Genomic DNA, 288,358 nt, shown 5'->3' on the forward strand with positions numbered 1-288,358 from the left:
AACACTCTCAAACAGTTTGATTTTTGGGCAGTCTAGTGTGAAGCCAGGAGTTGGACTTAATGATCCTTATGGTTCCCCTTCCAGCTAGCGATAGCCTGTGATTCTATGATTTATGTTAGTGAGAGGAAAGATTACTGTTTCCAATTTCTGACAATGATCTCATCTAGCCTTCGCAATCCTTTTAGACTATAAGATTAGCAGGAAAAAAGGATCACCATCTTCATCTTAATGATCGATTGCAACACAAAAATGTACACTTTCCAAGAGATTTAATCATTTAAATCTCAATCAGAACATGCTGTATGTATTCATCTCCCTATAAAAGCATTAAAAAAATTAAATGCATCAATAATTAAAACTGTTCACCTAGGGAATTTTCATGCCAAACATACAATATCCATACTCTAAAGATAATAGAAAAAGCAATGTAATTTTCAGAACTCACCCCCAAAAAATGATCAGAGAGAATATGCATTCTGTGTCAATTTTTAGAGCTTTTGAAACATCAAGAATAAACTAGGTTCTTATTTAACAGCTGTATTTTAAAAAAAAAACTAAATAAAAAAGTGATTTATTTTAACTAGGTTTATTTTAGCAGAAGCAAAAGTGCTGTTTTATCTCATGATAATTACAGTTCTAATGCTTCCTGAATAGATCTTGACTTTCAAAAAATCTCTTTATTAAAGCAGTTAAAATACAATCCTAAAAATAGTAATTCAATGGATACTTCTGAATTTTAAATCTTTTTGATTCCTTCTCAAGGCAGTTAACATGCAGCAGAACTCTCCTCTCTGGGGAGAAGATGTACAATGAAGCTGCTCTAAGAAATCTTTTACCTGGATGGAATGTTAATCATCTGCTGCATCTAATGAAAAGACACGATACAGCTATTTCTCATTCTTTAAAGTCGGAAAAAAGGCTTGAATTAATACTTCCCTGAACATTCTCATCTCAAAACATCTTCTGCCTTCTTTAGTAGGATCTTTAATTTTTAGCATAAGGCACGAATCATCTTCAAAGACATCATTAGCAAAATATTTCCCCAGGTTGAAAATTACTATTCTCTCTGCATGTGTCTGTAGAACACAGATTCTACAACTCTCCCTGTATCTTCAGATGGGAGCAGAGAGGTTTAGATTGTGATCAACGCACAGTGTCCTGGACCATATATTGTGTCTCAGGATGGGTACTCCACCACAGTTTTTCTGAGTTCTTGGATGTGCTTCTAATGTGTCAACACAACAACTCCAGCAGTTTAATGAGTGGATAAACTGTTTCTGTACTAGAGACCATATTTATTCAGCTAACCTTACTGTTTGGGCTTTGTGAGGCGGGTTTCTTCTTCAGGCAATATATCAGGCCTCATGTACTGGGTCTAAATTCTACAAGGATCTACACTTTCAACAGACTGAATATAATGAATTGAAGACATTTGATTCTCAATTTGGTAAGAAAAGAACCACTTACCTGCTGACTGATTTTTTTTTTTTAATTATTTTTTTTTAATTTTTTTTTATTATTAGGCAAACATTAAGATTTTTTAATTGGTTTACCTGTTTTACCAACATGATAAATACGTAGTGAAGTTCTAGTCAGAGAATCAACAGAATCATTAAGGTTGGAAAAGACTTCTAAGATCATCTAGTCCAACTATCAGTCCATCACCACTATGCCCACTAAACTATATCCTAAGCACCACATCAACAAGGTTCTTGAATACCTCCAGAAATAGTGGCTCCACTACTTTCCCAGGCAATCCATTCCAATGCTTGATCACTCTTCCAGAAAATAATTTTTTTCTAACTTCCAAGCTGAATCTCCCCTGGTGCAACTTGAAGCCATTACCTCGCATCCTATCAGCCTTTTATCACAACCACATGGTCCATTTACAACATATCTTTAAATGTGTTTTTTGGTTCTTTTCCAGTCTACATGTCTTGATTTTACAATTATACTGGTGCTTTATATAGATCTCATTTAGTTCTTGATGGACTACAGACATCCTGCTAGCTAGCCTATTATCCAGCTTCTTATCAGTTGCTCTCAAAACCATTATTTCAGCGGCACAAATAGAAGTTAGGTCAACTCTTTCTCTAACTGCACTGTTTAAATCCACCCTTTCTAAAACAACTTTTTCCAAGTAATAGAGGAACCTTTTCTAATTAAAGAAAATAAAATACATTGGGAAGATCACACTGGAAAAGATAAATGAATCAAAAGGTAATATAACAATATCTGAAGCACGTAGAATTGTAACATTCCTTATGTAAGTGCAATGCCTGCATAAAATGGCAAAACAAGCAAAACTCCTAACTAAACACAACAAAATTCTTTTTTTTTTTTTCTTCAGAATTTCTGCTATTATTTACTTCCATCCTTCCTGCAAAAAGCTTACATCCAATCTAAATCTCTCCTCTTTTAAAACCATTTTCCCTTGTCCTATCACAACTGCTAAAGAGCCTGTCCTCTTCTTTCTTGTAGCCTGCCTTTGATTATCTAAGACTGCTGTCAGGTATTCCCATAACCTCTTCTGAAGGTGAAGACTGAACAGCCCCAGCTGTCTCTGCTTGTCCCTGTAGAAGTGTTTCATCCCTTGGATCATTTCTGTGGCACTCCTATGGGTGCGCTCCAACAGGTCTACATCTCTCCTGTATTGAGGACTCCCCATCTAGACACAGTACTGCAGATGAGGTTTAACCAGCATAGAGCAGAGCAGCAGGATCACCTCCTTTGACCTACTGACCACACTTCTTTTGATGCAGCCTAAGTTGACTTTCTGGCTGAGGGTACATATCTGGCTCATGTCCAGCTTGTCATCTATCAGTACTCCCAAGTCATCTTCAGAAGGGCTGTTCTCCATTCTTACATCCCCTAGATTATACTGATAGCAGATTCTGCCATTATCCAGGTGCCCTTGGATTTATTGAACCTCCTGAAGATCATCTGGGCCCACTGTTAAAGCCTGTTCAGATCTCTCTGAATGGCATCCCATCCCTTGGGCATGCTGACCACACCACACAACTTGCTGTCATTCACAAACTTGCTGAGATTGCACTCAATCCCACTGTCATTACCACTAATGAAGATACCAAAGCACCAGTCACCCTACCTTTTTCCCGAGGGACACCAGTTGTCACTGATTTCCACACACAATGAGCCTTTGACAATCATTCTCTGGGTATGATCTTGTAACCAGTCCCTTGTCCATCAAACAGTCAACAATTTGGAGAGAGGGATGATGTGGGTGACCATGTCAAAGGCCTTACTGGAGTCCAGATAGATGAAACCAGTTGTTCTTTCCTTATCTATCAGTCATGCCATCATTAAAAGGGACAAGGATGGTCATGAAGAGCATCCCTTGATGAAGCCATGCTGATCATCTCACATCACCTCCCACTCTTCCACGTGCCTTAGCATGACTTCCAGGAGGATTTGCTCCATGATCTTCTCCAACAATTAGAGCTGAGACTAACAGTTCAGTAGTTTCCTGGCTGTCCTTTCTACCATTCTTAAAAATGGGTGTAGGATCACCTTTTTTTCCAGCCACCAGAAAATTCACCTGTCATGAGTTTTCAAATATTATCAAGAGTGGCTTGGTGACTACATCAGCCAATTCCCTCAGAACTCCAGGATGCATCTCATCAAGACCCATAGACTTAGGAATCCTCAGGTGGTCTCAAACTGATCCTCATTGCCAGCTGGAAGGGCATAATCCTGCAGTTCTCACCTTCTGAACCAAATTCATTTGAATTCACAGAATATTGAGCTCAGATCTCAGTAAAAGACTGTCACTTCATATCTGCCTTGGACTACCAAAGGCTAAGCAGATCAGAAAACCGAATTTAATCAATTTTCCTGATTGAATATTTTGTTCCGTTGTTACTTGAAATGGCTTGGAAATATCTTCCAGTATTTGTTGGAAAAGTAATGAGGGGTCAAAGACCCATGAGTAAGGATGCTTCTAAAACTGTCTGATAAGCCCCGTGTCTCAGAGATCTACAAACACAATCATCTATGGATCTTCACAGTGAATAATGAACAGCATAATGAACAGCATCAACTTCAGTAACTTTTCTTTCATTATAAAGAACTGGCTAGAAATTTCTGTGCATTTAACATTTTTCTGCTGCACAATCAATTGCACAGCCTTTTTTTTTTAAATTGAGTTAAATTGGAAGTCTTGCATTATTTTTTCTGAAATTACTAATTTACACTATCAGTTTCCACAATATCAAATGTGGACTAACAGTAGATGGCTCATTGGTCTGAGTCATTGTTTTAATTCTCAAATATTACATCTTACTTTCTATTATTATGAGTCAAGCATTCTTGAACTGCACTGATGTGGTATAAGTCACTGCATTTTGATGTATTGTTCTGTACTTGCCTTTTTTTTTTTTTTTTTTTTTGAATCAAATGTAACTCCTATACCAGCCTATCAACTAAATCTAGGTCATTTTAAGTGCACAAATTTTATTACATAGCCCTTTCATCCAGATGTCATGGTTTTGTTGAGGTCCATCCCACAGTGCATTTTGTAACATTTTTTTTGCCATTTGTTTTGCTTCTTGAAGGACCCTCATACTTTCTTTTCCTCCACTGTGACTTAATGTTATGGCTATAAAAATTTAAGACTGAATCTAACTGGGTATCAACTGAACAAGGAACAAGGAACAAGAACAAGGATTTCTCAACCTAGTAAATTACAAGTAATTTACAAGAGTAAATAAAGCAATGAAATTTTCCATCTCACTCTTTGATTTGAAGCTGAACATAGAAGGGAGACACTTTGACACTATGGGGAAAGAAACAGAAAATTAATCTTCCATTGTTTTTATGCCTTTGTTAGCAGTGGGATATGAGGTCACACTTCTGCCTCAGAAACGATTGCTTAGCTTCTTTCAACAAGTCTTGCATTCCTGCAGAGTATGAACAGCACAGCGATGAAAGAAATTCTTGAACAACGTTTCTATAAATGCCTAATTGGCACTGCTAATAAGATATATCAGCTGGAAAAAGGTCCTGTAGATGACTAAAGGCTATTGAACCTTGTAAACCTTGTGAAATTGTTCTCTCCCAAACCTTTTCCTTAGAGTTCACCCATAGACAGGCACAAATGCAGTCAGAACTGTAAGTTCTCAGGCTATGATGTTCAAGATGTGAAAACAAAGATTTAATGCTTGCTTTCATTCGCCTGTCATAATCCTATAAAATGGAGGATGTAATAGGAGGACAGGAAAGTGCATTGGTGTGGGAGTGTTCTTTAGGTACCTGCAAAGAAAATACAGCCCCTGCTAGCTAACTAAAAAGGCTGGAAAACACTTGGATCCCACTTTTAATGCCACCCTCAAAATTACTTTTATTTCTTATGTGTAGTGCACAGTATGTCTACCTTATCAAGCTGCACTTATGAAAGGTCTGGAGGACAGCAGCTGTGACCATTTGAGATTTATGCAGCCCAAGTTCCTCTTTCTACCTTTAAGAGGTTTCTTCCACATAGCAACCTCACCACAGAAATGATGTGTCTCTATAGCTAGTAAACACTGTCTAATACTGCCAATTTCCAACACCATCACACTGTAAAAGTTCCAGCTGATGGGACTTAAGAGCACATCTTGCTGACCGTGTCAGAAAGAAAAAGGGAATAGATGAGACAAATCCATCAGATGTGAATTCCCCCCAAAGTCAAGAAAATAGTTATTCTGTTGCTTTTTGCAGTTGGACCAACACAAAAGCAACTATAAATGCAACACAAAAGCCGACATACAAGGAGATAAAACAACAGAACACTCTAGCTTTCTCTCAGCCTCCAACCCTTCCAGTCTTTCATCTTAAACCCCCTGAGCATCATACAGTTTCTTTTTGCCACTAAGCTCATGGTGAAGACGTTGATTACTTGCAACTAATATGAGGTCTTAGTTCATTCCTTATTCTATGACAAGGGTTTCTACGGATCAGTTACAGAATAAACATCTCCTTTAGGCTGCTTTGAATCTGACTGACTACCTAATGCCAGCCTGTTTGGGTTTCTTTCTTTGTTTCCTGCATTAAAGGAAATATCCTCTCAATCATTTTTCCCACAGGCTCTTAGTTAAAAACTTCAACACCTAGATTTTTCACTCTTTGTAACAGATAGTAATGTAGACACAACTCAAATGCAAAAGATAGCAATGAAAAACCCACTATAACAAGCCTAGCAATGAAAAACACCCTATAACAAGCCATCCTCAAAAGTCCCTAACAACATCAAGACTAGAGTGAAAGTTGATTTAGGAAATCATACATCTTTGTATACACTATTTAATTCTCACAGAAAGCATGATCAAGCTGACACTCAGATTAGCCCTTCTGCTGTAAGCCACGAGTATCATTCTCTACACTTCTCCAATAAAAATAGGACAGGACATTTAGAGGGAGTTGTTCTCAGAGCTGATTGTTGCCCATTCCTGTAACAAATGCCTTTAGTCCTTTATTTATAAGGATAAATCAGTGAAGTTTCATGCCTCAGAGCACAATCTTTAAGACAAAGATGTTACATTTATATATCAGTTTAAAGGATATAATTATATAAGCAAAATTCAATAATTATGAGTCATGTGGATATGGAAAGAGTAAATCATGTTAGAGAAATCCAGTTACTTCTAAACAAAAAATGAAAAACACTATTGGGTCAGGTAAACCAACAGGCTTGACATAGCTGGACTTTTTTTAAAAGGTTCAGAGGAAATTCAAAATGATGGATCATTGCTATCATTAAGAAATTTTTTATCTGAGTAGAGTAAATCATTGTTTAAAATAGGCTTTAAACTTTTCTCCAATGTCGAGCACCTGTAACCTTGTGTTCACATCTGAAGGTGAACTCTTTCCAGTCCTTGAACATAAGTTATTTGGGGGGCAACTACATTTTCCTATAGAACTGTAACAACTTCAATGACCTCCACATCTGATGTAATTTCTTGCCTTCAGAAATCAGAAAAAACAATGTACAAGTCATTACCACAAAAAAAAAAAAAAAAAAAAAAAAAAAGATTGGAGGAAAACAGAAAGGCAGATGCTGAGAAACAAAATCCCATGGGGCAGAACATGAACACCACTAGATTTTCATATTTTATTCAATGGTCTAGATAAAGCTCTAATAAGTTAGATCATTAAATTTGCAGATGATACTAAAATAAGGGGAGTATTTAAGACTCACATGTAAGATTATTCTTACATTAACATTATCCTGACATTAACAAAATGGGTTCAGAGGTGAGATAGGAAATTAAATGAATATTCATTTAAACTAATGAAAAATGACACAATTCAGTAAAAATAATGCCCAGGACACATACTGAGACACAACTTAAATTATAGTAAGTTAATTAATAGGCAGAGAGAGAGTTACAATTATATTTATATTAACATTCACATTCGTAGTCTTACTTAATAATAAGGTCCCTGCCCTAAAGGGATAAAAAACGAGTAGAGAAAATACACAGTAACACTGCATAATAATCATAGAATAAAATCATAGAATGGGCTGGGTTGAAAAGGTTGAAAAGGACCAAAATGACCATCGAGTTTCAACCCCCCTGCTATGTGCAGGGTCACCAACCACCAGACCAGTCTGCCCAGAGCCACATCTACCCTGGTCTTGAATGCCTGCAGGGATGGGGCATCCACAACCTCGTTGGGCAACCTGTTCCAGTGCGTCATCACTCTCTGTGTGAAGAACTTCCTCCTAACCTAAACCTCCCCTGTCTCAGTTTTAAACCATTCCCCCTTGCTCTATCACTGTCCACCCTCGTAAACAGCAGTTCCCCCTCCTGTTTATATGCTCCCTTCAAGTATTAGAAGGTCACCATGAGGTCTCCCCGAAGTCTTCTCTTCTCCAAGGTAAACAAGCCCAGTTCCCTCAATCTTTCTTCACAGAAGAGGTGCTTCAGCACTAATCATCTTAGTGGCCCTCCTCTGGACCTGCTCCAAGAGCTCCATGCCCTCCCTGTAATGGGGGCCCCAGGCTTAGACTCAGTAATGCAGATGGGGCCTCACAAAAGCCAAGTAGTGGGGGACAACCACCTCCCTCTCCCTGCTTTTTTAATGCAGCCTAGATCACAGTTGGCCTCCTGGGCTGCAAGCATACACTGCTGGTTCACGTCCACCAGGACCCTCAAGCCCTTCTCCACAGGACTGCTCTCAAGGAGATCCTCCCCCAGTTTGTATAAACCTCAGATTGCCCTAACCCAAGTGCAGTGCCCTGCACTTGACCTTACTGAACCTCATTACATTTTCATGGGCCCCCTCCTCCAGCCTGTCCAGGTCCCTCTGCACAGCTTCCCTTCCTTTCAATGTATCGACCATATTGTTCAGCTTGGTGTCATCTGCAAACTTGCTGAGGATGCGCTCAATGCCATCATCTATGTCATTGACGAAGATGTTGAAGAGCACGAGTCCCAAGATAAACCCCTGAGGAACACCACTTGTGACACGGTCTCCACCCTGGCTCAAAACCATTGATCACAATCCTTTGTCTGTGACTAGTCAGCCAATTCCTAATCCATCAAACAGTCCATCCTTCAAATCCACACCTGTCCAATTTAGAAAGAAGGATGTGGTGAGGGATCATGTCAAACACCTTGCAGAAGTCCAGGGAGATGCTATTCACCGCCCTTCCCCCATCCACCAAAGCTGTCACTCCGAAGACCACCAGATTGGTCAGGCACGATCTGCCCTTAGTGAAACCATGCTGGCTCTCTCAAATCAGACTTGTTTCTGGGGCATGCTGGCAAACAACGAGGGCTACAGCTGTCTGGACAGTTGGTCATTAGCAAGAGAAAAAAAATATTCAGTAAACTGTAGAGAGAAGGAGAAAAAACAAACAAAATCCCAAACAAAAATAAACCATCAAGAAGACTAGCGTTTATGGCTCTTAGCTGGAGTTGTCATGCACCCACAAAATTTACAGCATTAGAAATACTGAAATAATTCTGTTTACATAGCAGATTGCAAAAGCCAATGTTCTCTATTTATACAACTGCATTAGCATGTCATAATACTTACCTGCAGCGTAGAATACCTTTTTTAGTGTACCGGTAAAGAGACAAGTGTGAATGGGAAACCCCAGACCTAACCTACTAATAGTCCAATCAGTTACAAATGTTCAGGTGTAGAGTCTTACTAAAACTTACTCTTTGTTACAATTCTAAGAAAGAAATTTTAAGGAAAACAGCTACAGTGTTAACAGAGAGCAACTGCTAAGGTCATATGATTAATTTATCTAGGAGCTTAGCAACAGAATAAATCTGTGAAATACTTTAACAGTGATAAACCAATGGATTAATGCTGCATCAAGCAACATCTTGAGGGAGATCACTTAAATGAAATGCAGTGACAAGGAGAATAGGTTATTCAAATTTTTGACAGTAACAAATATTGAATGAATTTCAAAGACCCCATGTGCTGTAGAGCAATACAAGCAAATGGGGGGAGGAGGGGAGGAAGGAATAATGACAAATTAATAAATTAATAAAAAATAAAATAAATTTACATCATTCTTTCTTCAAGAAAAGAAAACATCTTCATTTTTGCTGGTATCTTCCTTAGACAAATGGCAACAGTTCTGTTTATAAAGAGTGTTATTCTGAAATATTTAAACAAAAGTAGAACAGTTACAGAATAATGAAGTACTATTTAAGATCCCATGGAAATAAATAATTCATCTAGCCTACACTGCAGGGAAAAAGAAAAAAAAGAAAAAAAGAAAAAAGAAAAAATGGAAAACAGTGAAACACTGAATCATACTGGAAACTAAGACTTCTGATCACAGTTTAGAAAGCATGATTTGATATGTTTGCATAAAGAATATGTTACAGTAAGTGTATCAACATAAATCAATTCAGGGCTTATATATATAAAGCATTACACCACATAAATAAAGCCCACAGTCTGTGACGTGAGCCAAATAGTTTCTCCTGGAATATCTCAGGTTTTGAGTACTCAAGATAAGGCCTCAGTTAAATACAAATTTATCAGAGAATAAAACTGCTATGAATTAAGGGCACACTAGGGAGAGGATGACAGAATCACTTGCAATCAATATGTGTGTATCATCATTCATTATCTTGTTGCTGAAAGAATGAAATCCCATCTGCAAAGAAAAAAAAAAAAAAAGCAAAAAACTTTTACCTTGGTCTCACTTGCTGTTAGATAGAAAGATTGTATTCCATACGAATATAAACCAGCACTCGCTCAGAAGAGTCTCACTTGGAAATACTATTTTCCATGTAAAACCATGCAATGACTCCCACACAATAAACATATGTAAACGGCTGCTTCTTAGTAGCAACTACTATAGAAATAAGCAGAGGAAAAATCTGAAATCTTGATTTCCTACTACTTTTATCATTGCTGATATTGTCTTAATCAGTGCTTCTAGCCAATATACACGTAATTGGGATCAAAATTCCTATTGTTGCTGTTTGGTTTGCTTCTGTTACTGTTGGTCTACCACTGAAAAGTTAATTACAGTGAAAATGGGAAAAGAAAACAAACAGGGAAGGAATGCTCACCTGTATCTGAAGATCTAGGTTCACAAGAAAGACTCCACGGAGGAAGAATCTCCAGAAAGAGAACCTACCCTAGTGGCAGTCAGCCCATAAGTGGGGGTCTAGGAAAGGTGCAGCCAGGCTCCACCCCTTCCAGTCACACATCTGAATTGCCTTCACCTGTGCTCCCATGGCTGGCTCAGTCCTTGCAGCAGGTGGTTCAGGCTGTGACTCAACAGTTCCCAAACGGCTTCAAATATGGAATAACACCTTAATTTTTTCTGTGGAGAGTGACATCTCACCTGACTGAAATTTTATTCAGCTAAATAATTCTGCCTTTTTGTTTTCAAGAAATGGTGAGAAAGTAAATACCTCATTCATTTACTTCTCTCGCTTTACATTATAAAAAGATTATGCACATTCCTAAAAATACACTGTTCTGAACAGCAAGGACAAAGAACTCTGATATTAAAGACAACCAATCACATTAGCAAATAACTCCAAAAAAATCTACCTTCAAATTTTTATTTTACATTATTTTTTGATTGATTTATCCATTGTATTTTTGTGCCTCTCAGTCATGTTCTGACTAAACAGCAGCATGAGACACAGCCTTCTCATCTTCCTCCATCCTGCCTTTATGGGGTAGGGAGCTAGGTATACTGGTCTGAAAACAGCATTTGATTCAGTCTGAATAACTAAACTCTCTCAGTTGCAGCCACATCCACAGATATCCAAGGAAATGCAATCATATTATGCCTGAGATTTTGCTTTATTTCTTCAAACTAAAAAACATTCTGCAATCTCAAAATAGTTCTTGTTGCCCCTGTGTGTAGGTGAATAGAGCTGTATATGCTATTATGGCATAATGGACAGGATTGGTTCAACATCTTGTAAAAAAATAGAACTAGTGCTTTTTTATCTTAACAGGGAAATTCTGAATTAATACCTTCCTGACCAAAGCCTTCTTTCTCATGCACAGCCCTTTAGAAACTCTCAAACTAACTAGCAAGACCAGGTCATCCTTCTTGATCACTGTTTTCATTTGTGCTTTGAGTTAACAGCAGATTTTTATAATTAGTCCTTCAGCAAATGACATTACAATTTGTATTTTTAAGTTCCATTTTCAGCTATTCTGTTTCTTAAGATTACCTTATATCCAGATCTGTCTTTCAGTTTTATCAGCTAATTTTCATTTCTGCACTCAAATATTGTCTGCCAAGGTGATTAGAGAAAAGTGAAGTAATGCTAGCCTCAAGACTGAATCTTGTAGAGTTCTTTCTGTCAGCTCCTTAGAAAATTAGAACTGAGATAGAAGTTTGTATTCAAACCTAAATTCTTAGGGATAGTACACGATCTTGCTGAGTGTGTGTTGAATAGACCATGATAGATTTCTATATTCCATAAACGTACCCATAAATTCAAATTATTTTTTAATTAATGAAACCTTTTTATACTTATAAAATTCTAAACCAGTAAACTTCACACTTTAATTAAATCAGGTGAAATTTTACTCCACTTTCTTTTGAAAATAACAGTCTACAACTTCATTTGATGTTACCTTGGTGTTACAGTATTAAAAAAGCTATTGATCATCCCCCATTGATGCCCTTTCTACTTGTAAATTTACAGAACATCACATCACAAAATCATCATATTCCAATTCAGCAGGCTTTTCTTTAGTATATCTAGTCACCTGTTTAGCATATTACTTCATGTGCCTTACAATTCTTGCATTTATAATAATTTCTCCCAGTTCAGCTAATAATTTCCTATATGGCATCATATAAAATTGTTTCTTAAAGTGTTAAATGAAATGCATTTTGTTTTCCATGTGTAAGAAATCAGTTGCTCCATGTAGAAGTGGCAGCAAATTATTCTGACATTCTCACTTTGGTTAACTCATGCCACATTTTATTCTGCCTCATATTTACCTCCACATTTTCAGTTTCTTTTTATTTTTTTTAACCCTCTTGAATTCTATTGAGGTCCAAGACAGGATGGACTTTGGCAGGATGTCTCTGCCCTGTGCTCTCATACCATAATATTAAAGTGGGTCCAGAGGAGGGCCATGAGGATGATCAGAGGTTTGGAATAACTCTCCTATGAAGAGAGGCTGAGAGAGAAGGGCTTGTTTTACTTGGAGAAGAGAAGGCTCTAGGGAGACCTCATTGCAGCCTTCCAGTACCAAAAGGGACCTATATGAAAGACAGGGAGAGAATATTTATCATGGTGTCTGATAAAAGGAAGAGATACAAGGAAGAGATTCTTTAGTATGAGACACTGGAAGAGGTTGCCCAGAGAAGGTGCCTCATCCCTGGAAGTGTTAGAGGCCAGGTTGGATGGAACCTTAGGCACCCTCATCTAATGGCAGTAGGGGTGGAAGTAAATGGTCTTTAAGGTCCTTCCAGCCCAAACCATCCTATGATTCTACGATCCTTCAAGAAAATTACTATCAGAGCATCATTCAAGTATTATCAGAAACATTTCTGAACTTAATGCATCCAACTTAGTGATAAGAAGAACAGTACAGAAAAGTCTAGAACATCTTTTCTAATTCTGCTTGGGCATGGCCAGCCACAATAACATGCCTGACTATACAAGAACCAGGTATATAAAAGATCTTTGTACTGCCCCTACATGCTTTTTCTTATAGTTTATTTGCCATAATCCCAGTACAGATTTTAGAGTTTTACTCTTTTCAGTGAAAGAAATCTCTCCTTTAATGCTCAAGCCTAGAGAAAGAAGTTCTCATTTGTACCTTCTAGTATTCTGTCCTTATATTCATTTCGGCAATGAATGATATTGAAAGCACTGATAGATGGCAAAAACTGAGTCTACATCATTTGCTCAGTGAAATGTCATCACTGAAACTGCTTATGCAATCAAACACATACAGTACCAAATCTAAGGATCATTCTTCTCTAGCAGTATTTATGCAGAAAATTTAAAATATACTGGCTAACTTGATATTTTGCTATATTATCCTTTTTCAGATAGTATTAAGGCACCAAATTATATGATATAATTCTTATTGAATAAATAAAAATGACATGAATTTGGATATATTTTTATCATAAAAACTGTTTTTACATTTTCATTAACATTCATTTCTCTCTAAGGATCTGTAAATGCTGAAAGAGAGTGGAGATGAGTAAAAATGGAGAACATAATTCTGTCTGTAAAAACTGAACATATCTCCCCCAGCAGCAGAAGGATACATTATTGCTTTGAGAACATAAACTGAAGATATTCTCAAACATTTTATTTGGTGTAAAAAAGTGCTTATACATAGAAATGCGAAAAATACGCAGTTCAGAAAACATTCATGTTATCTCAGGCATTATAAAATACTTGTGCAGTCAGATCCTTTGATTCAATTATGTTTGCTATTGTAAGATCATACTTCATCTTCCCCTTTCATAGAAGGATTTCTGCCTGACTAGCTCCTTGTCTGCTTGCTTTTATTATCACAATAGAGTCAATAAGGTGTAAACCACAATGAAACTGGTGAAGAAATGCGAGGATAAATAAGAGCAAAAATATAAGATTTAAGAAACAATACCACAAAACTAAAACATAATTAAAATCTGTACTATTTTAGGGGAAAAAAATAATCAGAATTAATTGAGATCAATTAATATTTCCAAAAGAAAATAGAAAACAAAAAAAAGAAAACAAAGATAAAAACAAACCCTGCCCATAAAAGAAAACAATTATAAACAAAACAGCCAAAAAAACAAAATATGTAATCTGAGGCATGGGACAAATGTGCTAATTCTTTAATCCTTAACAAGTACCAGGGAATATTTATTGTATCCATGTAGAAAAGAAGAATAGAAGAGAAAGGCTGCAAAGGCACAACCTCTAGCAAATATATAAAATACTAGAATCTTCTTAATATCACGGATAAGATATTACTGAAGGACGTGGTGTGAGGAAAATAAGATCTGATTATCTGGTGTAAATGAAGTGAATCTGGCAGTGGTAGAAGGGAAATAGGCTCTCCTGGAAGTTGTGAGTGCCACCACACACTGTCTTTCCATATCTTGAATCTCCTAATTGGAGGTTTTGAGAAGTATTGCAACTCAGGGCTGCCTGCTACTGATACCAGGGATCAAATACTACCATTCTCATTGTTCACATACATTTAAAAAGTGTAAATACATTGGCCACATTTATTCATTATGTATGCATCTTACATTACAGTCCATTTTCACTCCTTTGAACCTGATTCTCTAGAACCAGTATCCTTGCCCCATATTTACAATATAACTCAGAGCTGTGAACACGGCTTCTTCCGAAAGAAATTGAACTGCTCTCATTCTAACCGATGTGGATGGCTGTGTGCTTCTGACAGCACAGACTTCAGTTGGTTGTCAAAACTTTGCTGACTGGTTAACTGGTATTGTACTCACTCTATTAGAGCTGACATTGCTGATAGCTGTCAAAGTCTTTCGTGTATCTGGAACAGATTCAATAAGATCCTATATTTCTTTCATTTCAAAATTGCAACCTCGGTTAATGAGAGATGGATGAGTTTCTAAGCCCACCCATCATCAGAAGGGAGAAAAAGGCATGATTTCACCTTTAAACTGATATGAACTATTGCCTTCTGTTTTTTTTTTTTTTTTTTTTTTTTTTTAATTGTTATTTTCATTCTTGCATACATTTTGATGACTGTTATCTATCTGCTTTTGTTTTAATTTAGTTGCAGAAAAATTTCTTATACTAATACAGGTATGGATTTTTCCAAAAGATTATTCTTCAAAATTCCAATAGATGTCACTATCAAAATATAAAAGAGAGCTCGTTGTGTAATGCAGTCACTAAAAGAGGCAGCAGGAAAGCCTTACTAGACTGCATCAAATATCAGCTCGGGAGCAGAATTCCTAAAATAGGCATTTAAATGAGGAGCTGACAACCAAACGGTTGTACAAATTTTCACTCTTTAAACTCTCATTATTAGATCAAGAACATCTAGTAGTTACACAGAACTTGAAAGTCTGAACCAACTAAGTGTGCCTGGGCTAGTAAGCTCTTTCCTATTTGCTATATGTTCTTTTCTGATCCAGCTATAATGAATGACCTACCTCTTCTTTATCCCACTTTGCACATTACTGCAATGTATTTTAGAATCAGTGTTTGTTCCTGTTGTTTTGGCTATGTCTGGAGTAAGTCAGCTTAGAAGCTTTATGATTGCTTTCGGAATTGCATGTGCTCCTTAAAATGGATAACTGAACCTTATGAGTAAAATGATTTCGGAGTTATTTCCCAAGCTGGATGAAAATTGCAACTTTTGTATTGAGGAAATAGATTCCTTGCCCTCTGTCAAATCTCTAAAACTCAAAAAACCTATTGTTTATACAAATATTGAAATAATTCACTGTTCTGAATCTGTTTCTAGACTGTTTGGAATAACTCTCTTTCAACTCTACTATGTGATACTGAGATGACAACACCAGCTCTACTGTCTTGGAAAATATTTTGTAATCTCCTAATTCTGGGGAATACAGCTGGAGATGTGAATCTTTTTAGTTTTACAAAAAAACAACAACAACAACAACAAAAAAAAAAAAAAAAAAAAAAAAACCAAGAAAACACCACCAACAAAAAACCAAACCAAACAAAAAAAATTTGTGCTTTTTTTTTGTATAAATATCTGCAAGCCCATTGGTTGAATGTAGTTTTAATTTCATCTGTAACAGTTCAAATTTTGCAAAAATTGTAGCAGGATCTATCCTTCTAAAAAGCTGTACCACAAGATGTCAGTATCCAATGCAGAGAGTTCCCACATTCATTCCTGAAGGCTATGTATGCTCTGCTTCTGAACCTTGTTCCAGTTGGGAGTTATTTTGAGTAACGAGTATGTCCAAAAAGTTGCTGGTGTATTTACCATCAATTTTCTGAAGGACTGCAGAGACAAACATAGCTGAATAGTTTTTTTTGCAAATGACTTCTCCAGCATAGAGACCCCATTACTTTTTATAAGGTTCTTTGCCTAGAACCCTGGACCTATGCATTAATTCAAAGACTCCGATGTTCTCTTAGTGACAAATCTGTGGCTCCCAGTCCAGAGAACTTTTGTATATTAATGCAAATATCTTTAAAATAAAATTTTGCTCTATGCCACAGAACTTACAATATGGCAACTGCACTTACCTTTTAAACCATTTCTTACAGAGAGTTCAGCTGAACCATAGTTTGATGAGTTTATGATGTGAGACTTTTGAATGAGCCAAAAAGAACAAACAATCAAACACAAAGGTCAGTACAGCTACCTAACTTAGGTCAGCAAAGGATTGCATTCTTTTTAGTAAAACATTGTTGAAATATGAACAAGCTTTTGCTTCTTTCTTATCTAATTATTGTTAAATTTTTAATAATAGTATTACTGTGGTTTGATAAAAAAGCATCAGCTCCTGCTGAAGACTGCTAAGAATAAGCACATCCTTCAGGCAGCAGGCTTTCTGTCCTACAGAAATTACACCACCTGAGCACATGGAGCATAGAGTTAGCTCTTAATGAACACAGCAAGGGTCTTTTTCATTTACTTTACACCTGCTGGTTCTTGTTGGAGACAGGTCTCTTACTAATCTACTCTCATGTGATACTGACAGCAGGAACCTTATCTGGGAGACTCTCCATCTTGAAATCAGGATTTACTTGAGTGACTGCCTCCAGAAATTTTGCAAAGTGGGCAGCCAGAAAGCAGATAGAAAAAGCACAGCATAACTCTTCTTGACTTAAAAAATTTTTGCTCAAGTAATCCATACCCATGAACATGATGCTAGGGTCCACATTTTAGCTGGCTTTCCCCACTGGTGTCGTTTTCCTGTAGAAGGTGTAAGAAAGGCATGGAGAGCACTCAAAGAATACAGTGAAAAAAAGTCAATGTCAGAGGCCTCCAATACTGAATGCCACAGCACAGCAAAATCATTAATGGAATTCAGATATTCTCAAGCACTTGAAGTACATAATTGTATATAGCCTTTAGTTTCATCCACAGCTATGAAAAGCTGATAAGGAAAAAGGTTGATAAGATATCCAATGCATAGTTAAAAAAAAACCACCAAAACTTATTTTCTCCGGACAAGCAAATAAGTTGCAGAGAACTTGAAAGAAATATACTTCTATATATTTCTACCACTTTTTCCTGATTAGAAACTCTTTCCCAGAAGAACAGGAAGCAAGAAGAGCTATGTATATTATTATTTTGCCCCCTTTTAAACTTTGTGTCTGCTGCATATGAAGTTAGTAATAACTTATGAAATAATTAACTTTCAGAAATACTAGAGAGTAGTTGAAATATCTGACTATGCCTTCTGGAAAACTATCTACATATTCTATTCTATGTGAACTCAAGAATAAATCGCCACATTTTAGAGACCAAATACATGCCTTCTAACCAGACGTGCCCAAAGATTCAGGCACTACTAGTTCTGTTGCTCTGAAACCTCCTAACAGAAAATGGATCTTACACTTGAGCATTTTCCACAGAATATATTTAGACTAAATAACTACATTTTCCATATGTTCCAGAAAATCTTCCAGAAAAAACAAAAACATCCCATTGCACATTTTTAGTAATTTTGATGGAGCTCAAACTGTGCAACTGAACCGCTGAGTTACTTTTACTGATATTAATAACAGAATTATCATTTTTTTTTTTAACACTTATTAACACTCACTAACAATATGTTAGCTGTTATTAATGCTATTTCCTCCTATAATTCTGAATTTCTTCAATACACAAAAAATTAGCTTCATAGTTATTCCTTTGTGTTACACTGCCTACAACTACTTTATTTGTGAAATGGTATCTAGAAAAAGACATTATTTTAACCTTTCTTCTTTGTGGCAAAAAAAAAAAAAAAAAAGCAAAAAATACATATATTTTAAATTCACTGCATCTATCAGATAGAATTGATTTCTGTTGATGATTCACAAGCTTTGTATACAAACCTGTAGACCCATCTTCTTAAATAAGACAAATATGATAGGTAGCTCTATACTGCATTTTAGTGGACACTTTCTATGTTTCATTGGCCAGAGCTACATCTTACCTAATTTCATATTACCTTGCAAATAAATGTAACAAAATCTGACAGAACTGTGAAAACGTGCATTGAAAATACATGAAAAATGCTTAAATCCACCAGCATATTATTTCATCTCCTTGACAGGCAGAAAAATCCCTACGATGGATTAGAAGACCCATTTGGTTTACATTTACTTAAAGCACAGTTTCATTGAGAACTTCTTGTTTTCTTTCTGCAGCATTGAACCTCAGTTGAGGTCTGTATGAAATCTCTTCATTGCTAAAACCATTAAAAAATAGAAAGTTCAAATGGAAAACCTGGTCCTGCAGTTCAGGTTGGCCATCTTAAATTCGAATTTCACCTTGCTAAAAAAGGACATGAGATAAAATCTGTTCCAGCAGGGTCTCTATATGTCCCAAATAATCTCTGCTGCTTAAGTGGTATGGTGATATGTACGTAAGAAATATCATAGGCATGAAGTTACTGTAAGATTTTTCTCATAACAGAAATACTGCTAATGCAGAAAAAAAAAAAAAAATCAGCTATCTCATTATTAGCCATGAAGACAAAAGTACATTATTCCTTTATAACTGCCATATTTAATGGAAAATGTCTTTTATATAAGAAAATAAAAGACGATCTGATTTTCAATGGCAAACATTGCTGTTACAGTCTCAGAATCAACCCTTTTATTTCTCCCACCAATCCCTGATCACCAGGCTCCCCTATTAGACATCACTATGGAATTCAATTTGTGGTAATGCACAGGGAACTAGAGTACTTAGAGTTTCCAGAAATAAGCATATTGGTACCTACAATGATGCAGTTTAAACACCTCACCCTCTCTCAAAGCATTTTCTTGCACTGTGATTAACAGAAGAGTAAAAATAAAATCTGTTCTTTCAGAATGATTAAAGGTAATGAGTCAGCTATGAGTCATAAGTGGAGAGAAGGTAAAAGGCTGTCAGAACTGAAAGCACAAAAGCTGCTACTTGAAGCAGAGAAGCACTGCCATTAAAAAAACAGGCTCGTGACCTCAATGCAGATAGACACCATCATGAGACATGATCACACACAGTAAGTTAATAGGTTACTCTTCAATCTAAAAAATGTGATTCAATTGTCTTCACATGGTATTTTTATTTCTTGGCAAATATTTCTATAATTGTAATTTACGTGCAGATAAGTATACATGTTCAAGGTTTATGGAAAAATCCAAGTAGCAAAATCATCATAAATTCCATAGTGTTTGAAATATTCCATGATTTTCTTCATTCAAACTCTGTTTAATCAAGCATTATTACTACTGGACTCTTTCTCCACTACACTAAAATCAGTAGGTTAAAATATAGTGCATAAAAACTGCAGTAGTACTTCCTAAGGCAAAGACATCCATTGATAGCTAAAGCACAGCACTGATGAGAGAAAAAAAAAGAAAAAGGAAGGAATTAGTAACAAAGAATCAGTAAAGGGAGTAGAAAATGGAAAAAGGTCTGTGCTATGTTACTGGCATGGAATTAGAAAATGACTCATTAGAGGAAGCTAGGCAGACATACATAAAAGAAATAAATGTAACATTTAAAATATATTAGCATCATACTGTGTGTTTTGATTAACAGATGAATATAATATTGACTAATAAGAATAGTAAAGTAGTCATCTATAGATAAATATATTTGGCTTTCATCAATAAAAAACATAACTTTCCCCGTGGGTACGAAATGTATCGTTGGGTTGATCTACACATTGAGAAAAGAAACAAAAAAAACATAACACCCAACTGATAAAAAAAAAGAAAGACTTTTTTTTTTTGCTCTGATAAATAAACACAGGAGGGGAAGAGACAGGCTGAAATAAAGGATGAAGCATAAAAATATAGAAAGGGGAGGGAGAGGAGGATTCATTTTGTGTCACTTTTCTTTGCCAAACTATAAACACAAGGACACTCAGCAGTTCATTCTTACTCAATGTTTCCACATTTTTCTGCTGTTTTCCATAGGTGGGGCAAAAATGACAAAGGATTGAGCCAAGTTTTCCATTGGCCCTATTAATATGGAAGCCTGCTCCAATATGTGAGATATCTAATTTTGCTTTACCTTGTGGTTTGCATCTTAAACTCTGTATTTTTACGCTCATTTTCTTTTCAGAAACATACAATCCTGAAGTATACAAATTATCTCTTGCTATATAATTTATATCTTGCTTGCACTGAACACACCTGGTAGGAGTGAGAGGCTACATGATGCACTATGGCTTAGAGTAGTGGGCCCTGGGCCCTTTAAGTGTTTGTTCTTTGGATCATTTTGTTTTAATCCCAAACTTAATAGCCTAAATACAAGCAGAGAACCAGGAAACCCAAGAAAACTCTGCCTTGTTATATTTTCTCATACATAAGTATGAAAAGCATGGAAAAAGGAGTGACCAAGAATATTTTTTTCCACTTTCCCATTCCCATTTTCAGCATTAGCTATACCAAGAGTTCACTAGTCAAGCCTCAAGTAATTACTAGTTTAAAAAGGAAAGTATTTTAAAATATTATTTGCTAAAATCTTATTATCTGTCTTTTAGATTTTGAAACATCTATGGCTTGCTTTCTGCACTTAGAAACATTCCATAATAAAAGTAAATAATTAAAGCAAAACAAAATAAAATCAGCAATTATACGATTCCAAAGGCAGAGTTTAATGAAAACAATCTATGGGCAACATCGTTTGCATAATATTGCAAGATACAATTAAAGTAATGCTTTAATTATTTTTTGCTCTCCCTAATGAATTTCATGTCTGAGTCACAGCTCTATGTACTAAAACCTAAAGATCTAATAAGAAAATTCTGAACAACTCTTACACTTCAGCGCCACTCAGCCTTGTACTAATTATGTAATATGAAATCCTGAAAGCTCAGAGAAATATGTCTTTGTTTGCCTTTAAAGAGAAACTTCAAAATATGTCATGTGATCAGTTCCTTTCTTTTAGAAAATTTTAAGAAACAATGCCCATAATCCCGCAGACTTGAGTGAAGCAGCTTACTAACTGCAATGTAGAACACGCAGCTGTAACTTCACTGTTTTTCCCCCTATCAACTCTGATTTTAACACTGCACAAAGAAAACCATGCAGCAGCTTACAGGAACAAGTAGCTGTGCAACTACACTGCTTTTAATTAATGCACTGTACCAAAGCTTGAGTTGCAGTGAATATTGCAACACTCTTGTTTCTACATAGGGAATGTTCCAATACGAAGGACAGCAACAAAAGTTTCAGTGACTTCAGTGGCAAAGGCAGGTGTGAAGGGAACAAAGGATTCAGCTGTTTACCTCTGGATTTTTAGTTAACACGATACTGATGTGTACAAACTTTGGGCAAGGGCTTGTGTAAGGATGTGACAACAGCTGGAAAGAGTAAGGGAAGTCACTGTTTAAATCTCTTGTTGAAAGAAAAAGAAGATTCTGTTGATTGTTGGTGTTCTCCCAAAGGTGTGAATTTTAAAGATAAACAAAACCAAATTGAAGTCTTAAGCAATACTGCATATACTATAAATGCAATCATGTTTCTGACTTGGACACGTGATACTAGGGCTTTTGCTTGCAGAACATTATTGCTTCCAGAGATATAGAACAGTGGATCTCTAAAAGAAAAAGTTACTTGCATAACATCTGTTAAACAATAAAAACATTTTGCTCACTTATACTCTCATATAATTATCCTACAATTGTTGGAACTAAACAGTGTAGACAAATAAATAAGCCATGAAATCTTAAAAATGTGCGGAAAGAAGATATATCCTAATGATAAGCAATGTTTGTAGTCAGAATTTAATTCATTTAATTAATGTTACGTAATATATTAACAATCCATAATTCAATTCACTAGCCAGCTGTCTTGAAGAGCCTCTTGATAATTCAAAAATAGAGACAGTAGAACTAGATCCAAGTTCTAGAACTAGATCTAAGGTTTAAGGTAACCAAAAATTAAAATAGTTCCTATAATAAAATTATGAGAAGCAGCTTAACAGGGATATAGCTACCTATCACATAGCTAACAGGAGAATGATGCAGTCGAGAGTGTTTCCACAAGCCTGTCCATGAAACTCTTTTCTGGTAAAGGCAAACTCTAAATTCCATTCTGTAACCAAAGAATTGTTTATACATACATAGTAGACTTTGCTATAAAATACAGGACACTGGGATATCCAATACAATGAGCTTCTTTGACTCTCCAGCCATAGGAATCATTGTCTCAAGTTGCTCCTCTCCTGTACCATACTTTCAGATAAAATAAACACAATGGCAACAGTCCTTGGAAGTAGGAAACAAGTTTAAAATTTCTTGGAAAGAGGAAATGAATTTGGCCTCTCTTTTAATGACTGATTTACAAGTTTTTAAAAGGGACTCAGCCCTTTTAGACATGTAAGATATTCACAGTGGTAGGTAGCCTCAGAAAATTTGGCCAAATTGGGCTGGCGAACAGAGGAATGTTTCATTTCCAAATTCCCATCAAGCTGAGAAGTGACTTTAAAGGTAAAAAAAAGTAAGGCTTCTGTAGAGTTCAGTATCTCTAAGATACATTATACACATTATCTCATGTCTGTATTTCACATATTTATTAGAATGGACCCCATACAGATACAACTGCTGTCTCTGGAATAACATATTACTTAAACTACTGTGCCTTCTGTATTTGTCAGTTATCTGTATTTTGTCATTTTTTTGTAGGCAAATGATAGAATAAGAAAATAGTGATTTATACAGAATAGTATAGTTCTATTCTAGGTCTAGGAGCGGGACTTCAAAGATCATCTAGCCCAACTGTGTGACCTCTTCAGAGCTGAATTAAAGCATATTAGTGAGGGCTTTGTCCAAACATCTCTGAAAACTGATAGGCATGAGATGTGTATCTCAATCTGAATTTACTTTTGAAATCTCATTCCTTTGATTACTTCATGTAAGTTAATGAAATTAATTATGATATCTTTAAAATTTAATTTAGATCTTCACTATTTTCCTTCAAAGGCTATGGATTTTTAAATGCAGATTTTCAGTGTCTTAAGAACAACTGGTAACACATAAAGTTGAAACTTCATTGCAGAAAAAAAAAATACAGACACATGGAGTTTTACCTCAGCTGACCAAGAAAAAACTAGAAGATATTAACTAATTATTCTGTTTATTATACTACTGTCACTAAATTCACCTCAATTTTTTTTGAGGTAATGTTGATGTCACTGCTACAAATTTTTAAAGTATAGGTGTACAACTTCAGAAGTAAATTAAAACTTTAGTTGATCATGTTGTACCTCTGGAATCAGATTCTGCCATTTTCTTAAATGTCTAATAATTTTTTATTCAAACAATCCAAATTTCGTACTTCACTTATGGTAAGAGACACAATCATTACTACCATCACTGTGATCCCACAGATGGGAAAATTCAGGCAAAGATATGGTAAGTTTTGGTCAGAAAACAGTAGAACTCCTGGCTGCACAAATATGTTAATCATGAGATTGTATTCAGGGGTATACAATTGTATCTACTTATTTCTTAAATTTACTTGTACATTTACTTATACCAGGTTATGAGTAAATGTTTAAACTTTTAAATAAGTACTTTAAATATAATTACTTTCATTGCTTTCATGGGGCTTTTTTTTTTTTTTTATCTTCTCATTATTTACAGTGAAGATGATCCACAAGTAAATCTTTCATTTAAACGTGCCTTAAAGTTAAGAAGGTATCATCCTTACTTTGCAGCCCAGATCTTAGTACATCTAATTGAACAAACACCTAATTTCCTCAGTTGAACATTTCAGACTCTAAAGTGATGGGCAAAAGTCACTTGATCTAAATACAGAGTGACTTAAAACACTGCAATTTCATTAATATAACTTCAATGTCTGAATGATGACTTACCGGAAACATCCAGTTACATAGTCTGTGGCATCTTTTATGGCTTAAGACTGAAAAGGTGCATTAATTAAAAATAGGCTTGCTTCATATGTGAAGTTGGTTAGCATGCCCTTACTATCCTAAAAGAAACTGGAATAAAAGAAAAACAAAAGCATCCCATTTTTAATTCAAGTATTATTGTTAGCTTGAAGCATGCAAGAGAGCTTGCAGTTTTTAGCAACTTGACTTTAAACACTACTAAAAGTTCTGGAGCCAAGTAGAAGTTGGAAGAGCACAAGGAAAGAAAAACAACCTAGCTCCAGTATTTTTGCCAGTCCTGCTGTTTGGAGACTCCCTTTACCATTTGTATTTAATTTTCCTATCTTAGTAGAAACCATCTTTCCAGCAGCTCCTGAAAGATGTGCATCTCCCCTGAGATCACCTCCACAGGAAATTATGAGGAATTAAGGGCCCAGCCTTACAAATATTTTGTCATGTGAGTAACATTAGTCAATGGGATACTTGTGTGCAAGTGCTGGCTTGATCATATCTAAGGTTGGCAATTGCAGGTGTACTCCTTAAATAACTCAGTCCAAACTGAAAGCCTGCGTTATAAAAATGCATATATCTGTCAACTTTCCTGAAGATATTTCAACTTGTTTGAGATATTTCAACTATTTTGAGATATTTTATCATGCTGTTTTTAATAATTGTCTTGCCTCAACTATACATCCTCATGTAGCTGTATGCTAGGAACACCAAACCATGACCCTTATGGAAAAACTGATATTCATATATCAGCTGGTTGCTTTATACCAGATTGCTACAAATATGTTTTAAAATATTTCTATTCTGAAAATACTTTTCACATATGGTTAACTACTAATAAACATACTGAAAAATCCTATTAGTTTTACATGGCTTCTGTGACACGGTGATACTTTGAAAAAAAATGTTATGAATGAACATTTTATTTAAATAGAGGTAAATTAAATATTTTAAAAATCAAGTAAATTCACTTTCCAATGAATCTTTCAAATCTTCATATGAAACCAAACCCCTTCTATCATATGTAAAATGACTATGATTCAGTAGGAGTCATAGCTGATTAATTCCAAAGAACGTAGGTTATTCCAAAGCATTGTTTCCATAATTCAAGTGGTGTCATATTTGCTCTTTCAGAGATGTTTATCTTTAGATGAAGTAATCCGGCTCATAGTTTGAATTCCCCAGAATGCAATGCAGAGGGAAAACAAGACCTACAACACAAAATTTAAAATAGGCATTATCATTTTATACATACATAATACTTTAAAAATTATATTTATCTGTAAACATGAGTGTATAAAAGCACAAAACTCCTAAGGAGGAAAATTACAGGACTATTCTAGGCATACTGATAAATTCACCTTAAGAAAACATGCTTTCTTTTTCTCTTACTCTTCTTACTCTTCTACTCTTCTTGTTTCCATTTGTTCTTTCTGAATGGCATCAAAACATGGTAACTGGCAGCCTGTATGACCTTCTCTATTTCATAGTAAAAGTTGGATTTAGAGTGCTCAGAATTACATACAATAAGACAGGACAATAACATCTTCTGTGCCAGAAGGTAAGTGCAAAAATGTTGAATTTTATTTACTTGCAAATAATGTCTGAAGATGCCTACCATGGCAAGTTGCATGGTAGTATATAAACACCTAAAGTAGTCTTAAAAACAGTCTATGGTAAATGAGATATCCCGGTTGCGGTACTTTAGATAGACACTTATTCCCCAACAGCTGTGTTGAGATATAAACTTGATTTGAAATAATTTAGGAAAAATAGTGTTTTCCTTTGTTCCGTGCATTTTTCATTAGCCAGTGAAGTTTAATAAGAAATCTGCATTTTGTAATTATTATTATTATTAGTTTGCTTGCTAAAAACCCCTTGAGGATAAGTGGGAATATTTGCAGGGTTGAATCTAATTCAGGTAATAGCTTTGTCTACACAAGTAGAGGATGATACACTTTGCATGTGTATGTGAAATGTTGTTTTTTAAAAGCTCTGATATAAGTTTCACATTTGGAATAAAGTTTTCAAGAATATGACAGTCATGGTTTATTGAACATAAACTGAATTAACAACCAAATTTCCTAGAAGGTATTTCGTCCAGGTGATTTCTTTTGTTTGTTTGAAGGGACAGAAAATTCAAATTTAAGACTTTTTTTTTTGTTTGTTTGTTTGTTTTTACTCAAGTTTAATAATTTTCTCAGGTTTATCTGTAATATAAAAGTACTGACTAGAACAGCTCCAATTTTAAAATATACATCATTTAACTTTCAACATTTAAAAATGTATGGCTCCAAAACTTACTACTGCCCTCATCTGCACATTCATCAAAGTACATGAGATCTGAATGTGCAATATAAATAAAAATGACCATAATACCTAAGAGATACTAATTCTGCATTGAATGGAGTGAAGTCTGATCCCCCTCACAACCTATCTGGGACAGGTACAATCTCAAATTATCTGTACACTGCATAGTTATTAGCATGAAAATAACACAGCTCCAATCCGATAAAATTCTCTTTCAAGGAAAATTCTCTTCAACTATTCTCACTGCAGATTTTAATTCTAATTGACCAAGGATCAAGGATAGGCTGTGTATTTAGAAATTCTGATGACACTTAGTGCTATAGGTCTCATTTTTAAGAAAGGCTCATAAAATTCTCACCAAAATACTTGTTTATTGGAGTTTCAGAAAAATTTTACTTTTTTTTTTCCCCCCTCATGTTACCACAAGTACCTTGTAAAATCTGAGTATATCACCTCATGACTCAGTTTTACAGCTATGGAGTGGAGCACTGCTGCAGACACATGCTCTTCTTGTTTCATGAGATTTGCTTTATTTCTACACTGCGATGTTGATGTAGGAGAAAAGCAATTTTAAACAACTATCTGCATTTCTGATTTGCCTGTTATGCAATTGAGATCCATGTGAATTGTGGTACACATAAAATGATAATATCTTCTGACTGTGGAAAAACTCTTTGTCATGCTAGCTTGAGAAACAGATCTTATCCACTTGTCAAAATCAGTACTTCTGACACGCTACTAAACTCATTTCATTCCTCACCTCAAAAGATCACTTCTATTCCTGGAAGACACATTAAATATAGAAGTATTTCATTTTCAGAAGCATTCTTAAGCACATTTAATGACTGAAATGCAGGGCATTTGTAGGGGATTAATGACTGCTGGGAGATGATGATCACCTGAAGAAGTACAGCTATGGGCCATTAAGCCCCAGGAAATGTTCTCAGCTAAAGATAGTTATTGCTATTATAGGCTGAAAATGAAAAAAACATGTTGGGTGAATTTTTCTTTTAAAAATAGAGCAACGCAGCTTCTTCTTTCTTAATTAAATTATTCATTATGATTTTCATAAAGCATGCAGTCAGAGCCTGTGGGGGTATTCTTCAAATTGCAGTTATTGCATCCAGAATGAATAACCACATCAGGCACACTGTGAATCTGTTGAACAAGTTCGGCTTCATCATTCTATAACAGTATTGATTCACTGCCTATCAATGTCAGGACTGCCAGTACTCGATGGAAAATAACCCATTCATGAAATAATAATGCTTCAAGGTGGATAAAAAAAAAAGAAAATCAGGGAAAAAAATTAAGGGGCCACATCCTCCCTTGCATGACACAAGTTCTGGCTGGCTCTATAGCTGCAATGCTGACCCATAATGAGCAGAGCCAGCTGCATGGGGCAACCAAGCAGAAACTTGCCATAGGAGCTGGTGTTCAGTTTCTTCTGATTACTGCTACGTACTCTGGAGGTAAAAGGTTCCACTTGAATAAATGGTGCAGTCAGGAGATGTCAGTAATGGAAAACCAAGCTGATACATGCCAGAATTCAAAGCAGACAGTAGTGTGGGCAGCAGGAAGCAGTAGAAGAGCATTTCACCAGGAGACTTAAACTATAATTGACAGGGGTTTTTTTAACATATTGGAAAAAACATGAAATATATAGATACTCTGAATTTTCTGTTCAAGTTTCTAGGATCCTAACTGAAATTTTAGTTTGTTTGCTTGTTTTTCCCTTTTACTGTTATCTAAATTTTTAGATAAATTTAGATTTTTCACGTAAATTGGCATTCTTTCTCAAATGGTCCAAACTGACTACAATTTGTCTCTTGGTAAAAATATTTATATCAGTTGCCTAATTTAGTCAATTTTGAAACAAAAATATAACTTAAAGAGAATGCTTTCTTGTTTTTACTCTGATAAAAGTACCTCCACAAATACTATCATATATCAAAAAGCTGAACATGAGACAGCAGTGTATGCTTGCAACCCAGAAGACCAACTGCATCCTGGCTGCATCAAGAGGGGTGGTCAGTAAGGTGAAGGAGGTGACTGTCCCCTTCTACTCTGCCCTTCTGAGCTTCTATCTGGAATACTGTGTCCAAGCCAGAGAGCCCCATTACAGTAGGGATGTGAAGCTGTGGAACAGGTCCAGTGAAGGGCAACAAAGATGATCAGGGGACTGGAGCACTTCTATGAAGAAAAGCTAAAGGAGTTATGATTGTTTAGGCTGGAGAAGACTCCAGGGAGACATAAGTATGGCCTTCCAATAGTTGAAGGGAGCTTACAAGCAGCAAGGGAAGTGACTTTTTAGATGGTCTGACAGTAATAGAACAAGGGGAAATCGCTTCACAATAAAAGAGGTAATATCAATGATTTTAGGTTTTTTATGATTTAGATTTATAGTAGATTTATATCATCAGATTCTTATGATTTTAGGTAGAAATTTTTTACTCAGAGGGTGATGAGGTGCTGGCATAGGCTGCCCAAAGAGTTTGTGGATGCCCCATCTCTGAAGGGATCCAAGTCCAGGCATGGAATCCTAGGCATCCTGATCTAGTGGCTTGCAACCCTGCTTACGGTAGGGAGTTGGGACGAGTTGATCTTTAAGGTCCCCTCCAACCTAAGCCTTTCTGTGATTCTACACTTCTATGATAACAATAATTACAGAATGCATCTTGAAAGCAGAATTTCTGACAAGCACACATCCAGGAATGTTAAAATGCAAACTTTTTGCCACCTCAGTACAAGCACTTGTTATATTTATCTGTTCAAGTAACTACAAATTAATTATGGGCTCTCCTCTAGACTGCTGGAAGAAGACAGACTTCCAATACTTACATTATCTCCTTCCCTACAGTCTTTCAGTTTCCATATAGCTTGTGTTCCCACTGTGAGTAAGTCTACAGAAATGTAAACAACACTATTCATAAGAAAAAGATACCTTAGCTAATGGACTGAATGCAGGATTGAGTCTGCTGTTCACAACAAATCCCCACTGGAGTGATCTAAGTTAATTAAGCTGTAAAACATTTTGAAATAATTAGCTAAATTCAGGCACCCAATTCCGTGTTAGCTTTACTAATGATCACTAATGTTATTTTCTCCCATTTTCTCTTTTTGTAATGACTTTTGTAGGTCTGAGTTGCCTAGACACAGCACTGTGTTTTTTTCTCGCAGACTTAATCCGAACAGAATTAGAAGACTTCAGACACTGGTCTAGAATTGTAAACAAGTGTTCAAAGACACCCCTAGTTTAAAGAAAAGAAAAGGTTTGAACCACAAGTCCTCATATCCCTGCTGACCTAAATCATTCAATGATTCTTTGACATTTCTCAGGTTCTGCTCAGAGATGTTCACTCCAAATTTCACTGCGGGGGTAGTTTGTACCTGTTCAACAAATCCACTATACTTAGGGTACACAAGTAGCTCTAGGGTGGGTTCGTGAAAACCAGCACATTCAGAAACTTCATGAAGTTGACTGTTCACGTAAAAAATAGGCCTAGTACTTTTAGTGATGTGCCCTCTCAATCTGACACTGTAAACTGTTTAACTGATATTGTAAATTAAACATTGCAAAGGTTTTTCTGTATTCTCTCTCTCCAAAAGCACTAGAAATAATTTTACATTATGAGTATTAAGAATAATTTTTAGATTGAGAAGTCTGTTTCTGTATATAATCATTCTTTTCTAGTTAATATGGAGAGAACAAACTGATATAATAGTTAATATCAAATACAATATAACAATAGAATATAGTAACAAAATGGTTAAATAAACAATCCCAGATTTCTCAAGTTAGCTTTTGTACGCACTATCACTGTTTTCCCACTTCCCCATACAAGATTACTTGTAAACAAGAATGTGCAGAACTACACAGAGGAGATGGAAAATGTATGTCTCAAAAGAGTAAAAGGTTTACTGTTTTAAGATGTCAGGATCTGGGCAAAAGCTGAATGCATCTTCATTCTCAGTGCAACGTTTTTAAATGAGCAGTCTAAGGCTAGTAGAGAAATACCATGATTTTAGCAGTAGGCATAGAAAGCACTTGTAGAGTGAACAGGTTAAGTAGACTGCCGCACTAGTAAACAATTTGCAATAACAATACTTGGAAACCAAAGAGGGGGAATCAGATTATTATTTTTTGAGGAAGGTGAGAGAACTGTGGATAGAAAGGAACTACAATAAAAGCAGCTTCACAGCGTTTGTCCAAGATTTCTGCAGAAGTAGCAGAATGTCTGAAAACTCTCCATGAGGATTCATCATACACATTTAGGCTACTGGTGCAGCTCATATCTCACAGGTTCTGTATGTCCCAGACATAGAACAAAGTACGTATTAATAGACTGCTGGCACACACACAATTAATCCAAGTACCTTTATCCCCCACAAAACTGTATTAATACTTCACTCATTGAAAGGATTCTTGCTGGTATGATATACTCCATTAGTTTTGTATTTCCTAATTAGCAGACGATGAGAAAATAATTAAGAACTATGTACATCTTCTTCAGATTCTGTTGAACATTTTAAACTTTATTCTTTTATTAAAATATGGCGTGACTCTCTAAAGTCAGTTAAAGCATGAAAACATAGTCTGTAAGTGTCCCCACATCCTAAAAGTCCTATGTTACACATCCAGGAAAGGCAAAGATAGATATGGATACAGGATATATATCCTTCAGTTGCTTTCACAGCTGGACACATCCCCACTATGAAATGAAATGCACTGCAGAGATGCTTGAGTTAGCAAGGACAGAAGCTGCTAAGAGTCTCAGCACGACACCAGGTTGGCTGACTTTCCTGGCACTGCTATCGCCTTGCATCCCTCAGCTAAACACACAGGGATTTTCGCACAAGCACATCTAAAGTGACCTATGTGCAGCCAGCAAATAATTTGAATCCTACTAGACTGTGGCCTTTCAAATCACTTGTATATGTGTCCGACTGAATTGTTAATTATTATATTTCTTTCTTCCAGGGTCAAAGAACGAATATACAACCTAAACACTAGAACTCTGAATGTTTTTCCTCATTCTTAAAGGACAAAAACAAAACAAAGCAAAACAAAAATCTGAAACCAGGAAGTTTTGCTGTTGATCATGAATAGGAACTTCCATATGTGTTACCTTGCATTGAGCTGTGCAAGTGTAGTGTATCAACATTACACTTATTAACATACACAAACTCTCCTCATGATCTTCAGTACAAAAGTTGTCAAAATGTTTTACTGAAATACCCGAGAACACTCGCCACAGTAGATTACTTAATTAAAAGCATAAATATCTAAATTATTCTAAAACATTTAGCCTTTTTGAATAGCATTCTAAAGTGGAACTCTGTTAAACTGAAATCTTCTCGTATGTTCAATGCTCCAAAATAACTTCTGCACCTTTTTGTTGGCTTTTAAAACAAATTCTGAGAAAAACTGTTTAGTAATTATAAACTGTCAGTCATCTTTTGAGCTTAAAAGTCTCACATTAAAAGACAAAACAAAACATATTACCTACTTTATTACATATTCTTAGCTCACAGTGCTATTCTCCAGGTTTCCAACTTGGCCATTAACCAGTAATTTGTACCACCACATTGCCATTACCTTTTTAAATGACTAATCCTGGGAAACAAAGTAAGAGCCACAATTTACTTTTTTTGTATTTGTCAGCCTTAAATTAGCTCTCATCTCTATCTACCTATTAGTCCTCGTGTTTTTGTCTAAGTACACATCAGAAAACCTGGCAACTTTATAATATTACTAAAACCAAACTTTCAAATTCACACGAAAGACATATCACCTTGTATAATCAATGAATATTAAGATGTTATAATTATGAAATTAACAAGAGAGTTAGGAAAAGCAGGTTATAATAGCAAAAAGAAAATAGATAGAACACTTACCCACATCCTGGGCTCATTTATGAAACTCCAGCAGAGCAAACCTCCAGAAAAGGTCATTTCCCCCCTGGTAGCCAGCTCTTAAATGGTTCTAGGAGCAGTGGAGCCAGGCTCCACCCCTTTCAGCAGCACAGGTGAATTGCCTTCACCTGTGCTCCTGTGGCTGACTCATTGCTCACCTCAGGTGATCAATCAGAGGTTCAGGTTGTGATTCAGCAGTTCTCATGCACACCTAAAAACATGTATCTGATAGACGCATTTTGCAGCTCTTTGCATTTGCTTTCTGATTTTACTTGTAGTGGTTAAAGCTCTTCTTTTGAAAGTATTTCTTAAAATTAAAAATTGTGTAAAGATATATGAATTCATGGGCTTTTAAAAATATGAAAATTATCACTCCTGCCCACTCTAGAAACTCCTCCAGTCATTACAGTTTTGCCATAAATTCCAAACACTGTGCCATCACTTAGGGAAACTCACTCCACACTCTGAACTTCTCTTTGCTGCTCACTCCATACCTTACTCCTGGTGAAAAAGAGAGATGAGCATCATCGGATTTGTTCAGTGTCTGGTGTTCTAATACTAACTAGCTCTACCACATGAGACTGGTTGATGGGTGCAATGCTCGAAGGAAAATCACTGAAATAATGTTTTTTACATTTTTGACAATAAAGTACTGAAAAACATAGATCAACAGCGTTAGAACTTAATTCTAAACTTTACATATTTTTTTTTTTAATGAAAAGGCCTGCATTTTTTCAGTTTTCATTTTCTCTCAAATTTGAGAAACAATAGGGAAAAAAAAAAAATAAAAAAATTCTTATCATACTTACAAAGGACAATTAAAAATAAAGCTTTCAGAAAGTTAAGATGACAAATCTTAGAAATATCTCAGTCTGTAAGCATACTGGTTTAATCTTTTGCAGGTTACAAGCCAAATGAGATTGAAAGAGTTATTAATAGCTGTTCAGTGCAGAAACAAAATATTTGAGATAGTTCTGTTCCATTTTGGCCAAAGCTGTTGAGTTTATTTTTTAAAACATTTAAAAAGGAAGTGTACCTATTGAGATGAAATATCTCAATTACTTTTATGCCTGTCAGCAGCTGTAACACAATTACATACACCTGACTGCACAACTTATAGCTCAAACACAAGTTGGAGAGTAAAAGAGATATCAGCAAAGGTTTAATTTTATAAAATATAAGCTAAAATATATGTAAAGAGAGTATTTTACTCCCTTGTTGAAATATGAAGCTTGTTTTCCTTTAATCAATACTTTACTGTAGTGATCTGACATTTAATCAAATTTAAATTGTTCTCCTTTAGCTTAAAGAACCGATTGCTTTATAATGCAATTCTCTAGACTGGACATGTATATTGCTGTACATGGTAAGAGTAAAATTATTGTTTTTATAAAGTCATAGGTACTGTGACTTCATATTTAATCCTTCTGTGGTGCAGTAATTTTTTACTTAAAAGATGGCAAATTCATTTAAAATATGGACAGGGTGGACCTGCCCTTGAAGCTATCATGCTCACTTAAAAGAACATTAAAGCAAAAAAATTATTGCACTTTGAACACATGAAGAAAATTTATAATTATAACATTTTGAAATTTGGATTGCTCATTACCTCACTGTGCAACATTCACCTGATAAGCACGCATAGGAATAACTGAATTCCTGTAAGCCCTCTATTTTTATATCACTTTAATACAACATCATCTTAGGAAAAAGTTGTGTCCAATCTCTCCATCATTTACAAACATAAAATATGTTTCTACATAGATGAGTTTTGTTTCAGAGTGTGGCTATTGTGTGTATGTGCATTGGTGATGGTGAACAAAACCAAGAGCGTAATGTTAGCTGGGAGCTCTCTGGCAAAGGTGGCTGCAGAGTGGAATATCTCTGATGGCTGGTGTGCTAAATATGCTGTTATGAGAAAGCTGACCGGGTACAAGCTCTGAAATCAGAATACGTTCAAACTGTGGAGGAAAAAAAAATTCCCAGCTTTTAACTATAAACCCACAGACATTAGATCACTGACAAGAAAACTTTGCTGCAGATGTTAAAAAGAAGTGATGGGAAAAAGCTTGCTACTGTGACTAATGGCAAATGTGAAAGAAAGGAACAGGAATTTGCAGAGAGGGATAAAACAACTGAGTCAGAAACAGAAAGGATTTCCAGTACAGTGGGAAAAAGATAAACAAACAAAAGAAAACAACAAAAAACTACCAGAAAAGTATTCAAGGAAGCTTGGAAGACAGAGATCAAGGCTAAAAGTCATTTGACACAAAGATTGCTTCAAAAGCCAATATGTCTGCAGGAGAAATTAATCCTTTCATCAAAAGGATGGAGCACATAGAAGGCTGTTCTCAGTAAAGGAAATACATTAACACGCAATGATGCAGAAAAATCTTGCCATAGAAGATACATGTCCAAGTCAAAGATAGACAGAACACACCCAACATGTTGGCCAACCCTCTTTTTGAGGCCAGAAGCAGTAAAATGTGACTGCTTTTAAAGTTCCAAGGAAAAGAAAAACGCTGAGGTCAGTCCAGCCCTGTGTTCATTACTGTACATGGAAAAAAAAAAAACAGATCTCCTTCTGACTACTGATGTGTCACTTTCTTGCTTCTTTCTCTCTGGGAAACTCACATTCCCAAATCTCACTATCTTTTGATAATGTAAAAGTTGCTATATTCAATATTAACCACAGCTGTATTCAAATAGGCTAAGCCATTGATTTTCCTACTTACCCATCAAGACTTTCTAGTAGGAAAACTAAAGAAATACAACCTAAATGAAACTTCAGCATGGAAGGTACACAACTAACCTGAAGGAAAAGCCTCCAGTGGGAAAGAAATAATGATTCAATTATTATATTACAAAATGAGATTGAAATTAGACTTTAAGAGAAAAAATATAGCTGTGCACATGCCTATTTCTAACATTAAAAAAGAAAAACAGCCAAATCAAAACAAAACAAAACACAAAACCTGCAAAAAAGCTAGGAGTACATTAGAAAAAAAAACCTGGAGTGTTGGAGTAGTTCACAAACAAAAAATGCCTCAACCTTACAGTGTTGATACAAAAAGACGTCAATACCAGTCTGGTAGATATTAACAGAAATGTTTCATGTAAAACACAGTAACCATCCTGCCTGCTCCATATTGGTGAAGCATTTAAAGAAAATATAGCTTAACTGGATATAGTTCGGAAGCAGAAAATAAAACTTATAAAAGTTTTAGAAGAGTAGACTCGTAGGAAGCTTGAAGAAATTCTTCTGTGTATCCTTGAAGAAAATAAAACTCAGAAGCAATGAAATTAATGTTCTGATATGTGAAAGAATAATGCAACAGGAAAAGAAGATAAGGTACTGCTGAAGGTAATGAAATAGGGTTATATATATATCTTTTTTTTAATCTAAGATTTTCACAGAAAATGACAAAAAGACCTGCTACCTGGAATGCTGGTACTGCATTAGAGACAGCTATGTAAGGAAGCTGTGAAAGGTATATAAATGGTTATACAGGCATGTGTCTATGGCATAACTGTAATTGATCCTCCTTCAGTGCAGACTCCCTGCTAGTGCAGCATTTCTGTTTATTCACAATGAATACAAAGGCATTCTTCATCTCAAACTAACATTTGCTAATACCATTTGCTTTGCTAACAGCAGTCAAGAAAGATGAGACTGCTTAGCTCATAGAGCAACCACTACTCAGCAAACACTTTTTGCAGAAACCATGCTTCATCATCTTAATTCTCAGATGTGGTTATCACTTTAGTAAGGGGAAGAAAAGTAAAATCTGCTGATACTCTTTTTTTTTCTTTTTTTTTTTTCTTTTTCTTTTTCTTTTTTTTTTTTTTTCCTTTTTTTTTTTTTATTTTCTCTCCAGTTTCTAGCATTGGACAGATTTGAACCTGCTTCCCATCAAGAAGATGGGAAAAGATCAACTTCCACTGGTTCTTTAGCTGAAAACACTGATGGCAGAAGCATGAGCTTGCTTGCTCATATTTTATGCACAGTACAGTCTCTGCACAAAAAAATATGGTACTCTATGGTCGAAATCATCTGTCTAAGACTCTGAAAGAATACTCAAAGAGTTACAGTAAAAGTCTGGGATGCTGGGTTATTCGTTTTGCATTCTTTGCCATAGATTAGAATTTTAATGTTTATAGCTCATTAGGTGAAAAACAGAGAAAGCATTTATTTCCCCTAAAAGTTAGTACTTTCTAACCCCCATCTCACTAAAATCTAAGACAATTTCATTCACTGCAGTAATGCAGACAGAATAAAAACATATCAGATTTGGCATTTTTTCTGTGACAAACATCATATCAATAATTCTGAATACATGGTATTTTTTCTCAACAGTTATGTGCTTGGATAAATACAATGGACATCTTTAAAAATCAGATAATTGAGTGTATTTTGTATATGGCTCCAGCTATTGAGCAACCTTAGCTCCATAGCTCATGGTGCTGACCAAATGAAGAGCTAAAAATCGTGTGAGAAACTGTTTCCATCTCATGATTACTTTGGCTTAAAAAAGTTTCAATTCACTATATGGTGAAAATTATACAATGTTGAAAAAATATCAATCCAGACTTCAGTTTTATAAAAATATATCATCTTCCTAATCTAAGGTTTTGTTGTTTCTCCCCTCCCCCCATGTTGGATTCTAGATTAAAAGGGATATTGTGCCCTAAATACGATTCTGTCTTGGAAAGACTACTGGGTATTGTTTAATTTGTATGTCAAAGGGAGGGCTGAAGTCTCAACAATTGTTAACCTCTCCCATGGTGTGCTAATAAAAGGTCAGAGGCCCACATGTGGCTTGCAGCCTGGGGAATTTCTCTCAATGTTCTGCCAGGGATGGGACTGTCTGAATGTTTTCTCTCATAAGTTTTAAGCCATAAACTGCATCCTACTTGGCTCAGTGTGCCAAAACTGGACCCAGGGGTATCCAGAGTCTTGGCTGATGGGAAAAAATGAACGCTTCCTATGGAAGCCACAGCTGTTTTCCTGAGAGAGAGCACAGATGCTTAAATATTTCTCTGCTTTCCGTTTCTGACTACCTGTTCTGGCAGCCGTTCCAAGAAGGGGGGAGTATAGAGGCAGGCATCCAGCTGCTTTCAATAATCCTTGGCAGCACAGGTACTGATTATCTGAAAGTTAAACATATTCAACAAGCGTTTTTTTGTGAATTTCAAACTATAGAAATGGTGAGAGCATGTACTAATGCTCCCATCCTCCTCTCTTGGGCAGAAATTTATTGATCAGGATACACACCTTAGTTATGAAAGTAGAGAGTATGTCAGGGAAAAGAAAAAGATACTGTATTTTATTGAAAATAAAATACATAGAAGTGTGCATTATGCATATATGTACACACGGAGAAATCGAAACATGTAGATAGTATATATATTCTATGCATTTTCCAGGAAGAGGATTAGTTTCTTCAGTCAGACTATGGCTGAATGTCACAATATGGTTTTGATTTTGAATTGTGGGGTAGTATTTATCCTGAGTGTAACTTCTAGAAGCCAACGAAAGTACACAGGCTAAGTTATGTTTTGTACTGATTTGGACCAGAATTGTATATAACATCAGCTATCTCCTAAATTCCATTGAAACCACATTACATTAAAACACAGCTTATGATACTGTATAGTAACTGTTAAACAATTATCTTTAGCTAACTTCTTATACATATTGGGGACCAATGATCATTCCATATATATAGTAGGTAAAATGTATGTCCTTTTCTTCCAAACAGGTTGTATTGATGCTTGATAGCACTTAGATTGACTCCCTTCAAACTTTTTCTCCAGTAGCATCTTCTGAAGTATTATGGAAAAAAATGCAAAAAAATAGCCCAATTCAAGCACAGCTAATTAATATACATCAAAATGGGATAGTATATAGCTATAGCTGATATGTAAAGAACAGAACATCATATAAGACTGCAAAACTGGATTTAATGACTAGTCATTGCTCAGTGGATCAACATTTTCAGTTAAGATTACACTTCACCAGTTTATTTGCTTTTGCGGACAGCTGCACCTGCTTGCTACCTGCAGTGCTCTGTCAGTGCCTTTGCCTTCTGTCACAATCTCTGTGAAATGAAGAAACATCTGTCAACAGGGGAAGCAAGCAGATAATATCAATGCTTTCCATCAAGAGCTGTAAAGTGCTCTGGGAAAGAGCAGCCCTATAAAAGTAGTGATTCTCCTCATCAGACAATCAAAAAGGCATTTCCTATAAGATGTCTGAATGATGTTTACTTCAAGACTCAGGGCAGACTACTTGAACTGCAATGGGCCAGTCTTCCTCAGGATTTTCCCTCTCCTTTCCATTACGCTCACCAAGATTCTTCATTTACATTCAGCCCAACAAAGTATTTTATTTTTTTTTTGCTTCTATCTTGATCACCATCCCCACACAGCACTCAGATCTACTTCGTCAATCAAACTATCTTGTGAGTGTTCTTGTGCTGATGGCTAAGAAGCTATCCAAGTCAGTGCATTTCCCAGACAGAGCAATAGCTTTGGCATGACAAATCCTGCAAAAAAGTATTATTTAAGATATTTTCTGAGTGCTTACTTCAGACCAGGGGAGCATTAAAACTAATGAAGTGAAATCCAGACTGGTAGATACGCTACTTCTAAGCTACAAGGAAAAGAATTTAGGTTTACTCCAAGTGGTGATCTCACAGCTCAACTGCGCAAATTGCTCCTCCCCTCCTAGAGGTAGAAACCACTGGCAAGATGGATCATGTACAAAATCTTTGAGGAATGGAATAAGAGGAAGAAAGTGGTTTCACCTGACCAAGCCACCAAAAGTCAACGAGTTCAAACAGGTAAGTAAGTCACAAATTATGAAAAAGAGCTACTGTATTTGAGCAACATGTTGTCTCAAACTGTTCACGTGGGAAAGAGCCTTGGGAATTTTGCTGCCTGTAATATACACTAACTAGATTCTTCCCTGTCTCACTTTCTCATTTGTAACTCATTTATTGCACTTACAAAAGGACCAGCTCCTGACCTTTCCATTTTCTTTTCCAAGTCATCTAACACAGCATTTGCTAGCTTAGCACCAGAAAAGAAACCAATATAGCTTTTATTTCCCCCAAAGTAACTGACAGAAATCTTCAAAGATGTCAAGTGGCTGCCCAAGATGTGTGCTTTTGTGACAGTAAAATTCCATCACTTAACTATTTTAATAACAATATCATAATTTTCATTTGTTTAATAAGGATCAAAGAGGTTTTGCTTTTAACTTAATGTTTTTGCTTTAACTTAAAGGTTTTGCTTTAACTTAATTACTAAGTAATAGTGTATGTTTGTCTCCAGTTTTAGTTTAGTTATTTCCAATGTTTAGCTGTTCAAGATTTTGCTGTTTTCACTCTTGTATTATTTTTCCATACTTAACTGACTCAGAACAAATTCTTCACTTTTTTTTTTGTAAAGCATCCTCTATTTTTGTCTTTAAAGCACTGCCAGAATAAAAGTATTTTGCAGTTATGCATGTACATCAGTCAAATCAATCAGCGGTAATAAACAAATAGAACGTTACTTCCCCCCCTTTTTTTTTTTTAAAGCCAGCATACTTAAGTACTGAATCATACAGAAAACACTGAAAATGTGTTATCATAAAAATCATTAAAGCAGGAGAATGAAAGGAAACAGCATTATAGAAGTACAGATAATTCTGACAAATTCAGATATATGTGAAATAAGATCTAATTTTACAACTTTTACTCACAATAGTAGTATTACTGAAATCTACAGGAATATTCACATAAAAAATACAGGATAAAACCTGAAAGACTGAGAGAAATCCACTTTTTTTTATCTGCTATGAGAACAAATATTGCATCATAAAACAAATGATGTCCAGATGGGTAAAATAGCTTAGCAACAAGATAATCTTATAGAAAACGTATAGGCGCATCTATAGTGATGACAGATAATAGGACCCGAGGAGAGGTTATTACAGACAATTTGGAGTATAGCATCTGAGTCATATCCCGATTGTTAAAGCAATTATTGTCAGATCCTGAAGGAAGATTAGTCTATATCCAAAGGGATTTACTACTGATATTATAATAACATGTTCAGAAGTTATTATAACACAATTTTTGGAATAAAAGAGAAACTAATTGGTTCATAAAATTAAAGCACCTCTAGATTCCACTAACAACATTAAAAGAAATAGATGAGCTATCCACAGATTAGTATATAATCAGGATTACCATAGGCTGTTGTGCTATGTAAATGTATTCAGGAAAAAAAAAAAAAAAAAAAAAAAAAAAAAGGAGAAATGTGAAAAAGAACTAACATGTGTGGACACAGATGTATTTTTAAAGGAAGAAACACAAGTTTTCATTTGCTAAGCCCACACAGTGAAATAATTTAAATGTATAGGTTTGTTCTAGCTGTGTGAATAGCTTTCTGGGGGAACCACTGACTCTGATCCATGGTTTCTGATCTAGACCAAGGAACTCTGTCCTGGATCAACATACTTAACTGTGCTATGGGTCATAACCCATACTGTGATATTGGTAAACTGTAGCATGGTGTTGGCACTCAGACTGAATTGGACTGTCATCTTCCATAGTAGCCTGTGGCAAAGGTACAGAATTACATAAACATCCTAAAACAAGCCATGACAGGGTTTATAATAACGTTCTTCTCCCACACACATGCACAGTAAAGACTAGAAATAATTATAAAATGGAAAATACATTTTACACATTTTTGCAATTGTCTGTGTCCAATGGTTTGTTGAATTAATTCAATCTGAAGATTCCTGTATTTGTTTGTATTTGGTACTGAAATATGATCAGTAGAAGAATTGGAGAGTTAAAGAAATAACATTTATACATCTTTAACAAAACTGATACTGTGTGTTTTTTTTTTTTTTCACTATAGAAATTGTTAAAAAACTATGCAAACAATATCAGACCTATACTAATTATTTCCTCCCTTCAGTACCATATTCCTTCTATGAAGCATCGCACTCAGATATATTCATTTAAAGAACAAATTAAAAGTTTTATCCTGATAATGTAAAACAAACAAACAAAGAAACAAACAACCTACAGATTTAAGTAAAAGGTGTGGTTGATTAAAAAGGAAACAAATATGAAGTATGGAGCGTACCTGTAACTGGGAAATTAGGCCAAACATATATTTATCATTATTCTGTCAAAAGGTTCTGAAGCTCTTGTACAGGACTCATATGATGAGTTTATTACAGACAAGAATTTATGAATTCAAATCAATTCTATTTTCCTCTTTTCATATTAAAAAAATGCATTTGAAAATGTTTGCAGTTTGGCACTGTCATGGTTCAGCCATGGAAAGGTTTGCCACATTTCTGTGAGGCATACTTAGATTCATTTTCAGAAGACATAATTTATTCAGTGTATTTCAAGTCATATATAGATTTTATGGAAATAGAATAAACTCAAAATAGATTTATGAATCAAAATTATTTAGCTATTTTCTTATGGATTCTGCTTTTCCTAAAGTTCAGTCATGCCATATTGCAAATATTTGATGTGTCTTCATCATACTATTAACTCAGTTTTCTATTATATCTACATTAATCATATGCTTAAACTTTTAAGAAGACCACCCTGATTCTCCAGTTGAAATAATCAAATAGACATTTGCAGCCTTCTTATCCGCGAACAGTCTTTGGTATAAACATGGAGCAAGTCTTGAATTTCTCAAGAACAGGCAAACCACTCTAGCACAGAACTCCCTCAAGCGGGAAGACTAGTTCAGGGATTAGAAAATCTTAAAGGGCTTACAGAGAAAGGATAAGACCTGCAATATGCCATCACTAGGTCAAACTTATGTCTCCATTCAACAAGAATCAAAAATTGCCTCATTGAAGCAAAGTGGCATGAGGTGGTCTATTTACTCATATAACAAGTCTGTAGTATCTTCTCTAAATTAAAAACCAAAGATGTCAGCAGCACTCTTGGAACTGGCTGTATGTTGGTAAATATCCCATAATAACCTCACAAAGGTGGAAATGAAAAAATACAGGCTCTTTGGAGACCAAATTTATAAAACCTCTTCATTATAAAAGAAATACAATACTCATAATTTCATTCTTACTCTATTGAAGAACTTTCTAAATCATCAAGTTCAGTTCCGAAAATGATAAGAAACTATATAAATATTTTTTTCCAGAAAAACTCACAGAATATAAAAAAACCCTAAAAATATTTTCCAAAATGCTTTGCTAAACTTTAATCTGCAAAAGAATTACAATATCTTCAATAATTATATACAACAGAAAGACCAGGGAAGCCATTATCATACACTTAGAAGCAGACATAGAATGGAATTACAGATCCTCAAATACCGGGTTGTCAGAGCTGGCTTTTTCTCTTCATGCTCTGGATAAAATCTAGTGGTACATTTCAGAATAGAAATATATTTTCTACACTGAAGTATCTGAAGCAGCTAGTGTAGCCTAGAAATTGCTTTGGAATTTTCTGGGAGGAAAATGTTATAAATTACATAGCATTATAGTAATTCACATCACTAATTTTTATATTTAGCAATTCACATAAATTAATTAATTACCCATTGGAGCATTTGTGTGGTGTCTGTAAATAATTGTGTGGCCTGGAAATCCATCACAAAAGATTTAATGTGTAGGTTTATGCGTGGAATGCTTAGCTGAAGCAGTATCATAGTGGTGAAATCAGAAGAAGACACAATTAAATGTGTGCATTAGGAACACTTCCTTTAAGATTTCGGTATGTATATCAGCATGGCAAAAAATACAAATTAAAGTGAAAAAAAAATAAAATTGTGTAAGCAGGTACAAAATTTCAAGAAAATAAAAAAGAAATCAAGTATTGTTTCATAAAACTCCAGAGGACTTTCTTTTCTGGAAAATAAAAAAGTTCACAGGGTGATTAAAATAAGTGCATCTGGTAATTAATTCCTATTGAGAAGGTTAAATTTCTCTCAAGTTCCTCTCTCTAAACCAATCTTGTCAAACTGGCATGCTAACAAGTGGGCACTCTATTTTGGAGGATACGTAAGATTGGCATGCTGCAAAAGACAATTACCTTTTCACATAATCACAAAAGCTAATAGACATTTAAGTCAGTTCCTGTGGTTAACACTGGGAGCTTGCTTTCATTTTTGGCTGTAGTTGCAACATCTCTGAAGCTCAATAGGGAAAAATCCTGTTTAAGTATTTTCTATATCATTGAGGTGAGTAAAAATTTATGAATAAGTGTATGGGAAAATCTTCCACTTGCCAGATATGTTTGTGTATACACACACAAACACGTACACTTTGTGTAACTATACACATACATCTAGCTTTGACAAATTTGTACATAAAATATGAAATCATGATAGCAATGTTTCGCATGCTAAAAAGCAAACATAATACACAACTGTGAAGAATTAAGTACAAATAATAAAAAACAACAGTGACTAATTTTAGAGGCTTCAGTTTTAATTATTGTTATTATGATTTTTTTTAAATTAAAAATATCTCTTAATCTTAGCTATGACAGAACTAATAATGTTAATGGGATTGCATAAACCACATTTGTCTTTCTTGTTTTACACTCAGCACTCGTTTACATAAACTCAGCAGCCCTGCCAAATGATTTTATCTTATTTCATATTAAGCATAATGAAAATGCTTGCTTTGCTAAACTAAACTTTAGATATTCTCAGTTTTGTGTGTTTAAACACACACTCTGACCTGTTTGTCTACATTGCCACCTGGAGGACCTCATGGCAAAATCAGGTCGAATTGCTGAGGTGAGATATTAGCTACAAGTTCAAGCTGCCTCTTGTGCTGTAAGAATTGACCTTTTTGCCCCTTGACGAGCTGAAGCACTGCAGAGAGCCTCGGATGTGCCAAGCTAGTCAAGCAGGCTAGTAGGTAATCCATGTAGATTGTTTTCCAAAAAGAAAACAAACAAACAAAAAGAAACAAGACAATCATAACCAGCAAAATATACAAAACAAACAAATCTAATGAGGCATCAAACAATTGTGCCTTGAAATTAGTGGTTAGTCTGAGGGCTTAGTTGTACACAACAGCCTATAAACAAGTGAGGAAAAGCACACTACTTGGCTGAGCAACAGTGATTTGAAGAATTTTGCAACACAGGAAAAATGAAAGTTCAAAATGGAATATATCAACCTGCAGAGCATACCCAGGTAACATATCACGTTTGGGAAGGAAAAGAAGCTGATGCTTCTTTGATTGACTGTCAATCCAAATCCAATATAAAATTAAGGCAAAATGTTTATTCATAAGCAATGTAAATAGAACTCATCTTGCAGAAAGTCAGAAGACAATATATGATAGCCATAAAAACAGAATCACAGAATCACAGATTGGCCAGGGTTGGAAGAAACGTCAAGGATCATGAATCTCCAACCCCCCCTGCTGCATGCAGGGCCACCAACCTCTCCATTTAATGCTAGACCAGGCTGTCTAGGGCCCCATCCAACCTGGCCTTGAACACCTCCAGGGACGGGGCATCCACAACCTCTCTGGGCAGCCTGTTCCAGCACCTCACCACTCTCTCTGTAAAGAACTTCCCCCTGACATCCAACCTAAATCTTCCCTCCCTCAACATAAAACCATTTCCCCTTGTCCTGTTGTTATCTACCCTTGAAAGAGTTGATTCCCCCTCCCGTTTGTCAGCTTCCTTTAGGTATTGAAAGGCTGCAATGAGGTCACCCTGTAGCCTTCTCTCCTGGCTGAAAAAGACCAGCTCCCTCAGCCTGTCTTTGTAGGGGAGGTGCTCCAGTTCCCTGATCATCTTTGTGGTTCTCCTCTGGACCCTCTCCAACATCTCTGTTTCTTTCATGTACTGGGGGCTCCAGACCTGGACACAGTCCTCCAGATGGGCCTCACAAGAGCAGAGTAGAGGGGAACGATCACCTCCCTGTACCTGCTGGCCACCCCTCTTCTCTTGGAGCCCAGGATGCCATTTGCTTTCCGAACTGCAAAACAAACAAACTTTTTTTTCATCAAAACTGACATATTCAGAGAGTAAAACATTTCAGAAAAGTCTTTTCCATATGTTCCCTGAAGAAGTTTAATTCTCCAGACTTATTTTGGTTGAAGATGCCTTGCTGATCAAGTAAATGGGTATGAACTGAGGCAGATCACTCTCTTCATAGATGCAAACCTTGCTATTCTCAAGAAAGGAACAAATGCTACTGAACACACAGAGAAAAGACTGCTGCAAGATGGAAGAAAGAGTGTTTCAGTGAAAGGAGAATAGGTACAAGTGAAGAATTCTCCCTCAGAATTTTCTGGGAGGTAATTATAACTAGTGGTGGAGTATTACTAATACTAAGTGCAAGGAAAATGCTTATTTGCCTTAGGCTGGACACTGGTGTGGGGAGTTAATGTGATACCAGAAGTCTGAATAACAATCTGAAAGAAAAAATTTAGTCTTATTCAACATGGATTTAAACTCTATGTTACACAGTGAGTATGGAGTAGACAAAACAGAGATCAAAATATTGGAAAGTCACAATAGTAGTCTTTAGCAGAAAATGGACAATCTGTTATAGGCACAAAAATATGATAGCCTCAGTAGGGCTAAAAGTTTCAGAAGAATAAGCTACAGAGATAGAAAGGGAAACAGGAGAAAAAAAAAATATTACAATAATAAGAAAAATGTATCTTCAAGATGTAGAGAAACTACATGGAATTATTAAAAGAATGTTATTACATAAATTACATCTTCTTGAGGAGGGCTGTGTTTTGGCTGTCTTTGATAGTACTTGTGCATGGTGAACCTTTTTGTTGCCACCTGAGGCCTGTAAGGACATTTTTTCTTGCGTTTTATCAAAATGCAAGTTCTTGATTTTACATCTTTTCCAAAACCAACAGGAATTTGATACTGCTACTAAGCACTTGGTGTCTGTACAGAATCACAGAATGCCTTGAGTTGGAAAGGACCTCAAAGATTATCTAGTTCCAACCCTCCTGCCATGGGCAGGGTTACCAGACTATATCAGGCACTAGATCAGGCTGTCAAGGGCTCATCCATTCAGGCTGTGAACACCTCCAGAGATGAAGCATTCATAATTTCTTTGGACAATTTGTTCCAGCACCTCACCTCCCTCTGAAAGACAAATTCCCTCCTAAAATCTAATCTAAATCTCTTCTAGTTTAAAACCATTTCCCCTTGTCCTATCACTATCAGACAGTGTAAAAAGTTTCTATCACTCCTGATTATAAGCTCCCTTTAAATAATGGAAGTCAACAGTCTCCTTGGAGCCTTCTCTTTTCCAGGCTGAATAAGCCCAGTTCACTTAGCCTGTTTTCATAGGAGAGGTGCCTCAGACCTCTGATGATCTTTGTGGCTCTCTTCTGGAGCCACTTCAATAGCTCCACATCTTTCTTGCACTGGGGACACAAGGCCTAGATGGAGTACTGCAGGAGGAGCTTCACAGGCACAGAGTTAAGGGGCGCAATGCCCTCCCTCAACCTACTATCCCACTCTTTTGATGCAGCTCTGGGTACTGCTGGCCTTTGAGGCTGCAAGTGCATATTGCTGACTTGTGTCCATCTTCTCATTCATCAGGATTTCCAGGTCCTGCAGGGCTGCTCTCTCTGAGATATTTTCCCAGTCTGCACGCATACCTGGGATCGCCTCAACTCAAGTACAACATCTTGTACTTGGCCTTATTCAACATCTTTAGATGCACACAAGTATACTTCTCAAGCTTGCCCAGGTCCCATTGGATGGCAACTCTTTTATCGTATCAACTACCCTGCTCATCTTGGTGCTGTTCACAAACCTGCCAAAAGTGTACTCAACCCCACTGCCTATGTCATCAATAAAGATGTTGAAGTGAGCTGTCCCAGGATGGACCCTTTGTGGGACATCACTCATCACTGTCCTCCACCTGGACATACAGCCACAACACTCTGGCTGTAACCTTCCAACCAATTCTTTATCCACTGAAAAATCCAATCTTCATGACCATATCTCTCCAATTTAAAGATAAGGATGTCATGCAAGACCATGTCAAAGACCTTACAGAAGCCTAAGTAGTTAACACCAATCGCCCCTCCTCCACCAATGCCAACACTCTATCATAGAAGGCCACCTGTTTGGTCAGGCATGATCTGCCTTTAGTTTAGATGTGCTGGCTGTCTTGAATCACCTCCTCAACTCACGTGTGCCTTAACATTTCTTCCAGGATGATCCGCTCCATGATTTTCCCAGGCATGTATGTGAGGCTCACTGGCCTGTAGTTCGCCAGATCTTCCTTTCTCTGTTCCCTAAAAATGGAAGTGATGTTTCCCTTTTACAGTCATTAGTGATTGCATTTACATCAGTTCTCTCGTGAAAGAAAGTACTAGCTGAAAGCAAGTGTTGCCAAGCTCTTTATGCGTTCACTAAGTTTAAGGAAGAGAGAATTAATTTGGATGTAAATATTTCTATCAAATACTTAGCTAGTTAATTGCTAGCATAAGCATACCACTCCAGATTCTGATTTATGAATGTGGAAATCCTTCTCAAATATTCTGAAAGGACTATGTCTGCAATATAAAGAATGTAAAATAAGAAAACTTCCAGAAACCTCTGACAGAAGAAAGAAAAGAAAACAGTAGACAGACGTAGAGGTGAGCAGTGTAGATGTAATACAAATAAATATTACAGCCTGCAAGAACTACAAGACAAACTATTTTAGTATGCTTTAGTGTTTTGAAACTACTAAACCGGTTTGGTATTATGCTGGATCCTCCTTATATTTCTTCTACAGATTTCTGCACAGGAAATTAAAGTCTGTACTTACTATATGGTTGTTACTTAACTGTAACTGTTAGGCTTCAGTAAAAGTCTCTTTAGCAAAAGAGTGCTAAAAAATAACAAATCATTAAGCTACTTGAGATACATGTGGAGAAGGATTAATTTGAAGGCCAGAATTTGCTTCCGACTGAAGGGAACAGCCTTTCTGCAAAGTGTTTGTTTATTCATTCCTGGTGGGTTTTTTTGTTGTTGTTGCTTTTTGTTTGTTTGTTTGTTTTTGTTTTTGTTTTTTTGCTTTTTCTTTTTTTAAAAAAATATATAAATATAAAACCTATAGAAAAAAAATATATATTTTTAAGATACAGAAAAGAATAAACACTGTACAGTAAGGAGGCAATGAATCAGAGTTCGGAATATCCCAAAAAGGGAAAATTAAGAAAAGAAGGAAGCAATAATAATGGAAAAGAAAAACAGAAAACAGAAAGTGATGAGAGAAATGAAAAAAAATAATAATTACAAAACACAAAGTATTGTCTCATTATAAAGGTGTGCACTCATTGAGCAATAAGCAAGATAAAAGGAAAAAAATCTAGATTCTCTCTTTATGCATATATTTTTTTATGTAACCTCTCCAGGATAAGGGGCTTACTGGTAACTAAGAATGCACAGGTGTATTGTGAGGCTACACAATTGTCCAACATCAGATGTAGCCTGCCTTACTGCTGTCCTTCTGGCTGGGTACAGGTTACTGCAGGACCCTCTAACCTGGCTTTTTGTGCAAGCTCATCTAACAGTCTGGCTGCCATTTCATAAAACAAAAGTCATTTGCCAGAAAAAGGGTTAAATTTAATACAGCTGGACAGCTGAGCAGCTGCTTTTATGATTTAAATAAAAACAAGCTGAAATCCTGGCTGTCAGCTCAGTGATATATGACTTGTAATGGGATGTTTCCAACCTTTTCTTCCATATGGTTGCCTATGTTAGGTAATACACACAGCCTACAGTGCAACTAGCTTCCCAGAAAACATCTGGGTCCCATTCCTGCTCTGTTAGCTTCAGCACTGCCTCCCACAAACACAGATGATTCATAGGACAACATCCCTTTGGTTAAGGATCAAATTAGGACATTTCATTGATAATTTTATCATGCGGCTCAAGTGGAGTTATGGGAAAATGGAACTCATTCAAAAAAGAGTTTCTCCACACATATTTCCATTCTCCTATCTGCAACTGATAAAGTTAAGATTTCAGAACCAGATTTTTAATGACTGCTTAGAAAAAAAATAAAGAACAGAGTAGCCTATCTCCCCATTGAAGAATGCATTTCTGTTTGATTTCATGTTCTCTCTTGACTAGTTTTAGTGTTACACCCCTTAATAAAATGCATGTGCTGACAGCAAAATCATAACATAACGCTTATGTTTGGAAGCTGAAATCAAAACCAATGTCTTCTATTGATAAGAGATTAGGATCTGATGTAATTTTTTTTTTTCATGTGTTAAAAAATATAATGGACTAAAAAGAAAATGGACAGCCAGCCCTGGAGCTCATGCAGTGATAGAGCTTTGCTGCTAGATTCTTGTTAAGACAAAGTTGACAAATACCAGCCTACCACTTCTCTGGATTGGGTCCTCCAATCATTCATTCAAATGATCCAAGGATCATTTAATTACCCATTTTTGATAAATGAAACTTTGGGTGTCATCCATTACTTTATTTTTTTTGTGGTCATAGATTTGAATATAAATGGCTGATGAAACCAACACTTACACAGCAATTCACTGATTTGTACATCTAGTTGATGACACTGTTCGATGGTCTTGTGTGAACATCTTTATATCTTTCCCCAAGCACTTTAAATTCCATATGAGTTGGTTGGTTTGGTTTTTCATTTCATTGAATGACATGAATGACAACAAAAACAAAATAAAGCTAAGGCATGAAACTTTCTGTCTCATCAGTTTTCAAAATGCCATTTTTCCCCCTCAGAATTTTAGCAAGTGACAAGAAGTAGATTAGAGAGATAATTTAATTGTTTTTGTTTATTAAATAATTAGACAGCAGCTAGCAAACGCCTCTCTAGTTTTTTTTTCATTTGAATTTTCATTTAAAATTCAAGTTTAATTCTATTCTTTCAGATGTTAAAATTATATTAAGATGCCAAAAAGAAATGAAGCATCTATCAGCATGACTCCTTTTTGTTTATTTTTATCACATTTATATTCAGTCTGAGCACTAACCAGCACTGACCTGGATAACATGTATTATTTGCTAATCCTAAGAAAAGACAAGATTCTTGTCCACTCATCATTCCAGGTGCAAAAGAGCAAAAAGTATAAAACAACAACATATTCCCAGAAGCAGATGCATACAAGCACAGCCCTGCACTGTATTTCAAGAACTACCCAGCTACCATAGGACAGTACTGGCCCTCTACGGTTATATCAGGACAATCTGCTAGCACCATAGAGATGCTGGATCATGATCCTGTTCATAACGTAACAGAGACCTACTACCATAACACCGAGTGGATGTAACTAGAGACAGGCTTCCGTAACCCCAACCTTTCAAGACTTTCTAAATCATGTTGGGACTGGCAGTGCCGGTACTGGCGCAGACCAGAGCCAGCACTAACAAAGACTTACAGCTACCCAACTCCCAGCTGCCAGCTCTGTTACGTACTCAGACGGCACACAGCACACATTCTCACCCAGTGAGTTACTGGGATTTACAGAAAGAAAATCAAGGACTGCCTTTGTTTCAGAAAGTCTGGTAATGTTTTCCTGTAAAGAACTGCTGGTGCTTTTGTTTCACTGACACTCAGAAAGTGCCGAACAGGTCAAATCATGGTTGGTTGTGGTATAAAATCTGACATCTGACACCATGGGATCTTCTGAAATGATAATAAAATACAGGAACAGATGGAAGATTTGTTAGAAAGCTGTTGCTTTTACTGATAATTTACTGAAGTCATTTTTCTCCCACTGACTCACTCTTTTTCTCTCAGCTCAAACAGCATTCTGTTGATTTGCTGGCAAACAAAGAAATTCAAATCAACAACTCAGCAGCTCAACAAATTGACTCAAAGGATATTGACTAATTATAAGCATTACAGATAAGCACTTTTTAAGAGAAAGTGTATCAGAATTTTTCATATTGTTTCAACAGCTGCAAGTTATAGTATTCAGGGCAGTCTTTGTCCTTCCAGTTCAGAAGAAAGATACTTTACTTTCTCTCTAAAAAGTCATTCAGTATTGAAGAATAAATATGCATAGGTCACTCCAAAAGTAATGCCTTCTATTTATTTCTTTGGAAACAGCAACAGCTGCAAAGAGAGCAAAAAAACTACTTGACAGGGCAAATTATCAGCTACAAAACACTATTTTTCAACATATTTTTCACCATTAGCTCTGCATTTTCACTAGTGATGAGCAAGAGCCTGAATCCCATACTCTTGAAAATCTCCACCAGCCAAGGTGACTCACTGTTTCACAGCTGCTATGACAATATCATTGCTAAGAAAATGTTGCCCACACAGTTCACCTTTCATTGGCTCAAATACATGCGAGTCAGATGGATTATACATGGTGCGTGAGGTAGGACAATCCAGCCAAGATTTTCAGTGTGCTCCACAGTCTTTCAAACAGGCATGGGGCCTGGCATTATCACATGTCAAGAGAAAGGATGTCTTCTTTTCGGGCCTGGAAATTTGAACATTCGGCTTACTCTGCATTGCAGTGTAGCACTCAGAGTTGATGCTTTATCTGTATTCCAGGAAATCCAGAAGGATCATTCCTTTCCTATTCCAAAAGACAGTGCACACCACTTTACACTCTGAGAGCTGTGTCTTGAACTGTTTCTTCAATGGAAAATTCATGTTTCCACTCCATGGGCTGCTATTTGACTCCTGCTTGCAGTGGTTACATCACATTTCATCACTGGTAATGATGTAATCCAGGAAACTGTCACTTTCAGCCTTAAATTGGTTCAATAGGTCCTGATAAACTTGCATATGCCATTCTTTGTGTTCCTGTGTGAGCATCTGTGGGACTCACTTGGAGTAAAGTTTGAGATATTCCAACATTGCCACCACTGATTCCCATATATTGAAGCCAATTTTCATCTCTGTACACATTTTTGTGGTCATAATCACCAATTTGCATGGATAACCTGATTGAAATGCTCTTCATTTCATGGTGTGACAGTTACGCACGACTATCCAGAGTATGGCCCATCTTTTATGCTGCTGCTGCCACTGCTGGAACACATCACCCACTGCCTCACTGTGCTCACATCCACTATTTAGTCTCCATCAATGTTCAGCAAGTGTCAGTGAATCTCAGTGGATTAAATTTGTTCCACATGGAGGAATTCAGTTAAACACCTTTGTCCCATACGCACTCCCATGTCAATGCCATTTTGTCAGGCTGCCCCTTTGCTGCCATCTGTCACATTGCAACAAAATGTAGTGGATTATTGGTGGGAAGGTTCAAGACCTACTGCTATACCATCAACATCTCTTCTGACTCTGTGGACCAACATAATAAAGTAGGAAGTACTACATACTACTTTTGGAGTAGCCCTCACAATTTAAATAATCTTTTAGTGTACATTATGTTAATTTTTAGCTTTAATTTTTTAATTTTTAGATGCACTCTTCATCTTAATAAAATACAATACTATAGAAAATATAAAAAGAAAATAATATGAGTTAATTTCAGTATTCATTATCAAATTCTTGCATTTACACAATGTTGAAATAGGTATTATTTCTGCCAGAAGTGACTTATATGGGATCTCATTATCTTACAGTGCACAGAGAAGTTCTCCTCAATGAATATATTCTCCTGTATATCAAATGTGAGTGAACTCCCGTATACTTTAACTGGAGAATTAAAGTATAAATCAGAGTGACCATACCATTACGAGCAGAAGTATCAAAAAGAAACTGCTATCACAGTATGTGAGATGATCCCTGAGAAAAGCAAACATATTCATTCCTGTATTACCAATGTTTAAGAACAGCAAATCCCTCAAAATTCCATGGAAAGAAGGTAGCCGGATTGAGGCAAACTGATTAGGTAGTTTGTCTGAAAAAGCAAGAGTACAAAAGATACATACAAGAGGCCAACACATCTGCTGAAAGTTAGAGGTGCATACAATTAGCCCCAGTGTATTTGTTGCTATTGTCTTCATCTCGCTTTACACATGCCTCAGTAGCTGAAAAGCTTTGTGGTGCACTTCATTCCATTTCAATTCAAATCTACTTTAATGACCTGAGTAAAATAATGTTAACCTAAAGTTTAGATAAAGTCTAAATTCAAACTTCATTACTGATTGGTACATAAAGAATACTGGTATGGCATTTTTGCTCCCAAAGATAAAAGTATAAATGAGGTAATGACTGCATTCAACTCTAAAAATGAAAAATAGTGGCATGAAATTTCATGCAGGTATTTGTAATATGTGAAGATGATATTAGTCCTAAGATTGTGATATACATATAGGTTTTGTCTTTCATTTCTCAATACTGATAATTCTTTCACCTCCCTTTTCTTCCCTTGCATCTTTTCACTTACTACATTACTTCATTACGTGTAGGAATCAGCCATGACAGCAGAGTTCATTTAAAAGAAAAAATAAATCAGAAATATGCAACAATGAATAACGAAAGAACAAATATGAATTTAAATATGAACTTTCCTTATAATGTTAGAAAACCGAATAACCCTTTACAGCCAAGAGGTTTACTTGTAAGAAAATAGACTACAGGTCTACTTTCTTTTCCACGTAAGGAGGTACATAAGTACCATACGCACAGAATTTTTCTTAGTAGCTGCAATTTATAGGACAATTTAACTAATAATCAATGCAACAATCATGAATGAGCTTGAATTAAGAACCACTCTAATAAAATAGGAAATTTTTCCACGAAGAAAAGTATGTATATGAAGAATATTTGAAAGACTATTTACCACAAAGAGAAATGATAGGCATGTCTTTCTCAGAAATACACATACATCTGCAATTCTTTAAGATTCAGCTACGTGCACATAAGCAGATGCAAAATTTGAAGCAGATGATAGATTTAGAATGTATGAAAGTAACCAGAAGGACTAGTAAACTAGAGAAAATTTCTTTTCTGTCTTGTGAAACTGTTCCACTAGGCTAAACCCTGAACTGACTCACATTTGTAGTCCCACCATTCTTGAAGACACAAGTCAAGGAGGTAACAGGAGACCGAGAACAGCAGCTTCTGAACACTCTTCTTAATTTCTTGTTACTGCACAGTGAGACAGCCAATTGGAGTAAACAAACACAAAAAATATTCCTCTCCTAAAATAATGGATTCCAGCAACTTGCCTTCACCTGCTTAACAGAGATGATGGTGCAAGGGACCTCTGCAGAAAGAGTTACCTAATCTGAAACATTCTGTTCCTGCCTGAAACTGTCATGAGGATAATCACAGTCCATATTCTCTCATTTCTAATCCTTGAGATAATTACTTTCTTCACAAGAACTATTTCTGGGGGTTGGAGAAGGGGGAGTTCTACTTAGTGTAATTTGTCTTATCACTGGCAAAGCTCTCAGACTGACTACAAGCATTTTTCACAGATTAAATAAATTTAGAGATAACTGTAATTCACTGTATTAACCTTGGGACTTCTTAACCAGTCCTGAAAAGTAATTTATGAAAAGCCCAAGGCCACAGTAACTTCATTGTCTTATGAACTGTTTTCAAAGTTATACACACATCCAGTAAAAAAAAATCATAGTTCAAGAAATACCGGTTATATTCTCATCTTTTTGATCATTATGCCTTCATTCTTTTGTTTTGATGAAGTTCAAAAATTTCAAAGGTTCTTTGAAAGTTCAGGCTAAAATTAATTATTCTTCTCTATAGAGACCCAACCCAATTATAGAATCATAGAATCACAAGGTTGGAAAGGACCTACAAGACCACCTAGTCTAACTGTCCACCCACTACCACTGCTACCACAAGCTACTCTCCCAGATGCCTCTTGAACACTGCCAGGAACGGCGACTACAGCACCTGCCTGGGCAGGCCATTCCAGCGCCTAATTAATTAATTACCAAATAAGCCTTTCAGTTCTTCCATCATCCTTTTTCTCTTCAACATATGTAGCTTGTTCTGAACAGAGGCATTACTTCTGGAGCAGCCTTCATAGGTATTCTCTTGCCAGTCTTTTTCAGCAAATATTCACACCAAATTCCTGAGTACATTAACAATTCCTTTTTCTTAGTGAGGTTAAGCACGATGATGATTTTTTACTTCAAAGAAAACAATATAATAATAATATCATAAAAATGCTATCCACTACTAGTATCTATTAATAGTGATAAACTATCTACCTTGTATCCAAGTAAAAGATACACAGAGAGAGTATGTGTTCTGAAGCCTGGGAGTTCACAGCATTACTAGATGGAGAGAACAGCACTCCCTGTGGGAAGGAACAGAGGCTGGAGTGAGGGGTATAATTCATGTCTGGGAAGGGGATGTACAATAATTTTTTGGAAGCTTTCCTGAGGATGACCTTCAGCAACAGGAAGGTCAGAAAGAGAAAGCTGGCAGATAGGTGTGGAATAATATTCCTGAAGAGGGCTTATGGGAGGGATCCACGTTTGAACATTCCAGTTAGTCTGGGGAGTTTTGTTAATTGAGTTAGAAGTTAGTACAGTTCTGCCAGGAATATGATGCTTTAGTAAGAGAAACAGAATAGAATATATAAAGCCAGATGAACATTTCTCTGGTGACTCAGGGAACTCAAACAATTACAAGGACTACGAAATCTTCTATAGATTATTTTCATTTTTAAAATAGCAGAATTCTAACTGTCATGGACAGCAACAGATACGGGAAGCCAAAAACTTTAAGCCACTTACACTTTCAGATATTGTGCCTGAGATGCTCAGGTTTCATAAAAAAACAAAGAAAGTCTAAAAGTACCCAAAAACACAGTTCATAAAAACAGGCAGAGGTGAGAGCCATCTAAACTGCGTAACAGGAGACTTAAGACTTCCTCTCAGAGACAGTAGAACAAAGGAACCTCTTTCCTAATTTTCTTAATTCAACTCCGAACTCTCCTTGCAATCTGAATACCTTAAAAAATACCTTGAATTTTAAACTTAAAATTGGAGGAGATTCCCTGTACTGAAGGATACCTTCTGTATGCTGTATCTGATTTGGCTGTAATGTATTTAGAAGCAGAAATGCTGGTGCCTTAGCCACTTCCCCAGCTGAGCAGCTGCTGAGCTTAGGTACAGGTGTCCTCACAGCAGTAAGTTCAGTTTAACTACACATGCAAGTGAAGATATTGGATGGAATTGCATGAAAAGTAGTAAGATTCTTAAGTTCCTCTGTAAAAATATTTCAAAGATATTCTGTACGTTAACACATTTAAGTATCTTTAGACAACTAATAAAAAAAGGTCTTGTGGAAAGGCATTATGATAACTTTGAGCTATTTTTCTTTAAATGGAGAAGGGAACCAGTACTTTAGAAAGCAGTGACACTTATACAGATTACTCCAGCATCCAAAAATATACTATACATATATGGTCATATACCTAAAAGTTATCTTTCATTTCAGAGATAAATGCTGAGGGAAACAAACAAACAACCTCTCCTAGCAAAATAAATAAATAAACAAACAAATAAATAAAAAAGTAAAATAAAATAAATCCAAAAAAGACACAAAATTCAAAGTCATAATTGAGCACAAGCACTTATTAACAATAAATATGAGCCAACATCTGATGTAATGAAAAGATGTCAATCAACTTCAAGGAGACTGAGTTTTGCAAACCACTAAAAAATTTAATGCTATAAATATGGCTAAGATTGGATGTAGAGTGACTAATTAATTTTAAACAGTGCTAATTTCTGTAGCCTGAGGTAATGATGAGGTAGTAAACATAACTTAATTGTGAATGCAAAATGTATTCTAGAAGCTCTATTTTGCATTCACTACACTGAATTGTATGAGTGTAACATGGGGGAATTTGGTTCAGAATTTAAAAAAGAAACTGCCTCCATATAGACAGAAAAGAATATAATATTTAAATAAGTTTAAGATACTGTCAGTCTATTCTATTTTATACTAGAAGGTATATTTTTCCTAAAACAACATAAAGAGTTATATTTAAATAAATTTTTCTTTAAAAGATTTTTCTTTAAAAATATAATTCATCTGTCAATGAAGACAATTCTCAAATCTCCCATTTAAAAGAATAATGAAAATACCATTCCTACACTGCCTATCCAAAGAGAGGGGAAAACCTACATTACAACATGGTAGACGGACAAAAATGCCTGTAAAAGCAAAATGAAAAGTGGAAGAAATATGATAGCTTCACAGGTTTTACTGACCAGAATTAAAAGCCACATCAAATATGCTTTTTTGATCTGCCATTTTCAGATACCTAGTATAATATGACTCAGTGTGCCATCTTTTGCATTTAAAAAATATAACAAAGAAAAATTATTAACACCCGCCTCCACATTCTCTCCCACACAACTTTTTTTCTGTAGCTTCTTTCTTAGTAGCTAACAATGATTTGAAATCACAGTGCTAGTCATGAAAATCCCATTATTGTTCCCTGTTTCATATCTGTAAGATTAAAATAAGCAAATAAACAAAACACAAAGAAACTGAGTCATCTTATCAGTCATCTTACATTTTATGTTCACATCCTACACTTCACATACCTTAAGGTAATATCAAGATTCCTTTATGCTGTTGCAACAAAGTACATTTTAGAACACTTAACTTTCTAAAGAGAAAAAAAATCCAACATATTCTAAAGCATGAAGATAGTTCTACTGATAGCAGAATATCTGAACTTGTCCTCATTATAGGTGCTAATCTCACCCACACAAAATCAATAGTTCATCATTCTCCCTCTCATTCTTTACAATCTCTTCTTTTAAACTGTAGCCACAATCTAGCCCTAATCTTCACATGCACAATAATTGCTGCCTTTATCCTTCACTTGCTTACAAGGTACATATGCTTTGCAGTACTTTCACCTTGGGATGCACAATACAATCTGTGGTAACCCAAATCTGCAAAAGACGCCTAGATTTTTTCTAGGTTTAGCAGAAAAAGCATTTGCAAAATTTCTTTCTCCTCAAACCCCTGAGTTTAAAGAAAAGTTGTTATGAAGTAGTAAGAAACTGATGAAGCAGCAGACTAAGAAAAGGTATATGAGCATCTCATCTTAAAGTTTAAACAAGAACAAAAAGTAAAATAGAAAACAGTAGAGCTTTTCAATAAGACAAAAAGAAAAATAAAATAAAAAAAAAAAAAAAAAAAAAAGCAAATCCTGGAGGAAAGGAAAGGTTCTTTCTAGTGAATTCAGCGTAAATCCTGCCATGTTTTTACTCAGTCTGGAAAGGGAGGAGGAAAAAACAAACAACTAATTACTAATATTTTTACATGGGAGATGGGGTCAAACCAGAGACAAACCAAAAATTTATGATGGTTTTGTGCCACCCTAAAGAGAGTAGGCGTGATATTTTTTTTATCTTGAAATGTTAAAAAATAATTTTGATGCTAAGTAACAAGGACTGATCCTGATAATTTTGAACAACTGTTAACATAGAAGAGGTTTCTACAGATGTTCTAAGACTTACTCTAAGGTATATCTTTGAATTAAAATTCAGAAATCCTTACACAAAACAAAACAAAAAACCGACCTCTGTAGGAGGTCAGGGTGTCTGTAGCTCATGACCTGAGACACAATATGCTCTCATCTCACCTCCAGATTAAGGCTTTATAACCGTCTTTGTAAACCACAATGAACAAGGAAATTCAAAGGATTATATTAAAAATCCACAATCTTAGCAGAGGTACAGGACCTTCTGCTGCACTGCTAGAACTTCGGTCATTTGGAAATAGTTTGATAGACTGAATGATATATTAGAAAGAAACATGGATTTATTTCATGCTCCTGCAGTGCTGAAACAGAGAATGGTTTTGTTAAGTAGGTGATTTTTCTACTCTAAAAGCCCAGTTTCATACCAAAAAAGGACCCATTTATGAACTCAGTTATACAGTCACAGACTCATTTCCTGTCTTTATATTTCCAGTTTGCTTTCAAAGTTATTCCCTTCTGCAATTTGCTTTTTAAAGGAATAAACTGCTATTGAAATTGTGGGGGCAGAAAAAAAAAAAAACACATTTCCTCCAATGCACTTGTGAATTTCATTATATGTGAAAAGCAGTTTTTAGCTGCAGAAGCCAATATTGCTTAGAGGAAGTCGAGTGGAGGGGCAGATGGAGGTGAAAGGCTCGTGTATACTTTCTGTGACCTGTCAAGCTGAAGCATACGGATGTGATGTAGGCCACTTGCAATGGAGTGAACCAAAAAAAAGGTGGGAAGTTCTTCTGGTGTCAAGGGAAAAGCCTTGGAGAATTAGCTGAAAACATTTGCAACAAATTGGCAAAGTCATTTGAGTTCAATTTATGTCTTGTGTTTCAAAGAGGGTCAAGAGTTCCCTACACCCCATACCTCTAATTTCCTTTCTCTTCCCTAAAAAAGAGCATTGATAGGAATGAGAAGAAATAGGTACTAAGTGGGAGGCACTGGAGTTTTTTTGAGTGTATAAAAGTGCATCTAATCTCTAGAAAAGAGACAGCCCTTCCTGACACAGAATTTATAGGTTTGGAATCTCTAAGTCCCAAGTCTTAGAACTGGGAGATGAAAAAACTCCACCAAAAGCCCAAAGAAAACAAACAAAAATAACCTCCTCTTACCATCGTCATCCTTCCCCCTGCCCCCCACCTCAAGAAAAAAAAAAAAAAAGTCCACATTTTTACACAAGTACTATACAAATACTATACTTCAAAAATATTCATTTTTGGACTTATTCCACTGGTAGAAAGTTCACTGCTAGAGAATAACGGATGAAAATTTACTTATATACATATATAATATGTATATGTATACAATATACTTATATGAGAAAGCAAAGCACCATCATCCTAATTTTCTCCAAATTCTTTGTTTTTATTGAAATAACTATGTTGTAATTATAAGTAACAGCACAGCCTTTAATTCTACTTCATTTGGAAGAATATAAAGGTAGCACAGGGTTCTTGTAATTTTTTAATTTGCTTTGCAATGAACCTTTTATTTTAGATGTTTTCCTAAAAGACTTAAAGGACAATTACCAAATCTTCAAATTATAAATGTTTCCACATGTTCTTGCAGATAGAGCTTTATCTTGTGATGATTTCAATTTCAGCTAATTGTAAACAAATAAATCAACACCTTATCCAAAAGAATAAAAACAAATTCTGTCTCCTCTGTATCATTATATCTATATTGGTAACTCTACCTGGAATGCTTCTTCTTTTCTTAAGTTGTATATATGAACACATTGCTTTTTTTTTTTTTTTTTTTTTTTTTTAGCTTCCAAATTATTTCTGAAATACTTTATGCTATGAACCTAGGAAGAAATTCTCAGAAAATATACCTAAATAGGAGAACAGATATGCAACTTTCAAATTTGAAACCTTCCCTAACAATGCACATAGGTCACTCCAGAAGTAATGACTTCTATTTATTTACATGAAAACTACAACAGATACCAAAACTGGCAGGAAAGTTCAGCCTCTACTGCTTTACCACCATCTGCCTCTGACACTGTGGGCCAGCATAATAAAATAGGAAGAATCACTACTTTCGGAGCAGCCCTGATATTTATGTGTTTTTATAATGTATTGTACTTGATAACTTCAGTGGTTACGTTGCGATAGACTTCATCCAGAGATACCGATTCACTACATTTTATTTGTGGCAAAACTGCACCATTTTAACTTTGATTGATTGGAGCCGAGTCTTAATGCTCAGGTGCATGCCTGCAAATTATATGCATTTGTCTGTGTGCTCAAAGTCAACGTTCAAGTGCTGAAAAAACTGATAGGATGAAATAAAGGCTATTCCTTCTAAGCATCAACATTTTAAAAAAGTTCAGAGTTGTTTCATTAATCAAGGTGAAAACTCAGAATTGATGGGAATACTCATAGTAAAGCCAACTCCACGACTTGTTCGTTGACATATCCCCAGAGCCAGGGAGGCTGAACTTGGGGAACTGCTTCATAAAGCATTTGGTGATGTGCAAAAGATGCTAAGCAAAAACTAGTATTGAATTCCAACCTTAAAGAAAAAGAGTATCTGAGCCTTATACACAGAAAACAAAAAGAGTGCATAAAAATGTTGAAAATAAGGCCAAAAGTTTCAGGTAATAGAGCAGCACCACGCTTTCACAGATCTCTGACTACCAGAGTCTTGGCTGAATTCCCAGCTTCAGAAGTTGGATCAAACTAGTCTTCATTTAGCCAAAGCTGATGGAAGCTCTAAAAATGTAAATCTGAGCTAGAGCATAAATGTGAGAGAATATTTCTTGCCTTATACAATTTTTCAGAGCACATAAATTTTAAAATTAAATGCTGGGACTCTTTGCTCGATTTGGACTATACAGCAGCCAAAATAAGTTACCAAAACTAATGGAAATAGGGCACTAAGCTTTTTCTGGGTTATAATGTGATGCAAGTGTTGGACAGAGTGATGACAGAATTCGCATATAGTTGTTCCACCTACAGAAATTAAAAAAAAATGCATCTAGATTTTTACAAAACAGAACAATTTCTTGACATAGTCCAGCATTATCATTTACTAAATCTCCACAGCTAATTTTGGTTTATATATAAATAAACTGTTTGTGTATACACAAGCTATATACATATTAAAATATTAGGAAAGATATTTTATGAAGATGAATCTTTTTAAAAGCATTTAAAGCATTAAAAGATAAGCATTTACACCTGAAATTCTAGAGGTCTACAGCCATACTAGAAAGTTTGAAGTAGAAATTCTGAGTTCGTGGATTACACTTAACATGACATACTGTGCTGAAAGAAAATAGTATTGCTGGGCAAATTTGACACCATTGTAACCTTGCACAGCTAATGAATGCAAAGCTAATGGTGCTGAATATGTTGAAAAATAATGCACTGCATCTGAAAATTTGGTCTATCAGTGTTGTTGTGCTCTTCTTATCTGCAGTAGGTTCCATGGAAATAAATAGGCATTACTCTGGGAGTGACCTATGTGAACTGTGTTAACTTGATAAACATCAGAGTTAATTCCACAAGGTAAGTCTAAATGGTTCTGTACAGAAACAGCAGGTTTTAGAAGAAGAAGTTCACGGAAATTATTTGCACATACTTCCCAAAATATTATATAGATGCCCTGGTTTATTCGTTGATTTAAAGCAAGAAGAACAATTTTAAGAATGTGTCCATGTGAATACTGCAACATGGTTTTTTTGTTTTGCTTAATTACCATTCTTCCCTCTGTTTCACCTATACATAAAGTTTTCTCCCATTCCTGGAGTGTGGAAAAGATATTCTTCTGGCATGGTAAGGTAGTGTATGATTGGATGATGAGGCAACGGAAACTTCGGTTTTATTGTAACACTAGTATTAATAACCTAAGGTGGTAGCACAAAGTTAGCAAACTGATAAACTATTCTTATTACTTGAACAAAGACATCAAAGGACGGGTCTCACATGTAGTGGGTATGCTTTCACAGAAGTAATGTCAGCCTCCCTTAATTCTTATTTTTCTCCTTTTTCCCCTCATTTTCATTGTCAACACCTAGGTAAGGAATGCTGCCCCACTTAAAATCTAAACGAAAACCCTCAGTCTGTTTGATAGGATCTTGAAAACAGAATAGGAAACTACTCTTCAGAGCCAGATAGCAAGGACAAAGTAATATGCAAATGGAAGAATAGAGAGAAAATAAGGTGACAAACTCAACTGGATGTTGATAACTGAAAAAAAAAAGAACTGTGACAGCAGATATAAATACTGAATTTCTCCCATACTTAGAAAGTTGTTAAAATCCGGTGTTTTACTTGAGGTAGAACGTTGCTGAACTTTAGTTCACACTGCACAACTAGAGTGTTAGAACTGGATTCCTTTAGGATGAAACTCAACTGAAAGATGCCTTTTGGTGGGACACCTGATTCTATGAGCCACCAGGAATTCAGCCAATCATCAGTCTACATCCAGGCTAAAGCAAAACATGCACAGTGCTAACTCAGATTCTAAGAATAACCCAGCCTGCTCTTGAGATCAGTTCCTGTTGTGCTGCACTACTTTCTAGTGCAGACAGAGCTATATCACCTAGGCTCCCATAAGAGAACACGTAAGGTTCATCAGTTGTATTGATGACACCAAACAAAGAGGAAATTTCGCTTCCTGACTCAAGTGAACAGTATAGTGAGGAACATCTCTTGTTTTTGGAGAAAAGCTAACAAAACCTACTAACAAAAGCATCTAACATATACAAATGCCTATATATCTTAAAAGTTCTCAATAAAGGTTTGTAATTTGGTTTTTGTACTGGTAATTATGAATTCCTACTTTTGCGATCAAAAGTATAGTAGTATAGTATATTAAGATCATAAGTGTAGTGTAAACAGAATAGAGAGTACCATATTTTTCAGGAAATGTTTATAACATAAATTTGCATAGAAGTGTGATCTTGCTGACAAATACTTAAAAAAAAATAAAATTAGTCATGAATGAGAAGATTAGTAATAGAACTTCTCCTGTGTGTTTCATTATCCATAAAAGAGGAATACTCAGTGGTGAAAGCATAATTATTTCCTTTTCCCTATTTCCTTTATGATCAATAAAACACAAGAATAATAAGAAATACTTGTAACTTTGCCTTCTTAGTGATGGAAAAAGTAAAATGGATTATCTTAAACTACGGAAAAATTATGACTAACAAAGTAAATGTTTATGACCAGAATTCCACTTAGATGTTACTATTTTGAACAAGCATTCATTTTCTCCTAGAAATGAAGACAACATTTATAATACTAATACAAATTACACTGGTAAGTGCTGTAAGCAACAGAAAAATACATACAATTCTGAAGCTTATTTAAAAAATAGACCATTCCATAAATATTTGTTTCACACACTGGATATCTCTTTAAATGTATCTCAAATATATGGAATGAATTTTTGCATATAACACAAGTGTATTTAAATACTTTCTGCAGTTACTTTACTGTCAGAACATTGAACAGAACTAGCAGGATCAGTTAGGAGTGATTCATCCCTTGTTTTGGAAATGTAGATGAAAGATGAAGGTGTACCATCCAGAAGAAATATAGAACAAGGAGTGCTGAACATATGTGCTGTTTCCTCTTGAAAAAAGAAAGTTCATATCCCACCCAGGGAGAAGAACTGACCCTGATAAAGAATGTAAGTGATCTTGTTTGACCTGTGATGCAAGACTAGCGCTGACCTCTGCTGCCAAACCACAATGACTGGTTTTTGTTATAAGAGTGAGTTAAGTGTGCATTGCTAAAAAGGAATGCAAACAATATGAATGATGCTGAAAGTCAGGAGAATGAAGTATTGATTATGGAAGTGAAAGTGTGTTTGTTCGTGTAGGTATGAAAGGTTGAATAGAGTAGGAAGAGGAAGAAACACAAGAGAAAAAAAAAAAAAAAAAGAATATAAGCATACATATAACAAAATCATTTCTATTCCAGAAACAAATCAGAGAATGTGCCACTTCCTTGTTCCCTCCTCAGGCCAGTGCTGCTCTTAAAAGCATATTATAACTACTAATTATAGTATTTAAAATAACGAATCCGAATATTGTACCATATAATTGTGAGAATTCCAACATATTAGTTAAATTCTATTTTAAGTGATGTTAATCATCAGTATACAATGCTATTCACATAACTGTTTAGATTATAAATTAAGCACTTCTTACTCAGCACATGCAGAGTTTGGTTAATCATTCTCATTCAGAAACTGTCCATTCTACTCCTTTTTTTTCCTTTAAAATAAGCAAACACTCTTATTTGCCAATATCTAGTTGCATATTTGTTTCTAATACAGCAGAGTTTCTGAAAAAATGATTTTAAGTGTCAATTTTCTCACAAGGTAATGTTAAAGTAAAATAAAATGCAGCTGGCTGCTTACTGACAACGCATCTTTCTACTTACAATATGGGAAAAAGAATGCTTAATATCTAGTCCTTATAAATACGTTGTCTATATAGGTCTTTTGCTAAATATGATTAATGCAACAGATGAAAAGCTGATGTCAAATTTAATCCATTCAATCTCAAAGCATAAACCAATGTAATTCAGTTCACATTCACGAAGAAGAATGATTTATTAAAGGAACTGTGAGAGGAATTCATTAAAGCAACTCACATCAGCTGAAAATTTGTCCTCCATTTTTAAATGCGACTAACAGAAAAATAGGAGAATATAATAGTAAATCTAATTATATTGCAGGGTTTTTCTTTTAGAACATTTTACTTTAATCTTGATATATAAGCATAAAGGACCAAGCACTAAAGAATAACATTGCTAGGTCTGATGTACACATCTTGGTAACGTGTGAAGTGTTTGGACAAAGAGTCTAACTTGTCAGCAGTCAAAATGCAGTACATTTTTAGTAATGGTAAGAATATGTTTGGTGGAGCTGGATGACTCAAAAGATAGGAAATATAACATGGAACTATGCATCTCTGGGTCACGAGTTCAAATGGAACCTCAGCCTGGATCCACACTGCAGTGCATAAACTTTAGAAGCCTGCTTATGAATTGGAACTCAGATGCCACTCGCTCTACACAGTTGCTTAAGACACTTTATAAATACAAAGGTGAAAAAATGATATTCAAGAGGAGATTCAGAAAGCCCAGGAGTCTGACTGGAGCCTAACTCCAGAGTCAGATGTTCAAGCTTGTTGCCTGAGGTGAAACACCCAACTTTTGGTGCCTCAAAATACTGAGCAAGATTCTCATCTCTTCTTCCAGAAGAGTTTCTAAACAACAAACATGAGTCCATTAATCCGACCAAAAACACAGCACACTGCCCAATTTAATCTACAGTGTCATTTAAGCCACATTTATTTCAGCATCTTCATTCAGTAGGTAGTCCAATCAGCATAAATACTCATGTGCTAAATGGAAAGCATGTAAATGAGCTACCAGCTTACCTGTTTTGCTCTTTAACTGAATACTTTAACTACTACGTTTATGTTGTATTAAAATATAGAAGTATAAAAAATATACTTACCACCTGTATTAATTCTACCACATCAGAAATTCCATTGAATGGATTGGTGTCAGAACAAAATTTTCACATTTTAAAATGTTATAGAATACAATTTTAGTTCTAATATTTTGCAGGTGGAAATAATCAAAGGATTAAATTTCATCAGTAATTTAATACAAGCATCATTAAATTTATATGAACAACTGATTTATGAGCACATTTAAATTCTCCAATGCCTAAGTGATTTTAGTTTTTGCTTTATGCTACATATTCCCATTTCTTTTCCAACTATCCACAAATTACTAAACAAGTACAATACAGGAATAAGTTCTCAGAATTTAGCACCCTGCAAAATCTCCTTTTATTTGAAATGACTCCTCTCAAGTAGACTAGAAAATATACTAACGTTGCATCATCCCATATCAAGTTCTAATACATTTTAAAAGCATTGAATTTTTTTAATAAATACTGAAAGTTATGTTGATATTATGTTTCCTATCAGTTTCATTCTGCAAGAATGACAGACTGTGAATTATAATCCATTTCTCTTTCTGAACATCTCTTATGAAGTTTAAATACTTGTATTAACTCTATCCTGCTACTTGACCAGCAAAATCTTGCCAGTGGATTTATTTCCCCAGTGATTCTGAAAATGTTTTTTAGCATTACTTCTTGATACCTCTCTGTCTTTGCTCAGTAAGATATCTTCCATAGCCATTGTATCAATTTAATTGATTATTAAAATAAGTGAAATGGTTAATAATAATTTGGTATGTTACCTTCCCTACAAGCACATACTTACAGCAGAAGCCCATCTCTTGAAACTAATCACAGTGTTCTTTGCTACAAAAGAAGACAGTAACATAGTACCAACACTAGGGACTTGAAGAGTTTGTTCTAATTTTATCAATTTCATCATTATTCAAATGCCGAAATAAAGCAGTATGTCTTTTTTGCATCATATTTTATAGAATGTTAACTCTTCTGCCCTGGGGACTTGCACAGACACCTCAGCCTGATCTCCAGCAAATACAATCAAAACTTTTGACACGTCCTGAGATTAAATCCATTAAAGTGTAAAGACTGACATTTTGGAGCATTCTCTTTATGTTACATTGACAAATGGAGGGGTTATGTGTTTCATTGGTTAAGAGAGAGTCAGGTTTTAGTTATTTGAACCTGGGGTAACTTCACCCATGGATCAAAAAAGACCTCTTGGGGCTTCCAAAGTCTTAATTATTTTAGAGCTACAAGGCATGATTTGGTAGAGATTTGGATAATGGGAAACATATTCTTCTGGGATCACTTCACTTTGGGGAGCTTTCCAGCTGTGAAACAGGCTCACAAACTTAAAAGCTCTCCAAAGCTCTACCTGGCCCCAGGCCCAAATTTCTCTATAACAGAAGTCAACTCGTAGAAGAACTAATGTAATATATGCAACCAAAAAACTGCAACATTAAAGAATTGCTAAGATTTATGATAACACTAAAAGTTGTTAAAGTGTTTTTAAAAGGTCAGCTTTTCACATTTAGAATCAGAAGAGTGTTCATTTTTATATGATCGCTACATACGTAATTCCACATGCAAAAATGACAGCTATTTTATTATACAAGGTATATAAGGAGGCTTGCACATGACAGTATTAACTTACTAAAATAAAGTGAAGGTTCCAGTTGTTATTATTCAGAATGATAAATAGCAGAGCTCATTTTTTTTCTTTAGAATTGGTTTTCTGAACACAGCTAGTATTCTGGAAGACTGTTCTAATGGTAATGGCTTGTCTATTACCTTATGTAAACATAAATAAATAATAAATCCATTGAAATCTCTGTATGTCTGACGTTGCTTTATCACATTTCGACAAAATACTACTTTCAACACATATTTATCAACAAAATGGAAGACAGGCCATTTCAAGCACACTAATAGTAATTTTATACTGTATGTAGATGTAACAGTAGGTAAGACAGCATACAACATGAGATCTGAGTACTGTAGGATTGCCATCCAGTATTATTTAAATTAAAAATGTTTCTATTCCTGTCAGTAAGAAGAATGGGAATTCAGGTTTTGAAAATCTAAAAACAGGAGTTTTATAGGCTCAAATCTGTTCAGAAATTAGCAGAAACAGATTCAGTATAAAGTTCAGTTTGTGCTTAAATGGGATAAGTTTATTGACATATTTCTTACACAAGCCAAACTGAAAATGTCTTAACACAAGAAAGCTTAAAATGAAATTATGTATACCACTGGAGAAAAATAATAATACTACTAATAAACAGATATTAAGCTTCAGAAAATAACAAATGCACAGAAATAGAAATCCAAAAAAGCAATGACTAAGTTCTTTACTAAATGAAAACCATCAGAAGGCATGCCTCAAGAAAAATCACTTCTGTTGAAGTCAACAGAAAGACTGCTTCATGTCTACATACTCCACCTGAAGTTTGGAGTCCACATCTATGATCTCTTCTATGTTTAAGAATGTCGGCAATCTTTCAGCGTCTCTCCTCTAGTCCTCAATTAGAAAACTCCTGTAAATTTTATGTTCTACTCTATAATCATGGTGATTTTTAAAAAGATCACAAAAACTGACTACTAAAGCTTAAATTCAGTCATGATGACTATCAGTAATATGAATAAGCAGGTATTCTTCTTTTATTCTGTTCTGACCCTCCTATTCTATTTGTTATAATATCTCTTTCTCATATAACTGAACAACAAATCTAGCCAGCTTCACTTATTGTTTAAATACATACAATATATACCTGCGATACCAATCAAAATAGGAAAACACAGGTATAGACAATGGAAAGTTCACCTCAGGTCAGTCCAGGTGAAACCTGACCTTTACAGAACAAATAAGATTTCGCTTTGCTTGACCTACTTCTTACCAAGGATATGGTACTCTAAACTGTGTTTCTATAAGATCAAAGTTAGGGGAGGAAATAGATTTGTTGGCTTCAGAACAAACTCGCTGTGAAAGAATAAAGCAACAGCCCAAATGATAAAAGTCCCCAGAATGGGTAGCATTAAAATTATGATATGAAGAAAGTGGAATGCCTCTTTTCTGTGTTCCCCAGTCCTGCAGGGTCAGGGAGGTTTCAGATAATCATGTGTACAATTCACTGGGTAACTCCTGTTTAATGAGTGCATTAATTTAGGTTCCTTTCTGAGCAGAAGTGCCCAGTCTATAAAAGCTTAGTCTTAGCTTAGCTAAAGCTTAGCTTAGTCTTGACAAAAGCTTAGTAGAAAATGTACAACTATGTTTAAGTGTTTGGACTGAGCCAAAAGTCCACGAAGCTCAGAGTCTCTATGACACAGCACATCTACAACTTAGATAAGCTGTCATGGCAAACTCAGAGCAGATTATAAGAGCAAACATTGTTAATAAAACTAAAATCTCAAAACAATAATGTGTTGCTGTCTAATAAAGTTTTAAGGGGAACTTCAAACTTATTTTTAAACATATCTTTAGACATAAAAAAAATTAAGGAATTGGATTTTGAGGATTTTGTTCTCAGAAAGGAGAAAAATCTAGAATTTACCTGAAAGTCTTTGGCATAAAAAATATGGGAGACAAATTGGAAAGAAAAAAAAGAGTATAGCACTTGAAAGTAGTATCATTTTCTCTGGAGAGTGCTCTATGTAGTAGCACTGATATGCATAAGTGTGAGTAAAACTGACCACACTGATCGAGCAATGCCTGCAAAATGATACAAAAATATTTGTAATATTTGAATGAATTCACTTGACAAACTACCAGATTTCTTTGCTGTTCTATTCTTGGTTAAGATTAAGAACATTAAGAAGGAACAATCTATCTCAATATCTGATTTATAACAGGAGCCAAAATATAATGCCCAGGAAAGAAGGTTAGCACAGATCAGGCTTGCCTTAGAACATCCTCCCAGCCTCCAGTGATTTCCAATTCACAAACTAAAGAAAAAGATTTATTTGAAAGATTATTATGTGCTATATCTATGGCTAGAGGCAATAGCTCTTCCTCAGTTCATCAGCTTGATATAAAGTCTAATACTAAAGATTCTTCATTCCATAGAAATTAGCATGTTAGTGAAAATATTATTTCAGTGCAACTGCACTTCTCTGAGCACACAGATAGGGGAATGAAAGGTCTGTCTTCCACACACAAACCCAGGGGCATCTTCTGTATCTTTACTTACGAATCCTGAAAGGTTTGCAGGCTCATGATAATTAGGGATGACAAAGAACCTCAGTGCAGCACTTAGACAACAAAGATGTTCTCCTCAGCAGTGTTCAAGCCAACTACATGCAAAGTTCTACAGGTGAGACTGCACATATGCAGTTTTTTTGCAGTCTGCTCTATTGGACTTCAGAAGAACTGAATGTGTGAGCAGTCACACAGCATGTTCCTTTTGGTGCTTTTCACAACCACAGATGTTGCTAAGCTGAGTCCTGCTTACATTATCCTAAGCCCTAGAGGTACTTCTGTTCAATACAGTCTTGCTTTAAAACAAAATAATTGTCATCACCAACATGAGCATGTTATTGACAATAAAGTTAACAATTCCAATAAAATTATCTTTAGATTCTGTTTCCCAGTACATTGCACAGACAAATTTTAAACATTCTCAAATAATTAATCCAGAAAGACAATTCCACAGACCAACAGATTTCATCGTGAAATAGATCTGTGAATGATGCTGTAAAGTTACCGTCTCCGTTGATCCACTACATCTTGTGCAAGGAAAGACCATTGCCCATGCTGTTGCTAAGCAATTCTCCTGACCCTCCAGCAACTGATGCAGGATCTCCAAAACCAATCCAAAAGAAAGAGCATTTGGAAAGCCCTTTATTTGGTGCGGAGAGTTAAAGACACATAACTTTCAGGGCAAGCCAAAGGCTATTTCTAAGACCACTAAAGGAGCAACTAGTGTTAGAGTACTACAGAATCGAGAGCATATTACACTATTCTGACAAAAAAAAAAAAACAAAATAACAAAACAAAAAAACAAACACTTTTTTCCAATCTTGTCGTTATTCTGCATAGCTCTGTCTCTCATAAGCAAACACAGACGTGCACCCACACAAGGGGCCCCATTCAATGAGTAAGAAAAATTCCATTTAAATGATGCTTGTAGGTATGCTTATACTGAATATTCATATACCTGTATATTTAAATACTGCCAGTATACGTGGCCTTCTGCTCCCTTATTATAGTCAAAACGGTAAATCACATTCCAGAATGAAACAAGTCATTACTCATCAGTTACACATCTGAGTAAAATCTCTCTTCTCTCAGAATAGTTCTTTGAGAAGCAGCTGCAGCAAAGAGCAGCTACATATCACTACAACATGGCTCACGTTTGGTTCTCATTTAAAGTATATTTGTTTATGCCATGCTTTTATTTAAACAAACATTTGCAACTTTTAAAAGGTTGTAGTAACTGATCAAAGTTGTGATTATTTGGGCTCCTTTTTAACAGGACAGTTACAACCACATTAGCAACTGTTTTTTCACTTGCTTGTTTTCCCTCTATTACAATTGGATAGCACTGTCCTAGATACTGCTTTATAAGTGACCTTTGCCTCAACAATCATGGCAAAACAGGCAGGCCTTTGTTCATTTTTCATGTCAGGTCATAATCTCACCCACCATGATGTACTTTCTAAGATCCTGCTCTATGAAGACTTTCCTTTTTCTCTTACTCACTTGACTTCCCTCTTAGATCTAATAACTATAATCGGAGAATATATTTTGATGACTTTATGAGACAATTTCAAGTCTGCTAAGAATGCAAAGAATACTGACATTTTGTTTTAGAGACTGTTTTGAAATATCAGCATAATGGATGCTCCAAAGCATAGATTGTGGACTCAAATGTGAAAGTGTGTGGGGACTTTCAAGTGAAGAAAGCTATTCTGTGGCAATGCTTACAGGAATGCTATAACAGATAAACAGCAAAGTTTTTGTTACAGGCTTATTTTCTTAAAGGAAGTTATTCCTATAAGAATAACTGCTTTTGATAAGCAAGCTGAGTCTTACAATTATTAAATAAAAAAAAATCAACTAAAAGTGACCTGAGGGAGAATTGTAGGATCTGATTCTTCAGGAATTACTCATATATGTAATGGTAATATATGTTAACTTTTGCAGCAGCAAAACCTCAGTTTTGTACATTATGCACATCACATCATAAATTGTTATACACAAGCACTGTTCCCAGCATTTTCACATTTTCTTTCAGCCAACTAAGATAGATTTTTTGTTGGTATCTAATATGGACACCTAAAAGACACATCCACTTCCAATGTGAATAAGCATGTGAGGCCTCTTTGGGCTGCAGTTTGCTTGGTTCAGTATAGAAAATCTGGCTGGGTTAAAAAAAAAAATAATTTGAAGTTCAGCCTGAGAAGATTTGGCAACATCCCTGGTTTACAGAATTTCTCCTGCCTGCTGTTCACATTCCAGGTACAGCAATTCTTCACAATCTTAAAGACTTCTGCTTCAGTAATCATTTTTACAGACTTTGTGATAAAGCCAATTAATAGATTCTCATGTGATTTTCTTCTTACTGCTTAGAACACAATGTTAGAAAATTAAGTTCAAAATCAGATGGTAATACAGCTTCTCTTGAGTAAAATTTTAGTTTATATATTTAACTTACTTTTTTAAAAGGGAACAGAAAAACTGCAAGTATTTGGAACATATATGAAAATCTGATGCCTTTGCTTGGGGAAACTAGAAAATTACTCAGTGAGATACCAAAGCTTCATGAAAGCCTGTAATTTTATTTTGAGTCAGCTTTGCATATACCTCTGGCCAATATCAAGTTGGCATTACTGAAAATCATATGTAATATTTCTGTTGCTTAATAATTTCATTGAATATGAATTTTGATAGGATCAACTGTTAAAATCCATGATAAAAGAATGTTCAAGAATGTACAAGGGTTGCACTGGAAAGTAATGCCTCCTATTTTATTATGCTGGCCCACAACATCAGAGGCGGATGTTGGTGGTATGGCAGGAGAGGCTGAACTTTCCTGTCAATAGACCATTACATGTTATTGCCATGTGACAGATAGTAGCAGAGGAACAGTCTGACAGAATGGCATATGACAGGGAAGTGTGTGTGAAACAAAGATGTATCATTAAAATTCTTCCTGTAGAAAAAATTATACTCACTGATTGCAGAACATTTATGGAGTCCAAACAGTGGAAGTGAGCACAGTGAGATGGTGGGGTGTGTTTCAGCAGTGGCAACAGAAACTTGAAAGACAGGTCATATTCTGAATAGCCATGCACAGCTGACATACTATACAACAAAGCATTTCAATCAGCCCATTCAAGCAAACTGGATAATGGTGATGACTGTTGAAAAATAGTGTATTGTAGCTGAGAATCTGCTCTATCAAAATAGTTGTATTGTGCTCTTTGTATCTCTTTCAGTATCCATGGGAATAAGTAGAGGGCATTACTTTTGGAGCAACATATGTAAGGTTGTGAATAGCATGATTTTTGTGGGGGGGGAGGGGTCGAGAGGTGGAAGGGTTGGAATATTAAGAAAGATCTAGCCTGTCCACTAAGCTCTTTTACTATTCTGTGATAATCGATCAGGAAGCATTAATGTAAAAAGAAGGAATGATCCTCTATATTTATTCTGAATGGAACACAATGAGAATATCAAAATATAACTTCTTAACCGGAGTCACAGTAATCATGAAATATTACCTTGTGATGACTGAGATAGGAGTAAGGACTAAGAGAAAAAGAGAATAGAAGCTCTCAATAAACTTAGAAATTTTGAAATTTGGTACAAAGATACGAAGAAAAACTTATCTAAGGGGAAAATAGTTGAGGACAGTTGTCAGGGACTTAAAAGAAACAGTATTAAGAGCCTACATGTAAAACAAAAAATAAATTTCATTATTGAGAAAGAATATCAAGCCATAATTTTCACTAAATCACAAACTTCTCTTGATTCCAAATGCATGACAAAATGAACAGGGAGTATTTGGAACATGCTTTGAGAAAAGGTCAAACAGTTTACAAACAGATATATATATATATAAATGTATATTAATCCCCAGAAATCCTTACATAATGCATAACAAGTATAACTGTTTGAAAAAATAAATTCAATCAAAGAATATCCACACAGGATAGAACAAGACATAACAAGGCTGTTTCAAGCTTGGTAAATTTTGAAATTGTGAGAACAACTAAATACTGAAATACATTGCCTGGGAAGTAACCGCTACTGAAGGAATAGACTGGAAATACATCTGCCACGATGGTAATTCAGAAGAATTATTGACCTGACATTGGGATGGAAAAAGACTGGAGGCTTTTTCAGCCATTCATTAAGCCCAGTGTCTATTTCTACTAATTCTATCACATCACCTCACTTATCCTGTTTCCGTGAACCTGCAGTTCTTTGTCAAAGTCAATACTGCATGAGGGGTAGACCTGTTCCATTTCTTCAGTATCTGATATTCTGTTCATATGGTAAGGAGAGAAATAGTCATGGGACATGAAGAGGACCTGATGATACAACAGCAAGGCCTAAAGAGAATTGTAAATGGAAAGGAAACAAGGAGGGAGATGAGTTTATGGGGTGAATGTGTATGGGGTAAATAGAACACAAATACACAGGAAAAGCATTCACTGGTGTAGGACTACTGCTCACATAAATGCAGTGGATGATGTTCACTGAACACTAATTTTCCTTTTTAAACATACAAAGGTTTTAACAAAAGTTAGAAGAACTATCTCACACTACTGTAGAGCACAGAAGACATTATTTTCCTTAAGAAAGTATCTGAAGTTTGTAAAAAGCCATCAATAAATAAAGTATTTGCTCACAAAGGCAAAGATCATCTGCTGCCTGAGAAAGCATTAGCTTAGGCACTAAAGTAACACAGCACTGACCTGACTGCAGCATATTAATATATTTCACCAAAAGCCTTGCATTGTGCCATTCACATAACAATATTTTCCCTCTCCCATTGTTGTTTTTTTTTTTTTTTTTTTTTTTTTTTTTTTTAATGCATCTGAGAAACAACGTAGTTGCTAAACAATGGCATTTTAAACAGCTGTAATAAATAGCTGAAGATTCTTGGTCTGTGGAAACTGTTATAAAAAAAAAAAAAAATGGGAAACAAAAAAGGGCCAAAGAAAACTTAGTGATTTTTTTGCTGTTGTTTTTGTTTTGTTTAGTGTTCTCTATTTTGCTTACTATTTGTAATCACACATCTAGTAGTGTGGTTAGCCAAAGTATCTGTTCACTTCTTGACTGATGGAGAAATCAGCATGAGGCTAGAGGGCAATCACAGTGTTGTTTATGTATCCCTGATCCTACCTAACATCTGTTGCACACAGTGGTGCCTCTAAAGCTTTTTAGCCAAGGAAGACAGCCAAGGCTGAAACTGCCAGGTTCCCCTGTGATAAAGCTACTAAATACTAACAGCTAAATTCTGTCTCGCCCTGGAGCAGCAGGACCCTGGAAGCCCAGCAGAATTTCCTGCTTTGCCTCGCCCCTGGAATTCCCTTACTCTCAGCTCTCCAAGTGTTGTGGAAAGTGTTTCCAGGAGATCAGTCATACCAAGATTTTGGAAGGCAGTCATGGAATCATTCCTGTCATTATTACCTAAACCATCTGCAGCTTGACAGCAAACCTATAGTATCTGTAACTTCACTTAAGCAGATGAAAATGTGCAGAAGTTTCTTTTACAAAGACTCCACTAAGTAATGCCTCCTATTTTACTATGTTGGCTCCCAGTGTCATAGGCAGATATTGGTGGTATGGCAGTAGAGGTTGAATCTTCCCACCTATGTGGTTGGTGTGTGACAGATGGCAGCAGAAGGTCATTGACAGAATGTCAATAACATGGAAGTGCATTTAAAGCAAAGGTGTGCAACTGAATTCCTCCATGCAGAAAAAAAATTCACCCACTGACATTCTCTGACACTTGCTGAATAGTCATGGAGACCAAATAGGGGATATGACCACAGTGAGCTAGTGGGTAGTTTGTTTTCAGCAGTGGCGAGGTGACAGTGACACGAAAGACAAGCCACAGTCCAGATGGCCATGTAGATTTTTGAGTGTGCCATGTAGGCTCTTATTCATCACTGGAGAAAATGCACAGCTAATGGTAGTGACAATTTTGAAAAACAATGTTCTGCAGCTGAAAATTTGCTCTATCAAATACTGTCATTGTGCTCTATCTGCTGTAGTTTCCATGGAAATAAATAGGAATCATCACTTGCAGAGTGACATACGTATATGGGTGTTATTCCTGATTAGGAAATAACCTAGTTATCTATGGATCCATCTGATAACAAAGTTATAGCTTTCAATTCCAAATAAAGGCTTCTGTTAGTTAACATACGTTCATGAAATATTAATATTTACCTGTATATTTTCCATAAATTTTCCTTTAAGCATGATAGTAAACAAATTTCACATCTCTGTTTGAAATATTGATGCATCCATCCATATTTGCAAATTGTGCAGCATGACTGTGTAAACTGGATATCAATTTCCTACAGAAATCAGTTCGGGCTTAAGTTGTTGGGGTTTTTTTTCTGTTATTGTTTGTTTGTTTCTGGAATCACTAAGAAATTTCCTCCTTTTTTTCTGTTTAACTCTGATCATGGGTGCTGGTCTACACTGAATAATACATAAATTTATGTATTACCAGCAGATACCTACCAAGAATTAATTATATCATCCTTAATTGCAAACATAAAATAAAAAAAAATCCAAGTTCAATGGAAAACTGATATTTAGAGTTCAAACAAAGAAAAGCCTAAAGTCCTGTGACCCTACATTAGAACTTCTTTCCTAGCTGCATGCTGGTATAAAAAAAATAATAATAATAACAATTAATGCTCATATTTTATGGGAAAAAAAAAAAAAAAAAGCCCAAAACAAATTAGATTTAGCATCACACATCTTAAGTTGCCAAGACTTTTCTGCTGAAGGAATGCCTGAACCAGCTATAGACAAAAACCTTTCAAAGCTTCTTCCACAAACCTTTCTAGTTTATTCTTGAACTTTTGTAACCTTATTCCTTTTGCCCCATCAGACCCCCTAACCACAGTTCAGTTCAAATATCTGATTTGAAATTCAGCCTATTCTTCCCCATTCACTTTTCTGCTTTGTATGTAGAAAACCATTCATTTCTGTTTATCTTTTCTGCTGTATTTGGACCACAACCATTCTGAAAACTTTATTTTTTTACTGTATGTTTGAAAGCCACATTTTGTCATGAAACATAGCTTTTTTTTTTTTTTTTTTTTTGGGGGGGGGGGGAGGGGGGGTCACCATATGATACATTAGCTTCAGTTTTGAACATTTTCATTTGTTCTTCCGTAAGTGTTCATTTCATTACACTAATAAAGCAAAAATCTATAATGAAATTTGGCAATGCAAACATATATAAACTACACAACCAGATAGTTCTCACTGCTAAACGAGCTAACAAGTGACCCTTATCACTTGAGAAGTTTGTAAAGCAGCCCTTTTAAATTCCAAAGTTTGAGAATTTGATAAGGAAAAAAAATGTGATTTTTAAATAGTAAAAATAAAAATACATATTACTTTAGGGATTTTTCTTTTCTAATTTAAGATAATCCTGTTTTGCATCTGTGAAGGCTAGAAAACACTAAAAAGTAGAAAAAGTTGTTCATAATTTTTAGTAAAGGGCTCAGAGAAGTTTCTTTTGCAAGACCCTAAAAACTACTTAATTCTTAATAAATATTTTTCAAGAATTTTATTGTCTTAATCATTATATTGTCAAAGCTAATATGACTACAAACACTTGCTTTGAACCTGTAGTGCATATTTACATAATTGCACTAGCAATTTGTGATACTTCTATTTTGGTACTTTTGGGAGATGTAAACAAACTCAAAATAATATAAATCAAAAGGCAAGAAAAATGAAGACGGATAATCTTGTTTATCATGCAGAAGTCAAAAAGTAATTCTTTTTTCATGTGTCTCCTCTGATAAATAATGTATACTACATGCTGTATACCAGAGAATATAATGTACGTATGTATATCATTATGCCTGTTAAATATATAAACATATATTTTAATTTTGTGCATATTACATGCATATACATAAACACACATATTCATGCAATTTTTAGGTTTATATCTGTGTTTTCTTTTGTTTTATCCATTCATTTCCTCTAAAGATATATATATATTTTTAAGTTATTCATGACAAATAACATTCCTAGGTGTTCATTTCAGTAGGAAGCAAATAGTCATTAAGGACCTTCTTGTCTCTACCTTTGATTTTCAAAACATTTCTTGGTGATTTAACAAATGGTTCACCACACTTCAGCTGAAGGGGAAGAAGATGTCAGTGGTTTGATGGATGTATTTTACTATAACTTGGATTATAAAGAAGACACTTAGCACCATATATTTTCATGATTTGTTGTATAATCCCATTGACTAAGTACAGTAGAATTGCTAAAATATTTTGCAAAGAATAATTAAATCTTTGTTTGAAGTCTCTAAGATAAATTTTTATGAAAATGCACATAGCACATTCCCTGAGAAGTTCATCATATAGCAAATCTGAAGAATAATTTGCTTCCGTAATTTGCTTCATAATTTGCTCTTAGTCTTGGCTGCAAGGATTTCTCAAAGCATTGTCATTGTGTAAATGTTTAGAGTACATGTTATGTTGGAACAAACAAATGACTTCATGAACTAATCATCACCAATATTAACAGAACAGCTATTGTTAGAAAGAGCTTTCTATAAAGAACTATCGTTAAGCTTATATGCAATAAAACAACTTTTTTATGAAGACATAAGCTGACACACATTTTGGTGGTGGGAAAGAGGGTCTTCAATTTACTGTGGAAGGACCTACTAGATCCTTTATGTTAGATCCAAATTTTATTTCATTTTCAATCTACTTGTAGTTCCAACAGCCATTAGCAACTTACACATGCTAATAGAAGATGATAGGACAAAGCCTCTATAAATCTCTTGGGGCCAGCTTCAATATTTTATTATGATGACTTAAATTAGATGCCACTATACCAAATCATACTCAAGAATACCTAGCAGAAATGACTATGTATTGATTCACTGGCCTTTTAGTTGAAAAGATGACACTATTTTCACAAGCAAAAATAACAAAATTCACCCTTTTTTTTACTGCCATATTGGCAAAACAAGATGGGCACACAGCTGCACTCATCAGTTACACCCACACCCTTTTACATTCAGGAATACTCCTCTTTCACCACCCTTTGCATTGGATAAAGTGAGGGCTTTATCTTAGTTTACCCTTCTATACATTCTCCTTTCAACTCATTTCACAAGCACTGTGCTTTTATTGTTCATTTCCTCCTTTCCAGTTAGACTATAAAAATTGTTTTTCTATTGGAATTTTTTTCTTTTTTTTCCCTCGTTTTCTTGCCAGCCTCATTCTGAATCGCCCCACCCTTCTTTGTCTTCAAACTGTGGTGAGCTTGTAATATTTTTGAAATGGTTATTCTTATCAAAAGTGTCTTCCCCCCACACACATCTCATCTCAAGCAGTTATTCTCAACTGACTTTCCCCTCCCTTCTGTCCTTCCCAGTTAGGTTCAGGCAACCCTCACACTGTATTTGGAGATTATTTCTTCTTACTCTGTCACATGGCAAGGCTATTACCATCACATTAATTCTCAGATAAGGTCTAAGTAGAAGCAAGTTCTTTAATTCCACCTTTACCATTTGACAATCTCTTCTCCAGCATGGACAAAAAACAGCATATATTTTTGACTACAGAAGAGTTTTCCAAATTCTCCCACACTGACACAGAAATATCTGCTTTCAAACGTAAGAAGTCCTAACTAATGCAGTTTCAAAACCACTGCCATTGACATAATATTTTATTTGGAAAATTAATTTGTTAACCTGAAATTCCAAAGTTTCCATCTATTAAACAAATTTTGGAGTAGCAATTTAGAGGTAAATGTAAGGGGAAAAAAAGTTTGCTCTCCAAAATATTGTATTTTCCACTTTCATCAGGAAAGCAAGAGGCATAATACCTTTGTCTCTATGGCCTCACTGTAACTTTAGTTCAATGGGATTCCAAGGAGTATAGGAAGATTTATTAATCCCACAAGGCCTGTAAACTGGCTATTTTTCCCTTCTTCAGCTTCTCTTGTAGGTGGGGCTCTTCATTTTCTAAAATCCTCTTAAAAGCTGTGGCAGTGTTATTTTAGGCTTCAGACTTAATAAAGGAATTGTTTCGCCTTGGGTTCACAACACTGGGAAGAGGTATAAAAAAGTTCAAAACTAAAATTAATGGAATAATTTCACTTTTATTATTAGTATTACCCAGTTTTAGGTGACTGGAGAACACCGAAATATAAATCAATAACATAGTATCAGCACAAAAACATGCACAATTCAGATACTGAAATATACACTAGCTTACTAATGTGAAATTAATTAAAAATGGCAATTTACTTTCATACTGCCACAGTGCATGGAAAAGATTTATGTATCTAAAGAACCATAACTGAGACAGAAATATAGGAGTATATTATTCTGTGGAGCATCTAGGAATTTTGCATCCCTATTCAATTTTTACTCTATTGAGTGAGAGTTAATATGGCCATTTACTTCGACAGCATTCTGTCAGACAGTCAAGTGTAACCTATAGCACACATAGAAAAGTGAAAACATTGAGATTTATACCAGTCTACATGTAAAACATTAAAAACATATCTGATTTACAACTGAAAAGGCAACAATATGAAGCTTTGTTCCTCCTTACCTCACACTCTTAGATTCAATACCTAGATTCAATTGATTGGGATAGATAGATGGCAGAGATTTTACTATGGAGATCCAAAAAAAATGCAGTGCTTTAAAAGGATTTGATCAAGTTCAGTGGCAAACATGATGTGACTGAGGTTAGACATGCATGCAAAATTCTAAGCACAGTTACTAATAAACAGTAGAAAAGTTCTTGTATCTTATTTTGCAATGTTTAATGCTTCCTCACAAGGCAACTACTAGATTTTCATTACAGAATGTTACTTTCTTAATGTGTCTAGTAGCTATTCACACAACAGTTAAGACAAATTTGGTTCTTGTCACATCTTTCTTTCAAGACTTCTATTGTTACCTTCTTTCAAGACTTTCTATTAGCCATAGTAAAGCACTGCCACGCCCAGTGTTATGGAGGTCACAAATCCCTACTTGAGAATTCTTAATATAACTTTGGTTTAATATAACTTTTTGTTTAGACAGAACAATGACTTAAGAGATCAGTTCAGTGAAAGAAAGGAGTGACTGGATAGAATGAACTCAAATACAAACATTCAAGCATAGGCTCAAGATAGACCTCTCTGATTAAACTGGAGCTGACGAAAGACTGACTCCATGCAGTCAGGAGCAAGAGTTTTAAGGGAGCTAAATATTAAGGCAAGGAGTTTGAACTCTCTGTGACTGAAGTTAGTGACGGTTCAAGAAAAAAGTGTTATGATAACAGTTATCTGGCAAGGCATTACTATGTTGTATTTAGCATCCCTTGTGGAAAAAAATATTTTAAATACATCCTCTTGAAATGGACTCGGCAACTCTAGAATACAAATATGAAAGGCACACTGAGCTTATGATAACAGTGGTTTTCATCCTCTAGTGCACTTCCTGCAACCTTCTGAAAAAAAAAAAATGAAACACTATTAACACCACAGTAATATTAATTTGTATACACTTCAGCTGAAATCATATGCTGGCTACACATGATTAAAGACATCTTTAATACTTCACATTCACAGAGATCAGATTCATTATGACAGATCTCAATCCAGCTTTGCTTAGATATGGCCTGCCTAAAAGTGAAAGATAAATCTGCTTCACAGGGCAGAGGAGGTTCCTGTTAGAAATGAGTAATGCAGCAATCGTAAGCATTTATGCCACTCCCACACTTAAATTATTTCCTCAGATATTTACAGTCCATGCCTCTGAAATAGCTGGGAGCTATCCAGGACCAGTTAGGGTCAAAACTCCTGGTTCTACTGATTTCAAGCACTATGCTGCATTATGCTGCATTAGTATGGTTAAAATTAGTTTACATATGAACGTGGAAATAACAGAATCTAGGAGAATTTAGAGTCCTTGTCAGATTTGGCCCAGTTAATCCTTTAATTGGATGTTGAACTTCCTAAGTACAAAAACTGAACATACTGCTGATATAGGAACATATGGGAAAAGCAGCATGTGCATAACTGGTAAAAAAATCAGTGGGTTTAGCTGTAGAAAATACTTTTAAAATACAGGAAAACATTGGCAAAGAGTCTTGTTCATTTTTTAATAGAAAACAGAATCCAGACATATTTAACCATATTATTTTGTGCTGGTATGGACGATATAGCTGACAACATTTAATGAGTTTCCCAAAATTTATTTCAAAGTAGAGCTTTACAGCTTGAAATGAATACCAGTGCTGGCAGGTGTCAAGAATCAACAGCAATTTACCTTCAGAGCAATGACGCAAATTACACACTTGAGTTCTACAAAGAAAAGAGCAGCAGTAAAATGGAGAGTGACAGTACTATGAAGTTTGCAAGTAGCGTGACGGATCAGCTTCCTGATAGATCTGGCTTACTCGGCAAACAAAATGTTTGTGACTAGCACTAATGGCAGAGCATGCTTAAATGTAGCTATGAAATTAAATAAGGTAGTAGCTGGAAAACTTACTATATTTCCTTCTATTTCTTGAGTCAACTGATATGTTTTTACTCCAACTCAATTTTATTTTATTTTATTTTTTTTACATTATATTACTAAAATGAATGCTGAACAACAACTCTTCCAACTACCTCTAACTCCCAAAATGATACAATTAAAAAATAAATATCAGTACAATAGATAGTACCTTTAGCAATATTATGGTGTAGAATTATGTAAGATTGTGATTCGGATTTATTATCTAATAAACAGTACATGCTTGTGCCATTCTTAAGTTTGAGTTGGATTTTCTGTTTATTAATCATTTTGATATTTCTTTGAAAAAAACTCTATAAATACTATATCAGAAAAAGTAGCCAATCTATAAGAGTTACTTGAAATCTGTAAAAATGTGTTATTAACCTTAAACAAAAATAGAAACCACAGACATAATAAAGTTATAAACCAAGGTTGAATATGGGAGATCAGTAAGTGAATTCAGACATATAAAAGCTTCTTCATAGCCAAAGAGAATTTCCAGCATTTCAGACCAGTAAGGTAACTGCCTTGTGTAAAGGGATCAGGTTAGTGGAAAGGAAAATACAGAGTACAATCCAGCAAAGATTTGAAACACATGCTTAACTTCATGCATCTAAAGAGTCCCATTAATGTGAAGTTAAGCATGTGTGCATGTCTTTGTAGGATTATACTCAAGTGATACCCCTTTGATGAATGTTGCTTCCTGTGTTAGCAGGGAATGGCATTTGATCAGGCCAGCATGGGGTTAAGCGCCCTTTATCTTTAACCTCTCCACTTAGGACCCTGCTATGCTGGTGGGGGTGAGAGTGAGGAGAGAAGTAACACCCAGCCCTAAAGGTGTATAGTTCAAACTTCAGTTATTTTAAGAAAGAAAGCCTCTGCAATTGCTGAGATTGCAGGTCTAGTTGTAAGATTTGTATTCTGCAGATTCCTGAACTGCTTTGGGTTTCAGTCAAATTCCTTCTTTCCATAAATTATAGCTAGTGATTAATATGGAAGCAGCTCTGATGATTTTCAGAATAATTCTGTTGTGCCAATAACATACCACTCATTTTATTTTCTCTTCCCTTCCACCTAAAAATTATTCTGCCAGAGGGGCAATTCTATCTATAGCCTTATGATTTTTTTCCCTCTAAGGGCAATCACTAAATACCTGTTTAATGGACCACACTGAAAAACCATAAGCCTAATTTGAGCTAGGTTTAAGTTTTTTCAGGAGTCCTCACTACTTTAGGACTAACACAGCTGTCTCTGATGAGACAAGTGTGCCATAGCAGATCATGAAGTGTTATGTGGAATACAGAAGAGAAACAGGACTGTGTTTCTTACTACATTGCAACTTCTTCTATGGCTCAAGGTCTTTAACAGTGTAATTCCAGAAGCTCCTTACAAAAACAGTAATCATACCCAATAAATGCATTTTAATATGGGATTCTTGGATGTATTTTCCATTCAGTTAAACTAAGACAAAGATGGACATCATCTGCCTATTATTCTAACTCTAGTAGTATTTAAAGAGGTCAGATTTTTTTCCTGCCATTTTTACTGAAAATATGTATTTTGCTACACTTCTTCTAAACAGAAGCTAATAACAACTGTGTGGTCTGTCTTAGAAAGATACATAACTTGCCTGTATGTATCACTAAGCTTAAAAGACACATGCCTCCTAAAATGAGGAAGAAGTCAAAAAACGTGAAGTATATCAGAAAAGAATATAAAAGATAACATAGCAAAAGGACAAAATGAACCCATTCTACTTCTCCTGGTGAAGAAAACCAAATTAGGATTATTAATGGCTAAATAAATATTCAGTGGCTGTGAAAAATGGTGTCAAGTGCTAGACTGATTCAGAATAGAAACAGTATAGAAAGCTGAGAAGTACTGTGAAAGAAATACTTTTTTTTTTTAATAATTCTGTTTTAGTATTCTATATTTTGTTTTAACAACAGTAAATTTGGATATACGTATTTAAATAAGGAATAAAAACTAATAACTGATCCATTACAATAATTAAGTTGTAGCATCCCTGAATAATGGTTTGTGATTGCTTTGAATATTCCTGTCTTTACAGCTAACACTCCTTTCCAGTTTTTATTATCACCTTGTTATTCCCATTCTTCCTTCATGATGTTATGGTGACTAAATAATATGTGACTAAAAAATAGCAGCCTTTCATATTTCAATCCCTGACTTCCCCTGAGGGAATGGATTACTGCATCATAATACTGGTATCTGTTTGTTAATGCTGTGGGCTTCATTCAACTTCAAAGAAAGATATTAAAGTCTCGTTTTCCACTACAAGGCAGGTGTATTTTTATTACCTCTTTTTCAAAATTGCTATGACTTCACTTGTGGATATCCCGCCAAAAGCCATTATTGAAAGCTGGACTATAATTGCTAAGGAACATGCAATGTCTGAAGCACTAAACCAGTGTTACTGCAATCCTCCAACAACTGACTGAAACCAAGTGTTACATCATTAAAACTGAATTACAACACACCCATGGCGTGTTTTCCATGTGTGCTATTTTAAACAATAGTAGAGAAAGACCTGGCTATAAATCCACTGATCTCCAATTTGTTCAAAATTCATGAACAATGAGGGCTGTCTGACAGGCTCTCTTGGCTCCATTTTAGTCAGAAACGTCACGCACCATAATTAAATGTCTGTTTGGCTTTTACTGGAGATGGAAATGCTAGCTTAAGTTATAAATTTAAACAACCTGTCATGAGGGGAGACACCACATTTGTACAGTTTAGGAAAGTTTAGCAATTGTAATTGCTCCAGGAAAGACAAATAAACTAATGGAAACTGTTCTATTTCTTAATTGGCTTAGCATAGGAAAAAAATAAGCTAACATGGTTATGGTATAGCTTTCATCTGGATTGGACTGTTCTTTGCTTTGGTAGAAAAACATTAGTACAGCAGTGCTTTCCATCACCGTTGCTTAATTTTCACTGATATTAATTGAAGAGTACGGTGATCACAACTTCTAGGCTAAGAAAGGATGCCAGTGACAAGTGGCAACAAAATATCATGAGTCTTCCAGAAAAGTGCTTAATTCAATACAGCACAGTTCACCCTGATACTATCCAAATGGAAATATTTTGCCATCACACTGGTATGCAGAGGCTATTATAATTTAAGCAAATCCTGCAATTTTTCTACTCAGCTTCAGAAAATTTTACAGTGCCCAGATTCCAGTGGAAAATATTTGATCACTCATATGCTTGGACAGAAATTTGTCACCTGGAATAGAAATCAGGTAAACTTGCCAGCGTCCTTATGCAGACAGGCTCTGCAAATATATGCTAGGCAAGATCTCTGCCAAATAACTTGTGTCTGGCCAATACCACCTTTCAAGTAGTCTGTGAATACCAATTGCCAATAAAGATTCATTATACCATATATAGGTAAATATTATTTTAGTTTTTGCATCTACAGTTTTAAGCTTACACAGTAGCAATTCATTTGCTCTCCACATATTACCTGTCTGCAAGTTTTGGTGCAGTAGCCAATCACAATATTCACACTTCTCACTAGCTACTAAACAATATTCTTCTTTTACTTAAAATAGATCACTGTCAGATGCAAACCTTCCCAAGTTATGTTTTTCTCTAACACAGAAAGTCAGTATTATGGCTATTTTAAAACAGTAATAACACATGCAAAACTTCATGATAAATGTTATAACCATTATCTGAAAGTCTTCCGGCTGCACTTCTTTTCATGAAGCTTCTAATCATGAAGCTAATGGTTCTATAATCCACTGAAATTCAAGTCAATGTATAATGTCTTATACTTCTGAAAGCACAGATAGAGTATTTTTTGCATTAATTAAATATCTCTCAACCTTTCTCCACAGTGAAACTTCAGGACCATTCATTCGGGTATTAATGCTTGAAAATATCATCAAATTATGCACAGGGTGGTAGTCACTAAAAAAAAAATAAGAACACTTTAGAAGGACATTTGTACAATTTAGTTTCTCTGTAGATGTTTGCATATACACTTTTATTCTCATTAGTTAAATATATATATGTATGCATAATCTCCAATTCAGATCAGCTTCCTTCAGAACGCTCTTTAGCTTTTCACAATTGCTGTTATAAAACTCCTCAAGAAGTTAATTTAATTTTCACTTCACTTGACCACTATTATCACCTGTTAGTCCTTCAAAGAGAACAATCCTGTGAATAAATATTAATATTTGATTCTGAAATACATGTCACAGCAATATCATTTAACAATATATTTTTCCATATCATTTTCATGATAAATCAAGTTGCTTTTTCTTCCTTTAATCAGATGTTTTCCACACAGGTTCATCAATTTTTCCTCTCCTTTCTCACCTCAGAAATTCTCCCAATTTCTTTACATCTCACTAGCAACTCAGTTATTTTACGCTCTTTCCTGATGTTTCTTTTCTATATAGTTGGTAGTGTCTATGTTTTCTTGCATATACTAGTCAGGAAAGATAACGGCAAAGGTTTAATTTTTTTTAGCACTCTCATTTCTAAATCTTCTGGTAACTAATTTGTCATCAACATTGTTTACAGCATTCTCACCACTTCATCAATTTGTTCTGCTTTTTCAGATACAGCGCTGGCTAAAGAATAACTATGTCACTGACACATCCTCAGTCAGTTCTCTTTAACAACAGCAAGGCCTGTTTGCACATAGTGTTAGAGCAATCTATCGCAGCATGCAGGGACCAGTTACCAAGGAATTTCATTTTCATGTACTATTAAAAACTAAATAAATACGTTACATTACAGTGAACATATCAAGGATAAATCTGTTGTACATTTGGATGGTTTTCTTTACATAAAAATATTTTGTATACATATTTTTTTCTGAAAAAAATATTGTTTATATCTAGAATAAAGTCTATTTTACACCATTATGTTCAGTTTTGCAGTCATTATTTATATATATCATTTTGCTTAAAGTTTCTCTGTCATTATTTATGGCTTAGATACACCATGGTTTTGTTGTGCAAGCTCTGTCCCTACATTTGTACTCTTCCAGGTAACACTACCCCTAGCACAAACTTATGCAGATTCCATTCTCTTTTCCAAGACTTCTCTTTCACACCCCACCAACCACATTGCAACCTTTCTGATATTTTTCTGTGCCTGACTGTAGGCCTAAGGTAAATAAAATTCAATTATTTCTAGTTGGAAAGAGAAACAATATTTTGCCTTCTTTCTCTGTGAGCCAGATATCATCATCACTGTTTGTCTGCCATCTCTTACTGTTTGATTTCCATCCCTCTTGAGATCACTACATCCAGATGTGCAGATTCTTTCTAAACAACATACCTGACATAAACAATCTTATCACTGGATTCTTATTGAAGACCTTGTCTTCTCACATCTCCAGTAATGCAAATCTGTTTACTAACATGTTTATATGTTACTAATGTTCACAAAGAATGCTTCCAAAAAAGTGAGTGCCTGAGATCCTTTAGACCTTTTATTGAACACTGGCAGTGCTGAAGAAGTATTTTGCTGCTTAAAGTCAAGTCTCTCATTAGTGCATTAAAATAATGAGTTGCAATTGTGGAGTAAAGGTGTAGCAAGAAGCTTCAGGTCCTTCTGAGCAAATGCCAAAAACACCCAAAGAATAATATCCTTATACCAACAAATAAACAGGGGAAAAGTGCTTTTCCCTTTAAATATTTTGAATCTGTGAACAAGAAATATTTGGAAAGCATTTTAAAAAAGTGATCAGCAAGAAGATTATTTTAAATTTGCTTTTCTTACCATATGAATATCATTGTTCGCATTAAAGGGGAATTTATTTTTCATTGATGCTACAAATTTTTTCAATTATCTTAACAGTAAAGGCAAAACAAAGAAGGAAAGCAAGCCAATGAACTACTGAATTTCATCTAATACCAAAGCAATCTAACCTTCCACTCAGCATACTTCAAAGTGCACATACAACTAGAATTTTTCAATTTTTTTTTTCCCCATTAAAATAAAAGGACTAGGTGTTTCATGTATTTCATGCAATGCTAAGCATTATTTTTAAGCTAAGTGGTATGAAAGTGCTGGATGAAAATGAGCTCCAGAGAGCTGGCATTCCTTAAAAAGCACAGTACGTGAACAGTTACACATGCATAATTATATAATTACACTTGATGGCAGCAATAGCACATAGAAAAGACTATTAATACCAGGTAAAATCCACAGAAATCTCTTGAAGATTAATATCTTTTAAAAATACAAAAAAGAAAGGTGACATTTGGGTGCAGAACATATTTTAGTTTTACATTTCAGCATGACAATTACCATGAAAGAAAGGATCAAAGCCAAATGGCACAGCTGGCAGCTTGAGAATAATTTAAGAGGTGTACTGGCAATAGCTTTTTGGTTTCAGTAGGATGGACTGCATTAACCATAATAGGGAAATGATGGTGAAGAAAAGTCATACAGCACTCTTAACCTGGCATAAGTACAGCGTTAGTTGAACCTGTGGTTTTAACTATTTCAAAAAATGTTAAGGGAGAAAACTTACGCTAATGAATATGAATAAGAGCAACATTTCATCTGTACTGGGGACAAAACAATATCCCCAAACTACATTTAGGCTTAAATTAGTGATTTAGGAACTCATGAACAATAGGAAATCTGATAAACTCGTGGCTATGCTGTATCCAACCACTGCTTTTCTATCTTGTCCTGTAGTCTACACAGAAATAATCTATATGCTAAAATATGGATAAATATGTAAGAAGTCAGTGTAGTGGGACTGGATAGATATAATATAAGCAATGGACATGAAGCTCTCTCAATCCTGTAAAGCCCTCTAAAGTTTCACTGTTATAACACAGCAGGAGTGAGATCACAGGAGAAACTTCTTATTGTGTTACCAGTACCTTGGACACAACAAGCTGTGCACTGAATGGGCTGAAGATGATTCATCAGGTCTTACCTCTTTCATTTTCTTCTATTCCATTTTCAACCTCACTAATATGTGATTATGTACACCTTTTTTTCCAGCATGAATAATGTATACTAATAAAATGTAACTTCATGGCCACCAATTTAAAAGTCTCCCTTCAAAGACAAGTTCACATTGGCCTGAAGGCATAACTATGTCCTGTTTTAGCAGATTTCCTTCAAAAAACTGGACATTCAGGAGATCTACCTTTATTTGTTTTGCAAAGTATTAAGCATAGCTTCAACTCTTTACAACTAATCTAACAACACCGCTCCCTTTCTGCAATTTTTCAGGAACTATTTGCATTCTAAAGACTGAAGACTATCTAACCCAGAAACTAAGCCTCTGTCCACACCTGAACATTCAGAAAACCAGATTCTCCACTACCAAATAGATTGTAGGTTCTCTGAAATTACAGGGATATATGACCAAAAGCAGATTTTACAGTTGCAATGTGCTCAGTATATAGCTTAATAGTATTACAAAAGCAAAATAAAATAATGAAGGCCACACAATTTTGTCCACACCAAAGATCATAATAAAACAGCAGAAGTAGTTGACTGGGGAAACTTTAGATGGAATATCCTGCCAAATAGATAATTTTCTATAAGTACTTGGCAGAAATCAGTAAGTTCTTAGAAAATAATGAATAGTACAGTAAGATACTTGAAAACAAAGTTAGAATAATGTATAATTTGATGCTATCCTATCAATATTCTTAACCAGAATAACGCTGTAATGGGAAATATAACTATATAGAAGTATAACATACTGTTATTCAATTGTTTATTGTCATTTGATAGAATTCATTGACAACTATGCACTTCATACACATGTGAAATACATTTGTTTTTTTTGTTTGGCTTGCATAGATCAAATCAACTCTCTTTCAAGTTCTGGAAGGTTTTCTAAGATATTGGAGCCTCTCCTGAGATTTTCTTATTCTAGAACTAGTTATTTATTTCAAGCAAGCTATCAGTAAATAAAGTATAAAAATAGAAACAATCAGGGTATGAAAAAGCTCATCTGGATCCTAAGCTCTAACACTGTACCAACGCTACAACTGTGTTAAAAATTAATGAGGTCTCCTTGTTATTTGAGTATCCCATCTCACCAATGAAGGTCTTAGGTCCTCATGTAGCCACTCAGATGAAACACTATTCTCTCTCTACTCTTATGAGTAGGACAATTTAGTCAAATGGTTCATTTCTTGATATGTGTGATTTTAAGACTAATCAGCTTAGAGTTGCTGATGAAGGAAAAATGGAGAGAGATATAGAGATATATAACAAACGCAGTTAACTGTCAGATTCTGTTTCTTAACCTTCTGCTTTTTGCTTTTACTTAATATTTCACCTTTTTTTTTTTTTTTTTTTTTTTAAAGCCAACTTACATGAAGCCAACAAGAAGAGAAATAAATATATCTAGATTTATAGTCATATACAAATGTGCAGTGAAACCAGGTAATAGATATGGACAAAATACAGAAACTTTCTTCATAAGAGCCTAAAATATTGAAACCAAAACCAGGCTTTTTCAGCTGTGTATTAGCTTCCAATCAGCAAATTAAACAATTTATTCTGGGCATTTCATGGGCTCCACATGAGGATAAACCAAACCAATTCTGTCAAGACAGATGTGATGATTCCCAGACTCTACGCGGGGATTGCTGTATTGTTTTCCCTTAGTTTCAACTGACAACTAGAGCTTTATATGTACTTTTTTCCCATAATACCTATTTCTAGCTTTTAAACATACAAAGTGTTTTGTGTGTTCTACATTTGGGAATCAGTTGTTAAACAGAGCATTTGCTAATCCTCTTTCATCAGGCAATTTTTATTTGGCATTGGCAGGAAAAGGAAATTTTAAAACACTCTCTTTGCCTTGCGTAATACTCAAATATAAAAATAAGTATAGCACTGTTGCTTTCTCTACATCCCCTGATTCTATAAGCATCACAGAAAACAGAATGCATGCAAAGAAAACCAAGTCACTAATAGAAAAATAAATCAGAGCAAAGATAACAGCTTGATTTTATCCTATTGTCTATTGTTCCCTTCATATAACAAGCATTGGCTGGTTAGAATTTAGAATGCAAGTTGTTCATGCCAAAATGCCATGAACCAGTTTTCAATTTCAGGAGTTGTAGTAGACAAAAATATATGCAATTTGTACTGCATTTCTCCTTTCTTCATTAAAAGCTACTGAAAAAAAGTATATAGGCTGTGTAACACAACAACAGTCTAATCATTAATTTTGATAAAATATACTATACAATGCTTTAATTTTTTCTTTTCTAAGTATAGGCATTTATTTGTCTCTTCTGTTCAATATGTTACAATCTGGATCTGTGAGTCTCACAGACATCATATTCCTAAAATGTTAAATATTTAAAGCTACCATATTATGGTTACATCTACAAAGTGGAATGGGATGCTTACAGGAAGAATAATCTTGTACCTTCGTCTCCATCTTAAGACATATAATTGGGTAACCATGGTCTACATGTTCTTTCTACAGTTAGTTTTTTTTCAATTTAAGTCTTGGGAGACTAAAATACCCTAAATGCTTTAAACGCTAGGCTGGTTCTTTGTGGTCACACTGTATCTTCCAAACCCAGATTTATTCCACATCAGAAATAGCTGACTTAATTAAAGCTGTCATCTCCTAAAACCTAAATCAATCCCTCTGCACATCATGTGGAGGATAATATCCAAACTAAGACATCTGCCTTCGTGGACTTTGCAATATAGGTACAGCTTTCCTCTGTTTATTACTGCAACGATTCTCATCTGCCAGTTGCAAAAGTTTTGGTGTCCAACTATCTGATTTCAGCACAAAGTCTACTAATTTGCCATACCAGGTAGTCCTACTAAACACACTCATGCAGGGATATCCCACTCAAGTGGGATAAGTTAATGACAGCCAAACTACAGAGCACACGTGCATGACAGCCATACACAGTAAGGCTGGCAGGCTCCTTGTTCTGGGGTGCTGTGCATGGCACAAGGACATCATTTGATGCATGCATTCAGGAGGTATCTTCCGCCTCTCCCCCACTACATGCACAGGAGAAAATCTCAGCAAGCAAGCCAGCATCTCTCATTCTCAATCATCTTACCCTTCCCTTTGTTGCTTTACATTATGCTATACCTTAAATCATTGTTGAACATAAAACATACAAGAAAGCATAAACTGATTAGTAAGCACTGGCTCTGTCAAAAAACATAAACCTTCTTTGACTGCATTCATGTTTCCTCTACAGAGTCCAAGCCACAAAGGGCCAGCCCTAAGCCTGTCTTTCACTGGAGATTATGACAGCACTGATTCAATAGTGGTGCAGTGTATTTGCACCTCTGTGCAAATACAAATGACTACTTCTACAAACAAGGCATCATCCAAGAGTTCCTTCATTAGAAGCTCCTTCTTAGTTTATTTATTATTATTTATTTCTCTTTGAAGTAAGAGAAGGTAAAAATGAAGGTAAAAATAGTTTTCCTTAATAGTGCTATCTCCATAGGATAAATGTAGGTATGAAACAAATCAATGCTTTTGTTCATTAAAAAATAAAATTGCCAGCTAATACTTTACTATTGGAGTTGAAATTGCACAGATAAACACATCCACTCGTGTGGAGTATCTCAGCTGTCACCAGGGATTTATATGAGTGAAGCAATTCATTGGTATGGAGAAGATTTCTATTATTACCCATGTGTTATGATGTAGAAAAAAAATGCAGTTTGATGAGGTTTGTAGCATTCCTGGCTTTTAGAAAAATTATGCTTTGACTTATGAACAAAACCAGTCTGCAATGTGAATTAGTAACAATGTGTGTGAAATGGCACAATTTGATCTTTATAAAGACACTCAGATGCATAACTGAACATTAATAATCTCATTTGGCATGACTGTTATCTTTAAAATGCATACAGATACAAGCCAATCCCTAACTGCTCAGATGGGTCAGAAAACATTAGAAATTTCAATATGAATGCTATTTTTTTATTCACCTGTTCAGCAGAAGCTGAAAGTGAAATGCAAAATTGCCAGACAGTATATGTGAATATGTATTTTCTATGTTCCAAATACCACCTTTGCTTCATCTTTGACTACACACTTCTGATTTCCATTAAGTATGACTACCTCCTTGTCTTGTTGAGCAATTAAAGTGACAAAAGTAATAGCAGATGCCTCTTTCATATTTAAAGCTACAGCATGCAGCCCATAGCTTGCATTTTATTACAACCAGTCTACATTGAGTAATAATTGCAAGGTAATTGAGAAGATCCTGATAATAAAACACCAGTTTACCTTTTTTTTCAGACAGAATAAATACATAACCCAATCGAGGCTTCATTTCAATGACACATTAGATAGTTTCCAACTTGTCCTGATTTTTGTTTTATTTTATGATTGTAAATAAACCCTGGAAAATTCCTTCCCCGATTTTACCACCTGAAACTGCAGCTGTTGGCTGACACTATCAAAGCCTCGCAATTCCGAACTCACGTGCAAATCTCATCAAGTGCAGACACTTCTAATTGATTCCAGAAGTTTTTCTTTTGCTAAGATCAGCGGCAGAAGAAGAATAATGAGCAGCTTTCAAGCAGAGGGGGGAGGGTGTTGAGCTCGGGGAGTGGAGATTTTAAAAGCTCCAGCTCAGCTGCTCTGCCAGAAATGCGGAGCAATTTTACGGTCAATTGGCCAGAGCATCTGGAACTATACATCATAGTCTGTAGTTGATGGTGGTGAAGCCGACTCTCAAACTGGCTAAGTCTAAAATCAGTAACGACCGCTGTCACACCTAAGTGGAAACGAACTTAATCTACTGCCAGATTTTACTGTGACTTTTTCTAAGGGACATTATTCCCCTTAGAGTAGTTGTCAGGAATATTAAAAGTCCAGTCAACTGCATGGTATTGCAGAATTTTCTCAATGAGGCTAACATAGAAAATACAGATTACAACTCGTGTTTATTTAATTCCATGTGTGTTGACAAGGCTTTTTATCATGAGGTAGTAGTTTCCTTCCATTACTTTGAAAATACATTTCAGATATACCATCCAATCTAGTTAGGGCACAGAGACTGCCTAAATGCTGAGGTTGTAAATCATAGCATAGAGCATGGAGCTTTCACCTTAATGGAAACCAAATATAGGATATGCTGCACTTTGAAATGTGGCACAGATGATCATAATGAGGGACCAAGGAAAAAATGCTGCAGAGCAGAAAACTATCAATGTGGAAATAAGTTCTTATGAGTAAATGTTTGTTTTAAGTCAGTACTCATAAGTCAGGTTACTGACACTGGGAAATTACACTAAGAAACAAGTGAGGCAACAGCAAGCCTTTGTATAATGAAAAGAGAAGTAGTGTGGTGATATATCACGTTAAGAGGGACTGCTGTGGAATGCAGAGTATAGTGCAAATCAGTTCTTTAATAAAGAGATATTATATATTTCATCCAGACAAATTAGCTGACACACTCGTAAGAAATACAAGAATTGCATCAAAGACCAGAGAAGCAGTCCATTTGGTACAGAACACTGTCTCCAAAAACATTTGGAACAGCTGCATCTGCAGAGTTTATGTACTCTGGTGGAATAAATAATTCGACCACAAAGAAGCTCATTTTTGCCTTCATTAGTTAAGGGCTGAATTATAACCTGCTGCACAAGACTCTATGTATCTTCCAGTGTTGGTTATTTTTCTAATGCAACGCACGCCCATACAAAACAGAAAAGAAGTACTTCATTTAACATTTCACACAGGTGTACATCCTCTCTTTTTCTTTCTTTTCTTCAGTGAAAGTTGTCCCAGATCTTAATCCTTCCTGCCTGCAAGTAAATACATGACTGCTGTTGATTTGGTAGCCATGCAGCAAAAGTATGCAGAAATAGTCTGAGTGTACAAACTATTCTCAGATAAAAAGAAAAAAGAAAAAGAAAAGAGAAAAAAAGAAAGCAAAAGATAAACAGGCACAACAAAATAGACATTTACATTTCTCATTCCAGCTTTCTTCACTCCCATTTCCTCAGCTTATGAGTCACAGTAGTGAGCTACAGCCGCTATGGAAGTTAGGAATATGGAAGTTATGGAATATATTTCAGACAAGAGATCCAACAACATGTCAATGGCTCTCATTTCTTCTTGCTCCTCATTACACTACTGTCAAATAACAGCCAGTGCTTCACCAAAATCAGCTCATGGAATATGCTGACTGATGCCAAACCAGAGAAGATAGATGGAAATTCTTTCAAGAGGTGTATCATCATCACAAATTTATTTTTACATATTGTGACTGTTGAAATGTCACATAACTGAATGTACAAGTTATGTTTTCTGCTACCTCCAGGTGGTTAGGAGACTCCAGACTCAGTCTGACAGAAAAAAATTTGGCAATATTAATGCACACGATCATCACATTACACAGACATGAAATAGTCGGCCTACAGAAAACTCACTAGCACGGGATATGGCAGCAGAGAGCCTTGAGAAGACTTGCATTGATTTCTCAGCTTACTGTCTATATCCAGTCAAATATAATATCTCTATCATCAAAGTGTTCACGGAATTCCATCCCAGAAAGAATTCTCATGCAATCGAAAAAGTTCTTCAAACTTCTATGCCTTTTTTTCTAAAAGCCAATCAACCAAAAAACAAAGCAACAACAAAGCCTACATCTTTTGCTCAAGCATATAAAACATACACAGCACAAGGAACAGAAAATGCACGCTGAGAAATGTGTAGGGTTTCACGTCCCACAAGAAAAAAGATTATTTTTTTAACTCTGATAACTTGGAGTTATTGTCTTCTTTGGAAAAGGAAAAAACACCAGGAGAGATCTCTCAAGAATATGTCTTGGAAGGACTTCAAATACAACTGAGCCAAGACTGGTAACCACATTACTTAATACAGAATTTCAAAGCATGGACAGATGCAATTCTGTGGCTATTGGAGTGCGGATACAATAAACAATTATACAAAGACTGTATCTTTACCAAAATAAGCAGTTCTTTCTTACCTGCCTCTAGCTGCATTTTACTTCTGTGGACCTCTGTATTAGGGAACTTTCTTTATTCCAGAGGATGTTAAATCACCTAATTTATATGAAGATAAATCTTCGGCTGCATCAGTCAGAGCAATCAGGTGACTGAATTAGCTAGGTTGAGAAGTTAAGGTGCTGGAGAAAGGGGGCAGGGCTGGTTCTCCTGATGGCATTGCATTCATTGGCTGCTATTTTCACAGCCACCTGTGCTAGCATAACTGCAAAAGGCTTCTTTCTTCTTTCCCCTACTCTTCTTGTTTTCTCTTATTTCTTTACTTTCTTCTCCGTTTTTCAACAGGTGAAAATTTCAGTAGTTCTGATAAATATCAGATGTGCTTATGAGCTGCTCAAACTCACTAAAATGACAGAAAGCACCAGGGATCCAGGAGTAGAGAAAGGAGCAATCAGGATTGAGCTGTTAATTTAATTATTTAGACTTGGTGAAACTCTCCATTCAGATCAGCCTAAGCTAATGACAAAACTACAAATCCCACATTAGGCAATCATTTGAAGTTTGATCACTTATTTTTACTAGTTAGAGCATCCTACAAATAATATTGCGTGGGTAATTATTTTTGAAGTCTTATTTACTGGTTATAAAATATTAATGAGGAATGCAAGTATATGAACCATAGATACAAGAAGAGAGAAATCACAATTTTCACTAATGATTTAATGTAAAGTATGGCAAAATTATTTTCCTAATAATATATAATATATAGTAATAATAATAAATATCTCCTAACTTAGAAAGGATAGATCTTAGGAATGTTGAACAAAAGGAAATTTTTAGGACAAATTTTAGTTCTAATTTCTGTGAAAACAATTTATTTATTATGCTTATTAGTGTCTTCTGATTCAAAATGATCTCATTGATTATTATTGAAAACATTAATAATCTGAAGAGGCTTTACAACATTAATTGTAAAATTTCTGGCAATTTCCTTTTAGTCAGAATGTTTTCTTGTAAATTCCATTACAAAAATACCACAGTCTCCATAACAAACATTCCTACCATGAATCTAGAAATTGTTTAATGCATTGACAGTGCACAAGCAAAGCCTGTTATGGTAAAACATGCATATCAAGATGCGGTACTCACAAACATCACAAAGCTATTAATATCACAAAGCTGTTAATATCACAAGCTTGATAATTTATGACAAAGTGCAAGTCTATTGCACTCACATATTGAAATTCTTCACAACTATTACTTGATTTAGTCTTGTTGATAGCAAACAATTTGGTGGACACCCATTTAATTTTTTTCGAAGAAAATAATATGAGCAAGCTTCTCCTACTAGTCTGTTTTTTATGAGAAACAACTCAATATCAAAGAAGGAACTAGGAAAGTCACTGAGAAGTATAACATTAAGGAAAAAAGGAAAAAAGAAGAAAAACTACACAAGAAAGCAGAGGAAAGTGCAGTAGAGAATGGGCAAAGAGTTTAGTATTTTAACAACAGATGCAAATATGGAACAGAATAGGAAACTTTTTTTTTTTTTTTTTTTTTTTTTTTTCCATGACAGAATGAGAAACAATATAGAAGCACCAGATGAAAATTTTATTCCTACTCCTTTAACCTTTCACATGTACGCACTTTAGACAAGAGCTGGGGGAAATTTAGAGGGTATATTTTAACACATAACTCTGCTCAAATTTAGTTAGAAAACCTCAGTACCTGAAGTCTGAGACCTATTGCTCACAGGTTGTAGAATTAATTGCCAAGTAATAAAATTATTTGCTTCTAGACTATCTATTGTAGTAGATTATCAGGTATCCGTCAACATAAAAATAAATAAAAAAATTATTTATTTTGCATTAAATATTGTCCAATAATTATTTTTTCCTGTACCAATGAAAAAGAGCCACAGTAGTATAATATATTTTTATGTTCTTGTTTTTGCCTGATCTGAGGGGAAAGCAGAAGAATCAGCACTACTACCAAAAATTAACTATTAGCAAAGTTATCAGTTGCTATATATTTTGCAGCTGTTTCAAGTCACAAAAATCATTCTGAATGTAATCAGTAACAGGTCTGAGTTTCAATTATTATTATTTAATTTCTTTTTTTCACTGTTTAAGCCAAAAAATATCTGATAACAGTTCTTCTAGTTTTCAGAAGTACACAATGTTGCTGATAACCAACTTTCCTGATGGCCAGCACAAGGTAGCTTGGGAACGTTATACACATCAAAATCTGTAACTTAGTGTCATCAAAATCTGATCACATTAGTGTTTTAACTAACCTTGATTAAAAAAGAATGTAGATTAAAAAGTAACAGTCACAAACACAATAAAAACATGTCCTATGAACACAAAAACAACTATAATTAAGCAGATTAAATACCTGTTTAATTCAGTCTCCTATCGTTTCAATTCCTAGAAGTCTGTTCCTGATGTACAGTATAAATACAGAACAAAATATTTAAGTTCTTAGATTTGTTTTAGTGAATTACCCAGTCCAAATTCAGGAAAGAACTTCTGGTATTCTGGTCAAAATATGTGGCCATTAATATAGTATTTTTGCATTGACTGGTTTTCTGGCTTTCTGACTTCTTTCAATATAAATTGGTTATAACAAAGAAAACAATTTTGCAAAAGATAAAACATAAACAAAAAAAAAAAAAAAGAAGAAAAAATCAATATTCTCTTCAAATTATGTCATGAAAATAAAGAAGCCAAATGCATATTTGTAATGTTCTTATTTCTTTATGATAGGAACAATTTATAAGGTCATTAGCTTAAACATTTCAAAATAAATGTCTTACTTCGTAGGCGTAGTCGAGCAAAGAAAGTTGATTTCTTAAGTAGCCAAGTTTGTATACTCCTAAGAAGACTGAGCAGCGGATGATTTCCAAAATTCCTGCTTTGGGTCTAGAAACAGGAAATAATGCAGATTAATGTTGTTGGTTTTCTTTCTTGTTAACTTCAATGAAAATCAGAATGTAGAAATAGTCTATGAATCCCACAGCTATATAAAATCCCCTTTTCTAAACTTAAATTTTTTTAAAAGATTACATTTCTATAGTATACAGTTTATATCTTAGAAGTTAGAATATCTTAGAGTACTGAATTTTCTGTGGGTGAGAACATGCATATGTAGAGAATATATGTGAACTCACACACATATAAACATATCTTTTAATCACAGAAATGATAACAGAAAAATTCTGAGAACTGCCATCTGAATAGCTCAGAATCTTTTCATTGGCACATTTCTGTAAATTCATATTAATTCTCCTTACCAAGTTTGTAAGTAATACTGATCTCTGATTTCTTGAAAAGCTTTTACCCACCCTGAAATACCCTATTCGGAACATATAAGCAAAATGTATTCTTTATTGAAAAAGACAATGATTAGTATGTGCAAAACACAAGTGGCACAACAATGAAGATTCTATTCCACATTTCTATGTTAGCAGGGCAAATACTCATAGTTTCCCTTTCAAGAAACTGTACTTGCTATTCAGATTCCTGTAGGTTTACAGCATTTGTATGGACTACTTCCAGAGCATACATCTCACAGAACTGGTATATTTCTCAAGATCCAATTTGATTTGAATCCATATTGACCAAATTAATCCAAAATCTTTGGTATCCTTCACATAAGTTTGAGTCTGCACTTTTTATGCTCTTCTCATACACTATCAGTCAATCTGACACCCATGAAATGCTACTACATAGGACTGAAACAACATGGCTAAGTTTGAGCAGCATTGGAACAGACTACAGGTCTGCCAGTATCACAAAACCAGGGAAGTTGATCCAACAAATACAAGCACATTTGACGACATGAGCAGTTGGTGCTTCAATATCACCACTAATTGCTGCTGGAACACTCTTTGTTTTAGTTACAGGTTGTGTTTTATCTTCTAGCCAACAGACAGAAACATACCTGTCAGAGTATATCTATAGTTCTTTATCAATATAATTTTGGGCACAGTTGAGATTTCCTTGTATTATTAATATTGTAGAATGAGAGAAGAAAAAAACCATGCTTTATGTCTTGCCTTTTCTCCATAAGAAATCCAAAAGAGGTCAGGGATAGAATGATAATGGCAATTCTCAGTAGAATATTTTCCTGTGATAATGTCTGTTTAAAAAAAGAAAAAAAAATCATTTAGGCTAATTTTCTGAAGAGAAACTGAGTTTATCAGAACTCAGAAGCTTCAACTTTATCTCAGTGATTTCACTGTCTGTTTCTGAAGTGATTCGCATTTTATTTTGCAAAAATTTGCAGTAATCACTTTTATAGTTGCCTCTATTTCCAATGTAATTATTAAGATACACCCTTCTGCACCACTTGCTTTCCTGAAGTTGCTTGATTTCCTCATGCCTTAGCCCACAAGGGCATAACATTTCTAAGTAAAAATTACCTTGGCCCTATTCTATTTTTTCATGTTATTTTACTTCATTTTTACAGTTGCCATGTATAAATCCCAATTAATACCAAAACAGACATTGGTAACAGTAAGAATTCAAACAACATGATATAGCTATATTTTAACAAGAAACAAAACTAATAATCTTTCCTCATAACACTTGGTTCCGAATTCAGGAAAACTCTTCAGCTCATATAATTGACTCCAATCAGACTGAAAACTTTTAAACGTTAACGTGTTTTATTATTTGGACACAAAGCAGCATAGAGATTTATGTCCTTGATATTTAAATCTGAATAATAGAAACAGCAATCAGAAAATAAAATTCTTTTCCATGATGAAGTCTGATTTTTTTTCTTTTACTTTATGAAATAATTTTATATTCTACATAACTGCCTTTGCAAATCAAATATTTAATCATTTTTCTTGTTCCCTCCCTTGCTTCCTCTCAAATATTAGCTTTGAAGAGCCTTTATTTTTTCTTAAAAAAAAATAAATAAAATTAAAAAAAGCAATATGAAAATAGCGCATCTTGCTGAGTTATAGAAATTCTTTCTGGTTTGAACAGCAATAAAGTTTATGAAGAGCATTTTGCACCTCAAGATCTCAGGCACTGAAAAATAAAAACCTGTGAATCCCTGCCTTGATTTCAATAAAGCCCACTTTGCAGCAAGCCCACTTTCCTTCAGTGGTGGCCCCTACCTCGCAAAGAGATCTAAGGTAAGTATCTGTGCGTGTTGGAGGCCACAGGAGAATAATCTCAAGTTTTATAGCTGTGCGAACTTACAGTGCCCATGTTTGCAAAACACATCAAACCACACACTCAGACTGGATAGGGTTCTGTTGTTACACTGAAGAATCACAAGCACCTACTTGGATATCCTTAACAAATGGCTACCAAACAAAGAAAACAGCATCCCAGCAATGCGTGAGCTAAACAGCAGCCCCAGTCATTTACAAGCCAGAACACACTTCTCACAAATGACACCTGTGAAGCCATTCCATTGCACAGATTTACACAAGGATAGATCAAATTCATTACTGGAATGCCACACATGCAGTCTGTCTCATTCTTCCTTACAGTAAATTTATGAAATCTCAAACCGATGATTACTATGAACATCTACCTAGAAGAAGACCTAAAGAAAGGATATCCTACACTATTCTTTTACTTAGAGCACCTGCTACTGGTCACCACAGGAGACAGGATATTGACCTGGACACTGAACCATGGAGGGACTCAGCATAGCAGTTATGCACAGAGACTCTTGCTTAAGACAAGAAGGTAAAAATGCTCTGATGGGGTTATCTTTGTATAAAGGTTTTTCTCAACTAGAGTACGTTGTAAAATTTTCAATGTAGGTTTTAAAATGTGTCAATAAAAGATTACATTGAAGGTATTTTTTATTTTTTTAACACTTCAGTTTCTAGAATCCAAAACTGTACAGCAGCTTTCCATTGTTGACAAGAATCAATTTGTTTTGAAGTGACAAAATTTTTTGGACAGAAATTTCTTCAATAAAAACATTCATAAAAATTCTTAAACTGTTCATCTACTCACAATAAATTCCCACTTAAACTTACTTAGAAGCCGGGTCATAAATAAATTCAATAATTAAAGCTAAGATAGCAAAGATGAATATGATTTGGTACAGCTATATGCTATATAGCTACAGCTATATGGCAATTCACAAACAAATTTCTTAGAAATGCTTTATTATGTTTTTCAATGATAGTTCCTTGTCAGGTAAAGCGTTTTATGGGGAACTGGGACCATAATTCAAAACTTTCCTATTTGAGTCTGTCCTTCCACTTAAATTGTAGTACAGCACCTTTTTAAACCCAGCCCTAGCCAGGTGGCTGGTTTTGTTTTGTGTTAGTAGTGCAATACAGTAGCTTCTATAGATTGCCTTAAAAAATGCCCTCACACTGGCAGGGCATTGGTCTGAGGAAAGGAACGTAAAGCTTTGATTCTCTGTCAGGTTACAAGAGAACTGAATATCAAGTATAAATTTTGAACAGTAGTTGCTACTTTACAATATATATCCAAAATCACAATTTATAGAAAAGGAATCTATCACAAACAACTTTGTTTCTTCGTTTGTGTTCCTAGTCAAGAGCTGCCTGGAAACTTCTGGTGAAATATATCTTGATGCCATTTGGAAGTAATAGATTTTAGAAAGCCAGAAAAACATAGCATAAATATTGACATATTAGTTTACTTTCCTAAATTTCTCCTGGCATAGTTAAATACTGCCTTGATTATTATTTACTTTCAAACTTGTATCACCTTGTGAAGTGGATGCTGACAGCTGGGCCATCCATTTTCTTGGTGTTACTCTACCACAATCAATGAAATAATCTGAGTTATATCACTAAACTAGCTATCACGTACTGAATCTATACACTGCAAGTTACAGTGTGAAAAGAATGTGCATTTTACACTTTTGTTAGTGCTAGCATCTTCATACCTCTTAAAATTACATGCATGGATATATATATAAAATAAATGAATATTTATGTACTGGATTACGTGCACAAACAGAGAAGCCTAAGGGACCACAGCAGGCTTCTTAGCTGTGAGTCAGTCACAACTTTGTAATGTGGTTATTGGCTGTAATTATACAGAAAAAAATATTTCTGTTGGATTTTAATTTCACTGAAAGATTAAAAAATATCTTGCAGACTTAAAAACAAAGGGGGGCTTATAGATTTTTGGGAAGAAGTTTACACTGCTTTGTAATCACAGGGTTTTTCTTTCAATTAGGTAAAAAAGAAATAACACATTTAAACAAAGGAAATATGCCCTATGTGTTTTACATGTAAATTGAAAGGTTCCAAATTCCAGGTCATTTTTCTTCCTTCTGAAGTATAACATAAATGCATTTTGTCATCTTACTGTCTTCAGTTTTTCAATAGAAATGCTAGGAAAGATGTCAGCATGTTGTAATTTGACAGATGCCCTGCTATCATATATGACCCATTTTTAACATTCAAATGAAGAAAGCTAATACAGTGCTATGGAATTTGTGTTGTTTGGTGTCTATGTATGAATTTTATTTTAACTGAGAATTCATGAAAATCTGTGATTACTTAGCAATATTCCGTATACTTTGTCTTCCATCTACTTTGTCTTGCCCTACTGAATGGATATATTACTTGTGCTCTCAACTTTCAAGAGACCTATCATATCACCGCATACTTTTTGTCTAATTAAAAGTGCTCACATATTCATGGCATTATAATCACAGTAAAAGTTACAGTATCTATCAACAACAAAAAGACATTACAAAATGTGTTTAAGGTAGATTTCATTTTGATTTATGAGATACAAGCAGTTCTGGAGCTATGAGACTTTTGCTTTGAATGTACTGCAGTTTTACACTCCTAGCACTCTCTCTGGGACTGATCCAAATCCCATTACATCAATGATCAAGATGTGCGCAGCTCAGAAATATTTTTATTCTCTGGATATAGTACAGATTGCTATATAGAAAATAAACACTGTATGCTCTCTCTTGTGGAAAATATATATTTGTTCTTTCTTGTTTTGCTCTTTTCATAAGTTAAATGTAGGTCATTCATACCAAAGGTATATGGTTGCTCTTTGCACATAAGAGAAACTTAACACTTCTACAGGGCGTGAGACCAAACACTGAGCAACTGTAATCACTTGAGAAATGTAATAGCTGTATGCTGTGTCTTATGGCCATTATGAAATGGAACTTACACCTAAAAATGAGGAAAACAGTTAGCTTTCTCCATTTATGGAGCTATGCCACAGTTATGACATAATTCATAGCCAGACAGAAAGTTCCAGTTGTATCCATAGACATTTTATAATTCAGTGTAGTGGAAAACTGATATTGAAGAGAGATTTTTGCCAAGTAAAGTTATTCATACACAAGCTTCCTTCTCATGACAGCTTTCCCACTGTACTGCAGAGTGATGCTGGAACTCTGCCTTGGGACAAGAACTTTCTACACCAACACTGACGGTTTATGTACTGAGATGAAGTGCTTCTAGTTCCCTGTGTTCTCATTCTTATTCTTACTACCTCATTACCCCACAGTTTTGTGTAGAGAACTTTCTGGGTTTTTTTTGTTGCAATAAACTCATACATAGTAGATGTTCAAGATATTTCCTCTCTGTGATTGCAAAAACTTAATTATCATATGGGGTTTGGGTGTTAAACTTGTTACTAATTCTTAAACAGCTGCAGTTATCAACAGAGAAAAAAATTTGGACCGTTCATTTTTCCTTCAAGGTCCAGAGAAATACAAAAAGAGAAAATAAAAAATATGAAAAAATTCATTAATGAACTCCTTAGTTCTTGCTGTAAGCAATATTAACAAAGAAAATAAACAAATACCTTATTTGATCCCTAGGGAAACATGACTTTTTGCATGTATGCAGGAATTTAGAAGCATATCCTGAATATTTTGCAGAGGTTTTCTCAGTATATGAGCATAGCAATTGTGGCATTGTATATCTTGCACATATGATAGGTATTTATGCTTTAGTTTCCTTCAGAAATTTCTCAGGATAGACAAAACCTTATATGGTTTTGTAATCTCTAAACTCTCTGCAGTGTGACCTTCATAGTAGTGATGGTGATGTGTATTGTAACTTGTATTAATCAGAAGAGTAGGCCTAAACAGCATCAAGCAGTGGGCCCAGGTGAACCTCGAGAGGTTCCAAGTGCAAAGTCTTGCATCTGGGTCATGGCAACCTCCACTATCAGTACAAGCTGGAGGATGTAAGGATAGAGCACAGCTGTGCCAAAAAGGACTAGAGGGCACTGGTGGATGGCAAGACAGGCATGAATCAGCAATGTACCCTGGCAGACCAGAAAGACAACAGTATACTGGGCTGTATCCAAAGAATTGTAGTCAGCAGAGCAAGGGAGGTGATCCTGTCCCTCTGCTCCGTGCTGCAAGACCTCACCCTGGAGTACTGTCCTCACTGCAGGAGAGATGTGAATTTCTTGAAGCACACCGGGAAGGCCACAGAAATGGCCCAAGTGATGGAACACCTCCCCTATGAGGACAGAGTGAGAGAGCTGGGGCTATTCAGCCTGGAGAGCACTCCAGATCTGACAGTGGCCTTACAGTATCTAAAGGAGAGCTATAAGAAAGATGGGGACAGACTCTTTTGCAGGGTCTGCTGTGGTAGGTGTCATGGTTGACAGTAGGACAAAGGGAAATGGTTTCAAACTAAAAGAGGGGAGATTTAAATAGGATATAAGGAAAGAGTTTTTTATGATAAGGATAGTGAAGCACTGGAACATGTAGTCCAGAGAGGTGGTAGATATTCCCATCCTTGGAGACATTCAAAGTCAGGCTGGACAGGACTCTGAGAAATCCGATCTAGCTGTGGATGCCCTTGCTCACTACAGGAAAGCTGGACTAGATGGTCTTTTATGGTCCCTTCCAACTGAAAAGATTCTATGGTTCTATGATTCCTGTTACCTTTCCATTGAAGTGCAAAACAAAATACTTTTAAAATGTTTCTCAAAAACTGTTTTCTTCTATTTGTCTGATGTGTTATTCAGAACACATCTAAGAAACAAATAAGTAAACAAAAAAAGAGCTGCTATAAGCCTGATGCTTTTTCTCTCAAGAAACTATTTCACTCAGTCTCTTCTTGCAACTGAATGCAAGAATTTCTGTCAGAAAAAAAAAAACAAAAAACAACAACTTCAACAACTGGACAAGATTTCAGAAAACTTTGAATTATTTTTTCAAGTCTTTAGCATCTTTCAAAATTGGCCTCTTAAAATCTGACCAATCTTGACATTTTAAATCCTACACAAACTCAGATCTGAGATACATTCTTCCTTTAACAAGATCCTAAAGCCTGATGCAGATACTTACATATTCTACAAAACATTCATTATTTTTAATTTAATTGCACAAATAATTAATATAGTTACTAAAACTTTTAGTAAATATGTTAATATATATTTAATACTGTATAATTACACATTTACACATTTATTATTACACCACTACAGAATCTAGTTATGATTTTTTATATATATTATATAGATATGATTATTTACATAGCATAAGAGTCAGGCCCTATAGTTTCTACTCTGTGCTTTATTATGTAAGTATATTGTGTGTCATATTACTGTCATCATGAAATGCTATTACCTAAAGACATGAATTACTCACAGTCACAGTAGCAAGAAGATCAATATACAACTCCATTATTACAGCAAAATGTACCACTGCGTAGCAGTTAAGATAAGCTGGTACACTTGGATTGAAGGGAACTTCATTTCCAGTGACCTATATGAAGCAATACAGATACCAGTGATCCACTGCAACCTCTTATTCCTTAGTATTCCTTAAAATTACAAACACAAAAAGATTAAGGAGCACAGATAATTACACAAAGATAATCTACAATCTTACATACATACTGTCTAGTGTTTCACTGTTTATGTGTGTGCGCGTGTGCATATTCACAACTGAAAGAAAAAGAGAAATTAACTTACTCTATAGAACTATTTTGAAAATCTCTTTAGGAAATGAATAATGAAAAAATAAACAAAATGATATATTTTTCCTTCAAATAAAAAGAAAAACACAAGTAAAACATTCATTTCCTTCAGTCTTTTCCTTTTATGACTGCTAATTTGCTAATTTAAAATAGCATGTGTAGAGTTCTTAACGTTGATCCAGTAGCATTAAGAGGTCCAAGTAAATTACACAAAACTGAAAGCCTCTATATGTTATATTTACCGCTGGGATTTCCTCAGGAAGGCCAAGTCTAGGTTTGCCTGGTCCCCAGCCTGGCCCTTTGAATATGACAGAAAGCTTATTCCAGAATCCAGGTGTGGCCCAAAATGTATTCCAAATACGAGCCAAGGGACGTAACTTAAAAAAGAGCAAGTGATTTTTCATTGTTAGTAAAATAAAATTTATTAAAACATTACATTTCCCTCATCCTTAGCTTTCAAATAAATGACTTTTTGCAAGTCTGTAAAGAGAGTACATTAAAAAGAGATGAAGACAGAGGTTCTGAAAACATGACTGAAATAGGCAGGAGCCATATCAGGTCCTTGGTTTATTGTAAGGATTATAAAGACTTCTACTCAGAGGAAAATCTCTCTTTCCTATAGGCAATCCAGAACATTAACAGTATTTTGTATAACTGTATTTATGATGGCTTTAAAGTAGAATTTTGTTATTGGGACTTTTACATGACATACTCTCAATTCCTAAATTACTCAGTGCTGTCTGTAATGTATATAACAGTACGGACTGTGGCCATCCTTCTAGCTTCCAGCCCAGGTACTCCTTCAGGCAGAATTTCTAAGTCTTTGAGATGCCTTGTGGAGTGAACAGCCATAAAAAGTCCCCATGAAATAAAGGGAGACGTCTATACTCCTCAGTTCTTCTACAGTTTTATGGAGAACTTTTTATGTTGTGATGAAGAGAAGCTTGGACCAAGAAATCCACCAAGAACCACATTAAGTACTTTTTCTTCTTTTTCCTTTCTGTTCCAAACAGCTTCTGTTGAAAATATGATGGCTGCTATGTAACACTGTCAATGCAAATCATTATGAAGCATCATTAAGATCAAATACGCAAAACAGATAAAGAAATAAAGATATCACACCATGGGATTACTTATGAAATAGCAAATTTAGGGAATACATAAACAACAGATTTTGTTTTCTGTCTGTGCCTCTCTACATATTGCTCTGTGTGTGTCAAAATAGACAGCATTCACTGGGTAAGTCATAGGCCTGTTATATTCCCACTGTAATTAATTAATTAATAATTTTACTGTATTGTGTTTTCATAATGGCTCTACATGCCCTGTATATTTTCAGTGCAGCAAGTTGTAATGAAATACTGAAGACACTGTGGATAGTGAATTAACTATGTAGCAGAGTTAATCTCAGTTATGCCTAAAAGGGGTTTCTTTTGAACAACCAGCACTCTTTTTGAATGATTGTTATAGATAACAGAATCAGTTATACAAAGGATAGCACCTGGAGCAGGATGGGGTCAAATGAATTTACTGGATGTGTTAAGCCATATACAACTTTAGCATCTTCTGCCTCAAATGTTCCTGAAGGAAAATGTCAAAAAAAAAAAAAAAAAAAAAAGAATCAACATTTAAATATACACATTTTGTTTGATGCACTAACTAAACATGAGGGAGAGAGCAGCTTGCTTTGGTTTGGTTTTACTTACCAAATATCCTGTCCCAGATAATGAGTGTGCCGCCATAATTTTTGTCAATGCAGTAAGGATTTCTACCTATAATAAAAATGATTGATAAGTCATTGCATATATAAGAATACATGCAAGTGGGTTACAAAAGGAAATCTTAGCATCAATTTCTAATCTAAAAATATTTTTTAAGGAGTGAATTAGCAAGTTTGCTGATGGTGAAAACCTGGGAGGAGTGGTGGACATACCAGAAGGTTGTGCTGCCATTCAGTGAGACCTGAGCAGGCAGAGAGTTGGTCCTGGAAGAGGAACCTTATAAGTTTTAATAATAAAGAGTGCATAGTCCTGAATCTGGGGAGGAATAACCACATGCATCAGTATAGATTAGGGTCTGAACTGCTGGAAAGAAGCTCTGCAGAGAAGTGTGTCTTGGTGAACAACAGGTTGGCCATAAGCCAGCAGTGTGCCCCTGTGGCCAAGAAGGCCCACAGTATCCTGGAATACATTAAGAAGATTCTGGCCAGCAGGTCAAGGGAGGTGATTCTCCCCCTCTACTCTGCCCTGGTGAGGCCACACCCAGAGTACTGTGTCCAGTTCTGGGCTCTTCAGTTCAAGAGAGACAGGGAAGGGATACAAAGATGATGAGAGATCTGGAGCATCTCCCTTATAAGGAAAAGCTGAGAGGCCTTGAACTGTTCAGCCTGGAGAAGAATGAGAGGGGATCCTATCAATGCTTACCAACGAAAAGGCAGGTGTCAAGAGGAAGGGATCAGATTTTTTTCAGTAGTATCCAGTGATGGGACAGGGGGCAAACAGGCACAACACAGATTATAGGAATTTCCATATGAACATAAGAAAGAACTTCTTTACTTTGAGGGTGACAGAGCTGGAACAAGATGCCCAGAGACGCAGTGGAGTCTCCTTTTCTGGAGATATTCAACACCTGTCTCAATGTTTTCCTGTGCGACCTATTTAAGTGAACCCGCTTTAATAGGCGGTTGGACTAGATGATCTGTAGAGATGATCTAGAGTTCCTCCAATCTTTCAGCTCCCACAATTCTGTAACTCTGAATAGTAAGTTAGCTGCCCTTTATGTATTTACAACATTTCTTTTTTCTGAAAAAGCATCTAAGTCTCCTTCTATTCAGAATCAAATATACAAATGTAGCATGTCGTACTCAAAATTTCTGTGAAATAAAGAATTCAACTGGAGAGTAAATTCACCTAAAATATATTTATGAAGAAAAATTAAAGAAGTAAAAAAAAATCACCTCATTAATTTATACCCAAGAAAATACATGTCGAATACATTTATGCATAATCATCTCTTTACTGTCTTTCAGCTGTTTCTATGTTTTATTGCCATACATCTGATCCTGCCTATACCACTGAATTCAGGGTGACCCTTCAATCTATTACCTAGGGAATGTACTTGTATGTGAAATATCTTTCAAATGTTTGAACAAAATCAATGGAGTTTGTTTGGTACAACTGTACAATACTCGATTCTGCTCAACTCTGATCAGGATCAGGTTCAGAGGATTAGTCTGGATTTACAGCAGAGCAAATAAGAGCAGACTGGTTCCCTCCAGGATTACCAGTACTTGTGCAAATTTTAAGGATTAGATAGTTACAGCACCACAGCCTTTTAAAAAAGTCTACACAGTGCTATAAACACTCTACACGTGGAGGATATAATAAATATTAATAACATCCTCTGTACATACAACTCCATTTTAGTCTGTTTCAAATTATTTTGCTTTTCCATTCCCATTGCTTTTCTCCTTGTTATCTCTGCACTCTGAATGAGCCAGTGACATCTATAAAACCCACTTTTATTCCACAGGTATATTCGCGGCATTTCTCATGATTCAGAGGAGTTATGAATCAAATTTAGATATGCAGTACCATCTTTAATTCTTCTGGATATTGATGGAAATTCCTATCAACTGACAAGTATGTGTGTGAAGTGATATTTTTCAACAATTCAGACATTTGAAACTAAATTCCACCAAAACGTTTAACAGCTCTACTTCACAAAGAAAAACGTGTCTTACTGCATGAATTTGAATGCAAGAGCATCTGTTACTGACTGGTACGATGACTGTGTTTTAGCAGTCAGGGAAAGTGAGATTTTTATTATCATTCTTTATATTTACAAAACTATTTTGCTCAAAATCTTCAAGTTATCTCACGTTATCAAGGTTTCGTTTTTGCTCAATAATTAATCTCAAAGGTAAAGATTTAAAAATTAAATATAAGTTCTAATTTTTTTAAAAAATTACTGTTTAATACTATGTAACTTCTCACATAACAAGGACTATTTTTTGAAGCAGTTATCAAAATTAAAATTGTTGTATAATACTAAAGTATAATTTTTATTCTTTCTTATTACAGTCCAAGTACTGAATACTAGCAAAAGCCTATTGAGGAATTAGAGGTTATGCTTTTAACTTACCATGATGAACTCTGTGATGACTAGGAGTATTAAGAATCCACTCCAATGGACCAATGTTAGTGACAACCTTGAAAAGAAACAATGTTTATCTAAATTTGAAAACACTGTATGAATTCAATAAAAAGGAGGGAAAAGAAGGACACAAAACGCATAAAGATTTTTATCTCCAGGAGACTTGTCTAAAAAGATGAGAACTTTTTTGTTTTAACTTGTGTTCATTACAAGATTTTTCAAGAAAGAATAAGTGAAATCTAGTAAAATGCAAGTTAAAAAGCAAATTTCTTTTTGATCAATCAGCACACTTTCTTCTTTTATTACTAGTTCATGATTCTATACAGATTGCTCAATTTTTCATCTGTATCTATTGACACTTCTTGGTAAGCAGTGTAACTCTAAGATCCCAGTAAATTGAATATTCATTCTAAGCAAATGGTTGGCACAGTTCCAGAAACAATCTCCTTTAGTATCTTTGACTGTTTTCTCCTTCTACCAACACCCTTCTTTTACTCCAGCAGAAATGAAATAACACAACAAACTGAGAACCAATGCAAGTGGAAACTATACTTGTTTCATTTTGCCATAAACTTACTCTAATGATTCAAGCTTTGTCATAAAATGCTTATGAATTAAGTTTATGAATAAAGTAAATATAAAAATAAAATTAATATTTTTATTAATATTCATCTTTATTAACATGAAAAGAACTTCTGATTATTAGGTTAAGCAGAGCATTTCTGTAAAGGAAGGAGTATAGAAATGATCCAGTTCTTCATATAGAGAGAACTGCAACATCTGGAGTATCTTGCTCAAAATAATGTGCACACTGGCTGGAAAAGCAGAACACTGGGACAAATTTCTTTTGTTTTGTTTAATTCAGAAGCCAAGGACAACATAAGTAGGGCCATTTGTATTTCTTAGAACTCACTCAAACTAAGTTCAAGCCTGAAAAGAACACCAAAAGGTGAGAAACAATTCATCATTCAGTCTAGCTTGATTTCCCTCATCTTTCAAGCAGAAAATCCCACTGTATTAAGCTATGTGAGATGTAACCACCTAATTGAACTAATGAATTAAATGTCTTGGATTGAATTGTAGCCCAGAACCTGAGAGAACAGTGATCTATATATTAGACCACATCTAAATTTGATAGAAATGGTGAAGTACACTATTTCTAGAAATTTCCATTGCTATCAGTAAGCTTATACCTAAAAACTGCTATCATTGGAAAATTTTTTGCATTCTCTATATATTTTATAAATATATATATATTTTAAACACATATTTTATATTTTGTAAATATAGACTTATATGATATCAACAAGAGGAAATACATAATCTCTGTAACAGTGGATTTTGAAGCCTCCTGCAGTAGCACAACACGAAGAATAATTCAATTTTCTTGATATTTTCTACCTTCTGCCATCTTACCACAGGAGGAAAACACCCCCTGAGCAGATCCTTCATCAGAGTAAATTGCAAAGTCTAGGATAGTAAAATAATTGTTGCCAGGCAAAATTTTATACTCTGACGCTGTCATTTGAGGCTCACAGGACCCTACTGAAATTCAGAGAAAAAAAAAAAAAAAAAAAAAAAAAGAACTTTGCAGGACTTGGCATGTAACAAAATTTAATGTGGTGGAACAACAGTCAATGCTCAAAAGAATGTCTAGAAAGTTACATAGAGGAAAAAAGCAGTGGTGGATGTTCCAGCTACCAATCAGCCTTTCAGATTTCAATCTTCCCTCATTGCTGTGGGGCAGATGTCTGTGTCATTGTGTCCAGACATCTTCCTTGAAAAACATCAATCACAACGTAGTAGGTAAATATTTATAGTAGCAGTAACCAGGCATACTTCGCAGTTGCAACCAGTCACCAAGATATATACACTGCCAGATCTCAGTCATTCAAGACACCAGAACATTTTTATCTTAAAATAGGTTTCCATTCAAAATGGCTTTTTAGAATAAACATTTTCACATTTCTGGAAAAACACTTTTCAATTTAATATTGAAATATATATAAAATAAATATATAAAAATATATTTTATAATATAAAATATCAAATAAATAAACATAAAATAATATAAATATATAATATATATGAAATAGATAAAATGTCAAATAAATTCAATATTATATCAGAACAAATCACATATTTTGTGGCTTACAATTGAGATTTTCATTAGAAAAATAATATACTTTTTACAGTTATGGCTTTTTTATGTACTAAATGCTTTGTTTCAGCCCTTTTTTTCTACTGGAAGTTAGTCTAAAAAATTTAAAAATATATGGTGGAAATGTCATGGTCCAATATTTCTATCACCTTTATTGTATATTTCATTTTATTAAAAGGAAAAAATCCTGTGAGTATAAATAATTCTATAATAATTTATATCATCATCTTGCAGTTATCCTGGAAGGCTGAAAAATTACTCCAATTAGCCTTAAAAAATGATATATACCAACTCTTTTCCTAGAATGATCTTATAATTATATGAGAATGTTGACCAACATGGCTGGCAGAGGGGACATTCTTGTGTTAGTTTCTTAGATACAGACAACTATTGTACTAAATCAAATCCTGTCTCCTATTTTTCCTCTCTCAGTTAACACATCATGTCCACCTACCACATCACTGAGCCTCAATGAACTGCTGCATTCCAGAAAACTTTTTTCCTGCTTGCTTTGTTTATAGCTTAACATCACATGTCCACAAAACAATTTTCACCTGAAAAACCTTACAAATAGATTAGATAAACTACATGTGAATCTGATATATAGGTATTTATGTACATCATTCAGACTTGTAAGATCTCTTCTCAAAACAGGTATTTTTTCTTTTTTTTTAAAGCAACATATTCCTAAGTTATTGCATCAAGAAGTTGCTAAACAATAATGCAGAATTACTATGAGAACAATTGAAGCAGCTTCAAGAGCAGTTTAAAAAACAAGGCAACTAAAAGCTATGTGCTTACAAACTTTCCACAATTTGCTGAACAAAAAAATTCCAGAAGTCAAACCTTCATATAAAACGAGATTATTTTTTTTTTTTCAATAATAACAGTTCTTACATAAAGATGTTTCCTTTATGACAGCAATCCCTTGCCTAAAGGAAAAGAACATCATGCAACCTCTTGTGGCATGTAAGCACGTCCGTTTGCGGTCTCAGAGTTTGTCAGCACCAAGGGAAATCTTTATTGCCTGGTACCTGCACCACTTCAATGTAGTTCTTGTTTAAATAATGAGAAAAAATCGTGACTTGAAATCCGAAGGAAACTTTACATCTTGTGTAACAACTCCTCCTGTCACCACTACAACATGAATCTTTGCTTAACTCTGTTTCAACATGAATGTTAGGAAGAAATGTCGACAGAGCAGAGGAGGCAATGTTACAGTAAAAGCACGGCTAAATAAAAAAAATAACTTTTTTTCTTTAAGAAAAGCTGTTTGTAGCAGAGTATGACTTTCCATATCATAGTGCTACTGATCTGCAGGACAGACGGTAAATTCGTCCCTGGAGCATGACTAAAGAGCACTCTGAACTTAACTCTGGGGTTTCAGCTAGATTAGTTGTGGTAGAACAGGTATTTCAACTGATTTCTTCATCAAAAGTAAGACAAGATTTTTCTTCCCAGTATATAAATCTGTATTTCAGATAGTTTGGTGGGGAAATTTGAATATAAAACTTTAATTACATTCTCCATAGAGCTGCTGTGTTAATTCAGGACAACACACCCATGTATTTATACAGATGGCCCTGGTGATCATATTTGCCATGTGAATTCTCTACAGGGAGGCTAGGGAAAGGCAGAACTCCTAGGATACATGCTTGTCTGCCCAGTTTCACACTTTGAAATCCTCAGCAAACCCTGATTTATATACTGCCAACTGTTTTCCTATCTGATTAGGCAGTTTTCTATTCCAGTAAGCATGTAAAATGGATGTAGCCAAATTTCCACAGTGAGGAACGAAAAAACAATATTTATAGTTTAGAAATAAAATAAGCCAAAGGAATCAGGTCTGTTGGGATCATAAAGAGTTTAATAGGGTGGTGAATTTCTGACAAATCTAGATTGTAGGAATGGGAGGTGAAAGCCTAGTTTTAATGGATAGTCAAGTTTAGGGTATGTTTATATAATAAACACACAGACTTAAGAAACGTGTTTAGAATAAATTATCTTGAAGGCAGACAGTTGTCACTTTTTGTTGGTTTATGCTTTAGCCAGAAGGTAAGGTTTAAATCAAGTAGACATCTGACATGAATATTTCAGCTACCACTTTCAATAAGTGAATGCAACATTTTATATATATATATATATATATATATATATATATATATATTTTTTTTTTTTTTGCAAGGTCTAATTAAGCCTTCTTGTAGAAAGATAAGCACATGTTGCTTATGTCAATCAAGTTGTCCACTACAATGCAAGAAAACAATCACTAACTTACTGTTTTGATTGTAATATTACAAATAGCAGAGCACAATGGGAGTCACTCTTCCGGTTGTATATCAAGTTAAACATTTTAAACAAACTCCAGGAGAAAAACTGCTATACAATTTCAGTATTTCTTTAATCAACTTGACAAATACATGCTGGTGACTGTGGAGAAAAAAAACAGAGCAATAAATCATATGCCAGCCCTGAAACAAACCAAATATATTAAACTGTAGCTCTTCACTGTACCTCTTTAAAAAGACAAAAATACAGTCATCATCTTGCACTTTGTTGTTTTTCTTTTAATAAATAAATGATTTCCAAATATTATTTTGCTTTTAAAGCCACAATCAATTAAAATAGATTCTCATTGAGTACAACTACGTGTAAAACCCAAGATTACTAAACATAACTTTGTTAAAACGTGGAAAAATATGATTTTTTTTAATGTCATTTGGTCTCTCTAATTTATCTCCACATTAATTTAGTATCCTTTCATTATTTTATTAACTTTAATTGGTAAATAGGTTGCTTATGTTGCTCTGCATTCTGCAGAAATGTATTGTCTCTAAGTATCTCATTTCACACTCACTTTGGTAATTCTCCTCAGACAAAATAGACTGAGTGATCTACATAAAATTACTGAAATAATAATTTTGGTTTTAGGGTTTCTAAAGGTAATTCATAAAGCCCACCACTGCTGAATTAAACATTTCATAGCTGTATCGTGCAAGAATAGTCTTTCAAGAATACTCTCTTACGAATGTTTTATTTTCCCTCTCTTATGTTATTCTTTAAACACAGGAAAAAAGTATATGCTTTATATACCTAGAAAGAATATACTTTTGCTTCATCAAAGATTATATGAATAATGGAAAAGTGGAACACAGTTTACAATTATTGCTAATATTTCTGCTTAGCGATAGTGCTTCTTGCTTTGTACTTTCCTGCTCCCTGGCAAGGTGACTTTCATCCTTAGGCTGGTCAGAAAACCTAATAAGTCATTCTGGCAGATGCAGTGGGTTGAAGCAGTGAGATGTCTGTTTTTTGGAATCATGTTTGAGTTTTACTGTCTATATCATGTATCTATTCTATTTGGACGTACAAAGGCCGCGTCTGCATTAAATAAAGTATTTTTATCTCCCTGGTATTCATTGATCTATTTGCCCTCTCTTTCTCCCCACAGTAAATGCTTGAGTTGTCAGTTTGTGGCAGATGAACAAATGAGTTTCTGAAGCATCAGCTATGAGGAATGGTACCAGAACATTTGTTTGGAAAACAAAATTTTGTTCTTTATGCAAATCAGTGATTAGTTAATTCCCCACTGTCTTTAGAATGACTCTGTCTTTGTAAAAGTGAGATCATCCAGCTTCTATGGTAGAATGTCAGACAACATGGGTTGTTTCTGGCATCCCCAGTCCAAACATCTGAGTCACTGAGAGTTATCAGGTACAAACTTGAATACTAGACTAGGAGAATGGTTGTATATCACCTTTAAATTGCATCCATCCTTCTTATCATCTTTGGTAAAAAGTCTCATGAACGGTAACTTTTTAGATGAATCCCTTTTAACTTGAATAGGACAGCTGTTTGTCTTTCTGATTTGAAACAGCACATCAAATAGGCTCATATATTTTTTGCTAAAGGGATTGAATGAAATAGAAGGTTGTTCTTTCACTAAGTGAGCCAACATATTAGAATACAGAAAGTGAAATATTTGGTTGGCATATGCTATTTGAATTCAAAGTGAATTTTCAGAGAAAAATTCAAGGGAGACTTCAATTTCACAATTATACTGAATGCATTAGATTATTAATGATTTTATCTTTTAATGACAACATCAGCTACTTTAACACTTCTAAACTACTGAAAATACTTTAAATAACCTTTTTTTTTTACACTTGTTTGCTTCTGCATTCCTTTCTTATTTAAAAGAGACTAGAGCATACTATGTGCAAAATGATGGCATAAGAAAATGTAAAAATGAAATATGGAAGAAAATAAAGCATCAGTCTCACTTGCTGGGTCCTGAATATAGAATATAGTAACTGTGTACAGAAAAATAGCATCCCTGAGTGGCTTGTGTTGGAAGTGACCATAAAGCCCACCCAGTTCCAACCCCCTGCCTCGGCAGAGTTGCCACCCACCAGACCAGGCCACCCAAGGCCCCAACCAACCTGGCTTTGAACACCTCCAGGGATGGTGGATCCACAGGTTCTATGGGCAGCCTGCACCAGCATCTTACCACTGTCTAAGTAAAAATATCTAATCTAAACTTTCTTTTAGTTTAAGACCGTTACTCTTTATCCTCTTGAATATCTTACCTGTTGTTTAACGCTGTCACTTACTTATCACATTGTCCTAAAGAATTATAATTCTTCTAACTGTCACCTACTGGACATTTCTCTTAAATAGTTCCCGCATGAAGACACATCTATGTCCACTAGACCTTAAAGAACAGATCTTGATATTGATTTGGTATTCACAAGTGTATTGCTGCTTAAAAGAGCTATGTGCATTTGTTTGTATTTTACTTAATTTTACTTTGTTCTTTAACATGCTTGTTTAATTTCCTCATTGAATTTGTGCCTGCATTTCAAAATCCGCTGAAGATTTTTTCTGAATATGGCTATCTTCCTAGGTAAGAGATGATGGCCTTAAGGACTTCAGGACTGAACTACAACAACTCACCTGTACTGACAGCTAATGTGCTTTACATGGCCAGAAACAGAATTCTCTCCTATGAAAGAATGAAGTCTCCACAATTTCTATCTTTCTTTGATTTTTTAAATTAAATAAAATGGAGATAAGTCAAAGCTAAAGAAAGTCAAGCTTTAACCTGCACACAGTATAGGAGCATCCTACTGAAATCATTCTTCCTTTGCTTTCCTCTGTGTCTCATAGTTGTGAATTTGGGGGTGGAGATGGCATTAAATACAGCATACTTGGCATACTTCCATAGCAAGTTTCAGCTTTCCTGAATCATTGTTTTCGGATATAAACGCACATGTTTTGGACTATGTCTAGAGCAATTTCAATTCTTTTTTGCCAGCCTGTGCTGCTAAATTGTTTCCCAGTCCTTTCCTGCTGTTTTCAGCTATGTTATTCCTTGTTAATTGGAGTGCATCACTTTTATCTGCTTTGATGATGCAGGAAGACTTAAACAAGGGAATAAGAGGTGCTTTAAGAAATCTGACATCTGTGAGTATGGTAAAAGGCATAGATTATGGCCTTTCCCCAAATTAGAAAACTAAACAGAAACTAATGCATGTCAAAGATCAAACAGGCAAGCTATAACCTGCCTCCACAATTACTACCAAAAGGGATTGATTCAGTTGATATTTTCCAAATACAATCTGACATCTCATAAAAATTACAGCTAAATCTACAGAAACTAATTTTTGTTTTTTCACAGGTGTTTATCAGGTTATAAATGCTCCTAACTTATTGGTTGTTATAAATGCATTATGGAAGGATATAGTTTAGTAGAAGCCATAGAACTTCGAAATCACCTGTGAAAATAAACTGAAATTGAATATTTCTGTCTGTCAGTAACAGTCCTGAAACATTTTGTGGCTTTTGAAAAATTAGATTTTTAGTGCTCTATAACCAAAATATTATTTTAGTTATTTATTTTTGAACTTCCCTTATGGTCTCCTCATAGAAACATTTCTCCCTGCCCATTTAAGGCCACATCTACTGACTGACTCATTCTATTAGCCTAAATTGGACTGGACTGAACCAAAAACTGTTTTCCCTTGAATTACTGGGATCCTGATTTTATGCACCATTACAGATTCACTTATATTTTCTGTCACCTAAATAAGCAATGAATACAATTATTTCAATACCATTAGGTGTTATTCTGAGATTTTAAAAAAGTCTTTGGAAAATTTGTCTTATTTCAGATTGCTATGTAGACAGTGTGGTAACATACAGAAGTACTGAAAAAAGGTGAACTTCAGACAGCAGGAATTGTTCCAACTGCTGAATATACCAAAGAAAAATGCATAATTTATCTAAATGACACAGTTGTGTTTTCACTCTCGGAAAACCTTTACTTCCTTAATTACTACAGAAATGCCTTACTTGTATCTAGAATTATCAAATTGTTTGAGTTGGAAGGCACCTTTAGAGGTCTAGTTCTAATTCCTTGCAATGAGCAGGGACATCTACAGCTAGATCAGGTTGTTCCCCTTCCCTTTAGATACTGACAGGCTGCAGTCAGGTCCCCCCAGAGCCTTCTCTTCTCCAGGCTGAACAGCCCCAGCTCTCTCAGCTTGTCATTGGAGGAGAGGTGTTCCATTACTTGGATCACTTTATGATCCTGATCACTTTATGACCCTCCTCTGGACTTGTTTCAACAGGTCAATATCTGTCTTGTACTGTACAACACACCTGGTTGCAGTACTCCAGGTGAGGTCTCAACAGCATAGAGCAGATCACCTCCCTTGCCCTGCTGGCCACACTTCTTTTGACGCAGCCCAGGATACTGTTGGCTTTTTGGGCTGTAAGGACACACTGCTGGCTCATGTCCAGCCCCTTCTGATTTCAGTGCTAAGGGTCTTTTATTATTACTAAAAAATGGTATAGAGTAGTTGTTGTATAAAATTTATAATGTGTAAAATTGAGAACTTATTTAAAATAAAAGGACACAAGTTAGCTAATACCAAGAATACAGGCAATTGAGAACACTGAGACAGAAAGAGTGGGTACAGGATAATCTTTATGATTGTCTTTGCAGGAATATATGAGCTATTTGAGTTAAAATAAAACAGTTTGTCCTTAATCTGCCTGTAGGAAAGCAAAACAAAAACTGACACAACAAATCTTGAAGAATGCCAAAGTGATAACACAGGAAACTTCTCTATTTTTTTTAATGGTACTGAACGTATTTTAAGCAAAATTTGGGAAAATATCAGGGATCATACTTGGGCTATAAACTTTTGCTCTAAACTGAAACACAGCATGCAAAATTTCAGCACAGTAGAATGACTGCTTTTTAATTATTAAACTCAATTTGAACTATTTCTTTAAGCAACAAAAACTCTCCAAAATCTAGACTTAAATAAAATTCCTTCCCTTAGATGCAAACTTTCCTATATTTACATTATTTAACACTGTTAAACAAAGTCAGGAAAATAATTAAAAAAAAAAAAAAAAAGAGGGAAAATCTCAAAAAAGTTAAAATTGTAACAGTTGTCACAAAATGAACAAAATTGAGTATAATAGTTAAAAATCAGTTTAACTTCATCAAAAATACTGGCTATTTTAAACCTCCATGTCTACAGTAGCTGTTGCTATTTCCCCTCCTTTATATTCTCTTGTCTATTAGATCCTTACTCTCAACAGAAGAATAGGGCGTAACCCTATTTCTATTTTGACATTATTTTTTACCTTAAAGCATGACTTCAACGCATTTCAACTGATTTTATTTGCATTACAATTTCAATAATATCAACGCTACGAATATGTCTCTTTAATAAACAAAGATCTATGATTGGACTAACTGGATCTGTATAAAAGATCCACTGCTTTCCTACTGACACACTAACTTAGCAGTAAGAAGTGCTTATCTTTTCATTGAGAGTGAAATTCATTCCTGTTTACACTACTGTCTAAACTTGGCTCATACGATATAAAAATTGCTTTAAAGTCCTATGAAGGATTTAGGACTTTAGAGAGATGTAGGTGACTCATAGGCTTCTGAAATTCACTTTAGATGTACACTGTGGCACCAGTGCTTGGACTCATTGACTTACTCCTAAACACCAGAGACATCTCTGAGCCAAGGAACAAATAGCTTCAGACAGAAGAGAACAGCTAAATAAGGCACATAATATTTTTTTTTTAGGAATAAAACACCTAAAAACCAATTTGGAGATCCCAAGGCATGGTCAAAGAAACTGCTACTGTGCAACTCAGAGTATTTATTTGCTATAGTTTCAAACTGTTGGATCATATTTGCTCAAAACATTTTGATAACATTAACTTGAGTTTATTACAGTTTTGGTGAAGTTTGTTACATATATTGCAAATTTTTGGAATTCACTTGATATTGCAGAACTCAAGACACGTATTAATTTTTTTAGAAATTTGTCCAGAAGAACTGACAGTAGCAAAAGTTTGCTATTGGGCTACTGTAAATAGCTTATTTTTGATGGTTGTGGTGTTTATACATGTATATGTACATATATATATATATATATATATATATAGGCAAGCACACAGAAAAGATAAAATAAAAACAGGAATTTAACCAACATGATCACCTAGAAGAGCAAATAGAATAAAATTGTTTTGCAAGTGAACTGTCCTATAGATGGCATAATGGAGGAAAAAAGGCATTTAAATCATCAGAGTAATCAAAGGAGTGAAAGTAGAGCAGAGGTAATTAGCTTGCAGCCTAGTAGAGGCTACTGACATTCATGCTACTGACATAACATGCAAAAGTAGCATGCGGGAGAAGGCAGAAGGTTGTTCAATGACTTGAGAAATGTGGGAAACTACTTAATAATTGCCATGGGTTATTAATTTTACGTGTATGTAAAATAGATTTTGCAAATGCACTCACAAAATAAATAAATAGTACAGTCATAAACAAATAGCTAAGAGGAAACAAAATCTTTTCATCTGAGAACTACATACATAAGATGGAAATAATATCTGATTTCAACTGCAACTCCAAACAATCCAAAGCACTATTTTTTTTAATACATTTTTCCCTATAATATTTATCTTACAAATGAAATCAGATGTAGTTATCTGCCAGAAATTTTTTAATAAGCTGCAAAATAGGAAAATATAGTATTAAAATTCAAAAAAATTTTTGATTCCCTCCAGTTACTTTTTTTTTTTTTTTTTTAATCTAATTGGGACCAACTGGCCTCATTGCTTCTTATAAACTTAGCAATATATATTCAGAAAAAGGAATAAAAATGAACAGATGTTTCTCCTTAAAGAAGTCAGACAAAGATTTTTCTTACACAATAAATCAGCTGCTAGTGGATTTCCAGGACACTGCTCCAGGCTAACTGTTTAGGCATGTCTTAAAAAAAAGGGGTTTACCTCTGTATGTATCCAAAACTGGTAAAGTAGATTAAATTGCAGATGAACAGCAAACACTGATGGTGGAATGAAAAGAGCCATGGGTAAGTTGAACATCTGGAAAATGAAAAAAAATAATACACTTATCAATCTAAAATTGTGATGATATAATGAAGTACTATCTCAGGAGCTCAAAGCATTGCGCAAGATAATTCCATCTCAACATGCCTCTGTAATGCAGACGTTAGATAGAATAGATACTGATCATTATATTGCTACTAGACAAGGAATAACGAGTGAGATATAAATTGCTGTGAAAGTCATTTGTCAAAAGTAATAAAGTGAGCAAGCAGTAAAATCAAGTAAAGAATTCAGAAATCCTGAAATGATACATTTATTCTCTGAAATGCATGGAGTAGACAGCAACATATCCTCCACACGAAGGCTTTACTTTTAGGGGAGAATTATCACAGAGTAAGCAAGGTGTGAATTTATAGCACTGTAGACATCCCCTATGCGAGCACCAAAAGGGTAAGGCAGAGTTTACTCCACTTTCAAAACTGATTACAAATTTTTGCCCTAACTTGCTCACAGCATATCCCTTGAAACCAGGACATACTGCTGGATTACAAACAATGGGCTAGCACAGAAGTAGTTTCAGCAAACTATCTCCTTAGAAAAAAGATTATTTCTTGTAAACAGAGAAAAGTCTCAGTACAATCAATCAACCATTCTGCTGGCTGAGCAATAGGGTAAGACTTGCATGCATTGACATGTAAAAATTACCTTTTTTTCTTCCTCCTTTTACCTGACTTTGCATGACATCAGCTGAATTAACAAGTTAATTCTTCCCTAAACAGATTCAAATTCCTTTTCTACTTCTCACAAAATAAAGTCTTTAAATATCAGATAAGAAATTTGATAGCCCTGATAGGCCTCCTGAGCAGCAAATTGCTTAAGCATAGGTCTGCAGAAAAACAATGCATAGTATTTAACGATGGTATTCCTTCTGTTTTTGTCAAGAGGTCTATCCAGTAGGTAAGACGTCAAACTGGGGGTGTGAAACAAATGCACTTCCAACCCAGGGATGTGACTGACACAAAAGTCACAGTGATTTGCCAACGTTAGAAGCCAATGGATAACTCCAGCTTGGTCTGCGGTCTTCAACACTGGAAAGAAACCACAAAATCACAGGAGCTTCAGCATTACCTTCTAGGGCTGTGACAGCTGTGATTTCAAAAACTACATTCAAAGACTACATGGATCACAGCTGCCCTACAAACTATACATACATTTTTCCTGTTTAAGTGCCATGGAAGTTATTTTTCAAGATGTAAAAGAATCCAAAGATAGAAGGACTACACTGAGCTTGTGGAACTTACAGAACATCAATTATCTAGCTTTAATCAGTACTTGAAGACCAAAGTGTTTGTGCAACATTTCTGAAAACAAAAAAGAGAAAAATATATTGAGAAGTTGAATTTTACACATTTAATTCCTAATAATCATGCAATCTCAGTAAATTCACACAAATTCACAGCTACTCTTACTGAAGGTGGGAGCTAGTAAATGTCATCATGGAGGTGCAGCATTTAAGTATGAAATTTTGAGATGGTTATGAGACATTTTTTAGAGTTAAATATTTAGAGCAGATCAGACTACCAGCAACCTGGACACCCTTCGTATTCAATTACTAAAAGTGCAGTAAGCTCCAGGAAAAGAGACTGGGAGATATTTGTCTCATGACAGCCAGAAGGCTGGCATGTTTTTTCTCAAAATCTTACAGTGAAGTCAAGGAAGGACTAGGACACATGGCCAGTAAAGTTACTGCAATTTTCTCTTATTATTGATTATACCTGTCTAATGGCATGATAAGAGCAGGAATTTTTTTTTTTTTTTTTTTTAAAAAAAAGAACAGAGAGGAAGTTGGTTGAAAAAAAGAAAAAAACAGATGGCTTTCAGATTATTAATGGAAGTGATTGCAGGATTTAAAGCAGAGTTAAAGATAATATGCTTTTCCCCTAAAAGTTGCAGAATGCAATTTGGTGGTATTTACAGGTAACTCAGAGGGGAAGGAAGGATCATCTTCACATTTATTTTGTAACCTACTTCTCAGAAATGACTACTGGGATTTTCCTACTAAATAGCAAGATGAAGAAAATATCATATAAATACGTAAAATTGAGAATGCTTTTCTAGCTGCCTCATGTTTCTTTCAATGCAAGCTTTATTTTATAGAGACAGGATTTGAAAGATCATTTCTGAAAGCTGAAGCCATACAAAGAGATAAAATCCTCTTATATAAAAAAAAGTCTCCCATTTGTGGTTGTACTGCAACAAGATCAACATCAGAAAGAAAAGAAATTTTTGACTGGAAACACCAATTTACCAAATCAAAACATTTCCTGGGAACTTACCAGCTTTCACTAATCTGCAAAAGAAAAGCTTTCCTGGCTCAGAGATGGAATTTCTGGTCAAAACTGCAGAAAAATGTCACACTCAAATCTTTTCCCATGTGTGAATTCAGCAACAGAAATTGAGAGAGAGCCACAGTGAGTGATAACCTGGGAAATGCACTCATTGAGGAAGCAGAGAGGAATTCATGCATCGCAGCTGCGTGTCAACAACTAAGGAATTGGCTTTTCTGGAACAGTGTATGTCCACCACATTGCTGAATGCTCTCTGAATTGGGCATTCTCTATCTTTCTGTCTCTACTAAGTAAAAACTTATAAATGCTTCCACAAAGAAATGGAAAGATGTGAATATTATGAAGTTTAGCAGAAGGGCAGAGTTTCCTGAACAGGACCAGCACTGAGTCCATCTCTCTCTAGGCCCTGTCGCTGGGGTTAGCTGCTAATCTTCTCAGCAAAAAGCAAAGGGACTATGGTGCACAGCAATGCTCTGATGCTCTGCCAGAAAATTACTCCCAGCTAGCTAGCTAGTTCACATGAGATATACTTTTGTGAGGATTCATTGGGAAATAAAGATTCTGTGCCGGAACAAAGAGTTACCTGTTTCCTTTCTAAAATTATATACAGGCATTTCCACTACTTTTAAAGCATCAGGTGTAATTCAAACCATTAGATCTAAGTTGATTAGATAGCTTTATATAAATTTCAAACTAAAGTCTTACTCTTGGGTGACAGTTAAGTACTGGTACTCAAGGAACTAAGCCACATCTTTTCATGCATCCTCCTTTCACAACTGCACAAAAAACTGTATACAACATCAGCTTGCTGATGTCTTCTTAAAAATTAATACACACTCTTTCCATCTTTTCATTCCAAATAGGCTTCAAAACCACTTCTCAGTCTAACAGTAGGTCTGCTTCTCCACAGCCTCTCCACTGGACAAATGGAAATGCTTTGTGTGCAAGTGATTTGAAGTGACAGACATTCAATTTCAAGGTCAGTACAGCTCATGCCAGTGATTGTACTTAAAACATGTTTTTCTCTTCTCTTTCATTTCACATCTTTTCAATCAGCCCAAGCACAACCCACACAGATTGTTATGCTGATTTATTTATCTTACAATGTTTAACTTAAAACACATACAGATCTGGCAACAGAAAAGTCTCACAATCCCACAACATCCACCATGACTTTCTCACAGCACCCACAGAACTGGATGGAAACTGCATTCAACAGTACAGTTTCAGTGACATCAGACTACTCTCAAAGATTAACTAAAGATTTCACTGAGTTTCAGCTTCCAAGCAGATTCATCCATGAGGTTCTGGGAAAGTCTGGCAGTCCAAAAATAACACAAGTGTAAGAATTAGCAGGAATTGTGTTCATGCACATTAAGGCTTTGGAGAAAGAAAACCAGACACTTCCCAAAAATTATGGAGAGAGGAAAATCCTCATATTTACATCAACAAAATGCTTTGGTTAATATCAAATATTTGGTAGAAGTGGATTTCTACACTGTTTTCCCTTTTCTCAAAGCAAATCAATGTTAAATGAGCATGTTATTTGCCAAATGATACCAGTGTGGTCCTGAGGATGGTCTCCAGAACCTAAGAAAACCAGACATCTTGGCCTCCCTGAATATTTTGTGCTCTCAAAGGCATCATCCTCAGAATCAAGCAAGCAAAGTGCTCATACACACACCCATCTGTACACACACAGGCTTTTTGTCTCTTTTGAATTATTGTTTTTGTTAAGCATTTGAACATATGGTCCCAATGGGTATATGTTCAAAGGTTAAATCTTTAACATGGCCGTATTTATATAGGAAGCAGAGCAGTGACAGAGATATTTCCACTACTGTTCATTATGGCCATTTAAAGTTGAGGCATTGCTGCTAACATCAGATGACTATTTTATGAATAAAGTTAACATGAATTTATAGAAAAGAGTTTAAGACAAAACTCAGAAATAGTATCCCTTTCTCAGGTTCCTAAAGAAACTCTTTTTTTTTTTTTTTTTTTTTTTTTTGAACCTACTAATCTCACATTATGCTTGTGAAAAAATTATGAACAGGCTAAACCCACGTTCATTTATGTGAGACAAATCCAGTTGCTCATAGGCTAATCACAGAAATTGCCAGAGGTCTGTGAGTTTCTTCCACCCACCTGTATTACACCTCACTGGAGCACAACTTTTATACGTTTTATATACTTTATAATATATATTTAACGTTACTTTAATATCTAATGCAGATAGTTCAAATTGTCAAATTATAATCTTAAAAAAAGAAAGAAACAAAAAATCTAAGTTAAAAAAAAAAGCATTCAAAAGAGAATATAAGAAAGCAACTGATGAAAAGTGGCAATTACCCTGAGCCCAAAACTAAAAATGGGATAGTATTTTCAACGAATTTATGAATGTATCTGAAAATATATGTTTATAAATCTGTGAGTAACTGTCTTATTTTCTATTTTGATGCGTATATAACTCACTATTTAAATTTTATCTGAAACAAAACTAGGTAAAAGTGGTGGCATACTTCTTTGACTTTGAGTGCTGACACATGTCACTAGCGGAGACAAATAAATCTGTTTGCATGTGTCCAAAGTAATCTTTACTTGTTTCTTTCTCTGCTCCATTCAGCTACAGAGAAATTTTAGAGTGGTTATATTATACTCTGAACTTTTCCCATACTTATGCATGAATAACTAAATAAAGAACTATCCTTTTTACTTGGGAAATCATGAACATATTAAAAAGAACTAGTCTTAACTATTGTATCTCTTTTCAGGTTTGCTCTAAAAGCATTGATGAATTACTTTTAAAGCTTACAACTTTCAGATTCTTCCATTTCATCTCCTCTGCTTTTCAGAGCCAAATATCTTAAATAATTAATCTTCTCCTTCAAAAGGAAATAAACACTGTATTTTCACTTCTACTAAATCATGGTGATATTGTTTGTCAAATCCTGTGCAACTTACCCAGGAGGTGTATCTCTGCAGAAAGGATTGTCTCAGGGCTGTGAACAAGTTGTAATCTTCAGAACTATGATGTACCTGGTGCGCTGCCCACAGTATATTCACCTCTGCAAAATAGATAATTTCTAATGATGTATGTACAAGTGAATAAAGTAATATTTGTTTCCCATGGCCTTTTTTTTCTTCAGCTAAATACAACTAATCTTCCAATTTACACTTTGCTATTATCGTGTAATATAGCATACCAGGTAATAAAAACTATTGTTCAGAGAGAGCTTCAGTAGGATGGGTTAAATGTCAATAAGCAGATACAAGTCAGTGTAACTTTTGTGTCGATGAAAGTGAGACTACAGCAGGAACAAAAGTCATCATGGGAGGGGCAGAAGGAGATATGAGAAGAGAGCTTAACATTCAGAAAGCCTGAGCTAAGTCTCCTGATAACATGAGATTCATTAGGAGCTCCATGGGGTTAACAGGGACAAGGACTGACTACGTCTTAAAGCTTTCATTGTTTACTGAAGTTATAATTCAACACTAGAAGGAAACACAGAATGTTCCACTAGTCTTATGCTTCGTATTTAAACAACTTAACCAACATCTGCTTGTTATGCTTTTCTGGAGCACGTAAATCCACTTGTACCACAGACCACAAAACACCATTGCCTGCCCACTCTTTTTACACAAATGGAAAAACAAATGGCTTCTTTCTGGAAAGTGTTGGAAATTCTGGAATCAGTCAAAAGACAGTGAAAATTCTGTTGTGCTACAGTTAAGAAAAGTTGCTGGAATAAGGGCAAAAACAGGGTCAGGTGGTTTTTTTTCTGAAAGTGTGACACCTCTGTTGTACTACAGTGAACAAAAATATTTCAAAATCCTATTTGTATTTCAAAACATTTTCTCATACAGTGCAAATTTGGATGCTCTCTTCACAATGAATATTTACTTTTTTTTTTTTTTTTTAATCTAAACAGTCTTAAGTGAGAGGTTATCAAACAGAAAAGAAAGCCAGAAAAAACTCACGGCCATCAGATACAAAGACACAAAGAAAGAGGAAGACCTTAATCACAACAAAATGGGAAAGTGGGTGGCTAATGTAGATCAAATAATGCCTATTTAGCACAAAAACTAATTCAAGGTCACATATATCCCAAGGGATGAAGCATACTCAAAGCATCAGCAGATTACAGAAATTACAAGTTAACTAGCTGTCCACCAACTGCGTGGTACCTTCACCGCTGAATTGTTTGACCCAAACAATCAGAGAAGTGCCATTTGCAGATATTATAACACCACTCACAGAATGATCTTATAATGTGTATTTGAAGGTTTGAAATTATCTAGCGTCAAGCTTCCACTCAGTAGTTCAGGCCTGTTGATTAAAATGTTTGCAATGTGAAAAGATCAATCTTAAGGTGCCTGAAACATTTCAATGGACTTGACAGTCTTGAAATAGGAAGTAACAGACTTGTATGTTAGATAATGAGATTTTAAAATGTAATGAATTTTGATGGATTTTTGGCAGACTGCATAACAACACCATTTCTGCATATTTTCTAAGAAAATCCTTACCATTGCTGAATGGAAACTGTAGGTTCAGTTATCATAAAACTAACTTAACATTCAACCTGAGAATTATTAATTCTTTAAAGCATTTCTTCCTGAAGCAGCAAACGTTCACTGTATCAAGAATTAGTGATCTCTTTCTCAAAAAAAAAAAAAAAAAAAAAAAAAAATCAGAAAAATAACACTAACAAAACATCTTGATTTATTCCAGCCTAATGAGCTCACTAGGAGATGAATTATTCAGGTGAGCTTCAGTACTCAATAATAATTTGTATTTAAAATGTTTCCCAAGACCTCAACAGAAGCTAAATGAGTGAAAAAAGCATCTGAAAAGGTGGAGGTTAAAGACCTGTCTCCTTAGTTGTTTTAAAAGCATTTACTTCCTATCACAAACTGTGTGTAACACAAGCCTCCGCTCAATGAAGTACAGCTGTACAAACAGGGTACAGTAACTGGATCTTGCTTCTTTCCCTCAGTCATTTTTCTGCATTGTGAAAAGTTCAAGGAAGAGAATCTATGATGATTTTTACAGTCCACTTTCACTCTAGTTAAGGTCAAATGGCTTTCAAAATGAATTACTAAAAAGACATTTTATTAATATTCATTTTTCAGTTAAACTGCCTCTTACACTAACAACAGTAACAAGGTAACTGAATATTGGTAAAATGTTAATCTTTCAGATCTGCAAGTCAGCCTAAACGATCTATCACTCAAAAATATACCACAGGAATATTAGGGACATAAACAAAAATTTATGTCAAAAGTAATTTAACCACTAAAGCTGTTTCAGACTTTTTCTGCTACAGTTAAGTGAATTAAATCTTCCTCCTAAAGTCTCTTCTTGCTGACATTAACATCACCGTCTGTGTTAAATTCCTTGATCAGAAATAATTTCTGTCCCCCGCATTAATGTGAAGAAACTGACTATCTATTACTTCTTTTTGAAAGAGAAGAATAATTTCATGAATAAGTATAAAATGGATCACTCCAAAACTCATTCTGTAACCAACAGCACACTAAAAATATTAAATATTACCATAATTACAGGTAAAAGACATCTCACAAATGTAAGAAACAGACCAACAGATCAAGAATTCATTGAAGAAACAGATCAAGCACTCATTAAAGAATGCAGCTGATCGCTCATTAACTACCCAAATCAGGGAAGTATGTGTCTACATAAAGGGTAGACCCCTAACAAAAGGGCTGTAGTTTCATTTTTTTATTCATATGTAATAATGACTACTTGAAGCAAAGTGAAAAATGAATAAGAATGAAATTAATAAAGACCATCTCCAATGTACTTTCTAATATTTATTATTATGTAATGGGTAAAAATAAGAGAGAGAGACAGTTATTATCGGATTGTGCGTGTGTGTGGGGGGAGGGATGGGGGTATTTTTAAAGAAAAAAGGAAGTATGATCATGTTTTGTAGATCTCACCAGTTAACAGTCACCAATGAAACCACGGGGAAAAGAAATAGGCAAAAGAACTGCCACCTAATGCTCTAAAGATATTTTTGATGATGCATTCTAAGTCACTGTTACAGAAAATATAAAAATTACATAACTGAAATACACATATGCACAAAATCACTCTTTTTGATTGGGAAGAGTGAACGTCAGAGAAGCACTGGATAATTCAGGTTGGAAAAGATTAGATGTGTAGTCTAACCTGCTCTCACCAGAAAAAACCACCAAGTTTCTGAGGGTCAGTTAAGCCTTGGAAACTTCCTAAAACAGAAACTCTCCATAACCCATTCCATGAGGCCTGAATGTCCTCATGGTGGAAAAGTATTTCCTTATATCCAACCAGAACCTTTTTATATCCACCAACTCTGTCCTCTCATCATGTACTTCTACACAGAACCTGGCTCCAGTGTCTTGATAGCCAATGCTTCATCAGTGCTGCAAAGCTACATTTAGGTTTTTCCAAAGCCTCTTTCTCTCTGATTCAGTTCCCTCAGTCTCTAATTTTCTTTCTTTTATCAATAAAAGTAATAATATTGGACTAATGGTAAAAAAAATAAATAAAAAATAAAAATTCTCCTCTGCTCTTAGCCCAATTAGTTTAGCAGTTGCAAGTCTAAGTCTGAGATAACTTCATGTAGACTTGACAAGCTAAAGAGAAAACTGAAGACTAGATGATAACCCATCTATCATCCAAAACACATAGCACCAATTTCCTTTCCTTCCTCACTGATCTAAATGGCACTATTCATTCTCTCATGGAATTGCATGCTGAATATTTCAGGATTTATACTAAGTGATGTGAAAATATTCATTGACCTTGTACAATGATAAAAGTAACATATTAAACTATAATTAACTTCAGTAGCAAGATGTTGTTCTCATCTTCCCTATGTCCAAATAAGGCATCTGATCTTCACTCATTAAAAGGAAGACAAGGAAATTCACATTGGCAAAGGAGGCCCTTACTCTGCTGGGTTTTAAGTTGTATAAGTTCTGTCACAACTACATAAAATGGAAATAACATCTTTCACTTTGATTAGACATAGGTTTTCAATATGCAGAAGAAGATCACTAAATTTCTTTCCTACTTTGATCTTTCTTTCTTTTGGAAAAGCCGAAAAGAATATATTGTTTTCCCTCATTCCCTTCTGCTCTACCTCCTCTTCTTAATCAAAATATAAACATTCAGTTTTACATACCAGAACAATGATATCAGTGTGGCATAAATGTCTCCAATTAGCTTTAATTTTTTTCTACTTCAGATACGTTCCTTGCCCCCCAGTTAATCAAATCTCTTTTGGAGGCCAAAAGATAGATCCAACAACAGGGCCATATTTCACTGTTGAAGTAAGTATTCCCTTGTGGTGGTAAAAACTGGTCACTATACACATATAATTTCCCTTTATGAACATAGGACATGGGAACTTCAAAATGAGACTTTTTTGTTTGTTTCAGTGATTTCCACATCCCATCACATTTTGATTAAGTACTGGAGAAAATATATTTGCCCAAATAACCGGTGGTAATTTCAAGAAGTTGCATGAATTAAACCAACAATTTTTCACAATTAAATGATAAAGATTTGATGGATCTTTATCTAGTTTTAAAGTTAAGATAGATCTTTTAATTAAAAAGGGGCAATTTCTTTTCACATTTCTTTTACTGCACTTGGATTTCTGAATGTAAGAAAAACTAAAAAAAAAAAAAAAAACAACAACAAACCAACAGTCCAAGGTGATTTAGAAATATGTCCATATCATATACTGAGTAATGTAAAGTTTTTGTTCTCTTTCAATCAACACTGATTGTAGCTAAGAGAACAGGTGAAAGTTTCTCTTTATTATCTGCATAAACAAAACCTTCAGTTTGACTACACGTCATTTTACAAATTAGATACATTCGCTATATAGTAATTAATTGAACTAGTCATTTACTTAGAAGATAGGTCCTGCTGCTACTGATTACCAGACTACAATGAACTTCACAATGCCAGACACGTGGCAAGAAATTCTCACCAACAGTGTGGTCCCTCCTGACCCCAGCACGACACATGAATAGTGATCATGTCATAAGTCTATATTTCTCCTGTCAGCATTAGTAGAAGAGAAGCTCCACTTATTTACAAAACCACAACTGTTTGATTACTCATGATCTTCCCCCTCCACTCTAATTGATTTGCTTCTGAATGCTTCTTTTCATGCTTCTGAAATGTTTGAACAGATCTATTCTCATGCAGAGCTCTTATCAAAGGTTATCCTTACCACCTGAATTCTATATTGGATGAAACAACCACTGAGACAGAAATTCATAGATTTATTGCTGGGAGGGAGAATTACTGTTTTTTTTAAATAAAATTTGGATAAACATAACTGTGTCTTGGAACAATGTGGATGCCTTTAAGAAGTCACCTCAGAATCCATTATATCGCACATAGAATCATAAAGGCTGGAAAAGACCACTAAGTACATCTAGTCCAATTGTTGACCTATTACCACCATGACCACTAAACCATGAAAAAAGAAATCTTCCTACACAGGTTAATCATCACCTCTCTGTCAGAAGTACATACCTGCCTTCATTAAGTCTTTTGTGGTGTGGCGCCTATTTCCTTAGTTCTTCTGACCCAACTTTGCTTTATGCTTTTCATTTAAATGTTCAATAAGTTTTGTAAGATATGCTGTATGCTAAAAGCCTCTGCTTCCTTCATATCGTGAATTTAACTTTAATAGGAACAAATTCTTCCCTCAGCTACATTAATGTAAGCAGAGGGCTGTATGAGAACAAGATTAGATTTCAAGGACATATCTGGAAGACTCTATCACATACCACACACAAAGAAACCTACATACAGGGAAATGTATATATCTTTTTGTTTTTTTTTTAATAAGACTTTGTGATCTTGACTACAGTGAGTGTTAGTAATAGTTTGTATTCCTGGGACAGTCACACCTAAGAATCAAAAGACTAACTATAAGTAGAACTGTGATTGAGTCATGAATTAGACATGATTTATTGCATTGCTTCAAAAATTTTGAACTTTCCTCTTCTGCACATTTTTATTAGAAAACACCTACCTATGCATATATATCTGATGAGATCAATTATCAGCAATTAGAGAATAGAAGTTCCATTGCTGGCTAGGGGAACCAGACTAATTTAGTCTTTGTTCTCAGAATCTGTTTCAGGAGATTAAGCAGAACAAGGCAGAAGCTCCCTTACAAGACTCAATCTATTCCTCTTTGGTCGTTTTGCAATTAAGTGTTGCAGTATTCAGGTAGTTACAGCATAGACAATGCTTCATGTCACACAAGCAGTCTCAAATGGAAAATAAAGCTACAATATGAAATTCTGAAGTATATTTAATTGTAATCCAGAAATTTTGCTAGGAAATCTCACTAGACACTGAACCTTCCATGATGCAAGATGTGTTTTTTCTGTGCTTTGTTTAGTATTATCTGTTTTTCAGTTCTCTTCTTGAATTACTCTATGCGGTCAGCAAACTATTTACTGAGTGGGCTAACTTATAATCAAGTAATACATGGTATATGCTCCCATGCCTTACAAGCCAAAAACTGAAGCGACCTTCTACAAAACCTGCCTCCAGAATCTGTCCACATGCCAAAATCTCCTGTTTGATCTGCTGCCATACCAGTTGAAAACACAAAACTGCTCCCACACGAAAATCTACAATAAGATCTGCAAAACTTAAGATGCAGAATGGTCTAGGGAAACGTGGGAAGACCCAGGACAAGCCAAAGTATTACATATGCTGCCCAGAAGATCATATCCCCTCATAGCAAAAATCTGAGAGGACTAAACTATCCTCCCATACACTTCTGAATCTGTAAAGTATTTAAGATATAACATGGTCAAAAAAAGCAGAGCTTATCCAGGTCAAAAACAATGGCCCACACAACAAATAAATGTCCTATTTTATTTCATACGCATAGGATGGAAAGACATGAAGAAAACGACTCAGCGCTCCCAGAGACTTCCTCTTTTTTCTTGTAAGAGTAGTTCCCTCAGAAGCTAAAATGCATGAATCACACTTTCTGCAACATAGTTATATCAATACAAATACAAGTCTAACATCATTACAGCAGGTCAGTCCTAATCCACAGGACTTCATTCACTTCATTGACTTCATTCATAATTTTTTTAGTCCACTGCTGCATCTCACACAAATTCTTTTATACCAGCTTGCCTGAGTACGACCTGTATGACCTGTTTCTCATACATTCCTAAAGCCAGCTCTCTAGTTGCTTGGATCAGCTTTGTGGCTGGTCAGTTTTGTGGCTGGTCAGTTTTGTTCATCTGAGTTCTGAGTGATCTCTGTTGCAAAAAGCTGTATCTTTGTACTTTGTGGAATCATGACAGCAGCAACTGTTAGACAATTGCTTGTCTCTTTCATGGTTGTAAGAAGTGAGGCTATTTTCTGTCTGCCGTGGCTTTCATGATAGATTCTTTATGTTTAATAGTCTGAAAACAGCGCTGATTATTACCAAATAAATAAATAAATAATCAGTGTCATGGTACCTTAAAAGATAACTATGTCATAGCCTAAAATCTAGTTTGTGAACCCAGTCCCAAGCCATGTCACATTTCCCAGCATACATACACTATTCAGCCAAGTCCTTTGGTTACCCTTCCTTCAGTAGTTACAGTGATGTTTGCCCACCTGACTCTCACAACCTCTTGATTGAATGACATGATATGAACTCTCACACCTCATTGCTGTATCAAGTTTTTGCAGCACTTAGCTCTTTCCACACCTTTTTTATTTTTATTTTTTACTACAAAGAGGAGAATATAGTTCATTAATCACTCCATCACAAATCATTCTATTGAACCAGATTTATATATTAAAATTAAAACCTGCAACAAATTCCTTTTAAAGGAGAAGATCCTCAGCAGCTGGTGCAAAATGACTTTTATTAAGCTATGTCAATTCATACAAGCTGCAAACTTGAGTCAAGCTTTTCCAAATATGGCTGATTGCAGCACTGGCAATCCTTAGTTCTGAGTATTTGCCAGCCTGTATTATATAACTTGGTGTTGCTGAATACTTATGTCAAACTGTGGTAGAAATGTGTGAAACAAATTAGCTGTGACCAAATCAGCACTTTACTCCTTAGCTCGACGATAAAAAGAACTGAAACTAAGTTAGTTCTTAAAAAAATTATTTCAGAGAGCCTATAGATATATAGTTTACTTCTCAAATTTCTTATGTATATTTATAATATTTTTCCTGAAAGCCCCTTTGCCACTGAAATGTCAGCTTATGCAATTTGTATATATATATATTCATTTTTGAGGGTCTTAGAAGGAAAATACTGGAATTAAATGGGGAAAGAAAATCGAGGATAATCCTTTCTGTTTTTTTTTTTTTTTTTTTTTTTTTTTTGTAGGCTTTTGTTTTGTTTTGTTTTGAGAGAGAGAGAGAGAGCGGGGGAGAAAGAGAGAGAAAGAGGGAGAGAGAGAGAGAAAGAGAGAGTTCTTATTCTCCTGCATTCTGGACTGTCTCTATACAAGATTGATGTCTGGTGTCACTGTTAGGAAGTGCAAACTGTTCAGCTTCATTGCAATCTATGTCCTCATCCTCTTGCTCCACAGGATACCACATACTTTGGCAGGAAATATTCAGATGGGAAGCACTTTAATGGCAAGAATAGATGCCAGTGAAACCTTTTCCCACAATGTTCAAAACTCTAAACTTACATACGCTACAGAAAAATAAAGCTGCAGGATATAAGGAAGAAATTAATTTAGCCACATTACTTTACTTCTTCTTTACTTTTTTTATCTTTACTTTTTGCCCCTCAGAACAATACATTAAAAAAATGCTAGGGAAATATAAAAAAGTAAAGAAAGATAGAAAGATAGAAATAAAAGAAAACAAAAATGAACAGGAAAAAATTAAAGTCCTCCAACTTATAAACAAAAAGAGACTTTTGAAAAAGAAATATACATGGGCACTTCATTCAACCTCTACTTTGTTCTACTTTTCAGGCTGCATTCCTGCATTCATTTATTTGGCTCTTCATTTTTTCAAAGCCAGAAAGAGTAAGTCTTAACACTGATAACGCAGTGCAGTTATTCTAGTGTAAAAGTGGAATTAGTTCTACAGAGTATTCTCCTGCAGGGTTTTAATTGATTTATTAACTAAGTTCCAGAATGATAGATACTTGCAAATGCAGATTAGACTTACAAAAGAATCCATTAAAATTTACTGAGAATATCAGGGAAACCTGAGGGACGTGCAGGATACACCACACCCCTTAAATCAACATTTAAAATATTCTAGGGAAAAAAAATATATATATGTAATAAAAAAAAAAGAAAAGAAGAAGTGTATGCATGACTTCACTCCCACCAGCTTCTGGATTTACAAACTACAGGAAAACCCAGACAGACATTTTAGGAAATGCACATGTGTTCTATATGGATCTGTTCCAAAACTTACTGAATTCAGTTAAAAAATGTCCATTAGCTTTACCAGATCTTGAAACAAGTTCATTATATAGTATGCAGTTTGAAACAAAGGACTGTTAACACTTCAAACTCAAGTTCAGGCATCTAGGCCAATCATATTTATTTATATGCTTGTTTTATAAATGTCTCACATTCTTTCTCACAGAAATCAAATGAGCTAATATATGCTTGGAATAACAGCTTACTAAGCAGTGATAGACTTAGTGCTTATTTGCAGTGTATGTGACATATACAAAAAGAAACGTGCATTTTCACCTTTCATAGCTGACCATAGATATTCTGCGTGCATCAAACAGCTACCTGTTGTTGCAACTGTCATAGAACAGACTGGCTCTGGGCACTATTAAGTATGATGAAACTTTAACATCCTTTTCCATTTATCATTTGAACAAGAACGTGGAAGAAATACAGATAGATTAGATAAGAAGACCAAACCACAGGCAACTTGTCAAAGCACACAGCCACAATTTAAAAGTGAAAAATGATCAAATTAGCTTGCTTTAATATGGATCCAAGCCAGGGTCCATCTTGTACAGGCCAGCCCCAGGTCCATCAGCTAGGACTGTCTAGAGGGTGCCTCTAACACCACCACCAATGTAATCTTTCAGGTTTTCTCTCCCACTACACCCTGCTCTGTCCCTTCAGCACAGAACAAAGACATACCTAAATTAATTCTACACAAATTCAGGCTCATCTTTATGTTGAAGCAATCCCTGGAGCTACAACAGTTTAATTAGACATGCTCAGCAAAAAGACATAAATTACATTTCAACAAAACCTTTTACTTTGTTGTCCACTGTTAATGATACTGTTTTATTCTTTGAACACAAGTCAGAGGTGTTATTTATATAAATATTTTGGGAAAAGAGGAAGTAGAATAATTAATTACTAGATGAAGATTGATAAAAGCATAGTCAAAGTAGCTTCTCTTTTACAGCCTATTCCAATGTTTCCTTTAAGTTTTGGTAGTGGTAACTGGGGCCAAACCTGCTTCAGCACTCCCTGCAGACAAAGATCCCAGGGTTAGGAGTTTAAAAGGGCTAGTAACAAAAGCAGCTAACAGTTGAATCTGGAGGTGTGGGGGAACAGGAATACAAACATGCTCCTCTGCTGCTAATTCAGAGTGATTTGTTGAAGGACAGCTATAGCACTTGACCTGTAAAAATGCATTCCTTCTACATGCTCACTGGTTTTCGCAGCCACATCTCCTGGCTGTTATTACATTTTCTGACTTTTAAGACGTACATCTAATGGCTAAATAATTTGTAGCTGAGCTAACAGAATGGAGAGGATTGCAGAGACAGAAATGATTTTTAACTAATTAACTGTGTCATAGTAATATATTTCATTGTAAATTAAGTAATTTTTATCCTTTACCCATTTCCTCTAAGCTATGAAAACAAGCTGAGATTGGAAGTTCAATGCAGTGTTCATTTTCTGTACTTTACTCTTTCCAAAAACACAAAAATAAGCATTAAAGCTATGAAGTGCAAGACACAAGACTGCAGACTTACCTCAACCACTAAAGTTGTATATAGGAAACAGATCTGCCTAAGAAAAATAGTCTCCTCTATTTTATAAAGTGTCATTATTATCTGGCAAGTGTAGGGTATTTTATTTTAAATATAAAAATAGAAGGTTTTTTTTTTTTCTTTTTTTTTCAGCTTGGAGATCTCTGGTTAAAATCTGTTGCTAGCCAAAATTACTGACCCAAAATGAGAGCTTGCTGCCTGGCCTCTTTAAGTAGACTCTGCCAAATGTAACTCTAGTCTACCAAAAAGATCATGCTACTCTACAGCCAAACTCCTCCCACAGTTGGCGGGGGAGGAGAGAGAAACAGAGAATCTCTCTCTATTTATCTGCAAAGTGTTGATTTTTTTATAGAAAACATACTTGTAAATACAATTTTTTTACAGTGTGTTAAGACATATCAAACAGCAAGTATTTATGTATAATTTCATAAGATATTTTATATGCACGCCAGTACCCATTATCTCTACATCTAGCATGGGAGCTCTCAAAGCTTGTAAGTTAAATGACTACCCCATATTCATCCCAGAAGTAACTACTATTCTGGGGTGGAAAGCCCCAGCAATGGACGAAATCTCGGTTTTGGTTGCTCAGCCAGCAGGATCACAGCATCCACTGAATGGAGGCCAGAGGGAAACACAGCACAACTGTGTCGGTCCAGGCTAAGAACCTTTGCTAAAACCCTGGAGGAATTGCTAAAAGGTAACATGAGAGAATCATGACCTAGGCAATCAAAGTGGTATAGTTTATAGCACCTGGTGCAAGTAATAAAAAAATCTAGGCTATGACTAGTGGTCACAGTACAAGAACACTCATCGTTTACCCCTACCAATAAATAATATTTTAAAAAACAAGGCATGAACACAAGCAAATTTTGTTTTTCAAATGCTGCTAGAACACATCAGTACATTAGATTTACATGCACTTATAAAGAAATGGAAAAACATGTATGTATTATTTTGAAGAAACTGAGCAAATTATTACTTAAATGGTTAAGTTGCTTTGATATCATTTAAATGATATTTCTAATTACTCAACCACTGCCTTTGAGAAGTAACATATTCAATAAAATAAAAAGAGAATTAAAAGGTACAGAACAGTGCATGTCTCTGTGCCTTATTTTGTAAAATGAAAATATTGCTCCATGTTTACTTCCTTCTGGTTCTGGCAAAAGTAGCTGAAGTTTATGAGTACTAAATGCTTTCCTTATTCCCAAGAAAAATTACAAGAAACTTAGTACTACCCAGAAAAAAAAAAAAGAAGAAGAATAAATGCCTTAATAGGATGTTGGTGATATTATAAATATTGTATATATATATATATATATATCTGTTTTTCAGCATAAAAGTAAAATAAACACTTCCATTTTTAAGTGCTCAAGGCAATCATATTACCACATAGATTTCCACCTAGTCTTAACCACATCACTCTTCTAATTATCTGTATACATTTTCTGAACGTAGACTACAAACCCTTAAATCAGGAGCATTTACTTCTGTGTGTTTTTGAGTATCCAGGATCTAGAAGCCTCAGCCTCTTCTGAGACCTGGGACCTTCTGTACCATAAGACCACATAAGGTCTGAATAACCAAACTTATAAGGAAAGATTTATAAAGGCATACTAAAGACAGATACATTTGTTTCTGGAATAGGATAGGACTGGTGAAGCAGAGCTCAGTGGAAAAGCAGGTGGTTGAGATTATAATCAACGAATCAAACAAACTCAAGCAAGCTGGACCAGATGGCCTTTTTTCTGTTACTAATATTACTTATGTTCCTATTCAGCTGTAAGAAGTTACAAATAGTTTACCTGTTCATATTTTTCTGACTCAAATTACATAAGATCAATGCTCTCACTTCACCATCACGTTAAAAGTTATCATGACACTGTCTGTAGTTGTATTTAATAATTTACAATGCTACCTACTCAGAAGAGAAACTGGTAGGTGTAACAGAAGTCCTGCCTTTTACAACACATTTTATGTAGCAAGCCGTAGAAAAAGCTAAAGAGAGAAGCAGAACAAAAACAAAACAGACAAACAAACAAAAGGAGCAGAACAAGGCCCCAGAAACCTTAACCTCTAAAGGCTAAATGCTACTAGATACAAACAAAATCTAAAGTTAAAATATATTTCTTGTATCAAAAAATGAAATTTTGAAGGAAAAGTCATGGCTGTGACTAACATGTAGTAACACAGATTGAATGATACATTAATCTACAACTGCATCAAACATATCCACATCTCTCCTTCATCTGATATGAGGCACAGTTCAATCTATAAATACAACTTTGGGAAGGCATTTCACAGGTGCAAGAAGAAGCTTAACAATGAAACACTCAATTTGCATTAATTTATTTCAAAACTTTTATGTACAATTTTCACATATAATGCTTAGTTTAAAACAAGATAAAGTGAAAGTGGCTTTTGCATGACCGTGGAACCAAATTGCTGTTAAGAAAGCAAACTTACTGCTAGTTGCAAAGCACATTCTGATTCAGTAAAAATTTTAATAATCCACTGAAACAGTTTTAAAATAGTTTGAAAATAGTTTAAGTTAATTTAATTAAAAATAGTTTTAAAAAGAGCAGCACAATATTATTATGACTGGATGCAAGAGCTCATTAATTCAACACATCTCTTTAGTTTCCAAAACAGGTCTCTTCACTGTAATGTGATGTCATGCATAATAATATTTACGGCAGAGTAAACCATGCCTTTCAGATACATTATGAATGACACCTTATAGATTATTCTGCATTTATATATATTTTCATTCAAAATGTCATCATCTTTGCAGGTAAGTGTCTGAGCTTTGATTCCATTCTGCAGGCACTAAAGGTGCAGGAGAATGAGACTGCACGTCTAACTGCTAAATTGCAATTCACATCTATTAGGAGTCTTAGAGAAAACTACACAAACATTTTATCTATACTTAGTCTTCCTGCAGGTTTATTAAAGTAGGTATAAAACGTGAGATTCTTTCAGCTACTAATATCCATAGTTGTTGATTGCTGCTTCATTTTGTCGCAATTCTGGAATATTAGAGAAGTTTGAAATTAGAAGTATACTACACCTCCCCAGTGTAGATCATATTTTAGTAATACCTTTAACAATGCACTTTACACATTTTCTTGATCCTGATTCTGATGGGATGCAAACATTTTCATCAATGCGCGGTACAGGTGGATGGTTGATTTGTCTACCATTTTTTCTTGACAGCATACAGAACATTTTGCTTAAATATAGCTGGCTGGGCAGTGGAGTAGCAGAGTGAATGAGCATAGCCAAAGCCGAGCTTCTGAGGTGGTGGAGAGAAAGAGACATTCCCAGGGGCATAGAAAACACTGAGAAAATGGAGATGTCGCTATGAATTTCCTTGGATTGCACCACTCCACTCTGGAATAATGCAGTTGGCAGGGAATATATGGGTTTTTACATCCTTTTCCAGCCTGCTTCATTTCAGAGTTTTTGGATACCTGTATTCAGAGTTTTCTTGTTCTAGTTTATACATGTATCTGCTGTTCCAGTAAAGCACAGCTTTAGAGAAATGCTCTATATCTTGTCACTGTCACTTTTAAAAGGAAGTCAGGTAGGTAGTTTAGTCTCAAGGGTCTTGTTAACTGATAACCTGTTACATATGGAGATGTGATTAAATGTATGTTTAAGTGTTTTGTCCCAACAAGATTACAGGGATTTAGAGATCTTTCTTTTATTTTGCACACTGTAAGGTCTCAACAGCATTTGTATAAGTTATTGAACAATACTAAACAAGTTAGCATTTATCCATGTATTACATCAGTTAATCAAATGTCACTACTTCAGCAAAATAAAGGAAGCATTAAATGTAAAAGACATAGTTCCAAGAGCTTATTTTGCAGCAAAATATATTGAGAGGTAGTTTGGTGGATTTTCTTTTAAAGGATTACAGCCATAATCAGTATGTGATCATCTGCCTAAATATTATGTTAGTGTAATGTACATACAGATGTTCATTAATGTAAATTTTATTCTGCTCTTGCACATTTTAATGAAGATATTTATCCTGGACTAACTCATCACTTGTTTTCACCCAGCAGAACAAAAGGGGCATGTAAAGTCAGTCCCACTATGAAGAGAAAGAGATGCATAAAAAGTTAAAAAAAAAAAAAACAAGTAGCACAAACATTTTCTCTGCCAGCCACTCCATTCTTTTCTACAACTCTTCCAGCATGTTTGCAAAAGTATTGATTTTCCACTTGGCTCTTTTATCAACAAATAAACACACCCAAAATGGGAAAATACATAGCAAACACATTTCTCACAAAATTCTCATAAACTCTAAATGAATAGTAAGGCTACAACATTCTGTTCACACTTCATTCAACTCTTTTCTTCTAGTAGAGAAATCAAGTGAGCAGATAAGACTGGAATCAGATCGCACAATTTTATGTTTAAACAAAATCTGAGTGAGTTTACCATGAAGATAAGCACTTTTTTCAACTACTGAAAGATATCTGGATTCCAATGCACTGTCTCATTTTTCTGAAAATTGCTTTGAAGCCTTCATTTTAATCCAGAATATGGATAAAAATAAATGATTATTTCTGTAATTATCAGATTGTTATATGAATAAAAATACTATAAATGTTAACTAAAAAAAGGATCTGCATTATTTCTGCATTATTTCTGCATTTTGCCTTATACACTTACATAGTTTGACGTAGTTCTAAGTATTCTTAACACTATCTCCTTTATAAAACTTCAACAGAAAAAAAAGGCACATAAATTTAGTATCAGAAAAATAAAACAACATCCTTCTCACAAGCAACTTTTCAGATAAGGCTTAATTCTGCAAATTGTTGAGGCCAGAGTAATGCCTGTATGTGCAGTAGCCTTTCAGTTTTCTCTTGAATTGCAGTGCTTGACAAGAGCAACTGAAGATAAAAAGACCATGAAACAATGGCACTCTCTGGAAACCAGCAATAAACTTGCTTAAACTTTATAAGAATTTCACACTTTTGTTGTCCAATGGATCTTGGGAGCTTACATATCAATTGACAACCTCATGACCCAAGGTTTATGACCTCATGCACAGGTCATGGGGGAAATTTACAGGTGGGGTGGTCTTATTGCAGCTTAATGAGTGAACCATGAATGACAAACATCTGCATTTAATTTTCAGATAAATCAAGATGATCACCAACCATAAAGAACCAGATTTTTTCCTTTTTTTTTCTTTTTCTTTTTTTGTACTGCAAAAGTCTCCTTTAGAAACATTAAAACAAAAAAAGAAAAAAAAGAAAAAAAATGTTTCCTTAACTTTCTCAAAATTTTGATGGGAATCTTGAGCAGAAACACTGAACTACTGACTAATGTCAGGTCATATCAGAAAATATCATTGAGTTCATTACTGAGAAATATAACTGCTCTGATGTTGAATTTTCTAAGTTCTTCTTACTTCTAACTTCTTTTCTGAGTTGCGTTTTTTTTTTCCCCTGAGATACTTATCCCTGATCATTACAAGTAAATTCTCTTGTGTGGAGCCTAATTTTTGTTCTTTGGACCTCAATCTAATATCTTAAATAGTTCTAGGTCTGGAAGAGCAATCTGCCATTGTGTGAGCTCCAGCTCATACAATGTTGCTGATTATCCAAGATACATTCTTTCCCTACTTCCATCAACATCCTCAAGGGAAATTCTGGACTAGAATCAGTTCAGTTGCTGTAACTTCAAGTGATGCTTATGGTAGTAAGACAATGGTCAAAAATGTTACCTTCTATCTGTCACCATTCTCTAGTAAAAGTTTTGAACAACACTTCTCTGCCTCTCAAATATCCGCTCTGTTACTTTACTTGTCAAGATTTGATATTTCTTTAATTTAGCAGATCAGTACAAAAGCACTTAAAATAAGGAAGAGATGCAGGTAAGGACGCAAGGAGATAAGGTGTGATTTTAACTTCTTGATGGCTCCTTAGAAGATAAAGTTGTAGAAATTTAAAACCAAGACAGCTGAACAATATACATATAAGATTTTGAGTCCATAAACAAATACTATTCTGTGTACTTCTGTGTAATTATGTAGTTATGTATTATCTAGTGATAAACACTTCTGCAGTACAGTCATCTCTCAGTACATAGGTAAAGCTTACATTCCCTAATTTCTGACTCTAAATTTTAGTTGTAATATCTATTGTGAATATCTATCTATGAATATAGATCTTACCCAGAGCCTACTTACCACACTAGTTTTTTGCACAACAAAACTTTCAAACCTAAAAGCACATGTCAGAGTTTGCTTATGGCCACTATTTTGGATTAATGAATGAGCACTGCACATCTGATGAGATCTCCAGCTGCAACCCAGAATTTCAATCTATCATGGACAAGATCTGCTGGGTCCTGGTAGGAAATGGTTTCAGAAGTAGGGGAGTGGAGATGTCAAAGGTCACAGCCAAGAGATGGCTGAGAAAGCCTTACACTACTATCATGAAAAATTTTCATCTCAAAATACATCAGGCTTGACTGAGAGAAATGATGAGGTCATAAGGAAGAAGCTGCAAGATGGAAGTAAAAGAATAGGTCAAATTCTTTATAAATAAGCATCAAACATGTATTTGCTATGTGTGGCCTCAGTACTGATGAGGGAGCTATGAAGAAAATCCTCTAAGACAGGCTGCATATATAAGTTAAGAACAAAGCAATCATTAATATTAAAATTCCAAGGAGACTTTAACAGTTGTAATATTAAGAACTTACATTTTATAAATCCATAAAGTACTCACTTTAACTATTTACTAAGTCCAAAACATCTGCATTTAGAGATGAAGGTGAGTAATAAATGACTTGGTAAGTAGGTAACATAGAATTAAGAGATAGTTGATGTTTTTTATAAAAAAAATACTGCCACCAATTCTTAAAAAAGATCATGATAAGTTTGAATATACCAATATTTTAAAAATCAGTGCTATTTTAAAATGAACACATTATTTTCAGGGGAAACAGCACTAAGAAGACCAACAGCATGATTAAGTACAAATTATTTTGCTAACAAGAATCCCTCCAGTCATTCACCCCAATAGGTAGAATTCTGCAGACAGTGAGGACTTACACAAAAAGCTGTACTAAATTATAATTATGAAACAAGAATTTTAATATTGCATGTATATTTATGCAAATGAAATTATCTCTTCATAAAATATAATTTCTTCATTAAAAATTGAATTTATCATCAATATGTTAGTATTTGATCTAATTCAAAACTATTAGTGGAAATCTTGCACTTAGATCATTTTTATATGAAAGAAAAAAGCACTCAAAGTAAAAAAAAAAAAATATTTACTTCCTATAGAAATGTTGAAATATGTTTTTTCAGCTAGATGAGGCTACCTAAGTGGTAGCAATGGCAACTATATTATCTGTAGCTTATGAATTCATTTCCTGGAGCACTGAGTCTTACAGTGACTAAAACAAACAAAAACAAACAAAAAGCCTGTTCTTAGAAGTACGCTGGATTAATAAATTGCATCAGCTGAAGGAAAAAGCAGATGAGTACCAGAGCAACAAAGTAGTTATGGATGGCAGAAATAGTGAAGATGGGTGGGGGGCAATGGGCAGTCAAGCAGTGGGAATCAGGGATGCTATCTTTAGAGGCAGCTCTCAATCAAGATGGAGCTTAAAATTATTAGAAAACTGGAAAAAAAAAAATATCAGGAGGCAGTTCCTGTCTCCTAGCAACCAAATGTGATCATCTGACGATACCATGCAGGCAGTTTGCACACTGAAAGTCAAATGGCAGTATTAAAGAGATAATGCAGATGAAATATGAAATGGCACTTCAGATTCATATGTGCAAACAAACTTCCTCTGTTAGCCTTACTTATAAATCTAAATATTTTTGAGTGTTTTTTTTTTTAACTACAAAGCTCATGGTCATGGTAAAGGACTACATCATCCGTACCCTGAACTGACGCATCAAGTTGGACTGCTCATGGAACCTGCTGGGCACATGTGTTCTGCAGTGCATCTGCACAGATGTGGTTTGTTCTACAATAACCCTTAGCACATTTAGAGACATCAGTTTTCTTGCAGTGGAGATTCAACAGATGCTTTTGTTGCCAAAGTCTTACATTACTGTACTCTACAGAACCCAGATTCCAGTTTTAGAGACAAAACTGATATCTAGATGCTAGTAATGTATTTAAAGATCCATAAAGGAAGAAAGGGAACTTTGTTCTTTGCCTTTCACTCAGATTTATTTCCCTATGATCTTGATAATAAAGGTAGAATTTTCCTCCTAACTGACAGCCACTTCTCACAGTTTACAAGAAACTAGCTGACAGGAACAATTCCATTCTCACAACAAATTCCATTTTTTTAATTTCAAAAGTTTTTGCTACCAGTAAAGAGCTGTCAAAGATATAGAAAGTAAAAAACCCTTTTAGAATTTTTTATTTCATATTTATTGAGGATGTACTGCAATGACCTAGTGAAATGCTAAAGCTGTGGTTGTCATCCTAACAGCATGTGTTCATACTGAGTTGGGAAAGCAAGATCCTCTGCAGGACATGGAAGAGAATGGTCGGTTTGACTCCTTTTCTGCAATGCAGCAGGAATGTAAGCATAACCAATATTATTAATAGCATTCAATTTTTGTGATGACAAATTAGTGCTCAAACTAGATTTTTTAAGGACAGCAGCATGTCTGAAAGTAGTGAGAAGGAAACATAGTAAACAGGGAAATATCTTCATTTCACCATCTTCCCTACAGTTATAATAGATTAGTTTATATGCCAAATGGCATATTCAGTACCTGGAAATCAAATTATCTCAAATTTGTACCAATCATATTGCTTGCTGTGTTGTCAATCATTTACCATCCAGGGGAGAAATGACATTCATTTTGGCCAAGTTTTATGCACAGCCAATTCTGTGCTCATTTCATCACTAGCTGTCTCTGTACAGTTAAAATGGAAAAGAAAGAAACAAACAAAAAATATCCTACATTAGATACAAGTATCAGTGCATGTGTAAAACAAGAAAAAATTAGAACCTGAGCTATTGACAGGAAGTGAAAGACAAATTAATAGACATTGCATTTCTTTAGAGAGTACTAATGAGATGGAATTATTTCATAAAAGATACAGTGTTTGTGAATAAAGGGAGTTGTTTACTCTAAATATCTTTATTCTGAAGAGCCAATATTTTCAGCTTCAGATGATGAGCTAATTCCAGTGTGCAGATGCTAGCTAGTCTTATGTTCACTCATACTTTACAATGTTCTCGTACAGATTGGCAGTACGAGCAGATAGAATGGTTCAATCATTCCTCATACTGATCTGATCACTTTGGAAGTGGAAGGATTTAAGCTCTCAGGGTAGCCTACTCTTGTTTGGAAGCTATCTCATAAATGATACTTTCATTGTACACATCTGAAAAAGTGTGCAAAGCACACGTTATAAGAATAGTTGCAGTAGTCAGAGATCTTTCAATTCCTTTACCAAATAACTTATGTAAATTCATCATCAGTTAATGGAAAAAAAAAAATGGAAATATTAGTCTGTAGCTGTAGAAATCTTATCTGTAATAACTTATTTATCTGCAGCAATAAAGTTCTGCATCTGAATCTATCAGTGCTCACTGTGGCTTGATACTGATCCACCTTTTCTTTTTTACTTTTTTTGATTGTATTTCTCAATTATAATCACCACTGGTATGGTTAAGAGAGCAAACTTTTTTGTTAATACCTATTATTTGGAAATGCACTAGATCTCCATAGGTTTATTGGATCGTAACTTGCCAACAAACTTCTCTTAGGCGATCATAGTGAAAATATTCTGACATTCTACATTTCTTTAGCAGGCTTTTCACTTGAGTTCTTCCAGCCTACAAAACTTCAATTTCTTTACCTGTGCAGGATGCAGAGTACATCTCTGGCAACGCTCAAGCCTCTAAATGGAAGAATCAGCATTCAAAATAGAACCATAACCTTATATAACTTGGTGGTTATGATCTGTTGGAACATTTGTATAATTTTCCCATCCATAACTTTAGCCATGGAAATGGAAATTGGATACACTTGATTGTTATTTAAAAAGCTTGCAAGACTGCTGAATCAGGCTCAGGTCATCCTATAGTGAAGTTTATCAACTCAGTCAGACCTTAGCTAAAGAATTTAAAGAAGATAAAAAGTTACTGAGCAACTGCAGATTCATTCCTTTTTACACATTCTTGTGCAGCTCATGAAAATGCAAGCTCACATTTAGACAACTCTCATGATCTGCATTTTGTTAATTTGCACAGAATCTACATATAGCCACTATTTCAGATACATATCAAGCATATCAGGTATAGAAGGGTTTCCATAAATACAGTAATTCTTAATCATCCATCTAGACATGATTAAAGAAGAAAATCATTCATGTCAGTCTACTTTGAAATGTATAATCATTTTAGGCTTTATCAGCATTGAAATGTGAAGAACATTGTTTTGACTTTGTTCACATTTTACTCCCTTCAAAATATCAGTAGAAAAATTCTGAGTTATGTAGAGATAAAGCTGTAACCTTCAATCCAATCCCCTTACTAAGCTTACCCTTTACAATGCTATTCAGTATAACATGAGCTACAAACTATGAAGTAAAAAAAAGAAATAAAAGAAATAAAACCACTGTGTTCCAACTGCAATGTATAGATGAGAAAGAAGAAGAAAAAGGACTGGATATCCATGCAAGACAATGTGGAGTACAGTCAGTTATGATTACAAGCCAGCTGTGTGAGCTTGCACTCTCATTAGCAGGGTTTTAAATTCCTGGGTTTAGGATAAAAGTGAGCACTTATTTTCTTCTTTTTTTCTTCTTTTCTGAGGGAAAAAAAAAAAAAAAAAAAAAGACATGGCTTGAAATGAATTTTTAAAAGTCCTTATCAGGGTGAACTTTACTCCTCTACTCATCAAAATGCAAACTTTGTAACTTGCTCAACCATAATTCTTGTTATGGTTGAGTTTGCAAGTTACACGTTCCAGATGTGAGGCAATAATAGGAAAATCACAATGTGGGGGTTGGATTTGGGATCTGTGTATGTGTGTCTGCAGCATTCTTTTCCCAGTAGGTTTCCCACATTTATAATAATGAAGTTGTGAATAATGAAAATGAAAAATCCTAAAAACAAGGGCCAACTTTTTCAAATTATAAACAAAAAGTAAACTATGCTTGCTTATGATTCACCCAATTTTGGAAACTGGCAACAACAGGTCACACCATTTATTTAAAAACTCAGAGGAAAAAGCTAGCCAATGATATCTTTTATTAGAAATATTTTGAATCTTTGGAAATGAAGCCAATAGGAACTTAGGATGCAGTGGAGTTCAAAGTTTCTGTGGGTGTATGTTGTAGTGAAGTAAAGAATGGTGATCCAGACAGCTTTAACTTGCCAGATACAATTTCCTTTCTCAACACTGTCTCTATGGGCCTGCTTTAAAAAAATGGAAAATTTTACTTTTTATTTGCCAAATTGGCCATAGCTGGAATCAATCAAGAACTAATACCAGAATTTTAAGTTTTGTGCAAGAAAAAGAATAGCTACAACAGCTCAATGCTGTATTTTTTATCTTATCCTCAAATAGATGCATTCAAATCACACAAACTCCATGTTATGTACAGCAGTAATATGAATGTGCGTACATCGTGTGGATACATCTACAAATTACACATGCATAACTCAAGGTCAAGCCCAAGATTTTCAGATGTGATCAGTCTCTAAATACACTCATTGGCAAACAAAAACATCCTGTTCCCGCCAAGCAATGTGCTCCTGGGTCTTTTCTAAAACGTATTTGGTGTGACTGGAAACACCCTGGAAATAGGGTTGGGCAGGCACTGCCATCCCTGGAGACACAGATAATCCACTGCACACTGAATGAAGCCTCAAACTCTTTTTTTTTTTTTTTTTTTCTTTTTCCTTTCTCCTGCTGCAGCCTTTCCTCTAATCAGGCAACAGGAAAACAGTTTACACCTGGGGTCAAGTGGGGAGAAAACTGGAAACAGGCTCCTCCAAACAGATATTGTTGGCAGCAGAAAGAGTAGGGAAGGGCCACCATGCCTAGGGCTGCTCTTTCCAGGAGACTTTGCTCATCATTATAACTTCGTTTCTAGCATCCTTCCAAAGCAGTGGGATTTCTTTGTCAAGTGCTCCAGCCCTTCATAAGGATGCATGCAATCCCAGGAAAATGAAAAGAACTGGAAGTTTTCTGCCTCTCCATATTTTGCAGTACAGGAGCATGAAAAGTGCTTCTGGGACTGAAAATATTGCTCTCAGTTTGTGGAATGGATGAGCAAAGTCAGTCCGGACAAGCAATTAGGCACATAGTCACTTTGCTGGAAGTACAAACTGAAATTTCATGCTACTCTAAGCAGAAGACACTCTGGGTACAGTCTAAATGTATACAGTTCTGGAACTCTTCTAACTTACATAAAGAAACATAATGTTAGCTTTCTCCTCAAATCTGGGTGGCTCAAAGAGCTTTTTGTAATATTTACTCTCGTCTAACTCCTCATTATGTTTCCTAGGGCATCACAGGCTGGTTCCAAAATCTGCCAATAAGCACCAAACAATACTCATTACTTCATGACTTTTGTATCAGAGATTAGACTGATTTAAAGGCAAGCAGAAGCTTCAGAGTAACACCCAACATTTGCCCATGGCCATATCTTCCTAGGAAGAAGGATATTCCTCAAGTCTCTTTATTTGGGCTAGTTGGAAATAACAAGTACCTGGAGTTGCTGCAGTTGCATATGTTTATTATGTTTTATATAAAGAATATTTTTATGATGTATTGTTTTTCGAAAGAGTTATTGAATACAAAATGGAAAGTGCAAATGGATCCATGTGTCCTTCTGCATTTATTACAGAAAGAAAAATCTCCACTTTCCTTTTCAATTTTATATTAGAAACAAATAGATAAAATATTCATTTCCCTTCTGAGTGTCTTTATATTACAAATTTTTTCAAGCAGCTAGTAGATACATAGCTAACAAAAAGCAGATCTATTTACTCTACCCTGCTGGGCCACTAGAAGTATAAGTTTACAAGGAGGCATTTCTCATATGTTATGAGAATGAACATAGTAACAGCATAGATTAGAAATCTAAGGTTAATTACATCTCGTACTTGAACAAAGCAATATTCATTTCAGATTTTTTTTAATTTTTTTTTAAATATATATTTCAGATGTGAAATAATTCCATCTGCTTACAGGTCATTTGAGTCTCAATTGAAGTTACTTGCTACATTCCTGTAAGCTTACTTAACACTTTAAATACAAGCATCTAGCAAACAAACTAAATTCATCTCCTATAAAATGAAACAGTGATGATACATCTAGATAATAGTATGTGCTAATGCTATTTAGGCCTGGCCAGAGGCTATTCCTTCCACTTTTAACATTTTAATTTTTACAAAATGGGAAGTCAATCTGCCTCCTACAGAACTGAAATCAATTGTCTATTATCTAGTACAAGCTATTGTCTGAGGGTATCGTGCTCTGTTACTTTATTTAGGATTCACATTAAAAAAATAATGGACCAGTCTAGCTCAGACCATTTAAAAGAGATTTTAAACCAGGAGAGATAAATAACTTAATCACATTACTATGTAGCTAACGTATTAAAGATCATTGTCCAAAGGTTTAACGTGAACTTTCAACACTCATCAAGCACCAGAACTCTGCAGTAGGACACTGAGGACAATAAAAAAACCCAGTAACATGCTATCAAACTTGCCACTTTCTAATGGAGCTGCTGTTCAAAACTGTTACCTGTTCTCCTCTCATAGGATGTCAGGGAATTAAGGCCCCATGGGCATGTTTTAATGAAGCAACAGGACAACTGCTGAAGTTTTTTTCCTAATGGAAGAAACAAACAGAAAACAAACAAACCTATTTTCTCACTCAAAAACAAAATAGAAAGCAAACAACATTGTGTGGAAAATGCTTAGCAATCACAGCAATCACTGAAACTGCAACCGGAAGGGAGGCAGTGTCACGCCACTACTGCCAGAGCTGTATCAGCATTCAGCTGTCAGAGCAATGAAAAGACAAGAACTCTCTCTGCACTGATTCCTCTGGTAGAGTTGAATAACACACATCCATCATAAATGACAGAACACAAGGATTTACAGAGGGATGCACAAATCTTCCAAATCCATCCCCACACTGCCCCCCATCCTACCATTCTGTTCAGTTTTCACCTGGGAACAAGGAAAGGAAACATTTGCTGTGGGAAGGGGAACAGAGATGCAGAGAGAAGTCAGATCCCCCAGCAGAGCCCATCTCATAGTTTGTTATGACCAGCTCAGTGATCACGTGTCACTCTTAGGCTGGTCTCCTCCTCTTCTTCCTGTATCACTCCTGCTCCCTCCAGCACTCACCACAACTTTGTATTATAAGTAATGCTCAGGAGGATAATTCATCTCACTGGGTTAATTTTTGTCTAGCATTGTAAAACAAGAAGTGAGACTGTAGTCTGTGTCAATTATTTAACTTTCCTTTTAACCCATCTTTCCCAGCATAGACGTCATTTGGAAACAGTCATACAAACGCAGTCAGAGCTGCAGCAATTACAGAAAAACTTGAAAACTAGGCATGAAGTTCAGAGAGTGTTTGTGTCCATCTAAATTTGAGACAAGCAAAATAAAATTCAAGCAACAATTATCAAATCCTATCCTTCTCATGCTTTAGCATTTCTCTGTAGTCCTAAGACCTGGAACTTAGATGGGGAAGTAGCATTCCTCACCCAAAATGCTGCTGCTTAAAGCATCCCTCTGATTAGCAGTTGTGTAGGTGCAAAGACTCTTGCATCATAAATCCTATTTAGTCTTTAGCAAGACCATGAGTCCAGACTTGCTCCAAAAGTATCTCAAGATTTTAATTGCTTGTCACAATAAAACTGCACATAACTTCAGCATTTTGTCTGTGCACTTGGAAACCAACAAAAAATAATAGAACCACATCTTGAAACTGATGAGGGAAGAGCAGTTGAAGGAGAAAGGGGAAATGAAAATGAACTGCACAACACATAATTTGCTTGAAAGACATGAAAAAAGCATTTTGGAAATATGTGAATATATTAAAAACATCCTGCTCTGCAGCATGGTTTTCATTTTTTTTTAATTCCTTGAATATATGTTTGTATTCATTAGTTCTTCAGTAACCACTCAGCTCATTTGCCACCTGTACAAAGTGTTACACTGTTAAAAGGCAACACATCCACATGAAAATCTCCATGCAGGTACATATTTTCCTCTCGGAACACTTGTTTGGCTTATTCACAGCCAAGAACTCAACTAGGCTGTTCTTACAGAATAATCCTATAATAAGTCAATAGCAGTAAAAGAACTGTAGCTTTGTACTTTTGTTTCTGCTATGGGAAAGTGAGAGGAAGTAATAGGTTAACTTCTAGAATTCATTTGCTGCTTCCCATTACGGACAGTAAATATAGAAAGGAAAAGTCTCCTTCCATTCCTGGATGGTAAAGTATATTCCATAATATGTTGTGAAAGATGACCACATGCTACAAGTGGCACCAAGCTATGCAGCACATAATCAATGTCTATGCCTACCACTGTGACAAATGTTTTGACGTTTTTCAATATTGCAAAGGCAGGTCATCTCCAAATGGCATTCATGAATCAGTTTTCTGAGAAAACCCTCTTCTGAGAGCAACTTTTTATGTATAGATTACAATAAGGATCAGAATGAAAGAAAAAAAATCATTTACTAAGGGGTACTTCAAATTGATTCTATTTTTTCTGATAGCATAATACTTGATCATAAGGACAGAATACAGAAACAAAAGCCTTTTGCCTGTTAACATTTAAAAGAGAAAACAAAAACAAAAGATACAGATGACAGATGCCTTTATTTTCTTTTACCCACAAAAGGCACTTTGAAAAGAAAATATCCCCACGGGATCTTCACTAATGGGTGAGCGTTCAAGTCTAGCTCTTTCTCTGTCTCCTTCTCACAGGTGTGCACATAGATGCCTTCATTCATGTAACTAGAAATTCTTTTCAAGAAACGAAGTTATTTCTTAGAGCATTTTTTCAAGTACTGAGAAGCAATCAATGTGCTGACATTTGCTAGTAAAGAAAAAATAAGAAAATATTCATTTTATGGTGTAATCAGAACAACTAACCGAGATAGTTAAGGAAGGAAATTTTACTTGGGAACTGCAAACTTTTTTAAAAAAAATGCAAGATGAGCTGTTGAAAATTCATTAAAATCAATGCAACTCAATAAACTGTCATGTGCTTTTACTTTTAAACATAGTGTAAACTGTAAAAAGCAGCACAAAATCAGCTTTTACTGCTTTCTAAACTTGTTCTGGTTCAGAAAGCTCAATGCTTACTACAAAAAATAATGAAAGCAGCTAATAAACATTACAGAGAACAGTAGAGTCAAGCACATGCAAACAATATGCTGAATAGCTGGTGATTTTCTGTCTGCTGACTGACTTCAGATCTTGTCACCAGCACAGTCAATGGGGGACAAAATCCTATGGAATTTACTGTGCAGTGCTGGCCAAGCAAAACAACCACTGGAACACAGGACACTGGACATGTCACGTGCTGTCATCACAGATCACAGTGCTGTTCTCACTCTAATGCCAACAGAAAAGCCTGCTTTTTATATTAAATACAGGCTCCCTCCAATCACTTTTCACAAAAAATTACCTGTTTGTAACAGTATTTAAATCTCCAGCAATTATTATGATTAAGTCAATATGCTTCCTTTCTTCGTTCAACTGTTTATGCAGACTACTTAACAGCTAGATACAAAGCATATCACAAGATATTTTATTTTGCATTTTTTTATGGTTCCTCCTTCCCGTCTCATCACCTAAGACACAAAGTATTGGGCATCTCCAAACTTGTTGCCAAAGTGCAACTTGACATATCCGGCACACAGAACATTTACTGAATGAATGTGGTTTGGAAAGCTGAGTGGGACATGTTAATATTTCTGCAGAATTTACTGAGTCAATGTATTTTACAGAACCATGCATACAGTATGTGCATTCAAGTCCACAATAAAAAATACAGAAGAGTGGGCAATGAATCACTTGTTAATTAAAAACAAAAAATAATTAAACAAAAAATCAGAAAATCATATAAATATTTTCCTAATAAATAAATCTGGATAACTCAGACTCCATCTTAAAGTATATAAACTGTTATAGTCAAGTCATCGTCGGCTATCTTTAGGGGGGTTATTGAGAACAATCATCTGAACAGACTTCTTATAAGGAATGCAATTTGTTTATTTTGCACAATTTGCCAATTTGCAATTTCTTAGGAAGTTGGGCAAGTGAAGTTCTCTGTTCAATGCCTTGCTTTGTTTTTCTTTGGCAGAAAGAAGTGATTTTTTGTTGTTACAATTACCATGAATGGGAAAACAACTCTTAACCTGACTTTGAGAGCCGAAGAGGTACAGTTTAATATAATGAAATGTGGGGACCCTCTAACCTGATCCGGGCCCCAGAAATATGATGTGATATAACATCAGTAACAGTTGTTACTAGCACACAATTTATTGATTTCAGTCCATGTAACACAAAAGGCCTGTGGCTAGCTAAAACCAAGATCTTCCAGTACGGCAGCAAGACACATGCCAAAATGTAGCACCTTGATTTTCTCCTACTTGCTTTAAGCTGTTGTCTGCTCGAAGTCCACCAAGGTCATACACTTGGAAAATTTCAAATTTTGTAACAGCTGGGAAATATCTGCCAAAAATATATCATAGCTTCAAACATATTAAAAACTCACACCCACAAGAAGGAAATGATTAGCTGTCCTAGGAACAACATGCTCCTGGTGTAATTATTAGGTTTTATTTTCCGTTAAACAAAAAAATCTGTAATCATGTTCAGAGGTTTTACTGAACATTACTAAAGCTCATTTACACAATTACCTTGCCCATTTTCCTTCTTACTGATTTATATAAATCCACATGCTGCAAACAATGGAATTTTATTCATATTGGTAAAGATTGAAAAACACAGGAGTGTCGTGCATCTACTTAGAATTATTGAGCCAAATTCTTTTCTATCTACACCTGTGTGAAATTTGCTATAAATAGGTGGCTCAGGCCACAGTAATAAAATACTAACAACAGCTAGCATTAATAATTCAAACTTCACTTGTGAAATAATGAAGTCCTTTTTCCTGACATGCTATCTTTCATTTTTAAAATCACATTTTTCAAGGCTCCCATGCTGCAAAAGACTGTGTATAAGAATGTGACTGGCTACATCTTTAATACCTGTAAATCTTTATGTCAAACAAGCATTAACTCTTCAAATTCTCCCTATTTTCTGTTTGTTTCTTCCACTTAAAACTGTTAGACTTCTTTTCCATTATTTCTCTGGCATGTAATTAAAATATACTACAGTGCATTTTGTCATGACCTGTGTTCCTGATGGTGGATAACATGAATGGTGACAGTCATACAGAAAATAACCTATTCTAATTTTGTTTATAACATGAGGTTATAAATATGGGTTGCCTAAAATTTTCCAATGGTTACAGTAAGAATTTCCTGAACTATTGAACAACAGAACATCGGTTAGGAGTAGATAACATCAGGGCAGATTTACTTGGAGGAATAATTAATCTATCCATTATCCACTGTTACTTTGTGCTCATTCAGTTCTGGCATATATAACAACGTCAAACTGACGTGAGCAGTACCTCTCCCTGCCAGCCAGATCAGATTGTTTCTTCCATTGGATAATATTGTAGAGCTCTACTCTGAGCATTGCATATCGCATTTTATAGAAGTATATGGATGTACATATATTAGTTACATTTTGACTGCCAATTATGCTTTATTTCCTATTCCTTTCTCCTGCTCTTGATATAAACATACAAAATTAGCTCTTCCTGACAATTCTGGTTTCTGTAAGGGAATCCTGAGCAGACTTTTTGTAGGATTTTAATTTCTTTTTGATTAAGCCTGTGTGAATTTAAACTCTTAATCACAGCTCTTGCCAACATTTTACGTAAATTGCAAAGCCAATCAAGCTTTGCTCATTTGTTTTCATTATGTTTCACCTCACATAAATATTCCACTTGGGTAAATGATGGCATGCTGAAATGTTAAAATAGCAAATAAAAAAAAAGGAAAACTAGACCTAGAAATACTACAGTACATAAACTCCACCAACATACATCCTGCTCCTGTCACAGCTCCAAGTTAAAAAAAAAAAAAAAAAAAAAAAAAAAAGTCTTCCTCCTCAATTCAAATGGCCTTAAGGCTGGCCTACATACTTGTGTAAACACTATACTTCCATTTCTCAGCCCATCACTTTCTTTTACTCAAGAAATACAGATTCCAATGTAACAAAAATAATTTTTATTTGTTAATACACAACCGCATAGAGGAGCAAAAGAAAAGCTTCAGATACACCTCAGAATTAGGGATTATGTAATACTGCTAATACTGCTGCAAAACAAAACAACCTAACTCATATTGTAAGCCCAGCACTACAATGTCACGTCATGAGAATTTTGGACCTGAAAATCCTATTTATGGTGTCACCTGTAAATAGCTGGCAAACACCAAGGCCTCTGACTTCAGAGCCGCAGGAGGAAGACAGGCTATGTATAGCCTACGTACATAAATATCATGTTTGAACAGGTGCAAATATTAACAATAAAGAAGGTATTTCAGTTTCATCCTGGGCTGTGAGACTGGCAGCCCACTTCATCAGCTTCAAGAAGGTTCTGTATCATAATGCATCCAGCTCAAGTCATGAGACAAAATGATTTCCTGGAGGCCAACATTACATTATATAAAATTCTTTTTCTCACAGCAAATATGTGGAAAGTTAAAGTAAATTCATCATTTATATCCAGCTACTCAAACTTATTATGTTTTCTATTCTAATCACCATACTAAGAGAGAAAGTAGAGACTTTTTTAAGCTGGGATTTCAATAGCATTTAATTTTTATTTTTTAAAGAAGTATTATGGCTTTAAGATTTTAAGCAGAAGGCCTTGAGGAATCTAAAATTAAAACTGTTATTAGAAGCAGTTGAAAGCAGGCAGTGAACTGAAGCTGTGCCTTGCAATCTTGGCTATTGTTGTATTATTGCAGAGTCCCACAGGCAGCCCTCGCATGTACAGTACAGAGACTTCACATCCTGGCTCTTTTGATTCTTTTGTCTGCCCTCCAACCTGCGCGGCCAGGAACTTTCACTTGAGAAAGATTTATGAAGCCTCTGCTAACAGGGTCAGCCCTGTAATATCACCAGAGGGCTGCTTCTTAAAAATAATAACATCTATCCACAGCTCTGTAGGGCGGTCTTTCTTGGCATCTGCTCTCCCTGTTTGTCTTAACAACTGACTCACACAAGGCCCCAGCCATAGCATGGGCAGTGAGCAGTTCCGCTAGGCACAGTAGCCCTGTCTGCTGTTATCTGCCAGACCGGTGTCAGCCCAGATTGCTCACGCCTTGAAGAACAGCTCCAACTTCCCAAAGGCTTGGCTCTTGTAGCCAAGAGAGGTTACACCCTCATATATTTGGAAAAGTTTGAAAAATCCAAAATGTCTGTAAGAAGTCTGCTAGACAAAGTAATACAAGTATTCTTGAGACTCTGATTATACCGAATGACAGCATAATACCTTTATTTTTATGTGCCAGCTAGCAATATTACAACTTGGAGCAGTCACTTTGACTGACAGTCTGTTGTCATTTCAAATAATGAGGAGATTCTTCTTCACCATGTTAAAAAGTTTCTTCCAATGCCCTTATGACCACTACAGTGCAGGTGGTTTGGCTATTTATTCTACATGCATTTTGGAAGAAAGAGAAAAATTACTCCTGCTCCCCCTTCCTGCAGTTATTAAATATTAAAAATAGGTCGGGAAAATTATTTTTACAGTCATTTTCTCCAAAGAAATAAATGCTTAGAAGCTTGGACAAATCCTCAGATAATCTGTCCTACTCTGTATAGTTCTTCATAACATAAAAAGTTGAACTTGGTCCCATTCCTCCCCTCCTGCTTAAGAAAATGCCCTTAAATTTATTTTATTTATTAAGATTACATAAAGTGTTTCTTTCACAGTAAGCATTCCTAACAAGCTTAGTCCCCTGTGCTGGGAGGAGAAAGACTCTTTTCATGGGTACTCAGCCAAGGGTTCCTGAGAGTTAATACTCCCACTCTTCTTCTTTGAGTGTCAAGGGATTTTTAACATCCGCAGAACAGACAGGAACTTGGTTTTATGCCTTAGGAAAAGAACGGATTTTTTTCACCACATAATAATCTGCTGTGCAATTACCAATAAAAAAGTAATATTCTCCGCTATAAACTGAACAATGTGCCAGAAGCATTTATTGGTAATGTACTGCAAAAGGCACAAGGAATTTAAATCAAATTCTAAAGTGAATATATAGAAATCAACAACATAAAGAAACCATGAGCATTATACAATGCAAATAATTTAAATGATAAATAGAAGTGTGTAATATGACAGAGGGGGCATTAAGACATGGTGGACTAAATTGTTCATTTTTATAAAATACTGATGACTAGTAGATTGCACTCACTGTATCAAATGCCATAAGGTCTAGATAGGTATAACATGTGCACATGAATGTGCACACTGAAGCACAAATTAGCTTCAATAAGCTCAGCGTGGGAGCATTTCCCTTCACAAAACCAGCCGGAGGACAGAGCCTTTATTAAACTAAAGATTATGCCATCTAAAGTTAATAAGACAGAGGTAACAAAGATTTTGTCACTGCCACATCCATTTACTGTACCAATGAGGTTAACCTGTCTCAAATTAGACTGTCCTTTTCTTTGGCTTTTTTTTTTTTTTTTTTTTTTTTTTCCAGTAAGAGAGCAGATCAATGGAACAAACGTTAGAATAAGAAACAATTTTAAAAGTAATTAGGTGAATGAATATCGCCCCCCAGAGCTACTATTTTGTTCAAAGAAAACATTAGCAGCACTTAAATGTTTCATAATAAATTCATTCTGAACATTGAGTAACTGGAAATGTAAAAAAAAAAAAAAACAAAAAAAACCACTCACTGTATAAAACCATATTTTTGTCTCTTTTGAGGCATTTCATACATATGTTTATATGTATACATTTCCCTTTAAAAAGGCATTATCAACATTTATCTATCTACGATCAATTAAAACCATTCCCAAAAACACATTGCGACTCTATGCAAGACAAATTTTAAAAATTGCTCTACAAATTGCTCTAATGTATTTTCTTCTCCTAATCCGTATTTAAAACCAGGTGACAGAACAGCAGTAAGCACAGTGTGCTTTCAGAAGGCACGTACTTTATCAGGCACAAAGAAAGATTTTTGTCTAAAGCAATATGAGATAAAAGCCACCAAGCATGAAGACTTCCTTAGGTGGGTGGTAATGATAGATCAGGAAAAATTCCCAAAGACAACTTGCAATTGTTCTTCTAGGTTCTACAAACCAACGCAGCAAATCTTAATATAAACTTATCATCTTTTGTCAGCATAGCCTTAGAGTTTGCAATGAGTTTTATGTTTCCATGCACATCAGAAATAAACAAATAAAAATAAACGGACCTATTCTGCAAGAGATAACATTCTTTAACTCTTCAGCAGAAAAACTATTCCTTACATTTTTTGATTCAGACATAAGAAAGCAATAAAATAGCCATTAAATAAAAAAAATCTGAGAATGATACTCACAAATAAAACATCTATACATTTCCATTTAATGTTTTATTCTTATACTGATTCACAATCATAGCATGTGATCAACACAAGTTGAAAAATTATATACATTATACTTTGGCTAAGTGAACTGATCTGTTTCCCTCACAGGCTATCATGCCTGAAAGAATGTTGTTTAGCAGTTCAAAAGTCCATTACTGTTCAATATATGATCTGAATACCTGACTAATAGAAATCACTGGTTGTGGTTCTTGAACTAGTGACAATCCAACATTTCCATGCATTGAGCATGGCATAAAAGGACAATACTGTCTGCTAAGATCCTTAGTCACACTTATTTATGGGTATTTTCACATTTACAACTCAATAGCTGTACATTTTAGTAGCACTTAAAGTTAATACACACAAAAAAATCTCCACAACATTCTGAGTTTTTCAATACAAGCAGGGCATTGACTATCAAAAGTTGTTTGCCATTCAATAATTGTACAACAGTTTTAAAGGTATGTGATGGCTGCTCTGCAAGTAATGCCTCCTTTTTTTTTTTTTTTCCTAAGTTGGTCCATGTCCTCACAGGCAGATATGGTGGTATGACACAGCAAAGGTTGAACATTTCCATCAATATTCTGTCACATTTTGCTGCCATGCAACAGATGGAAGCACAGTGGGAGTCTGACAAGATGGCATTTGATATGGAGTGCATAAGAAGCAAAGGTGTGTCACTGAATTCCTCAGTTCAGAAAAAAAATTGCACCCATTCAACTATAAACTTTTAAGGAGTTCAAACAGTGGATGTGAGCATAGTGAGGCTATGAATGGTGCATTTCAGCAGTGGTGCCAGCAACATTAAAGACAAGGTACGTTCTGGAGCAATGCATAGCTGTCATACCATGAAATGGAGAGTGTCTCAAACAGCTCAACTGCACTATTTATTACCAGGGAACTTCGTATGAAGCTTCAATCAAATATCAGCTTCAATGTATTGGACACAGTGGTTGCAAAACTGGAACACTGCAAAGCTTGCATCAGATGAGCCCCACAACTGTTCACACAAGAATAAAAAGTCACGTGCAAGTTAGTTAGGACCTATTGAAAAAATACGACTCTCAAGGTGACAGATTCCTGAATCACATAAGCAACAGTGATAAGACACGGTGTCACCACTGTGAGACAGTTAAAACAGCAATCCACAGAATAGTGACATGTGAATTCCCCACTGGAGTAAGAGTTCAGGATACTGCTCTTACTAAGTGATGTCACTGTCTTTTTGGTATAGGAAAAGTGTGATTCTTCTGAATTTCCTGGAACCAGGACAAACCATCAAAAGAGAATACAATACTTCTCTTGAAATGTGGTAACACCAGACCCCATACCAGTTTGAAGACCTTAGAACACATTGACAATCTTGGCTGGCCTCTCTTATCACACCCACAGACTTGGCACCTTCTGACTTCCATCTGTCTGTGTCAATGACAGGTGGACTGCATGGGCAATATTTTCCTAGCAACAATCCTATCATCGCAGCTGTGAAACAGTGGAACACCTCTGCTGCTTAAAATTTTTTTTAAGAGCACAGCATACAGGCTCTTGTTAATTGCTGGTGAAAATACACAGCTAGTGATGGTGACTACACTGAAAAACAGTGTTTTGTAGCTGAGAATTTGCTCTATCAAATAGCATTACTATTCTTTTTGTAACTGTTGAAGTTTCCACAGAAATAATTAGGAAGCATTACCTCTGGAGCAAATGATGCGTTTAGAAGTGGCAATTAATTTTGTTACTCTACCAGCTTCACCCTTATAGTTTTTGAAGTTTTCCATCTGTTTCAAGTAAACATTTTAAAATAGAAAATACTCCGTGTATTTATAATGTTGTGAAAATATAAAAATAGCCACCCATTAAACGTGCACAGATTCAAAAACATTTCTTCCTGCAGAGATGAGTTTTCCATACTTCCTCCACTACAGCTGGACATAAAGTACATTGCAAGTCACAGTTTAGTAAGGGAAAGGCCCTCCCTTCTAAGCCATTGGGGAAGCACTAGAAACTCTAGTTTCTCTAGAAACTCCCTAGCAATGTTTCCACTGACCTTTTCCACACGTATAGAAGGCTCTAACACAAATGACCTCCTAATTTGTAAGGCAAGAGCAGCAACTATTCTTACTTTGCAAAAGTTCAAGTCTCTTGAAGTACAAGACAAATTGTAGGACCTTTTTAAGACATTCAGCCCTTATACAATGCCTGCTGGTTTCTCCACAAGTACTATGTTCGTACCTTCTCCTTAGGTCACCTATTCTTAAGTTATTGCAATTCTGAATTATTCACCTTATCCTTACCCTTAATAACTTTAATAGATTCTGTATTAAAAAATTGATTCTACATATCATCTTTGGAACTATCAGTCCCGATAAATTATCCAAGACACTATAAAATAACCACTCACTGCTTCTTAAAAGATGGAAAAATTCATATTTTCTGCACACTATATGAATCATGTTCATGTACAGCCTTAGCAAACTGTTGCAGTCAACTGAAAAGTTAAAGTTTTTGATTCAGTTATTAAATAAAAATAATGTAAACTCTCTGCAAGTAAAAAAAGTCTTCTAGTACTAAAATCAATTTATCTTTCAATAAATATGTGTTCTGAATTGTCTGGACCATCTCATTTAATCAGAAGCCTCAAATCATGAGAAAGCATTATATCTTTATCACATTTCCAGATGATAAATTACAATTTCAAGACGCAAACTGTATATATTTATGCTGCTCTGAAAAATTTGATTTAAATCATAACATTAGAGGTTTTAAAATATTTTGACAAATTCTAAAACAAAATTATTAATAATAAAACCTGTTGAAGGTTTGGATTTCATAAGTTTTGCAATACCAATAAAATTATGCAAGATAACACATATTATTTTATTCTAATTAGTAAAAGGCCTTAAACATTTCATCTAAAAGCAATTAAATTTGTTTTTAAAAAGATTGAAAATTATTAAAAATACATATACTACATAAAATAATGATATAAAAATACCATTACTGAGTACAAAACCATAATGACATGAAGTCTAAGTTTATTTTGAATCTAAAAATTACACTGTTATTTCAACTTTTGTACTACTCCCAGTAGCAGCCTTGTTCAGCGTAAAGTTACTTCTCCTCTCCTATACATCATATCTACCTGGAAACTCCTGTGGTGAATGCTTTTCATACTTTTTCTATATGGTAATGCTCAGCTTTTGAAAAAGGCTCTCCTCATTCCTCTCTCCCCTTCAGCTTTTGAAATACTTTACCTTGTAGAGAACCTTACAGAAGGTTACATTTTGCTTTATTTTGATGATCTTACCCATATCAAAGGTTATAAGGTACTTGAGTTTCAACAATACAATTATGGGTACCAATCTCAGGAAAGACTTACGCTCCTGAGAACTCAACAGCCTCAATACAATCTATTTTATTTTAAAAAGTCCTTCATCTGGAGTATAACTTCATGACTTCTCACCTGAGAAGTGCAGTAATTCCCCCTGTTCAATCATCAATAGTTCAGTAGCATTATACCTCATATATACATGAAATCAAATACAGTCAGGTCAGCTGTAGTGCTATCAACACAATCTCCCTTAAATACATAATGCTCAGATTACTATTGTTACCAAATTTTACTATGTAGTACACTGCTAGGTTTATTCGGTACTTGCAGTCATGACTTGTTCTTCCGGAGGAATTCCTCTATAATTGAGCATTAGTTATTGTACTGTCAAAATACAATGTTTCCGTAAATTTTAAACAGATAACAGCACTTTCTAGCAAGTGTTTTTTATAGATACAAGTTTATTACCTAGTTAGAAGGAAAAAAAAAAAAAAAAAAAAAAAAAAAATTGGCTAGAAACAGTTTTCCTTTTCTAGTTAAAAAATAAAAAAATGAGCTTAACAGAAAACATCCTGCCATTGCTCCCAAAGGAATATTCCCCAAGTACAAAATGAGGAAAGGCCATTTCAGACTGTAAATATTTTAAATCCTGATGTAATAATAAACAGCTATCCTACATATTTTTTTCTAATATAATCTTTGTTATATTTATATTACAAGCATTGATCTTTTATAAGTATTTTTATCTGTTTCTTTCATCTGTGAATGTTGGTTTCAGGTTCAACATTATTAACAATGGCAACAGTCCAGTATCCTGGCAGAAATATGCAGTGGGCACAGATTGCTCTGGTTCCAGGCCTTGCTCATATTTCAGATGAGGAGTGGGCCTGTGCAGTTGAGCTATTATTTTTCCACAAAGATGTCAAGAGACTGCAATGAATAGGCTCCTTTCATTATTCTCTGAAAGAAGAGGAAGACTGAAAGGTTCGTGGTGAATTGTGTCTTTACGTAAATGTCAGGACAAAGTAAGACTCCATGCAAAAACATTTTCTTTACATCTTGGGAAGTCTTACACTAAGAAATACTGAGAATTGCATTCATGATGTCTGAGATACTTTAGCAACCACAAAGGATTAATATTTTCTATCTCTTTGCTAACAGGAAGTAAAAAAGGCAGATGCTTGTGGCTAGCTTTCCTTAAATCAAGATATGAAACTGTCAGACTTGACTTCAGCTCACAAGCGCAGAATGTTATTTGATCAGAAAGATTAGTTATCTAATGTAAATAATACTGTTTACAGAAATCTTATTTCCATACAAACACATATACCAAGAGCAGAACAAATCTCTCAAAATCAGTAAATAGATGTATGGTTTTTGTGACTTTACCTGTAGACTTAGTCAATGAAGTAAAGTTACATGTGGAATTAACAATTCTTGTTTGCATTAAGAAAAACGTTCCTGAAGTATCAGGTAAAAACACACATATACACACTAAACTGCAATCAGTACCATATTGAGTGTTCTTTTACAAAATGATATTTAATAGTTATTGTACTCTAAAAGTAACTATCAACATAGCAGTGTACAGAGAATTTATAGAATTATTCACTGTTAAGGATTTTAAAAATTCTCTATCTCAAAATTGCTCTTAACTACAGTTTTTCAAAAATTCACATAGTTGTCAGTAACTTAAATCTAAAATCTTTCAAAACATTGCAAAGAATATTTTTAAAGTAAGTAATAAATAAAATATTCTAGGGGTAGATTTATGACTTGCCTGAAGAACAACAGGCTTACAGTCCAAGTTGCTAATGTTTGGAAACCAAGAGTGTAAAGTAGGGCTACACTGGGGCTCATTTTGATCTTGTTAATATTTATCATTCAAAGCAGCTGCCAAGAGAGCATTCACCTGTGTCAGACTTGCGTGTTTCAATACTTTGGTTTTAATTAGCGTTCCAAACTTTTCTTTAGAGCAAATCACAGATACAGAGACTTAATATCATTTCCCTGTTTTGGATTTAAATTAACAATACTTCATAGCTACCACTGGATTCTATTTCTTCAGGCACACCTTAATTCTGACTTTACAGCATTGCTTCTAAACCACACAGTAAACATTTTCAGCAATGATACAGATTATAAAAACAATTTCTTCTGAAGTTAGTGAGAGGGATGTAATCCTTTGAAAGCTAGACACAAGAATGCTGCTGAACCAATATCTGCAATATTGACTTTAGCTGTTGCTTAGGGGTGGGTTTGGTTTGGGATTTGAATGTTGTTGGGTTTTGTTTTTCTCTAAAATAAGCTGACTTTATTCAGTCACTTGCAATTTTACTTGACTTAGAATATACCATGATCAAAAAGTAGTAAAGACTGGCTCAATATTTGGATGTGGCACCTTTAAGTAAATTAGCTTGCCAGAAGGAAATTTAACAGCTGTTTGTGGAGGAAGCATCCTTATCACTTAGTCAGAGGAACCAACTGCTTAGCATAATTTTAAAGGTAGCTCCTCTGTCACAAGCATCATCATCCACTTGATGTGTAAAAACCATTTATAAATATTAGCAATCATCTGGCATTTTTCAAAAGAACAGGAAAGTTAATCCTGTTTCCTGACTGAGTTGTGCCTTGCAAAATTATATTCTGACTACCTAAGTTTCCCTGCAATTTCAGTTAATTACAGTATTCTTCTTACTTCCTGTCCTAAAGTTATTCGTGTGGTAACCATATCCTACTAGAGTGGAAGATAAAATAAACTTTGTGAATTACTGTGATTCATGGATAAAATGCTGTGCTTTCACCTCACACAAATGTCATGACATATCAGATATTGTTCCCACCTAAAAAATGCGTGAAACTTTTCAGCAATAATATTGACAGTCAGGACACCTCTGAAGAGATGCTTGCATTATTTGACAATAGATATAAATTAACAAATATTAGTACAGTCGTTTGTTTTACATAAGCAAATGAACAATGTAAAATATCTTTGAAGAGTTGTTCTTGTGAACATCTTATATAAAAACATTTTCCTCCAGCACTAATCATTGCCTTTTCATTTCTAACTGAGAAGAGGGGGCAATTTTACCTGATTGTCCCAATAAAAGCCGCTTTTGTCAGTTCTGTGCATTGCAAAATCTTTCTATTTATTTCATAAACATAAGATTTTGAAGCGTAAGTTAAGAAGCTACTAGGGTATTTTCAGCACACGAGAGGGTTGTCCAAACCATACTGCAACATTTTAACCAGCAGTAGACAAAAATACAGAATTTCTTAGCGACTGATATGAAAAGAAGATTTCACTTTTGGTGCAAACACTCACTTCGTAATTAATGACAAAATCTCTGCAGGCTTATATGGGACAAGGCTTTATACCCTCAACTACGCAATGCAGTAGCTATTAATCTATCTATCATAAATTTCCTCCTTTCATATTCACCTCCTCATCTCATTCTGAATCCACTTATACTCCTCCACAAGACCCAAGCGCCTACTGTTTTCTGTCACATTCCTCGGCTCCATCCCTCCTCATGCTCCCCCTCATATCCAGTGGTGCTTCTATATCCCACTTGCACATTCAGATCCATAGCCATTGCCTACCTGAATTTCTTATTGCCTGCCCAAGTCTTCTCCCTTCTTGCAATATCTAAAATTTTAGCACTTTGTCCACTGTAGTCTAAATCCTCTCCACTATGATAAAAATTATTTCAATCTTCTTAGATGCAAAAAATTAAACCAAAGTAAATTTGTACTCCAAGCACAGAAATCAAAACCAATGAAAAAAATAATACTAGAATTATTTCAGAACCCATACTGCAAATAGTCTTTGAACCATGATAAACATTGCAAGAACAGGCAATGCACAGATGAGCCATCAAGATACACTTGAAAAACAACCAGTTTACTAGCAAAGCTGAACCAAGTGCTTTGTTTCTTTGCTCTCCCATCTCTCTACCAGGGTAACTCTCTAGGCAAAAATTTGTGAGGTGATGTTTTGTGTCTGGTGATACTGTGTCTTTTAGTATTGTCCCTTGTTCTGAGCATTTCAGGACTCTTCAGTGCAGTGTCACACAGAAATTGAAACAAGCTACTTCTACTTGCTTACAAAGACTAACCTCCAGGTCACGCTCTAGAGCTTATTCTCACTATAACTCGAGATAAATTCATCATCTGGAGAAGAAATTTGAGCTTGGATAACCTGTGTCTTTGAGGCACGGACTTCTGAAATTTCTTAGTTTCTTCCTTTCTAAGGAGATACTAGGCTTCTAATTATATGGCAGATATGTTTCCTAATGTTTACACAGAGAATGAGAGCACAAATTTACATAAACAGAATAAACAAACAAAGGTTGTTTCCATTTAAAATTACAAGCCATAACAACTATATGAGTTCACAGTGCTTAACCGTACTTAGCACTTTCCTTCCTGACCAGGAGAATGATCACTGTTTAAAAACATTACGGTTTTCATTAAAAAAAGAAAAATAACTTTCAACACACTCCTTTCGGAGTTCCTAAAGGAGCAGTGCCTCAACTCCTATGTACTGCCTATCTGCCAAGGCAGGGGGCTCTTTAGCCTGAATAGGGAGAGATGAAGCCAGTAACAAAACCAGTGCATTGGTGGAAGGGGCCTCCTCCTCCTTACTGCTGGTCCAGTGGCAAGACCCTTTTATCCCTTTCATCCCTCATCAACAGAGGAAAATCCCTTCCACATTAAGTACAATTATAGGTGCAAATTGGCTGCCAATTTCTGAAACTCTGTCCCTTTAAGTTTTAAGGGAACTGGTTTCCTTTTCAATTTCAAATATATCTCATTCATATGGGAATAATACACAATCAAATCCAATATTTTTCCTACTGCCTAGCAGCTAAGTTATTTACTTGACTTTAACAAGACTTTTCTTTCCTCTTCCCAAGTTTGAGAGCAAGCACAAGCTGAGATGAGCTTTGCTGCTGTACGAGCAGGCAGCAGCTACTTCCAGTAATTTATTTGAAAAGAAGCAGGTCTGTATGTTAGGTGGGAAAGGGAGAGACTTAGCATAGGCGGGAGAAAGAGGGGAAAAAGTCAAGGTTTAAATTTTTGTTGTCGTAAATAGGCAGCTTGAAACACGGGAACAGAAATTAGGAAACCTTCAGAGACTAGAGATACCTATTTCCTACTGCTGGAAAATTAAGACAGTTCCCTAAGCTGCATCTCCCCTAAAAACAATGCACAAAGAGTGTTAAGTTAGCCACACAGACATAATGGCCCTTCAGAAAATCCCACTCGTATGCTGTGTAAATTTGCATGTGCAATCTGCATCTGTTTTTAAGAAACTAGATTGAAGGCAAAACACAAAAGTTTTAGTTTGAACCTCATTTTTTTTCCAAAATTGTAGAGATAATTTAGCACATTCGCTATTTACAACCTTCTTTTCAGAAGGCACAGACACAGGTAGAGTATTCATGCCTTCCAAAATGTAACCTTATACATCTGGCCAGCAAACATCTGGATATTTATCTTCACTCATCATTTCCTTCAGTAAGTCCAAAAACTGTCAGTTATTTCAGCTGAGATTCAACCCAGGGGAGTACAAAAAAAAAAAATTACATCCTTCTTTTGTTCAGGTTTTATAAACTGCTTTTTACCTTTTTCCCTTGGATATCGGCAAGTGTAAAAATAAGCAGTCTGGATTCCTTTGACTGTTGCCTTTATTCTGTGAATATGCACTTCTGTAGCCACAGGGAGCATACATATGCAATTGTATAACACAATCATATCTGCAATGCATGTAAAATCTCCTGCATTTTAAAGCAGGCTTTAAGTGTTACTCATTTTACAAAGAATGAAGAGTACAAAATTCAGAGGAAACTGCTCAAGTCACATGTAGGAATTGATTTGTGAATAAACTATATAACGTCAATGAATCTTTCATACTTGGGATAGTCACAAAGCAGGAAATGTGAATAATAAAAAAGCTCTTCCAAAAAAATCTTCATCTGCCCTTGCCATCCTCTCATTTTACTGAGATTTAAGAAAACTCACCTTCACAAAACATGTCTGAGCTTAAAGAATAAACCATCAACAACTATCACTATAAAAAAACTTAAATATTACTACCAAACATATCTAAGCAAAGCAATACGTGATAATTTCAGAATCTATCTTTCATCAATAAGTTTAACTTTTCTCACTTTAATTTTGTTACTTAAATTCCTTACTTTATTTTTCTTAAATTTATTTCTAACTAAAGATTTCAAAATTGCCATCCTGATATCCATTCTGAAATTATTTTCAGAATATTCTGGGCAAAAATTCAGACTATGCAATGATTTTTTGAACTGTTCTTTACCTGAGGTTGCTCTCATTTTCCATTTACGATTTCTTTGAACCAGCTTCTTGCTTCCAAATTTAACTCTGCTTAGTGATATTCAAATGCTTTTAAAAGAGCAATTAACCTAAAACTTTTAACAACTTCTACAGGATAAAGAGCAAAAATTAATAACATGACTTCTTAAAATTCTACATTTAATATGAATTTATTTAATGCATACTGTGGGCAAACTGCAAACTGCCAACTGCTCCATAGGATTGTGGCAAAGTATTTCTGATTCAGATTTATTTCACCCATGTGGCCAAGGGAAGATGTTAATGATAGCGTACTATCATACTAGCATACATACTTAACTGTGCATTCTCTGTAATAGTTTCAGATCTATCTTTCAACTTTAAATCAACAAACAAAATATATAATTACTAAATTGATGTTTATAATGAAAAAATAATTATTTCAGAACATGTGGACAAGAAAACTTCAGTAAAGGGGAAGACATGAGAGATGGCTTTGACAGAACTGACTGTTCTGGCCTCAAATCATTCCTAATAAAAAAAAAAAACTTCCAGAAAACTTATTTTTTAAAAACACAATAACAATAAAACAATAAAATATTTCCAGTCAAAATTGTCTTACTCTAAAAGACAGTTCCATGCAAATAGTATTTTTACTTCTGTAGCATAACATAGGTTAAATTATTGAAAAATTTAAAAAAAAAAAAACAAAACTGAAGTTTTATTTTTATGATTATAAAGAATGTAGAATGTATTTTGGGACTCAGTATTAATATGATAAACTATTAAAATAAAATAAAAGATAAACATGTAAAATATGTGCATATATAAAGCATCTTGCACTACTGCTGAAAAATCATTTAAAAAAAAAAATCACACTTTTTTCTGTCTCGAATTAATAAGCCTATTTAGAGCTGATGAAAACCATCAAATACGTCAGTAATTTCTAAAATGTTTCCCTATGAAAATTTTTCACATGCCCTTCCCTTTTTATACTTAGCAAAAGTTTTGCCATTGCTGAACTAACAGCTATAAAATGCAGAGGTGTGCTCTGTAGCAATGCTTTTGATATACTTAATGGAAACTTAAATTTGATTTACTTAATTGAAATGAATTCTAAGGAGTAACAATGAAAAAAAAATATCATCCGTATTTTACAAGCTCTTGTGCCCAGGTTGCTCTGTATTACATTCAGTAATGAATACTCCCAGTCATTTATGCGGATAAACTGTGTAATGGTGGCCACTTACATGTCCTTATCAGTGAGGCTGGGAACAACGGTACTTCATCAGAAGAAAAGTTTTTAAAAACACAAGTGAACCAAGCGAGAAAGACCTCACTATTCTCTGGGACCCTGCAAAACCTCGCCTTTCCTCACACATACATATTAATACGATTATTCACAATTTTTGTTTGCCAGCAACAGGAAGAAATTTTCAGACTACTTCAGCTTCCATTAAGCCATCAAAATAACTAAACCAGACACCAATATCCAGTGCTCCAGTCCAAGTGCCTTGCAGAATCCAACTATGAATATTGTAATAGCTCAATGATACTTATTCAAGATATCTGTCTTTCATACAGTTCTACCTATAAGAACACTATAGATACCCTTTTTGCAATGGAATGTTTATATAATTTTTAGAGTATGTTTTATTTTTAAGATTAAAGAAGTAATTTTACTTTTTAAATATTTAACCTCAATTAATTCATTTAGATTTGACAAATAGTAATTCTTGATTAAATCTAATTGAGAAGCGCTATGGGTTATTTATATATCTTCAGTTCAGTAAGAACTGAAGAAAGTATTTAAAGATACTTTAGCTGTTAAAAATAGAAGAAAAAAGTAAAGCTCTAGATAGTCTTTTTTGTTGTTACATCTTCCACTAGTACACTATCAATTTAGATAGCATGTGATGCAAGTACTCCAACCTGTATATTCAAAAAGCATTTTGGCAATTTAAACTTTAATTGAGGCAATAAATATGCATTGAGGGAAACATATGCAAACAACATGTTCCAGATACAATAACATTTTGTCTGCTCCAAACACATTTTAAATGTTAATTGGCAATCTTTAAATAGATAATAAAGTATGGTAAATGGCCTAGATTTTTAGCAAGCAAGAAAAACTAGTACAGACATCCAGCTTCTAGAAATCTAAGCAATATTCTGAAAAGATCAGCATGCCATTTGGGAAACACTCCTAGTCTGCTTAAATAGCTTTCATTTCAGAAATGTTCAGCTTAAATTTCAGAATTGTTATTAACTTAAAAGAAAAAAACATCCTTTACAAAGTTTTCAAATTATCATGCAGCTATTCTACATAAGGAACGTGCTTCAGTCAGTAAAAACTGAGGGTGTCAATTAGGAATTGGAATTATTTATTTATATCTAGTTCTGAAATTATCTCAGATAGATTGTGAGCATTTGGAAATATCTGTCAATCACATCAGTTGATACAAAGTATAACCAAAAACTACAAATATACACATAAAATGTGTATGGATGGATACACACTGGAAAGCTATTTAATTTACAGAAAGATTTGCTAGAAGAACACGTATCCTTGAAAGAAACGTAATAAGAATCTATCTAGTCCTAAAAAATGGCTAATTTTATCAATGTCTCAATAAGAAGCAGAAGTGCAAAGCCAAGCCCTAGGAGTTGTTTCATGCCTCAAGAAAGCAGGATTTGCATCTTTGCCTTACACCTCTAGCCATATGTTGCCTTACCTTTTCCCACAGGTATTCTGTGACAAGCAACACATGGCTTCTCCAAAGTTCAGTTCCACACGGTTTGAAAAGTGATTTCAATGAAATTTCAAATGCACCATTTTTAATTGCAAAGTACTTCATAGCAGCTCTTAGTTAAGGTGCAGCATCAGATCCAAAAGGCAGTACTCTGCACCTTTCTTTCTCCATTTTAAATCTATACAGACTGACAAACAGCAATAATGACCAGGCAATTTTTACTAGCACAGCAGGGGAAACACAACTCCTTTTTTTTTAAACAGAAGAAGCACAAGCATCAAAATGGGCCATCTGTTTTAGCAATGCCTTTTATTTCGCTAGGACTCTGCTTCTACTTTAAGTGACAAAAAATATTTACCAATGCTGCCGTTTGATGAATTTTATGACTTTTGCTTTTACTCTAAACCTAATTCCTTACAATTCCATTTTTATATAAGAAATTAAAAACTGTTGTTACATTTGGTACCTCTTACTTCTGATCTGCTGATTTCAGCAGATTGGTATAACATAGAAGGGTCATAAAAAACAAACCTTCCCCCTTATAGACCATTCCTTTAAGCCTACGACAAAGTTCTTTAGCAAGTATGCAAATATACTTATCAGAAACATACAGCTACCATCCCCAAAATCATTGAAACTGGTGTAGGACTTTTTTTTGTGCTTTGGATGAAGCAATTTGTATGCAACTTATTTAGGAAATACATATTAATTTCTCTCTAAGTTAGTAAGAAGCCTTTTGCTGAAATAAGTAACACGGCTTAAAATTATATCGAGGAAAACAAGAATATATGTTCTCTTGTGGGTTTTCACTTACAGTAAGTATATATTTCTAACTTTAAATACATAGCTTACAGACAAGAAAAAAGGAAAATAAGACAGATGTAGCTGAACTTTTCCATGAACTTCCAAACACAGTTACTCTAAACTTGTGAATTCACTTGTTCGAAGACAGCTGTATAGCATTTGAGAGGTCAAATAGTATATCTACTAGAAATATTCCTCATATTTCTCAGATAAAGCGCCCTAAAAACAAAATCTACAAACTACTGCAATACTAGTTTCTCTTGCTCCACATTCACCAGATGTAAAAAAAACTCAATTCAAAACTTGAATAATCACACTTATATTTATTAAGATATTATAGAACAAAGTATTATGCACCATTTCATTGGTTTTCAGCAACACACTGGGAAAACTATGTCAAATGAACTGTTTCTTCACAGTGTTAGATATTTTCACCTTCATGTCTCCAGTCTGAGACTACAAAGGGAATTTTTCCTCTTTCAAAATGTACAGACTAGAGGGCAGCAGTAGCCAAGGTTATGAATGTTTGAAGTCATCTGTCTTTCTGAATGGTCGTCCCAAGTTACATTACAGAAACTTCCTTCTCCCATTTCACCCCAGAAGATACTTGTTTGTGCTCAGTGACATTTCTATCAGGTTAATTCAGTAGTCAGACACATCACTATGATCACAACAGACATATATGCAACATATGCATATTTCTTCATTTTAGCCACTCATTTAATGTACACACTGGGTGAATTCCCTTCGGGAATCCCAGAAGACAGTCAATTCACAGATGATTTGGAAGTCATAATAAACTTCAGAAAATTTAGGTTTTACTACCTTAAAGAGAAAAAAAAGATGAAAAAGAACAAAGACTTTACCCATGGACTTCAATATATAAATATATTTATTGTGCATTTTCTAATGTTTAATTGTAAAAAGCATGTTACTAACTTGCTCTTTGACAAGATGATCCAGAACTTTTCCTCTTGTCCATGCACTCACGGGCAACCTCAGGCTCTGCATATGGGAAAAAGATGAGACTGCACTCTCCAGACACCCACAGGTATCTCTTGTTAATGCATGTCTATATAGAGAGCCTTGACAAGGACAATGCATTATGTAAATCCTCAAAGCAGGATTTCAGCAGTGCTTAAGAGGAGCATTAACTCTGTGCTGGCCCCTTTCCCAGCCATAAGAAAAGACGACTAACAAAGAAAATGGAGGAATATGGTTTCTTTTTCATTTTGTACTGGGGAACTTGCCAGATCTCTTGACTGCGGGAGCTTGAGAAAAGATAAACAATGCTGAGAGAAGATGGAAGGAAATGCCATCTGAATTTTTGCTATAAAAATTGTGTCAAAAAAAGTCAGTTCACACTTTTATGAATATAGATTCATTATGTTTAAGATTAAGAGATACATGGTCCCTGACATCTTACAAAAAAGTACTTTTATTCTTGTACCAAAGCTTAATTCACAATAGCAGTCAGGATCTATAAAAAACAATTATAATATATTTGAAGAAAACATGCAAGAATCACAGCAAGTCTTTAGTAACTTCTCTCCTTATATGCTACCGTCATCCAACTGTGAAAAGCTTATGCCTTCTCAGACTAGATGCTGAACCCAGATCACCATGCTTAATTCCTCACCTATAGCAACAAGCTATACATACTAATTTCTCCTCTGGAGCACAGCTTATAGTAGTTCTAAAAAGCCAAGAGTCAGCAGTCAATCCCTTTTTCTGCAATCTAACCCATCAGAGAATTTGTTATTACCATCAATCTTAGTACCCTCTGGCATATAACACACTTAGCAAATCTATTCACTTGTAATCATCTTCTGAAGATTCAGAACTGAGAATTAATCAAATATTTTCTCTCATTCTCATCTTCTAAACTTGTCAGATCACAAGAATTTTCCAGCAAGTCACTTATCTTACTATTTCTAAAACAGAACAGAAAGAGGTTTGCGATATCCGCGTGTGCTACAACACATTTAACGGCCAAAATACATCCACCTCAAATCAGCACATTATTCTTGCCAATATACAAGAAATCAATCTTTTACGCAATACAATACAATAGCAACCTGAAAACAATACAAGCAAGCTCCTATAATTCTGCAGGATTCTGGACCACTCCATGTCAGGAAGCCTGATTGCAGCTGAGGGTTTTTCAGAACAACCTTTTCTCAAACAAAATGTAGACTTGGCTGTCAGCAGAAGTGGTATCACTTTGGTTTGGTGAGACTGACTGTGGGTCTTCTGCAAATTTACTGCCCACTCTGAAAATTATATAAAAGGAGCACCTCTTGTTTCTGAGAAGAAATGTAAAAGATACAGTTGTAAAAATAAGGATATAGAAACAACAAAAGTTGTAATTTATTTACAGTGGAATTTGATGGCAGGGAATGAATCATAATCACATGAACTCACTCTATTTATTTTTAATTCATGTTATGCTGTCTGCAGGTATTAGATTAGAATCAATGAGAAGACAGAACAGAAAATATGGCAACCAGCTATGGCTTTTGCTATTTTTTGTGAAGCAAGCAGAGTCAACGTTTTAATATCTTGCTCTCCCAAGCCTGTTTAAATAATAAGAAAAAATAACAACTGCCAGAATGACAAAAAATGTATTCTCTAAAATTCACAAAAAAAAACATTTTTCTCTTAATCACTGAGTATCAATTCCCTTTGCAATCAATACAAGCTGTGACAAGAAAAAGAGCACAGCTTCATTCAATCACTTGACAGTTTCCAAAGTTTTCTGTCTTTCATTGGGGCTGAATTAAACATGCTTGATAATCTATATGCTATATAATCTATAAGCTTACAAACAAAACAAAACAAACTAAAAAAAATACTCACCACCCAACCATTCCTTTGCACCCCAAACGGAGCCTCTGGCATGTAAGAGAATATTTTCATTTACTGCTTTTCCAAGGGAAATGAAGGTTTTTCTGAAAAGAAAACCTTGTGTTCCTGACCATGTTCCCAATAACAAAAGTCAGACATCATTTCAAGGGAAATTCATTATAGTAAAACTTAAATCCCTTAAACCCAAAATTATTTCAATATACTATCAATTCTTAATATAAAATCTGCTTAACAAGTCCATTTTGATATACTGACTTCAGACAAGCACATTATAAAATGCAGATGAAAGGAGCACTTCAAAGGGAGGAATGGGTCAGATAAATAAAGATGGCATGATCATATGATTCCAATACACTCTCCAAAAATGAGTGGTGAATATAAATGCTGAAAAAAAATTTAGGCTTTACTGTCTCCTTTAACAAGCTTGGAAGTTCAAACTCATCTTCTCATTGAACAGTAAATATAGCATTGTGCTAGCATCCAACATGCTAACATATTAGCATTATTAACTGCATACATGTATGATTAACAAAAATATTTGGACTGGTTTTTACTCTTGCATATCCTTATATTTTTAACAGCATGAATCATGAGACATTGTCTGTCCCCGTTTATCCATATATGGTTTATAAGGATGACTTATCCACCTGTGCACTACTGACTCAAAAAAAGCCTTTTCTGTTCTCCCTAAAATCTCCAGATACTGCACAGATTCTGTGCAGTAAACATGGCTTACACTGTCTCAGTCCTTGATTAGTGGGCAATTCCTGTACCATTGCTAAATTGACCCCATGACGACTGAAAAGGGTTAGCTTTCTCTCTTAGGAAATCCAAGAGAATCCTCTTTCTAGATACAATTTCAATGATTTCATGTATGTAGTCACCACACAGCAGGTTTTTCAGAATTCAGTGGGTGATATAAGGAAGAACAGCTAGGAATTGCTGAATTGTTCTATGAAATTGTAACTAAAGATGCTTATTGGGAAAAGGGGCAGAAGCTACATTACAGATAAATAGGGCTAAGAGAGACCCTATTTTAGAATTCTAGAAAGTTAAAAGTTCTAATTATTGAAAATCTTAGAAGTCCTCCTCAGCACACTCAGCTGAAACATTCTGCCACAGATTGGAGGCATGGCCTTTTGAGGGCAAAGCCAAAACGACTTCTTGGGGTTTCTTCTTTGCCTTCTGACTCCTCAGAAGTTGTTTCAGCCAAACACTTGATCCTATGGAGTGGGGGAGTATGAAATGTTCAGAGACTGTTGCTTCAGAACATGCCTGATTTATTTCTTATCCACCATAAATAGAGAATTATTAAGAGACACTCCATTAACTCAAAAGTTTACATAGCAGCTGGAGAATCCAGCTAGAATATACTTATCAGCTGATGCCTGTTTCATATGCACCACACGTAACTCAAAGCATGGGCTGATATTGGCTCAGGCTGCTGCTGACAGGGACCCTGTCACGTATCCCTTCTGCAGCTGACACGGCCGCCTCGAGCCTGGCAGAACAATGCAGCCGCCAAGGTTGGCCCAGCCAAAGGAAACTTGCTTCTCCCAGGTTGTCTGAGGGGAGGGACACTGAAGCAATGGAAATTCCCCAGCAGTAAAGGAGAACAAAAGAAAAGGTGTTGGAAGCTGCTGTTAGAAAGAGACAGGCTCTCGGAACCTACCGACTGCCAAACCAGCCTCCCAGGGCCTGAAAGCAGAGAGGAGAGACCCCAAACCGTCCTCAAAACCCATTGCTCATCACCAACCTGTCTCTGAGAGACAGCTCCTTGTTTTTGCATGGACCTGGAAGTCTCTAGATTTCCTTCCCTGATTAAAAGGTGTGGCTGCTGAAGAAATTAGTTTACGGAGTCTCTAAATTCCTTACTGCCGCTATCATATATCTGCCACAGACATATCAGTGAAGCCAGAGCTCAGGGAGGAGCGTGCTCCACCACAGCCAGAGCTCCGCACTGCCTTGGGACCAGCAAATCCCATTTTCCAGCAGGAATAACTCTGCAAAGGACTCTGCACCTGGAGAGGAAGCTTGAGGAGTAATCCATATATGCTAGATTAAAATGTCTGCTAAAAATCCCCTAACTCACGCATATCCTTCTCCCCATCAAAAAAAAAAAAAAAAAAAAAAAAAAAAAAAAAAAAAAAAAAACACAAAAAACTGTTATTTTACAGCTTATTTTCTTTAGAAGTATGGCCATACTGATTGTTTCTACTGAAACAATGGAAAAAATTACAGCGACTTATAAATTCATTAAAACACCAACAGAAAAAACAGTGGCTAACTAAATTCTCCCATTGACTGCCATGGCTTTTGGATCAGGCCCAGAAGAACGCTGGAATAAGTGGTGAAACATTTTATTTTCTAACTTTTCAGCAGCTACTGCAAACAATGGAAAACACGGGCACATACTTAGAATAACTTCATCCTTTACAAAAAAATGAGGTCACACCTAAAAATACTTCCTCTTGTTTCTGTATAACTTCAGTTTATGATAATAGCTATTACACACATATAGTGAAGAGGAAAAAATAGCTTCCCAAGTACTAGGTAAAAACTTGATATTCCACATTAGAGTTTCTGCTCCAGAGAAAACTCTGAAATCTGAAAGGATTCAGCTCTTTTATTTAAATAGCAGACTGAATAATCCAATTATTGGAAGGACAATGTGAAAGTAGTAAGTAGCTGCGAGTCTGTCTTATCAAAAAATTGCTTGGAGACAGGAAAAGCTATGTGATAACGACAAAATTTATCTGAACTTTAGTTCTTCATTTTGAAACAATTACTGCCGTTACTTACATCCCTAGACAAAGTCCACACAGCTTGAATTTCCTGGGATACATACATGTGCTACTAATTTGTAACTTTGCTCTAGAATCCAAGCCTGAATCATCAGGCCCTGTCACTTTCTAGCACAAGGGTGTGTTTGTCCACTTATAGCAGAGACTGATCCAGCATCTCCACATCTCCAAACGCGGAGATATTTTTCAAGAATCTACATTTTTAAAAGCATATCCTACATTCAAATTTTCCTTTCCAACTTCCGAATCTATCTACTTTTTGCAGCTGTGTTGCCTTGTTCCAGATATTATCGCTGCTCAACCAGAGGAAGACTGTTGTTTATGCTAAAATCCACATTTAGAGTGATTTTTCTATAACGCTGCATCAGTTCCCTGCTGAGAACACAGACTTGACAGCAAGCAACATTCCTGCAGCCTCCAGAAAACTAACTTAGCTTTTACAGATAGCTCAGTGCCGACCTTCTTGAGACATGAACAACATTTTACACGTTTTCCATAGCATCATTACGTACTGAGAGTGCTGTCTTGGATTTTAATTCTAAAACTGCTGGCATGATTCATTTCTAAATACGCAGTCCCAATGTTCCTCTCAAAATATAGAGAAGCAGATGAAAGTGAATTCACAGTTGCTGTAGGAACAGAAAAACGTGCAACTGCTTTAGAAAGCATAGAGCTGATCCTGCTTCTTTCTCTGGCACTGGGTATTTTACCACTGACTGGTGAAAATGGAGCCAAGATAGCAATTTTCTAACAATTTCAGGCAACAATTTTTTAGCTAAAAACACAGGAATATCCTCCCACCCTGGTCCAGTCCTCAGCCGGAGCCGCAGCCCTGCCAGCACTGTTAATGTCATTGTTTGCGAAGCGTATTCCCAGTCTCGCGCACACCCACGCAGGGCTCCAGCTCCCAGCCACGATGTCCCCCCGGCACATTGTTCCAGCTCCCCACGCTTCCTCACCTCCTGCCCCGTCCCCCTGCGAGCCCTGGCCCCCCACACCATTGTTTGTCCCCCTGCACCCACCCTGCATTGTTCTCCCCACCTGGGAGGGACCTTTCCTACCTCCCACTCCCCACAGAAGTTCATGCTTTCTCACCCACTTCCACATTCTCCACACACCTACTGGCATCAAAACATTTTCACTTTTTGAAAGCACGTTACATAAACTTTCATTACAACATTTCACAGCTTTTATGGGTTGTGGGCACTCTGCCTTGAGAGGCCCAGTCCAAAATATGAAACAATAAGAAGACTTGTACTTCTTCACTCCGGGCTTTTGTATCAGTACTAATCTTAGGCCTGATCTAAGTTTTACTGGACTTGCAGTCAGAACACAAAAGGATAGACCAAACATACACTGTTACCATAGAAGGAAAATACATAATATATACAAAGAGAAATTGACATTATTATGCTCTCACAGTATACAAGAACGGAAGTAACTGGCATGATTTACACAGCCTCCACTGTTACAATAAATACAGGTTGAATCCTTTTCAAATTCATGTATAAGGCCAAGTAAAATAAAATTAAAATAAAATAAAATTTAAAACGTACTTCTCGAAAAGAGAATAGTAATAACATGCAAGTCAAGCATTAATTATAGACAGGATATATAAACATAAATATAAACATATGTGGGTGTGTGTATACATATGTACAAAATGTGTGCCTATCTAAACACAGAGTACAAAAATACTTTCATTCATTTCTCAATTATGTAATTATTGATATTTTTTTCCACTCAAAATGAATAGAAACAGATGAAGCTATCCAGATAGCCTATCACTGTTTTGGCCACCTTGTTTTCTTTTACACTTAATTTTGTATGAAGCTGTATTTTTCACATAGGCATATGGGATACTATAATACACAAATTATATTTGCTTCTCATTCTTTTCCTGTAAGATGCTACTTTAGCTTTGCTACTTTCAAAAATATACTCCCTCTTTTCATGAAATCATATTAGACAAATAGTATGATTTACAAACTGTACATCAAGCTTAAAGTATCAGTGAATCTTCGTTAATCCTTGAGAATAAAGCGGCTAAGAATGCCCAAAGTAGATTAGGCATAGAAACAAAAATAAATACTTCATTCTATTCAGAAATATTTAACACAGTTGATATTTTAATACACAAAAAGCTCACACTTACCATGACTGATGCGGTGAAACCAGTAGTATGCGAAGTCCACTCCCAGAAATGTCAAATACCATGTCCACGGTGAGTCCCAGGGCAGTTCAAAGAGTTTGTAGTTATTCCATACATAGATGTAACTAACTAGGTCAACACTTCTGAATAAAACACTGAAACAGAAAACCAAATAGTTTTATCAGTCTGTTTACCACAGGAGTCTTTTTGTAACACACATAAACTGTGTCCAAGCCTCACAATCTTTGTCAAGTAATAAAAACAACACTGACTTCATAGATCTGAAGGAACAGTACTACTGAGTTTTTTAAAACAAGCTCTCACCCACTCATCACCTGCATTTTGGCACGAAGCATGCTCATTAAGCAACCATTAAGCAGTCGTTCCTTCCAGGTGGCACAGTGCTTCTGTTCTCACCTGCCTGGAAGAAACTCATTAATTCTCAAGTTCGAAGTAGTGGCAATCATTTTCAATTCAAACTCAAATGTATGATTATTGTAAAAGAACTAAAATCTTTACCTTAATATTGTAAATATGATGCAGTTAGATATGAGACTGAGGATGAGTAAGAGAAATTACTAGAGAATCTTACAGGCTCAAAAACTGTGCCCATGAGAACCTAATGAGTTTTAACCAAGGCAATGTGCAAGGTGTTACACTTGGGTTGAAGCAATCTGAGATAGGAAGTACAGACTGGAAGAACTCGCTGAGGATAGCCTTGCAGAGAAGGACTTGAGGTTCTTGATGACAAAAAACTGGACTTGAGACAGTAGTATTTGCTTGTAGCCCAGAAGGGGAATGGCTTTAAACTAAAAGACAGGAGATTTAGGTTAGATTCTAGGAAGATCTTTTTCACTCAGCAGGTAGCAAGGCACTGGTACAAGCTGCCCAGAGAGGTTGTGGATGCCCCACCCCTCAAGGTATTCAAGGCCAGTTTGGACAGAATCCTGGGCTGATCTAGTGGCTGACAACCCCACCCATGGCAGGAGGGCCTGAACTAGATGATCTTTAATGTCCCCTCCAACCTAAGCCATGATATGATTCTACGATAATTCCTTTTCTGAAGTTCCTGACTGGTTCAGCTGAGTTCAGTATGGAGTGGATTTAATGCTAGGATATGGCACACGGAATGTGAGAGAGCTCATTCTGAGGATGCCATTTGTCTCTGTCCATACCTGCTCATTTTTGTGTCACAATTTTTCATGTAGATGATTTCAGTGTTTTAGTTTACTGCACAGCCCCTCAAAAAACTTGAATCAACAGAACTAAGAGGACATATTATATCCCTTCTCTTCCAAAAGCTTGTTTTACAGCCTGGGAAAACACTGATATATCTTACTGGCCATGTAGAATTGTACTGAACATTCTTGAAAATAGTATGATCATGCACTGTCCTTTTCAGTAGGCGGACTGAAATAGGAGGGAATCTCAGAAAATGTTTCCTTTTCAAGTCAAGAACCATGCTCTCACTGAACTTTGTGGTCATCTTCATATTTTCACGGAGACATATATTCAGTACTTCCATGCCTCCAGCATTAATACTTATTGTATTTGGTATAATGGTATTTTAAATAAATGGTATTTATGGTATATATATATGGTGTTTTAAATAAAATTAAAAATTAAAAATTAAAATTAAAAATAAAATATCCATAATGGTATTTTAAATAAAATTATTAACAAGAAACAAAGTAAGCTAAAAATCCAAAGTTTCCAATATTGGGCATCAAGTAGGATAGCATTACATCTTCCACATCATGCAGAGAAGGTGAAGGAGGTACTCCTTGGGAAGATGAGAAATAATGTATTTTCCTCAGCCAGCTGCCATACCTTACCCGCAACAAACTCATTCCTACACCTAATACAAATAAACCAATCCATGTTTTAGGCAAAAACAAAATGGCAACAAAACTCAAACATTTTCATTTTGGCAACAGGCAGATTAAAGATTTCTCTTAAGTTGCAATGGCAGGTGTATCTGCAACTTCAAAAAATCAACTGATCTATGCCCAGAAGTTGGACCTTACACACCTGGAACATGTTTAATTTTCATAAGAGCTGTGTTCTATAAATATTTTTAAAGAAGATTATATATGTCCAACCAGATTTTTGCTATTCACCTCATGAGGCATCTGTAAAGGTTAGTATAAATTCTCAATCACTTTCACAACAGGTCAGAAGGGAGCTGATATTATTCAAACACAAAGAAATGGGCATTTCTTAACATCTTTTCAATGGCCAGGAAATTTAAAACACCTTTTGCAACATACAGTATCAGTTATTATTAGGTACTGTTTTCTTACTTTATTCTTCTGCTTTTATTAACATATAATGCCTTTGCAGTACATCCAAAGATATGTGGACTGGTACATTTTCTCCATTTTTGATCAGCTTTCAATATTTCACCCTTGAGTCTTTTTTTTTTTTCTTTTCATTTTTTCCACAAGTTGAGGCCAAGGTGTAAAACTTGAGCTACCCTTACAACACATTTTTTATGTGTAATTTGCTGTTCAAGTCAGAATTTGCTTATTCTTTCCTTCATGCTTGAATCACAATTCTACAACACATACCACTAGCTGATTACTATAATTAATTTGGAGCAATCCATCATATCACTGTGCAATGCTGGAGAAAGGAGAGTTGCTTAGCTAAGTTTTTTCTTTTTTTTTTTTTTTAATTTACAGTGTGATAGATAGAAAAGTCCAGAGCTTGCATTCTATTACAACTCTGAAAGTTCACTTGGAGTTTTAAAGGTTTATATTGCCTATTTTTTCTCCCTCAAGTTCCATTTTCACTTCTTGAAAATACTGAGGAGAACTTAAGAAAACGTTTTCCTCATTTAAATGTTAGTTTTTAACCATAAATATGACAGAAGTAGATAGCTAAGACTTTTGTCATTTGGTCCAATCTTCTGCATAAGGAGTAATAAATTCTAAACCAGAGATTACACAGAAAACCTTATTATATACATTACATTGATTAGTCTTCTTGGATTTTGAATATTTCTACTGAAAATTTTCTTATGATGTACAAAGTAGGCACTTAGGCAACTGTTTTGACTCAGATAGATGGTTTTTCTCTCTTAGTTTCTAAAGTTCATGCATACTTTATTTAAAGGTGACAATATTTATTTTAATAAACCATTTCCCCTTTCTCCTTCCACTGGGTCAGATTATCACTTCCTCTGATTAAAAAAGTCCAAGAAGGAAATTCTGGGAGATGAACTCTCCATGTGGACACGAAGATCTACTTACAGTAGATCCCAATGGGATAATGAAGGAGGGAAAAGGTGGAGAAAATTCAACTGGAAGAACAGGCGGCTGACTCCTGGCAAAAATAACCTGTAAGTCCTGTTTTGCTTCCTAGCTCACAGATCAACCTTTGAGCCTGGAATCAGCTTTCAGAAAAAGTCTTCCATGGTCCCCAGGACAGTCAACGAAAGTGAGAAGGATCAGGGGCAATAGCTGTTGTCTCTCTAAGCACAGGGAAAGAACTGTATATTGAAAGTGAAGTCCACAAGGAGACAACCTAGGCTCTTGCCACTGCTGTAGTCACCACCTCGCATCACACTGGGACACGACCTGGGGCCCCTGAGCTAAAAAACACAGCTCTACAGCTGGACCTACAAAGCCTCAGCTCTCAAGAGCTTTAACAGACTTGCATCCTTGGAGGTCAGACACAGAGGGAAACATGTTAAGACACCTCGGTCAGGAGGTTATATTATCATTAAAAATAGTGAGGTATTACTAATACATTGTTTCCCTGGGTTAAACAAATTAAGTTTTCCCAGCCTGATTCAACTACATCAATGTAAAGTTTCAAAATGTTGAACAAAGGCAGTTTCTCCTCTGTAATTGGAAATTATTCAGGCTATATATGTAACAGCAGGATATATGAATAATTAAAAGGTCTGTAAGCTTTTGTTTCAGCATGGAAACTGTAAGGATTTCCATTTCCAAAGACCCTCATAGAGCTTTCTTTTTCAGATGAAAAATTGGCTCCAGTCACAATTGAAATAAACATTTTGATAATATGAATTCAGTAAAGAAGAGAAAGGGGAAGGAGGTAGAAGAGCCTTGAGAAAATGTCCATTTGCAAAGCAAAGCAAACCTTCTGCAACTGAAATCCCCTTTTATTTCCTGTACAGGTGCCAGGTTTTGAACAGACACCCAATTTATTACCTTGTCAGCTGACTTATTAGGGTTGACACAAATCGAACTGAAATATGCCTGACATACTGCAGTCAAGGCTTTTTTCACACTTTAGCATAAAGCCAAACTTTCCACAAGATGGAGGGAAGGGGAGAGGGAGCTGTGGGAGTTCTATTCCCTGTTTTCTATCATCAAGATGAATATGATCCTCTCCCATTCTTAATATGCAAAATCAGTCATGAAATAACCTAAGGCTAAAAAATAATTCACCAAAATGATACATCTGGGAAATGATTATCAGGCTCTGGAAAGCCCTTGATTACAGGAAATAGCACCTACATTTTGAAAAAATGTTCCCACCAGACACAAAAGCTGAATTAAATGCTCTCCTCTTCCTCAGTATGGCTTTCTTCTCTGGCATTTTAGTCTAAATAATGCAAATCCCTGGTTTTCCTCACGTGGAAAAAAATATTATCAATTCCAAAGCAAAGTGAAATAGAGGTAAATTTGGTATTCCTACTAGCTGTGCTACATGCCCTCTTAGTCAAGATGTCACCTTACAGAGCTGACCTGTTTTTCACCAGCCCTGATCCTGCTACACTTTCTTTTTTTGTCCTCCAATTCAAGACACCAGTATTAACTTCTAATAGTGGGTGGTAGCAAACGTGAAAAAAAAAACAGGCTTTGGAAGCAAAAGGCAGTATCTTTATTCTTAATATCTCCTGCCTGTATAATTTGAGTCATTTATTCTTTTCTTTGCTCTTTCATACATAAAGAAGCAATCAATTTTAAAAAATCAATATTAAATATTTAAAATATTTTTGTCAGAAATTCCACTGCCTTTCACAATACAACCCACGGCAATAACACCTCCCATCCTAACTTCATGTGCAGTCCTTTGGTAAATTTATGTTCAGATTATCTTTTAAAAATTTTAAATTCTTTATTTCTGTACACCTGTACTTCTGACAAGGAAGCTTGTTCTTCTTCCTTTATAAAATAGAAATTGCATTTCTTAGATCTATTTATACCTAGCCAGAAGGCTTAGCGGTAAAATGAGATCCAGTAAATTCAGGACATGCAGTGTTAGGAGATACTAAAACATCATTTTACATGAAGCAACAGACCTGATGTTTTAATGTTTATATAAATAACACCATGCAAGTGTAACATAAGAGCTTAGTATGTTCATTTGATAAAGAATTTTGATCTCTCCTACTTGCTGAAGAGTGGCTATTCCACTGAAGTCAGCAAATCTGCATTAGCATTTGAGTTAGATTAGGAACAAGCCTATTATATTCTCAAAAATCACATACGCAGAAGTTATGAGTTATCTAGAACAAAGAAAGAGGTAACACAACTGTTCTCATAGTCAAATAGCTTCAGTGAGATATAGTGCATCAAATGTTGAAGTAAAAAACATTTACGTAATTTTTAGTGAACAGCTTTTGCCACGATTCTGATTTTTTCAAGTCATAGTTTGTTGTTCACACAAGACTAATAGTTTCATTAATTTAGAAAATTACGGAGAAATTTTTCCCCAATTTCCATAACGCAGCAAACGGTTAGCCATTTCTAAAAATGCTACCCCGGTGCTCCATCTAGTGGAATTCTGATTTAAGCCTAATAAATGTTTTAGCAAAGACCAGTACTTTACCCAGAGAAGTACCCTACATAGTTTGGAGTAGGTGGTTTCTAAAAAAAGAATTGCATGCATGCTCATGAAATTTACCTTACTGAAAAATATAGAATGAAAATATATGCAATAACTAAAGGTTTTGAGAAATTTGTATATTTTGTGAGCTTCAGAGATTACTGAATTTAATAACATGTTTTTGATAAGAGTCAACTCAGTTCACAGCCTGTGTTCTCACAGAAGACCACAAATATATTTGAGAACAAATGTTAACAGATGGTTTTTACATTTCAAGTCATGCTGGGTGCAAAACTGGGCTCTGATATTTATGAATTCAGAGACCTTTATTTGGGCCACTGTCTAGAAAAACAAGAAGTGATGCAGTACTAAAAATGTAAACAAATACAAATTCTGAAAACTGCTGTCTCATTATTAAGAAGTTACAACTCAAAAGAGCAATTGGCTTCCTGACAGGTTTGCATGAAACATGGCAAGCTCTTGAACATCTTTGTAGTGACTGGTTGTTTCAGTCAAATAGTTTGAGAACATCCTGATTCTCCTAAGACTCTCTCCTATATTCTGCTCTTTAATGCTTAGTACCTTATACATCATTTCATTAGAAACTCTGGAGCCTTAAGCTTTGGCTCAGAGCTTTCCTTAGTCATCACCAGAAAGTAGCACGCTACGCACACCAGGCTGTCCACAGCTACTCACTGGTACTCCTGCACTCTGCCAGGAGTTGTGCTCACACAGATGCTTTCCAGCATGTCTCAAACAAAACAAATCAGGTTTGCAAAATTCTCCGTTCAAACTCCTGACTGTCACCAATCTGCCCAGGGGAGTACCCACCACTGCCACAGGTGGAGATGGTAACAGGGGTGCAGGGAGGTAGTGATGAACATATGATGGCAGGCAGGAGGTTCTGGCATCTTTTACGGGCACAGCTAGATACAAACTTTTGCAAAGCCAGTGTAGCTTATACCAGATTTATAAAGCTGTGTTAAACCAGGACAGCAAGAAAGTAGCAATATTCATGAGGATTAAATAATCAAGTATTTACTGAGTTACCCCCACTCCATTCATTGATGAAGAAGTAGGCCAACAAGAAAAAGGAATTAGAGCAAACCAAGATTGTTCATGTATAGTTCCTGCTACAAGCTTAATTGAACTGAATTAGAAAATTCCCTTCCAGAGTCAGGTCTGTCTGCTGAAAATGCTGCCAATTCCCATGCACAGCCATACCCACTTTGTGATGCTGTTTATCCTATTCTAATTGCTTTACCTACAGAGAATTATTATATCAAAACTTATTCTTACAGAGCTGTGAGGGCTGTGACCTTTGGCAAAACGTGGGACCAATTAGCAGAGCATATGAGACAGTGCAGCCAGGAGGATATTATTATGAAATACATAACTGTGCAACTTATTTGAAGAGAGGAAGGAATGGGATGGTGAGTAGATTCTGTCTCTTCAAGCTTGTTATCTATTAAAATTTTTTTATGGAAACGTCTATTGACAGGCAGTGTCCAAATTGCCATAGACAGCTGCTAAAGCTGTGGAGTTGTATGCTGCTTCAGTGGAGACTAAACCAGTCAAGCTGCTGGCTGCTAGTTCTGCTCGCCTGCCTATCTCTCTGCAGTTAAGCAAATACCTTTTGCTGCTATACTGATCTGAAATGCCTTAGCAAGGGATCAGATAGACATCTTAACTAACACAAGAGAAAGGGATGACTATGTCAGTGAACATAGGAAGAAGTGCAGTAGCCAGAAGTACGGTTGGTGTAGGGGCTCAGCAGCCTTGCTATTTAATCAGGTTAAGCGATTACCTTCCCATTTTGGCCCCATCTGCTCATCACTGCCCTAAGTCTGGTGGTTACCAGCCCTCAGACCTGCCAGCATAATTGCATGCATAGCTGCTCCCTGACCCAGCTCTGTCAAAATGAATGCAGCTGAGGTTAAACACCTCTTTTATAGTTCTTGGGGGGCTTTTGTTTCTGCTTTTAGCTGGATCACTTTGTCAGGACCAGGTTAGGGAGCAATTAAATGCGCAGTTATGTTGGCAGATCTGAGGGGGCAGCTGGACCAGAAGCAACACATCTGACCATGGTCTAAGTAAACAGCTGTCCAAAGCTTTATTCAAACAGATGTGGAGAAAAATGTAGCTAATAAGTCTTAAAGTGAAATTTTAATTTACAAGAGACTGCACATATCAAATTTTCTTCTAAGAGATACAATCACTAGCTTAGGAGATGATAATTTTCCGCAGTCTTAAGCATAGTGAAATACCTAGGAGGTACTTTAGGAAGCCACAACTTACTTTAAATGGATGTATTGATGCAGGCGAGTATTTTGCTTTCTGTTAGGACTATGCCAGCTTCATGGGGTTGTGAACTGCTTGCACCAGTCTCAAACAAGGGCATTCTAACTGCACACTGTTACTAATTAAGCATTGAGAGGTTCTGTTTTCAGACCTCAATTTTACATACATTTAGAAGTGGGTAACTCAGTTCTACAACAAAAGAATCAAATATTACTAATCTTGCTACCCTGACTGCTTTTTTCCATGCCCATTTCTTGTTCTGGTACAAGATTTTGTGAAGCTATGGTAAGAACTGATTCAGATTCGTATGATGGGGGAAGGTGCTCAATGCGCTTCCTGGGCCACTTCACCACAGAGCAACACAAATCCTGATGCTGGCAAAAGGGGAAAGGAAGATCAGAGACAGAAATAAGCAAACAGAATACAAGTCAGGCAAGGGTGTTTCATTTGGCAGCAGTTTTGACCTAAAATGTATGTGAAACCACCCCTTCAATCTCGCTTCTGGAATTATGTGAAATCCAGATCTGTACAGAACTGAACTGTACTGGTATATAGGAGAAACAGGATTTGTACTCCTCTGAATCAACTACAGATGCTGATGTGCATCTGAGTATCTGAGCTGTGTAATGTGAACTAACTCAAAAGCACTTTCTGCTTTCTTATGCTCACCACCACTTCAGAGAACTTTAACCTCCCTGTTTCAGAAAACAAAGTCTTTAATATATAGTGTTCTCTTCAGAATTAGGAAGTTCATTGCAGATTTGACTGACAAAACCATCAGACATATAAATTCGCACACACACTACAACTGTACTGCAGATCCGTGCTCTAAAAGCTGGCAATTGAGCATGACCATAAAGAACAGAGACTTTCCCAACTAGTTCGAAAATATACCTACCTCAGTTATCCCCCAAACACTTTTTGATTTGATTTATGTTCTGCTGCTTTAAAAAAAGAAATGGGCCAATATTAAATAATGCACATACTTGTATAGAGGATATTTATATCAAAAATAAACTTTCTCTTGGGACAATATTTTTAAAGCAGCATTTAAAGCCTCCTGGCAATGGTTTGTTAAAGAAGTTAGTTATTTACTTAGAATAAAGTTCTCAGAAATTTTTAAGCCACCAACATTTAAGTTGCAGGGAATAAGGTTAATAATTCAATTTTTTCCCTTTCTTCCGAATTACTTTTCTTTGTATATAAAATCTAGCAATCACACATGCAGAGGGATGCACAGTATTGTATTAAAGCAGAGAAAATTATATTTAAGAAACGTATGGACTATTTTAGAAGAAGTGATATGTATACACAAAGCAATTGTACTTACTGTATGCTGTAGAGTCTAATAAGTCTAAAACAAAACACATTACCTTCTCTGATTATACTTTTCCTCTTGCACCTATATAATTTTTTTTTATATTTGGCAAACAAATATCAATAATTTATGATTTGCATTTTCTCCAACAATGAAGTAAGAAACACTGAATAAATATTGTTTTCCCTGAAGAGACACAGTACTTGTTATACAGACTGTGAAATGGAAAAACATGCTCACAGGATGAATATGGTCTGTGACTCCTAATTTTTCCATAAAATCTAAAGACCTCCATGCAATGACGCATCTGAAGCTTCATTCTAAATAATAGACTGAAGCCCACCATTTTAGACTCAACCACAGATTTTTTTTAAGGAAGTGGCAAACCATTGCTGCTAGTTGAGAAAATGAAAATTAGTCCCTGGGAGAGGATACAATCAATGGTGTGTTAATCTAACCTTCAGCTGTTAATGATTTGCACTCCTATTTCCCCTGATGCTGTGGGTTCTGCTGAAATATTGTTTTAGCAGTTTCTGTCAGCTTTCCCTACCTTTTTTTCTTCCTGAAAAGGAAAGACTGAAGTGAAAATCTTAGCAACGGGTTTTGTGCATGCTACTTTTTTTCCAACCCAGTTCTTTCACACTATGGAAGCAGAGGGCAGAAGGGTAAACTGTTTTGTTTTTTCAGTTCAAGCCTTTTTAGTATTCTAACATTTCAAACTCTTCTTGTTTATGAAAGGGTATCTACTCTAAGCAGTCACTATTGGAACTCTGTTATTAACATGAACTAAATAGTTTAGAAAGTCTGTTTTTTTGCTTGCTTCTTTGATATTCAGTCAGAAATTTCAAAGCTTTTTTTTTTTTTTTTTTTTTTTAACCACTGAGAAGAGTCTTGTTTGTCCAGCCATGAGAGAGTAGTGCAAGTGACCCACATGAGGCTTCTTGTGCTGGTAAATCAATGAATAAGTGTCCTGATCCTGTAGATTTGCCTGGTCCTACAAAGTTTGCATTCCTTAAGGATTGTTTCGTTCACTCAAAATAACTTACAAAATATTTCTTATCCAAAAGAAAACTGCCTAGCCCACAAGCCAAATTCTGCAGCAAAGTACTGAGTGCCAAAATAATAAAAGTATTCAGCACCTTGCTAAGCTGCGTTCCACACATGCAACATTAGTTTTCTTAACAAGCATTTGTTCCAGGAATTAGTGCCTCTGAAGCATTTTAGTATTCCTTAAATGCAGCCAAAAGACCTCACAAAACCATTTAAACTTCATCACACATATCTCAGTCCCCATGTTTAACTTCATCTGTCCTGAATATTTCAGATAAGAAAAATAAACATGGTAAATCTGAAGCATACTACTGTCTAGAAAAATACAAATATGTTAAAGAAAATGATATTTGGACTATCTCTGTTTTAGCTGCACGAAAATGAGAGTAAGCTTTCATTAGTGTTGTGTTTTGGTGCACACAAGTTCAGTACTTAAATTTGTAATTTATGCTAGCTTAAAATATAACAAATTCAATGTTCCTCCTTCACAATCATGTTCACAAGTCTTATTAAAAGTGCATAAAATTGTTTGAACACAGACTTCATGCTTTTCCTTTGTTACAAAGACTAAAAATACTGTACAAATTCAAACATTCAATAAATAAAGTGGATGACTAGCAGATTTCAGAATTTAAGTAAGAAGAAAACGGATATAACTTGTCAGTACGGATTTTTGTTGTTGTTTCAGTGCTTTTTAAATGTATTTTATCACTAACTTAGATTGTAAAATTCACAATGACAAGAATGAGGGACCTGTAAGTAGTGAAGACTGCATTTCACAGATTCAAAACATTTAAGGATGATCAAATATATCATCCATACATTTCTGTGTGGCCAAATTTAAGAACACATTGCCTATGAATGAGGAATGTAAACCACAATCTAAAAAAAGTATTTGAGGATGAAAGATGGCTCAAAGGACTAACATGGACCTGGGATATATAAAGAGAGAAAGAAAAAGTAGAAATAGAGAACAAATGACTTCATTACTTGGCACTGATGTATCAGTTTCTGAAATATGGAGTGTATTTGAGACATCAACACTAAGAAGGCTGAAAAACTGTTGAGGATTCAAAAAAGAACTGTGGGAATATTGGAAAGAACTGAAAATATATTATACAGTCAGATTCAAATAATTGAAACTTTTCTTCCTGTAATGAACAAATTATATGCAATTATAGTAATCTGTAAATTCACACCTAGGAAACAGAAACCTAACCCCTCTTTAACAGACAAAAAAATAATAAAATCTACCATCTGGAAGTTCACATAATGAAAAGTAAGATCTAAAACACAATATTCCTCAGAATTATTTAGAGTATCTGAAAAGCACTTAAGAATTAGTCAGATTCCCCATTAGTATATATTTAGTATTTAATAATAGGCATTTATTTAAAATACATTCACCATGAAGTAATTCAAATTAATCTTTTGACTTCTATGCAGAACAGAAGAAATAGTGATCATGTTTATAACATTTCTCTCAAGCATAAGAATCTTTTAGAACTCCACTGAAATCAGACAAGATAATGACTGAATTCAAAGCACTTTGAAAATGACTTCAAACAATATAACATGCATACTTACTCTGGAAGTCGAGATAGGATACCCAGTGAAAGAGAACTTATGCCATCATTGATCCGACCTGGCAATTTATGCTGCTGAACCCAGCTGACAGCAAATTCTAACACAATAAAAGCAATGAAGAACGGAATGCTCTGCAAAACAATGGAAGAAATAAAGAAATCACAACACAAGCAAGATTAGATCCACTTTTTCAGAATCCTTAGAAAGAAACTTTTTACTCAGAAGGTGGTGAGGCTCTGGAATCACTGCCTGGAGGAGGTGTGGATACCCCATTCTTGGAGGCATTCGAGACCCCTAAGTTGGAAGGGCCAACCTAGAATAGCCTGATCTAGTGGGTGGCCAACACCTGGCGCATTGGGTTTTTAAGGTTCCTTCCAATCCAAGCCATTCTATGATTCAAAGAGCATCTTATGTCACCATATACTTCTCAGCTTGTATAACGTGATGGAAAGCACAGCAGAGCAGCAAAGTCCCAGGCCACGGAGAGTGAGGATCTACTCAAACACAGCAGCAGTGGGCACAGAAACAAGAAACTGCTTACCTTCAGAAGTCCTGTAAGGACCTCATGTAAGCAGAGATCTCCAGATGAGATGCCCTCAGCTCCACTGCCAACACTTAAATGAAGTCAGGGAGGGGTAAAGCCAAGATCTTCCTTGGGTGGCCTTACCTTCCTAGAAGGCACTCAGTCACTGGTTCAAGCTGTGACTTAGCATTTCCTTTACAGGCTAGCTGTCATCTTTCTAGCTACTACTGCACCCTGATAAATCCAGTAATGCTCCTCATGGATTTTACAAACAAACACAACCTACTAGTCTTTCATTTCATATATACAACCAGCATAATAACTCTATGCCATATAAATTTATATTATCTGCACATAAATTCTTGAACAGCAACAAAATAAAATACAAAACTCTTTCCAAACTCATTTCTCATATTTAAGTAAATCAGTGGTAGAAGCAACATTAGTGGACACCTCTAATCCCAAGGTAAAACAGAATCTGCTTTCAATTTGTTATGTATTTTTTTGATAGCGTTCAGCTACTGAATGCAGCATCCAATTACACCATCTAAAAGAGATATTAATGTGAGCATTTTTTTTTCTACTTGGCCTATTACCATGCTTTTCGCTGCCGATAGCAACAGCTCTTCTGTATGAATTTTCACCAGAAAACCTAGAAACTATGTGAACTAACTATGAAGCCCATTCTGACCTTGGCCATAACATGTTTGCAGACCAAGTAGCAATGATGAAGTGCACTATTTTTTCTTTTGTGTTGGCACTAGCTGTGAAATCATTTTCAGCCTTCGAGAAGTAAACTGTAATATTGTGTGAGACAAGCATTTTTCAGTCATAACACTGCTTCAGCCTAGGATTTAACTCACTGTATATCCTGAGTCTCAGATCTACAGACAAATTGAAAACACACAAGAACAGCGCCCACTAGTAAAAGGTATGGGCATAACTAGTAATAGGACTGCAATACTACTATGACAATGTTATGCTTCATCACTGCAGATGGCTACAGCTATTTTCAAGTTTTCATCAGCATCCTGAAGAATGAAAAAAGACTGACCAGAAGTAATTGGCAGAGCATATGCATTCAGGGGTTTTTGTTTATTTGTTTGTTACTGATTTTGTTTTGTTTTTATTGACACAGAAGTCCTAACAGTCCTTGCAGTTCACGGAAGGAAACAGTGATGATGGAGCAGTGACCAGCCCCCACCAGCCACCATCTCCACCACAAAAGGTTATGCAGCAACGAAAATAGGAAGCAGCAATTTTCCTTCCATCAGATCTCTGTGCATGTGAACATTACTTAAAACATCTCACTCTGTAGGAAAATTTAGGTCACCTTTTCTGTGGTATTATAAAGCATAAAATTCCCACCATGTTTTTAAGGGATAGAGAAATGCAACATCAATGAGTTTTTATCCCACCATTAATTGGAAGCAGCATATTGTCAGCGATGTCCCTCTTAGTCTTCTATCACTGCCCCCTTCAAGTGACCTGCAGACATGTGGATCCACACAGTGAAACCCTCCACAGTGCTTGTGACTATACCATATTTTCATGGAAGAAGCATGATGCTTCTGCAAATGCCACTGCATTTTGGAGGATGCTCGTTTTTGTTGCCAAGTGAGACATGATCCGGGAATTCCTAACAGGCTGGGACACCAAAGAGACTAAGATGGATATAGACCAGATTGCTCAGTCAAAAAAGAATGGGATGATTCAAACCATGCAACCAGCAAGAGATTTATAGTGTCTAGGAAATGTGAAAGTTCATAAACTGCAGCAGCTCAGGGTTAGGTTACAATAACAGATGAACGAAGATTAATATCAACATGGCACTTTTTAATTTAGATGCCTAGCTTGCATTTTAGATATCTAAAGGCCTCCTTGGGATACACACTAGCTGATGATATAAAACCTTTGAAAGCAAAGGAAAACGTAAGGATAAAACCTAAACAGTTCCCAGCAAAAACAGTGTGGTAAATCTGATACTTGAAACAATAAAAAGCCACCCTCCATTTGAAATCATTGAAGGATTCTAGAAAAATATAAATGCTTCTTGTTTTATTTTAATTCTTTCATTTCTAGCTAGATACGATTATTAATGTTGTGTTTGTTCTTTTTTCTTTTAGTTGCTATAGCTAAACAACAGATCCCTAACTTATCAAACAGGCCATATAATTGTGCCTGCACAACTAGCGGAAATAAAAATGGTCTTTGCAAGAACAGCTAAGGAATATTTGACCACAATATTAAGAGTCAGCTTTAGCATAGACTAGAGGCAGGTTTGAAGTTATAGATATGGAGCAGCAGAAGCTGCACTTCAAATTGAATGGACTCAGAGCAGAATAACTGGAATTCTTTTTTCATGAAATGAAAATAGTACACAGGTAATATATGATGCTTATATTCTATGCAGCACTTTACCTAGTAACTTCTGAAATGGTTAAAATACTTGACTTTATACTAATACAACTTCTTTCCCATTGACTTCATTAAATATTTTCTTCCCACTGTGAAGCTGTGAGGCAGCCAAGATTTGACAGCACTTTTTGACTCACAAACAGGGAGTGTCAGAGTAAAGAGGATAAAGAAATATTCAGGCAGTCTTAACCCCCTGCCCATCAAGGAGCTTGTAAAATTTATGACATACCTTTTAGTATCTAAGAAATTACTACCTCTCCCCCATACATCCACACTATGCTGTGTTCAAAGCAGATCAAAGTGATCAACTGCATCAAGACTAGCATATACTATTTCTATGAACATAAGACCTAGTAGTTATTTTCACAGGTCAGGATTTCAACAAGTTACATGCCATACAACCAAAAGCAAGTGGAAAAAGTGTAAGACAGCAGAAGGGTAACAATTAAAACTGGAAAAAAGGAGATGGTCAAAAAAGCAGACAATTTCCAGTAGCCTAAACTTTTGTTTTGTTGGTTTTTTTTTGTTTGTTTGTTTGTTTTTTGCTTTGTTTTGTTTGGCTAGTAGTCTTTTTGATTGATTGTTGATTTGGTGGTTTGTTTTGGTTCTTTTTTTTTTCTTTTTTTTTTTTTTTTTTTTTCCTCTCATTTATAATGACTATAAAGGCATTTAAGGAACCTGAGGAGGATAGATAGTTCTGGCAAAATTTTTAAGCATTGCCTCTGCAAGCAAACTGGTACAAAATTAAGCAATAGCCACTGTTTGACTCCTGGGTCAGAGACAGCAGCTGGCCCATTTTGATATCTTCTGATCTATAAATGTTTTATTCTGTTTCCACTTTCTTTCTCTTCATCCATCACCAGAAATGCTTAAAGGGGATTTACGTTAGTTTTTGTGGGTTTCGTGAGTAACTGAGCCATAAATTGAAAGTCTTACATCGAGTAAGAGAGCTTCCCTTACAAGTAACCAATACTTAGAGAATGTGAAGGACCATTTTAAACCAATTTTTACTTCATACAGTTGCAAAAAAATAGTACTCTCAGTTGAAACTCAGCATAAATTCACCATTTTATTGCAAGCCTTGAAACAGCTTATTTTCTTAAAGTCCCAGGTCTTCATAATGTAAGAATCTTAACTTTCACGCAGAACTAAATAAGCAGGTTCTGTGCCTCATTATTTAGAAGCAAAGCCTAAAAATGTGAATTGAGTGTAAATGTGAACTTAATTTTTAGGCTCTACAAAGTAAAGAGTAAATAGCAAAGAAAAACAGTAATTACAAAGTTTAATGTTTCCATTTTTGAGCTTTCAGCAGAAGGAACCAGTGCTATCTCCTCTAAGGTCTGAGTACAGGGAAGTCTTTATTGAGCATAACTGATAATTCTAGAACACAACAAGAAGTGAAATTGTTTCTGCTCATGAAAACAACGATCAAAAAGAGTTCCCTCCATCCATCTACTAAGTGTGAGAGAATCATAGAATCATAGAATCATAGAATTTCAGAAAGGGTGGTCAGGCACTGGAACGGACTGCCCAGGGAGGTGGTGGAGTCACCGACCCTGGGGGTGTTCAAGGAAAGACTGGATGTTGTGTTGAGGGACATGGTTTAGTAGAAGCTATTGGGAATAGGTGAACGGTTGGACTGGATGATCTTTTAGGTCTTTTCCAACCTTGGTGATTCTATGATTCTATGATTCTACATGACTGAGTCCAGATCAAAGGAGCTGCTCCTACAAAATGACCATTCGAATGAACTTGAAGGTTCCTTCACCCTTCTAAAGACAGAAGGTACATATCCCCACAGCTAGCATTATGTGATCTAATGAGCTAGGAACATTATCTAGTACATGACAGACCAGACAAGATCTAAATCTCACATCTGAAGCTCAGATAAAAAAAAAAAAAAAAAAAAAAAAGGGGGGGTAGGAGTCACTAATTTAATCTGTAGCTTGTTTCACATCATCATCATCATCACCACTGTTTTTTAGAGCGTGAGTAATCTGAACTGAAGCCTTCATTTATTACCATCTCAACACAGTTACAAGCAGCTGGAGAGGAACAGAACAGTTACTTTTACCCACAAAGGTACAGCCAGAAGAGCTCAGACCAAGGTTATAGAGTTGAGATAGTTGGACCACTATAAGACTTTTACACACAACAGAGTTATACTGACAGCAAATACATCAAGACGGATTCCAGCTAGAACTATTCCAAGACAGCAATTACAGGAAGTTTAACTATTCTGAGAAACCTTTTCTAGTGTAAGTTTTTTGCTAAATACACATTCTCTTATAAACTTATTATGAGAGCTATACAACAGCAGAAATCTACAGGCATTTCTATAATGCTAATTAAGAATACTTCTGCAAATATTCTTAACTGTGTGCTCAGTACCAGGAATAATGGGTTAGGATAAGTTCTGAGCAGAATAGGCAACAAGCTTCTATGGCAGAAGAAAAACCAGGGATGCTAAGGAATGGTGCTGGCAAGAAAATGTGTGACACTCAGCTGAAAATGTGGGAATATGGGAACATTAAAAGAGATAGAGAAAGGCAGTAGGTAGAACTGGAGGGAACAATCAGCTGACTAGGCAAAACTGGCAGGCTCTTGACAGACCTCCTTGACCATCACATTATAGCTTAGTTGCACAACACCTCTGAGGAAGGCAATCCCTCAACCAGACACTGTGTGCACAGGTTGGGTTTGCTTATCCTGTCCTAAGGGACAATGTCTGCTGATAGCCACCATCAGCGGTGGGTTGCTGAATGCTGAGATTCCTGGTAAGCTGCTGACAGCACTGCACAACCCCATAACACCCCCACTACAGCCCAATAGCAGCCGCTGCACGGGAGTTCAAGATATGTGCCATGATAAATATGTGCAATTGGTAGGACAGAAGGGAGCAAAGGTACCTCCATGAAAGCAGATATGCCGGCAGAGTGGGAGGGGAGAATGTGACACACTGCTGCCAAGAGAGCTCTCACACTGGACCTCTGTACTCTTGCCTCGGAGCTATAGGAGACAGCACTGTCCCAACACAAATATTTGTTCTCATTCTCTTAAACAACCTTTGTGTTTGGTTTTTGTTTTTTTTTTTCTTTTGAATATGAATTGTTTGTTTAGTTTTTTTCTTTTGAGCTGGTGGTACTAACTTTAAGGGCTGAGAGCTGACTTTTTGACTTTTTCTGTAAAGGTAGGATCTTGGCCTGAATAGCCTGACAGTGTCATGCTTTCTGCTTTACTCAGCACTGCCAATTTGAACAGCATTAACATCAACACTCAGATGTGGGCTGCTCCTCTGAAAACTCTACCTCCTGCTATCAGGAGTAAGTATCCGAGCCTTCATTTATAATGCATTAGAAGAGTACACAGCTTGCAGTCAGTGAAAGATAAGGTATTTCATCTTACTTTGGGCACCCTTTTGAGGTCACATCTTCCCCAGTCCTCTGGAAAAAGGCAGGTGGTGCATGGGCACAGGGTGGGTGGAGAAGCTGGCAAAGGATGCCCCCGGGAAAGAGGAGAAGAGGGGGCTCTCACCTTCTCTACGTAGTCGGGCACCTCTTCCAGCGTGCCGAACGCGCTCTCGCCGGGCGACAGCACATAGAAGAGAGCTCGGAGCTGCTGCCCCGCCGTGGTGCCCATGGCGCCGCCGCTCCGCTCCGCGCGGACCCGGCTCTGCGGCTGCCGCAGGTGCGCCGATGGCGGAGCCGTCCCTGCACCCGCTCCGCGGGGGCACCGCGGCCGCGCCCGCTCTGACCTGCAGCCCGGCCCCGCGGCCTCCGTTCGTGCTGCAGACAAACTGCCTACTTCAGAATCATGCTGCTGTGCAGATTTTTCTCCTATTATTTTTCACTGTGTCATTGTGTAGATGACCTTCCAGTATTTGAAGAGAGATTATAAGCAGGAAGGGAAGCAGCTTTTTACCTAATAGTGATAGGTAAGGGGGAATGGCTTTAAACTAAAAGAGGGGAGATTTTGGTTAGATGTTAGGAGGAAATTCTTTGCTCAGAGAATGGTGAGGCAGAAGCACAGGCTGCCTGGAGAAGCTGTGGATGCTCCATCCCTGGAGAAATTCAAGGCCAGGCTGGATGGAGCCCTGGGCAGCCTGAGCTGGTGGGTGGCAGCCCTGCCCAGGCAGGGGGGAGGAACTACCTTACCTCTGACGTCCCTTCCAGCCCAAGCCATTCTGTGATTCTTTGTTTTCCAGAAACAGGGTGAGGTGTCCCTGGCAGTTCTTCTGATCAGCTGCTCTGGCCAGTCAAGCACTCCACCTGTGCAAAATTCTTATTTTTTAGTTATAAGAAGGGCTTATCAAGCTCAATTTTCTATTGCTCAGATTAATGTGATTACAGCGAAGGCAGTCTCTAGAAGCCACCTATCATGGTTTCCTTTATAAAGGATTGATATGAAAAAACAGTAAGGTCTATTTCTTGCTTGTTCACTGTAGAAGTTTTACAATGACTGGAATAAGAACAGGTGTTGTACATTAGGCTGTTGATCTGAAGCTCAGAAACATGCATTTCCCCATCAAATGTTTGTCAGTCAATCTTCATATGATTGGCAGTTGTAATAGTCAGAACCTTTGTGATAAAATAGATTGTCCAGAAAGAAAATAGCATAATATCCCAACACTCCCTTCCTCACAAGTGTTCAGTTTCACTTACAGTCTTTGCAGATGAAATGGACTGTACGTTCTGCCATCAATGATCTCACTACACACACTGCTAAATTGTTAGGAAAAAACATCTGCCTTGATGTAACCAATTTTTTTGAAAGGAACTGTGACAGGTACTGTGAGCTGAATTTTTTTGTTTAGGATAAAAAACATGTAGAATTTTACATTAAAATTATAATAATGCACCTATGATGTTTGGAGTCATAGAGTTACAGAAACATGGATTCACTGAGGTTGGAAAAGACCTTTATGATCATTATTCCAACTGTCAACCCATCACCACCCCTAAACCACATCCCTCAATTTGAACAGTTAAAGTTTAGATTTGAACAGTATCTTACAGTTCTAACAATGTAAAACACTACAATAGTACAAGAATACAACTTCACTGGAAATATTTTATATTAAGCTGAACAGAGCACAAGCAGTTAAAAATAATCAATATTTGGGTATTCTCTTAATGTGCCTAGTTTATGCTAGTAAAATGATGTTGGTAATACTGAAAAACTTAGTAAAAATCTTTGAAAGTGCATCCTTGAGTTCCTAACTCCAGTGTTGATTAATGGCTGTTTGAGGTTCTTAAAAATTATTTCTAATTATTAAATTCTAAAGCCTCAATTCATTTAAATGAAACTTCCATATTCACCCAAAAATCATGCTTTTCTTTCTAGGTAGATTTACAGTATGTCAAAAGTTTTTGAATGCAAAGTCATATGGTAATAAATGCCTTTTCACTTAGATTAGCCTAGGTATTCCTGTGGCATTACTCTCACATTCTGGCTCCTTGACCTCACCATAACTGAGATTCTCATTCGCAGCATCCTAGTAGGCTACACTGAGCTGTCGCTGGTGTTCATTTTGCTCTACTAGCATCTCACATAGATAAAAATAATCAAACCTGAATTCCATTAAAAAAAGAACAAAAATAATAAAAATAAATGTTACCGGTATCTGGAGATTGATCTGCTGCAAAAAGAACAGTTGCCAGAGCAGGGGAGCCAGGTCTACTCGGGATATTTGAAATATAATTGAAGAACAACTACATCATATTACACCCTTCTGGGAAAGAAGGGATACAACAACAGTTTTTTGGAACTTGAAACTTTTAAAATTATTTTGGAATCCCTTTTCAGCATAAATTGTCACTCAAGTATCACGACACTGAAATTCTTGTGTTTGAAACTAGAAGAAACCATTTGGATTTGATTATACCTCACAGGGGAAGCAATTGGTTGTGTTTACCAATTTCTGTGCTCAAGGAAGAATAGATAGATGACAGCAATAAGACAGCTACACCTCTAGTGAGAAGGAGAACAATTTTTAGATGGTCATCCATAATCTGGCTGTACAAATGTCACTGATGTTCTCTAAGCACTGAAATTTGGCATACAATTTCAAGTGCTCACTCTTATCTTTGTTAAGAAAAGAATGGAAAATTAAACATCCAGGAATGTTGCTTTAGTGAAAAGCCTAGCTGTTCACTAAACAATGCCCCCTCCATTCACTGACCTTGTACGACCTCCTTAGAAAGGCGCCGATTTTTTTTTTTTTTAATAATAAAAAAAAAGACACAGAGATTAACAGCATTTTGTGGGGTTTTGTTTTGTTTTGTTTCTCCTCAACAATCGCATCCTTTGCTGCCATCAGAAATGCAAAAGGATGTTCTGTCTGGAGACTGTGATTTTGCTGTTGACCAGCTGATCATTCCAGTAACCAAGGCAACAAAAGCCTCTGTTCTACTTAGAGGAAATTGGGGAGCTGGCCTAACGCTGTCTGTAGGTGGATCATATTTTGTTTTCTCCAAAGAACTCTATCCCACCCACTTCATGAACTGAGAACGCCCAGACGCTTCCTGTTTGGGTCTCTCTGAGCACTAAACCAGCACTAAATAATAAACTCATAAAGGGAATTAGGGCAGGTTGAAACTGGGATGAGCAATATAGTCTGCCTTGGCAGTCATTCACAGCAACCTGAATCACATCCAGAGCTGGGCTGGGTTTAGCGTACTCTACTTACGTACTGATATCTTTGTGTGTAGAAACAGTTTATGTAAGTATATTGTGTAGATACAATAGAATTTTCTCATATTTCTGCTCCAAGTATTTAGTACCTATATTTAAGCTTGGCAATGAGTGTTATTAGGAGAGTGCATCTGTGTTGTTACAAATCTGTTATTACAACATATTTCAAACATATTTCCAAGTGATAAACCCTACATTGTATGATACCTTCTCAAAAATATTCAACATTTTTGTTAGCATTAAATAAGCTAACTATATTAATGACCAGTTCTTAATGACAGCATAACTGACTCCAGAAACCTGCAGTAAGGATATGCTGTGTAGTGATCATCCTAACATCATGCAATTAGCCATTTGTTGCAAACTCCGCTCTTTTCTTTCTTCTATGCAGGACTGGTAACTATAGAGCAGCGACCAGACATGAATATTCTTGATTAATTGTTCAGCTCATTCAAAGATTGCTAAGATGTCCAGAGAAAGTAATAGAGCTTCTGGTGATCTGTCAGTGAATCTCTCAGTGATACTAAACTTGAAACTTAATCCTCCACGTTTCTTTGTTAGTATCTGTTTTGATCCTCTTGGAGGATTTATTTTAAATAGCGATGTGCCTGGTGTCTTTCACCTTTCTCTTTCAGAAAACAGATTTTTTGCTATCATTCTTAAAATTTTCCTCTGTTCCCAAGTATAAGGACCATTGGAATCAATTGCACCTTAGACTCTGGTGATACCCATTTGGTGGGTCAGCTGCTGATTTTCTATTGAGAGCAGACGGCACTGCCATCCCCCTTCTCACTTATAACAGGCCTCTTCCTCCTCTCACCTTGCCCTGGCACCAACTCTGACAAGATTCCACAAGTTGATTTAACTCACAAAATTGCTTTGCAATAAACTAGTCCAGAAGATGTGTATGTGTGCATATATATACACACACACATTATTACTGCTCTAGTGTGCTAATTGTAGAAGCAATTTTTGTAGAAGCCCAGGACACAAAAGATAGGACCACACAGTTACAAATCAGAGATGGAGATGGTGTGGAAAAAAGACTTCATTTCCATAGCAGCGTAATATTAGATCAGCTGAGCAGCTCATGGATTCACTGTCTCCTGTGCATTTGCCAAGTACAGGTTATAATGCATCAGCATGCAACTTCATTCAAACAGTTCACATTTCCTTTACATCTTTTTAGTAACTGCCTTTTTAGTACTTATCTATTTATTTATTTTCCTGGAAAACCATCCTCTAGTAGGATGGAAGCTTTTCCTGTTATTTGCATGTTCACATAGGAAAGAAACATTCTGTGGTACCCGTTATTTTTGCTGACACACAGATTAGATCACAGGGCATCTTCTGCAAGGAGAGAAAGATGGTGCTGTCCTTTGATCCACAAGTGATAGCCAGGCTACAAGAAAGCTAGAATGGTATAGTCCATGAAACACAGTAGGTAGAAAATCTAGCATGGGATGAGAAGGCAGTGGTCTGATTAAGGAGAGAACATAACTGTGCCTGAGAACTGCAGGAGGATGGCTCTCTAGAAGACTCTATAGAACTTGTTTTAACACAGAAAGCTAGACAAGGCTGAACAATGAGAAATACAGAGTTTGAAGATCACAGCCCACCCTATTAAGATAAAGTGAGTATCAGAAAAATTGACATTTAGGCTTATATTTGTATTACACTTCTATCAGCAAAATCTCAGTTTTCTCTAATTCAAAAGTTTTAAACTTTTAGTTTAAAAAAAAAAAAAAAAAAAAAAAAAAAAAAAAAGCACCACCAATAAAACCTACTAACAACAACAGAAACTCAATTCCACCAAAAAAAAAAACAAAAACAACCAAAATAATAAGGAAACAGAGGTAGAAAACTCTTTAGTGAAGATGCTGTGCTGACTTCAAGGAAGAAGACGACGTTCATCCTGAAACTCTAGATTTTTAGGAGCCAGTAAGAAGCAGAAAATACTCAAATCTATTTGCATGTTAATCTTCTTGAGCAGCAAGAGTTTCCCAAGGGAGCCTAAGTGGTTTCAGCTCTCCCCCACTTCCAGCTGCATGCTGTATACTCTCACTGCTTCCCTTGTGTAAGCTGGGGTGGTCACTAGACACTGAACTGAGCCATTTCAAAATGCTTAATCAGCAGAAAAATTAGCCCAATAAAACAAAAAGCCAAAACTGGCTTCAGTTATTATGAACTGAAGTCAGGAGAAATTCACATGGAAAGGATGATCAGGAAGACACGGTAGTCTAAACTCTGCCCTGCTGAGGAAAGCTTGGGAACTTGAGAACGTCAAATATATCTCAGTATCTCATACCCAAACTCTGTAAAAAGATGTTTAAAGGCATGTGTTCTAACTAAAATGATTGTTCATCCACATGGCTCATTTCCTGGCTGCTGAGCAGCACAGCTGTCCATGGGTTGCCTCTTAATCTGTCCTGCCCATCAGGTGTTCAGCTACAAATGTAAGTAACTGGCGAACTCTCAATTAGGTCAGAACCAGTATTGCCCAAAGCTGCTTTCTTGTGCTGCTTATCTCTGTGCAGCCTCTAACAGGTTACTTTTAAACCATGCACAGCTTCACACCATCTGATTAATTCATGGCCAGTTCTGATACAGGCACAGCTGCCTCATGAGTCAAGAAGCAGTCATCAGGATCCAAAGCCTGAGGAACAACGCAGGAGCTAATTTTAAAGGTTTTTTTCCTTATTATATTTTTCCAGCATTTTCTTCTCTTGAAATACTTTAACCTTTTGTTCCCTCTGTGAAGAAATATGTTTTGGTTTTTTTTGGTGGGAGAGAGGATGGGATGGGAGTTGCTGGAAAAATAAATTCCATCTTCAAGGCAAGCCTATCAAATAACTTTAGAAGAACAGCCTGCCCACCTGTTGCGGGTGTTTCCAGATTTTATTTGGCATGCTCTGCTATGAAATTTCACACACTTTTATTCCTGAAAAATCTTTTTAGTTTAGTTTATTAGGAACACCAAGAGTCAAGTTGCTGCATGCTTTAACCTACGTGGTATATCAGCATTATGTAGCACACAACCTTAGATCCAGAGTAGATATCATCCACATCAAAACTATTTGATCAGACGCATAGTAACATTTTTAGTAGGTCTTTGTATTATCTGACAATTGATTATAACTGATTATTTGGTATAACCAGAGCTATCTCTTTCATGTTTTTAAATTAGGTGCATGTGTGTCAACACCAGGTAGATCTCAAATTATGAAACATCTCAACACAGGAATTATGGCACACACTAACACTTCACGTGCGCAGACACAAGCCATTTCGATTATTTCTGAGTTGAAGTGTGGGAAATACCACCTTTCAAGCAAGACTAGTAAAAACACTGACATTTTTAGCGTAAAGAACAGTCCTAAAGAATCATAAAGATTATGCACATATATCTTTGAACAAAAACAGGAGAGTTGTCAGCAGAAGATGTACTTAAGAAATAAACTGGGTGAAATTTTAAAGTTTGAGTTGTTCAAGCACCATGTGGCATTAAATAACTATTTTTCTTTATCATTGGAAACAGGGCATCAGTTACTTCCCTTAGGAAAATCAAACAGTTTCTGTTCCTACCTATCATGCAAATCCCCTAGTTCTTGCTCAAGAGAGAGATTCTTTTCGGTGAGTAACTCCCTTAAATAAGCTATGATGAATTACAAGTGCTGAGTGCAATGAACAAGTTTTAATAAAACAACTTACTTAAAAATGAAAATCCCTTTTTATTTTCTTGTAAAATTTCTTCTGGCAGACAACAGTCCTCCAGTGCCAGGAAATCTGGTGGGAGACAGACACCCCACTGTCCCACGGAAGGAAGCCTGCTGCCGCTGTCCCCTACCACTCAGGGGCTAGTTCTCAGCTCTGGCTCACCTTTCTCCATACTCTCCCTTAGGAGAGGTTACTCCCTTTCCTTGCCTTTTAGACACTGAATCCATGCAGTGAATTCAGACATGACAGCAAAAAGGAACCTCCCTCCTGTTGCTTAAAGTCACAAGGTAGTAGCCTCTCCCATCCATGGAATTCATCACCTATCAAACTTACAACCCACAGCTGGTTCTCACACTGCTCCAGGGTCTGTAGGAAGACCTATCCATTGCTTCATGTCACCCTTAACACTTCTTCCTCAACGCTTCCTCCCACTGTTCCTTTACCCAGTGCCTGAGGGCCTCAAGCAAAACATCTCTCACCTTCAAGAAACACCAGATGCTCTCCACAGCCAAAACTTACAAGCAGAGAGCATCCACCTGCTCCAATTCTTCTAATGCACTGCAGGTAAATCACTTATCACTCATTGGGAATGCCATACAGTACCACTCAATCTTGCAGTACCTGAAACATTTGTAGTATATTCTTTATACTCCAGCTGCCTCTGAGTTACTAAAAGAACTGATAGTTGCACCTCTACTAAAATAAACAGGTTCTTTCCTAATCAGCAATCAAGACAGGTGTTGCAAGTCATTTTTAATTAAATCTCCCTCTCAGATGAGAGCTGAAGATGTTAGCTCCAAAAGGTCCTAGAATTTTGTAGAAGCAAGTAAATCTGAAATTCAAACTGAAGGAGTGTTAAAACCAGGTCAAGACAATAAAACAATATCAGCAAATTACTACTACAGTAAAAATAGTACTGTCAAAAAAACAAACAAACCAAAAAAACCCACCAAAATTAAGGAAAGTAAAGGAAGGCCAAACTGTATAGAATTACCATGCTTTTAGGCTATTGGAAATCTAGAGCAGATACGTAGCTAAAGACCTCAGGATAGGGTATCATATGGTGAGGCAATTAAATGCCACCATAATTCATAAGCTCTGGAACTATACGTTAAGCTTAAAGACAAAGTGTTTCAATCCTTGAGTGCTTTTCAGTTTGCAAATTTAAAGCTCATTTTATGCCTGAGACTTTTTAATGTATTACAAAATGCAAGAAAAACTCAAAGTCATTCAGTTAAAATGAAGCATTAGAATACTGTCAGTCAAATTACAAATAATACATATATCACAATTCACCATAGCAAAAACTTTTTTTTTCTTTTGTTTCTATCAGTTTTTTGTATCATCAGTACAAATCAATATAGAAATAGAAATTTCATTTATTCATGCACATTATTTTAGGGGGAAAAAAAGAGACTATCTGCTACAAAATCCACTTATGAAATGCCAATTCTTTCATTCCAGTTCCAAAATTCAGGTCTCCATATATTCATAAATGTTTCTAATCTCTTTTTATGTTCAGGGAATGAAATAGTCTTCAAATTTGTATGTCATAAGTATGGAATGCATTCCCTGATATTTAGTTTTGGGGAATCCTTCCAGTGTACAGACTAATTCATACAGCAGCTGTGGTCAAGATGTCTATAAGGTTTTCTTTTCTGAGTTGTTTACCTGTCATGAAACTCGTACTGATTTAATATCCGAGCCAAAGCCTAATCAAAATAGTAAAATTTGTACGTGTAGTGTTTTGGGGGTGGTGAGTGCTTATGGGTGTTTTGTGGCATTTTTCCAAGATGCTGGAAGATAAAATAGTGGAAAATTGATTTAAAAACAATAAGATTTTCTTGATTTCACATGCAGCTGTCTGGGTCAGTTTTGTCTACTAAAATAGGTTTGCAAAGTATCAACTCCATAATTTTTACATTAATCATCCTCTAATTTTTAAGGGATTCATGAGCTACCTGGAGAATGCATGCTCATTCTTAAAAGATTATGAAATCCAGTACAATCTGCATAGTCCATCTGAATAAAGCAATTATACTTAAAGTAAGTTATTTTGTATTTATCTATTAAAAAAATATATGTTGACCTCACAAATCTCTCTAGTTTGATGCAGATTGGTCATGTTTAAAACCACAGTTCTCAGTCAGCAAAGCTGCTGTTGACATGTTTGAGCCATTTCTGTGATGTTAATCCTTTGTTTCAGACCACAGAGAGGAAAACCTTTGGATATGAAACACAGTGAGAGGAAAGATGGGAAGTAGGGAAACCAAGAATAAACACAGGCTTTTCTCTACCAACTCTGCAGAATTCGGAGAAAAATATTAATATAAAAGTTAGGCTCTCTGACATGTCTTATAGAATACAAGAGTACCTCTGGCATGTAGGCACTGTCACAAAGCTAAAGGAATTTGAATTTGTTGCCCTGTGTCTCCAGCTGAGCTCCCAATGGTTTTTCACCTTTATATATTTTTTTAAGGTTTTTTTACAGTTAAACTTGAGCAAACACTATCATGTAGTGAGCAAGAAAAATTTTCAATAAAATGCTTCTAAGAAACTAGACACAGTGATCACATGCAGATCTGTGTTTGTTTCAGTGTTACATTACTGTAACTAGAATTAGAATCTGGACTGAAACATTTGTTATGTATTCTGAACCAGCAAGTATGCAATTAGGGTGTAAAATGTTGATATCTGCCACATCGAATAGTTCAGCTCCAGTAAAGCACATTCTTACCTGAATTCCCTCCACAGACATCTTGAATTAATTGACATTATCATAATAAAAACATTTTGAGCCTTACGTCAATTTCAGAAACTGGCATTTCAGAAGCTGAAAGATTTCCTCTTGTTTGGACAGATGAAGAGAAGAATACTTGTTACATTATTTTCCTTGACTATTCTAAGCAACAATTCTCCCAGTTGTTCCACTGCTCACTTTAATACTTAGTCTAATGCTGTTTTTCTGTTTCACACCTATGAGAAATACCAAAGCTACTGCTATAGGGTGGAAACATCTCCAAATTCTTAATATATGTCCACAAGTCTCAATTTTGCTTTGTAAAAGGCTTTGGTTGTTTTTTTTTGTTGTTGTTGTTGTTGTTGTTGTTTTTATGATGACTTTGCAACCTGATTTACAATGAGAAATCATTTCAAATATCAGAATTCTCCACAGTACAAGAAATATATATTTTTTTAAAAGCTCACAGATTGAGTACTTTATGATCATAGGTTTGACAGAGATGTAGTAGATATGAGCCACGAAGAGTGCTAGTGAGTAAAGTTAATTAAATTCAGAGAAATTATTTCTCAGATACATCATTAAGCCTTCACCTGATTTTATAACTCACAAATGCACACATGCACAAAAGGATCTTAAACGTCCTTAAAAATAAAAAACCTGTATTGTCCTACGCATCACAGTATCACTTCTAAAAGGGAATCTCATGCTTTATGCCAGTTTCAGATATGCTTCTTCATCTTGGAGAATGTAAGAGTGGGAACTGAGAAATTTTTTTTCTTTTCAGGCAAGATAGATATAATGCCTATGCATTATTTTATTTTTGCTAGTCTGAGTAATTTACTATTGCTTTACTAATATGTGCAACGTCATATCTCATTTATCTCATATAACATTCATGGTTATATTGCACAAAGTGCAGCTGTAGGCTGTGGTTAGATACATCATTATTCACATTTACTTATTCTGTTATTCTTTGAATTGTTAAGCAGCTGCAAATCTTCACCTCAGAGAGAGCTGCACAGCAGTGATAGGCAAAAGTAGAGACAGTGGGGTTTTATAGTTTTCATAAAGCTGCCTATAACTTTCAAAATGATTCTTTAGAAGCAGATTTAAATGTCTGAATGATAATATAGCCTTTATCTATTAAAATCTGTGAGCAGCCTACATCCACCTTGACCCTCAGAACTCTATCAGATCTCCAGAAAAAAAAAAAAAAGGACTGTTAAAGTGAGAAAGCCTTTTGCTAATACTGGACTAATTTTCTGATAGTCTGAGGCAGTGGAATATTCTTGTATATGTTTGTTATGGGAATTTAGTCTCCTGCCAGAACAGAAAAAATTCTCTATATTGGAGAATCAAATAGTGTATTCACAAAGTCTTTCAGAAAGGCCATTGTAGGATGGACTCAGTCACAAACTAGTGTCTTCATCCATATTTAATCCATTATATGATGAGGTATTTAATGGATTTTAGCCTTTGACATGTTACAGCACAGGAACAATTTCTGTGCAGTTTTTGGCTTTGTTTTTCCTTCCTTTCTAATGGAAACCTGAAAGCTTCTGTTCCATAGATTCCATGAAGAACTCAATCTAATGAGTTAGATTTTGATTGGTATTCAATTTGGGCTAGGTAGTTTTTTTTATTGTTGTTTTTGTATTGTTTTATTTGTTCAATGAAATGTCTTTGGTATGTTTCAATAAATGTGTTTGTACAAGGTCTGCTTTTAATTTCAGTAGATCCTAACTCCAGCTTCATCAGGCTTATCTTTGCACTGTGGCTGAATCTTTAATTCTTCTTTTCTTAGTCTCATAAGAGTCAGTATAACTTTTAACAGGAATCTGGCTGAGCCAGAAAGGAAATCATCTCAATAGCGCTTCATGCCAGTTCTTTGTGTACATCTCATAATCGCAGTATGCTGTCAGTCAGAGGCTAAGCATTATATTGAAAACACAAGAGGAAGTCTTTATCAAAGTAGAACTGCTCTTTGTGATAGAAAACTAGTAGTTCAAAATCATCCAGATGTCTCAGGGTTGATAAAAAATACAACAGTGCTAGATACACAGTTACTTAAAAGACTGCACTTTATCTCAATGTCATATCAATTTATTGTAAATATTTTGTCAAGGGTTTTGCGTAAGGCTGCAGAAAAATTGTGATTACTTTCATCACTGATAGAGCAAACAGTGCAAAGCCTTACTGTCAAAAGGAGTAAATGTGCCTGTATTTTCCTCATCCTCATTTTTTAAACTGCTAACACTGTTATTCATTCTGAACACCCAGATTACAGAGTAAAAAGGCTGTTTATTCAAAAGACTTTCTGAAAACTCCATAGGAAAGAGGAAGCCTTGCATTTGTAGTGGCAATCCCTTACCTCCTAAAAACACTCATCTGCTAGAGACATCTGGCTCAGTGCGGTGAGTTTTCATCTTCTGTTGGGAGGGCTGATGTCATGTAAGAAAGTCAGGGGAGCATACTAACTATTGTAAATGAGAGGCAGCAGCAGTGCTTATCCTGGGAACTGGGACTCCTGGATCAATTGCATGCCTGCCTGCAGCCCCCATGTGTTGATTCTGGCTCATTAATCATCCTGTTAATCTTCAAAAAGCTTAAAAGTGCGAGTGTATGGGAGAGTGAATATAGGTGAGAATTTGCAGGTGTCATTCACAAAATACAGCCATCTTTCTCTTCTCCTTTCAACAAACAGTCCTCCCAGTCTATTACGAAGCACAGAAGGAAATTCTTTCCACCACCTTTTACCCTGTCTGAAATTTCTGAGAGCATCAGGATTTTTAACATTTTTCAGGACTGCATTGTAAATATGAAGGAGCAGCAACTTCATCCAACCTATATCTATTAACTTTCATTTTTTAAACATCACCACAGTGTATACCTCTGCATGAGTCATCTCAGTCCTGTATCAACCAACTTTTCAATTCTCTGCAAATGTTCTGCTGTACTCTTTTGAGAAGGAGCAACACATGAGAACAGGGCAATTCTAGGCAATTCGAAGGTTATATCATGCTTGACACCTGACTTCACTTTAGTAACACCTGCCTGAACAATAATTAGCAGGCCACTTTTAAAGAAAGAACTTCCATACACCACAGATGGCATTTTTCATACCAGACAGGCAACGATGTATGTTGGAAATGAGCCAAACTGTCTGCAAAAACTGTGAGAAATTCAAGACAGACATCTGAGTGGAAGGAAAGTTTTACCTTCCTCAACACCCCTACCTCCTCTCCCCCCAACAACCATTTAGAAACATCTGTTCAAACCTACCTCTGTATAATGTGCTTTATTTTTCTTATCTACTAATGCTACAAATTATAGTCAAAGGAAAGCAGCATTGCAAGTTTCTTTTATATTGGTTATGAAAACTATGATTTAATAATGTAATGTGATGACTTGCCAGCTATAGAAATCCAATATTATACAACTCCTGTCAGAACCAGGAACAAAATTTTCTTAACTGGCTAGTAATATGAAGTTCTCAACTCACATTTCTATAAAGTGGACTTAATTTTCACTCAAAACTTTGTTGAAATCAGGATACTGTGTGTCATAACGGAGGCACAAAGTCAACAGTCACTTTGGAAATTATTGGCTAATGTCTTAATCCTGGACTGCTCTCTGATTTGTATGAACTTTTGTGTGTACCTTGGGCTAAATCCAAATATCTGTGAAATCCATCGTAATCTTTCTATTGCCATCTATAGGGCTTAGATGAAGTCCTTTGCTTCCTTGGAATAGTTATACTTCTTTTTAGCAAAAATATTCTATATAAATGGAATCCTGAGATCTTTTCATAATAATCAGTTGTCAGAATCAAATAGCTTATGCATAAATACTAGTTTTAGAAAAGGACCAGGTATATGTTATATTTAGTAAAATTTACGAACTAATAATTGTGCATTTTTTATACAATTCCAGTGAATAATTATGGACATGAGAATTATAGAAATGCATATATAAAATTATTTATAATGTGTCTTACTTCTAAACTTTTTTGCCCCCAGTACTTCTTACTCTCCTAAATGCATTTCTGTGGCGGTTGCATAAAATATTCTAAGGGTACTTTTCAAGATACATTTTTAATTTGGGAAAATGCCCATTTCAGTATTTTCTCAGCTGTGCATGTGACTTTCTTAGCAAATAATTTAGTAAGCATTCAGAACAAGCATATTTCTAAAAACCCTGCAGACGTAAGAAACATACACAGTGGCTATATTGTCATTGTAACGCTAAAGATGAGAATATGTCCCTAAGTACTATATCACTTATATACATATTTACCATTTTCATTCCTTCAGATAGTTTTACAGATGAGATAATTCAAACAAGGGGACATTAACAACATGAAGCCATAATATTTTCATATATGACAAGAAAATTCTTAAGGAAATCAATTATTGTGATGTTTACTTGAAGGATGAGCAAATCTGAAATTTGTTGTTCATGAATATAAAATAATCTTTTTCAAATTTTCTTATATTGGATGATAAATTTTCAAAATTTGCAGATAAAATCCAATCAGCAATAAAGTATTTTGTCTTTCTTTTGAGAGAAAACAAATATTTTTTTTTGTTATTTTGTTTGATATAACAACTAAATAATTAAATTCAAATATATAACCTTAATAGAAATAAACACAGTAAATAAAAATGAATAAAATAATGATATTTCTGTACAAAAAACCAAAACCATTTATGGAAACAACAGAACTCAATTAATGGTCTGAATAGAATACTATTTTTACTATTGTTTAATGTTCTTATTCATATTCTTATATCCTATCGCAATCATACTTTTTATTTGTGGTTTGAAGAACCATGTATTTACTCTTTATTGTGAATCATTTGTTGACAAAAGGACTCAGGGTCTTGAAGGTTGGAAGAGATTATTATAGTAATCACTCAAGGACCAAATAAGACCCAAAAAAGAGCAGAAAAGTGTCCACAGTGCAAACCAAAGTGGTAATAAATCAAAAGGTTTGCTGGGTCAATGACACAAGTGACCAGTACAAATTTCTTGAGTTCACCATCATTTACTCAATAAAAGTACTTTAAAACATACCTTTCTTTAAAAACTCTTTAAGTAGACAGAGTCTGTCTACATAAAAGCACTGAAAAATAAAGGAACTATGATTTTTCCCAACTATGATTATTATTTAATGAGCTCTTCATTCACAGTTCTTCTTGGATTCTTTTCTAGTTATTGATACAAGGCAAGTTTACTGCTGAGATAAGTTTTTACCAACTGAATGTAATCAGTGTATCAACCAAGTTCTGCAGACAGGAGTTGTGACAGTTCAGATGCCAAGAGAAAGACAACAAAGATTAATAAGTCTTCAAGCACTTGGGAAGAAGTAAGAAAAAACTGTGAAATCAGAAACCTCTAATACATTTGCATTTTATACAAATGACTGTGATAGCCTCTTATTACACAACATGGAGTGTGGAATAACAGCTATAGACCTTAAACTATATGGAAATTGATCCACATACTGTACCTTTCAGCTGTAAATGATGTCAAAAAACTATGGGACCTAAATTAAAATGGATAGAAATACATAAAAGCACATGAGGTCTAGTAAATTCTTATTAATATGAGGTAATAGTGTGCAACAACAGTGAGGCCATATGCCAGTTATTACAGGCTATATCAGGTACACTACCTTTTTTGAATGAATATAGACATCAGGTTGTGTACAGAATTCTTCCTTTCAGTACACACACACTGAGTGATATTAAATTATAGTACATTATTGGTTAAACATTGCTCTAAAATTTCTTGAATCTTAAATACTGCATGTACCCTATTAAATACAGGCTCACCCAAGAGACACAAACTAACTGAAGCCAGGAAATTTTAAACAAAGGCTCAAGCTGACTTTTTGTCCCTAACTTATATAACTTTGTTTTCTCATACCAACTAAGAGCACATGTCCTAATGCTATTTTATTTTCGTTCATTTGTGCAAATAACATTGCAGCAGTCTTCATTTAAAAAACCAGGAAACTAGCATCAAATCTTGCATTTGGTGGAAAGACATATAGAGCCTCTCCTTACATTCCATTTTTGCTAATTTTGATCCAATGGAAAGAAGTTTAGAAAATATATTCAAACTGCTTTGAATAAGTAATTAAGTAAGTCCAGTTAGTTTGCAATGGTATTGTTTTAACCACACCTCTTGAACAACCATTGCCAAAATAAATCTGAAAAACATGAAGGCACAATTAACAAGACAACATAAAAAGTCGACAGCCATAAGGGAAGAAAAGGAAACCCTGCAAATACTACATAGTCTTGTACCTCAAAGACAGTAGAAAGAAATTAATTCCAATCATTTATCATGTTGAAAAACTGTCAGGGATCACTCCTGTCCTACAGTCAGTTAGATTATCCGTGTATTCAGATTCTATCTCTGATTCAACGATATTTTGAGCATCAAAGAAAGATGATCTCTGGGCAGATAAAATATGTTACAAGTCCATAGAAGAAGGGTTCATCAATGATTAGACATAAAACAGATCAGTCACTATTTAAAAACAGAAACTAATGAAAACAAGTAAACCAAATGAAGTTTCATCAAACTTCATTCTATCAAGTGCCTGCAAATTGCAAATCACAATATCAGGGGTTGTCTGTGCCCATCTGTCAAGTGGTATACTCTTAGCCGTACTGTATGGCTGGATTGGTGAAAGAATCCTTTGTTAATCAGCAAGCAGATAAAAAACCCAGAGTATAAAACAAAACTTTAAGTTATAGTTCAGAAGCCATCAAAGTTGTTTTCAGGAACAACTTATGCTAAAACTTTGATACAATTCATAATATGCTGCATCAGTTTGTTGATTCCATAAGCTAGTTTTTGAGTAATTCGTATGTTCAGAAGAAGCCATAATACCATCTGCGCTGATGAGTTTTGAGTAGAATTGCTCACCCAAAAAGCACTGTTAAGGAGCAGAGGGTTCACTGCTGCTGTACACGGCTTGAGCATGAGCTAGTGGAAGATGTGTCTGGATTTCCATGGGGCTGTGCTTGTAAGTAAATTCATTCAAGATCATAGTAGGAAGCTCACTGTGCTTAGAATTTGTAGCTTCAACTTCTGCCAATGTGGGATCTCTGCACCATACTTCGCTTTGCAGTGGTCTAACCACAAAACAGTTGTTTGTAGCCAGGAAACGTTGCTACATCCAGTCAGTGTTTTTTGGCCACATTCAAAGTCTTATCTCCTTTTAAAATATGGAAGACAATCAATTTTGCTAATCTTCCCACACTCATACTCCAGTGTAAAGTTACATGATTTGGTGCTTTGTTTGAAGATTTACTTAAATAAAATTATATAAAAATTCTCCAAGCAATTTACATTCATCTGCATGTTTCTCTCCTTGTCCCTCATATGTGTAGAGATTCAGCGAAACAAGGAAAATGGAAAAAGACAATCCTCACATGGAAAATATTCTACCTTGTAGTGAGATTATTACAGCTCATGATTGCCACCATCACACATATTGGCAAGTATTGCAATCAAATCACACAATAATACATCTCAAAATGCCTTGAGCTAGGAAGACATCGCTGGTGCATTTCAAGTAATGTAAATAAGCTATTTCCATTTGTACTGTGAAGTGTCATCTCAAACTTGGCAGAACCCTTTTCAAGTTCAGTCTTAAAGTGTATAAAAGGCAGTAATCAATTCCGTGTGCTCAAAAAGGCATTTTGGCAATGATAGTATTTGAAAGATAATAATACTCTAGGTAGTAAAATGGGTCACCTAAAATTTGATTAAAAGTCTTTGTTTTTATAAGAAGGTAGTATCTGAAAATTCAAGGTGGTTTGTTTTAATTTTTTAATTAAGTTTTTTTCATTCTAAAATTCAGGTATATTTCTTTTAGCAGGGAGCAAAACTAGCCTAGAATAAGAAGTATTAGTCCGGGTCACTTTTTATTTCCTATTTTGATAATCACCATCACCACTCAAAAACTTTCCCATTTAGTCATCAAAATGAAAAATATCAAGTATTTGCAAGCTGTTGGATTACTTCTCTATCCTCCTTGCACACAGTAATTTTGTATGAAAAAGGCATTTGAAAAAGAACTGAGAAACAAATAGCAAAACCCTTCAACTCCTGGAATCAATAAAGTACTCTTTAAAGTCTTTAAAGACATGAGTTATCTACTGTTTGGATATTTTAAACTAAAGGGATCATGACAACAATTAACCTGCAAGAAAGATCAAATCTACAGCGGAAAGGATTTAGAAAACAGACTCAGATCTCTTGATTGCATTTAACTTATATGATGCCCTATTACTCCACATAGCAGAGCTTCAGTGAATACTCTCAAAGACATGCATATTTCCCACTTGCTCCTTCTTTCACTCTGCATCTTCTTTGCTGAACACACTTGAATTAATCCCTATCCCTTACATTTTTGGAGGTATTTTAATATCTTTCTCTTGAACAGCACTATCATAAAAATTATGTCGTAAGTGTGCATCCCTTTCCTGATGTTTATTCATTTTAATCCATTTCAACAATGTCCAACAAAATAACCCTTTATATTCACTCTAGATCTGGAAAAATGGTTGAGCAGACTCTTGTTGTTTTTGGCCAAAGACATCAGTAGCCTCTAGATGCCTTTTTCCTGCTGAAGGAAAGAGTTTCCCAAATGGATGAAGGTAGAAAGTTTATCCAAGATTAAAAGCCTAAATTTGAAAATGTAGCTTTGTTTTGTTCACAGATGAAGTTCTAAAAGACCCAAAAAAGTCAGAGTTCCTTAGGACTTTTACAAAACAACTCTTTTAAGTTTTCTGTGAAATCACTATAGAGAGACGAGAAATATTTAAAAAGGATTATTTATTAAACATTTTTCTTTACAAAGTACAATCAATGGTTTGCATTAAATTTTGAGTTTTGGTGTTTGCCTGTATGTACACAAAAGCTTATAAATGTGTCTTGATTTTACATACGGGACACAATACTGAGTTACCTTCATATTTTGATTCCTACCAACATAAACAGTTGATAATAACTTTCAGCTTACTGCTGTTTTTTAAACTGAAGATGAAGCAACATTTCCGCAGAGTCGGTATTAATCAATGTACTCAGTGATGACAAAGTAGAAATGAATAATCCTTTCTGGGGTTTCCACTGAGCATGAAAATTTTCTGGCAGGTTACTGGACTATCCTTATGATCCTAAAAATCATTTTTTGCAGTTATAAGATAAGAAGAATTGAGGAGCTAGGTAAGTTTAATAATACCCTATTAGCAGCAGTTGATAGTAAATGCAACATAACGTTTGTTTTGTCTGTCATACAAGGACTTGTCCTAGCAGATACTTTCTCTACTTGAACAAAAGTATCTGCATGTATTGTATGTCTTTGGCGAAACAAAACAAAAATAAAGAGACAAAAAGCCATTTATTGTCATGAGTGACTATTGCCATCAGCTAATATGAATGCATTGCTAAAATTAGTGAAGACAGGAAAATGCTGTAAGGTAAATATATACAGAGTTAAAATACATTTCTTATCCACTAGATAGTGATTTTGTGGCACTGTGGTTTTCAGAATATAACGTCTGTTGAGAGCAATGTAATTTTCAGTGCAAGCTAAAGCAAAAATACCTGCCCGCTGTCATAAACATGACAAACAAATCTGGAATGTTCAAAGTTCCACTTCTCCACTCTTGAGGCACCTTTAAGACATGGCACTTACTGTAAACCATCTAAAAATCAAGAAAAACAGACACAATAAGCCTGAATCTTCCATAACAACTTTAAAAATCATTGCCAGAGTCACTTGCATACGTAAACGATGCCTGTGTAAGGCTTGCCAGCAAAGCATCTTTCCTGAGAACGGAGCTGGGGCACTCTCTGTGTATCATAAGTGTGCATGCTCAGAGCTGTGATCGCTGTCATGGCTGTCATCATTCGCTAGTGAGTCCCCTGTGTGCTGGAGACCAGCTGCCCCAATGCCAGAGAGCTCGGAGGGGAGCAGCGTGCCTTTTTTCACATTCACCAGTTCCTTTTCCCGGGCTGCTGCCCCTTGCTGGCCTCCTTTTACCCGCTTCCACTTCATCCGTCTGTTCTGGAACCAAACTTTTACCTTTGTGGAAGAAAGAAAGAAAAACAAGAAAATAGAGATGGAGTCATTGAAGTTTGATAATCATTTTCCTAGCTATAGAATAGCCCTGTCTTTTTGGTTAAAAGTGCCTCAAGGACTCCCTGAACTGCAAGAGATCAAGTCTGGGAGGGGATGAGAGCCCTGGGGATGTGAGTAGAATGACTGCAGGGGATGGAAAAAAGTTACAGCAAGAAGGCTGCGGGCCCAGCTGCAATATGCATCACTGCTGTCATGCCCTCAATGGGAAGACCTCAAAGCCCTTTAGAAAACACTGGAAATTCAACATGCTCTTGAAAAATGCATTAATGCCATTCCACAGATAAAGAAACAGAGACACAAATGAACCCACAAGGGACTGGACAGGAGATCCCAGCTGTTGAGTATTCCACAGTGCTGCTTATTTTCTAATTACATTTTAAAGGAAGCTAATCACTTTGGAGAGGAACTTCCACTGAAAAATTTTCAGTGTTTTCAGCCTGTTTGTTTCTGTTAACTGGTGGGTTTTGAGCAGAGCACTGTAAAAATTCTTTTCCTCTTAATTCGCTGAAATGCCTGAAAGAGCATTTCTTACAGTCAAAACTTATTACTTCCCTGTCTATGTTACAAATGCCTTTAAATGAATCTGGTTGATAAATCCTTAATTCTATTCCATTTATTCACATTTTTCACACAAATAAACACCCACAAAAGCAGACAATAAAGCAGTTATAAATTTGAATCAAAATCAGCAGTTAATCAAATAATTTCAGATAAGAATGGAAAATAAATCAATGGCATGAAAGATTAAAAATGTATCTGTACATTTAAAGTTACATTATACCCCAAGATTTTACTCCAGCTGAAACTCATTTCCCCTCCTCCCATTCTCTGTATAGAAATATATGGGAAAAAAAAAAAAAAAAGAAAAAAGAAAAAAGAAAAAAGAAAAAAGAAAAAAGAAAAAAGAAAAAAGAAAAAAGAAAAAGAAAAAAGAAAAAAGAAAAGCTAAATTATTTGCACAGTTCTAAAGTACCAGCTCTGCAAACCACAAGCAGTCTTTTTCAATAGCCAGAAGAAAAAAATAAAAAGGATGTGCATAGCATCTGTCAAATATATTCGACTAGATTAAAGGCTGATTTCAAATCAGCTTATAATACTGTCACTGAAAACACTATTTGTGAATGAAGGGAAGATTGTTGGATTTGATCCATTTAGAGTTAATGTTACTAAAAAATCTGATACATCTGTGTCTGGGCAACACATAATATGAGGGTTCCACAGAAAAATAAACAATATCCGCAACGTTTCCCTTGGAAAAAAATGCAAGAAGGCTTGCAATGCCGGTGTATTCTCATCTGTGCTTAGCAGAATGTGTTTTAGAGTTTTAAAAGAAACAGCAAGAAACCGTCACAGCAGGACACATTGTACAACATGAATAGTAGAGCCACAAGAATGCTGTCTTGCTGAATCTGTCTTATACATCCAGGAAACACTGTCGTGTTTAACCTTTACTATCACTCAGAATTTTATATTAAAACTTTACTGCAACTGAATTGATAGCTGGCATCGTGATTTGTATCTCTGTGTGTGGGAAGGAAGAAAGGTATAGCTATTTTTTTATACTCTATGCTCCAGTTAAAGCCAATGTGAGCTGTTAAAGCTGGTCACTTGGGAAAGAGCAAAATGATTCCAGGTTAGTTAAGAGCCTTAAAGCCCAGAACATCCTTTCTTTTAGTCAACTCATCAGAAGCAAAGCATCTGGTATGTACGGTGAAATGAACATAAAGGGGAAGGTATTTGTTGGTGGCTGCTGTGATATTAGGAATTATCATACTAAGATCACATATCAGATGTGTCCAAGCAAACAGTCTTCAAAAAGTGGCAGTATTGGTGCACCACTTACAGCAATGTAGGGGAAGTTAAAATGTCAGTTTGTTTATTTTGTGTTGTGTTTTTTTTTTTTTGTTTGTTTGTTTTTTAAGACAGTGAATTTTTTCTCGCAAAAGCTGTGACTACAGTGGTGAAGGGAAGTATCGTAAATGCGACCACAGGCACAATCCAAACACCAAAAATCAATAGGCTTTGGGTTCACCCTGGTACAACAGAATATTCTCATCCTACTTCTGAAATAGTGGCCCATAAACTTTTGTTTCATAAGAAGAAATAACAGTGCTAGCAAGAAGTTTTAAAAATCTAAGCAATTCTCAGAATGCTTTTATGTTCTTGAAGAAAAACAAAATAATAGTGTATACAATGAGTGGCTTCAAGAAAAATAGAAGGAAACACATAAAACTATTAGAATCCAAAGGAGGGCTATGAAGATGGTTAAGGGTCTAGAGGGCAAGATGGGTGAGGAGCAGTTGATGTCCCTAGGTTGGTTCAGCCCACAGCAGAGGAGCTGAGGGGCGGCCTCATGGTGACTGCAGCTTTCACAGAAAGCAGAGGAGTTGTGCTGAGTTCTGCTATCTGCTGACAGCAGCAGGGCCTGAGGGAACAGCATGGAGCTGAGTCAGGGGAGGGACAGGTAGGGGTTAGGGACAGGTTCTGCACCAAAGTGGGATGGGCACTGGGACATGCTCCTCAGGGCAGTGGTCACAGTCCAAAACTGCCTGAGTTTAAGAAGTGTTTGCGCAACACACTCATAAATATTGCTTGAATTTTGTGTAGTCCTGTTTGGAGCCAGGGGTTTGTCTCAATGATCCTTGTGTGTCCCTTCCACCTTAGGATATTCTATGATTCTTTCCAGCTTCCAGGTAATGATCAGAAGAGGTCATCATTCTAGGGAGTTCCTCTTCATTCAGATCACCTATCTAACTGGTGATCATTTAAAAAAAGAAAGAAAAAGTTTTAAAAAAAAACGTCTTCGGGATTTTTTAGCTAATGATTTCAAACAATTCACATCTCACTTAGTTAAAGAATATTAAATAAGAAATTTCATTATTGGTATGGCAATGATTTTTTATTATAATATAATATAATGTAATATCATATAGTTTACATATATACATAAAATATAATTAATTTCAGTGAAATTTGTTATTAAAAATAGTGTGAGATTATTTTTACATCATTTGCTGTGTTAAGGTACTGGGGTGCTCATATAAGAGAACCTAATAGTTTAGGTATTCTGTCTCTTTCTCTCTATATATATATCCTTATTTCCTTCATTTTAAAACACTGAAATCCACTTTTAACCCAATTCAAAGCACACTAATATCAGGGGGGAGTGTTTCCATCAAGTCCAGTGAACTCTATATGAGACCTCTTATGCTCAAGTGCTAATAATATGTGACAAGTCCTTCACTTGTTATTTCCTCTGAAGATCAAATTCAGATATAGGAATTCTGAACTTCCTTTGGAGCTGAAAAAGTCAGTTATGGCAGGTGTAGTAGTTTCTGATATGTGATCCATCCATATTTTTGTAACAGGAAGGAGGTGAAACAAACTATGTGAAGTGCTTCAGAGTATCATTGGTTTCAATTCATGGAAAACTGCCTTTCAGTTGCACAGATTATTTGAAACTTTGAAACACGCACCAGGCAGTGCGAGGTGAGAAATAAAGTGGGAGGGGAGGGAAGAGAGGAGAATATGAGGAGAGGAGAATATGAATGAAAAAAAAATTAAAGAAACTTTAGAAAGAGAAAAAAAGATGGTCTAAAGACATGAATTTGAAAACCTTGCAGTTTTTTTCCCAGTGGAAGAACAAGTTTGTTCCATTTACAACTTAAGCTAAAGCTATGACAAACTTGACAGTGTAGGAGTCCTTTTGCACTGCTTTAGTTAGCTTCAGCAGGAGCTGAATGTGCTCACCACCTCCCAGAATCAGGGTCTGATTGCCTATTATTTATTAAAATGCACTCCCTCTTCTCCTCCCTCTGACTAGCACAGAGTAAGTATATAGAGCAAGCATATGTATATCTGGAAAACAAAGGAAGTGGAGGGAAATGAATGATATTAAAGATGATGGTAGCATTAACAGCTGTTTCTACATCAGCACTTAGGAGCCAGTCTATTGAGCACATCTGCTTACTGGCACGAAAGCACAGCCTCTTTTCCCTTAGTCAACAAGTTGTTTAGCATCTGCATCTCCACATCTGATGATTAGGCTGTTACTTAAGATTTGAGTAAATGATATCACGTTCTGTGTCTCTTGATGTACCAGAGAAATGTTTTTGCTGTGACCAATTTATTTTAAGGAATACTTTGGAAGAATCACAGAACAAGATTCAAAACAAGGGAACTGATATGGTTAGTCTACACTACTTCAGTTATCAGTATATCCTTAGATATAAAAGTCCTTAGTAAGACTAGGAACCACACTGTTCTGTCTTTTACATATAGTTTCAGTACAACTTCATTTTCTGGACATTAGCACATAATTTTGGTTCCAAACAAGCACATCACCTAAACTGCTAATTTAACAATCCTTCTTCAGTGGAGCCTTTCAGTCACATGGAAGTTAAGAATAGTTAACTTATACCATGCTCTATAGATGTTTCCTTTTGACAAAGGACTTTAGCATTCTGCAGATATAGAGCAAAGATTAATAGGTATTTTCTACAATTAATGATTATTCCTTAATAAAGACATTCTCCTCTGAAAAATTAAGTGTGATTGAATTCAAAATGAGCAAGTACAATAGTGAGACTTTTTCTATCAAGAAAATAGATATTTCTCTTTCAGAAGCTCTTTTCTGAAATCTTATCTAAAATTAAGTTTTCTGTTCCAGATTTTACAGGCATAAGTCCCATACAAGATTAAAATATAAGGCACTGATACCTCACAAGCCTTAAGTACTGGAAACAAGAGGGCTGTGCCACTTCAGGCTGATGTTTAGCTATAAGAGATGCATATTTTTAAGTACAAGCCTTAGAAGTCAGTATCCCAAACTCTATGCCTAAACAATGTGTCAGGAAGAGCATATCACTAAGCCTTTTAAACATTTTCTCCCAGGTCAGCCACTGTCCTTTTTCTTGGATTGTTGTTTTTTTAAGCCTATCAATTGAATTTCTTCTAATGCAAGTAAAAATATGGAAAACAAAAAATAATCCTGATTTTTCTAAATTAAAAAGGAAAAGAAGGTTTACTTCTTGATTTTCTTTGGCTTTGAAAATGTTCCTGTTATTTTAGATAGTACATTTATTTTGCCAAATTTTAAAGAAAGTCAAACTCCTGGACTTTACAGAAATCACTGATGTTCTACAGCTGAAACTTACCTTCTTCACATACGTAGAGATAGCATTTTCATAACAACTCACTCAAAACACTTATAAAAGCAAATAGGAAAGGAAAAAACAGGCATTTTTCTTTTCCTCATCTTGTCTATGAAAAAAAATAAGGTCAGCATCAGAGAATCATAGAACGGTTTGAGCTGGAACAGACCCTCAAAGATCATTAGTTCAACCTTCTGTCATGGGCAGGGAGACCTTCCACTAGATCAGGTTGCAAGAATCAATACCATTAACTTAAAATTATTTTTACAATTGAAACTATCAACTTAAAATATTTTCAGAAACAAATAAAGATAAGATGAGATTTTAATCCGTTTGATACATTAGTAGTTTTATTCAATTGAACTTATTTTTTTTTCCTTATATAATTGGATAGAATTCACGTTTTTAATTAAAAAAAAGATCACTCGCAATTTTAAAATATATTTTAAGCTTAAAACCAATTTAAATAAATGTGTGGATATTAAATGTCTTCTAATTTATTATAAAATTGTATCAAAACATATCAGTTAGAGAAATTTAACTTTTCTAAATTATTAAGTGGTACCAAAACCTTCTGATTAAAATTGCTTTAGTCACCTTCTCAATGATCTAACATAATCTACTCAGTGTTACATTACAGAGCTTTGCACCAAGTACTCACAAGTACTTTGCAGCAGCTGTTGAGAAAAAGGGGAGTTTGGCAGGTGCACAAAGGACAGCTGTAACTTTTGGCACCCAGGAAGGTGTAGGAGGGAGTTCTGGATTTTCATTACATAAAAGTCAGTTGAGGTTTGGTTACTGCTTAGGTGATACATTCTGCTTTATACCTCCCACATTTCGACAAGGATGGAATAGACATTATATTTCAGAAGAGAGTAGCGATAAAAGTATTTTGTTCTCCCTTCAGAAATCTTTGACAGCAGTCAATTAACTCCCTCTGCTCCCTCCAAAGAAGTTCCAGCTTCTCCACCAGTGCTCTTTGAAATTACTTCCACGATCACAGTGAATCAGTTAACTACTCAAAGCTTTTCTGCAATAGGTTTCAAGACTAATGCACTTTAAACAGAATTGGACACAATGCATTTCAGGTTGTTTCCTCCTCCTGACTTGCTAAGAGTGTATTTTTGAGTCTCTCTTCTTTGTCTAAAGGCAGACAGGCAGCTTGTGAGGTTACTCCTAGAACTCCCATCTACCTTACCCTCCTATAACACATCTTTTGGGGGATTTGCCTTTAATAAATTCCTTTGCATATATAAAAGAAACTTACAAAAGAAACACAAGGTGGAAAACTAACTTGTGAGGAATGTCTGCTTGAGACAAAATGCTTCTTCACAGCAAGAAGTAACCTATGATAGCCCTACAGGACTCTGTGGCTATAGAAGTCATTATCCTTATACAGGAAAGAAGCACCATCACTTGTATTCATTTAAAGCAGTTCTACAGTTACTTTCCAAAATAAGCCAATCTTAAGCCTTTTCATGGCAAACTAACTCAAAATTGACATCTGGTTTTAAAGCTAGTAAGCCTCAAGAAGCTGAAGCTATGTTCAGCAGGGCCTCCCTAAGAAAGAGCTAGTGAAACTAGAAAGAGATTCTACATTTAAAAAGAGTAAAAACGATTCATTTGTACTTTTCCAATACCATTTATTATGATTTATTTATTTTCTTCATGTAACCATAAGTCAGAAACTTGAAAAGTTTTTTATCTCCTTGAAGGGGTTACAAAACAAACCATATCTTCATTAGATTTGTGCTTAGGAAAGTGTAGGGAATAGCAGAGCCTTACAGTCTTTGTAAAAGTAGCCATATGAGGAGCTAATATTTCTATCTATTATTACATGCACTGCTTCATGTTGCTTATCACAATCATATTTCTCCCCACCCAGAACTCCATGGGGTTTCTCTGCAGGTGTAAAGTCCATTCACAAGTAACAGCTTGAAGTACTTGGATCTTTGCTCATGGAATTGCTTGTTTGAATTCAGTCAATGTTGCAAAAGCAAATATACTATTTGAAGTTTTGCCATGTACATTCTTTTTCTTGCAAATGAAACTTATGCACTAGTTATAATTAAGTTTGCTAGCGGCATTCTTTCCTAAGAGAATGAATTGAGTTAGCACAGTGACTCTTACGGCTGGTATTTATATTGCTCAAGACAAACATAGAAGTATTATAGAATTTTATTTTATTAACGATGTTACTTCAAATAAAACAAACAATCCAAATGATTTTAAACCATGCAGGCTCGTTATTATATTGTGCATAGAGAGTGTTTAGCACGTGGAAGCTTAGAATGAGCAGCCGCCTTTCAGAGAAGATTTGACAGCACAATCAATCAGACAGATATGTTCAACTATGTATGATCAATTTATGAACTCTCAGGTGGAGTCTTTCTCTTTGCATTGGCTGTCACCTTATCAGTCAAATTCAGTACCTAAAAAATTCTGTGATTAAATCCCCGAGCACACTGATGCTGAAAGGGATTTTAATCAAGTCACTTGTGATCTAGGGCTGAGGTACCATTTGCATGGGAGAAAACTTTCTTTTGGAAAACTTCTTTAATATTTTTATAACCAAAACAATTTAATGTTCCAGTGTGGTTTATGGCCTCAGTGCCCAAGGTACTATATCAACATTACCTAAAAGCATTTAACTTATGATGTTGCCTCCTTCTTTTTCTGATAGAAAGGAGCATTAAAAAAGTTCTTCATCACTCTTCCCAAGTTGGTACTACATATAGGAAAGCCAAAAAGAAACGCAAAAGTACTCTTCATTTAGAACAAAATGCATCCCTTGTCAACACACAATCAAAGGTTTCAGGCATTTTATAAATGACTGGTGGCTTCTGGGTGGATATTGGAAATTAAAGCTAAGAAGAAATAAACATTCTCGTTGCCATCAGCAGAATTTGATCTGACTAGGTGGGATTTTCTGTTTATGTTGGCAAACAGAAGCATTACGTATTTTGACTGTTTATTCCGGTAACCTTATCTAGCCTGCAGAACTGTAACATTGCTCTTTTGATTAGCTCCATGCAAAAAGATCTTGTGAGGTGGAAAGATCTCCTACTCTTTCTATATTTGGCAAGATCAATTCCATAAAAATGTCCATTTTACCACGCCTCTGATACCCCACTGCAGCTGCTTCCTCTCCTCATCCCACAGTGAGATATTAAAAAGCCTGAATGGAACCTTCTCCAAGTTTATCTGGATGTACAAAAAAGCCAAGAATGCGCTTGTCAAGGTTACAAATATCTAGGGAGTGAAGATATTTTTTAGTCTAACTGGCTCTTCAAAATATAATAGAGGCCTGCCAGCTGAAAATTATTAACTGCTGACTGAGCAGGGATTGTGAGTGCACTCCATAGGACATGGAGCAGGAATTATATGTACCTATACTTCTGGAATCCTTACAATATCATAATAGAGCCATCCTACCACCAGATGTGCTTATAATGCTCTAAAAGAGCATTCTTAATATCTAGGCATTTGAGGTACTTATTTCATTTCTTTCTCCTGTCTTGTAACTCAGGTTTCCTTTTCAGGGAGTGATAAGATTAATTCCTTCTCCTGGTCCATATGCTGTGTGGGTTTTTTCATTATTATTTTTGTGAGATGGCCTTCCATGGGTCATTTATATTTGAACTAATTTTGTAAATTTTTTTAAAAGTCAAATGGAGACTTACTTTGATGACTGCAGAAAATGTTAATACCCTTATGTAGCATTTAATATGGTCAGACATATGTTTTTTCTACAGCTTGATTAAACGCCAGAAAGGTAATTATGAAGTGTTATTTGGTCAGTGCCTCGTTTAAGCTGCAACGTATGGTTGAAATTACCACCACAGTCAAGAGGAAGATAAAGCTTTCTTGAGATAATAGACTATGATTTATCTCACATCTTGGGAAATAAACTGAAAGTTGTAACACAACAATACTTTTCTCAAATTATTTTTTGCTCCTCTTCCCTCTGAATAATATAATGTCATGAAAGAGAAAAAAAAGAAAAAAAAATGAGAAAAAGAGAAGAAAGCAAGAAAGAGAGAGAAAAAGTGAGAAAGAAAGAAGAAAGCAAGCAAAAAAGAGAAAGAGAAAGAAGGGGAGAAGGAAGAAAAGGAAGGAAAGGAAGGAAGAGAAAACAATATAGAAGAAGAAAGAAAGAATTCTGAAAACAAATATGCTAAATAATTAGGCCTGAAATCTTGTTTCTGAGGGGATACATTAGTTCATAAGATATCCACTGCTGTTTTTTGTCATCAGCTGAAGCAAATCTCAATTTTCTTTGGGCAAATTCAGTCTTTCAGGAGCTTGCATCATATATATTTACACAGTTATACAGTCTGTGATGAAACAGAGATTATAACTACTTGCATGTTTGAAGATTTCAAATAAAGGAATTACTGCCAACCAGGTACCATTTTTTTATACTGCAGCCTTTGTGGTAATACAGGATATGGAAACTACTTCAGAAATATCATTTCTGCATCTCTGGAGAGAGTGATCTGGGGAACCCCACTACTGTGTTCTTATTTAGTAACAATGATTTTTAGAGAAAGGCATGTTTTCTTGTATATGTTTAAAATAAGCATCAAATCTGACCTCCTCAGCTGGAACAGCTAGTAAAAAAAAGGAATAACAGCAGCATGTAAACCAATAGGTGCAATTGTTCCATTCATGAATAATAATTCACTCCGCTAATGATGAAAAGACAGGTCCTGAATATGAATTCAGTTTATTCATTGAAAAAGAAAGAACAATTAGTCTCACAGCAGATCTGTGCTAGAGTTTTTTCTGGACACTTCTTTAATCACTGAAATACTACTGTATAACAAATATGTAAGAAGATTCAAGCCTTTTGATTTACTGCTTTCAGTTTCTGAAGACTGCCATACACCATGGAAACCCATGCCCAGTTCCTTGACTATTTTTGCATTAAAGCAAAATATCTGATTTCAAAAAAAGACACTTCTAACTGATAACATTAGAAATGACACCATTACCTGGCTCAGTGTGATCCAGAATCCAAAAACTATGCCTAGATTTTCCTTTCAATTTTCCTTTTCTTTTGGATTAACGATATAGATTTTACACTATACCTTTATTTTTTCTCTCATACTACCTTATTTCAACAAGATATTGAACTGGATTCTATGGAGATGAATATTTTTTGTTTTCTAAATAATAGTGGCTTTAAAAAGGAAGACAGGAAGGAAAGCAAGGAAACAGGAAGGAAGGAAGGAAGGGAGGTGTCTATAGCAGCTCAGTTATCACTCTTTGACAATCTGGGGAAGGACAGAAGAATTATTTTGGATAATTAGGTTGGCTAATTATAATTCTATAGAAATTATGAAAGTTACCAGGACAATGAACAGAACTGACATTATATGACAATCAGAAAACAAATATACCTGTAACTTAAATAATTTCTCAGCACTAGTCTTGCATAGGATGCCTTTTCTCCTCCAGAGACACTATTCAGTATTTACCCTTACAGTATCTTAAATCCTTTTAATCTATCTACTTCAATCCTTAAAGGAAAGAATAAAACATTTTATCAGGGACAATAGTTGAATTCCAGATCAAATTAACTACTATTGAAAATGGGAATATATTTTCCAAAGTCAGCAGATTACTTCCCATAAAGTTGCACAGCAAATAGTTAAAAAATTTTGCTGTTGCTGCTCAGTTTTACACAAACTTTAACTTGTTACTGAGGCAAGAATTCATTCCTTCTCTTAGCTGTCAAAATGAGGTGTGGAAGATATTCTAATTGTCTAGGCTTACATGAGTATGAATGAAAAGGGCAGAAAGTTATCAGTTGTTTGATACAAAATTGTTTTATGCTTTATAAACCTACATATTTCAGTAAAGGAAAATGACCCAATGGAACCCAGTAACATCTTCAGGTCAAACAAAAAAGCATTGGTTTCTGCTTGCCAAGCTGGAAGAAAAAAAAATTCTCTAGAAACCTTCAAAGAAAATTGTGTTTCATTCACATGTGTGAGTGAATGAGTGTTCACGTATTCACAGATTCTACCTGAGATGTCTAGTTACAGAAGATGTTAATGAAGCTCAAAGCAACTGATTTGATAATTTGTCATACATAGTGCTTGTGGTATTATTCTTACCATCAAACTTGGTCAGTGAAAATATGTGCACATACAGTATTTCTCCACATATTTTTCAAATGTTATTAATGTAACAATAGTGTGATCTGATGACTCTACACACATATAGTTATCTCTACTCAGTGTTATTTTAATGCTGTCTCATGAATTCATCATCATCTTACCGACTGTAACTAAAGCAATCTCTCAATCATTCCTGAAGAAAGAATGACGACTTATGGGTGTGCAAAATGCTTTCAACTTCAATGATAAAACAGTATATAACATTTCATCAGATTTGATGTTCTTAGGTCCATTATTCTAAATGCCTTTAATAAAACACATCTTTAAAACACATATGTTAGTGTAATTACTATTTGAAAGATAACTTGACCACCCATTTAGTGTGTTGGGATGAGATCCTGGAACACTTCTGTACATATTTAACATGAATATTTCCATTAGAAATCGATGTGACAACATGCACAATGAAACTTGAGCATGTGCAGAAGTGTTTCCCGGACCAGAGCTTGGTGAGCAGGAAACCAATAACAGTGATAAGAAATTCCATCATCTCCTCTGCTTTCACAGCACTGGGTAAGATAAAGTGGCTAAAAATGCCTGTATTCCAGTTTTGCTAGTGTTCCCATTCTTGCTGCCATCTGGAAACAGGATGTTCAGAAATTCTGGACAAATAGCAACTGCATACATTTAATAGACTAAAACAAGATGCTCATATTTGTTGCATGCAGGCAAACTGACTGCTTGTGCATACAGTACTTGGGTCCTACCACTCTCAGCCACATCAGCGTGGACAGACTAGAAAAGATATGCACCAGTTTAATATACATATTACTTTTGTTTTCATTTCCCATCTCTGCCTCCAAGATAATCTAATCTGTAGGTGACACATGTAAAAATAAAGATTACTTGCATAACAGATAATAGATGTATATCTCTTTGATACAAACACTAAATCTGATATATTTAGATATTTGTAAATAACATAAGCAAGAGTTCTGCTTTGAAGAGTTACTAACCACTAAGCATAACAAATAATGAGAAAGCATTTGAAGTTCATTGTTTTGCATCAGTACCTGTCTTTCAGTGAGGTCAAGGTTTACTGCTATCTCGTATCGCCTCAGCCTAGTCAAATAGTTATGATGAGCAAATTCTGCTTCCAGCTCTCTGATTTGCTCCTTGGTGAAAGCTGTCCTTTCCTTCCTGGGTTTACTGTTGACCTCTGACTTGTAGTTTCCTTCTTGGGAATCTGGAAAAACAAACAAGCAAACAAAAAACAAACAAACAAAAAAATGACACATTGAAGTATTGGAATTGTACAGCTAAATAGTAAACAACCTCAAATTTAACAACACTGCCTTCAGCATAAGTTAAATTCTTCAAACTTTCTTTTTTCAGAAACATACGCTTGTCTTCATACCCATGGATCCTTCCCTGTAAATCAGGAAAACAGCAGAAACTGTGGCAGATATGAGCTGCTACTTCCATTCATGCATGTCAAACATTTGCTCTAAAACCTTGCAGTGTTTCATTTCCGTAATGGTTCTCTGTAGAATTTCTGCAGAGTTTCAACTCTTTACATTTTGGCAACTCTCAGTGCATCCAAACATTGCAGGATGTATATCTTTTGATTATTGTTTTAATGAGCAATACTTCAAGAACTGTTCTCTCCTATTACTTCACTTGAGCTCAAGTATTTTAAAGAATACACTTTAATGTTTATGTTTTCAGTGAAAAGAAACAGACAATTCGTAAGAAATTCAACAAACATCAGAAAGAAAACAGCAAGCATGTCCCATGTGATAATGGGAACCCTCTCCTACTCAAGCCAACGTGTATGTAAGAAGGCTACGACATAGCTAGTAAGCTAGTATCAGTATAGAAAATTTCTTACTGCTACAGCTGATCACCTAAGGAGTACAATTGGTGACAGAAGAGCTTTATTCAAAGTTTAATAACCAGTCTCCAGGTTCCTCACAAGGAGGTACGTTCAGTACACACTGAGCCAAACTACTGGACTCAGTGATAGCAATTCTATGGCTATTAGTAAGGAATGTTTAAATAAAAAAAGATCTAACAGTGGGAGGAGAAATAGACACACAGACAGACAGACAGACAGAAAGAAAGTAAGAAAGAACAAACGAATTAATGAAAGAAGAGAAAAGAAAAAGGAAAGAAAAAAGAAAAGAGAGAGAGTGAAGAAAAAAAACAGAGGAGGATCAGACATTTATATGTTTGGGAATGATACAACACATATAAATCCAAAATTAGCAAGAGAACAGTAGGAGTATCATTAGTCAAATTCTGGCTTCATGAACCATCTTAAAAATGTCACAGATAAATTCACACTTCAGCTGCTTATTTAAATAGAAGCCTGCATCAACATCCAAATGAAAAGGCCCATAAGAAATCACTCCCTGGAACTCTGCGTCAAATGAATCATCAACATGCCTGAGATAGTCCAACTGGCCAGCGAGTCCAATTTCAAAACTACAGGCAACTACCTACATTTTGTAAAGGTACAAAGGTATTTTGTAAAGGCTTTAGTTTTTATCCATAACTCTGTTGTGTAGAAGAGAATTGAATTTTTTTTCAGTCAGGGAAGTGGTTGATACTTGACTCAGAGCTAGAGTAATTAATTTATATTTTAAAGCTGATAGCTTCAAATCACTGAACCTCTTAGCTTGTGCTGACAAGACACAGAACTTTGTTTCAAACATGGTGTACTGTTGGTGTGTGTACTGAGAGCATATAACAAAGTGGCTGAGTGAGTATGGGAGCTGCTCAGGTCTAGCAGCAGCTGGGCTTCTCTAGGAAAGACTGCACTACAAGGCACACCCATTGGGTGCAGCATGGAACCAAGGTCTAATATCCAGACTTGGCACAGAAAACTTGACAGATCAAACCAAGATCGTCATTTTTCCTTTTTACTAGTTAGTTATACTGTCACTGTAACTTGATTTTTCACTTGTAACAATATGCACATAGCTTTAATTCCCCAAAATTCCCTCTTCTGCCACCTCATCATGGGCCTATGTAGATCCAAATACCATATAGATGACCTGACCATAGATACTTACGCTCCTATTTTAGCTTTCCACTGAAAAGAGACCTCTGAATTACTTTATTTAGCATTCTGACCTGCTGTTACTTATACCAACAGTTTCATATGTTTGAAAGCAGGTAGAAGTGCATGTTGCTTACCTACAGAATGACACAGGAATATATTTCATTCAAGTCACTGCTAAAATTCTCTTAGCATCCTGGGGAAACCTGTGCCCATGTAAGGCCACTAGCCATGAAGTATTCCCATGTCAGTAATTGTAACAAAGATTCATGGATTACTATTTTCCACATTAAAAGTTGTGACCTTAAATAAAGGTGATACATTTACAGGTGACAACGTCAACACTGGAATTTCATTATTGCAAATAAAGACAAAAGCCGCAAAAACCAACAGAACTTGTTTTTAAGTGGCTATTAACTTGTGCTGTGGTTAATAGTTTAAGGCAAGTACTCATTCAAGCATCTCTCAGGAGGACAGTAATCTCTGTAAGTGACTGAAACACTTTTTCTATCAGTGAAGGGTTCTGAGAGGAAACCAGAATTAATATTCATCCAGTAATACCCTAATAAACCAAGTCATCCTTTGGGCTAATACCCAAAGATCACAGTTCTGTGTTCTCAATTTATAAATGGCATCAGAATCTAAATTTCAGGTTCCTAGGATACTGATGTAAGGAAATGTAACTGCAACAGTAACATTCATCCTTCATGTTTGCCAGCACAGAGAATTCAGCACTGCTAGCAACAACAGCCCACACAGACCCTGTGTGAATATAAGCACGCATGGACATCTGATTATTCAGACATTCCAGCCATTGCTGGATGCTACCTTTAAGTAAATGCCAGGTTGAAAATACTTGGCAGCTGCAGTTCTGTCAGCACTGTGATTTCATCAGTAGACTGACACAGTGGCAAAGTTTCAGTCACTTTTTTTCTTTTTGATGCATGCCACTGAATGCATTTGTCTTGCTTCTTGCTAGGCAGACCCTAGCCTACATGCTGGAAATTTCTTCTGTACACAAATCTCTAAACAATTTCTCATTTTGCCACACACATCTGTCTGGGTTGCCATGGCCTACTAATGTTCCTTATTCTTCATGTGAAAGGCAGGTTAAACAACACATTTGTATTTTGACTAGAGAATATACCTGCTTACCTTTCCTGTAACAACAGAATTTTCGTATCTGTATTATTTCTAGTGTGTTGCTCTGTAGTATCCTTAAACCCTGACAGACAAACTCAGTGTCAAGGCCACTACAGCTACTAACAGCCTTCATAGCTTTGGATGCCCACATAATTGTCTTCAGGAGACAGAACTGCAAGTTTAGCTCTTCAAGTTCATGTTGAAACATCGTAAAATACATGGAAGACCTCAGTCATGAGCCAATACATTTTTTCTGTTGTTCAGTGTTCATATTTACCCTCTTTATATACCATAAATGCGAAGAATTTAGAATATTTTTATAATTCAACTCACATTTAGAAACGAGTCAACTACATAATTGACGATACCTTTACTGAATCATACTTTTGTAAGAAATCTGTACTTTGTAGAGAAACTTCCAATAGTCAAGATACTCTAAAATAACCACATTATATTCAAAGTTGGAGAGGTACGCAGAAACCTGAAACAAAGATCACTTCCTCTTTCTCAGTACTGAGGTCCATGCAACAGTAGCACTGTCATTTTTGAGAATCTCTTTTAGCAAAGTTCTGGCTAGTAAGACAATGATATTTTGCTTAATGCACTAGAGATAGTAAAAAAATTATCTAAAAAGAGACTTAGGTGGGTGTCAGTTGGGTGAACGCCAGTTTTGAACTCTTGCCATCATTTCATTTTCTTTGCTATAGTGCTACTGTAGTTAATTTTATTTTCCACTGATATCATGCTATGAGGAACACTAATTTTTAGAAATGTTATCACCTTAAGTTGTTGCTCCACCTTTCAGAGCCCTAAATAGAGCTTTTTTGATTGCATCTTTTTAAGTCTCTGTTGAACCAGGACTGGGAGCTCCCATTTCTTCCTGACATTTGGGTCTCTGCTCACATCACCTGACTAGTTTCTTTGGTGGAAAATGGGTGGGAGACTTGGAAGAGATTTTTGGCAGAACTAATGTCAGCTTACATCTGTTTTGCAGCTGTTGCAACTAAAGCAAAGAAAAATGTCCCAAAAATCTTAGTTTTCTTCTACTGGCTAAATCTTATGCCAAATGGTAGGTGTAGAGTCTGAGAACAAAGCCTACGGGGATCTAAGTTACAGTCCTTGCCTCTCAAAAGGAAAACATAAAATAAATGCAGATGGTAAAAACCACATGATGAAAAATATATCAATCTATGTTGTCTGTCTTCTACCTTCTCCCAGATGAATTCTGGCAATCTCTCAGAAGACACAACTAACATGTAGGTATTAGTACCTTATCAGTCTCTTATTGCAAACCTTTGTTCTTTGGATGTCACGTAATGTAGGCAGTTAAATGCTGCTTCAAGGAGGGCAGGTCATACCATTTTCTCATAATTGTTCTTACTATTTTCCAACATCTCTTTAATGTCTCCTGGTAATTAAAAATGCTTGTTGATAGCTGATGCAGAAAGTACCACCTAAAAAGGCATTAGAAGTTTAAAATGACCGTATAAAAGACAAAAGGATTTCAGAAGCTTAGATTTTTATTAAGCTTAATATTAGTTCAAAAATTATTAAAAAAAATAAATTACTAATTGTGCTAGTCTCCATCCTCCAAAGTTAATCTTACTGTACTCTTAAGAAATGATTGGTGTTAATTCCAACATCTGTATTGTCAGAGCTCCTTTTTCCTTTGTTGTACATCACTGAGAGATAAAGCATACCAAGCAAGTACAGCATCTCAGTGTGGAATAGATCATTTTGACAATTTTGCTTTTGATATGTGCTTAGAAAAAAAAATAAAAAATAGAAAATAAAAATAATTTTAAAGAAAGGCCTGCTCACGGAATAGGAAAAAAAATACCAACCAATAAAACATCAGTGATACAGAGATCTGCTGTTGAGCATTCTCAGAATCAGATACAAAATGTGTCTGCTATTCTTTCTCACAATAGTTCAAAAACGTTCTGTCCTTATACAGAAATTAACTTTCTGTCAAGACCTGCAACATAGGATCTCAGATAAGAATTTTCAAAGTGACAACAAACATTAACAATTTGTGACACAGGCCATCAGAATTTCACCGCTAGCATTGTCTTTCAATGACCAGCTTCTCAACTTTTCCTCACATTTTCCAGCAATTTTCACAGAATGTCCCTACCGTGAATAACCTATTTCTAAATTTATGTCACTATAAACGTATAGAGAAGATGGATAAATTAAATGTTATTCATTGCATACCTTCCTAAAAATGATATTCAAGCATTTGTCACAAACAAGTACTAGGTGATATTTTAATTTAAAATGAAATAATCTATACAAATAAATCAATGTGAAAAACTTCTCACTTCTGAGTAGATCAACACTACTAAAAGCATTTATTTGAAACTTAAGTCCTCTGGATTTGTTTAAATCACTAATGTAAACAAACGAGAGATCCTAAACATCAACAAGATACAACAAAGGCATGTGACTCAATGCCAAAGCCTTCTTTCATAACCTTCAAGATATCTGCAGTATGAGCTCAGGAAAGACTGCTTCAGTGTCTAGGCAATAATCTAGAATAATATCACTTATCTGAGATACACTGATGAAGAAGCAATTTTGCTACATTTGCAAAGGGACATTAAGAAACAGGAAAAATATATAAATGTTTTTAATGGGTATGAAGTGCATGCTGGTATATAGCTGAATTGCCTGACCTGATTGTTTCTGATACTTTATAGTTAACTGCATTTTCTGGCAAAATGAAATAGTTCACAGATACAAGAGCTGGCATAAAGTCCTCCATATGGTTCCTATTCTTTTTCCTGCAGCTACATGTGAGAACAAGATTTACCCAGAAATGGTCAATTTCAAACATTTTTTTTACATTTCATAGAGAATGCTAAGCAGTTTTTCCATTACATTTATTTTTCTAAATTTTCAACTCAAAGTTCCTTAGTTCATATCTAAACTTACTCAATGTTTAAAACACTGCTCATTGCTTTCCAGGATCCCTTGAAATGTTTGTTCAGTTAAAAATGCAATTCCAAATCACTAAACATTGTCAGTTGGTCAATCTGTGGCTACAATTCACTAAATGTGTTAAAAGAATCACCTCTGAAAATTGGAACAAACAGCACCTTCAATTCCATAATTCACAGTACTGCCTGTACAAATGGCCCAGTAGCAAAAGTCTGATGTCAAAGTGACATGAAATCTTTTCCTTCTAATGAAAGCACATTTTTGTTTGCTTATTGAGTTAATTTGTTCTAACCCAATATGTAACAACTTTCAATTTAAAACAGCCTTATATCCAATCCCCAGAAAAATAAATTGAAGTGTGTAGCAAGACCTGTGAATATTCTGAAACACACTATATACCATCCTAAACCATTACATATTTAGTAGTGCTGCCATTTTATTTTATTTTATTTTATTTTATTTTATTTTATTTTATTTTATTTTATTTTATTTTGTTATTTCAGCCTCCTGAAACTACAAGTCCAGGAATTATACTACAGTATTGGAAACACAGATTCATAATACTGTGATAGCTAATGCTGTAACTTTTGAAGATACCTATGCTGGAAAGCATGTGCTTCTGCCAGGTCATCTGATCTATATCACTATATAGATATAGTAATCATTTATTAGTAAAACTTTGCAAAAATAGAAGCCATTGTAGCTCTTCATATGGAAAACAATATAAGTTGTATAATTACAGCTTATGTTAGTATGAGAGAATTGAAAGATCTTTTAAGAAACAACAAAACCTAAAAACCTGTTTAGAAATTCATCACAATATTTCCCTTTCAGTATGCATTTAAATTGAATTTTATCTAGTGGGACTTCAAGTCCCATTAAGAGTTCCATAGACACAACTCTTACTTTCAGCACTGGATACACATGGAGATTGTTTATCTATTTACAGAATCATTTCTTTAATTAGCTTTCACGTAGAAGAGTTTCATTAATGAAGGTGGGAGGTGCCACCATCATCTAATCACAGAATAGCAGTGAGACTTCTTGAGTAAGAATTGATTTATAAAAATAAAACAGGAAATTTTTCACACAGCTTTCTTTAAGAAAGACATCTAAGTGGAAAAATTATAGTTAAGATAGCAGCTCATGTAATCTTCCTTCTCTTGTGTCTCACTTCCTAGATATCTCCCACTGAGGTTCTTTACTACTCAAAGGAGGCAGAATAAAAGTGAAGGGAGATTAAGCCCACCCCAAACACTGTGCATACCTCAGTCATCAGCACTGGCCTGATCAAAGCCTTTCCCTTGACAAGCAGCTGTATCTCTTGTAAAGTAAGCATTATAATACTCCTCTGGGCCCTACTTTATTGTATAAAAATTCTTAGGAAAACAGATTTTTTCCAGCAAATGAAATACATGAAATATCTAAAGCACTACAAAGTGAGGGAAGTGCTTGCTTAAGACAAAAGAATACATAACATGAAGAACTTATTCAGATAATCACCTCTCAGCAGATCTTATCTCCCAAAAACACCGAGTTTTCATTTTAGCTTTACAAAGCAGGGAAAGCTTTATGCCCCTAAAAATGCTGGAGGAGCTAACAATATTCTTGGATTCATGTTTAACAAAGAAACATCTGTAATTTCTGTCTGGAAAAACAAAACAAAACAAAAACCATTTAAATACTTAAACAATAAAGATATAATCAGATAGTAATATAATATGTAATATATAATATATAATATATATAATATAATCAGATAATATAATCAGATAATAAGATAATACAACTGGTGAGCTTTTTGCAGAGTTGTTCTCTTACAAGTATGTGTATAACACAGTCTTTGTTAAAATATAGTTCAAGTTGTTCCACAGTGCATGAATTTCATTGTGAGAATGAAAAAAAAAGAAAAAAAAAATTTAGCTTCAAGACACTGACAGCAGCAATAGTGGAGGCAAGGCTAGTGAATGGAAAAATATGCTGCAGTGACCAGCCATTAAGACATATACACGAAAATTACAGTAGTATATGTCCTGTATGTACTGTTTGGAATTGAAATATCATGCAAATACTTATAATATATTTATTCTCTACAAAGATAGGCACACACTCTTACTATTAAAAATCCAAAGTATATTTGGAAACAAAACATACGTTGAGCAATGCATTTTAGAAATCTGGTTTCTAAATTAATTTCTTTATATAAATGGTCATTAGTTTTACATGTTTTCAAATTTACCTTGATAGTCTTCTGCATTTAAAGCAGGAAATTCCATTGCAAGACCATTGCAAGAATGTCTGCTTCCCAAATGGCAGTTGGCTTTTGCTATTAATTCTGTTGCTTAGAAATTTGGACATTCAAGATATTATTCTTGACATCTGTAACACTTTCACTGAGATGGTGTAAACTTAGTTATTCCTTATAAAGATTTCACTTATTCACTTTCCAGATATCACTACAATAAATCTTCACTATGAATTTCCAAGTATCATCCAATTAAAAATCACTGTTGTGTTTTATCCATAGGCAAAGAGACTTTTCTACATGCAGTGACTACAGTCACCTTATCCAAACTTTGCTGAAATCAAGGTATAATTTCCAGACTTCATTGAGCATAAAGTCTGATGCCCTTTCCTCCTTAGGTATATAGATGTTATATAGAAATAATATCACTACCTCCACTTCTCGCAAATTAGATATCTATAGTAATACTGGTAGTTTTGTAATAGACCACACTGTGATGCAACATGTACCTTCACTGGAATAAATGTTACAGAACTGAGTGTGTCATCTAGAACAACTTGTAAGTATAGAACAAGTTCCTCCCCAGGTTACAATGCGATACAGGCTGGTGCAAGATCAAGAATTTCAGTGGAAGTGGTTCTCTATCTCCATGATGTCAGAGCTGATTTTGAACCCATTATATGTCCCAGCTTGCTTGGTGTATGAGAAGTCTTAAGTTGATTATATAAAGTTATTTTCCTAGGCTCATATGTACAGATTTTCTCAAAATACATATGCAGAACTTAAAGTCAAAATCGTATTGACATAAGTTTGCTTTTTTTGAAAATTTCATTGTGAATGTATGAGTTCCTGAATAGCAACAAAAATAAAAAATCTTGCACATAAGCCAAAGAATTCAGGCTTTTAGTTTCCTACATTTAGTAATAAAAGTAGAAAAACGTACAGAATTTTAATACAGTGGGAGTTTCTTTAAGGCTCTGTATTGCTTCACCCACCCATTCCAAAGTAGATCTTCAGGATACAGTCACATAAAGAAAAATATTTTGGATGATATTGGTGGTAGGCAGACAGTTGTACTAGATCATCTTTGAGGTCTTTTCCAACCTTAATGATTCTATGATTCTACAAAACTATAAATGGATAACAACAATTCTACTTTAACTCTTTCCAAGAGTTATTTTACTGCTATATGAAAAAGGAAGCCATTTCACAGTGGTATTTTTCAGTGCAGTCCTTCCATGTGTGTGACACTGGCTGTATTTTTGTTTCCATTCATGGAACAGATTTCTCAAGGACTCCTTAATGATGTAATGAAAAATTTATATATGTTGAGCATGTGACAGAAAGAAACAGTGTCTGGAGCAAATCTAATATCCAATATTTCTACTTAATCCTATGTTAGCACGATTTTTCTCCTTTTTCTTTCTGCCTCAAGTGTTTTTTTCCCTTTTAAAACACTGTCCTTCCGGAACACACTTAACCAGACACTGCAGTATCTACAACATTTCACAGAACTGCAGGATCACAAATCGCAATCCATCTCAGTCTGGGTAAATGTCCTAGTCCTCACAAGGCACTGCATGCAGTCATTTTCTGAGTTACTGGATGTTGCTAGTGGACAGGGCTCAGTTTATGTAGCGTAAGAGCATCCAGTATGAGGAACAAATGTAACCCCTGCCTGGTTATTTAAGAAATATCAGAGATTTCTGTGTAAATGCATATGCCCACATATGTTTTAGTGACACGTTTTGTAAATCCCTCAGAAAGCATTAAAATGAAGTCAACAGTCCCAGCTGTGCCTATAACATACCTTAGTAGATATCCAGACATTTTTAAGGAGCAAAAAGCACATACACTCTTATACCAACTAAAGATACTGTTATGGGTGTATTCTACTATTTCATTCATAGCTTACTTTACAACACTGTTCTGAAGTATAACACTAACTATAAAAATGGAAAAACAGTGGAAAGTACTTTCCCACATGCAATTAAATTGAATTACCTGTCTTTCAGGGGAAACTAAAATAATAAGGGTTACAAAATAAAAAAATAAAAAATAAATTAAATTATACTACTAACTTTCAGGCCAACCATGACATTTTTCATTTCTCACATATTACTATCCATTAGTGTTAGGCAGAAAACCTTCCAATGACTATTTTTAAAGTCCTGATTATCAGCTGTTTTTGTCTTACAAGTTTTCCTAGCTAGTGAGAGAGGAGAGAAGAGGAAGGGGAAGGGGAAAAGAAAGGGAAGGGAAAGGGGAAGAATCCTTCAAAGACCACAAGTTCACAGCGTGTTAATCAAATCAAAAGGTCATTTTGTCTCCAGCTTCAATTCCAACTCCTTTTCAATAATGGAAAGTTTTCTGTGGTCATTATACTAACACAAAAGTAGAAACTATTATTTTCCAAAATAAGAGAGGCCATTTGGCACACAAATGTTAAATAGTATGTCCTGACTCTTTCATCATTCATCTCATACAACTTACTGCATCTAAGCTGGAGAGGAAAGGCTCTTTTGGTAATGTGCTAGTGAAATAGTCTGACAGTGCATGTCAAAGCATAGTAAATCCTATGTAAGTTTTACAATCCTATATAGTGTTTTTTTTACTCTTTTAAACAAAATTCATTTTAAATACCTATCTCTATTGGGGTAAGTTAAGAAACATTCATTATAATTGAAGATACTGGCTCAGTAAGTACAACTTCTTCCTCAGTCCTTTAACTTGTAAAACGAAATACAAAAGTCATTTAATTCTTCAGTAAAACAAGCTACACCAGTCCCCTCATTCTGGGTTTTTGACATTCGAGCAGATATCCCAGTTAGCAGCAACTAGATGTCTGGACTTCATGCAACAGCACGTGTTGCATTTGCCACTGCTAATGGGGTGAAGAAGGAAAGGTAAAAAAAACCCTCCTCTGAACCTCAAAAAAAAGCCTCCTGAATTCTGTTTTGGCAGCTTGGAACAAGAGTATGAAGCAGCTCTGAAATGGCACAAATTCAAAGGATATATTAAGAAGTGGAATAAAGGCCTGCAGCTTTCCAACAAAATGAGTTATAGCAGTTCAACATGAGTTCTGGGGTGTTATTCTACTCAACATAAAACTTCATTCCATCTAATTTTAAACTACTCAGTCACTGAGTTTCCGCTCAATTAAATAAGATAATTGGTCATTATATTATTTTTATCTAAGGTATCTTACTTTAAAATTGCACAGCTTAGTGCTAAGAAAGGAGATTTTCCAGACTCTTTCATCCATTGATAGCCTCCAGAATATGGGCCTCTCACATTCCTGAACAGGATTTTGAGACGAAGGGGAAGCCTATGACTGAGGGACAGCACAGCTATCCTTGTGATCAGCTTAGAATTTCTACTGATATGAAACAAAAACTGAACTTCCAGTCTCTATTATCCATAGTGTGACAAAGTGTCATGAAGAGGTTGGAAAGTTAAGTGATGAATAACCTCATTTCCTCTACTACCTGCTATTCTGGTGGAAGCTACTCAGTAACAAAGCAATTTTAGGACTTGCCTGCTTGTTGCCTGATTGCTTACAACATCCAACTAGGATGCCTTGCATCTCCTTTCCTTTCTGTGGTCCCTAGTGACTCCTGTAAGTAGAACAAATGTCACCAGAGGCTTGCATTTAATTTAGATGCTGGACTAAGCATGCTCTGCTACAGCACAGTCCTATAAAAATGGTACTTGCTGAGTAACTGCACTGTTGTATTTTTTTACATTGTTGCAATGTTTTCCAGGGAATTTATAGGCCTTTGGGGCACTGAGACATGGAGCAACAGTTTCTTCTGCAGATGTAAACATGGATCTGAGTAAATAGTTAATTTATGGTGGTGTCACAGCACTTGGCAGATGTTCCTGGTCATAAACAAGCTTTCTCCAACTTTCTAAACAAAAACAAAAACTGGATATTGACTTGTGCCATCATCCAAAATGCTAGCTTTCTTAAACAAAATTGGAATCAATTCACAAATGAGAGGCAGAATTCAAAAGGAGAGACTTTAAAATGTTGGTCTATTAGAATTATGACTATGCTAAGCTCATATAAAAGATAAAAAAGCACAACATTTTGATGTATGTGATGTTTTTATGCAGTACTGCCTTGTTTCCATTAAAAAGCAAAGAGACAGCTACTGTTTAATTGAAGAAACTGATGGAAAATCCTCATTGCTGTATAAACAGTGGTTTAGGCATTAAAAGTGTTTATGCATCTGTGCATTTAGCTGAACACTAAGCTTTATCTAAACACAATTTAGTGCCTTCCTACTCCCATATATTTTCACTTTCTTTTTAAAAGCAGGAAATCCGTATCTTCTCATGCCTTAAAATGCAGAACAGAAACAAAAAAAGAATAGAGGGGTGGAGGAAGCTTATCATTTGTTTTACCTAACTCACCAGAATATCTCAGTATATCACTCCTGTTGTGATTTCCCTTTAAAGTTTCTCTTCAACTTATTTTTTTACCTTATTTCCAAAGCAGACTTTGGTCTACCATCATCATAAAAGACATCACTGTTTACCTCATCTAACTATTCTATTTTGGGATTTAAATCTTTTGCTTATTTGGTGTTCTGGCACTCAGCTGCTTATCCAGACCCAAAGCTAAAGAAGAAAATGTCACTGTCAAGAAATTATAACAGGATGTTCTCATTTCAGTTCCCTTAGCTTTTAAGTCACATCAATAAAAATATACACATAAACCATTTTTTTTAATGGTGGCTTCTACTTCCGGTTCCACAGATTTCACTTCTTTCAAGCTGACCTCGTCTCTATAGAAAGTCTCAATACCAGCCCCTTCTCTCTTCATTTGCTTCCACGACATAAGCCCTTCAAGCCCTTCAAAGGATAAAACTTGTTTTGCAGTTAATTCTCACACAATTCAGCCTTCTGTTTTGTTGGCAAAATGAGTAGTTACGGCAAAGCTGCAAACATAAAAATAATCACTGGCCTTTCCTTTTTGGATTGCATCAATGGTGATCAGATAAGAAATTCAGATTACCCACTATCCTTTAACATATTAATGAGCACTAATTCACATGTATAGTATATAGTATAGTAACATGCAAGGCAAACAGGACTACTTGTGTAGATGGCCTTTTAATCAGATAAGAACTAATTCCGATTTGTTTTCATTTATTTTGCTTTAACTTGAATTGAGACAATTGAAGCCTTTTTCTGTCTGTTTACTCCTGCCTAAATTCTTTGTTTGTCCTCAGAAAAGGAACACTACCAGGGCACTAATACTTGACCTTACTAAATTTTCAAAGGTAATCAATAAATACATACATTTTTATAATACTACTTGGAAAAGCCTAAACTCTAATCAATCACTGAAGAATACCAGTCTTGGGCAGGTAGGCTAATTCCCTAAGATGATGCTTGCTGCAAACAATTTGGAGAGCCTAGGAGCTTTTTCCTTGAATGAAAACATGTATGCAAAATGCATATTATCAGAGAAGCTTCCAACACACTAATTCTTCAGTTTTAGTGTAGCTATGTTACTTGAAGGGCCCTTCTTATTCTAGAAGACTCTGCATTCTTACAAATGAAAGCCCATGCCCCCAAGAGCTAATAATGCATCAAATACACTGCACCTCACTTCTTTGTGACATTGGAAAAAAAAAAAAAAGCATTGTACACTGCCTATCAGCAATCACTATCATTGCTATTACACCAAAGCAGGTTTTAAGGCAAGACTGAGCAAAAAACTCACTGTTGCTATAACCTTCAACCCAGTTTCCCAAATTATTTAACTGTAAACAGCAGTTCTATTCTTGAACAAGACTTCAATCCCTATTCAAATAAGGTGTGATAGGAGCTAGCCAAATTTACATAGATTGCATATTGCTTTGCATATAAACAGTATCCTCAAATTTTTACATTTTAAATAACAGATCTGGACAAAAAATTTGAGGATAAGGAGTCAGACTGTATATGATCCAGCTAAAGGCATGCAGACAGGGTGATAGGACAATGTTCAGGTCTCTTCTCAGTAAGGTACAACATGACAGTGCAGCTTGTTTCTCTCATTCAAAGTAGTCTTTTTAACTGGAACAATTCTGAAATTCCTTAGAGTATGTTTATGCAAAAACAAACAAATAAAAAACCCACGAGTATAATTTGTCTCAAAGGCTGTGGTAATTGAAAGAATGATAAGAAAAAAACAAACTGTGAACTGTCCTCAGAGTCATTTTCAGCAAAAGGCTGAGGAAGAAAAGTGCTAGGGTCTAAATAAAGAAGAAAAGGACAAAAACAACATCAAACAATAATATATAGAGTTCTTAAACTTCATAAGCCTTCAGATGCTTCAATATCTGAAAACACGAGTTTTAGTGGGTATAAATCAGCTACATGACAAATTGCAAAGTGGGTATGAGCTATTCAATTTATAACTGAATGATTTAATCAGATGAAGACATCCTTACTCATAGACATCTCACCTGAGCACCCAGAATTACATTTACAAAGTATGAATACAAGTCACAGTCACCCAAAAACTAGTTTCAGACTGGAAGCAATTTCTGGAATTACAGAAGCATCATTGCACAAGCAACAATTTATCTTAAGCGAGTTGATAAAAACAGACATTTATTTTTGCGGCACTTACATCAGGTTACCCAACCACAAAATCACTTATCAGTATTTAGATTGCCATCTTCCTAAGCATACTTAGATGTTTTGAAATATCCTTTCCACACATAAGATGTTTAGGGCAGCCATATCCAGTTTTTAAACCTGGTAAAAAAGTACACAAAGCCGTTGACTGAAATCCAGTTCTGAAAACCTGTTTACAAATAATAATCCCATGGAGCACTCACACGGGATAGGAACAATAAGTTGTCTTGCAACACTCAGCTTATGTGTATAATGTGTATGTAAAAATAAAGAAGTGGTAGAAAGTACTACTGCCTTTGTACACATTTTTTTTTCCTAAGGAAAATGAACTTCAGTGACATAAAAGGCTGTTCTGGATTAGCTATTTCTCTGCAGCTTGTGCTAATATTGACCATCAAATTTATCTATCCCATTTTTAACTGGTTATTACACAGAGATCCTCCTCTCAGACCCAAAACCTTGTGAATAATTTTGAAAACGATATCCTGGGATATCTCTACCCGTCCTTACTCAAAGCTTTCAATATTTCTACAAAAGTAGTTTAGGAACCTGAAAGGCAATAATGTTGAGATGCCAAAAATGATGTTCAGCTCCTCATTTACTTTAAATCAATATGAAAAAAAATGTAGAGATGGTAATATTATATCCGGTACAAATCATCACTTGGACAAAGCATAGCTGACTCTAGACAGGACCAAAGTACTTGTCTGAAATGCTTCCTTCTTTCTAAATGCCTTCCGCTTCACCCCCCCAACTCCTGATGTTAAGACGTGAAGGCAGATGCCCTTGTCACTGACTAGCCTCTGTGTATTCACTTGCCTTGATTCTCACTGTTTCTAACTCTCACTCCAGATGATGAAGATTATGCCCTGTCTTACCCGAAACAAAGCAGGCAGCGATGAGCAGAATTTGCTAACTGATGTAATGCATATGCACTTACTAAGTCACACGTCTCGAAAAAAAGTTTGAGCTGATATATAAACACACAAGGAGTCTGCTTAGCATGAAGATTCACATGACATATTACTTTCCCTCTCTGCTCTGTGCACTGGTTCTCCCTTGAAGGAAAGAGTCCACCTCAAAATCTCTACAGCTGTTTCCAGCCCTCCACAGTAATAGCTTTAGAAACCTGGCAACTTTTCCCCTCCAAGACTCTACTTTTCTAACACAATTGTGTTCCACTGAAACAATTACAAAACAGAAGACTGTGAGAGGCTAGCAAATGAGGAGCCAGAACATTTTTTCCTATCAAGACCGCAAAGAAATACATGGCTCCAGCATTCATGGCTTACAAGAAGAGATTCAGAGTACTTTGATTACATAAGCATAAACAAAAGCTGTGCAGTGCATACAGGAAGAAATTCATTCTCTTATGCAAAATGAATATACAGAATTCATGAATACGTCGTCTTCAGGTATTTGTAAGGCAGCTCAAAAATCATAACAAATACTATTTACTATTTTAGTTCAGCACATACAAAAAATACTCAACACAGATAACTAAAAATAGCAAAGCAGTGTTGAAAAACTGGCTACAGCCTTTGCTCTGAACAGCCCCTGAAATTTCATAATGCTAACCTGGAGCTTGCCCGCATCATTCCAAACACATGTTTGTGGATTCATTCTCAGAAAAGAATATCTTGCTGATCAGATTTATACTGCAAACAGGAAGTCCACGCATTTGACTTTTACAAAACAAGCTATTAAGTCAGAGGCAGAGGCAAAATGCTTTGAGTCTCAGGATTATATAAAATTGTCCAAATATGTCCCTATTATTTTTTTATCTGGAAAATAAATCCGTGTCTTCGCTGCATTCTTTACAGTTCTGGAGATACCACATGTAAGAACAATGAAAGGGATCCCGTATATGCTCAGTAAAATGTAAAAACATCCTTTATAGTTGTCATATTACTAACATTCCTTGAAGTTCATGTAATGTAAAGCTAAGTGTTAAGTAGTTTTCACAATTTCCTGTTCTTTATTAATCTTCACGTTTTTTCCTGTATTCTTTTACAGATCAGCTCTAGAATGGCAAAAGCAGAATTTCTGGCTATTCAATAAGCTATATATAATCTGATAACATATGTGAAGATGCTTCTTCATGTGGACATAACTGAATAACATCATCTTTTCTCATTAGTGATGGATCATAAGTCTCTGGGAAACAAGATTATAATTGGAGAAAAGTAATAATATGAAAAAGAAGATAAGGCATGAATAGATTTTCTATCTTGTGCTTCATATTTCTTTAATTCCCACCAGATAGATTTGTAATACAGTATTCTCAGCAAATTCAGCTTTCATAGTCTGTCCTATTGTCTCTGATTCCTCTGACCATTTTGTTATTTATTCCTAATGATGAGATTATGTCTGTGATATATCAGGAGCTAAACAGTTGTACCATTTCAACAAATGGTCCTTTTAACAACTTGAAGCTGCTAAAATCACATTTGCAAAATAATCTCTAAGCACTATTTGAGAGAATGTATGGATTCAGTTCAGGCTATTTTGGCAAATGTCATTTGGAAACTAGCCTCAGTTTTATAAACAAATAATATATTTTGTAGGAATTGAACTGTCACATGTATGGCAGGCAGCTACAGGCCTTTCTTCTCATTCTATTATTGACAGAAGCATGTGGGATTAAATGAAAGTCGGTAAATACTGGCAGTCAACTGAAGTTATTCTAGAAGTTTTCCAAATCAGATCTGGCACTTGGCACCACAAGTGCCATACTCCTTCTGGTTTGGTTTTATGCCATCTTACCATGGGATTTTTTTATTTACCTCACCATCAATGGTGCAATCAATTACTAATGCAGAAAATAAGAAAGGAAGAAGGACATCTCCAGCCCTCTCTCACAGGAAATGTGGTGGGGTAAGCTCCTGGCTCAGGACTGTATGTGGCAAAGTACATTGCTAGGGTTTCAACAAGACTGTCTTTCTGTCCATTTCCCTCCACTTCCCTTCCTGTATTTTCCCATTAAGGAAGATCAAGACACTTCAGCACTGCACTGGGAGTGTACAATTGCCAAGTCCATGGCAGAAATGGGACAGATATAGGAATGTCCTTTTAAGACACTGCTAGTAAAAACAACTTCTGTTGTTTTGTTTTTCTTTTTTAAATAACGTCCATCTTAACTTATAAAACTTATTATATACACAGATGGTAATCCGAAAACAGAGGTTAGAATAGAATAAGGACAGGATACAGCCTATGTTTATGCCTGCAGTAATTACAGGAGTAGTTTCTACCTTATCATGTGTTCAAAATGAAAATATTAAATTTGCTATCAATAAAAGTACAGTGGAATCTCAGCACAGGTCTGAAAACAAGTCACTTAAAAGAATGCATATAGGAACAGAATAAATATTTTATTTATATGACTAAAAGCAAAAATATTACTTGCTGGGGATCCACATCTGAGATAGAATTTTCAGTGAGACTGTAACAACACTGCTTTCCAAAAAGAACAAACTACTAATGTTAAACTCGTAAAAATCATCAAATGATTTAGAAACAAGCATAAATAAGGGAATGGATAAAGTGATTTGAAAGGTTTTTTTCAACAATTTCTTATAAACAATGCTGTAATACTGCCCTATTTAAAAATTATTATTAGATTCTGCTGTGCCAGGGCTCCATTTTTAATGAAGAATCATTAAATTTCCCCCCTCCCCCTCCCGAAAAAGAAAATAACTTTTCTTCTGTTATTGATTGTTTCTCTCATGAGATCTGCTACCTTTAACAGATTCTAGTATTTTTCATATTCACAGGCATCTGTACAAGTCAAAAGTCAGCTTTTATAAGGAAAAAGCTTAATGTTACTTTGCTGAAAATAGCTGCAAACTTTAACTTGAATATTTTCCCTCATTTTTATGAAGAACTTAAATATCCTTAAGAACCTAAAAATGACTCACATAACCTAGCAACAAGATTTTTTTTTGTCTTCCCAACAACCATGATAGCCTGTCACAAACTTAACCTCCAAAAACTGCTAGAGCAGTGGAAATACTTCAACAGAGATCAACAAAAATGAATTAAAGACTTTCTACTTCCTCAAGACGAATTTTTCACACTGAAGAAAAGGTAAAAGAGAAGACTTAGGGCACAGATCGTTGGGAAACAGAGATGTAATAAATATGATGAAATAAAAACCGGCTCAAGTATAAAGAAAAAGCAGACGCAAAGTAACACGTGAAAACACTCGGTGGTAAAGGAAGTTAAGGCACAGAGAAGTACTCCACGGCATGGAACACCAGGAGCAGCAGGGAGAGGAGTATCTGATTTTAAATGGGACTTGGAGAAGTGTGGAGGTCAGAAGCATGGCACAGGGCAACCAGCAGCTGACTCCATGGATGTCACAAACATCCTGGACTCTGTTTTCAAGTTTCCTACGTCCCTGTGAAACTGGCTTTCTTTAAGTAGTTTCCAAGGGCCTGCAATTCATTTCTTGGCTAAGTAAGCTCACTTTCACTGAAAACTGTGATCTGAGATTTGTTTGAATTCCTGCTGTGTGGAAATCTACTGTACTCTCTAGCAGGTGTGAGAACACTGAGGCTCCTTCAGTTGCAGCTCATTTCCACTTACTAACTACTTTATCTCCGTGGATGAAGCAAAAGTGACTTTTGTGTTTCCTGGCAGTCTGCTGCTTCAAAGAACCTAATAGTGATTTGTTTATTTCAGAGGAAATGGAGACCAGTCAGTGATGACAGATTTATTGGTTAAATGGACATCACAAAAAAAATTTCATGCAGTACAGGCTGGCTCTAACCACTATGAGAACTCATAGTAAAGGGATGAGGTGCATTCCAGAAATCCAGTCCTATTTAATCCACTCCACTCTAATCTGTACTTTTATATAGCACCCTTCACACAATTTCCTAGAGCTCTGTACAGAAATGTAATAACAACTGTACTGAAAAATATCCAGGTATATTAATGGCTTACATTTAGACTTGAAAAATACAGCAAAAGAAATCAGACTTCAGTATCTCCTGGCAATGAGTCATTCAGCAACACGCAAGAAAAATCTTGGTCGTCCGATCTCTTCCAGTTCAGTCTCAGGGTATAAGTTCCTAGATCTTGGAGAGACAATTCACAGTATGGCAATTCATAATAGCTCCTAGTGTTATGGAATGAGACGGTGGAGAATTTTACACTGGAGCAATAAAAAAGGAAAATTGATATGAAACTTTGATGGGAGCCAAGATAAATTGGACAATATGACTGATCAAACTCAGTCCAACAAGAAGGGAAGGCATAGGGTTTTCAGCAGCTGGTTCATTGGCAATGCATGAAGACTTACTCAGAGAACTGCACAGTCAATGTGAAAAATAAATAAAATATTCTAGAACAAGATGCTACTAAACTTATGTTTCTATAGTCTTCAAATGCTAGCAGGATGTGGTATTTGCATCTGTCAAAGAAGGTAAAATAGATTTATGGATATTATTTAGGAACCTATGTAGAAAATCCCAGATAACCTGACAACTACTCATTTTCTATCAGGGTGAGGAACATCGATCAAGGCAGGCATTGAGATCCAATCAGTTAGCAGGCAATTCCATTTGATCTGGATTCAATTTCATAAAAATGTCTGGCTGAGGTCGTGCATCAGCCAAACAAACACAGCATTTGGAAAGAAGCTGGAATATTTTTTGAGGCTGAGAAATATATCTGTACATCACCTCTATACATATGGTTTGCTAAAGCACATCTGCCAATAATTGGCTCAAAAAAAAAAAAAAATAAAAAAAATAATAAAAAAAAAAAATGTCCCTACTTAAAATGATAAAATAAAAAGTGCTTTTCATTGTTCTAGGTCCCAGACCTGCTCAAAAATAACTTGATTGCTCTTTCACCCAGCAATTAGTAACCACTCTGAGGGGACTCTGAAGGTAATGAAACAAGTGGATCCACACAGGGACTGCTGTAAGGTGTATAGTTGGGGTGATGTGTGCAAAATAATGTATTTGCTTCTCAAAAGGGATAGTTTACATGACAAGAGCATTGTGGTGGCCTGTATGTGCTAACTTTCAGCACAGTGGACTGCTTGGGTGCTTCCATGCAAAATTCTTTCAAATTTGTATACAAAGTCTATGGCAGAGTTGGAAATTCAACATTTTGATTTCTTTCTAACACCTTATTTCAAAGCCACCTACCTTCTCTGCATTGAAGAGCAGGGTAGCACAGTGGATTGTTTATTAAAAGTGTCTTTGAGGACCATTTGCAGTCCTCTCATTTTAGTTATTATTTCTAAATTTAAGGAACTTGTAATATAAGAATGAAGTCCAAAGGACCTTTTGAATGAAGTATAATACACCCATAACAAAATGGAAGTTCAAATGGTGCTTTAACTGTTTGCACACAAAACGTTTCTAAAGAAGTTACTTATCAAGAGCGAATAATTTTCATTATAAGAAAGCATACTAGATGCTATGTTTGATAATGATTAACCAGGTCTTGCAGTTATGATAATCCATGTGCTATGAACTTTGCAGTGTAAGCATAAAATCATCCTATAGATGATGGCTGCTCTGAAAGTAATGCCTCCTATTTTAGTATGATGTCAGAGGCAGATGTTGTGGTATGGCAGTAGAGACTGAACCTTCTCGCCAATAATACATTCTGTTGCCATGCAACAGATGGCAGCAGAGGGGTGGTCTGACAAAATGGCATCTGTCATAGAAGGGCATGTGAAGCAAAGCTGCACCATGGAACTCTTCCATGTGGAAAAAATGGCACCTACTGACATTCACTGACCCTAGCTGGATATTTATGGAGACCAAACAGTGGATGTGAGCACAGTGAGTCAGTGAGTAGTGTGTTTTAGCAGTGGTGACAGCAACATGAAAAAAAAAATAAAAATCCAGAAGGCTATGCAGATTTTTACATGCGAGGTGTGAGAACTCTTGTTCTTCACTAGTGAAAACGCATAGCTAATGGTGGTGAGTATATTGAAAAATAATGTTTTGTAGCTGAGAACTTTCTTAATCAAATATTGTTATGGTACTCTTTGTAGCTATTGTAGTTTCCATGGATACAAATAGGAGTATTACTTTCAGAGCGACCTACATACTAACCTCATGGTAAACTTTCCATGACTGAGAGCTTACTGCATGGTAGAAAGCGTACAGCCCTTTTTTTTTTTCAAGTATTCTGTATTTTCCACAATTTTAAGCCTGAAGCATCTGAGCGTATGACCACACTACATTTCTGAGAGTCTACAGCTTGGTTGAACTCCTCGAAAATGTATTACCAAAATATTAGATACAGAGCAGTAGATTTCCAGCATGAAAATAATATGAGTGGGACTTATTTTTGAAACTCAGAACAATCTGAAGGGGTTACGGTCCTGCAATTTTAAGAATAGATCTCTTAACTACAAGCAAATGCTTGAAGGATACAGATGAGGGACAATTCTGGAGTAAAATGTTTACAGTTAAATTCTATAGCCAGGAAGAGATACACTGAAGCCTAAAAGCTGCCTCAACACAAAAGGATCAGTTTTCAAGAAAGCTGCACACCCAACTGTTACCATTTAGGCACCTAAATGAAGAACAATGGGGGCTGCTGGGTTCTGAGCTCTTTCAAGCATCTGGTCCAAATTTTTTCTTCCATATGAATCAAAACAAATGTTTAGGCTACCAACTTTCCATTGCCCTTTCAGTTTAATGCCAGCTTTTCTAGCTTTTAAATTCCTTTGCATTATAAAAAGGAATAAAACATCAGCTTAGCAAACTGCCCAGTTAGGGACTATTTGCAATATTATTTTTTTTTATTAGTAGCAGACTTAAAGTTTTTATAAAGTCATTGTATAAATGTATCTTTCAAAACAATATCTTTTGGATCAAGATTTTTGTTTTAATATGTTTAAAAAAAACTAAATGCATAATACTTGGCTAGCAATAAGTGGTCAGATTGGCTCGTAGGTTTGAAGACAATACAGATTGAAAATCAGCTTAAAACAAAACACAGTGGCAGAAACGGTCAGAAAATTACCAACTAATTATGTAAGAAAACAAAAGAGAGATCACATCACAATATGGAAGTAGAACATAAGCTGATGTGTGATGCACCACATATGCTAAGAGAAGTTTTAAGACTTGACAATTCCTAACGCTCAGGGCAACCGTGTCCATCCTACAGTGCCTCGGTGGTTAATACAAGAGCTGCAATGCTCCGCAAGAGCCTGGGATGCATCACTGTGCCTGGACCCTGATACATCCTAAGATGGATGAAAGTTATGCTATGTAGTTAAACTACCTAGTAACTGCGTTAAGTGTTTGAGGACAACTCTAACAGACAGGCAAATACAACTAGAGACATTGCCAAGGGTCTGCGGATCCAACAAATGACATAGGAAATGCCCACCATTACCTAACACTAAACTTGGGAGAACAAAGGGCCATTCCCAGTCGCCTTCCCACCATGGGAAAACTTACAGAGATGAGTAAATCCAAACATTTTGGGAAAGATTCTGTTAAACAAAGATATTTTTCTGGCCTATCACAGAATATTGAACCCTTCAACACCTTCAGGAAGTTTCGTGAATGGGCACACAGCTGGACAAAAAAGCAAAGAACAACTGGATATCTCATTTCAATTTTACAACACACAAAGCAGTAAAGGAAACTGCGACCAGTGAAAACAAAACCACAGATGGAAATTTTGTCTTTTTTTTGTTGTCTAGTATGAAAGCTGCTTCAAGAAGCATGTAAACAAAGTTGGCAAGAAGCATCTTTACTAATTTATATGAGCTAATTTAATAAAATTTGGGGGAAGAAAAAAGCATAAAGTCAACTTTCAGCTTTTCTTATATGTAATGAATATTTTCCTCAGTTGTTCTTTTCTAAACTATATTCAGATTTAATGCTTCTACTGCTTTCTGATTCTTAAATATTTTTTGTGATGTTGTGCTAAGTAGCCGTCATGCTGAAGTTCCCCTGATCTTAATTTGCAGAAGAAATGCTCATTAAGAAAAGAAACCAAACAGTTTAGAATGAGTAACACAAAGATAAGCACAAAGACTTGCAGACTAACTAATCCTGTGTAGAAGGATGCGTGAGAACTGTCTCCTAATGCTAGAGGATGAAAAGCAAGGAGGAATTACTTAAGATTGTCTTAGAGCGAGAGACAAGGCTCAGGAAAAGAAAGTTTGGAGTATTTTTAGATGAGTATCAGGCCAAAATTCCTGCAAGTGAGATTTATTACACCATGGAGTCTGTTTCCTGAGACTGCTAATGAAGGCAAGCTATTTTTTAAAGTCCAAATGAGCATTTGATAAATTAGTACCACACTCACGAACCATATACATAACCCGCATTGTCATGCTGACTCGAAAGAAATCAACCCACACTCAACCCTTTTAGTCACCACTACTTCACTCCATCTGTCACTCATCAGTAAAAGAATATAAATATGGATTTCTGTTTGGGGGGTGGGAGTACTGACAGGATTGCTGTAGGTAGATTATATGCAACTTTTTTTTTTTTTTTTCAAGATTTTTTTTCCTTCTTTTCATACTGTGTTCTCTGTTTTTCTAATCATTGTTAGGTCCTCATAGCTAAACAGCAAAGTTCTTGTGATTAATTCTCTGGAGTTCAGATCCCATCCACTGTACCATTCTACTGTCTTTTGCATTCATTTCACTATAAATAAGGGCATCCTTAATAGACACTGCATCCTTAAAGGAACCGTAGTTCCTTTATTTCTTGGACCAGAGAAACCTTAGTATGGTATAGAGAGACACAAGCAAAGGGAGGGGAAGAGAGGGGAGAAAAAGGTTGTTTTCTCCTCTCTCAGAAGGCTGGAAGTGAAGTGAGGAGAGTAGCGATGAAAGTCAGTATGATTATGACAAAAAAAAGCTTTCAGCTATGACAGTTTTGCACCATTTCCTGGAGGGGGGCAGCCTCTTGATCCTTTTTAATATCCTTATTAGTCTCCAGTTCAAGAAGCGTGTGCGAGGACATGTTTAACTCCCACTGAAGTCAATGGTTCCTAAGCATATGCTCAAATTTTTTCACAAATCAGGACTTTAATCTGTTCCTTATGTACATTTAGGATTACAGAGAAGTCTTCTGTTTTTGAAGTTGCTGGAAACATCAGCTTGCTGATGGGTGGTGGGGGAAGGGAGCAGGACTCCATCACTTTCCAAAGTCTGCAACTTTCTTGTTTAAAATTTTTCTAATTTTGACCAGACAAGTATCTGTTTACCAATTTTTCGAAGTACTTTCATACCATCTATTAGATTCTGATGTGCGCTACAGAAATGTGAGTTGCTGACACAATAGCCTAATAGGATTGCATTAAAGTCACGAATGTTAAGGCTGGTGTCTCATTCCTCCCCCCTCCCCCCCTTCTATAGATTTGATAGAATTCTTACAAAAAATCAAAGAGTTTTATCCCTCGCAAGGGGAAAGAAAAGTTGAGACAGCAGCTGTAAAACTGTCTCCATACTACACTGCAAATGCACCTCAGTTCTGGCATTTCGTGCTTTTGGCTATTTCAGTCCTGGAACTGAATCCTCTTCACTGAGCTGAATGGTTGTGCCAAACTTTATGGTGATATTTGTGATATGGGTAAATGCTCACTGGAGATTAGCCGGAAAGCAGCCAATCTTGTGATCTGGTCCTCATGTGAATTTATGCCTCCAGAGTTCAGATTTAATATCTTCTGTAATTTTACCTTGCATTCTATTTGCAGATAATACACTGAAAAATTCTAGATATTCAAAGTAACAGCAAAATTGCTAACCCCAAGAATCCAAAAGCTATCAGCAACATTTCTGTACCTTCTCTTTTCTTTCCCTGCTTACAGCTCCTCCAACCTCCCCAAACTGTTTTAGAAACACATTTAGGAATAAAGCAGCACACCAGAACCAAGTGCTGGTCCAATCAAATCCAGTGGTGTATCCCAGGTCCTCATTTCCTGTTATTTTAGATTCAACACACACACATGCGTGCACACACATAACAAACGTATATATGTGTCTATTATACCAATGAAATTGAATAAAAATGTTTTACTGTTTTACCACTTCTAGGATTTTTCTTACAGGAAACTAGAGTGAAAAGACAAATTGCCAGTGCTATTTAAAGAGTTTACAGGCCACATCAAAATGAGACTTTACTTTGAAGCATGTTCCTTCTGGCAAAAGTAATTATTACCTAAAATTTTGGAATTAAATATTGCCTTTTAAGGAAGCCAAACTCTTTTCTTTTTTTCTTTTTCTTTTTCACCCAGTTAGTGTAGTTCTCCCTCTTATACAAGGATTTTTTTTTTTTTTTTTTTTTTTTTAATACTGGGTACATCACTGGCATGAAATATTAACCACTGGCATTGCAGTCCCTGGGTCACATCTGATTTCTGCTACAGTCATTTACAGAATCTGCTCTGTGCACCCTTATGAAGTTAAAATCTCAAGAAAAAAAGAGAGAACATGAAGCATCTCTTCTATTTATTGTTGTTAGCTCTCAGTTAATCAAAGTATGTTCCTACTAAAAAAAAATGATGATTGGGGACCAAGGATATAATGACAGAATGTTACTTCTGGACATTTTTTTCATGAATGTAAGCTGTATCAGCAAAAGAGAGGAGTGTAAATAGACAGGGGAAGAACATGCTTAGGACAGTACAAAGAAAAGATTTAAGCAGATAACCCTGGATGGGATAAGAGAACAGATGCACTGTCTGAACTGGAGTTGTGCAAAGCTTTTTGGAGAAATAACAGTTTAGTTCTAAGTGGATAAACTGGTATCAGAAGAAGGATTCTAGGAAAGGAATTTGAGAGGGGTATGAATAAAAGGTAGGATCATTTGATTACTTTGGGATATTTTTGGTGGGGACAGAGCAGGAATCAAAAGACCACTGTGGCAGAAAAACTGGATTTGATTTCTGCTGACTGGTCTAATAATCATTTGCAAAAAATCTGAAAATAAGTAAGAAAAAGAGAAGATTAAAAAAAACAAAAACAAAAACAAAAACAACTATCAAACTCAAGGGGCAAATTATCCATAGCTCTTACCCTATTCAAAACAAGAAGGAGAATGTGGTTCCATCCTGTACTGAGGAAATCAAGAACAGTGCTGTTTTGCTTTTGTAAAAAAGTACTTTGTGATGGTCCCCAGGTCTGGTTTGTGAGCATTTTTCCTACATCTGTGCATTCTTGCTCTTGAAGGAGAAGAAATGCTGCCCTCCTTTACAAAGAAACCAGCTTTATTTGCACAAAGCTACCTCCTAGGTTTTGTGGAGATCAGAAGGCATTAAATGTAATGGTAGTGAGAGTACAAGGGAAGACTAGCAAAACCTCTTTTTTCCTGCTTGTTGTGCAGTACACTACAAGCATTTCTTGGCACTGATGCTGTCCACCTTTTCCCAAAGTTGCAAAAATGCACTTGCAGAGGTATTCAGGGACCGTGTCCCCTCAAATAAACCACGAACAAACAAGGCTCCGTGCACATTCACATGAATGCCTCAGTTAAGAGCATTTCTTGCATTTCTAGTTCAGTGTGGATCTCAACTTTGCCTTTGCAGGAAGTCTGCTGATACGTTAACAAGGTCCTTTTACTTAATAGGCCAGCAACAACATACAGCCAGACTCCACTATACGGGTAGCATCAAGCTTTCCACTTATCTACATAATCAAGTCACCATATGTTTCAAGGTAAACGTAGATGCAGCTTTAATTTGTGTGTGTGTGAATTAAGACTACCAATTAGCTGTGGAAACACGCCTGAAAAACACAAAGCAAGACAGTCTCCATAAATAATATTTTTATGGTATCTACCCATATGTTTTGTAACTACAAACATGTCTTAGCCTGACATCATCGAGCTGATGGAGTCAGTGACTTAGAAGCAATCAATATGCCGGTACTTAAGTTTTTTAATATTATACTGTTAATTCCAACATAACTACATACAGTAAATTAAGCTTAGAGCATCACTACGCATATTTATACATTTATCATAAGGGACTCAGCCTGGTAAAGTGTTGGGGAACTTGTGTGGGAGGGGAGGAAATGGCATTCATGGGAACTGTGAAAGACTGGGCCGTTCTGTAAGTTATAGCTCATGAAACGTACTTCAGAATGCCTCTGGACACATTTAGCTACTGTGCTTGAAACACGTAATCTCTGTCCAAAAACAAAAGTGTTTGTTTGGGTGTCATGTCTGGCAAAGCTCTCCTGATATGTTTGCAAATACAAAATCATTAAATTGCTGATATTTCACATGCCAGCAGACTGCAAACTCTACTGACGCCTTCTCTATATGGCTAAATTTCAGTTTGGAACCAGTCGAATAAAGATAGCTTTATAGGGTTCAAATACCGTTAGATTTCTGTATTAAAGTAATAAAGATGTTAGCCTCATAAAGTTGCAGCAATGTATAAAGTGTAAGAAACAAGGAGGTCAGAACAAGTGGAGGAAAAAATTAAAATACAAAGCTGAACCAAACCTACAGGGAAGTTTGACTGCTCTTTTCCTCATAATTTAAACCAATCCAAAACATTTCTGCCCCAATCTTTAGATTTTTCTCCTGTGTTTGTCTGTATTATTTTTTTAAATTTGAAGTAGTTCCATTTTCTACTTTTAATAATAATATATTACTTCAAAGATAACAAATAGATATACTAACAGTATAGACAGATACTTGCCTTATTGGCGCGATAATTGAATATCATATAAATAATGTAAATTTAAGCAGTAATAATACAAGAAAAGATAATGTTACAGTTTCATGTCACCTCATGGACGGCTGCTAATGAGGCCTCCTATTTTCTTCTGACTGCTCTGCTGTTCATTCTGCGTTGCCTAACAAAGTAACATTACCTAACAGTACAATTGTATTTAGCTGATCACTGCAGTTCTTCAAGTTACTTTAGATTAATATCTAATGGAAATCTGGAAAAAGAGTGGTATTTTTTGTTTTGCAATAAAACAGGCATTCTTTCTGCAAGAATAAATGGAAACTGAAAAGACATACAGGAATACACTCATTCAGAAAACAGATCTGTTAAAAAAAAAGAAAAGAGCAGGAGGGAAGAGAGGGCAAGGAGAGTGCCGAGGCTGAGGCCGTCAGTATGCATTGTTGCAATGTCCTCATGAACGCAGAAAGCTTTGCACACAGCTGGTGCTTGAGGTCATTGTGGTACTCTCAAAACAAGAGTATAAGAAAAGAATTGGGAAAAAAAAAAAAAAAAAAAGCTTACAGTACTCTGTCATTTTTAAGTGAATCACAGTAATTTCAAAGTGCAAAAGGCTTGCAGTGTTCTTGGTTCTTCCTAAATCCCACACAAGGTGAGCATGCTGATCACCTTGCAGACTAGTACTAGATTTTAAACTCTACTTCACAAAGTACCAATTTGAAAGGAGTGAACAAGCCTTATTCTGCATTAGACTGCTCTTTTCTTCTGACAGAAAATACTGTCAGCTGTTGTAAGCAAAAGGATTTACACTGCATCTTCGAGTAGTCGACATCACCGCAACCACACGGGTTTCCATTCACATCATTGTTACCAGCTCAGCGTACCGAGGCCTCAAAATATCTGTCATCTTACAGTTTATTAAAGCATCTGACTCCAGTTCTTTTCATTAAAACAGCTGATATTTCTGTGATTTTAGGAGCTATTTAGTCACTGTTTCTATCATTCTGTTCATAGTTTAAAAAAAATAATAAATAATAACAATAGGATTTGCTTGTCCACAAGTAAAAGGATGGGGTCTGTAGCACTTCCAAAGAAAATGAAAGGCTTGAAGAGCAACCAGGACACCCACATGCCCAACGAGCCACACTTGTGTTTCAGAACCCCCCATTCCAACGAAGTCACTGCACATACTCTCCATACTTTGCAGACTTCTAGGATATGCCACTTTTCCCATGGCAGGTAGAAAACCCGACAGTTCTCTCCATTCCCTTCAAGGCTACGCTGTTGCTTCACATATGTCCAACAGATTTTTAGTATCTATTTTTAGAAGGGCCAAAGTAGGAAACTGTTGTGGGGTCTTTTTTCCACTTGGTAAATTTAAGCTACTTATGCCCCCAATTCAACAAAATGTATAAACATCCACTTAACTTCAGATGTGCTCATATCAAAGTAATGCAACTACTGATGCTTGATATGAAGCCGTGGCTCCAGTCAGGAGTTAACTTCCATTTCAGCACACCCAGGTTTCCATTCATCTCCTAACATCCAAAATTACACATACTGGCATCACTGTAGGATCACAGTCAAATTAAAACTCACAATGGTGGCAAAGGACTCTGAAGTGCATCTAACACAATTTATGTAAAGCAGCATTTGTTTGAACTTTCTCACTAAAAAATAAAAATAAAAAATAAAAAAATAAAAAAAAAACCCAGCTATTATAGATCTGAGAGAATGCAAAAGGAAGAAGGACTTCTTTTAAAAGCTTGCAGTAATCTGTTTCAGTTTTGGTTTTTCATATCCCATTTGCTATAAAATAATGCTCAGTCAACCAATTTTTCTCAAGTTCAAGGAAGAAATTAAAAAAAGAAAAAACTAAAGAGAAAAAGAAGGCAGCAAGAGAGAGAGAGAGATAGAGAGAGAGAGAGAGAGAGAGAAGAGAAAGAGAGAGAAAGAAAGAGAAAGATTACTTGGCTTCCAGTTAAAGTTTCATAATGCACTAGATTTTATTGGTTTAGTAAAACTATGCTCTTCCATAATACATGAAAGATTTGCCTCATTCTTTTGAGACTTGTTTCTTCTGTTGTTTGGTCAATTATTTTGTTTTTTGCATTTGTTGAACAGAAAGATAAAAGGAAACATAGGTTCAAGTACGAAATAAGTTCTCTTTCAAAAGAATGTTAAGTTTTTGTGTATGTTTTCTTCTGTTCACGCATTGTAATTACCCTTTGCTCTACTGCTGCAAGGCTTGTTTGGCGTAGGTAATTTTAAATGTAAAGTTCAGCTGTTGTTTTATCTAGGTAATTAGCAGGAGGCTCAAGTAACTGCAGACAGCATAGTATTGAATGATTACATAAATCGTTATACAACAAAATGCTAACTACTAAATGTGATTTCTGATTGTTCCTTTAATGTATAAATTGTGTGCCTATTTAGTAATATGCATAACTTCCAGTTGAGTAACCTACCTCTAAAAGTATTTGTAAAATCCAGGAATCTGTAAAATCCAGGAATCTATAAAATCCAGGAATCTACATGGAAAATAAACTCATGCTATTGTCTCCTGGAGGTCCAAGATCTCAAAATGAAGGAAATCCTCTCTCATCTACAATGAATACTGCACATTTAATGTTCACGTTTTAACATTAGTAGAATTTTGACAGTCTAAATTGTCTATTTACAATGTTTATTAGAACACTTAAGAAGCAGATCCTCATGTAATGGCACCAAACTCTCTACTGTTTTAACACATTATATAAATGATTTTTTTCCACTTTGCATAACTCAGTGAATGTGAGGATATAACAGTGTAACTGTGTTAGCGATATTCCAGACATATATTTAATTCCAGACTGACCAATGTTGCTGTGATATAAATTTAACTTTTTATCTACTAAAATGTCATTTCAAATGGATATGGGCTAGGTGAACATCTCACAGGATACAGATTTTTGATATATATTACTAAATAATGACAGCACACGTTTTTTCCACCTCTAAGACCCAAGGGAACAGTCCTTCTTCAAATGAATGTTCCTTCACTGCGCTCTTTGTTGTCCATGGAAGCACAGCAGATCACAAAAAAACATAAGCACAATCACGGCTATCTGGTCTGCCTCCTTTGCCCAAGCTAAGCTACATTCACAGTAAGAACACACATCTTAAAATCTGGCCCTATCAAAAATCAGTGGGAGTTCTGTCATCAGATTCTTCCAGGTGAAATTTCACTGAACACATATGTTTATAAATCATTTATTTTAATAACATTTTTGGTGATTCAAATGCTTCAAATACATACAAGTGTGGACTACACGCATGTACCACTGTCACATTTGGCTATTTTTGAATTCAAACTTTCATCAAATCCAATTCAAAAGCAGCCATCAAGTCACTGGAGACCCCAGGCACAAAGCTTAGAGGTCTAAATGACTTCTTGTTGCATGCGCCTATGCAGCCAGAAGCAAAGGTGATATCAGTGCCTGCTGAGTAGTGGGCAAAAGATTTTCTGTGATGTGGCTATGCCCCATGCTGCTCATAGCTCATACCCTGCCACCAGTAGTGCTTGAGAAATGGTGATGCAGATCTGGAAGTCTTTAAAGTCTCCTAAAAAAGTACGCGCACACTCATACAAAGCTTTTCATTTAATAAGAGCTTATAGCATTTTGCAAATGGAAGGAGGGTACTGGCACTGCCATTGTACGGACTAGCAACACAGGCATAAAATAAATGAGTGGGGCACAGGCTCAAAACAGATCCTAAGGCTGGGTTCGGTGCCCAGCTGTGCTCTGATGTAATGAAGTAGCCTTGAGCACTGTTTATCAAACTTTTCTAACACCACACTATTTTAGTTACGACCCTTATTAGCGACATATGCAAGTATTTATATTTTAAAAATATGATTTTCCCTTAACGTCCTTTCAAGTTGCATTCTTAAGAGTATTAGAACAAGGACACACAATAGCATGAAAAAAAAAAAAAAAAAAAAAAAGACTGAACCCAACTACACTAAAACTACACTAAAGCATTTTATCACTGGATTTCAACTTTGCTCTTTCTGGTAGATGAAAGCAGACTTATTTCACTTCCCTTCTGGAGACTAGCAAAACTGGTTGAATAAAGTTCATTCCAATACTGAAAGAAACATGCTACAGCGGCCGCTATAGTGTGATGTAACATTGTCTTTGCTGGAAGCAATAACGCTATGAGCAATATCAGATTATTAGCAGACAGCAGCAAAGATAATGTCGCCTTCCCTTAAATTTCAAGGCACAGAACCCAGTCCTACTCTTGAGAATTTCAAAGGTACAGCACATCGAGTAATCCTATCACCGGAGAACGAACATTTACGAATGGCAAACTCTACGCAGATTAAAAGGCTCAATTAAAAACTACTTATTAAATAACCAGCATATCTGAAAAGGCAATAAGTCTGAGAGCAAACAAAAACAAAAGTCCGGAATCTGATCACTTACTGTGCAAAATACTAGAGAAGCTACGCTAAATATGTCAGGTTAAATTTTGCCCGAGGGTGCTAAAACCAATGAAATTAAAATTCGCTTTATGTATATAAAGCAGGATTAGCAATGCTCAAACTATCCTAGTATTTCATCAATCAATATTTGGAAGAATTGTAAAGCATTGCTTTTTCCCTATCATACTACATTAGTTTAAAAAATAAAGGATAACTACAGTCACAATTTCTTGAGTAAGTTTTACTGAAATTTGCAGTTCTCCTGCCAGGCTGCTCCGATCTTTAATCCACACGTGTCCATATCTCTTTCTGCAATTTGATTCTAGCACCACGTTTCTAACTCATCCAGACCCCTTGTGACTTCGCTTTGAAGACTGGATCCTTGATAGTGCTTAATACCAAATAATAAAAGAATAACATGAAGTTACATTTCTGTGCCAAAAGTTTCAGACCAGAGTAACAGAGTCAACCTCCAATGGCTTAAAAAACCTCCAGAGCTTAAAGAGTTGCACTGGAGTCAACAGACCTTCTCACAAAAACATTTGTGCTCCAGAGAACAGCTACATTGAGACCTCAATGCTTATATGGGTGGGGGAAGTGTAAATCGTACTGAATAATATAAGTAAATAGCCAGAAATACATATTTATTGCTGCCCTGACACAATTAGTTTTAGGCAATGGGAAAAAGGGTTGTTTTTTTTTTTCAAATTTACCAGTAAAATAGTGTTTGAAATGTTTACAGATCTAAAAATTTGAAGATTGTATTTCTCGAGAAGAACGTGAATGTACAGCAATTTTCGTAAGGTAAATGATTGAGCAAGTACCCCATGGCATAACCCAATGTTTGCTAATTAATTAGTCTGACCCTTTTTCTCCTAAGATCATTATTATTGTCCACCACATTTGGAACTTGCTTCATTTATGAAATCTACAATGTCTTTTCGGTTGATGTTGTTTTCCTGTACAATGGTAAGCAACACTTTGATAATGGATACCAAACAAATTAACTCTTTTCAGAAAAACTGTGCTTTATTATATATTTTTCCTGCTTCCGTTTACAACCATGTTGAAAAGCACAGACACATTGATGAATCAGTTACACAGTTCTTTTTGACTACAAGTGTTTAGCTCATTTTTCTTACTGATGTGTTTCAGAAACCAATCAGAAGTCCTCAAAACCAATGATTTCACAGTATTTACAATCATTTATCAAAATGACCTGCTTTCAAACAAGTGCATATGATTTATGGTATTTAGTTGTGTTTAAAATAAATTCTCTGGAGATGTTACTTTTACTGCATGCTTGTTGAGAATAGGTAGGTTATAAAAGATGTTAAGGCACTGGAGAAAAGAGTACTGTTTTCTTTTTGCATGATTTCTCAATGAACAAAACCCAGCAGAACAGCCACTGAAACGCTGGATTCCTGAGATGTTTTTGTAGGTTTAACAGTAGTGTTTCTATATGACATTATTGTAAATGCAGTAAAAATGTGAATGGACATTATTACTTGCTAGCCTTCCACTGGAAAATTATGCCATATAGAAACATTTTTCCACGTCAAATTAAGAATAAAAAAATAAAAAATATTTTAAAAAAAGACTTCTCATATCTGGAGGTGTGTTTAATTACGTTAAACTTTCATTCACTAGAATCGAATTTCCTATTAACATATATATCTATATATCTATCATAATTCCATGTTTGAGCAGTAGCAATGCCTAGAAGAGCTTCTTTAGTAGGACTCACGTTCCCCTAAACTTTGCAGCTCAGTACTGAATTTTAGGTTTTCTTAAGATACGTTCACTTTCTTTTTGCATTTCTCAGTAAAGTCAGTTTTCACTTCTATGTAGGTTTTTCTCCTGAGCAAAGTTTTAACAAATCTGGGACTGAACTAAGCCAACTGACACAATCACAGTAGTAATTTTTTATCTGGTATGTACTGTATCTTCTCAGAAACAAAACCTACTCAATAAAAAAACAGAAAGAAAATGGCCTTAAAAGTCACAAGCAGCTAATGAGAAGGGGAGAAATTAAAATTATAATAATAAATCAAAATATACCATACAGAACAACTCACAACACAAAGCAAGAAAGAGCTCCAAAAATATGTTTTTCATACACTCAACATGGTTTTCATCTGCACCTCATTAGCACACAGATAATCCTGACCATTAGTGCGCTTTAAAATAAGTGAATTTACTTGCAACCTATCCTCAGTTTTATTATCGCCACTTTCCTCCACCATCCTCACCATAAGCAGAGCTGAGCTAGGAGGGCTGCAGATGGCAATACTCACTGCAGAAATCTTGTGTCTATAGACCTGAGGGCATCCCTCCAGCTTGCCTGTACATCTACTGAGTCACTGCTGGGCCTATGCAGGTTGAAAGGAATGTCCTCAGATAGTGAGAGTGACTGCAGAACACAGAGACACTGACAACTGTACTGTGCATGAGTCGATGGTTAAGCAAGCAGTGTTTCCCAGACCTCTATAACAAGAACAGTTGGCAGTGTCACCCTGTCCTTTAGCAGCCGAGTCAATAGCTTCTAAGGGTATTCCTAAAATCTGCGTTAGGCAGAAGAGAACTGTAAATCAGGCAGATTACATGGAAATACTATCAAAGCACATTTCACCTGGCTTTCTGCTTCCAAACGAAAGTGTAACAAAGCGTAGCGCAAACAGTGGCTCTCTCCTTCCATTCCTCTGCAAGATGTGAATTTCAGAGAAAAAGAGCAAGCACAGGAACAAGCACACGGCTCACTGCCCAATATTTTGCTTGCCTTCTGGAGTTCCTTCTTAATTGAAAGAATTACCCTCCTGCCATTACAACAAGTAAGCAAAAATGGGCACTGCTTCTGGTAAAGAAGATACTTCTTTGGAGTATCTACACGGCTAAGCAACAATTACTAGTTTGGGAGATAAATGACACAAGTACCACTGACGTTTCACTTTCTTGTAACTATCTATAAACTCGGTTTTATGAATCATCGTTACTGATCTGGTAACGCAGGGATGAAAGCAGTGCAGTGCAAGGAAGGGGTGGCCTAAGGTTAATGCACATCTGACGTACGAAACAGCTTCAGCGCTCAAGAAAACACGGAACACTCTGTGGCTTTATGTGATATGCTTCAGAGCAGGAAATATATCTGTAAATAAGCAGGAGCATTAATAATTGTCTCAGAATACTGGCAGTGAAACTTAAACAGTCTCTCTTTACTTCTTAGTTATTTACTATAAGGATTTTATACAAACGCCTATTGAAGTGGTTCCAAGTGTGATGAATCTGTCACCAAAAATTGGAGAGGGGGGGGGATAAAATGCTTTAAAGCATGGTCATTTGTTTAAAAAAGCAGATTAATGAGAAATAAAGGGAGTGATTTTTAATTTAATGAGAGGCAATTATGGATTGCAGATATAGAAATGCAGCAAGTTAACAACAGTTCCTTCTGCCATACATTAGGATGGCATTAAGTAGCATCAGAGTTTAGGATTAATAAAGGGGTGGGGTTAAATGGTTGTCCAAAATTCTGGCTTTTCCTGAGGAAAGACCAAAGACATTGCAGCTACCCAGCTGCTGTCAGAAGGTGCTTATTTTCAGTTCTAGAAGTTCCTCATTGAGTGAATGGACAAAATGCTTTCTTCCTCAGAGAGAGGAGGGGGCAACCAGCAGTTACCTGCTTTGGTCTTTTGAAAGTCTCAGAAAGTGATGTGTGGAGCACAGCGCGATCAGTGTAAGCACAGTCACAACTCGAGGCTCCCACTCGTGTCCACTAAATCCAACGGAAGGCTCCAGTCCCTTCAGGATACAATCTGTGACATTCCTCAGTGTTTTTTTTTTTTGTTTTTTTTTTTTGGTTTGCATCGCAAAATTAAATAAACAGAAGGCAATACAGATACTTCCCTGACAGTGAAAGGGACCCATTTCCTTTTTTCGCTTCAGCTTTAAGTACGCTGACAAATACAAGAAATCCTTACACCAACAGGACAGGCATCCAATTATTTTTCAGTAGTAACAGGGACTCAAATTGTAGCACTTCTACCTCACAAAAATCTGACAATTCCTTTTGTTTCATAAAGTACAAGGAAGATGCATCGATGGAATTTACCACTGCTGTTTGACAAAGTACAGCTTTCATTCTTGGAAGACTTTTCAGCCCGGCTACATAAGATAAAACTCAACTAAGCCTATCCTGAATGACAAATAAAAATAATTTACTAATGTAATGATGGTATCCTTCAGGGTCATTTTCTTAAATGGTTCCAATCGCTCACCACTCTACCGAGCCAACAACATTCTGACTGCAAGGGGTCACGGTTTCAATTGGGAACTCCACAGCTATGTGGAAAAGCCTTTCACTTTCTCTTCCTTGATAACAAACAATTTACGACGCCTGCTCTGGAGCTCTCGGAGCACCGCGTCCTCCTTTCCAAGTGCCCACTGCCCCCTCGCTGCATCCCTGATGGCCCTTTGGTTTGCATGTGCCATCTTTGCATTGCCTGCACCACACGCCTTTAGTCAGAGCTGCCCTTGCTAGGCTCCGTCGGTTTAAGCAGAAATTATGTCAGGGCTTTTGTGAGCCCAGAGCTCCCAAATCACCCTCCTAAAATAACCGCTGCTCTGTATGTTTTTCTGCTCATCTATAAGCAAGAGTTGTGGTGTTGTGAAAAGTCAGACAGCTCCTTCCTTCCCTCTGCCCCCGGCACCAGCAATTTTCTAAAGCTCTCATTCTCCCGTTTGGCTGACGGACCCCAGCTTTTGCCCCTTCCCGAGGACTGAGCGGCACGCATATCCAGATCCTACACACAGGGTGCAAAAGGCTCGGAACGGCCCGAGCAGCCCCACGCTGCGATCTCCCTCCGCAGAGCCGCAATGCCGCAGCCCGCGGGCAGGGCGGGGGCACCGAGCGCGTCCTGTCCCCAACTTTGGGGCAGAGGTGGCGGATCGACAAGGGGGAAGGGGACGCGGAGCCAGATCCTAAAATCCTCACCGAAACTATGAACAGCTCTCGCTCGGATGGAAACTTTCCTCCCGCCGCCGCCGCCACCTTCACTACTTCATGCGCTATCACGTGCTGGATTTTTCCTTTTTATTTCTCCCCCCCGTGGCCCTAATAAAGTTGCCCTTAATGACGGACATCCCGAGAACGCGGCCGATGGCAGCCCCGTGGCAGCCCCGCGGCGAAAGCAGCCGAGCCGGGCCGGGCCGGGCCGGGCCGGGCCGGGATGGGACAGCCGGGACCCGGCAGCGCAGCTCCCCGGTACCCTCCGCCCGGGTTCCCACCCAACAGGGAAAGCCGTCGTTACCTGAGCTGTCGCTTTTCCTCTTGCCGGACCTCTTCTCCGTTTCCACCGGGGACAGAGCCTGCCTGCCATAGTCCCCCGGCGCACACGCTGCCCCCGTAGGGGTGGTAGTGCCCAGGCTGGAGGAGTTCGAACACAGCACGGGGGGGCTGCTGCCCAGCTCTGGGGGTCCTCCTGAGTCCGGCTGGAGGCAGAGGCTGTGCCTGGCCGCGGCGGGAGGAGACGACATCTGAGGGATGTGCCAGTTCGTCTGCAAAGCCTGGTGCTGCTGTTGCTGGTGGTGGTGGTGGTGATGGTGGTGATGATGGTGGTGCCCCCTATGATGCTGGCTGGCAAACATGCCCTCCTCATTGGGGTATCCCGTTATTATGCAAGAGGAAGAAGAAGAAGACAGATCGGGGTAGGACATGTGGTCGGATCTTCCATGCAGGGCAAGAGAAGACTGGGAGAAAGGGTGCAAGCTCTGCGCGGTGGCATGGGGGCTGCGCAGGCAGCCAAAGAGTGTGTGATCCATGGCATGCAAGTCTCAGGTTCCAGGCAGGAGAGCTTAGGAAGGATCCAACTTCACCACCCTTTGTCAACTTTCACTGTAAACAGATCGGGGCTGGGATTTTTTTTTCCAAAACGGCAACGACAGACTTTGCAGCAAGCAATTGAGCTCAGATAATCCAGGTCTTTAGCCCTAGCGGCCAGTCTCCGCTGCATAAACACTCGGACCTAGATGAGCCTTTCTCAGAGCTGCTCAGATGTCAAGAAGTGGGAGAGCTTGAAGCCAATAGAAGGTGGTCCCAGAGAACTGCTTGAAGGGGGAAACGGCTCTGAGAGGTTATAAATACAGTAGTGTGTAATGTGAGCTGGGGGCTGGCTTAGCGGCACAGCACTGACCACATGCAAACTCCCTCCAAAACGCCAGCGCCATCCCCACGCCGAGCGGCTCCGGCAGCGGGCGGCAGCGCTGCGCGCCCCGGGCGGCGGCGGCGGAGACGGGGGGGGTTGGGTTGGGGTGGGGTGGGGTGGGGTGGGGTGGCCGGGGGCGGCCCAGCGGGGAACGGCCGCTTCTCCTCCCCCTCGACGCGGGGAGCGCGTTCGCCGCTCCGCCGGGGCTGTGCGCTCCCCCCTCCGAAGGGATACGGGGCAAGGCGGGAGGCGGCCGGGCCCCACGGGGCCATCACCGCACCCCTCCCCACCCCTTTCCCATCCTGGAAAGAAGGGAGAGCGATAAAGGACACCCCGCGGAGTGTGCGCAGGAGCGAGGTGCAGTACATGGGCGAAATCAAATACGCCTGGAGGGCGCGGGGCTGCAGCCCCACCTGAGCTCTCAGCGCACCTGGGCATGGCCTGGCTTGGCTGAGCGAGGCTGCCCGCACACCTCGGCCTTAAAGACAGGAGAACCCCAGCGTGTGTGGGTCTGCGATAAAACACCCGGTGCTCAGCGAGCTGCCACGTGTGTTCGAGCACAGACAAGTCGCCTCTTGCCCCCTGCCCCTCCAGAAGCGCAGTTTGCTCAACTTCTTCGTTTGCTGCGTCGCAGTCTTTAGCGTGGGACAACCTGGAGAGGGACAGCCTGGGCTGCGCGTGTCGTGGGATTAGCAGCAGCCCCGAGGAAGGCTGTACGTGGGTTTAAACTAGGATAAAGCGCTTATTGATCATTGCTCAAAGCGATGCCCACTGCTGAAATGCTGAGTTCCTTTGCCCTTTCTCCTCGCTCTGCCTTCCTCCTCCTCCCCGCAAACCAAACTTAAAGTGAAAAGAAAAAAAAAAAAAAAAAGAAAGAAAGCACAGAGCACAGAGCTCTCCCTTTTCAGTCTAAACTCTTGGGTCCATGTGCGAAAGATAAAATGAATTTGAATTGCCATTGGAAAAAATCAGGAATTGTTTGAGATTTGCAAGAGCTGGTTTCTTAAACGGAAATTGAGTCCTATTTTGTGGGAAATTAGTTTTGCAGACTTTCTGAAAAAAAAAAAAAAAATCTAAAACTTTTGTTCAGCAGCTGCTCCACTTTTCCCTGCAGTTTCAGGCTGAGCTGGAACCTGCAGCAGTCTTTCGACGGTAAGACTTTCCCCCCTTTTCTGTCATCTAATGCTTTTTAAGAATTGTTTCTAGATTTAACTGTAACAATGCGGTCTTTAAAAAGAGAGCGGCGTCCAAAGCAGAAGTTGCTGCCTCTGTGCACTGTTCAAAACTTGATATTTCTTCAGAATAAAGGAAATATACAGTTACAACACTGATGAAATATTTTGTGCTTTTCATTGTGTTTATCGTTTCAATATGTGCTCTAATATTAAAAAAAAAAAAAAAAAAAAAAAAAAAAAAAAAAAAGAATACAAAGAAATCGCAGTGGCTGAAGCGCTCTTGGTTCCGCGAACCCGCCGGGCCGCGGGCGCGGTGATGCCGCTGTCCCCGCAACGGGGTGTGCCACCAAATCACGGGGCCACCGGCCCCGCCGGCCCCGATCTCATGTCCCCGCCGCGGGCGGCCCCAGGTGAGCGCGAGGAGCGGCCGCCCGGCCCCGCTGCGCTCCGCGGCTCTCCAACCTGCTGCTGTCAGTCCGCCCGCCCCGGCCGAGGGGGCGAGACGCCGTCGTGCGGGTCGGGGGTGAAGAGGGGGGGGGGAAGGAATGCAGGGACCCGTCCTGCAAGGGCGGCCGCTGCCGGAGCTCTGACACCGACACGGATGCGAAGGGGACGGGGAAGTCCCGGACCCAAAGCGCTGTGAAAGTGCTTTTTTTTTTTTTTTTTTCCCCTGTTTTTTTTTTTTTTTTTTTTTTTTTTTTTTAATTCTAGGGGATGGCCGCACAAGATTTCTCGCGCGGGATAAGAAAGGGGGAATAAGCAAAGCGAGAGGGTGAGAGGGGAAGGGAGAAAGATTGGGTTTCCAAGAGAAGGTAAGAGATGGAGCCAAATCGTGCTTTTTAGAGAGAGGTAGGAGAGGCTTGAAAAGGTGAAGAAATAAAAGAGAAAAAGAAAAAATATAAAAGGAATGCAGTAACAAAGCCATAATGGCATGGCAACGTCTTTGCCATCAGCTTCATAACCAGACGTGAATATGTGAGGCTGCATTTCCTTTGGCGCTGGTGACCCCCACTACATACACAAGTCCCACATCAAGTGTTCTTAGCACTTCTTCCATCAGCACTTTGAAGCACAGAAGAACTGGAAATGCAAACCTCAATGAAGCGTTGTGCTTTCATTTTAAACGATGTAAGGAGAACGCAAACACAGGCAACTCATGATGAGGCAAATAAACAGACATTTACTGGAGCAATCCAGAAAGTTTCTGAACGGAGCTATCGGATAACTATGGTTACGTGATGCCATACTTTGTAAACATTTGTGATTTTTTCAAAGAAAGCTCCAGTGCAAAGCTTCTCGGTGCAATAATTACTGAAGAAAGTGTAAAGCAGCTATTACCTCTCAATGTAAATGGTTGGATTCTTGTTCATACTGTATCTTTTTAGAATGTGTATTTGACCTACATATGGTACAAAAGCATTATTTAAATCAATGCCAGCAAGTTTGCCCAAAGCTTATAACATCAAGTGAAAAAATAGAATGTTTTAAATATGAAAACAGTAAACCGTTTAACTCATAAAAACATCTGGAGCCAACGCAGTTTGGAACATCATTTATATTTTCATATAAGGGCTAATATTTGCATTCGCTTTGTGTTTTTTGGTTGCGGTTGTTGTTTCCTTTTTTAACTTACGATTTATGGCAAAAGAGATCATATAAAATTGACCTGAATGAACCAGCACGCAATTTCTTTGCTTTAGGACTTCTGTAGCCTCGTTCGGTATTTTACGTTGAAGGCTAAAAGCACCATCTTCTCAAGCAATGCCAGAATGTAAGTAAAATTCTCAAACATTTCTTTCTGGTGTGCAGTTCGTATATTTGCAGTGTGCATAGGACAAGGAAATCAGACGGTCCTACTTGGGGACCACTGTTTCGATGAGGGTAAACTGCCCTAACTTTGCTGAAGTCAGCAAAAAGATGGCAATTTATGCCATTTGAGATCGTTCTCCTTACTGTCAAAGAGAAAGCTAACAAATATGAATTCAGTTTATTTTAGCCAAAGATTTTATTGTACTCAAGAGCCTACCAAAGCAAGAGGACGAGATTTTATTGTACTGTAATTATGATCAGTTCGTATTTTTCCATGGCAATTTGGTGAAGGCAGGCATCATTATTTAACCTTAGAGTCAATCCAGATTCACAACAGATGTATGTTTATTTTCAGTCTTCCTTTTTCCTAATTTTTCCCTGCTTAAGTCCCATGGAGGCAATATAATTATTTCTCTTGATACCTGTGCTGCAATGGAAACCTACAGATACAAGCAGCAATAAAGCCAGGGGATTATGCATTATTTCAGAGATGCTTGGTTGCCTTAACTGAAAATCCTCACCCAGAGAATGAATAATTGGTTGGTTGATTTGTCAGAAATGCCTAATCCCTGCCTAGTTAAAGACACTGATAACTGCATTTACCACTCATAAATCGATGGTGTATCGGTGTCTTCTTGGTGACTCACCAGAAAATCAGGGGTGCTTTTTTGAGAAATTCCACTGCCACAAAGTGCACCACATAACTTTAGCACTGCATTTCTGTGGTGTACTTCCAGTTCACTCTTTTTAACGTTTACATGTGCATTGGTTTAACACTTATCAGACACAATTTTTGGTTTAAAGACTACATCATATCTATAAAAATGTTAAGCCCGAATCCATATTTTCAGCTACCTCTCCTGGATACATATGGATTCTGTTCTAATTTTCATGATCTCCAAGTATTACAAATTTTAAAGCTATGCCAGCAATTTAGTATATTACATAAAAGTTGTGCTGAACTATGAGGCCCTCACTGAAAATGATTTACAACTTTGCATTACATCATTAAAAGTTATGTGATTTGCCAACCCACTCCAGCCAGTAAAATATCTTACGCTTCTTATTTATTTTAAATAAACTGATGAAATACTAAAATGGTGAATGTACTTGAAGCTTCACACCTGAGCGATGATGTTTCAGGAATGCTTTTAGAGCTTAAACTATGGGGAAACTGCATTCCGCATTAGATACTCAAAAGCCCCAGAACAAGTTCTCTTCAAATCCATGGTGTGCGCTCGTACGTCTTAAATAGATAATCCATTTGCAGACTAAACTATCTTGCACAATGCCATTTCTTTCCCAATCTGCATGTTACATTGCAACTTACCAACTGCTCAATTCTTTTCAGTATTATCTCCGCTTAAGAACTCTGACCTAAAAAACAGTTATCTCAATCCTTGTAGGGTGTTTTAATGATCCATATCTCTCAATTGTATTTAAAAATGTATTTGAAGCGCATGTGCAGGCAAGCCAATGATGCCTGAAAAATATGTTTTCCATTTTGTTTTCTTCAGATCTTGACAGTTAGACACTATACTCAGTCAATTCTCCTATTAAAATTACTAATCATAGAGGGAAAAAGGCTTTTTTTTTTTCATATTGTTCATTTCATTATTTAATGAAGTTTGCACTGTGGATTTTGATAGCTACACAAAGGACATTTCACCGGATCCCCCATCAAAATACACACAGATGCAGATGGAAACAGGATTAAGTGCATTTTAAACCCTTTAAATTTTACCAGTGCTTATTTCATACTGTGCAGTTAATATTTTGCTGATGATATTTGATCATCCAGAATAAAAAATGCAGCTGACTCAGATGTTTGTGCATCAAATGTTTCACACTAAGACTTACTCCTGCTTACCGAACAAATAAATAGAGTGTTTACTTTACAAAGACGAAAGTAGAGAAGAAAAAACTATAATTACCTGAGCTATTTATCATCCCTGGCTGACATTCCTGGGCCCTTCTAGGACCAGCAGCAGGGGGCATATTTCATAATTCTGCTGCTGTTGGGGGATGGTAGCAGCGTGATAAGTCCCTAATCTTCATCACCTCTTTTGCACATTAATGAGGAAAATGCAGCTCGCAGTGTATATTCCTCGCCACTTCTAATTTTCTCAGCTCTGGAATGAGAAAAAGACACATATGCATAGATGAATGCACCAAGCATAAATAAATATCTACACAGTATCTAGGTTTTAATAGCTGCTGGGATTATGTCACCTACTCTGCAGGTATATATGCCTGTGATTTACAGCGTGATGAGCTCTAGACTCAGAGCAGAAAGCCAGAACTAGCGAGTATTCGGGAGAGAATGATATTCATCACCCCGAGGAGCTCAGGCTCTATTCATTTCACTTGCTTCACGTGGGAGTACTTCTGCGTTTTTACAGAGTCCTGTCTGCGTTCACGGCAATTTGCTCGACTAGAAGCATTCGCGGGGTTGGAACCTTAATTAATAGTAGCTGTAGGAAACAGCAAAAAATCACATGTAGCTTTTTGTAATTTTTTAGGCATAGCTGCATTGTAGCCCTCAGTGGTTAATATAAGATAACGCCAATAACTGATACCGAGGAGGAGAAATCAAATACAAAGTAACCATTTTTTGAAATGATCATTTTAGATTTTGACGTTTTTGCTTATGAAAAAAAAAAATTAAAAACAGCAAGCTAGATTTACTTTAAAAATATTAGCTTAATTTAGAGGAGGATCACAAAAGATGAAATCGTAGCTGTTTCAAAGATATGACCATATTCAGGAAATTATGTTAAGTTTTCTGGAGCCATTGACACTACTGATGTTTAAAAAATTAGACAACTTCTGCAGTATCTTTAAAAACAGTCCATGCAGAGTACCTTATGGAGACAAATAGATTTATTTGGATAATTTATTTTATTTTCCCAAAACCAAATGTAGCCTCATCAATGTTCTGTGAATATACTGTACTGCTTCTTCAATGAGCCTTTCCAGGATATTTGTATTCATTATGCTTCGTTAGGCATCATACTTGCACAGTAATACAGATAGGTCTCATGGTGAGCTCAGTAAGCCATTCCACTAAGGGGCTGCCTTTGAGGAGCCTTCACAACATCCAAGTGTACGTATTAGACTCTGGCACACTCTCAGGAGCCACATTCTTCTTTTTATTGGTGCCTATCTCATATATTTCATCTAAAATAGATGCCCACAATAAAATTGTGAAGCCTATTTATTCTTTATCCCCTGTTTTCTAAACATAAAGTGCTTAGGACTGTGAGCTTGGTGAAACTCAGCTGTGAAGCAAATAAGCGGTATATTTTTGGCATGCTTTTTAGCTGCCTGAGACACACATGCAAAATACAATACATGGAGACACTATCTGAATTTCTGCAGTTCCCTCATGAGCATTTTGTCCTTGTTAGGCATTTGTGCATTTTAGCCATAGAACATATCACTTACGGATTTAGATTGTATTTAATAATGCAAGAATATTTCAATACAAGATGGCAAACTAAAAATATTTTCCACTTAACTGTTTCAAAATGCCATGTGCAGGAGAACACAACAAAATGGAATTAACTCGTAACATATGCAAGTCTTATTTGTGCAAGAGCAGTATATGCCCCTAAATCCAGAATCCAGCATCTGGAGGCATAGCATGTCTCTAATGGAAGAGAAAGGCATGAGACATGTCAGCTTCTTGGCTATGATACATGGAAAGCTGTGCCTTTTCCTTCATGATACCCAATACAGCTCCGATTAAAACTAATAAAGCAGACAATGTCCAGGTAAGCTGCCTTGGAAGCATTTTGGATTTTTCATCTCATTAGTTGTAGGCAGCAGGATTAAGCTGAGAAAAGTATTTACTACAGTAAAAAACTTCATCTAAAGCTCTTTCATTTGAAACAATCAAGTTGAATGAAAACCAATATCCCACGGTATGAATCATGTATATATAGTGCATCCAAACTAAAGATTCCAATTTGCAGAAACAAGTTTTGCTGTCGCCAAGGTATTCCTGATGCCTCTTTCTCATTAGTATTTCTTACCTCCACCACCATCACAGAATAATGTAGTCTTTCTATGCTTCCATCACTGTGATCTGCTTGGTAGTCTCCAAAAACATTGTAAAGAAACAGTTCATCCTATAAACATTTTAAGACATGAACTGTCTTCAGTCTTGACCTTGAGAAGTGCTGAGTCTTTTTTTTTCCCCCATCAACCTCACGGGAGATACTTTACAGGATCAGCTTCATTGTTAGACTGTAATAACAATTTTAAAAGTATGCAGCTGAGCATAATATTCTTCCTTTTGTTAAAAAAAAAAAAAAAAAAAAAAAGGAATAAAAGGAAATAATAATTAAAAAAAAAAAGGAAATAATAAAAAAAAAAACCACCAAAAAAACCCAAACCCCGGCAACAATCAAAAAAGAAACAACTGAAAATTGCACTTTGAAGAAAATGTGTGAAAGAGATCTGCTGGATAAAATATTTTTATGAATGCATTTTCAAATTGTTATTGCACTAAAACATTTAGATGACTTTTTGTTGAAGCTGAGATGCCAAACTTCAGATTTTCTTTTCTTCATTTTTATTTAGTAATCTCCCTTGTTACATTCATAGTAACCAAGGGAGAAGGTATGCCTTTCTATTGTAGTTATTCTCATTTGCACAAAATACAAGTAGAAACAGAGAAGCTGCTTTGCTGCAAAGATTTAGTTATTAAATTTAAAAAATCGTTTGCAGAACAACTTTCTGGATAGATGAATACACTGTAAGAGGGTGTTCAACCTTGCAAAAAATACAAGCATACCTTCAGGCTGAAATCTTTAATGTGTGATTCAAACCGATTAGATTAATGATTGTTTTAATAATAGGGAAAGACCTTAGATGCATTGTACAAAAAAAAAAAAAAAAAAAAAAAAAAAAGAACGCCTAACATTAAAGCAAGAGAAGGAACAGAAAAAGCTCTTTGCACAGTTTACCAGACAAACTTCTGACTTCGCTTCCTAGCTGAGAAAATTGTTTGGGAATGTATCTAATCTAACACACCCTATAAAACTGCACAGTAGTCCCTGGTATAACTGGGAGTTGTATGGACGTAAAGGTCACATCCTTTAGCAAAATTCCAGGATTTCGGCCTGCAATCCAGTTCTGCCTGATGTATTTCTAAATTGTGAAGCTGTGTACCCATTTTGGAAATTTGGTAGGTAGATTTCCCGTATACCAGTACATTAATTTTATTATGGATGAAATACAGAATACATCTGAACCCTCATAGATGTGGTAACAAATCTTTTTTTTAAATATACCTTGGCCTGATGATGAAAATATTTTACTCTAAAAATAAGTCATATATTGAATTTCAAGTATGGCAGGCACGGCATGTATCCACGGGTGCATGGAGTAAGTTTACCCCACACAATTTGTAGTCAATCAGACTTTCCAAAATGAAGTCCCATAAATATGAACATACATTGCTTGTTTGTTTTCTTTTTTTTCTTTTTTTCTTTTTTTCTTTTTTAAGTTTCCTTTATTGGTATCATAATAGTACGACCAAAATATGAGGAAATAACCATGTCATATTAAACACAGGAATACGCTTTCACAGTCATTTATTGTGCATAGCTAGTAAACATTTCCTGGCAAACAATTTAGAGAGTCCATAAATTCCATCTTAACGCTACTTCCGTAGCTACATGCACTGCACTATACACAAGGGTATTAGCTCAGTCTCTCTCATCCGGAATGGGTGGATTGGAATTGAAAAATCCCCACCCCCCCATTATAGCACCATATGTCTCGAAAGTCTATCCTCTCTCAGGGCAAACAGCTCCTCTCAGATCTGCCTGATGGATCATGACTAAAATTCTGCTGTCCCTTGCTATTTAATCTAGCAGCATTGCTGAAGTATCTATCAGGAGTACACAACAAGCCAACCGCCCCTTTGGCTCAAGCAGCAGGTCCCCACACAGAGAGTACCAGGAATATGGAATATCAGAGGGAAAGCTCACCACATCGTGATAATTTGTATTAAAAAACAAACAAACAAACAACAAAAACAAAAAAAACCAACCAACAACTAACTTTGAATTAGAGGTAGGGAAAATAAAATCTCTGGCTCCAGAAAATTAAGCGGCCTTCATGATTTCCTGGTTCCTCATACAATTAGTTAACCAGTATTATAGATCAGCTTTGCAGCATCTTCAAAGGTACCGAGTTTGTCAGAATTTCAGACAATTTTCTATAGATATCTTATTTATTTGCATATGGAATGGGGGATTATTAGGGAAACAGTTTATCCATGGAGATTTTTGGAGTGTTGGATTTCTGCTCAGTTTTTTTCCAGTCCTCTTGTTGTGCGTGTCTGTCAATTTATGTTGGAAAAACACAAATCCTTTAAACAGCCCTCAAACAGCCCAGCATTTGAAGGAATTCTTAGGAAACGATCACGTTAAGGTAGAGTTCATACCACTAGTACCAGACGCTAAGCTGACATATTTCAGCCAGTTTGTACCCTTATTACAGGTATACATTATTATCATTCCTGTTACAGCTATTATTTCCAGATTATTTTGGATTGAAAACAAAGAGTTAGCAAAAATCTGGACTCCTTCCAAAGACTAGCTCAAAAGCTCAAAGGGGTTCAGTCACCTTGTCAATGTTCTGCTTTATGACCTTTAATTTTACGGGGTATAATACTAAAACCTCTCCCCAGCACCCCTCTGAGCGCTTTTTGAGGAAGAGTTGAGTGATAAAAAAGAGGACTAAAAGCAGAAAGAGAAAGATTTTATTTCCCTGATCATGGAAGTCTTTGTTTCTGTTTTTTAAATCCTTTCATTTATTTGTATGGAATGGAACCACTATTAAACAAATAGTCCTGTTCTTAGTTACTGGCTGGATGTATTTGATAATCCACATGGTATAATCTTTAGTCGCATGTGTCTCAAATGCTCTCCTTTGGAATCTTATTAGATGAAAAACAAAAGCTTTGGAGTAATGATACGATGGATTATTGCACCTTTTGGAGCTAATCCAAATGATCAGGACATCAAAGCTTTAGAATTTTACATATTTTTTTCCTGAATTCCCCTCCGCTTGCTGCTCAGCGGCAGACCTTTCATAAGCATCTCTCATTTGCTGGCTGCTCATCTTTTACAACCTCCCTGTACTTCCTCCTAGTCCCTTCAAGGCACCAAGTTCAGCCACAAGCCCTTCAGTTGCATGCTGAAGAGAAATAGTTTGTGGTCTGCAATTTGCTCCACTTATTGTCTGATGATAAAGGCCCTAATCCCTTTCCTGGATCAGGACCTCCACCAGCTTCCTTTTATTGTGCACACAGGCAAACAGAGCAAGAAGAAAGATAACGCTCCGCTTTTTCAGCACAACTTCAGCACTTATTTTCTCTTTCATGTTTTAAGTCAGTTTGATTGCTTGCAAAACCTGCCAGAAAAAGACAAGTCTGATCAGAAAGAGCATGAGCAGAGAAAGTCCAGTTTTCCAGGTACTTCATCTCAGGGACTATTTTCTACTGAGGACAGAGCATATTAATGGACCCAGTCAACTTTAACCTCACACAAATCAAGCAAGAATTCCTGCATGTATGAACGTCTTCTAATAAAAAATTTTGCAGTGAATACTTGTCTGATTGGTGCAACACATTATTTTCTTTTACTTAGTAGTTTGCTTACGGATTTTTTTTCCCTGAATCTCCTCATGGTACAGAATAGCAATAACAAATTCAACTCATGTGTTTTATATACATTAAATAGTAGGAAATACATCTGTGTAGAAAATGTAGCTAGTTCCTGTGCTTGCAGAGTCTCTCTGGATTTACTGTATTAAAGCCAAATCTATTGTTAATCTGTTTAGCACTGATTGTATTCCTCAAATATGTTTGGTGTTTCCTTTCAGAACTGTCATATACACGTATTATACCTTCATAAAGTACTAGCACAGAATCACTAGAAACAGGTAATTGTAATCTTGCTGATAAAATACCTATAACTTCACTAATTAATTTTACTTAGTGACCGGTTGAATCATCGGTAACAATTTAGCAGGATGTCTGCTGAGATTTTTACCCTTTTTTGTCAGATGCTATGCACTGAACTGTTCCTCTTAATAGACAAGATATATAGTAAGAGAAATGAGACTGGATAATTATAAGGCAACTCTATCTAAAGTTAGAAACGTACACAAACATTCAGTTTAGGTTTTTCTTAAGAGTAATTTTGCTTGCAACACAAAAAGCAATGCAGTATTCCTCTTTAAAAATGTTTCTAGGAAATTATGTGGCAAGAATTAGGAGATGTATTCCCAAAAAGTCTTCTTAATTAATAGCACTTCTGAATAGGTTTCACTATCTTAAAGGATAGAATTAAATCACAGTGAGGTAACTGGGAATTATGGTCTAGTTAATGAACTTTACCATGAAGCTAGTTGCAAGTTAAATCCTTATAATATGGAACAGCGCTTTTTTGACGAAAACTGCTGGAAGTCGAGCAGTTTGAGAGCTACTGACTTCAAAGAGGCTAGAATTTCAGTCCCATTTCCAGAATTCTATAATCGTTATAATTGTAGCTGCATTTTCAGTCTGTTATGCATTCCTGCTCAAAGCATTAAAAATGAGCAATCTGCATTTGATGCTGCAAATAAGCAGGTTACAACAGGACACTGTGAATCTAGGTTCAGACTTTTATTCACACATGCACAAAACCCCTGCTTCTGTAATCTAAATCTTTCACACCTCTCAGTAACTGTGTCAACATTTTTAAAATTACACTCCGTTAGAAAGTAATAATTCAAACAGTATTTTTATCAGCCTGACATTTTATATCTCACTTTTTCTTGTCTCATTTGAAAAATTATCACTGCTGTTTAAGAAATAATTTTAAAGGCCTGTATTTCTTCCACACAAGTCATGAAATATCTTAACATGGAAAAAATACTTAAGGGGCATGGAATAATAATAACATGAGTTGGAAACTTCAGAGTGTCTGTAGTAAAACATCACCTATATTAAGCAAATAAAAAATGACACTTTCCTTAAGTGCATCCAACACTCTACTAGATTTCAGTATGACAAAGAAAAGTCAGATAATTATAAATTAATTGTTAAATCTTCATTACATTTGGTACGAGCAAATGAATTACAATGCAATATCTCTATTTGGTGAGACAGTCAGCTTTCACAAAGTTGACGGTCAGTGTGAACCAGTTCTTTGGAGAAAGTATTCAAGGAATAGTTTGAATGGCAAATTCAGATTGCTAGAGAGCATTTTAAAATCCATCTCAAAAAAAGCCCAGCAACTACCCAGAAGAAACCACCTATATTTTTGTTTAAAGTAATAAAATGACTTAGAAAGTACATGAAGGCTGATACTAAAACAAAAAACAAACAAACCAACAAACAAACAAACTAAAAGGGACAGGGAAAAAGATAGTAATTAATGTAAATTAGAAGCTGGGAATTAAAAAGCACTGATAAAGAAAGCCAAAGATCACAAAGGGAAAACAGACATTAGGATAATACAACCTTGAACTGAAATTATATTATGAACAAAAAAATCTTAACAATTGCATTGCTCCATTATTAAATCCAAATTACTTGGACTTTTTGTAATAGCTTTTTTATTTTGGGCATTCTCATATAGTTTTCCTCTGTATTTGGGAAGAAAAAATTCAAATGATGTATTCATATCGGATGATTATGATGAAGCTCTATTTCGGTAGTAGCACAGGAGAACGTTAAATAGCAGCTAATAAAACTAGACATTTTTAAAATCAGTAGACCTGAATAATTTGTACGGAGGTATTTTAATACATTTGGCAGAGAATCTGTCTGCACAGCTAGTGAGGATTTTTTAGTAGAACTAGGGAAGAACTAGGGAAATTCCATGGAACTATGTAAAAATTTTTGTTAATTCTTAAAAGGAATAAATGCGATGACTTAAATGTCTATAGGCATTTCAACCTCACACTGATCTCAAATAAGGAATGGTTTCTGGGAGTACCAGCTCATTGTAATCAAAGCAGTGAAAACTGAAATTTATGGAAAATTATTATGCCAAGGCTAACTAGATGCCATTTAATAAAAGTATATATTTGGTAAGAGAAAAATAATTTCAGTAGTATTAAAAAATGCAGAAGAGTACTGGAAAGACTTTCAGCTATTAATAATAATATTTTGATGTATAAAAAATTATTAAAATCAGTATTGAACCTATTAAATAGATTCAAATCTGACTTTCATGTACTTAGTAAGTGGGGAATAATAATCAGTGGGGGTAATTTTAATAGTGACCAACAACTCTATGGCCCTGTTATTTTTTCCCCATCTTTGACCCTTCAATCAATAGTAAGAGAAAATTTTTAGACAGTTTTCAGTTAAAATGATTGGAACATCAATAAATAAGGAGAGAGCCACTGTGGAACATGGATTGCTCAAGACACAAGCTAAAGCTAAAAAACTGCAAATTTCAGTCCAGACAAGCGTAAAACACTGTTCTATTAACAACTTCAAGTCACTGCCACAAGGCAGTGTCCTACCACCTGAAGATCTGAAAAAGACTAGCATGGATAATGGGCTGGGAAGAGCTCTGAACACAGGAAGGTTGACGTGGGTCTGGTACAACCCATGCACACAGAACCAGAGATATATACAGTATGGTTGTTACCTCTGTCCTTGGCACAGATGCAATCAGTTCTGGAATAGTGTGTCCACAACTCAAGAAAGATTGTTGTAAAACTGGAAAAGGTTCAGAGGAAAGCAATGAGACTGATGAAAGGACTGGAAAACGTTCCTTATAATGAAAGACTCAAGGATCTTGATCTATTTAGGCTATCGGAGAGAAATTTAAAAGGCTACCTGATCACAGCTTATAAATAACTATGTGAAAAAAAAAAAAAAAAAGAAATTTGATAACACTAGGCTTTTCAGCCTGGTGACAAAGGTATAACAGAAGCCAGTGGTTAGAAGATGAAGTTGGAGAAACACACTGGAAGGTTTATATCAAAATCAAATGCTTTTCTCCATTAAAATCTTTGCTACAGTTAAGCCCCTTCATCTCTCCTCCTCCCCCCCCCCAGAAAAACAGTAATGAGTAACTGAGAAAAGTTTTGGTACCCCTCACACAGAGGGGCAGACAGAGCAGATGACCATAATAGCCTCTTAGCTTTATAGGCCAGGAATTGACGGCTTTGATTGCAGGCTTCGCTGCTCTATACTTTCTGACGCCATCACTGGGCAGATCCAACCAGCACGTTAATGGGAACCAGGTGGAGCCTCTTTGTGCCACACAAGGG

At 35.9% G+C, this 288,358-nt stretch overlaps 2 protein-coding genes across 12 annotated transcripts; both read right to left on the bottom strand.

Moving 5' to 3' along the window:
- Positions 1–23,713: 23,713 nt before the first annotated feature.
- AGMO (alkylglycerol monooxygenase) lies at positions 23,714–202,903 on the bottom strand. Of its 11 annotated transcripts, XR_008209428.1 has the most exons (16): positions 202,660–202,903; positions 196,185–196,315; positions 184,127–184,278; positions 129,278–129,381; positions 123,906–124,001; positions 112,400–112,466; positions 109,963–110,028; positions 109,758–109,837; positions 108,499–108,633; positions 107,926–108,042; positions 101,375–101,457; positions 100,133–100,238; positions 32,707–32,935; positions 32,319–32,425; positions 29,753–29,830; positions 23,714–25,709 (listed from the first exon to the last, which is right to left on the bottom strand). XR_008209428.1 is itself a non-coding variant. In XM_052695400.1 (14 exons), exons 1-14 carry the CDS (start codon positions 202,762–202,764, stop codon positions 25,629–25,631), a joined length of 1,380 nt encoding a protein of 459 aa, XP_052551360.1. In that variant the 5' UTR covers positions 202,765–202,903; the 3' UTR covers positions 23,714–25,628. The 11 variants fall into 11 exon arrangements, 7 of the variants coding, with proteins under 7 accessions (XP_052551360.1, XP_052551361.1, XP_052551366.1 ...); XR_008209429.1 differs by lacking the exon at positions 29,753–29,830; XR_008209430.1 differs by lacking the exons at positions 29,753–29,830; positions 32,319–32,425.
- Positions 202,904–221,120: 18,217 nt separating this feature from the next.
- On the bottom strand, positions 221,121–274,100 carry MEOX2 (mesenchyme homeobox 2). The gene is made up of 3 exons (XM_052694591.1): positions 273,186–274,100; positions 234,801–234,973; positions 221,121–222,389 (listed from the first exon to the last, which is right to left on the bottom strand). Exons 1-3 carry the CDS (start codon positions 273,694–273,696, stop codon positions 222,165–222,167), a joined length of 909 nt encoding a protein of 302 aa, XP_052550551.1. The 5' UTR covers positions 273,697–274,100; the 3' UTR covers positions 221,121–222,164.
- Positions 274,101–288,358: the final 14,258 nt, after the last annotated feature.

This window comes from Tympanuchus pallidicinctus, unplaced genomic scaffold, assembly GCF_026119805.1.
Source record: "Tympanuchus pallidicinctus isolate F22 unplaced genomic scaffold, pur_lepc_1.0 scaffold3, whole genome shotgun sequence".
NCBI lineage: Eukaryota > Metazoa > Chordata > Aves > Galliformes > Phasianidae > Tympanuchus > Tympanuchus pallidicinctus.

Coding starts and splice junctions, on each gene's coding strand:
- MEOX2 (XM_052694591.1), bottom strand. CDS start 273,696: ATGGATCACACACTCTTTGGCTGCCTGCGCAGCCCCCATGCCACCGCG. Junction 234,974..273,185: donor GAGGAAAAGCGACAGCTCAG/GTAACGACGGCT, acceptor TTGTTTTTCCAG/ATTCCCAAGAAGGAAACTAC. Junction 222,390..234,800: donor TTGACCTCACTGAAAGACAG/GTACTGATGCAA, acceptor TCTTCCACAAAG/GTAAAAGTTTGGTTCCAGAA.
- AGMO (XM_052695400.1), bottom strand. CDS start 202,764: ATGGGCACCACGGCGGGGCAGCAGCTCCGAGCTCTCTTCTATGTGCTG. Junction 184,279..196,184: donor ATCCTATCTCGACTTCCAGA/GTAAGTATGCAT, acceptor TTTCTGTTTCAG/TGTTTTATTCAGAAGTGTTG. Junction 109,838..109,962: donor TATCTGGGACAGGATATTTG/GTAAGTAAAACC, acceptor ATTTTCCTTCAG/GAACATTTGAGGCAGAAGAT.